This window comes from Schistocerca americana, chromosome 4 (assembly GCF_021461395.2).
Source record: "Schistocerca americana isolate TAMUIC-IGC-003095 chromosome 4, iqSchAmer2.1, whole genome shotgun sequence".
In the NCBI taxonomy this organism is placed as follows: domain Eukaryota; kingdom Metazoa; phylum Arthropoda; class Insecta; order Orthoptera; family Acrididae; genus Schistocerca; species Schistocerca americana.
The window spans coordinates 152,846,428-153,134,785 of record NC_060122.1 but is presented as its reverse complement, the minus strand read 5'-3'; the positions used below and the strand labels follow the sequence as shown (position 1 = coordinate 153,134,785).

Below are 288,358 nucleotides of genomic sequence, written 5' to 3'. Positions count from 1 at the left end.
AGAGAGAGAGAGAGAGAGAGAGAAAGAGAGAGAGAGAGAGAGAGAAAGAGCGAATGCCCTTCGCAAACACTGGCGGAAGTTGCCTTGAACTGATAATACAAGCGCTTGGCTGTGCCAGCTACACGGATATCATGCGCTTGCAGTCATTTGCACCTAAGCTGCAAATGTGTGGTGTGCTCTTGCGCGATGTGCTTCGCTTCCTTCCAGAGTTGGCCAAAATTTCTTCAAACGAGGAATGACAAACACGGATTAAAAATTGTTATTCATTGTACGTCAATGATAAGTAAAGTATTTATTCGAAATATTATGCATGTACTTCAACAGAAACACTTATTCATCATCTATAAATAAAAAACAATCTGAATAATAGATAAATTTGCAATCCAGTGTCATCTGTCTAATCAGTATTTTGTTATTTATGAAACAAACGTATTTCTCTTGCTTTTAAATTAGTTTTCAAAATAAATGTTTTTTCTAACATCTCATCAGAAATGAATGCATGGCTTCGCGGCGATATGAATTAATAAAATTTTCTCGGGCTTCCGCCGCGTCAGGTGTTTGATATCCCACGAGTTTTCGACCGAGCTCTCCCCGGTCATTGTCAAGTGGTAATAAGCCTGACTGCTGTGTCGCCGTGGCCGCGTCGTTATATAGCCACACTGCTGGATGTGACGTCACTAATGCTCTCTTCCTCGCCATATATGGTGATGTTTTCGTCCCGCGTTGGTCGCGCCCTTTCTAGCCTCGCGATGGACGGGTCCCAGGCTGTGCTGAGCTGCCGTCCTTGTTCCTGGCGAGAAACGCGGGGAAAATAATGCCGTAGCTTTCAGGTTAGATTTGAGGGCCTACAAGTTATGAGCTTGCACTCAGACTTATGTGGAAGAAAAGAATATTATAAGGAATCTATCCCCCCACGAACCATGGACCTTGCCGTTGGTGGGGAGGCTTGCGTGCCTCAGCGATACAGATGGCCGTACCGTAGGTGCAACCACAACGGAGGGGTATCTGTTGAGAGGCCAGACAAACATGTGGTTCCTGAAGAGGGGCAGCAGCCTTTTCAGTAGTTGCAGGGGCAACAGTCTGGATGATTGACTGATCTGGCCTTGTAACATTAACCAAAACGGCCTTGCTGTGCTGGTACTGCGAACGCCTGAAAGCAACGGGAAACTACAGCCGTAATTTCTCCCGAGGACATGCAGCTTTACTGTATGATTAAATGATGATGGCGTCCTCTTGGGTAAAATATTCCGGAGGTAAAATAGTCCCCCATTCGGATCTCCGGTCGGGGACTACTCAAGAGGACGTCGTTATCAGGAGAAAGAAAACTGGCAGTCTACGGATCGGAGCGTGGAATGTCAGATCCCTTAATCGGGCAGGTAGGTTAGAAAATTGAAAAAGGGAAATGGATGGGTTAAAGTTAGATATAGTGGGAATTAGTGAAGTTCGGTGGCAGGAGGAACAAGACTTTTGGTCAGGTGATTACAGGGTTATAAATACAAAATCAAATAGGGGTAATGCAGGAGTAGGTTTAATAATGAATAAAAAAATAGGAGTGCGGGTTAGCTACTACAAACAGCATAGTGAACGCATTATTGTGGCTAAGATAGACACAAAGCCCATGCCTACTACAGTAGTACAAGTTTATATGCCAACTAGCTCTGCAGATGATGAAGAAATTGATGAAATGTATGACGAGATAAAAGAAATTATTCAGGTAGTGAAGACAGACGAAAATTTAATAGTCATGGGTGACTGGAATTCGTCAGTAGGAAAAGGGAGAGAAGGAAACATAGTAGGTGAATATGGATTGTGGGGAAGAAATGAAAGAGGAAGCCGCCTTGTAGAATTTTGCACAGAGCACAACTTAATCATAGCTAACACTTGGTTCAAGAATCATGAAAGAAGGTTGTTTACCTGGAATAATCCTGGAGATACTAAAAGGTATCAGATAGATTACGTAATGGTAAGACAGAGATTTAGGAACCAGGTTTTAAATTGTAAGACATTTCCAGGGGCAGATGTGGATTCTGACCACAATCTATTGGTTATGAGCTGCAGATTGAAACTGAAGAAACTGCAAAAAGACGGGAATTTAAGGAGATGGGACCTGGATAAACTGAAAGAACCAGAGGTTGTACAGAGTTTCAGGGAGAGCATAAGGGAACAATTGACAGGAATGGGCGAAAGAAATACAGTAGAAGAAGAATGGGTAGCTCTGAGGGATGAAGTAGTGAAGGCAGCAGAGGATCAAGTAGGTAAAAAGACGAGGGCTAATAGACATCCTTGGGTAACAGAAGAAATATTGAATTTAATTGATGAAAGGAGAAAATATAAAAATGCAGTAAATGAAGCAGGCAAAAAGGAATACAAACGTCTCAAAAATGAGATCGACAGGAAGTGCAAAATGGCTAAGCAGGGATGGCTAGAGGACAAATGTAAGGATGTAGAGGCTTGTTTCACTAGGGGTAAGATAGATACTGCCTACAGGAAAATTAAAGAGACCTTTGGAGAGAAGAGAACCACTTGTATGAATATCAAGAGCTCAGATGGCAACTCAGTTCTAAGCAAAGAAGGGAAGGCAGAAAGGTGGAAGGAGTATATAGAGGTTTTATACAAGAGCGATGTACTTGAGGACAATATTATGGAAATGGAAGAGGATGTAGATGAAGATGAAATGGGAGATAAGATACTGCGTGAAGAGTTTGACAGAGCACTGAAAGACCTGAGTCGAAACAAGGCCCCGGGAGTAGACAACATTCCATTAGAACTACTGATGGCCTTGGGAGAGCCAGTCATGACAAAACTCTACCATCTGGTGAGCAAGATGTATGAGACAGGCGAAATACCCACAGACTTCAAGAAGAATATAATAATTCCAATCCCAAAGAAAGCAGGTGTTGACAGATGTGAAAATTACCGAACTATCAGTTTAATAAGTCACAGCTGCAAAATACTAACGCGAATTCTTTACAGACGAACGGAAAAACTGGTAGAAGCGGACCTCGGGGAAGATCAGTTTGGATTCCGTAGAAATGTTGGAACACGTGAGACAATACTAACCTTACGACTTATCTTAGAAGAAAGATTAAGAAAAGGCAAACCTACGTTTCTAGCATTTGTAGACTTAGAGAAAGCTTTTGACAACGTTAACTGGAATACTCTCTTTCAAATTCTAAAGGTGGCAGGGGTAAAATACAGGGAGCGAAAGGCTATTTACAATTTGTACAGAAACCAGATGGCAGTTATAAGAGTCGAGGGGCATGAAAGGGAAGCAGTGGTTGGGAAAGGAGTGAGACAGGGTTGTAGCCTCTCCCCGATGTTATTCAATCTGTATATTGAGCAAGCAGTAAAGGAAACAAAAGAAAAATTCGGAGCAGGTATTAAAATTCAGAAGAAGTAAAAACTTTGAGGTTCGCCGATGACAATGTAATTCTGTCAGAGACAGCAAAGGACTTGGAAGAGCAGTTGAACGGAATGGACAGTGTCTTGAAAGGAGGATATAAGATGAACATCAACAAAAGCAAAACGAGGATAATGGAATGTAGTCAAATTAAATAGGGTGATGCTGAGGGGATTAGATTAGGAAATGAGACACTTAAAGTAGTAAAGGAGTTTTGCTATTTAGGGAGTAAAATAATTGATGATGGTCGAAGTAGAGAGGATATAAAATGTAAACTGGCAATGGCAAGGAAATCGTTTCTGAAGAAGAGAAATTTGTTAACATCGAGTATAGATTTAAGTGTCAGGAAGTCGTTTCTGAAAGTATTTATATGGAGCGTAGCCATGTATGGAAGTGAAACATGGACGATAACGAGTTTGGACAAGAAGAGAATAGAAGCTTTCGAAATGTGGTGCTACAGAAGAATGCTGAAGATAAGGTGGGTAGATCACGTAACTAATGAGGAGGTGTTGAATAGGATTGGGGAGAAGAGGAGTTTGTGGCACAACTTGACTAGAAGAAGGTATCGGTTGGTAGGACATGTTTGAGACATCAAGGGATCACAAATTTAGCATTGGAGGGCAGCTTGGAGGGTAAAAATCGTAGAGGGAGACCAAGAGATCAATACACTAAGCAGATTCAGAAGGATGTAGGTTGCAGTAGGTACTGGGAGATGAAGAAGCTTGCACAGGATAGAGTAGCATGGAGAGCTGCATCAAACCAGTCTCTGGACTGAAGACCACAACAACAACAACAAGGAATCTATGACTGAAGACAGTGAAGAAAAATAAATCTGATAAACATGAAGATCATGCAGTCAGAATATTTGTCTGCGGCACAACAGAATGAATTAACTCAGCTGCTCGTAAGTTATGAAAAAGTGTTCTCAGTGAAACCAGGTGCTATATAAAGGCTACACTTATAACATTGAGGTAGTGCCTCATGATACATTTTGCCATGCCAACTACACCGTCTCATGGTCCAAAAAGGAGGCAGTGACTAAATAGTAGATTAAGTCTGTAGTATATTTTTCATATGTAAATGTCATATATTTCAATGTAGTAGGTAAGAAAAGTTACGCACAAAGAGCTGTGCCTTATGAGTCATTTCTATAGAGGTTAAAAATAACATTACCATGAAAATAATTTCAATTTTGAAGGAATAGTAAACGTAGGTTAAAGAATATTTTAAAATCGTTTTCAAAAATATGCAACAGCGTACAAAGCTGAATGAATGTCTATTAGTGCGTATAAAATGTTTTAATTGTAACAGTAATGAGGATTGTAGAAGCAAATACTGTTTATTGTGTTCTCAGTATCTATGTGTGTTCCAAACCTGAGACACCAATTGATCCTAATTTGCTATAGAACAACAGTGTAAGGTGTGTATAACACCAAGGGTACCTTATGTGCTGTGGGCGAAGCATGACTTATAAACGCGAGTAATGCTAGGCCCTTCTAAGGTGTAATTTTACCTGAGACTGCAGAGATATTTTAACGAGCTTATCGAGTAATTTCAATTCATAATCAGCTGACGGCCTAGGAACTTGCATCATATCAGATGCAAATACAATGATATTGTCTAAAATATGATGGAAAGTATTATGTAAATATAAGTTTGAATTGTGTATTAGGTAAAAGAAACTGGTAGAACACAGCATGAAATAAATTTACAGTTACTTTTGAACAGTGTAGAACTGTGAAAGTGAAACTTTGATAACGGTCAGTGAAGTGCAGATATTGGAGGTTCTGTGGTTGTGAACACGCAAACCGACAATATTGTGCACGAGAAACTGTCAGTGTTATTATAAAAATATAAATTTTTAACGCAAAAAGAATCCACAAGTCATGTTTTTGAGACAGACTGCGTTTTCATTAAGTCTAAAAATATGAGTTCGGTATGCTCTGCACGGACTGTTATAAACAACACAGCGAACGCAGATGCAACGAATGTTGGTGCAAAGAAGCGTGAAATGGAGAAATTAAACTGACCTTAACAGAACCAAAGTTTGATGTGTAACCAAAACTATGTCATGTATAAACTGCATTTTAAGAAAAAGAGCCATGTCACGTTTTTCTGACTTGATAATCCAAAACCGGTGAAAACTTCACTTCAGCTGCCGAACAAATAAACCTTCCTATCCAATTAGCCATGACATCTGCAGCGGGAAAGGATCATTAGGTTGTGCGTTTGTCACCAGTAGTGAGGTTGGAACCTTAAATGACGAGTGAAGTTGTATTACCTGACCGGGATTCGAACCCGGCGCCTACCGCCGTCGTTGTCTAACCAGGAACAGAAGAGAAATGTCCAATGTTGGTCCACCATTAGCGAGATGTGTGCACGTTTAATTAGAAATATGGCGACGAAAACGTCTATGCTGACTGAGAATCGAATGCCGCACACATGGTTATGAAGACACGTTAATAATCAAATTCTTATTCAGTGGTAGCATGTTCAGTTGCAAACCTTAAGGCCTTTCTCATCCCTAGTAACGTGTTGCCTAATATCTGCGATATCATGGTGTTAATTTAAAAGTGGATTGACTGCCGTAAAGAGCAATGTTCTCTAGTAGTCGTGTACCATTGAGATGTAAATGAAGTGCCTCAGCAGAAAGTAATTTCCGTCGTGCAGTACCTATTGTTTCAGAGCCACTTAGTACATGTTATACGTGCACAAAACGTGTATTATATACTACGTATATAGTATTATTTGGAGAAGCTGCCGCCAAACCTGTTTACTTTTACATTCCGCTCAGTTGTCATGGTTGAATACATATTTTCTTAAGGCTACATCTAATGCAGAACGCTTACAAGAAAGAATAGTTTCCTGCGTCATGCTATTGCTAGCTAGGTGAAATATTTTGTGGTAGCTATGTTTAAAATGAATGTATTTTTGAACGTATTGTTCGTCAAATATTTGAATGAATGGTCAACCGTAGGTGTGCCTGCACATGTTACAGCATGATAGCTGTAGCTGTATTAGTTTATACTACAGACTTGGGTAAGTTAGGCGTAACTTTTGATCCTTCAAGGGGTGATCGTGGCCTTGCGGCCCGGGCCTGTACTAGCCGCGGCTCGCGAGCTACGGGCCAGCCAGGCTGGCCGAGGCGAGACGGAAGTGAGCGAGCTGGCGGTGGCGTTGGTGGGCCAACAGCCCGGGACGAGCCAGCCTCTGCCCCTGCACCTCCATTTGACGTAAATATGTTTGCCTCCTCTCCTGGCATCAGTGTAAGAGCGGCAAGCAGAAATACACATCAACCTGTCTGCCGTAATGGCTCACTGGGAGAGGTCTATTCGAGATAGAGTCGTCGCTCTCATTGATGAAGGAGGATGTTCCATCAGAGAAGCTGGCAGACGGTATGGCGTACCACATACCACTGCAAATGGTTCAAATGGCTCTGAGCACTATGGGACTTAACATCTGTGGTCATCAGTCCCCTATAACTTAGAACTACTTAAACCTAACTAACCTAAGGACATCACACACATCCATGCCCGAGGCAGGATTCGAATCTGCGACCGTAGCGGTCACGCAGTTCCACACTGAAGCGCCTAGAACCGCACGACCACACCGGCCGGCCATACCACTGCAACGAGATGGTGGAGGATCTGCCTTAAAATAGGCACTACCAACAGGGCTCCTGGCTCAGGCAGGAACAGAGTGACCTGGTGTCTAGGAGCAGAGAAAATCCCTTTCTGAACGCGAAGCAGTTGCGGCGGGAGACCAGCTTCCCCGGCTCCAGTAACACGATTCGCCGAAGACTGAGGGACGCTGGAATGCATGCACGACGATCCGCCGTGAAACAAGAGCTCAGCGAAGACAACGTTTTGTACCGGCTAGCATTTGCGGAGCTCCATTTGAGGGCGTTGTGGGACAACGACATTTTCACTGATGAGAAGGTGTTTTCCACCAGTAACGACGGTCCACGAATCGTTTACAGGCCGCAAGGGACTTCCAATTGACGTGAATATGTAACCACGACGAGAAGAAGTGGCCGGCTATCTGTTACCTGCTGGGTAAGAGGGGCGGGAATTCTTCACAGGATAGAAGGAACCTTGGACAGCGTGCAGTATGCTCACATATTGAAAAATATGATGCTTCCGTCAGTGCGAATGCTGTACGCAGAAGGGGACGTCACATTGCAAGAGGACCATTCTCCCATTCACAAGTCTGCATTTGTTCAGCAGCGGCTCTCCACGATTGGCGTCAACGTCATGGACTGGCCGCCACGGGTGGCTGATATGAAACTCATTGGAAAACATGTGGGCTGAGGTCGCCAGAACATTAGTAGAGAACTGGCCACGAAACCAACCAACTACTGCGGACGGTCTTTGGGACTGCGTCCTGGAAGCCTGGGAGGAAGTTGCTTCTTCAGGCTGTTACGTCCGACGGCTTATACATTCTATGCCAAGACGCATGATAAAAGTACAAAATAATGAAGGATTCTGGATAAAATATTAGAGTCCTTAAAATGTTTTGTTATGTCTTCTTTTTCGTCATTTTTCCTCATTGGGATCTTGTGGAAGATCGCGTGACAACAGAAAAGATACAATATGGGTTAGTTTTCCTTTGAGTTCCCTTTTTAATTCAAGTGGGTTTCTTTTGAATATACAGTTTGTTAAATATTCTATTTTGGTTTCACTTCTACCCTTTCTAGATACTTACAAACTAATCAGCGTAAATGGACTCTGTCACAGTAGTTTTTGTTATTTCAAATACATCTCTCTCTTCCCCTCCATCCATGAATACACTCTCCGTCCTCCACAAAATACGCAAACGGTTTCATATTATGTTTTATCTCCTCTATTCTCTGTCTCTCTCTCTCTCTCTCCCTCTCTGACACTATCGACGCAAGTGCCCTTCTATTCCATTCCCCCAAAACTTTATACACAAATCTAGCGGTTTCCATTGACGCTACATTTTCTCTTTTAATTGCTGCTGTCTTTACTCTTTATCATGCCGCTCAGTACCCATGAAACCGTATTCTTTGATCACCCCTTCCCTATAACCCATTCTTCGTTCTGAAAACAGTCCTTCCCTATCTGTCGGTCCTAAGATAAAACGAACTGTGGCACACATCTAAGTAAGCAATACTTTGCAAGCATTTCAGGCTTATATTACGCACTTCTAAAGTTCTATCCATTCCCAGATCCCGCCCTCCTTCCTGTTATCCCCCCCCCCCCCCCTCCCGTTGACATCTGCATCTACATCTAAATGAATACTCTGCTATTCACAATTATGTGCTTGGCAGGGGGTTCTGTGGTGGATTAATGTTGTATTGATGTGTAAAACGTGTAGGTTCACATCTCCCGTCAGGCGTAGATTTTTAACACACACAAGTAACTCTCCTTCTCCCCTAGTAACGCCAAGTGCAGAACGCCAGTAAGCTCCGTAGTTCAATATCCGCAGTAAAGATAACATCCCTTCGCTGCCGACTGTGGCAGAGCGGCATTCGTTTGAGCTGTGACAGATGGAGAAACCCCGGAAGGCAGAGACTCTGTCACCAGCAAGCCGTCGTAAATTAGAAAACGTATTTCATTTGATGAACCAATGGCCATGTAAGTTCACAAGGCTCTTACATTATTTGAAACTGAGACGTCAAAAATTGTGGTGCTGGACTGGGATTCGAATTCGATTTCACTGTGTTCCCCAAGATTGCAAACTCTTCTAGGCCTCCTCGAAAGGTACCTATCTGGTTTCGAAACCTGATCAGCACAAAATATTCATTATTTCATTTCAAGCCGTAGCATGTGCACTCTGAACTACTAGTGAAGAATAGTTGCATTTTCAGCGTCTCTTCGTGCATTGCCAGCTGTAACGTATTCGTTTCAACTCACAGCCACATCATGAGCTTTTTATCACATCACTACAAGATCAACGTTTTCTTACATCTTTTCAAGTTCAAACGTTCCTCTCCATCCTACTGGCGAAAACGGATTTGGGTTTGACGTTGTGTTCGTTGTGATCACCAACGACGATATGTTGTGGATTCAACTTTTAGCCAGCAGAGTATTTTCCATCACACCATTGAAAGCACAAACATGCCTCTCCCAGCTATTATTGGAAAAGAATTTGAGAGTTAAAAGTGTCTTCATGACTACGTGTGCGGGGTTTGAATTCCATTCACCACTCCGGCCGGAGTGGCCGAGCGGTTCTAGGCGCTACAGTCTGGAGCCGCGCGACCGCTACGGTCGCAGGTTCGAATCCTGCCTCGGGCATGGATGTGTGTGATGTCCTTAGGTTAGTTAGGTTTAAGTAGTTCTAAGTTCTAGGGGACTGATGACCTCAGCAGTTAAGTCCCATAGTGCTCAGAGCCATTTGAACCATTCAGCATAGAACTTTTCGTCGCCTGATGTCTAGCTAAACAGGCGCACATCTCGCTACTGGTGAACCAACAGTAACTATTTACAGTCTGTTCCTGGCTAGAAAACGACGGCGTTAGATGCTGGGTTCGAATCCCAGTCAGGCAAAAACAATTCTTTCGTCATTTAAGGCTACAGCATCTCGCTATTTGTGAAAACATTTGATATTTAACTTCTGATTTTACGTACTTCGTTAACAATCCGATTAGGTGCTGGGTTCGCATCCCTGTCACAAGCTTTACACGACGGCATTTCAATTTTAAACATGAGCATACCTTGTTCCTTGTGAATGACACCATATTAAACGTCATTGGGGATAGTTCACAGGAAGGTAGCTGCTATGACAGGATTCCCAGTTCAGTACGAACATTTACGTCATTTATTTTCAGGATCTGAATTGATAACTGATACTGGTGCAAACGTCTATACTTCAAGTCTCTTTATGCCTAGTGTTCGGGTCTCAATAAGGCACAAACAAAGCTTAGCTTAGTTAGAAATGGCTAGAGATGCTGGGTTTGAATCCAGGTCCAGAACGACGACGTTGGTCGTGTCCTTTAAAGTTCAATTTCGTGTATATGTAGCTGTTGATGTGTTACGAGAACAATGATATTACTGGTGATTCGCTGTTAATGTTGACATTTCCGTAGAGTGCTTGTTGCCGTTAGTCGCGTATTTTTACTGGTTCATCCAATATCCAGTTTCCAGAGCCACTCGCCGTGAGCAACTTTCAGCACATGGATGGAAAATCTTTTCTAGAGCGAAAAACATTTTTGTAATTGCCGTACAGCTTTGTAACTTCATATATTGTCTCAAGTATTTAATTTTGACTAAGGATTACTGTACGATATATGCAAAATAATCCGTTTTCTCAGAACTTTTGAAATGTCACTTGTTGTAATTAAGGTTAGTTTATGAGTGTTATGGGGTGTCTCATCGCTAAGAATGTGTTTTCTAATATGTTTTGTATGACGATATTAGTTGACTCTTAGACTGACTACCATAAATACCTTTGGTCTCTAGCAGTCTCTTGCAGTACCCTTTGTGTGTAGTCAAACGACTGTATCCCACGGGGTTTTGGTGTATAGAGGACCTGCAACACAGCTACGTTATGTTGGTTGTATTTGGCAGTGACCCACCTTTTTTTCTGTCAAGTGTACAATGCTGGAGACACATTGCTAAGCAGAATCTTGTCAACGAGAACGGGGGTGGGGGAGAGGGGCGGTCCTCATCCCACTCCGACCCGCCCGGCTGCTGTCAATCGCCAGCCGTTCAGGGGATCAGCTGATTCCGCCGTTCAGCGCCGGTGGGGACCATGCCTACGTCACGTGGGCTTCGACCTCTTAGTCGTCACGGCGGACACATACCACACCTACCAATGCTGTCGGGAGCTGGATGTCGCGACGTCGAACAGCAACCATCACCACCACAACAAATGACAATTGATAACAAACTACTGATCAATACAAACAGAAACTGTCATTAAAAAAACCTGTCGTACGCACAAAGTATTGTTACGATTTACCAAATGTCATTCTAACATACAACTCTCTTGCATGTTTTAACTAGCAATCACTAATTAACATACACATTTCATTGCTTTGCCCAGGTCGTACCACGAGTAATTAATTGATGATAGTCATAGTGGGTTAGTCTATCGCTCCACCTAGCTTTTCACCCAGGGTTTCCCTCAGGCCTCGCCGAATGGAGAGCGAACAGCCAATTTCCCTGGGTCATTTTAAATTTTAGACTAACCCATAATTGAGTGCCTTTGAACACCACACAAGCTGCAACAGTCAAAAGCAAGCGGCCAAAACTACATTATGATTTCTGTATAGCAATAAATCCTACACAGTGTTTTTAAGTCCATGTTATAAAATGTCAGTTCAATAGCATACTATTTCCATATGTACATAACTTCATTTGTATTGTTTTGTCGAGCAACAACATAACTTAATGTACTTTTTGAGAACGATGATGACGTATGTGGAAAAGAAAAAGTGGTCTGTGTGACGAAGTGTTGAAACTTTTGCCAAAAATGTGACTTGCGCGAAGTGTGAAAAACTACGTGTGCGAATACTGTGGATGTATGGATTAAATGTTAATGTCAATATATATATATATATATATATATATATATATATATATATATATATATATTCACTGTATACTGTACATATGTTCACTGTATACTTATTCCTCATCTCAGTACGTTATTAAATACAAACAAAGCATATCTAAATACAGATGACTGAAATGAAAAAGATGCAATCAGGAATGATGAATAAGTATTCAAACCCATATGTAAATTGTAGATGCAACAGTTCCACTGCCAAGGCAGTGATGCCTTTGGGGTCAGAAAATATTTTGCTGTATAATCTCTAATAGCATTATCGGTGGAGTAGTTTTTTTATTTTACTTTGGCACTAAATAACGAAAAGCCAACGGGGTTTGCAGAGCCAGTGATACTGGTATTTTCGTCCACTTGTTGCGCTGTTTGTTGATACTCTTTCTCCTTCTAACGTAGTTATGAAGTACGCAAACACATTTTATGTTGTTATAGATGGTATTCCCATCGTGGCAACGCATCACATCACTAGGTACTCCAGATAATTGGAATTTTTCACCCATCATACCTAACATTCATTGAATTGATTTTCTACCCCGGCTTAAGCGGTAATTCAGTGCTTATATCTTATTGTGAAGAGTCCGTTTTGGATAAGGTCTCAGAAAATATTGGGATAACGGAAGTCTACATCTCCGGCAAAGCAATAAGGAAAAACACAGTCATCTAGGGAAATTTAGACGGCGGTGGTATATTAAGTACTGTATTAGATATCAAGTTTTTAATTACTGAGGCTCCGAAAATATATCCATCACTGTTTCGACCAGCGCACCCAGTATTAGCCATCGTTAATATACCATCGGCATCACAGCATCCAAGTAGTATTACATACTGGTACGATTTATAATAAAAATTTGTCATACAAGTATTAGTAATTTTCTCTTAGCGAACAGCATTTCTCTTCTATTGCCCCTATACAGTTTAGTAGGTTCCATAGTGACTTTAAACGCTCAGCAAATTCTTTCCTACTAATCTTGAGTAGGACGTGTTAAATAGCCGTGTTGTTGCTTATTCTATATGATCTCCTTGGTTTCACATACTACTGTAGTGTAACGACGTAAGTTTTGTATAAATGATTTTCTTTTGACATATGACCATGTGCAGACTTCGTCACCTACATCAGTTACAACACACTTCAGAATTATTTAAATTCTTTTTAAATTGTCTCTTAATGGTTCTTGAACGAAACTGTAATTAAAACATCATCATTTGAGTCGTATGCGCAGAATTACGTCACTCAGTCCAATTGGTTTGCGCAAACTTTTTCAATTTAGATGTCGTTTGTTTCTTCTCAGAAATTATATTAATGCAAGTGATCTGTTTTAATAAATATTAGAACCACATTGAATAAACTTTCGAGATTCAAACTCGCGATGAACGTTGTCAAAAATTAATAATCTTGTCAAATAAATTACGTAACATAATTCTTCATAAATACACTCTCGGAACACGTATTTAAACTTTAGTAGCATCCACTAGTTTGTTATCTTCCTACATATAGACGTGAACCTGAGCCCTGACAAGATAGAACTGAACATTTACAACATGATTATACTTTCTATGACGTCATTGTTGTAGAAACATTAGAAATTCTTAATTTTTCTATTTTTAGAAGCACGACGCAGCAACTCGGTTTCAGGATCTTCTGTTGCTCTTTGGCTGTCGACCCGCGACATATAGCGGCCAGCAATTTTCTCTCTGGTCCCGGCAGCGAAGATGCTGTCTCCGTTCGTTGCACCGCCCTCTTCGTACATGAAACATAAAAAATAAATACAAAACTTTAGACAATTCACAACCATTACAAATATTACAAAAATACATAAGCAACAACTAAATTAAACTTATATTCACCTGCAAACTGGGCTGACACTGGTGGATGAGTGACGCTTCAATTTCGCGTCCCACCACACTACTTCCCCCAAGTGCAGAGCCCCACTGAAACAAATGCACACCCTGTACCCAAATATCTCAAATTACGCATACAGATAAGCGATAAGATTGTTATCTTTCAAATATGGTGAGGAAAGATATTTACTTGTAAACAATTATATCCTTATCAGTCGAGGAATACGTATTTCGTGTTAGGTTACGGTGACTGAATGCGTGGAAAAATGGAGGAACCTGCGGAGTTCGTTCGTGAAGAATCTCAAGCCCAAACCGATTGGTAGTGGACCAACATAGAAGAAACTCTATTATGATGTGGATCAAATGCAATTTTCTGTTCTTTTCGTAAAGGTAGATCGTATCGCACTGGTAATTTGCTTACAATTCGTCTTCCCTCACCGACACCAGTCTACATTACTCTGCAATTCACAATTAAGTGTCTGGTAGATTGTTCATGAGCCACCTTCAAGCTATTTCTCCACCGTTCCACTCTCGAACACCGCGCCGGAAAAGAGAACACTTAAGTCTTTTAATCCGAGCTCTGATTTATCTTACCTTATTACCTGTAGATGAGCGTTTCTTCCTATATTTTTCCACATTCCTCAGAGTTGGTAACTGAAGTGGAAAATCTCAACGAAATAACCCACTCCTCAGAAAGCGCCAAAGAAACTGTTATAGGCATGCATATCCACATATGTAGATACGCAAAGAGGCAGAATATGGCGCTGCGGTCGCAACGCCTATATAGGACAAGTGTCTGGCGCGGTTGTTAGATTGTTGCTGCTGCTGCAATGGCAGGTTATCAAGATTTAAGTGAGTTTGAACGTGGTGTTATACTCGGCGCACAAGCGATGGGACACAGCATCTCCGAGGTAGCGATGAAGAGGGGATTTTCCCGTACGACCATTTCACCAGTACTGTGAATATGAGGAATCCGGTAAAACATCAAATCTCCGTCATAGCTGCTGTCGAAAAAAGACCCTGTGGTAACTGGAGCAACGACTACTGAAAAGAATCGTTCAACGTGACAGAAATGCAACACTTTCGTAAATTGCTACAAATTTCAATGCTGGGCCATCAACAAGTGTCAGCGTGCGAAACATAATCGATATGGGCTTTCGGAGCCGAAGGCCCACTCGTGTACCCTTAATGACTGCACGACACAAAGCTTTACGCCTCGCTTGGGCCCGTGAACACTGACATTGGACAGTTGATGACTGGAAACATGCTGCCTCGTCGGGCAGATGGACTTGTACAGCTGTGGAGACAACCCCATGAATCCAAGGACACCACATGTTAACAAGGGACTGTTGAAGCTAGTGGAGGCCCCATGGAACCATGGAGCCAGCATGTCAACAGGGGATTGTTGAAGGTAGTGGAGGCTCGGTAATGGTGTGGGGCGTGTGCAGTTGGATTGATATGGGACCCCTGATACATCTAGATACGATTTTGACAGGTGACACGTATGTAAGCATTTATGTCCATTGTGCACTCCAATGGACTTTAATTCCAGCAGGACAATGCGACACCCTACGTGTCCAGAATTGCTACAGAGTGGATCCAAGAACAGAATTTAAACACTTCTGCTGGCCACCAAACTCCCCAGACATGAACATTATTCAGCATATTTGGGATGCCTTGCAACGTACTGTTCAGAAGAGATCTGAACCCCGTTGTACTCTTACGGATTCATGGACAGCCCTGCAGGATTCATGCTGTCAGTTCCCTCCAGCACTACTTCAGCAGACAGTCGTCGAGTGGATGCCATGTCGTGTTGCGGCACTTCTGCGTGCTCGCGGTGGACCTACACGATATTAGGCAGGTGTAACAGTTTCTTTGGCTCTTGAGTGTATTTCTTCCGAGCCTGACGTTATCACAATTGAACAGCAACAATCACTCTCCTCCTCTAGTCATTTCTGGCCGCAATGCCCGGACCACCTTCGGTAATTCATAAGGAGAGTATGACACCATTACAACCGCGTGTTCGACGTGGGGCGGCGGTGGAGTAGGTGGACTGCTGTGGCTTGTCGTGGTGTTGTGAACCACTGAGGGCTACGGCGGGACAAAGCTTCTCTGACGTTTCTAGGTCCCTCGCTTAATACATACATGACACCATCGCTTAATCCCATGGGTATGAGATGATAAGTCAGGAAGAGAAAATGTTCAAACTTTCAAAGTGACACAGACAAAGTCTTTGTGGAATATTTTTCAGCAAAGGCGGTGAAGATTTCAGGCACATCTCCAACGAAAACGATAAGAGAGAGGTCGATACACACAATTTCTCCGTTAGCCTCGTCCCAGAACTCAAGCAGATGGCCGATGATCATATCTTCATCAGATATAGAAGAAAGCCGTTGCTCTTCATACAAGGGTTTACAGATACCCTGAACTCACTCTCTCCTCAACAAAAGAGTGAAGCAATGTTCCATAATTTGTGAAATGTTTGATGTACTTCCACATTGTTTTATTTTATAGTATAAGAATTACTTTCACACAAATTTCATATCGTTATAATATCTGTATAGGTAAACATTATCTTTTTCATGGTTTTATATGTGTGTTACAATCTTACACTAAAACGATTGCCTTAATGTCACAGTTATTCGTTCCTCTGTGCTCACACATTCTCTCATATTTTTATCCATGTGCTGAATAACTGGAGTTACGATTTTCACAAGAGCGATGTCAGATTGGTTTGACATTCTGTAAAATGATAAAAATTCTGAATTATTCCATTGGAGTTCTCTAGCACCAACGAACAAAGGTTGATGAAAATTCTGTTCTATGTACGGTTGTACTCATAACATTCTCTCTGTTCTTTTTTTTCTTCCGCCGGTACCACAACATCACAGTATAGCTGTCATCACTAGAACTCTTTATTATACAGGTGGTTGTTAAAGGAAGTAACTAAGTTTTGTAGCTCCTTGCACGAAATCGCAAGCTGACTGAAGGAAATTCACGCACACGACGTCTGCAAACCGACCCGTATACGGAGGGCCTACGAGTTTTTGTCATCTGTGTTCTCACCTATGGTTACTTACGTGGAGTACTAGCGCATGTTAGCTGGGAGAGGAGGGGGGGAGGAGTACTGGCAGATGCCATCTTTAAAGCAAGGATATCCAACCTTTTGACTTGTCTGGTCCACAATGAAAAAATATCAGTATTTTTGTTCCGCTAAAAAAAAGAAGGAAAACACGGGATGGGCCATTGAGAGAATAATATCGTGGCTAGGAGTTTCAGACTGAAAATATTCATCTTATCATAACTTTCCATGAACAATTTTTTAACCAATCGTGTGATGTCCACTTCCTGGGCATCACTGATGCTTACATGGCGGTGGGCTGAACACCCGTGTTACAAAGGAAGAAAAGCTGTGCTCAACCCGAAGGTTGGTTTGAACACTGCAGTGCTTTAATAGACATGGTGGCGTGCTTTTGATTTCCTCCCATCTCTGAACCGAACTGTATACCCAGTTAAGAGGTCGATCTAATTTTCGACATTTACTCCCAAATACGATACTACTTGACTCCGAGATTTTGTCATAGGTTAGAGGTGAAAGAAGCCTTAAGAAGCAGCGCAAAACGCAGGATCCAACCCCAAACCTTTTCTTGGAGAGGCGGGGGGGGGGGGAGGAGGAGGGAAGGTGGTGAGCATGGTGGGAGAGAGGGCAGGGGTTGCCTCCCGAGGCCAGGCCACTGGGTCGCCGAGCTCACGGGTCTGGAACAGGGGATCGAAAGTGGAGATACCAAGGGTTCCTCTTTTTTGTTTCCTTTTAGTATTTGCTTATTTGTATTTGTTTTAATTACAAAGTAAATACCATACTAACTAGGTAGAGAACACCCTACAACAGCTGACAATGGAGAGCGTCCAGATCATCTTCTCGTACGAAGAGGAGTACTGTCCCCTGTATACACAGGTTTAAATCGATCTTGAATCGTTTAAAATCGTCATCTATCTCTTCTCGCACCTGTTTAACACCCCAGCTAGCAGAAGAAACAGTGAACAACGAACCCAGATAGCTAGCAAAACTGGATCAGTATTTCCCCCAGCATTGTAAGCCGATGTGTTTGTCCAACAAGAAGGAACAGTAATCTAACATGTCTTCGCCATAGTCGTAGAAGAAATAGTGCAGCACCATTCCTTTACTCTAGTTACATGCATTTGTCCTGATGATTGGGTAGAATAGAGTTTCAGAATAACCGATGTGGGCGGCCGCAGGCCTAACATTCATTATGTGGGTGGCCATCATGCAGCCGTCGTACCACATGTCAACCGATCAGAATCAGTTACTGCGCAAAGTGGACACAAAGGCGCGTCGACCTGATGAATGGAATGCAATCGTCAGCGATTAGCGGATTTGTCGTTCACTTTAATGTACCACGAAGCCGACATTTCCGTGGGTACGAAAGATAGGTAGGTCTCACGGCATACTCCGTTCAATCATGTGGCATGTTGGTGTCATTGTTAAAAAAAAAATGGTTCAAATGGCTCAGGGCACTATGGGACTTAACATCTATGGTCATCAGTCTCCTAGAACTCAGAACTACTTAAACCTAACTAACCTAAGGACAGCACACAACACCCAGTCATCACGAGGCAGAGAAAATCCCTGACCCCGCCGGGAATCGAACCCAGGAACCCGGGCGTGGGAAGACAGAACGCTACCGCACGACCACGAGCTGCGGACAAGGTGTCATTGTAACCGGCGGTAATAATATTCCGTTGTGGGCTACTGTGTAGAACGCAGGTCAACCAGCAAATAAAGTAATCAATGAGGAACATCCTAATGTGATGGAATGATGGCTAAATATGACCGACAGGGACTGGAGGGTGCAATGATTGAGGTGCCACTTCTTCCATCATGGTGCTTGTCAGGATGAATTATTTGTTCAGAGAGTCATAGTCGGCGCATCCTTCCAGGGAACAGTGCCCGCCCTCTGCTACTAATACGGATCAGACCTACGTGGTCTTTATTTGAGGGCCATTTCAAGGTGTCGTAACGCATTTTAAAAACAAGTCCAGCACAATTAAGAGGTCCAAATAAAGCTTATAGCCTCGTTTCAATCGTAATGCGCGTCGGTGACAAATGAGTGAAATGTTTTAATTTTAAGTAGACATTAATGTACTGTGCCCACTGAATATGTCCATCATACACTGGTGGCCCTTAAAACCGCTACACCAAGGAGAAATGCAGATGATAAACGGGTATGCATTGGACAAATATATTATACTAGAACTGAGATGTGATTACATTTGCATGCAATTTGGGTGAATAGATCCTGAGAAATCAGTACCCAGAACAACCACCTCTGGCCGTAATAACGGCCTTGATACGCCTGGGCATTTAGTCAAACAGAGCTTGGATGGCGTGTGCAGGTACAGCTGCCCATGCAGCTTCAACACGATACCACAGTTCATCAAGAGTAGTGACTGGCGTGTTGTGACGAGCCAGTTGCTCGGCCACCATTGACCAGACGTTTTCAGTTGGTGAGAGATCTGGAGAATAGGCTGGCCAGGACGGCAGTCGCACATTTTCCCGTATCCAGAAAGGCCCGTACAGGATCTGCAACATGCGGTCGTGCATTATCCTGCTGAAAAGTAGGGTTTCGCAGGGATCGAACGTAGGGTAGAGCCACGGGTCGTAACACATCTGAAATGTAACGTCCACTATTCAAAGTGCCATCAATGCGAACAAGAGGTGACCGAGACGTGTAACCAATGGCACCCCATACCATCACGCCGGGTGATACGTCAGTATGGCGATGACGAATACACGCTTCCGACGTGCGTTCACCGCGATGTCACCAAACACGGATGCGACCATCATGATGCTGTAAGCAGAACCTGGATTCGTCCGAAAAAATGACGTTTTGCCATTCATGCAACCAGGTTCGTCGTTGAGTACACCATCGCAGGCGCTCCTGTCTGTGATGCAGCGTCAAGGGTAACCGCAGCCATGGTCTCCGAGCTGATAGTCCACGCTGCTGCAAACGTCGTCGAACAGTTCGTGCAGATGGTTGTTGTCTTGCAAACGTCCCCATTTGTTGACTCAGGGATCGAGACGTGGCTGCACGATCCGTTACAGCCTTGCGGATGTGATGCCTGTCATTTCGACTGCTAGTGATACGAGGCCGTTGGGATCCAGCACGGCGTTCCGTATTACCCTCCTGAATCCCCCGATTCCATATTCCGCTAACAGTGATTGAATCTCGACCAATGTGAGCAGCAATGTCGCGATACGATAATCCGCAACCGCGATAGGCTACAATCCGACTATATCAAAGTCGGAAACGTGATGGTACGCATTTCTCCTCCTTACACGAAGCATCACAACAACGTTTAACCAGGCGACGCCGGTCAACTGCTGTTTGTGTATGAGAAATCGGTTGGAAACTTTCCTCATGTCAGCTCGTTGTAGGTGTCGCCATCGGCGCCAACCTTGTGTGAATGCTCTGAAAAGCTGATCATTTGCATTCAGCATCTTCTTCCTGTCGGTTAAATTTCGCGCGTGTAGCACGTCATCTTCGTGGTGTAGCAATTTTAATGGCCAGTAGTGTACATAGGGTATGAAGTCACACCAGTCCATGTAAGTGTTGTAACAGCCGATGATATGTGGCATTCGCACTGCGTTGAGTATGGGCATGAAAGAGCACCCCTGAAGATTTGAACGCGAGAACTTTTGGGATGGGCACCATTGTCCTGGAGCAAGCCCCCTGCCACATCCATATACTTCGTCTGCAGCAGACCGATGATACTATCCGCCGAAGTACCGTACTGTTGAAGCCTTCGTAGTGCCGTCTGTATGTCATCCCCTGACGTGGCCAGAAATACGACATCGACTTCGACTACATCGACAAATACGCGAGGGAGGCCTATGCCTTCCATGATCGCACGGAGAAAATTATGATCGACGTGGTCGAATACGTGGTCAAAATCCACCGCAACAAGGGTGCCCTTGAGGTTACAGCCCGACATCTGTGCGATTACGTCCTTATCCGAACCCAAAACCGTATGAATTTTCCTCTTTCGACCAAGGCACGTTTGATAGGCATGTACTGCATCCTTGACTGCTGAGTGTAGACAATCACGGAGGATACGTGTAAAAAGCTTACAGTTGGCTTTTAACAAAGTCAGGGGATGATAGTCTTTCGGGCGCTATCCATTGCCACGTTCAGGGACAAGGATCGTAATGCCTCCCGTAAATTCGACGGTGACTCGGAAGGTGGACATCATAAGTCCTTTACACATTTGGATCCATGTTGCGCCCCTGAGACCAAAGAAGAAGAGATAAAACTCCATAGGAAGCCCATCGGACCCAAGTGATTTGTTCAACGCACCACTCTTCAAGGCCATATCCAGTTCGTCCCTGGTATTGTCTTATTGTCTGCCAGAAGCGTGTCGTCGTCCTGCACAAACTCGTTGGCTTAAAAGTCGTGCAGCACATCCGGCAGTCCCATTTCGCTTCTTGGGTACTCGGCATAAAAGATCCGCTAGTACTAAGTGAATGCTCGGGCAATATGTGTTACGTCACTCCTCCGCGTTTCGACTCCTGTAATGTGCGTGCGTTTGCGCTGACGTCTGTCTCGCATTATGTGATGCCGCGATGCTCGTGCGCCATCAAAACCGTCTCGCGTTCTCCCACGGACTCTGAAGCCTCCCAATAGCACTGCAGTGAGTTGGAGCAACTGGGTTTTAATGTGATGGACCGCAAGTTGGTGGTCTGGTGACGGCTGTTGCCTTGACAGTTCCCTTAATGCTATGTAAAAAAATTCAGATATCGTCCATTGCCAGCCGGACTTATCTCTGCCATAATCGGTAAATGTCCTGTGTCTGGCAGCTCTGACACAACTTTTCCACTGCAGCAGTGTGGAACTGTAAGCTCTTGGCGCCGTTGCCATCGGCGCCAATTATCCCCAATCCCATGACGACAGGCCTCATCGTGGAAGTGGAAAACCTTCAGTTTCCATGGTCCCCTACTACGTTTTGTCTGTTGACGAGGCAAGGCAACGACACAGATATAAGTTTGGAGGTCACTAAAAGCCGTTAACCATATCTTAGACCCAACTTTCACCGCGTGGAGCCCTCGTGATACGTACAGTCTATTGAAACGACTGGCCAAGTGACAGGTGAGATACGTGTCCCTGTGACTGACGCCGTGTTATAGGATCCAGCTGTCTTGCAACGCGAGGTCCCGTACCAGTGCGTGCTACGCCTGATGAGGGACGAAGTGCGGGTATTGATCCTGATGCCGCAGATCACAGTTGAAATCGCCACCCACTATGTAAAGTTCCACATTTCCTTGAAACAAAGAATTTATCTCCTCGGAATAGAAGACCGTCCTTTCTAGGCTCTTTGATGAACCTGATGGCGCATAAACGTTCACCTTATGGACTACGCTGACCGTCAGCGCGATACCACTCACTGACGGAAGGCAAGTCACATCCGACGCCCAAACCGCATTCTCTAACAGTATGGCCATGCCACCATTACCTTCACTGGCAGGTAGTCTGTAAACCTCGTAACCATAAAAGTCCGATCTTATGTCAGGTCGCACCTCTTTGAAGAAAGCAATGTCCATGTCCACCATCCTTTAATAGCTGCGTACCAATTGGGGGGGGGGGTTAATTTTTGGGCTACAACTGCCTTTGTGTTCAGTATTTTATTTAATACATACATGACAGTTATCATCATGACTATCGCTACAATTGATAATAAGAAGAGCTTTTGGATTACATTCATTGTTGAGTTATAGCGATTGTTGTAACTCAAGGTGTAGCAGCTCAACAATCACCACCTGAAGTCACTGCTAAACAGTGTGGTGAGTGGAAGCTAATATCTCTAAGGCATATTGACAGAATGAACAAGAAGATTAACCAACAGATGACGAACTAAGAAGGCTGCTTGAGAATTCAGACATTGAATTTAGAGGGGAATTATCCGAAAGTTCAAGCAGCGAAACTGAAGATGCGGCCACGGAGATTCTAGATCAAGTAGTTTCTGACAGCAGCGAGTTGGATGAAAATGAACAGGGTAAGTGTTGATCTTTATTACTTTTTGCAGATATTTTGGAGTATATAACAATGTCTGTCTCCGTAGATGAGTGTTTTGTGTGCGTGTTTCGTTCTGCTTTCACATTTTGTAGATATTCAAGCAACAAGAAGACGATGCCGGCCGAAGGCACAAATTGATCACGTTGAGAAAGACATGGTTACCCCGTCACGTATGATATGCAGCAGAGGTCCTTACGTAAATCAAAGGAGGAGGTCTGCTGCTAACGTAATGAGGACCCTAAAAGGAACTAAGCCAGGGATAAAACCTGATACACCAAGTAAAGCTTTTCTCCGGTACCTTGAAGATACAATCTTGGATAAAATTTTGAAAGATACCAACCAAAATCTCGACAATCTTAAGGAATCATCTGAAGATACACTATCGGCCATTAAAATTGCTACACCAAGAAGCAATAAAGATGATAAATGGGTATTTATTGGACAAATATATTATACTAGAACTGACATATGATTACGTTTTCACGCAATTTGGGTGCATAAATCCTGAGAAATCAGTACGCAGAACAACCACCTCTGGCCGTAATAACGGCCTTGATACGCCTGGGCATTTAGTCAAACAGAGCTTGGATGGCGTGTACAGGTACAGCTGCCCATGCAGCTTCAACACTATACCACAGTTCATCAAGAGTAGTGACTGGTGTATCGTGACGAGCCAGCTGCTCGGCCACCATTGACCATTTGGTGAGAGATCTGGAGAATGTGCTGGCCAGGGCAGCAGTCGAACATTTCCTGTATCCAGAAAGGCCCGTACAGGACCTGCAACATGCGGTCGTGCATTATCCTGCTGAAATGTAGGGTTTCGCAGGGAGAGGTCGAATGAAGGGTACAGTCAGGGGTCATAACACATCTGAAATGTAACGTCCACTGTTCAAAGTACCGTCAATGCGAATTAGAGGTGACAGAGACGTGTAACCAATGGCACCTCATACCATCACGCCGGATGATACGCCAGTATGGCGATGACGAATACACGCTTCCAATGTGCGTTCACCGCGATGTCGCCAAACAAGGATGCGACCATCATAATTCTGCAAACAGAACCTGGATTCATCCCATTTGTGCACCCAGGATCGTCGTTGAGTACACCATTGCAGGCGCTCCTGTCTGTGATGCAGCGTCAAGGGTAACCGCAGCCATGGTCTCCGAGCTGATAGTCCATGCTGCTGCAAACGTCGTCGAACTGTTCGTGCAGATGGTTGTTGTCTTGCAAACGTCCCCATCTGTCGACTCAGGGATCGTGACGTGGCTGCACCATCTGTTACACCCATGCAGATAAGATGCCTGTCATCTCGACTGCTATTGATACGAGACCGTTGGGATCCAGCACGGCGTTCCGTATTACCCTCCTGAACCCACTGATTCCATATTCTGCTAACAGTCATTGGATCTCGACTAATGTGAGCAGCAATGTCGTGCTACGATAAACCGCAATCGCGATAGGCTACAATTCGACCTATATCAAAGTCGGAAACGTGATGGTACGCATTTTCCCTCTTTACACGAGGCATCACAACAAATTTTCACCAGTCAATACCTTTCAATTGCTGTTTGTGTATGAGAAATCGGTTGAAACTTTCCTCATGTCAGCACGTTGTAAGTGTCGCTACCGGCGCCAACCTTGTGTGAATGGTCTGAAAAGCTAATCATTTGCATATCACAGAATCTTCTTCCTGTCGGTTAAATTTCGTGTCTGTAGCAGGTCATCTTCGTGGTGTAACAATTTTAATGGCCAGTAGCGTATTTTCGTGAAAAATTCAAAAGCATTTGAAAGGGAAGAAATTGTGTCAACAATTGAAATTCTTTTAAGCTGTGAAGTCCATAGACAGGACAAGGACAGTTTACGTGACATATTTAGAAAAGAAAACTTTCCGATGTACCGAGCTTCATTTTCGGAGCATAGACTGAGGCCCTTACTAAAGTGCATGCGCTTTGATGATGCTCTAACTCGAGAAGCTAGGAAAGAGACAGACATATCCCGTATATCAGGGATATACGGGATATGATAGTTTCTAAATTTCCTGAGTTTTAGAATCCTAGTGAGTCAGTTACGGTGGATGAAGAATTTTTGACCTTCCATGGGCTATGCTCATTCAGGCTATATATGGCAACAAACCCAGGAAAATAAAGAATAGAACATGTTATGTTAGTCAAATACTAAATACTGCTTCGCTGCGGATTCGTACGCTGGAAAGAATGAACACGAAAATACGCCATCTAAATGTCGTAGAATTGGAGAATTTGGAAAAAAATAGTGTCACGTTGTTGGGTACCTAACTTCCAATTTTTCATATATACCGCCACGAAAACTGAATGAACAAACATTCCACCTGCTGATGGTCACGTTTTGAAGTTGAGCTTAAGAAGAAGATAAAAACTTAACCATGTTTCTCAGAACCCTGGATGTAGTGAAGTAAGAGAGACTTTTATTTATCTTATATATTCGCCAAGATCCGTAGGACCAAATTGAGGAGCAAATCTCCAAGGTCATGGAACGTGTCAGTACATGAAATTACAACATAAAAGTAATAACAGATAAAAATAAACGTTCATGAACCTTAAAAAAGTCAGTCCATAAGTTTAAGTAAACGCTATCAGCAATACAATAAAAATCAGCTTAATTTTTCAAGCAACTCCTCGACAGAATAGAAAGAGTGACCCATGAGGAAACTCTTCAGTTTCGATTTGAAAGCGCATGGATTACTGCTAAGATTTTTGAATTCGAGAGGCAGCTTATTGAAAATGGATGCAGCAGTATTCTGTACACCTGTTTGTACAAGAGTTAAGGAAGTCCGATCCAAATGCAGTTTTGATTTCTGTCGAGTATTAACCGAGTGAAAGCTGCTTATTCTTGGGAATAAACTAATGTTGGTAATAAGAAACGACAATAAGGAATATACGCATTGAGAGGCCAGTGTCAAAATACCCAGACTCGTGAACAGAGGTCGACAAGAGGTTCGTGAACTAACACCACTTATTGCCCGAACCGCCCGTTTCTGAGCCAAAAATATCCTTTTAGAATGAGAAGAGTTATCCCAAAATATAATACCATACGACAAATGCGAATGAAAATAAGCGAAGTAGATTAATTTTTGTGTCGAACGATCACTCACTTCTGATACCGTTCGAATAGTAAAAATGGCAATATTAAGTCCTTGAACAGGGTGCTGAACGTGGGCTTTCCACGACACCTTACTATCTATACGAAGACCTAGAAATCTGAACTGTTCAGTTTCACTAATCGTATGCCCATTATGTGAAATTAAAACGTCAGGTTTGTTGAATTGTGTGTTAGAAACTGTAAAAACTGAGTCTTACTGTGATTTAGCGTTAGTAGATTTTCTACAAGCCATGAACGGACGTTATGTACTGCACTATTTGAAACCGAGCCAATGTTGCACACAACATCCTTTTCTACCAAGCTAGTGTCATCAGCAAACAGAAATATTTTAGAGTTACCCATAATACTACAGAGCATATCGTTTATATAAATAAGAAACAGGAGTGGCCCCAACATTGCTCCCTGGGGCACCCCCCCCCCCCCCCCACTCGACAGTACCCCACTCAGACCCAACATCACAGACGTTATCAACATTGTGAATAATGTCCTTTTGCTGCCTCTTGCTAAAGTAAGAGATGAACCAATTGTGAGCTACTCCCCGTATTCCATAATGGTCCAACTTTTGGAACATTATTTTGTAATCAACACAATCAAATGCCTTATTTAAATCAAAAAATATGCCAAACGTTCGAAACCTTTTGTTTAACCCATCCAGTATTTTACAGAGAAAAGACAATATAGCATTTTCAGTTGTTAAACGACTTCTAAAGACGAACTGTACATTTGATAGCAAATCGTGTGATATAAAATGATCAAGTATCCTTACATACATAGCCTTTGAATAAGATTTGCAAACACTGATGGTATAGAAACAGGTCTAAAATTACCTACATTATCCCTTCCTCCCTTTCTATAAAGCGACTTTACTACTGAGTACCTTAATCGCTGAGGAAAATGACAATTCCTGAAGGAAAAATTACAAATATGGCTGAATACAGGACTAACATGTGAAGCACAGTACTTTAATATTCTGCTAGACACTCCATCATAACCATGAGAGTCCTTAGTCTTCAGTGATTTAATTATTGACTCAATCTCTCTCTTGTCTGTATTACAGAGAAGTGTTTGAGACATCAATCTCGGAAAAGCATTTGACGAGAAGGTTATATGATTTCCTGTAGAAACTAAATTTTTATTTAATTCACCAGCAATGCTCAAAAAATGATTGTTAAATACTATACATATCTCTGATTTTATCAGTAACAGAAATATTTTTACTGAGAACTGACTTCATATCGTCGACCTTGTGCTGCTGACCAGACACTTCCTTCACAACTAAACCATATGGTTTTAATTTTATCCTGTGAATTAGCTATTCTCTTTGCGTACCACATACTCTTTGCCTTCCTGATAACATTTTTAAGCACCTTACAATACTGTTTGTAATGGGCTACTGTAGCTTGACTAACACTTTGATATAATTCCCGCTTTGTTCTACATAATATCCTTATCCCACTAGTCAGCCACCCGGGCTGCCCATTACTGCTAAGTACCCCGTTTAGAATGATCTAATGGAAAGCAACTCTCAAATACCATGAGAAATGTGTTAAGGCAAGAATTTTATTTATTATCTATGTTATCGGCACTATAAAGATCTTGCTACTCTTGTTCCCTGTCAAGGTTTAAAAAACTCTTTATTGCTGTTGGATTAACTTTCCTACATAGTTTGTAATTAAATATGACATTGGTTTGAGTACAAAAGCCTTTTAGTGTTAAAATTTGTGCATCATGGTCTGAAAGGCCATTCACGCTTTTACTAACGGAATGCTCATCTAGTAATGAAGAATGAATAAAAATATTGTCTATGGCTGTGTTACTGTTCCCCTGCACCCTAGTTGGAAAAAACACAGTTTGCATCAGATCATATGAATTTAGGAGATCTACCGACATCCTTTTTCTTGCACCATCATATACAAAATTTGTTCTGAAGTCACCACATGTAACTAGTTTCTGGTACTTCCTACAAAGTGAATCAAGAACCCTCTCTAGCTTGAGCAGAAATGCTCTGAAGACAGAGTTAGGGGACCTATAAACAACAACAATTAGAAGTTTAGTTTCACTAAATTCAACTATTGCTGCACAACATTCAAATATCTGCTCAGTGTAGTGTCGTGATACGTCTATGGACTCAAATGGAATACTGTTTTTTACATGCAAAACCACTTCCCCACCCCGCAAGGAACTCCTTGAGAAAGAGCTAGCTAATCTGTAGCCTGGTAAAGGAAGCCTCTGAATTGTCAGATTATTTAAGTGGTGCTCTGATATACCAATAATTTCATAGTCAACATCTATAAGTAGTTCACTAACTTTATCTCTAATACCTCTTATATTTTGATGAAATACGCTAATTCCTTCTCTACTTGGAAACATTACATCCTCAGAAGGTGAGCCCTTAGTTAGAGGGACTTCCTTTAAGCAGGTATACCTATCAGCTGACTTCAATATAAAAAAGGTGCACCTCTAACACCAACTACTACAGGAATTTTTCTATGAGTGACACCACCACCACCACCCACTACACTATCACCTATAAGCTTAGCCAGCATTCCCTTCCCATACCTATTGAGGTGCAGGCCATGCCTAGTGAAACCCGATCTACTGATAGACCCAACTGGCACCACTGAGATGTGACCCACGCCCTCTGTCATCAACACCCTCCCCAGCCCCACGTTAACGCCCCCACGTTAACGCGCCTAACAGGCGCATTGAAACGTCCCCTTTGAACAATTATATACGTGACTGTGTTTAAACTGACACACAATATTTTTTAGCGCAACGCAATCTGACTTTCAAAAATCTCTACAAAGAATGGCCCTGACTAACATTAACCTATACCTTTCACAAATCACTTACTTCGCCAAAAATCTTCGTTACTCGCACTACTGCAATACAGCGAGCGCCACTACTGCCAGCTAAATAAAAGATTCAAACTACTGAAGGCACTAACTACTGACAGGCATAGTTAGCAAATGAAAGATTTTGATAGAGAACAAACAATGTATTTACCTTAATAGTCGTAATATAGATAGCAGTTCGTAACATCCAGTCTTACAAATTTCAAAACTCCGCCATCCCTCTCCCCACATCCACCACTGCTGGCGGCTCACCTCCAACTGCGCAACGCTACGCGCTGTTCACATCCAGCTGCCCAACACTACGATGGCAGACAACAATGCAAACTAGCCACAGACTGCACACAGCACAGCCAGTGATTTTCATACAGAGCGCTACAGAACGTTGCCGATAAGAAAACATAAACAGCCTACTTACAGCATTAAGGTGAGGTCGATCATGACGGTCAAACAGTTGAACGAAGTGCACGTAGTGCCACCAGTTTGAGTAGCTATCTTTACCAGGTCACCACCTACATCATATTCCCCGCCCCTATCGAGACTGTTCCCTGCTTCACCCACTATCACTACCTGATCCTCCTTCATAAAATTCTTACATAACTCCCATATGCTGTCATTCACCTGAGCCAACCCTGCACTAGGCTTCTCAATACTGGTGACCTGGTACTCATTCCCCAAACTCTCTGACTCTATCAATCATATTAATGCATGAGCAACCGACACTGGATATTGTAAAATGTGTAGAAACTTGACGTTAAGAAAGATACGATATGAGATCTGTCCCAGCTCTTCCAGGCAGATGCCGCAACTTCCCGGACATTTCGCAAATAACTTGAACGTCACAGACGCTAAAGAGCTCTGTATGTAGAAACCTCTGTGTCACGTAGGGTTGATCCTGTCACAAAGTTCGGTGTTTTAAGATATTAGCATCTCCTTCTGTTTCTTACTTTACATCTACTTCTACCACTGCAACACAATTACTCTGCAATTCACATTACTCTGTAATTCACAGAACCAGACTGCTTATGGACCGTCCCCCTGTGTTAATTTCTCCCAGTGAAGATAGGAGTCAGTAGAATACTTTAGAATCGGAAGGAGAAAATTGGTGGTTGAAATTTCCTGAAAACATCTCGCTGCAATGATAACTGTCCTTGTCACCACAGTTCACTTATTATATCCCTGACACTCTCTCCCCTGTTTCACGATAATACTAAACGAGCTGCCCTTCTTTGTACTTCTTCGGTGCCCTTCGTCAGTCCTATGTACCAACAGTCCCGTACCACACAGCAATACCCCAGAAGAAGACGGATAATCGCAGTGTACACATTCTCCTTTATATGAATACGTGGTGTCTGTTCTTTCGCACGTGTCCGAAAGAACAGATACCACGTGGAATCCGCAACTGTGATACATAATACGTAAATTAAAGGTGGAGGGGAATAAAAGGAAAAGAAAGAGAAGGAAGTATTGATGTCACCTGCCTCGGGACTTTATGCAGTATCAGCGTCGACAACTGAGAAATGGTTGCCGGACCGAGATTCTAACCCAGGATCTCAAGCTTATTACGAAGTTGCGTTAATCACTGAGCCACTCGGACGGACTGTTTAACGCCATTGCGCGAATTAACTCGGCACGGCTCTTGACCGACTGACACCCCCACAGAGCGCCACCTATCCGAAGTCCCAGTACGTGTAAACAAAAAAAAAGGCTCTAAGCACTATGGGACTTAACATCTGAGGAAATGAGTACCCTAGACCTAGAACTACTTAAACCTAACTAACCTAGGGACAATCCGCAGCTCGTGGTCGTGCGGTAGCGTTCTCGCTTCCCGCGCCCGGGTTCCCGAGTTCGATTCCCGGCGGGGTCAGGGATTTTCTCTGCCTCGTGATGACTGGGTGTTGTGTGATGTTCTTAGTTCAGTTACGTTTACGTAGTTCTAAGTTCTAGGGGACTGATGACCATAGATGTTAAGTCCCATAGTGCTCAGAGCCATTTGAACCATTTAACCTATGGACATCACACACATCATGCCAGAGGCAGGATTCGAACCTGCGACCGTAGCAGCAGCGCGGTTCCGGACTGAAGCACCTAGAACCGCTCGGCCACAGCAGCCGGTCCCGTCCGTGTCCTCCATGCCAGCTGCTCTGAATGTCCCACAGAAGGTCGGACGTAATTGTGCATCTGCCCCGAAGGCGATGGATTTTGTACCCATCGAGGAGAATCAGATCGGACATGTCCTAAACAATTAATGCCACGCGTTCATGTAGTTGATACGCCTCGATGGGCAATGAATCTATCACCTTCAGTGCGGATGCTCAATTACGTCCGACCTCCTGCGGAAGTCTCAAAATAATAGCGAGCATGGCACAAACCTACGAGGACTTCAGGTAGGGGAGGGGGTGGAGGGGGGAGGGGGAGGGAGGAATTTTGGTCGACGGATGGGGGGGGGGCGTGCCGAAATAGTCATAAATATTGTGTTCGAGTGGCGCAATGGTTAAAGTAGCTGCCTATTAACAATCTGCTTTCGGCAGGGACGTCTGTTTACGTCCCTGCCGTGGATGTTCGGGAGCGTGCGTTTGTTTACCTTGAAAGATTACCGTCAAACCTTCTTGCCTAGGGACGCCTGATGTAAGTTGATTTCGTCAAGCCCTGAATGAAAATTGCGCAACGGATAACTGGGGAGGGGAGCTTGAGAGCTCTACCTAGAGAGCGTGCCCTTTCTGTGCGATACTAGGCAAGGGGCTGGAGGGCTCACACGCTGATGTGTGGGTCCCTGCATTCTGTATCTTCTATTTTTAAATTATTTCCTTTAACTGGATTCCTATGTGATTTTTTAAAGGTATGTTAAAGATTGATGACAATTAATTACCTACTTATTTTAAACATTATCACTCGATTTTACAGTGATTGCAGCCATTGTTCCAGTTTACAGATGTTACAATCTTACAACTTATAGCTCGGGTATATTATATATTAATCTGCACGCACATTTCTACGGGCAAGACGTAATTGCGTTGGCCAAATGTATACCACCAAGGTCTCCCAATATTTTACATAGGACATCCACTACGTGAGGAGGATAATGGGCAAACTGGGGACCAGATACATTAACACAGGGGGTCAAATTTCCAAAATTAAACGAGAACATTCATTTCCTTACACAATCCAAAGCTGGACATTGATGTGTCGACAGAAGTGCCGACACAGTGTGATTTGAGGGGACCGCAATGCACGCTATAAACACACGAAGGATGGCGTGAGGTCTGAAACAGGATACGTAATGAATGCTATAAAGAAAAGTACGTAGCTTTTGGAATACTTAACTTTAATCCATCCTTGTTGTATACATCGTTCTTGATGAGACATGCTTTATACGATAAGTATCAATTGCTATGTAAGGCTAATGGCGCCTTGCTAGGTCGTAGCCATGGACTTAGCTGAAGGCTACTCTAACTATCTGCTCGGCAAAGGAGCGAGGCTTCGTCAGTGTAGTCGCTAGCAAAGTCGTCCGTACAACTGGGGCGAGTGCTAGTCCGTCTCTCGAGACCTGCCGTGTGGTGGCGCTCGGTCTGCGATCACTAACAGTGGCGACACGCGGGTCCGACATGTACTAATGGACCGCGGCCGATTTAAAGCTACCACCTAGCAAGTGTGGTGTCTGGCGGTGACACCACATTCCTCCCCCGCAAATCGGCGAACGGTCGTGTTATAAGGCTTCCGCCCGCCGTGGGGAGGACCCCATGTTGACGTATGCGATGAGGTGGGGAGCCTAACAACAGGCGAGGCTGTGCCACCCGCACCCGGCCATTCGGTCCGAGGGGAGCTAGGAAACGCCTGAAAACCTAGTCCACGGTGCACGTCAACATGCGGTGTATGCGCCCGTAAAGAGACTGGAGGGGCCGAAGGGTCGACCTCCATTGCGTCGGAGTACCCGACGCGCGAAGACGCCATGTGGTCCGGAGCGGGCAAGAGTTCCATGGCGGAGGACAGCTGGTCACGGGAAGCGATCGGCGGCGCGTGACCCAGGGATGCCCTTGGCGGTTGCAGCGAAGCGTCCACTGCGGGCGGCGCTGGCGGGAGACCAAGCGGCGGTGGCGGCGGCGGCGGCGGCGGGAAAATGGAAGGCAGCGTCGGTAACACCTGGGGATGAGGCGAGCCAGTAGATGGGTCCCCAGGGCGCTGACCGGACGGCACCGTCGCTGAAAGCAGACGGGGAGCGGCAGAACCCAGGCGACGACAGAGGCGCAGCTGATTGAGATGCCGACGCACCTCACCAGAGGCCCCCAAAACCAAATACATCGCGCGGCCGAGGCAGAGAAGAACGCGCCCTGTGAGCCAACGCCGTGAACCTCGATAGTTGCGATAGAATACAACGTCGCCTGGAGCAAAAGCAGGAGTCTGCCACTGCACGGGAACCTGATGCGGCGGATGCAGCAAAGACATCAAGGTTCGATGAGGACGACCGTGGAGCAACTCAGCCGGCGAGCGACCATCTCGGGGCTGAGAGCGATACGAAGACAAAATGAGCAACAAGGCGTCCTCCCGAGAATGCGACGCTTTCAACTTCAACATCTGTGACTGGAAAGTCCGGACCAAACGTTCAGCAGCACCGTTTGACTGAGGCGAAAACGGCGCGGATGTCAGATGTTGAATACCATTGGCCTTGCAGAATGACTGAAATTCTGCAGACATGAATTGTGGGCCATTGTCGGAAACAATAGTCAGTGGAAGACCTTCAATGCAAAAGATAGCAGACAACGCTTGGATGGTGGCAGATGATGTCGTGGAAGACATCCGGACAACAAAAGGAAAATTACTGAAAGAATCGACCACAACCAACCATCGAGCATTCCAGAATGGACCAGCAAACTCGATGTGCAAGCGTTGCCAAGGGGAAGTGGCTTTCGGCCATGCAAAGAATTTCTGCGGCGGTGCGGATTGTTGTTCGGCACACGCCAGGCAAGAAGAGCACATATTCGGAATCGCAGCATCGATTCAGAACCAAGTACAGTGCTGACGAGCAAGTTGTTTCGTTCGCACTATACCCAAATGTCCTTGGTGGAGAAGCCGTAAGACAGAGGACTGTAACGAACGTGGGACCACGACTCTGGACTGATCATTATCAGAACGCAACAACAAAACACCACGTCGAACAAAAAGTCTCTCCTTGTGAGCAAAAAATCTGCGAACCAACGGATCCTCTATCCGTGACTTTGACAAGGGCCATTGCGTAGCAACAAAACGCAAAACCGTAGCAAGGACAGGGTCAGCAGCTGTGGCTGTAGCTACACGACGAAAATCAATCGGAAACGATTCGACCACGTCATCGGTTTCTGCATCAATGAACATGCAAGCAAGTTCGGAAGAATCGAATGCTCTATCCTCAGCAACAGGCAAACGGCACAACGCATCGGCGTTACCGTGCTTGGCAGTGGACCGATACAAGATATCGTAGCGGTACTGCGAGAGGAAAATAGACCAGCGAATGAATTTCTGCGCTCTACGTGGAGGTACAGGCTTGTTCGGATGAAAAAGTGACGTCAAAGGTTTGTGGTCTGTGATGATGGTAAAGTGACGACCATACTAGAAATCATGGGACTTAGTAACACCAAATACGAGAGCCAAAGCTTCTTTCTCTATCTGTGAATAATTTCTTTGCGCAGATGAGAGCAATTTGGACGCAAAGGCAATAGGGCGATCATGCGATCCATCTTTGTGCGCAAGCACAGCACCGATCCCGAAATCCGATGCATCGACCATCAACAAAAGGGGTTCCTGGGGATCGAATGGCGTAAGGCAAGTATTAGAAAGCAACGCCGATTTCAACTGGCGAAAGGCGCGTTCGTATTCCGTCGTCCAGACGAACGGAACACCTGTACGGCGTAAGCGATGAAGCGGAGCTGAAATGGAAGAGGCATTGTGCACATTCACTCACACGTTGTGATTCCAAATCATGTAAGGTTCTCGCGACCTCATCACGCAATGCGTGGGGAACATTGCGCGCACTGAAAAATTTCGGTTGCGTGTTGACTTTCAGTTCCAAATGTGCTTCATAGTTCTTAGCGCAACCAAGGCCCGGTGCAAAAATGTCTGCAAATTCTTCACATAGACGAGAAACACTGGCAGAAGGCACAGTCTGATTCACTGATAGGACCTGATTGACTATAGACAACTGAAATAAATCTAAACCAAACAAGTTCACTGCAGAAGAAGAACGAAGGACGTAAAAAGACACAAGTTTTGTTTGTCCCATGTATGTTGCAAGAAGGCTGCACCGTCCTAACACAGGGATCGTGTGACCTGAATATGTAGTTAGCTGAACATTTGCGGCACGCAACGGAGGAGTGCCCAGTTGTTTGTATGTGTCTTTATTGAGCAATGAAACTGCAGCTCCTGTATCGAGCTGGAATGGGATCACGTTGCCATTAATGTCCAAGTCTACAAAAAGTTTATTGTCCTGCTGACGACAAGAGTGACTGTTTTGTGCAACAGGAACAGACACTGGTACAGAATCACTCGCGACTTGACGTGATTTCCGTCGATGTCAACGCACACTTTTTGTGGGACGAACACAGTCACTGTTAGAAAGAGTGGCACTGGGCGGAGTGGAATTAACTACATGAATGTCCATGGGCGAAAGTTCACGAGCCCGAGTATTCTTGGGTCGATTCCAGCGCGAAGCTAAGGGCCTGGAATCGTTGTGAGTGTCCGATCGGAGCTTTTTCTGGCAAACACTCTGAACATGTCCTTTTTTATTACAGAAAAAGCAAATAGCTTGGCGCGACGGGCAATTCTCACGCGAATGTCTAGTAGCACACCGTGGGCATGATTTCACTGCATTTGCGTGCTTGCGCGGCACACGTGGAGAGCTAGGCGGCAGCTGCGCAGACGAGCGCGAGGGCTGTTTATCGTTCCGTGCAGCGCGCCCGGCGGATTGGTTAATGTGACACACGGCTGGCGAAGTTGCAAATGATTCCTGAGCAAAGTCAAGTGTGTCTTGTCTATCTAAAATGTCTATCACTTGTTGAAGGGAGGGATTAACTAGTTTCAAAATTTGTTCCCATATACGAACATCAGAAACGTTCTGTGCAATTGCATCACGTACCATTGTATCTGAATAAGGGAGTCCACATTCACACTCAAAAGCACAATCCCTTGTAAGGCCTTGCAATGTTGCAACCCACTCCCTATTAGTCTGACTGGCCGTACATTTCGTACGAAAGAAAGTATACCTTTTTGCAACTACATTAACTGTTTCCTTGAAATAGGCATCTAAAGCAGATGAGGTAAGGGTGGCCTTGCATCGGATTCATTTGTATGGTATGGCTACGGGAGGTCGTATGAACATGGCAAAGTCGGGAGCGATGAACCTCGGGAGAGGACTCCCGACGGGAAGTGCAGCATCATTACAGCCGATAAACATGATGAAATACCTATGAATTATCTTAACTACAGATGTTCGACGCATAGCGGCACTGAGTTACAGACCTTCTGCAAACAATTCTTGCGAGTGTTCGGAGTTACAGGTTAAGGGCTCTGGACATGATACAGTGGGTCACCTTTGCCAACACTTATCTCGTTTCTCGCATCCCCCACCTGACCCAAGTTCTTCTTATGCCGGTGGTGTTGGCGCCCCGAATCCTGGCGGCATTAGGATATTTTGTGAGCACAGGGCTGCTTTTTAAGGTCGGATATGAAACCCTCACCCTTCCTAGCGGCCGTGGAGGTCTTGGACTAGCCCATTTCCGCGACCGAGCACTGGCTATTTACGTAAGCACGCTGATAAACATGTGGACACGACACCAGACAAGTCCGACGAGCACCTTTACAGACGAACTGGCTTAGAGGTGTACATGTCCCGCTTTTAACCCGCCCATGCTTGCCCGGTGGCCAGGCGGGCAGGCCGCCGCTCGTTGTCAACAGAACGGGCAGGCTGCTTCACTCCCAGCCAAGCCAAGCAGAACCCAACCCGGGCAGGCTGCGGGAAACTTGCTTGCCTGCCCTTATTACTGCTGAGCTGCGCTACGCAGCCGTTTAGTCTGCGCGCGTCATTGTCGTATTATGAACGTTAATCAAAAGTTTTTATTTTACCTGAGCACCAAAAGACAAACCCCAACATTATATATATATGTATTAATTTCAGGTAAAAAAAATATTGGTTTTATTTGTATATTCTTCCTTTATGCGTATATTTCGGGCTTCTTATCTATATAAATAAAAATTAATTGCCAAATGTGTTGATAAGCGTAAAACTCGAGAACGCCTGGACCAGTTCGGCTAAATTTTTTTTGCTGTGTTCGTAATTCTCAGGACAAGGTTTTTATGAAATAAAATTTTTCGAAAATCGACCGAAAAATTGGAAAATTTGACAAAAACTGAAAGTGCGTTTTCATTGTGTCTGTGTGTTTGTATTGCTTACAATCTTGATGAAATTTTGCACACTATACCTTGAAACCAAGAGGAAGGTCACAGTCTACATAAAATTTCATATGGTGCATGGCAGAGGTTCCTTTACATAACGGAACTCGACAAATTGTACGAATTTATTCCGATCTTGATGAAATTTGGCACACTTGATATTCAAAGCAGGATGAAGGGCGCTGCCTGCTTAAAATTCTGAATGGTGCATGGCGGAGGGTACTTTACGTACACACTTCTACACCAACCTACAATTTTATTCCGATCTTGAAGAAATTTTGCACACTTGACCATCAAGAGGAACATCACTGTCTACATAATATTTCGGACAGTACATTGAAGAGAGTACCTTACAAAAGATTTTGACATCGTTTGCGGGTTACCATGAAAGTTCACTATGTACGCATGTTTCCATGGAGAAGGTTTTTTAATATATACATGTGCATGTATATGTATATATATATATATATATATATATATATATATGTATATATATGTATATATGTATATGTATATATATATGTATATATGTATATGTATATGCGTATATATGTATGTATATGTATATATATATATATATATATATATATATATATATATATATATATATATGTATTTGTCTATGAGTATAGACATTTCGTTTAAAAGAAATGTATGTATGTGTATATATATATATATATATATATATATACATTTCTTTTAAACGAAATGTCTATGATCTTTTTGAAATTTGAGAGCTGTCTGACACATTCACAGTCATCATGTTGGACAATTCGCGCACAGCAAATGTCGTTTAACAGTTGCAAACCATTTTTGGTTGAGTGAACGTGTTATATTGGCTGCAAAAAACCTTGATGTTAACGAAATCAATTTTCAGATTCAAAATATGACACCTGGCGAATTGCTGACATACAAGTCGGTTTATTCCGTTACTAACCAAGATGATGTAGTCAACTATCCTACGGAATTTTTAAATTCGCTGGATTTCCCCGGATTACCGCCTCCCAATCTGTAATTAAGTCGGATCGGCAATCATGTTGCGAAAGGTAAACCAGCCACGTCTTTGTAATGGCACCCGGCTTGCGGGGAAGAAGTTAAAGAACAACATAATCGAAGCCACAATTTTAAAAGGAAAGTACAAAGGTGAGGACAGTTTGATTCCAATATCACTAAGATTCCGACCGACATGCCATTCGACTTTAAACGGTTATAATTTCCAGTGCAGCTTACATTTGCCATGTCGATAGATAAATCGCAGGGGCAATTGTTATATGTTTGTGGCATCAATCTTGAAAATCATGTTTTTCACATGGTTATTTGTATGTCGCATATTGCCCTGTCGGGACACCTTCAACTTCATTTGTTTACGCACCAGAAAACAAAACTATCAATGCTGCGTATCAAAAAGTATTACAATAAATGCTACCTAGCAATAAACTTTGACACTGATTCACTGATCACCACAAAAGTTGACAGATATATATGAGTTTTCATAGATAGGTGAAGAGGAGATGAACTGAGGTGGCGGAATCCAACAGAGAGAGGACGAGGAGAAGGATAGAGGGTGGGGGGGAGATGGGCCAAGGGATGGGTTCAAAAATGGTTCAAATGGCCCTGAGCAATATGGGAGTTAACTTCTGAGGTCATCAGTCCCCTAGAACTTAGAACTACTTAAACCTAACTAACCTAAGGACATCACACACATCCATGCCCGAGGCAGGATTCGAACCTGCAACCGTAACGGTCGCGCGGTTCCAGACTGTAGCGCCTAGAACTGCTTGGCGACTTCGGCCGGCCAAGGGATGGGGAGTGGAGGGGGGGGGGAGGGAGGTGATCTCAAAGAGATAGTTGGAGACGACTAAATGGATAGAGAGAAAATACGGGAGGGAAGATGGACTACGAGAGTATGGAATAAATAAATGCCCAGGCAACGAAATGCAGTCTGTGCTGCACTTTTCAACACCGAAACGGATGGATATTTGTACTAAAGAAGTGAACCTCCACCCCCCAAAAAGAAGTTTGGTCACCTCCCCAGAAGAATAAATTATATACGCCCCTATTAACCACTGTAATGCAATGAGAACCAAATTAAGATTTTGGAAGTCCAGATTCTTTAACTTTAGTATGTTTCAGCCAAGTATGACACCAATTATATAAATATTTAACTACGTTTCCAGGATGTGTTTTACTGGTTCTGTGAATTCATTCGAAGTTGGAAAAATCATTCTAAATTGCCAAAATGCATTTTAACAAAATCGAAGGACTTGTTTCGTATCCAGTTCGTCTAAAAACTATAGTACTGGGAATACAATGGCGACCCTGAGCCATTTTTCGCTGCTCCTACGTTTGCGTCATAAGAGTCCACACTTGTAGTCTAGGTCTGCATCATGAGGGACCATATTTCGGACCATCATGATGCAGACTAAGACGACGAGTGTTTACTTGCATGATGCAAATCTAAACGACGACTCTAGACCCTCATAACACAGACCTAAACGACGTGTCTGAATCCTCATGACGCAGATATAGACGCTGTGGAGAGTGGCTCAGAGTTTCCGTTATATTCCTACTACAATACATTCATGGAAAAAGACGCTCTTCATTTTAGGAGTATTTGTAGTGTCTAGGTCTTCAGCATCTTGACTCTGCATGTGGGATTCCCCTTAATATAGAAATACAAGAATAAAATTACATTTTGCAATGTGTGTGGAACTCAACAAAATAAATTGTAATTTAAACTCATAATGTGTATTGCCTTACTCCACAAATGAATATTTTATTTTGCAGAACACTTTTCAACATAAAATCTTTACAAATTTTCCTTCAGTTCCCCTGAAAGTATTATTTAGGCCAAACCAGATACTCCTAAAAACATTTGGCTACTTTTGCAAACCCAAGTAACAGAAAATGGTTTACAAACAATAATTAATGTCACTTGGAAGGATTGAAATCAAAAAGTTTAGTCTAAAATAAAAATGAACTGTATGCATTACAAAATTTCTATCTCAGAAATTGACGCCCAGAAAGCACAAGAAAGAAATCTGCACTCTTAATTAGTAAATTTGCGCTCAAACTCATAGTTTCTCGTTTAATGTTCTACTGTATTTTCAATGTGTCTGCTGATTAGTGTTTGAATTAATTATGACGAGATCGTTAAGTCTGTCTGCATTAAGACGTAATCGTTTTTCGCTAATTAGGTTTCCAGCGCAACTAAAAATTCTCTCACTAGACGCACTAGTGGCTGGTATATTTAATATTTTTCTTGCCACACACGCAAGTCGAGGAAGTCGTTGGGAGTTATTTTTCCACCACTCTAGAATATCTCCCTCGTTCACACAGTGTTCTTGCAAGTATCTGCTGACTTCATCATGTAGGAGAGGAGACTCTTCTGCCCAGTCCTCAAATTTCGCCATTTTGTACGGCCCTGGATTTGTTTCTTGGTTGCTGTGATTGGGCACTTGTACTGAAACTGTACAGGTTCCAATTAATATTTGCAGAATAATGTGAAGATCGTACTACACATAGTTGAAATTATAATAGGTTTTAGATGATGCTATCATTTATCGTCGTGTAAAGTCACCAGAAGATCAAAACTAACTGCAGGACGATTTAAATAAGGTATATATTTTTGGTGTGAAAATTAGCACTTGGCAATAAATAATGACAAGAGCGAGGTTATCCCTGTGTGTACTAAACTATGTCCGTTAAACTTCGTTTACAAGATCAACCAGTCAAATCTAAAGGCTGTAGATTCTACTTAATACCTCTGATTACAATTACGACCTACTTAAATAGGAATGGACACACAGAAAATGCTGTAGGCGTTTTAATGACAAAACACTCTTTTGGAGCATTGCTACGAAGTTGGAGAGCCTTACTATTGACGGAAGAGGTCGAAAGAGTCTAAATAAGGGCAGATGGTTTGGTATTATCGTAAAACAGGGGAAAGAGTGTCGCGGAAATTACACGAGAGTTGGGGTGGTAATCATTTCAACAATGGCGTTTTTTGACGTGGCGCGATCTATATATGAAATTTCGATCACCAACTTACACCTCCGAATTCGAAGAGATATTGTTGAGTCCCATATACATTGGAAGAAATGATCATCCGAATAAAATACAAAAAAGCAGCGCTCAGACGGAGAGCTGTAGGTGTTCTATCCCGCGCGAAATTCGAGAAAAGGAGACAAATAAGTTGAAAGTGGTTCGATGAACCCTCAACTAAGCACTTGCGTGTGTGTTGCAGAGTAACCATGTACATGTAGATGAAGAATATATGCATTATCTTAGGAGCTTACCTTCAGCACGCATCTGTCGTGCTGCTTGGTAAACTTCAATTTTTTCATCCTCGGTTAACTTTCTTAATGTGCGGTAGTTAGCCACCATAAACGTTGCAATTTTATGCAACATACTAACGCACATTTTCTGTTCTAGGAAGGCATCAGCGGCTTGTTTCAAAGGTTTCATGTCCTGAAAATACATTTTCTCAACATACATATTTCACAAGTGGTTCTATAATATTCAGATGGAATAAAATTACAAACCTCTTCATCGTTATCCCGTACGGTACAGTGAGTTTTTAAGGCATAAAACCACGGTAGAACTAAATGTAGGGTTGGATCCTTGTCACTCTCTAGATCAACTGTGGCTTCTTTAAACGGCTTAAGAAATTCTATAAGCTGGCCAGTTATATGGTGGTCATAACCCAGCATCTTATCAGAGGCACCTTCATTATGTAAAACAGCCTTCACTGAATCAATCTGAGAATGGACTGATACAAGCATGTCAAAATAACTATTCCAACGAGTTGAAACCCACTGCTTTAAAGATGAGTTCAGTCTCACACAGAGACCTCTTCTCTTGAAGTACGAAACCGTAGCCCGCACTGTATTAAGAATGGCTAATATATTTGGAACATTTTCTTTCAAAAACTGTTCGCTCAGAACATGTTTCAAGACTGTGTTTATACTATGAGCCATGCGTGGAAGACGCTGATATACTTCGAGAGCTTTGACAATGTTACTGCCCTGGTCTGTGACACACGTAATTTTGGCAATGTCTTCACGAGAAACACCCATAGTTTCTAAGCCATCTTCCAACTCGTTTCGAATATTCGAGCCAGTTTTTGGGCAGTCAGGAAACGCAGAGCACATTAGTACATATTTATTCAAACGCCAGTCTGAATTTATGTAATGCATTGTCACGGACATGTAATGCACCCCTTTGTAATTGTCTGTCCATAGATCAATTGTACTGGCACATATACCAGAACGAATCGCATGCACTATATCTGGGAGCATTTTGCTGCGCACTTTATCAGCTAAGGTTTGAACTTTCCTAGCTACTGTCACTCGGGAAGGCATAACATTTTTAATATCAACTGAGCCATATTTTTTACCTATGTCGATCAGTGTCTGCCCTAAATTAAGAAATCCTTCTCCCTCTATACTGCTAAATGGTCTCAGGTCCTTAGCACACATTTCGACGCACTTTTCGGCCACTAAATCTTTGTCCTCTTTCAAGATATTTACGGAGTGAGGGAACTGCTTGTCAAATTTGCACACATGTCGTAACATACTCGAGGTTCCCGAATAAGTACTTAAGAGCTTTTTACATAGTTTGCATTGAGACACACCTACCGATTTATTTGAAGCGGCCTCATAAACACACGAAAACGTTTCCCATGCGGCACTTGTGCTCTGTTTCGTTACCAGCATGTATTCGCCAGTTGTCAATTTTTTTTCAATCTCACTAAAGTTCGACCTATTCATTGTGCTGCCTCCACCGTTGCGATAAATGAACTGCAGGCTAACTACCTGGCTACTCTAGTCACGGTAGCTTGACAGCGCAACCTGTTGTCAGGCGCAGCAAGCTGAGCGGGTCCCGTGAAGCTTGGCAGGCTTGAGGGAACCCAGGTAGCCCGGGCTTGCGGGAGCCCGTATCGCCCGCATTGCCCACTATGCCTCAGTACACGTGCACTCTTGTGTTTACATCGCGGCAGGCTGACCTGCATGAATGGTTGCAGAGGTGCTAGGGGCAAGCAGGCTGCAAGGGGAATTTGTACACCTCTGAACTGGCTCCACCTTCTCGTCTGGCACCGGTAGCGGTGTCTCACATCTCACCATCGCTTGGCCACATACGAGTCTTTTTTGTGAAACACAGTTATGAACATATGGAGCTATCGACTACCAAGAAGTCGACAGCACGTGATATATATCGCATCTTAACTCGACGACGGCCGAATAATGCCGTAGACAAGCGACAACCAACAGCGACATGGTCAGTGGTATGGCGTGCAGTGCACCACCCACATCTTTATACGGGGACGCGCGCACTATGGTATCAGGTAGTAAATGGGAAATACGTGACTCGTTCCAGGATACATGCAATTCATACGACGGATTCTTCCACTGTGTCCGCAGTGCAATGTTATAGACACAGAGGAACATCGTCTGATGTGCGGCCCTTCGGCGAACGTGTAGTGTTTGGTCCAAAAAATTGTCGCCTTCCTCCTCCGGGTGGTGCCGCAAGCAATAGAACCACTGATACTACTTCTCTCAGACATGACATATTATCTCCGAACGAAGAGAAATACAGTGACTTGGATTCGCTGTCTCACTGTGCGTTACCTTTTCCAAGAGAGCAATAACAATGTACTCGGCTTTTGGGCCTTACTACAAAAACATCATTCACAGATTATGAGAAATCGTAGATATCTAACATATTACACTAATTTTTAGGGAGTGCCTTGCTTGATCACCCATTCAGTTGGGGTGTCCCGGGTAGGAGAACGTAATTATTGCATATAAGTATTCAGAACAAGAAATGACCAGGACAGTGGAGAGGATCCATCACCATAGGTGAAGGCGTACCCGACACCAACGCGAGGTACAACGGGATTTGTGAGGAACGCTCCCAAGAAGAGGAACGTGGTCCATTATTATATTGTACTGATAGAAGCAATTTATGTTCGTTATTGTTATAGTTCAGTGAAACTGTCAGAAAAAAAGCCTGTACCTTGCAAAAGGTGGGGTAGAAGATTCTATTTTTTTAATTCGTTCATATTGTTGGAAAGGTTAGAAAACCAAGTTTTGCCAACAAAATTTCTCTTGGGAAAACTTTCTGCAGTCAAAAAACTTCGAAAATTTCGGACTTTTTTCAGTTTTTTCAAAATATCTCAGTTTCATTTTCTCCTATCGCTTTGACGTCTATTTTCTTTTTTAAAGAGCACAAAATTCACTACAAATTTGATTCTTACCATTTTTTTCTATGCCCAGTATCTAAGGCGCTACAGCGCGTCAAAAAATATCAATTTTTCAAATTTCGAGCGAAGAATAGTTGGTGACAATTTCCACGATGTAAAGTTCCGTAGAAAAGATAAAGTTGTGACTCTCCTTTCTGCTTTCAATTCTGTAAAAGCTGGGAGCACTAAAATTACTCTTGTTGATACTTTAACTCTTTTCCAAAGGATTTGTTTAATGATACAAAGTGAAGAAGAGTTTTGCCTTTCTGAAATATGAACTTGCTCCTCACCCAATGTCCCTATTCTCAGAAAAAGGCATGCGAAAAGGAACAAAATCTTCATTCTACAATGCCTTCGTTCCAGTGGAAGATGTGAAGTCAGGTGGACCGAGTAAATTTTTTGCATTGGTGGAGGGTACCTTATCCACAAAGTGACTTGGACTCGAAATATTTGCTTCAAGTCAATAGCGCAAAGCTATGTTTTTTACCTGAAATGTCATTTTGGATCTCAATTTGCTATTGTATTTGATGGGTATCCATGTGAGGGAGACAAATGTAGCACAAAGAGTGCTGAGGGGATTCGTAGGTCCAAACAACATTCTTCGGTTGACGTTGTGGTTGAATGAGAGATGGTGAACAAAGTCCCTCAGGACAAGTTCGTGTACAACGAACGAAACAAGATGCGTTTGATCACACTTCTTAAGATGGAATTTCTGGAGTGTAGCATTGAAGTGCACCAGGCACAAGAAGATGCTGACGTTATAATTGTAACATCTGCCATTTCAAGAACCAAAGATTTTGGAAGTGTTGTCATTGTAGGAGAAGATGTTGAACTGCTTGTGCTCATGACCGGTTTGGGGCAAGGCATTGAAAACTTATTTTTCTTAAAGCCAGGAAGAGGAAATGCAGAAGACAAGTGGTTTTCCACTGCATCTTACAAGTTTGACAGTGAATATATTCTGTTCACTCACGCCTTTAGCGGATGTGATACAACATCTGCTTTTTTTGGTCATGGAAAAATTAAGTGCTGCAATATTGTTGCAAAAAATGAACACCTAACCTCAGCGCTTTGCACGTTCAATAAACCACATGCTACCCGTGAAGAAATAATAACTGCAGGAGAACAGGTTACTATCGCATTGTATAGTGGAGGTGTCAGCAGTTCCCACACTCTAGACCATTTGCGGTACCAGCTATTCTCCAAGTCTGCCACAAAAAGCAAACTTAATCTTGCACGGTTGCCACCTACACAAGATGCTGCACAACATCATTAGTTGCGGACTTACCAACAAGTCCAAAGTTGGATGGGAAACTGGGAACCTCCTGAGAAATGGGGCTGGAATCACAGTGACCACGGTCCAATACCCGTTATAATGAGCCAAGATCCAGCACTTGAAGCACTTCTTCACATTGTTTCATGCTCATGCAAGCTGAACTGTGGCGGAGCGTGCTCCTGCGGAAAAGTGCGTTTGAAATGTTCTTCAATTTGCAAGAAATGTATTGGGGTCAACTGTGAAAACGTGCCAAATTTTTTATATGAAGACAGTGAAGAAGATGTTATGGAGGATGTTGAGGAAACCGCTAACGAAACCAACGAACTTGCTGAGGCTGACTCGCTGTTTAAAGAAGAGGTCAATCTGGGATCACCTCTATGTACAGACCCTGAATCCGTAACTCAAGGTATTTCTGGTGACACTGAGGAACCTGGCCTATCAAAACGTTGAAGTGATGCTCATATCTCTCTCAAGTGCGCTTAAGTGCGATATTACAAGTATTACACACCCAGAACTGTCAACATTTTTTAGTAACTGACAATGCATTTTAATTGTAATAAAGCTACTTATTTTTAATGTCAACTGTGTGGCTTTTATACACAAGAATAATTACCTACCTAATTAGGTTGCCTATTGCAGCTAATAATAGTTCAGTTCCCTGAGACAATTTATTTTGTGTGAGTGTGTGTGTGTGTGTGTGTGTGTGTTTGTGTGTGTGGTTATGTCTCTTAATGATGTATTTTTATATTTATAGTTTAACAAATACCAGGGCTGAAGTGGCCCATAGTGAACTTCAGGTAGTGATGTAAGAATCACAATAGTTGGGTGCCCAGCAATACTCATGTTGCATACAGAGAAATTGAATACCTGAAAGTGAGATGGTAAATTCCAACCTATAACATGATGTATAATGTATTTATACTACACAAACAGAAACTGAAAAAATAGTGTTAAAAAATAAAATATCTTGCCACTATGCTCAAAATTTGAAAAACTGGTATTTTTTGAGGCGCTCTAGCGCCTTAGATATTGGGAGTAGAAAAAAATGGCAAGAATCAAATTTGTAGAGAATTTTGTGCTCTTTAAAAAGGAAAATAGACGTTAAAGCGATAGGAGCAAATTAAACTGAGATATTTTGAAAAAAATGAAAAAAGTCCGAAATTTTCGAAGTTTTTTGACTGCAGAAAGTTTTCCCAAGCGAAATTTTGTTTGCAAACTCGGTTTTCTAATCTTTCCAACCATATGAACGAGTTGAAAAAATAAACTCTTCTACCCCAACTTTTGCAAAGTATATCGACTATTTGACTGGACTATTACACCATTATGTAAAAAAAGTCCATTTATTTACCTTTACCAGAAACATTTTACTTTATAAAGAACGTCGTCTTTTTTTCATACAAAGAAGAACGGAAGCGAAAGATTCTGGGTTCTAATCCCGGTCTGCGCCGAATATTCACTTGCCGCCGCTGATTCTGTATAAAAACCCGGTGTAACTGACATTGTTACTCCCTTCCCCTTTCTTTCCTTTGTTTCCATCCAACTTTAATATACATGACAGTCTCTTTATTTTGTATTTATTTCACATTACTGAAAAGGCTCCTATATGATGGGGTCTACTGACTGTGCTCCATGGATGGGTGGTGAATGGATGACTGCATGTCGACGTAGGAGCCAGTTACTTTATTTCTGGCCACTCTGTAGTTGTATTCGACGGTTTCTGTTAAACAAAAATCCTCCCGCCACTACATGCAATTAGGTCGGGAAGTACTGACTTTACTACCTTCAGCTAACTGCAGAGTTTTAGGGAGCACAAAGATGAAACGTAACGCAAGTGCGTGCTGACACAACGAATAATTCTACCACAGTTATCGAAATAAAATTACAGTAGACACATTTGCGCTTGTGGCCTTCTTTGATTTAAATAGATGAATTCCAGTGTAGCAAATGTCCAAGGCTGAACAGAACTCTGACAGTAAAATGTCGATAATGCATAATGTATGGGTCAATCATCAGCGAGCACAACGGCAAACAACATCGTGCAAGCGTTGAGTTACTGGTACTTAGTAAAGACGCAGTGTACACCAACATTCACCAGGTCTGTTCTCTATTTATGTTACAAAAATTGATATACAAACGAAACACAACTCGAACGACGCGCTTTGCAGGCTGCTTTGGTGTGACCTTGAGCCAACTTTCTCTCCCCAAATCTCCAAGATGGGGCTTGATAATGCGGCGCTACGGATAATTTCTCCTCCCTAGCAGTTCAGTCCACCTAACTCAATAGGCTTCTTGTTGTCTGCTCCTTCACTCTGCGTTGATAGACACTGGTTCAGCCGAGAAAAGCAGCGTTTAACAAAAACCGACTAAATATTTACCAAGCAAACGCCAAACAACTCAAGCTAGGAGGCAGCATCTGAAAGCTCGTACAATTTCTGGCATTCAGGATTCTAGAGAACTTACCAAAAATGTTTTAAAGTTCGACTAATTAGGGTTCATTGTCTCCAAAACATTTCGTAAACGGCTATCAAGTCTGCGTTTTTCTCTCAAGACAATATTGATGCAAGTTAATGACTACCGAGCGAGGTCGCGCAGTGGTTCGCACGCTGGACTCGCATTCGGGAGGACGACGGTTCAATCCCCCGTCCGGCCATCCTGATTTAGGTTTTCCGTGATTTCCCTAAATCGCTCCAGGAAAATGCCGGGATGGTTCCTTTGAAAGGACACGGCCGGCTTCCTTCCCCATCCTTCCCTAATCCGATGAGACCGATGACCTTGCAGTTTGGTCTCTTCCCCCAAAACAACCCAACCCAAGTTAATGACTGTTTTACTACAACTTCCTTGAGTGTAACAGCCAAAGTTCACCAAACCGACTCGACTGATTTTAATGTTCCATACAATTCCTAACCCAAAGCTACTGGCGAGTTACTACATTAAGTCGTCCAGTGAGCTTCTTAAAAAGAAGAGCTCCTATAATGTCTCGTGATATACACGCAACACGCCGGAGTCTGAAGTACTACAGGCAACCTCGCACGCATGTAACTTCCGAACTAATTCACTCAATGTAAAGCAGTTTTACATTGATGTATACAGCAAGAAGGTTCCCAAGCAATTTCCAGAGATACACAACTGTGGCACAAAGCACTACATAAAGCGTGGGAACTGCTTAATTCCTACTGGCTGATGATTTAGGCTGACAATCGGTACATCTAAAGTTCTCAGATACTTGTGATAATCTCTAAGTCATCCAATAAAATCACGATAAACAGTTTAAAAAGAAATTCTGTACTTACGAAACTAAATTTAATTTAAGTAAGGCAAAGAACGGTTTACCCCCAGAAATAAAATACTAATTTATTTTAATTGATTTAATACCTTCTTTTCTAGTCCATTTTGGCTGCTTTGATACAAAAGCAGGAGCACTAGGACGAAAGTCGCATGATTCATGATTGCACAAGAACATTCTCCCGCACACATTTTACAAAGTTTTTAGTAAAATAAAACATCCACATCCTCTCTGTCTCCCTACAACACTCACACAACTTAACATAGTTAAATAATAGTTTTTGAAAGTGATTACTACACCGAGGTGACCAAAGTCACTGGATACCTCGTAATATTGTGTTGGACCTCCTTTTTTCCGACGTAGTGCAGCAGCTCAACTTGGTATTGACTCGACAAGTAGTTGGAAGGCCCCTGGAGACGTATTCATCCATTCATCCATACTGCCGCTACAGCCGTCCACAGTTGCGAAAGTGTCGCCAGCGCAAGATGTTGTACATGAACTGACCTCTCGATTATGTCCCATAAATGTTCGATAGCTGCCTCAACCATTCGCTCTAGTTGTCCAGAATGTGGTTCAAACCAATCACGAACAATTGTGGCTCAGGGACATGGATAATTGTCATCCATAACAATTCCACCGTAGTTTGGGAATATGAAGTCCATCAATGGCTCCAAATGGTCCGCAAGAAGCCGAACAAAACCATTTCCAGTAAATGGTCCGTTCAGTTGGACCAGAGGACCCAGTCCATTCCTTATAAACACAGTTCACACCATTATAGAGCTACCACCACATTACACAGTGCCTTGTTAACAACTTGGTTCCTTGACTTTTTTTGTGGTAAGTTCCTATGGGACCAAACTGCTGAGGTTGAGAGGTGGCAGAAGCCCCCCCTCATATTTCTATCTTACTCTGAGTAATTCGATTTTCCTCCCTAATTGCACGCGGTGAAAAGTTGCTATTCCTTCAAATGCGGACTTCCCACGCAGCGTCTCTCGTCACCTGGGTGGTCCGGTGACAGGCGGGCACTGCTGATCTTAGGAGGGTTAAGCCGACAGGCGTGAGAGAGTCGAGTGAATGCTTTCCGGACGCCGACATTGCCATAATAGCGGCGGAGACACGCCCGCAGGGGCCTGAAGGAGCGGCTGGGCTAGAGATTCGGTTACATCGCAGAAACTTAGCGAAAACACTTTCTGACGGGCTACCAGCGAGGCGTGGGAATGACTTGTATTCCCAGGCAGTCTTGGCGCTCAAATTTCCGCGTTTTCTGCAAAATCGTAAATGTGATTGGCTTGCCCAGGGCATAGCTCCGTGACGTAGCAAAATCGGCGCAGAAATTCGCACCAAGAATCTCCATTGGTGGAATGGTAGTCCCTCGGCAATAGAGTGGAATTTTCTGCCGGTTTTCGAGTTGCTGATTGGAATGTTTAACCACGGCCACTGTCGTGGGGGCAGGAATGTTCTGTGTTCGGTTTGTACGGGTGCTCTTGTGGGGGTCGGCTATCGCCTTTCGGTCGGAGTAGGTTACAAGACTGAGCTCTCGCTGCTCTGGACAGCCTGCCTTCCGTTGGCTGTCTAATATACTTTTATTTAATAGTAACTGTTTGACGAAGTTGCTGAAGTTTCGACTTCAGCGTAACTTTCCGAGTACAGTTGGCAATTGAGCGTTCTGCGTACAGGTGGCCTATGTTGTCTGTCTTGAGCAGTTTTGGCTAAAGTTCACTGTATCGGAGTTACTGTGTGACTTCGCTTGTTAAAATCAATCACTGTACCATCAGCGATTGTGTGGCGAGCCTTCTTCATCTCCCTCAGAGGCGCATTTGTATTGCTAGGAAGTCTTTAGTCTGGAACAACCAGACCAGGATAATTTGTTTCGGGCTATACTCGCGACATTATCATCACCACGACGGAACATCGAAGCAACCAGCCATCGCCTCTGGTACGCCAGATCGTGTTCTTGCAGTTAAGAAGATAGTTTGGTAATGTATGTCCTCAGCACCGGCAGATAGGGATTTTCCTAGGTGATAATCAGAGCTGAGCAGAGCGCGCCTGTTCGTCTAACTTTGTTCTGTCTTGGGTATTCATTGTCTGAGTTCTCACTACTGTAGCAGCAATTAATGTTGGGTTGGCTGTGTGTTTCTCTTAAGATTTGAGTTGCAAGGAATTGGCTCCACATACCACTTCATCATAAATGTCGCAATCTAGTTTAGGGGTGACTTCACCTTCACAGCATTTATTTGAGTATCCAGTTTGAGCCAATTTGATGTATTGTAAATGTTTCATGTGTTTTGTTTATTATTTTGATTTTAGTCATAGTAAATAATGTTGTTATTTTGGATAGAACTTTCATTCTGTTAATCGGTAGAGCAACCCTTTCATTTCTCACTAAGTTAATGAAACTTTCCTTTATTTAACTTATTTATCAAATTAAATTGTTGCAGGTGCCAAACTCTTTTCTACTCCACTTGCAGGGTCGATTACAGTCAGTTCGCGTTTCTTTTTAATCCATGTGCAACAGCAAAAGTCGGAGTTAGAATATGGGGGGCTTAGAGCATCATTTATATATGAAGATTCTAGAAGAATTTAGTGTTAAATACACTGCTAGCCCCAGCACCTTGCAAGGTCATCGGTCCCTAGGCTTACACATTACTTAATACAACTTAAACTAACTTGGCTGTGTGTTTCTCGTAAGATTTGCGTTGCAAGAAATTGGCTCCACATACCACTTCATCATAAATGTTGCAATCTAGTTTAGGGACGACTTCACCTTCACAGCATTTATTTGAGTATCCAATTTGAGCCAATTTGATGTATTCTAAATGTTTCATGTGTTTTGTTTATTATTATGATTTTAGTCATAATAAATCATGTTGTTATTTTGGACAGGACTTTCATTCTGTTAATCGGTAGAGCAACCCTTTCATTTCTCACTATGTTAATGACTTTCCTTTATTTAACTTATTTATCAAATTAAATTATTGCAGGTGCCAAACCCTTTTCTACTCCACTTGCAGGGTCGATTACAGTCAGTTTGCAATTCTTTTTAATCCATGTGCAACAGCAAAAGTCGGAGTTAGAATATGGGGGGCTTAGAGCATCATTTATATATGAAGATTCTAGAATAATTTAGTGTTAAATACACTGCTAGCCCCAGCACCTCGCAAGGTCATCGGTCCCTAGGCTTACACACTACTTAATACAACTTAAACTAACTTACGCTAAGGACAACACACTCACCTATGCCCGAGGGAGGACTCGAACCACCAACTGGGGGAGCCGCGCGAACCGTGGCAAGGCGCTTTTCCATAGCTTCGTAGGATCTACTCCACATTCGAAACCTACTGTCAGTTCTTACCAACTGAAATCGGGATTCATTTGACCAGGCTGTGGTTTTCCTATCTTCTAGGGTCCAACCTGTATGGTCGTGAGCCCAGGAGAGGCGTTGCAGGCGATTTATTTATTTATCGTATGATAATACAGAGCTTGGATCAAATACATAATTTTAAGAGTATACAGAGTAAGAAATGACAAACAACATACAGGTACAGAATTAAATGTCCAAAGTATTATACTAAATTAAGTACATACTACACGAGTTCTTAGATTTCTAAGTGCAATCTGTTGATCCAGTTTAGCCCTTCAGGTGATGCATGGTGGATGTCATTTATTGATCTCCCGAAGGCTCGTTTCGGGCAATCACCAACAATGTGATTTACTCTTTGTAGGGCAGCTCCACAGTTGTTCAGCCCCTTTTGTGCCTTAGATATCTGCAGTTCCCTTGTCCTGTTCGGATGCGGTTGATGGTTCTCCACTGGCGTCTGGCGAGTGTGAAAGCTGGAACTCGCATGCAAGGCTTTTCAACCAGATGACAGTTAAACACTGACGATTCTTCCCACTGACTTCTCCATACTTCGTTGATGTTAAAGTCTGAGGCTTCAAGATGTGCAGTTCGCCAAGGTGGTTTTCTTGACGTCAGGCGCAGATGTTGTGCTATTAATATATCCCTGTGTACTGGTAGCTGGTGGTTCTTCTGAATGTTTCTCCAGATCTTCAGGAGAGCGTCTGATCTTCGTAGATCAGGAGGTTAGATGTTACTTAAAACTCGTAGCAATGCAGTTTGAGTACTGCGTATGCAGCCTGTGATAAGTCGCATTGTCTGGCTGAGTTGCGCATCTATCTTGCACTGTTCATCCAAGTTGGACAACAGTATTCAGCGAACAGAGTATGATAGTGCCAAAGCAGTTGATCTTAGGGTTTGAGCACCCCAGGAGGTACCAGCAAGCTCCTGAATGATATCATTACGGGTCTTCACTTTTGCAGCCACGTTGGAGAGATGTTGTCAGAAAGTTAGGGACCTATCAAATGTTATTCCGAGGTACTTCAGAGTGCTGCAGTACTGTAAGGTTTGTCCTCGGGGATTAACTTCTGGTTTATGGTCAGTGTGTCTGTTCCGTAGGTGGAATGCTGAAGTAACAGTTTTCTTAGGGTTTAGGTGGAGGCACCATTTCCTGAAGTATGTGTCCAGGATTTCCATGTTGGCAGTTAATGTGCTTTCAGCAGTGGTCAGACTGGAGCTCTGGGTTACCAAACACAGGTCATCAGCATATATCAATTTCCTTGAGGCTGTGGCTGACAGGTCATAAATGTATAAATCGAAAAGGAGAGGGGCCAATACAGATCCTTGAGGTAGTCTGTCACTTGATTTGAAGACTTTGCTTCTGTCGTTATCGGAGTAAATCTGGATAAGTCTGTCGCTTAGCATGCTGCTAAGTCGGTTTGCGAGTTTCCGAGACTGATTGATGTTCACAAATTTTAAGAGAAGGCCTCCTCGCCATACGGTGTCGTAGGCAGTGGATAGGTCCAAGAAAGCAGCTATGCGTACGCATTTCTTCTCATATCCATTTTCAGTATGGGTTGTTAATGCAAACACTTGGTCATTGCAGCTTCCACCAGGCCTGAATCCAGCTTGTTCTATGGGTAGTTGTTTATTAATTGTTTCATAGATCCTGTTGTAGATGATTCATTCAAGCAGTTTGTAAGTAACACTTAACAGGGCTATTGGGCGGTAACTTTCTACAGGCGATGTCGTGTTAGCAAAGGCACTCGCGTCTATCATCTGCTGTCATAGTCCATTAATTCCAAAGTTCACCGCACTGTCCTAATGGTCGTACGTACCACATTGATTTCTGACGTTATTTCACACAGTGTTACTTGTCTGTCAGCACTGTGCAGACGCCGCTGCGTTGTCTGTGGTGAGACGTAAGGCTTCAGATTTGGAATTCCCGACACATTCTTGAAGTTCAAAGTCTGTTAATTCTCGTCAAGCGCCATAACCACGTCGGAAACCTTTTCACATGAATCACCTGAGTACAACTGACAGCTTCATCAATGCACTGCCTTTTATGCCTTGTGTATGCAGTACTACCGCCTCCTGTATGTGTAAATATCACTTAGATGCATTACATCATCAGCTACTCTAATGAACGCAAAGAATAATCTAGAAAAACGATTCATATGAATTGATTTTCTTAGTTATAGTTTCAACTGATAATATATTATCGCCCATAGCTCGATTTCGTAACACTCGCAAAGTTATTATGGATTTTAGGTAAAGCTTTATGTCTCGAAAAACAATGAAGATACTGAACTGAGATTTTTACAATATAGTAATATTATTAATACAAGTCTGTATATTGAATATTAGAAAGATCGAATAAAATCTTATAGTGTTTCATTAGGCTCATAGCGAGTCTGCCACAGACGGCCCCTGACAGGCAGACTACACTCAACACACCCCTGTGTACCATACAACATACACAAGCACTTGCAGGCGCAACCAAGAGGAAAACAATTCTTCAAAACAAGCAGAACTTGCCAGAGACTAATGTGAACCTTTTTCTGCAGGGGTCACCTCACAGATACAGGGCAAGTTGGAGTACTCCGCCGGCCTCCGCCAGCTTTATAAGGCCAGCGCAACAGCAGTATAGCCATCCACCCCTCCCCGGTTCTATAAAGCCCTCCAAATCCTCGAACGCCATGCACTCCGCCTCACCTCGGATTCCATCCCCCACGCGCATCCTCTACGACCTCATCCCCTTCCACCACCTTCTCCTTTTCCTTGAACACCTCTGCACACTATATATTGTCTGCCGCCTTGATCCCCCTCACCCCCTGGTGTCTCCCTTCCTCTCCACCCCCCACCAGTTGCCGCGCCTTTACCGTTGTGTCTCACCCTCTATCCATCTCCACACCCTCCATCTGCTTTCCCAACACAACTTCCACCGTCTACCCCTCCCGGATGATGAGCTTCGCCCTGACATCTACCCCTCCTACCAACTCTAACCCCATCTTCCTGCCTCCTCCTCAGGGCTCCCTCTCCTCCCCCTCCCTCCTCCTGAGCGGCTTCCCCCTCCTACTCCCCCTCCATCTCTTGTGCCTCCTTTCAGTGTCTCTGCACTCCCTCCTGCCCTGTCTTCCCTCTTTCTCTCCCGCCCCATGTGTCTCCTGCCTCTTCGTGAACCCACTGATGCCCCTCCTCTCTTCATCATGCTGCTTCCCCAGCTGCCCCATGCTCTCCCCTCCTTTTCCATCCTCTCTGACCTTTCCCTTGGCAGTTTTATTCTTCGTCGTGTGTGCTCCAAGTGGGTTTTAAGTGTGTTGTTCCGAAGTGTTTTTAATACTGTGGCCGACCTTTAACCTGTGCATGCGCATTCAGTGTCTTCTCTGTATTTTAAGAATCGCCAACTGTGCTTTTTTAACTTTCTGGTGACTTTTTTAACTGTCCCCCATGAACGTCTCCATGTCCGTGTATTTTTACCTCCATTTTCTTCCCTTACTCTGTTTTATGTTCCCCTTTTTTATCTCCTTATGTATGTATCATTTTATTATTGTTTTAGTTGTCGTGTCACTCGGTTGAAGAGCGGCAGATTGTGCCGCTGACAGCCCTCCCCTGCCCATATGGGGCAAGGGAATGAAATCACAATAAAGAAAAAAAAAAAAGCCATATAGCCAGTTCCTCGCCGAGCTAGGACCAGCTCCGACGGACCTTACGGACGCTCTTGATGAATGGTCATCTACAAGTTATTTGTTTTTGTGTGTATATAGTGATTGTTCGAGAAGTGTAGTTCGGTTTCAATAAACGACATTATCCTGAGTGTTCTACAATACTGAGTATTACTCAGGAGTGTGCATAACGGGTTGTACGCACGCGTTAGGCAAGCAAATTCTACCAGCGACCAGCGACAGCTGCGCTGATGTGCAAAAAGGAAAAAAAAAACAGACCTGCTGTTCTCCCCGCCACATGACAAGACACACTGCTAGATCTCTTACTTCGCTGAAAGATGGAAAGGCTCATAATAATTTGCTGTGTTACAATAAAACTGGTTCCATCTGTCATTGCGTACACTACCAAACACAGCTGCTGAACACAAATGTCTACGTCATATTTGATCAGAGACCGAAAGAGATTTATTATACATGTTGCAAAAAATGCTAAATGCAGCCATTGCTGACAGTTTACAGCATTTGTAATTGCTGTCACAAGCGTATTGTGGCTAATGGAAATAACACTGAAGAGTAACTGAGACACTTCGCTTGTATCTTTTGTTTTCTGTGTCTAAATGCCTAAAACGCTAACGCGATCATGCAGTCCCAATTGCAAGCAGGCCACCTAACGATTTCCAGGGTCAAAAAAATTTAATTTTCAATGGTTCATATAATTATTCAACGAATTTAAAAATTTAAAATATCAAAACCTACTCATTAAGAGGTATAATTTCACTTTAAAGCTTAAAACAATATGACAATTATGTGATACTAGAAACCTGTAATTTAATCAATAGTCATCAAACAAGGTGATGTAGAGTTTAAGACGATGGACTCACTTTGGGAGGACCGGAGTTGAAAACCGCGTCCGACCATCCAGACTTCTGATTTTCGGTAATGCTATTCCTTTTTCATTGTTTCAATTTCGATCAGTGCATAGCCTTAACAAACAAAAAAACCTAAAACACAAAAACACACTCCTTACACATTCGATGCGTTGGCTCGCTTGGCATAACGAGGGGGCTTCATCTAATACCCGAGAACGAGAAGCCAGTCTCTCTGTGCCTGGGAGAAGTAGGTTTTAAAGAACTACTGATGATCAACACATTGCAGTCGGAAGCTCTTCAAGCTTCTCTTTGATACAACTGAGTCCCCTTCCCATTTTAGGACCCTCCAATCCATTTATATCACCATCATTATCTTCTTCTTTTACTTCTAATGCTGATACTACTACTATTATTACTTAATTATATTCCTGTTGATATCGTCTGTCTCTCAACTACCCCTCCCATCAACATCATCTTCTTCTTCTTCTTATTTCTACTACCCCTAATACTAGTACTTCATCCTATTCCTGTTATTTTCGTGTGTCTTACAACCGCCCCGACCCCATAATCATTATCTTCTCCTTCTACTCCCACTACAACCCAGGTAGACCCCGTGATTCTTGACTTCCGCAAGGCGTTTGATACAGTTCCCCACAGACGTTTAATGAACAAAGTAAGAGCATATGGACTATCAGACCAATTGTGGGATTGGATTGAAGAGTTCCTAGATAACAGAATGCAGCATGTCATTCTCAATGGACAGAAGTCTTCCGAAGTAAGAATGATTTCAGGTGTCTACTGGTTGATAGGACAGCTTGGCTGTGGAAGTGGAAGGGTAGCCCACAACATAGACAACAGTATTCACAATTACAAGCACCCAAGCCTTAATGATCTTCCAGCAATAAAGGCTCTTAACAAATCTCAATTAAGCAAGGACACAAACTTGGTCACAAACATCTGTTAACCTTCAACCAGTGAATAACATCAATAAAGAATTACCAATCAATAAAGCGTAGATAAAGGACTGCTTTACAAGAATGCTTAAATTAAATAAAATAATGAAAGCTAAGTTACAAATTTTATGTTAAGCTTCAACAGGTGAATAACCCCAATAAATAATTCTCATTTAAATAAAACAGATAGGAAAATGCCTTACCAAAATGCTTGAATTGTGTAAAATCATGAAAAGCTCAGTTACAACTTTTCTCACAAACTACTTAGGAATTTACTGCAAATAAACCAATTTGATCTGTTTAATCAGAAGGTAACTGCCAAGTCCAAGCGACCGAAGCCACTCAGAGCGGACGACCGCCCCAACGCTGGTCATCAACCGACATCGTCACGGCCCAGTGGCCACCGTGCTAAAAGAAACTAACGTTTCGGTAAGCGACCGACAACAACACAGGAGTAACAGTGACTGAAAATCGGCGTACGCCTCACGAAACACGGCACACCCTGAAGCGGGAGCAGGCACAGCTGACTAGCGGCCCTACAACCGCGAGCAAACAAATCTCACGCCGCCCGTACTAACGCGGGAAATGATAGCGAGCGACAAGACGCCACGCGCAAAGCAGCAACCGTGCCTACCCGTCGACCACAGAATGTGCCCTGTCTCCTTGTCTATGGTAATACAATTTATAGCACACAAGAAACGATTTAATAATGGCATTAGTTCAACGCAAGACCAGTTAACAGCCAGGTACAGTAAAGATTTACCCACGGATTTACCTTCAAACCAACTTCCAGACCACAGGTGGAAATTAGTAAACTTGGCATAAGTTTTCACCAGACCGATAAACAAGAAATCAAATTAAACAGTAGCCAAAATACAGTCACGATACGCAAGCCCTTCAAGACCATGCTATCTTCAGTTATCATTAACGGCGAAACATACACATATGAATGACAAGAAATTCACCATTGAAAGCAAAAAACACACCACAAAGGTTAAATTAATTAATTTGCAGACGAGCCACTCACTGAAAGCTCAGTTTCACAAGATTAGGGCTAACCTCACTCGGCAGCAATACGTTTGTGTGCATGATAACTAGGTTGCCCAAACAGGACTCCATAAACCAAAACAGGTCACACGTAAGCTGTCTTGTTCTCGGATACTAGGCACCACCGTGCTAAGACAATTGCGACGAAAAAAAAAAACTCTGAAATTACAGCTGCCTGCAGCAAAACAAATGAGTCAGGGTGCATGAACGTAAAGCACAAGCCACTGTTCCAGCCAGAGCGTAGCCTTTTTCAATGCACATACGGACACAACAACACACGTGGGCATAAGCGAGCAGCAGCAGATGCGTACCAAGCAAACTATACGGCGCCAAAATAAGACCCACGTCACGTCCACAAACCGGAGCACTGCTCCCGGAGCTGGTGTCTGCTCGCTGGACTGCCGCAACTCTCTGTTCCCCGGAAAGCGATGCCGACTGCCGCCTTACTTATCGCTCCCTTCTCGGCCGTGTACAACAACTCTCCTCTTGTCGCCTCCGAGTGCGGCCGCGATGTCCGTTCTCCCCTGCTGTCCGCCCCAGACTTCATACTCGCACTCACTCCCTCGTTAGGACCCGCTCCGACAGGAGGCGCTCGCGATCGCACATAGTGCCAACCTCAACCAGAGGAGTAATCGATAGCGTCTTGCGCCCGAGAGCCGCGCCACGGATCAAGGTGTGCAGCAGGGGAGTGTCGTAGGACGTTGCTATTATATATATATATATATATATATATATATATATATATATATATATACACTCCTGGAAATTGAAAAAAGAACACATTGACACCGGTGTGTCAGACCCACCATACTTGCTCCGGACACTGCGAGAGGGCTGTACAAGCAATGATCACACGCATGGCACAGCGGGCACACCAGGAACCGCGGTGTTGGCCGTCGAATGGCGCTAGCTGCGCAGCATTTGTGCACCGCCGCCGTCAGTGTCAGCCAGTTTGCCGTGGCATACGGAGCTCCATCGCAGTCTTTAACACTGGTAGCATGCCGCGACAGCGTGGACGTGAACCGTATGTGCAGTTGACGGACTTTGAGCGAGGGCGTATAGTGGGCATGCGGGAGGCCGGGTGGACGTACCGCCGAATTGCTCAACACGTGGGGCGTGAGGTCTCCACAGTACATCCATGTTGTCACCAGTGGTCGGCGGAAGGTGCACGTGCCCGTCGACCTGGGACCGGACCGCAGCGACGCACGGATGCACGCCAAGACCGTAGGATCCTACGCAGTGCCGTAGGGGACCACACCGCCACTTCCCAGCAAATTAGGGACACTGTTGCTCCTGGGGTATCGGCGAGGACCATTCGCAACCGTCTCCGTGAAGCTGGGCTATGGTCCCGCACACCGTTAGGCCGTCTTCCGCTCACGCCCCAACGTCGTGCAGCCCGCCTCCAGTGGTGTCGCGACAGGCGTGAACGGAGGGACGAATGGAGACGTGTCGTCTTCAACGATGAGAGTCGCTTCTGCCTTGGTGCCAATGATGGTCGTATGCGTGTTTGGCGCCGTGCAGGTGAGCGCCACAATCAGGACTGCATACGACCGAGGCACACAGGGCCAAAACCCGGCATCATGGTGGGGGGAGCGATCTCCTACACTGGCCGTACACCACTGGTGATCGTCGAGGGGACACTGAATAGTGCACGGTACATCCAAACCGTCATCGAACCCATCGTTCTACCATTCCTAGACCGGCAAGGGAACTTGCTGTTCCAACAGGACAATGCACGTCCGCATGTATCCCGTGCCACCCAACGTGCTCTAGAAGGTGTAAGTCAACTACCCTGGCCAGCAAGATCTCCGGATCTGTCCCCCATTGAGCATGTTTGGGACTGGATGAAGCGTCGTCTCACGCGGTCTGCACGTCCAGCACGAACGCTGGTCCAACTGAGGCGCCAGGTGGAAATGGCATGGCAAGCCGTTCCACAGGACTACATCCAGCATCTCTACGATCGTCTCCATGGGAGAATAGCAGCCTGCATTGCTGCGAAAGGTGGATATACACTGTACTAGTGCCGACATTGTGCATGCTCTGTTGCCTGTGTCTATGTGCCTGTGGTTCTGTCAGTGTGATCATGTGATGTATCTGACCCCAGGAATGTGTCAATAAAGTTTCCCCTTCCTGGGACAATGAATTCACGGTGTTCTTATTTCAATTTCCAGGAGAGTATATATATATATATATATATATATATATATATATATATATATATATATATATATATATATATAATGACCTTGTGGATAACATCGGAAGTTCACTGAGGCTATTTGCGGATGATGCTGTAGTAATCGAGAGGTTGTAACAATGGAAAATTGTACTGAAATGCAGGAGGATCTGCAGCGAATTGACGCATGGTGCAGGGAATGGCAACTGAATCTCAATGCAGACAAGTGTAATGTGCTGCGAATACTTAGAAGAAAGATCCTTTATCATTTAGCTACAATATAGCAGGTCAGCAACTGGAAGCAGTTAATTCCATAAATTATCTGGGAGTAGGCATTAGGACTGATTTAAAATGGAATGACCACATAAAATTAATCGTCGGTAAAGCAGATGCCAGTCTGAGATTCATTGGAAGAATCCTAAGGAAATGCAGTCTGAAAACAAAGGAAGTAGATAACAGTACACTTGTTCGCCCACTGCTTGGATACTGCTCACTGGTGTGGGACCCGTACCAGATAGGGTTGATAGAAGAGATAGAGAAAATCCAACGGAGAGCAGCGCGCTTCGTTACAGGATCATTCAGTAATCGTGAAAGCGTTACGGAGATGATAGATAAACTCCAGTGGAAGACTCTGCAAGAGAGGCGCTCAGTAGCTCGGCACGGGCTTTTGTTGAAGTTTAGAGAACATACCTTCACCGAGGAGTCAAGCAGTATATTGCTCCCTCCTACGTATATCTCGCGAAGATACCATGAGGATAAAATCAGAGAGATGAGAGCCCACACAGAGGCATACCGACAATCTTTCTTTCCACGATCAATAAGAGACCGGAATAGAAGTGAGAACCTATAGAGGTACTCAAGGTACCCTCCGCCACGCACCGTCGGGTGGCTTGCGGACTATGGATGTGGATGGATGTAGACTATTACTACATCCTATTCCTATTGTTTTCGTCTGTCTCACAACTGCCACCATCGTCTTCATCAGCATCATCATCATCTTCTACTTCTACTCCTTCTGCTACGACTACTACTACTACAACTATTCCTATTGTTTTAGTTTTCCTCGCCCACCCGCCCTCTTCCGAGTTTGTGCTCCGTCCCTGACGGTTTCATTGTTGACGGAGAGCTCAGCCCTATTCATCGTCCAGCCATTAGGGACGATTGGCATCTCGCCGTCTTCCCCTCATTATGCATCGTAAAAAATTTAATTTAAACGATATGACGGCACTGGACGGTCACGATAAATTTAACTTCTCTAAAATTCTCCCATTATTCATAAGAGGGCGGACGAACTTTAGAAATGTTTTAATGATCCGGACGCCCTTCGCTCTTCCTTTCGTTCGTTGCGCGCGTCACTTGTTGTCCCCTTCCTCGACACGCTACAGGTCAGCGCCTCTCCATGGACACGTGGCGTGCAGGAGACGCTGTCTGTTACGATGACTGACGGCGGAGTTCACCGCCACGTGCAGGTCGACTTGTCGATCTACCCGAGACCTCCAATGCTATATTTCTTTCCAAAGTAAGTGGCCAGTTCCGATAATCTGACGTATAAAATTACCGTAACCAAAGGTGTAATATATTTCGGAACACAACTGTTTCTATAAAAGCAATGTGTCTTTCTGTATCCACGTCAATATCAGGATGAGCGCAGAGGGTTGAGTGCTGTCCAAAGACAGACAGCCAAACCCAGTACTTTTTTTTCTTTATTTTTACTTCATCCTCCTGCCCCCATAGCAACGGCGTGGGCTGTGAGCAATCATCCTGCACTTCAGCCAAAAGGCATGTAACACACACAAAGAAGAAAGGAAAGAAATTTAGAATTAAGATATTCACAAGCCACTTTAAAATCTGTTAAGATGAATTTAATAAAGTCTTAATATAGGTTCCTCAAAAATTCCCGCTACAAACTTCTACGACGAATAGAAGGGGCTGAGGAGGTAATATTCTGAATTGGAAAGAAAACCAAGAAATTTAAAAGTAAGATATTCACAAGCCATTTTAAAATCTGTTACGATGAATTTAATAAAGTCGTAATATAGGTTGCTCAAAAATTCCCGCTACAAACTTCTAGGACGAGATACAACAATTTGAACTCATGTTGTTAACGTGACTACTTTTACAAGTAATTTATTAGGCGTAATACAGTAAATCACTTGCTCTACAATTTCATTCATTAAAAACCAAAAACATAAACAGGAAACTTAATCATTTTTCACAAACACTGTTCTCTGCAATTAAACTTTATTCGGGTGTGCGGCGTCTTCTTGGAGCACCACAGTCACGCCAGCTAACGGTGAAGGTACCCCTTTCTCAAAGTAGTTGCGTAATTGTGGCAAAAGGGGTATGCGATAGGCGTTGGGGATAACGATCTTGATAAAGGCGACGAGCAATTCTTTCAATACTGTGAGCTTCGCAAAAATGTTCAAATGCGTGTGAAATCTTATGGGACTTAACTGCTAAGCTCATCAGTCCCTAACCTTACATACTACTTAAGCTGAATTATCCCATGGACAAACACACACACCCATGCCCGAGGGAGGACTCGAACCTCCGCCGGGACCAGCCGCACAGTCCATGACTGCAGCGCCTGTGACCGCTCGGCTAACCCCGCGTGGCATGAGCTTCACCGTACAGAAGAATCATGTCGGTGTATTCTGCACACGTGTGCTCAACCACGTTGCTCCGACACTCATAGCTTCGAACCAGGTCAGGTGGTAGGACAGACGTCAAATGACATCAGCGGATCCGAGGTAAACATCCCGCCAATCATGACTACTTTGTTGGGTACCTACCTAGAAAACATGTTTTGAAACGGCTGTAGCACGGAAACCGAACGTTGCCGGGCATGACTTGCAATTCAGAATATTGTCTACTCTGTCCCCATTACAAGTCCCATCAGTGTGTAAGGGGAATTTTAGAACAATCTGTATGAAGGAAACTTGGATTTTCGCCATAGTTAATTTTAAAACAGGAATATGGTTCGAATGGCTCTGAGCACTATGGGACTTAAATTCTGAGGTCATCAGTCCCCTAGAACTTAGAACTACTTAAACCTAACTAACCTAAGGACATCACACACATCCATGCCCGAGGCAGGATTCGACCCTGCGACCGTAGTGGTCGCGCAGTTCCAAACTGTAGCGCCTAGAACCGCTCGGCCCTCCCGCCCGGCCAAACAGCAATAGTAAAAAGCAAAACGAAAGCAGTAATAATATACCCTCCTGGAAATTGAAATAAGAACACCGTGAATTCATTGTCCCAGGAAGGGGAAACTTTATTGACACATTCCTGGGGTCAGATACATCACATGATCACACTGACAGAACCACAGGCACATAGACACAGGCAACAGAGCATGCACAATGTCGGCACTAGTACAGTGTATATCCACCTTTCGCAGCAATGCAGGCTGCTATTCTCCCATGGAGACGATCGTAGAGATGCTGGATGTAGTCCTGTGGAACGGCTTGCCATGCCATATCCACCTGGCGCCTCAGTTGGACCAGCGTTCGTGCTGGACGTGCAGACCGCGTGAAACGACGCTTCATCCAGTCCCAAACATGCTCAATGGGGGACAGATCCGGAGATCTTGCTGGCCAGGGTAGTTGACTTACACCTTCTAGAGCACGTTGGGTGGCACGGGATACATGCGGACGTGCATTGTCCTGTTGGAACAGCAAGTTCCCTTGCCGGTCTAGGAATGGTAGAACGATGGGTTCGATGACGGTTTGGATGTACCGTGCACTATTCAGTGTCCCCTCGACGATCACCAGTGGTGTACGGCCAGTGTAGGAGATCGCTCCCCACACCATGATGCCGGGTGTTGGCCCTGTGTGCCTCGGTCGTATGCAGTCCTGATTGTGGCGCTCACCTGCACGGCGCCAAACACGCATACGACCATCATTGGCACCAAGGCAGAAGCGACTCTCATCGCTGAAGACGACACGTCTCCATTCGTCCCTCCATTCACGCCTGTCGCGACACCACTGGAGGCGGGCTGCACGATGTTGGGGCGTGAGCGGAAGACGGCCTAACGGTGTGCGGGACCGTAGCCCAGCTTCATGGAGACGGTTGCGAATGGTCCTCGCCGATACCCCAGGAGCAACAGTGTCCCTAATTTGCTGGGAAGTGGCGGTGCGGTCCCCTACGGCACTGCGTAGGATCCTACGGTCTTGGCGTGCATCCGTGCGTCGCTGCGGTCCGGTCCCAGGTCGACGGGCACGTGCACCTTCCGCCGACCACTGGCGACAACATCGATGTACTGTGGAGACCTCACGCCCCACGTGTTGAGCAATTCGGCGGTACGTCCACCCGGCCTCCCGCATGCCCACTATACGCCCTCGCTCAAAGTCCGTCAACTGCACATACGGTTCACGTCCACGCTGTCGCGGTATGCTACCATTGTTAAAGACTGCGATGGAGCTCCGTATGCCACGGCAAACTGGCTGACACTGACGGCGGCGGTGCACAAATGCTGCGCAGCTAGCGCCATTCGACGGCCAACACCGCGGTTCCTGGTGTGTCCGCTGTGCCGTGCGTGTGATCATTGCTTGTACAGCCCTCTCGCAGTGTCCGGAGCAAGTATGGTGGGTCTGACACACTGGTGTCAATGTGTTCTTTTTTCCATTTCCAGGAGTGTATTTAAAGCAGTTCAATGTGCTGTAGGAAACTGTGGTCTTAAAAATGAAGCACTACGCTGTCATTGAAAGTTGAAGGACCTCCCGTGGGAAAAATCGTATGTTGATGGAGAGGAAAGGATTAGGCGATTAGCAGGGTGGTATGGTGTGGTATAAGCAAGAAGGACTGACGGGAGGTATCGATGCAGAGGGAAGGAGGGAGTAGTTGGGGATCTCTGTGGCGAAAAGAAGAAAGGGATAGGAAAAGATAGGAAGCAAAGGGGAAAAGGGGTACGTATAGAGGAGGAAGGGAAGGAAAATGGAACGCTGATGAGTTGGAATGGGTGAAGTGGAATTATTGTTCGTAGGATGGGACGTATTTCGTTGTCTGGAACATGATGTGGAGAGTGTGAAAATAGCTCAAATGGCTCTGAGCACTATGGGACTTAACATCTATGGTCATCAGTCCCCTAGAACTTAGAACTACTTAAACCTAACTAACCTAAGGACAGCACACAACACCCAGTCATCACGAGGCAGAGAAAATCCCTGACCCTGCCGGGAATCGAACCCGGGAACCCGGGCGGAGAGTGTGAGGATGTAGGGTTGCCAGAATAGGTCGGTATAAGCGCGGTAGCACACTATGATTTGAAATTAGAGGGGAGACAATAGAATTACTGGAGCCGAGTTTTCGGATGGCGTAGATTGGTCAATAGTGTCCGATATGAATGAGAGGAGGTGGAAATTTAGTGAGATCGTAGAGGATCCGTGTGAGGGTAGGTAAGTGGATGCGTAAGTCAAGACGAAGTGCAACACGATCGAGAGTTTGGAGGGACTGGTAGAACTTAAATAGAACGTGTATCCATGCCACAATTGCAACAGGAGAGCAGGTTTCGTAAGTGTGAAGGACAGTGGAGGGGAATAATCCCTAAAGGTCAGGCATTTAGCAGTTTTAGTCTATTGTGTGCTCTCTGATGCATGATTAGCAGGTGAGGTTTCTGAAACCTGAGCTACAGCAGTCGAGTAGGACGGTGTTATTCGAAGTCTTAGTGGAAGATGTAGTTGCAGATGTTTAGCATTGTACCTCAAGAGAACAGTTTGATACTTAGTGCATAAAGTGATGCTTTCATAATCAATAACAGTTGTAAATTTTCCTCTCACTCCTGTGGCAAAGAACTGTCTCAAATGAAGTAAATCTTTTTACTCATTCATGTAATAAAGTGAACTAATGTGTCATCTGTTCTAGTTGACAATGTGCCAGCGCCTCTGCCGCAGTGGTAACACCGGTTCCCGTCAGATCACCTGAGTGAAGCGCTATCGGGGTTGGCTTGCACTTGGATAGGTGACCGCCCCGGTCTACCGAGCGCTGTTGGCAAGCGGGATGCACTCAGCCCTTGTAAGGCCAACTGAGGAGCTACTTGACTGAGAAGTAGCGGCTCCGGTCACGAAATCTACCAACGGACGGGAAAGCCACGTGCTGACTACACGCCCCTGCTAAACCGCATTCAATGACGCCTATGGGCTGCGGATGACACGGTTGCCGGCCGGTACCGATGGCCTTTCGAGATATGGTCGGACGGAGTTTAGTTTTTTAATTAAAAATGAACCGTCTCCCAGTGCACTCTAACAACCCACAGTTGTGGCGGGACGATTTTAGTTTCGTCTTGCCACAACAAAACAATGATTCGCCAAAATATTAATCGTCCACCACAAAATTAATTGCTGACTGGCGCCGTTCCGGGGACGAAACGCGGCAACGAGAATATATAAGCGGAGTAGAGATGAATTAGGAAGCATTCTAGCGACGATATGGGATTGTAATGGTTCTTTATTTGCGAAACCATTACCACCGGCTAACCCTATTTTTCGATACCGTAGATTTATGAATATTTTTCTACGTAATGTCTCATATTTTTCACTCTATTCAAATTTGGTTTCCTTTTTATATGTATATACGTCGATATTTTGAGATGTTGAAGTCGATATAATATCTAGTGTGAATATCTTTGTACTTATTGTTATCTTTGATGCTGGCTTGTGACTTTCGGCGCGGAAGCGTACAGAGTAGTCAAGTTTTTGTGTTGAATATAAACAGTCTTGACTTTGTGTTGGAAATGAAAAGATGAGTCTGAGTTGTGGACAATGAAAAATGTCGTGAGTTTTATTAAGAGCAGTAACGGCTGCTAAAATGTATGATGAAGTAATGTTTTGAACATGCGAAAGTATAAAAAGTTAAATAAATATGAATTTTTGTGAAAAGTGAGTGTCAAGAATTATTTTCAAGCGACCGTTGTTTAAAAAAGTATAAAGCACATTGCAATGAAAAACATAAATCATCCAATTAATCCTGAAAGATTGTCGTCGTAAGTTCTTCAAGTCGGCGTAATTAACATGCGAGTGCCTTTCGCACCATCAGCGATAGTCATGCTACCTAGACAACATTTTGAAAAACATAAGTCATCAAATTAATCCTGAAAGATTGTCTGCGTTAGTTCTTCAAGTCGGCGTAATTAACATGCGAGTGCCTTTCGCACCAACAGCGACAGTCACGCTACCTAGACAACAATTTTAATTACGAGCCAAAGCCAGAGTGAGATCGTCGTTGGATTGCAAATACAAAATAAGTGATACTATTGTTAACTTTCTTCAGCGACTGTAATCAATTGATGTAGCAATACCTGCTACATTAAAGGCCTTCTAGTTGCGCAATGAAAAGATCATACTTTGAGTGAGCGACGTGATAATTTTTGAACTAATTAACTGTTAGTGGAAGTATTGTTATAGGATGCAGATTGGGGAATAAGTGACTGACAAAGGGCTGATTCTTACGGTCCCGCGCCTGGGAACAAGCATCTACATATCGACGAGGATAATCGGCTGTTTGGGTTCTACTGTCGTGAGCTTCTACGAAAAGTGGCTGAAGGTCGACTAAGCTACGAGTAGGCGACAGATATTGCAGGTGGAGGTCGGAGATTTGCCTGCTCTGTAAAGCAGGGTAGGGGACAATATCTGGCATACATGAAGACAGAGTACAACCTCTAGTATGATAAAAAATTATTACTATTAAATATATCTCAATTCTTTCAATTTAAATCTGTATTTCATACTAGAATGCCGTGTTCCCAGTTTGGCACAGCTTTGCCACAGGAGACACGAAAGCGGTCGAAGACGTCCGTCTTCTGGTCGGCTCCTGATCGTTGTCAGAAGGAGGCTAGTTTTTCATTACGCAAAGACTTCTATTATTTGGAAAAGAACAACCCGGATTTCTTTACATAATCAGTATGAATTTTATAATTACCTATGGGACCTTTAACAATGAATAGTAAAAAAAATTGCATTTGCAAATGAAATCATTAATAAATGGGGCAGCTATGAGTTGTATAGAAGACAAGGAGCGGCCTTCTGTCTACGACCAGGATGCCGCAGTATTCTCTGCTGTAGTAAAGGCTGTTTGACATTTATAAAAATAATATGGCATGGAGGATAAAAAAGTATAAAGGAAAAGAACAGAATAAGAAGTCTGGTAAACACTAAATATATTCAAACAATTCTCACTAGCAAATTAGGGCTTATTTATACACAATATAACTTACATAAGTACTTTTCTAACTGTAGGTGCGATCAGATTTCAGCCTGTCCTGTGCTGTCTCCTTGGTTCACGTTTTTGTCAAAAATTACAATCATTACTTTTCTCCTTCGTTAAAGACAATTCTTGCACTGTTCAACACCTCCGATAACAATAACTTGCTGATTTACAGTTTCAAACATGAATTACTTTAATTTTATTAATTAATAATGTTGTCTGCACGCTAGCAAGACCGCTCACTTTTTTAACTTAAAGTCGACCTCCTTTACGTTTTCACATAACAAGCAGAAGTAGATTAAAATAATCTGAAGATCTACAAAGTTTTTTTTTTTTTTTTTTTTTTTTTTACTGTCATCTTTTATTTAGATCGAAGCGGAACGTCAGTTCAGCTTTTGTTAAAATGTTTCTTTGACTACGCAATCGATGTATTAGCGTCCGCGCTAGATGCGCATCTTTACAGTAATGTTAATTATATAAAATAAATGTCTTTCAAAGAATAAGTCTCATAAGTTGATGCTTTAATATAAAGATAGGTGAATGCCTTTCCAAGGGTACTCAAAGCTTTCATAGGACGGAAATACCAATAGTATTACAAACCCTCGTGCATTCACAAGTGGTCGGAGCCTACTGTTCAGTGTTTAGTGTTCAAAGTAGGGCGCCGCAGCACACGGCCCTACGCATTCCCTCCCTGAGCAGACGACATCGTCGGATACGCTTGCAGCAGGTTCGGTTATTGTCGAGCCTGCACCGTGCAACAGTGAAAACTTTTCATCATGGCTGTTGCATCACATTTCCCGTTACACTACGTCGATGGTCGTGTCTGGATACTCCCAACATCCATGGGAAAGGCTTCTCGAAACATGCACCATGTCACACACGCAGGTAGGTGGCAGCGTTATTGTGATATGGGGTACATCCACTTGGGTTTCATGGGTCCTGTGGCACTAATCGAAGGCACCATGACGGCTGTGGAACGCGTGACACCTACTGCGGACTACCTGCATCCCTTCTTGCTTGACGTCTGCCCCCGACGGCGGTGACATCTTCCAGCAGGATAACTCTCCGTGTCACAAGGCTTGAATAGGGCTATAGTGGTTTGAGGACCATGACAGTGGGAACGAAGTTTCTCGCGGCGGCACTTACATGTAAAACATTCTCGGTATTCTTGCCGCGTCAGTTCTGGATAAAATCTCGAGATTTCGACGATTACCTCCATCGTCATCGTCAGGAGCAACTGACTGTCTTCACTGCTGCTGTGGTAGCCTTCGTATAGCCCGTGGACGGCTTCTGATTGGTCGGTTTCTGATTGGTCGGCGATTACTTACTGCTGTCGTAGACGGTGTCACTGTGTGCGCCGGTGGCGACACCGCTTTCCTTGGAACGTAAACCTTGGAAGGAATGACTCTGCTGCTTCTCTGCATAAAGAGCTCGTTTCTATACACGTGTTACGAAAGAATGGCTATGGTGCACGCGATATAAAGTCAGCGTTCTCCAAAAAAAGCAAAAAACGTGAAAATTCTGGACACTCACAGAATGAAATGCCGATTGCGGTTATTCCTTTTTGTGGCGCTATTTCCAGCAAAATAGGAAGAGACCCCCCTCCCCCTCCCCCCCCCCCCCCCATGAACCATGGACCTTGTCGTTGGTGGGGAGACTTGCGTGCCTCAACGACACAGATAGCCGTCCCGTAGGTGCAACCACAACGGAGGGGTATCTGTTGAGAGGCCAGACAAACGTGTGGTTCCTGAAGAGGGGCAGCAGCCTTTTCAGTAGTAGCAGGGGCAACAGTCTGGATGATTGACTGATCTGGCCTTGCAACACTAACCAAACCGGCCTTGCTGTGCTGGTACTGCTAACGGCTGAAAGCAAGGGGAAACTACAGCTGCAATGTTTCCCGAGGGCATGCAGCTTTACTGTATGATTAAATGATGATGTCGTCCTCTTGGGTAAAATATTCCGGAGGTAAAATAGTCCCCCATTCGGATCTCCGGGCGGGGACTACTCAAGAGGACGTCGTTATCAGGAGAAAGAAAACTGGCGTTCTTCGGATCGGAGCGTGGAATGTCAGATCCCTTAATCGGGCAGGTAGGTTAGAAAATTTAAAAAGGGAAATGGACAGGTTAAAGTTAGATATAGTGGGAATTAGTGAAGTTCGGTGGCAGGAGGAACAAGACATTTGGTCAGGCGAATACTGGGTTATAAATACAAAAAACAAATAGGGGTAATGCAGGAGTAGGTTTAATAATGAATAAAAAATAGGAATACGGGTAAGATACTACAAACAGCATAGTGAACGCATTATTGTGGCCAAGATAGACACGAAGCCCACGCCTACAACGGTAGTACAAGTGTATATGCCAACTAGCTCTGCAGATGATGAAGAAATTGGTGAAATGTATGATGAGATATAAGAAATTATTCATGTAGTGAAGGAAGACGAAAATTTAATAGTCATGGGTGACTAGAATTCGACAGTAGGAAAAGGAAGAGATGGAAATGTAGTAGGTGAATATGGATTGGGGGACAGAAATGAAAGAGGAAGCCGCCTTGTAGAATTTTGCACAGAGCATACATAATCATAGCTAACACTTGGTTCAAGAATGATGAAAGAAGGTTGTATACATGGAAGAACCCTGAAGATTATAGAAGGTTTTATATAGATTATATAATGGTAAGACAGAGATTTAGGAACCAGGTTTTAAACTGTAAGACATTTCCAGGGGTAGATGTGGACTCTGACCACAATCTATTGGTTATGAACTGTAGATTAAAACTGCAAAAAGGTGGGAATTTAAGGAGATGGGACCTGGATAAACTGAAAGAACCAGAGGTTGTACAGAGTTTCAGGGAGAGCATAAGGAAACAATTGACAGGAATGGGGGAAAGAAATACAGTACAAGAAGACTGGGTAGCTTTGAGGAAAGAAATAGTGAAGGCAGCAGAGGATCAAGTAGGTAAAAAGACGAGGGCTAGTACAAATCCTTGGGTAACAGAAGAAATATTGCATTTAATTGATGAAAGGAGAAAATATAAAAATGCAGTAAGTGAAACCGCAAAAAGGAATACAAACGTCTCAAAAATGAGATCGACAGGAAGTACAAAATGGCTAAGCAGGGATGGCTAGAGGACAAATGTAAGAATGTAATCTCACTAGGGGTAAGATAGATACTGCCTACAGGAAAATTAAAGAGACCTTTGGAAAAAAGAGAACCACCTGCATGAATATCAAGAGCTCAGATGGAAACCCAGTTCTAAGCAAAGAAGGGAAAGCAGAAAAGTGGACGGTATATACAGAGGGTCTATACAGGGGCGATGTGCTTGAGGACAATATTATGGAAATGGAAGAGGATGTAGATGAAGATGAAATGGGAGCTATGATACTGCGTGAAGAGTTTGACAGAGCACTGAAAGACCTAAGTCGAAACAAGGCCCCGGGAGTAGACAACATTCCATTAGAACTACTGACAGTCTTGGGAGAGCCAGTCCTGACAAAACTCTACCATCTGGTTAGCAAGATGTCTGAGACAGGCGAAATTCCCTCAGACTTCAAGTAGAATATAATAATTCCAATCCCAAAGAAAGCAGGTGTTGACAGATGTGAAAATTACCGAACTATCAGTTTAATAAGTCACAGCTGCAAAATACTAATGCGAATTCTTTACAGACAAATGGAAAAACTGGTAGAAGCCGACCTCGGAGAAGGTCAGTTTGGATTCCGTAGAAATGTTGGAACACGTGAGGCAATACTGACCCTACGACTTACCGTAGAAGAAAGATTAAGGAAAGGCAAACCTACGTTTCTAGCATTTGTAGACTTAGAGAAAGCTTTTGACAATGTTGACTGGAATTCTCCCTTTCAAATTTTGAAGGTGGCAGGGGTAAAATACAGGGAGCTAAAGGCTATTTACTATTTGTACAGAAATCATATGGCAGTTATAAGAGTCTAGGGACATGAAAGGGAAGCAGTGGTTGGGAAGGGAGTGAGACAGGGTTGTAGCCTCTCCCCAATGCTATTGAATCTGTATATTGAGCAAGCAGTAAAGGAAACAAAAGAAAAGTTCGGAGTAGGTATTAAAATCCACGGAGAAGAAATAAAAACTTTGAGGTTCGCCGATGACAATTAATTCTGTCAGAGACAGCAAAGGACTTGGAAGAGCAGTTGAACGGAATGGGCAGTGTCTTGAAAGGAGAATATATGATGAACATCAACAAAAGCAAAACGAGGATAATGGAATGTAGTCGAATTGAGTCGGGTGATGCTGAGGGAATTAGATTAGGAAATGAGTAATTTAAAGTAGTAGAGGAGTTTTGCTATTTGGGGAACAAAATAACTGATGATGGTCGAAGTAGAGAGGATATACAATGTAGACTGGCAATGGCAAGGAAAGCGTTTCTGAAGAAGAGAAATTTGTTAACATCGAGTATTGATTTAAGTGTCAGGAAGTCGTTTCTCAAAGTATTTGTATGGAGTGTAGCCATGTATGGAAATGAAACACGGACGATAATTAGTTTAGACAAGAAGAGAATAGAAGCTTTCGAAATGGGGTGCTACAGAAGAATGCTGGAGATTAGATGGGTAGGTCACATAACTAATGAGGGGATATTGAATAGAATTGGGGAGAAGAGGAGTTTGTGGCACAACTTGACTAGAAGAAGAGGTCGGTTGGTAGGACATGTTCTGAGACATCAATTTAGTACTGTAGGGCAGCGTGGAGGGTAAAAATCGTAGAGGGGGACCAAGAGATGAATACACTAAGCAGATTCAGTAGGATGTAGGCTGCAGTAGGTACTGGGAGATGAAGAAGCTTGCACACGATAGAGTAGCATAGAGAGCTGCATCATACCAGTCTCAGGACTGAAGACCACAACAACAACAGGAAGAGTCCTGCGTAGACGAGGTACAAAACGGATTTTTCGTCCTCCTAAGAAAATTAAGGAGGTGATGCGCCCTGTTAAGGACAATCATGCCCTCAGGCTCCCTGGGGTTTATAATATACCCTGTGAGTATGGAAGCAATTATATAGCTGAGACGATTCGTACCGTTTCTGACCGCTGTGCAGAACACCAGCGCCATATTAAAAATACTGGAGAAATCGGCAATTGCGGATCACAGCCTCACGAACAAACATAAAGTATTGTTCGATGAAACAAAAATTCTGTCCCATGCCTCCACGTTCTGGGATTCTGTTATAAAGGAGGCTGTTGAAATGAGAATGAGCCAAAAGAACTTTAACCGCGATAGCGGATACCATCTTAGATGTGCAGGGAAACGAGCGCTTGATGCAGAGAAGCAGCAGAGACGTTCCTTCCAAGGCTTACGTTTCAATGGAAGCGGTGGCGCCACCGGCGCACACAGTGACACCGTCTGCGACAGCAGTACGTAATCGCCGACCAATCATAACCCGACCAATCAGAAGCCGTCCACGGGCTATAAGAAGGCTACCACAGCAGCAGTGAAGACAGTAAGTTGTTCCTGACGATGACGATGGAGGTAATCGTCGAAAGCTCGATATTTTATCCAGAACTGACGCGGCAAGAATACCGAGAATGTTTTACAGACCATGACAGTGAACTCACAAGGAAGTGTTGGGCATGAAATTCATCTATTCTCAACGCGATGGAACACTTTTGGGACACAATTTGGTGCCAGTTCCGCCACCTCGAACCGTAGCCCCGTAATTGTCAATAAATGCGTGACATGTGCGCAGACACCTGCTGTCACATACTTCTGGAAACTTATTGATGACATCCATCGCAGAATCGCTGCTGTATGGCGTTCCTCAGGTGGATCTATACTCTATTCAGAAGCTGATCATAATGATTTGAATCGCTGGTGTATGGGGATAAGTGGAGAAATCTCGTATTTTATTCTATCAGTAGTCCAGTTATTATATTTAATTAGGATGTAAAGCGTGTAAGCGTACGAGAGGTTACGTAGCCCGTGAAAGTGCAGCGTTAATTACTGTAGCAGATGAATCAATACCAACAAAATCTTATTACAGTTCAAAAGAGTTTGCTAATTCTAACGACTCTGTATAATTTCGAAGTACGCTTGAAAAAATAAGTTCTCCCTGTTTTCCCTATTTATTTTTTAACGCACACGTAGGATAATGTGAGGTAACTCGGTAGCTTTTCAGTTTACGCTTTAAACGGTAATGTGAACTCTCGCAGCTTTGAGTTCAATATCCGAGGGTTGGAGCCGGCCGCGGCGGTCATGCGGTTCTAGGCGCTGTAGTCCGGAACCGCGCGACTGCTATGGTCGCAGGTTCGAATCCTGCCTCGGGCATGGATGTCTGTCTTGTCCTTAGGTTAGTTAGGTTTAAGTAGTTCTAAGTTCTAGGGGACTGATGACCTCAGATGCTAAGTCCCATAGTGCTCAGAGCCATTTGAACCATTTTTTCGAGGGTTGCAACTTAAATAGTGGCAACTATTTAATCACAACCGATACAAAAGAGTTACATGTTTGCACCTGTTACTGTCCCGCAAAGTAGTCACCAGTGTGTAGAACCTCTTGCCAGCGATGTGGAAGAGATATTATACCGTTAGCAGATGTTGATGGTGCGAATGGAGCGGTCTACCGCCTGTCGAATCTCTGGAACAGTTCTGAAGCGAATGTGAAGAAGTGTTTTCTTCATCTTCGGAATCGGATCAAAGTCACAACGACTTAAGTCCGGGGGGTATGGTGGATGGTACAGTACTTCCCAGTCCCACCGACCGAACAGAGTAGCCACAGCTTGCGCTGTATGAGCCCACGCATTGTCGTGCAAAATGATGGGTGGGTTGCGCAGAAAGTGTCGCCGCTCTTTTCCCAAAGCTGGATGCAGGCGATGCCCAAAAAACGAACAGTAATATTGTGCACTGACGGCCTACCGTGGAGGAACGTAATACGTTAGGATAACACCATCACAGTCGTACACGACAGTCACCATAACATTCACCACACTGCTGTTGATATACTTTCCAGGATGTGAGGTCGTGGTCCAAGAACTTTTCTGCTCCTTACGTTTCGTCCAGGACTGCGCTGGACTTCCTCAGAGACCGAGCTAGGTGGCGCAGTGGTTAGCACACTGGACTCGCATTCGGGAGGACGACGGTTCAATCCCGTCTCCAGCCATCCTGATTTAGGTTTTCCGTGATTTCCCTAAATCGTTTCAGGCAAATGCCGGGATGGTTCCTTTGAAAGGGCACGGCCGATTTCCTTCCCAATCCTTCCCTAACCCGAGCTTGCGCTCCGTCTCTAATGACCTCGTTGTCGACGGGACGTTAAACACTAACCACCACCACCACCACCACCACTTCTTCAGAGGGGCTGCTCCGCTGAGTCTTGCCGACTGACTGGTCGGGTGTCTGAGAGCGACTTATATATTGTGAGAAAGGGGGGTGTGGTTCAGGTGACACGTGATGAGCAGTGATAATCCATAGCAAAGATAAGGTTGACTATCGATTACCACCTTGTCAAAGATAAAAATTGTTAGCAATTTTGTAGAGCCACTGTCCATATATCGCTAAGTTTCATACCCTCCTCTTTCCTATTAAAATTATCGTGATGTTTATAAATTTTGATAGCTTCTCTATATAGCCGTGGATAGTAATTTAACGTTGTAGATAAAACTTCGGTATCCGAAAACTTCACTTGGTGGTTGCCTGGTTAAGAGCATGTTCCGCTACACCACACTGAGGCTCTGACGCGCTTTAGACCTTCACGGCGACCCATAATGACGCCATTCGTTGGACTGGCGTTTCAGTTTTGCCTCGTACGGTGTGGCCCATGTCTCATCCAGAAGAAAGCCTCTCCTTCACGCTCATAGCGCTCGAAGTGAGTCTGAGCAGCGTCGTAACGCATCCATTTCTGCATTTCCGCCATTTCGTGCGGAACCTATCGTGATGCAATTTTTCGCATGCCTAGGCGTTCCTTCAGGTTGCGAAGCACAGTCGTATGCTCTCATTCGGTTTCGTGGACGCGCTCACGAATCGTATGGCGTCGATTACTGTCCACTAAGGCACCAACAGCATCCGCATCTTCAGAGATGCTAGGACGACCTGCCCGAAGCATGTCTGCCACAGTTTGCCGACCTTCGTTGAAGGCTTTTACTCAACGTGCCACTGTTCTATACGGCAATGCCGATTTCCCGCACGCCGCTTGAAGACCTTGATGACATTGTCGTGCTGTACGACCTCTGGCACATCCAATCTTGATCCAACTCTGTTATTCCTGATTCTAAAACATAGTAACACCGTTACGTTAGACCGCTCGCTCACAAGTGAATGTGTTTCCCTCGATGGTGCGCACGCCGGTGTCGTGAGACTGGCGAGTCCATTTGCTCGGAGGTAAGGTAGGTATGTCAACAACATGTGCTATCAGCGACAATAGTCGATTCCATTGCATAGTGTCTCCACAACAGTGTTGCCACTATTTAAGTTCCAACCTACGTATTTGTACAATCAATGACCGTCGTCAATGGAGCAACGACTTTCTATTGTTTAGTTACACGGAATAAGAATGAGTGTACTGAGGAAACATACGTCTCTTACTGCTAGTGGAGGGTTAATTGCTTGGAAATCATTGAACCGATTACTGCATACAGTACACGGTATCAATATTTTCCAAAATGTTGGTCGCGAAAATGTGTTTTTTCAGTGTCAAAAGTTTTGGATGGATCTTGGCCTAGCGATCATTTGTACACCTATCAGAAATAGTGCATATTGTAGCTTTCTACAGTACAGGGACAAAATTTAAATGTTACTCACTTCCTCCAGTCCAGGCCTACTGGGCAACTTGTTTGGGTCTTTTGGGTTAGGTGTGGTCTACAGTGGACCTTAACCGGCTTATAAAAGCACCATTTTGGGTTAGGTGTGGTCTACAGTGGACCTTAACCGGCCTATAAAAGCACCATTTTGGGTTAGGTGTGGTCTACAGTGGACCTTAAGCGTCTTATAAAAGCACCATTTGTTCATGGCGATTCTTGAGAAAACCTCGAAAAATCACGATTTTTGGATACGAAAAATACCACATGTGGGGATGGCTACTTCTATAACTTCAGTTTATGGCAGCTCGTCGAAAGTTTTACAATATGCTCTTACGATATTCTCGGGGATCTTCGAATCTTTTCTCCATATCATTATCCGTTACCGATATCCAGAGATTCAAAGTTACCATAATGCTTCAGAAAAGCGCAAACGGGTTTTTAGTCTTTGTCGCACTGCAGGCAGCAATAACCTAAATAATTAACCATTTTAAACGTGTCAAATTTTAACTCTGCCTTTTTGAGAGGCGCTGTTTTTCCGTTTACGAAAATCTGTACCTATTATCAAAGTACATTCGTAAAACCATGATTTTTGGGTATCAATAGTACCAGTTGTGGTGATGGCCACTTACATATTTCAGTTCAATGCCAATTGGCAAAATTTTATGTTCTGAATATGATGTTGTCGTACAACCTTGAAACTTTTCCGATATCATTTCCGTTACCGAGATCCAGAGGTTGAAAGCTGTCGTACTGTTGCTGTAAGCTATCCACGTAATATCTGGTCTAAGGCGTAAATGCAGTTTTAACTAACGTGATGAAGGAATTGCAAGGGATCTACGGTCGTCGCAAGGTTTCTGAGGGCATCAAACTATGTTTTAAGTCAGTAGTTTTTCAAGAATAAAATATTAATATCCGCTGTGTCTGTATCACGGGCACTTGACGCCAAATAAATATGCGCAAAGCAATTCTTTAGTGACAAAAAAGGGATAAAAGAGTCATAAAATGCGAGAAAAGTCTTGAAAGCATTGCCAAAAGTTGTATAAAACTGGAAACTTCTGTAAAATATTTGTACTATCATTTTTACTCCTTTAAGATATGCTGTAGCTCCAAAGAAACTGATGTAGGCATGTGTAATCAAATACAGAGATACACAAACAGGCAGGAAACGGTCCTGCGGTCGGCAAAGCCTATATAACACAACAAGTGTCTGTCATAGTTGATAGACCGGTTACTGCTGCTACAATGGCAGGTTATCAGGATTTAAGTGAGTTTGATAGTGGTGTACTCGGCGCACGAGCGATGGGACACAGCATCTCCGAGGTAGCGAGAAGGTGGGGATTTTCCCGTACGATCATTTCACGTAAATATCAAAAATCCGGTAAAATATCAAATCTTCGACATCGCGCCGGCCGGAAAAGGATCCTGCAAGAAAGGGACCAGCGACGACTGAAGAGAATCGTTCAACGTGACAAAAGTGCAACCCTTCCGCAAATTGCTACAGATTTCAATGCTCGGGCATTAAGAAGTGTCTGCCTACGAACCATTGAACGAAACATCATCGATATGAGCTTTAGGAGCCGATGGCCCATTCGTGTGCCCTTAATGACTGCACATCACAAAGCTTTTTTTTTACGGCTCGTCTGGGTCCGTCAACACCGACAGTGGACTGTTGACTGGAAACACGTTGCCTGGTCGGCTGAGTCTCGTTTCAAATTGTATCGAGCGGATGGACGTGTGCAGGTGTGGAGACAAACCCCATGAAACTATGGACCGTGCATGTCAGCAGGTGCCGGCCGAAGTGGCCGTGCGGTTAAAGGCGCTGCAGTCTGGAACCGCAAGACCGCTACGGTCGCAGGTTCGAATCCTGCCTCGGGCATGGATGTTTGTGATGTCCTTAGGTTAGTTAGGTTTAACTAGTTCTAAGTTCTAGGGGACTAATGACCTCAGCAGTTGAGTCCCATAGTGCTCAGAGCCATTTGAACCATTTGTCCGCAGGTGACTGTTCAAGCTGGTGGAGGCTCGGTAACGGTGTGGGGCGTGTGCAGTTGGAGTGATATGGGACCCCGATACGTCTAGATACGACTCTGACAGGTGACACGTACGTACGCATCCTGTCTGATCACCTGCATCCATTTATATCTGTTGTGCATTCCGACGGACTTGGAATTGCTGCAGGACAATGCGACGCCCCACACGTCCAGAATTGCTATAGAGTGGGGGAACACTCTTCCGTGTTTAAACACTTCCGCTGGCCATCAGACTGAGTTTAAACACTTCCAGACAAGAACATTATTGAGAATATCAGGGATGCCTTGCAACTGTTCAGAAAAGATTTCCACCCCCTTGCAGTCTTACGGATTTATGGACGGCTCTGCCGGATTCATAGTGTTAATTCCCTCCAGCAGTACTTCGGACATTAGTCGAGTGCATGCCACGTCGTGTTGCAGCACTTCTGCGTTCTTTCGGGGCCCCTAGACGATATTAGGAGGTGTACCAGTTTCTTCGGCTCTTCAGTTTAATAATCATACGCCAAACGTTTTCGATGGAATGGTATGAATGAGCAAAGTATCCAGAAAAAACTTAAAGCAAACGTTTTTGTGTTAACCTTATAATATTCGTACTTATTTTTTGTTTATATGTCAAGGTATATAAACGTGTCAAAAAATATTAATAAACTGTCAAAATTTTACTGACCTAGAGAAATCGTTTCCTGCAGGACACCTTGTTGCGGCAGGAAAAGAAGGGAACCAGCGGAGAGGTGATCCTGTCAGAGCACAAAAAGGGCAAATATGTTCGTAACAGACTCTGACAGAAATGTGAGGAACCAGCTACTTCAGTACTCATTCCGCCTTCGTCACCAAAAATTTAGCGATGCCAACATACTCGCGCTTTTTTGGCGCTGAAAGGGTATGAAAGAGTAACACTGACGATGAAGGAGAGAGAATACATTGCCGATGGGCGAGAAAGACAAAAGTAGGTAGTGAGGAAAGTGGCAGTGAGATATACAGTAAATCAAAGGGGAAGCAAGGAGACAGTGAGAGAGAGGCTTAGAGAAACAGTGGCAGTGAGAGGGAGCTACTGAGTATGAAAGCTTAAATCAAAAAGGAGACTAGGTAAAGGCATTTAGAATGTTATGTGTCAAAAGAGCGCTTATATGTTCGCCTGACAAAATATTTGGTGAGGACGGCAAAATGAGGATTGAGTCGGCTGGCTTCCCGCTCTACTGCAGATTGTTTGTAACACACTCGACTTTTTTATGATCCGACTAGAGCAGATTTCTCAGTTAATTACACGCATTAAAAAATGTTTTGCATCCCCCCAGTTCCCAGAACTTCTGAAGACAGACGTTGACTCTAGATATTGTATCACAAACACAGTCACTTTGACTGTTCAGCGATGTCACTAAACCCGCCAAAAGAAGTAAACAACCATGCATGATCAGCGCCTATTAGACGGAGGAGGTCCGACAGCCGATCAGTTCCCGTCATTCCACCAGAAAGGAGGTAAACGGCTTGTGTTGTCTGTAGTTCAACCATGCCTAGGCGGTCAATACAGCGGTTCGATCGCGTCCGCATTGTTATTTCGTGCCAGGAAGGGCTCTAAACAAGGAAAGTGTCCAGGCGTCTCGGAGTGAACCAAAGCGATATTGTTCGGACATGGAGGAGTTACAGAGAGACAGAAACTGTCGATGGCATGCATCGCTCAGGCCGCCCAAGGGCTACTACAGCAGTGGATGACCGCTACCTATGGATTATGGCTGGGAGGAACCCTGACAGCAACGCCATCATGTTGAACAACGCTTTTCGTGCTGCCACAGGACGTCGTGTCACGACCCAAACTGTGCGCAATAGGCTGCATGATGGGGAACTTCACACCCGACGTCCATGGCGAGGTCCATATTTGAAACAACACCATGCAGCGCGGTAGAAATAGGCCCAACAACCTGTGTAATGGGCCGCTCACGATTGGCATCACGTTCTCTTCACCGATGAGTGTCGCGTATTCCTTCAACCAGACAGTCGTCGGAGACGTGTTTGGAGGCAACCCGGTCACGCTGAACGCCTTAGGCACACTGTCCAGCGAGTGCAGCAAGGGCCGGCAGTGGTGGCCGAGCGGTTCTAGGCGCTACAGTCTGGAACCGCGCAACTGCTGCGGTCGCAGGTTCGAATCCTGCCTCGGGCATGGGTGTGTGTGATGTCCTTAGGTTAGTTAGGTTTAAGTAGTGCTAAGTTCTAGGGGGCTGATGACCGCAAAAGTTAAGTCCCATAGTGCTCAGAGACATTTTTTTTTGCAGCAAGGTGGAGGGGTATAATGGTGAGGCATTCGTCTCTATGGACGGCAATTCGCGGCTCCATCGTGCACATCTTCTGAATGATTTCCTTCAGGATAACGACATCGCACGACTAGAGTGGCCAGCATGTTCTCCAGACGTGAACCCTATCGAACATGCCTGGCATAGATTGGAAAGGGCTGCTTATGGACGACGTGTCCCACCAACTACTCTGAGTAATCTACGGTGAACAGCCGTTGAGGAGAGGGACAATATGGACCAACAGTGCTTTGATGAACTTGTGGATAGTATGCCATGACGAATACAGGCATGCATCAATGCAAGAGGACTTGCACCGGCGTGTACAACAATTTGGACCACCACCTCTGAAGGACTCGCTGTATGGTGATACAACAAGCAATGTACGGTTTTCATGAGCAATAAAAACAGGAAAATGATGTTTAAGTTGGCTAAAATGGTTCAAATGGCTCTGAGCACTATGGGACTTAACTTCTGAGGTCATCAGTCCCCTAGAGCTTAGAACTACTTAAACCTAACTAACCTAAGAACAAGTCATACATCCATGCCCGAGGCAGGATTAGAACCTGCGACCGTAGCCGTCGCACGGTTCCAGACTGAAGCGCCTAGAACCGCTCGGCCACACCGGCCGGCGATGTTTAGGTTGATCTCCATACCAATTCTCTGTACAGGTTCCGGAACCCTCGGAACCGACGTGGTGCAAAACTTTTTTTGATGTGTGCGTCATTGCATTAGCTGATTTTGAATAAAAATGGTAAAGATATTGATGGAATTAGTGACGAAATAATTAAGAAGAATTCTTTTAAAAATGCTTTTTTTTAGAATACGTTATCATATTTTTACTTTGTAATGCGTCTAACATTTATTTAACGAGGTACGCTAAATGCGTTATAGACTAATTCTGTGACCAAGAATAATGTTAATCAAAAGACCTTCATTTCCAAAGCTATATACTGAGTATAAAATTCAGTAATTTGAATAATAGAATTATAGCCCCTCCAGTACGTGCTGAGGTGACAAAAGTCACAGGATACCTCCAAATATCGTATCAGACCTCCTTTTGCCCGGTGCAGTGCAACAACTCGACGTGGTATGGACTCAACAAGTAGTTGGGAGTCTCCTGTGCAGGAATACTGAGCCATGCCGCCTCTATAGCTCTCCATTATCGCGAAAAGCCAGTGAGAATTTTGTGCAGGAACTGACCTCTCGATTATGTCCCATAGGTGTTCGATGGAATTCATATCGGGCGATGAGGGTGGTCAAATCTTTCACTCGAATTGTTCAGAAGGTTCTTCAAACCAACCGAAAACAATTGCAGTCTGGTGAACGGTTTGGGGACATGGAAATGGCTGCTAGTGATCTCCAGGCAGCCGAAGATAACTATTTCCAGTCAATTATCGATTCAGTTGGACCAGAAGACCAAACACAGCCCACATTACAGAGCCGTCACCAGCTTGCACTATGTCTTGTTGACAACTTGGGTCCGGGTCTTCATGCCGTCTGTACCACACTCTAACCGTACCATCAGCACTTAGCAATTGAAATTGGGACTCATTTGGCCAGGGCACCGTTTTCCATTGTCGTAGAGTCCAACCGATATTGTCTGTAGCCCAGGAGAGGCGCTGCAGGCGATGACGTGCTGCTAGCTCGTGTTGGTCGTCTGCTGCCATAACCCATCAATATCCATTATCGTCATTTCGCGCAATGTCCTAACGAATATGTTAGTGTACGTCCCACATTGATTTCTGCGGTCATTTCACGCAGTGTTGCTTGTATGTTAGCACTTCCAGCTCTGAGCAAACGCCACTGCTCTTGGTAGTTACGTGAAGGCCGTCGGCCACAGTATTGCCCGTGGTGGGAGGTAAAACCTGAAATATGATATTCTCGGCACACTCTTGACACTAAGGATCTTGGAATACGGAATTCGCAAAAGATTTCCGAAATGGAATGTCCCACATGTTTGCTCCAACTACCATTCCGCGTTCAGAGTCTGTTAACTACCATCGAGCGGTCCTAATCATGTCGGATGACATGAATCAACAGACTATTAATGACAGGTTCGCCAATGCACTGCCCTCTTATGCCCTGTGTATCTGTTACTATCGCCATCTCAGTTTCTCGTGTATATTTGTAGTAATTGATTGTTCAACCGAAGGACGTACGGAAATGTGTGACGTTATTCCTACAAATCATAAAGAAATGAATTCTCAAGCATCTGACTGCGAGTTTTTCAAACATTCTCTAACAACTCATTTAACAACTGTTCTGCAGTCCTCCTGTACGCAATGGACGACTCATCTCGTCATACCGCTGCAACTGCGTGATCAGGAACATGCTAAAAATATTTGAAAAGCATTACTGGGATCCATGCTGAGTGTAATGCTTGATCATAATAATTACAATAACTACCGCCATATTTTTATAGAGAAATTGAATGATCACGAGGGGTTCGATCAACTAGCCTTAAACTGTGTAAAAAATGAAAGGAGTCACTAAAGACTTTAATTTACAATATTCGCAAAACAGATTATTTAAAAACTGACAAACTTTATAGAGACTTAATTATTCCACAATGTCTGTACTCTATAAACACGTCTCTGGCCACAACAATGATACGAATATTACTCTCAATGTATGCATTCACAGATCTGACAAATCCCTCAAGTGCGCAAGCAAGTAACAACTACGTGCAGCAAAAAGGCAAATTACCCAAAATCCTCAATTAATACCAATTTTCTTCCGGCGCTACTAGCACGATCTCGGCAGACTGCGACCTCTCATGTCGCTCAGCTTCTCTCGATCGCAGACTTCGGACGTCCACTTCCGACTCCTTCCAACAATTGTTCGCTCGCTATTACTCGCAATAATAATATCTCAGACTCAGAGTTTGTGCATGCACACCACAGCAGAATCATTGGTCAACTTTGCAAAGAAGTATCAACGACCAAGCCGGCTCGAGTTGTCGAGCGATTCTAGGCACTACAGTCTGGAACCACGCTACCGCTACGGTCGCAGGTTCAGATCCTGCCTCGAGCATGAGTGTGTGTGATGTCCTTAGGGTAGTTAGGTTTACGTAGTCCTAAGTTCTAGGGGACTCATGACCTCAGAAGTTAAGTCCCATAGTGCTCAGAGTCATTTGAACCATCAACGTCCAGCTGTACAGGGTGGTCGAAAATTCCCGTTACAGACTTCTAGGACTTGTAGAGGAGAGTGAGTACATCGTATTTTGAGTAGGAATCCATGTCCGGAAACGAGACTACGGAGCGTCAAAGTTGCAGGCGCAGGAGTCTGTAAATGTACGTATACACGGGGTGGTTCCATGATGATGTTACAGACTTTCTAGGATGATGGAGAACGATAAATGTATTAATTTGAAGTAAAGATCCATGTACCGGAAACGAACGAGACGAAAGTTACAAACGAAAACCGTTCTGATACCTCTGACTGTTGAATACGTTCCGGTTCTTGTGTCGCGAAGAGTGTAGGGCTGGTAACTTTCAGTGGTGGTAGTGTGGACAAAAACGAGAAAAAATGTCCAATAAACGTGAGCTCTAAATTGCATACCTCAGAAGCTATGACCATTCGTTTATGTTCGCTAATGTGTAACACATCTCCTCTACTGAGCAACTGTGTAGTTACAGGGAAATGCAAAGGCTCAAACTAGATACGGTAGAAGTCTATGAAGTGAAATGGAAAAAAGACAGGGATTTCTGGTGAGATGAGTATAGGGTGTATTAGCAGCAGAAAATGGTATAAAGGGAGTAGGATTCGTTATGAATAGGAAGGTAGGGCAAAGAGTGTGTTACTGTGAACAGTTCAGTGATAAGGTTGTTCTTATCAGAATCGACAGTAGATCAACTCCAACAACGAGTGTTCGACGTCGCAAAGTGAAGATGAAGAGATAGAGAAAGTATATGAGGATATTGAAAGGGTAATACAGTACGTAAAGGGAGACGAAAATCTAATAGTCATGTGAGACTGGAATGCAGTTGTAGGGGAAGGATTAGAAGAAAAGGTTACAGGAGAATACGGGTTGGGGACAGGAATGAGAGAGGAGAAAGACTAATTGAGTTCTGTAACGAGTTTCAGCTAGTAATAGGGAACACTCTGTTCAAGAATCACAACAGGAGGAGGTATACTTGGAAAAGACCGGAAGATACCGGAAGATTTCAGCTAGGGGATCCAGTATGCGAATCGGAATATAAAAGAGCTTTGGAGGACTTAAGATCAAATAAGGCAGAAGGAATAGATGACATCTACATGTAGATGTAGATGTGAACATTCCATCAGAATTTCTAAAATCACAGGGACAAGTGGCAACAAAAGACTTTTCACTTTTGTGTGTAGAATATATGAGTCTAGCGACACACCATCTGGCTTTGGGAAAAATATCGTTCACACAATTCCGAAGACTGCGAAGGCTGGCAAGTGCGAAAATTACCGCACAGTCAGCTTAACAGCTCATACAACCAAGCTGCTTACAAGAATAACGCATAGAAGAATGGAAAGGAAAGTTTAGGATGTGCTAGATGACGATCAGTTTGGCTTTAGAAAAGGTAAAGGCATGAGAGAGACAGTTCTGACGTTGCGGTTGATAATGGGAGCAAGACTAAAGAAAAATCAAGACACATTCATAGGATTTGTCGACCTGGGAAAAGCTTTCGACAGTGTAAAATGGTGCAAGATGTTCGAAACTCTGAGAAAAATAGAGGTAAGCTATAGAAAGAGACGGGCAATACATAATATTTACGAGACCCAAGAGGGAATAATAAGAGTGGGGGACGGAAAACGAAGTGCTCGGATTAAAAAGGGTGTAAGACAGGGATATATTCCCCCCCCCCCCCCTTCTCTTCAGTCCGTACATCGAAGAAGCAATGATGGAAATGAAAGAAAGGCTAAGGAATGGAATTAAAATTCAAGATGAATGGATATCAATGATACGATTCGTTGATGACATTGCTATCCTGACTGAAAATGAAGAAGAACTACAGGATATGCTGAAAAGAATGAACATTTCTAATGAGTACAGAATATTATTGAGAATAAATCGAAGAAAGACGAATGTAATGACAAGCAAGAGAAATAAGAACAGCGACAAGCTTAACATCAGGATTGATGGCCATGAAGTAGATGAAGTTAATGAATTCTGCTACCTAGGCACCAAAATAACCAATGATGCACGGAGCAAGGAGGACATCAAGAGCAGACTAGAACTGGCGAAAAGGGAATTCCCGGCCAAGAGAAGTCTACTAGTATCAAACATAGGCCTTAATTTCACGAAGAAATTTCTGAGAACATACGTCTGAAGTACAGCATTGTATGATATTGAAACATGGACTGTGGGAAAACCGGAACAGAAGAGAATCAAAGCATTTGAGATGTGGTGCTACAGAAGAATGTTGAAAAATAAGTGGACTGATAAGGTACGGAATGAGGAGGTTCTGCGCAGAATCGGAGAGGAAAGAAATATATGGAAAACACTGATAACGAGAATTGACAGGATGATAGGACACCTATTACGACATCAGGGAATGACTTCTGTGGTACTAGAGGGAGCTGTAAAGAGCAAAAACTCTGGAGGAGGACAGAGATTTTAATACATCCAGCAAATAATTGAGGTCGTAAGTTGCAGGTGCTACTCTGAGATGAAGAGGTTGGCACAGGAGAGAAATTGGTGACGGGCCGCATCAAACCAGTCAGAAGACTGATGACCCAAAGAAAAAAAAAATGTTCCATCAGTGGCCAACTTACATCTGCTCAAGTCAAGTATAATTTGTATAAATAAAGTAATGACACCAAGGGCCAGAAATGCTTCACATATCACAAGTATTAATGACGTATAGCGGCAGGACAACTTAGCGACGGAGGCAATAGGTTGTTACTGACTTCTGATCATTGGCATTTGTAATTAGAATCAGATGTCGACAGGAAAAGAGTGATTCAATGATTCATGTGAGTGAATGTGTGTTCCTTAATAAGGACGACTAACGGACAAGTCACAAGTGCCTAGTGGCAGAAGAGAAACTATAAGCGATTACTGACTTTGCTTGTTCAAGGCGGCAGGCGTCCTCAATACAGCGGCTTTGCTTCTAAGCCTCTCCTGGTTTCAACCTGCTGTTTTTACAACTACTTCCCTATAACAATGCCATCTTGAGACCAAGTGGTAACTACATGCTTTCACTCTGAGGATCTAAAGGAGTTTGGCCTGCCTTCAATGGATTCTTGCCAATTGGAGAATGTGATCATTTGGGAAATGGAAAGGGGAAATGATTATTACAATCTTGAGCATTGGCTTCTGGTGAAGGTGAGTTAAGTTATGATGTCCAGACAAGATTGTTGTTAACTACAAAATGCAGAATGTTCAGTCTCGGTTACATTTTAGTTTATTTGAAATAATGCACTGTTTAGATTTTACAGACATTATCAGACCGTACAAAGGCAGCAGCACAGATGGAAAAAGACTTAAACGGTAAAAAGATCACCTAGATGACACATTTTTGTTCGCATTAACTCCAAATCACGCGCATCAGCAGAGTGCCATCATCAAATTACGTCATAAAACGAAAAAATCAATTTTTATCAAAGTAAACTGTGCTTCTATCATGTCATGAAGTGTTGGTAGATTACTTAGTCTGTGTTTTGAGTGCGCTCTTGCAAGCGGCGTTTTCGGACTTGTGTGATTCACGATAAAATTTGAGGATCTATTCTGAATTTGTTACCTGTTTGTTTGTGGGTTTGTGTTTGTTGCTTTCTGATAACTCACGGTTCCATTGATTAAAGAAGCCTGTACTTATTGTGTTAATTACTTTTAGTGTTGCTTTTGTGACAGACTATGGTGACGACAGTCTATCAAGTTCGTAATTTACGGTTGACGTCGATAAATGTGTAAGGTAGCAGATTTTGCACCTTACATGATGCTAAATCAGTACTAATACACCGAATAATAATTGATAATTGGCCCTCCGGTAGGGGAGAATGGACACAGATAAGGAAGTTCTGTGTGTCATGTCAAACTAACGAGATGGCCGCAGAGGCTGGAACACGGCCGGAACGCCTAAGGAAGGTGTTTATGTGATGTCAAACTAATGGAATGGCTGCGGCCTGACCCCTTTGTCGGCTGGCACTTCAGACCACCAAAGACGTTGAGAGAGCCTGGGCCATCACAACAAGAAGTGAGAAGGAGCTATAAGCGAAAGAGAAAGACGATTTCGCGCCACAGTGGAAAATTTGCGGAAGACTGTGACGGGATTGGCGCAGAGCGCGTAGAGATACATATTAAAAGTTTGGCGGCATTAGTAACCGCGGGAGAATTCTGTGTCGTGGTTGGGCACAAACGCGCAGGGATACATGGTAGTCTGTGTCGTGATTGGCTACCAACCCGCACGGATCCCCGCGGTGAACAACGGCCAGGTTTGCAAAAACTCTGAAGGAGGACTCTGGGGTCGGCAGTGGACTAGAGCAGTCGCGGTGTCTGGCTGCCGTGCTTGGAGAGCGTGGAGAGAAGTCGGTTGGAGAAATTACCGGCATTGAGTCCAGTCGTTATTCTCCAGGTCTGAATAGTGTAGAGCATATGACTCCACACACGTAGCATTATCTGTTCCTTTCAGGGGAGAAACAGATTTGTACTAACTTGTGGTGTTCATATGCAATCTGAAGTGTACCTTTGCTGCCGCGCACTTCAGCCGACCATCTACTCTTGGCATATGTGCAAGTAGCTTGAGTATTGACTAGTGACGGACTCCGCAAATAAACACTTATGTACAGGAGTTTACGGACGCAAACCACGTACACGTTGGAGATTAAAGCCAAGCTCGCTCACGGAAAAGACGGCATCACGACGTTGGCTGGGCGGACCGTCGTAATCATCACGGAGAATTACAGTGATATTAGCAATCATCAGCCAAAGTAGGGCACTGTAATTCTAAATGAGTTCGTATTCCGCTAGCTCTTTGACTGGCGCACTCTGAGTCTGAGTCCGTTCAGAGAGAACTTCAATAGAGTCACTTGCGGATTCAGTGTTGACTTAAGTAGTTAGGAAAAGAGGATGCATTGTGCCAATGATGGCTAGTTAGGTTAGCAAGTGCATTGGATTGTCATGTTAGGCTAGAAATATTGCTTATCCTGTTTTCTGAATAAAATCTTAATTTCGTATCATATGCTAATTAATTATTGATTTTGTAGGTAGCAGTCACCATATTTTTGTTTATTAATTAGAGTGTAATGATGATTTCGATGCAAATGATACTGGGGGCATAACCGCGCGTTTAAACAGAGCCAACTTAAGTCAGATAGTAACTCATGGTCGACTAAGACTACCAATAGATATTTTTCAGTACATCGATAATTTTACAATAAACCCCCGTACGTTGCAAATGAAGCGTAATTAAACAGTTCCTTCAATATACATTGTTTAATTGATGGTACTGGGGCATGAGGAGGTGGATTTGTACCTCTGTAATCTTGTTTCTTTAGTTCTTCGAAAGATCACAACATTTCTGCATGTTGGAAATTGTGTATAGTGTTTGACAGTGTCTCAGAACTGGGGTGGTGGCAACACATGGCTAAACGACAGTGAATTTAACAAGAGTGTTATCCTCATGCAAGCTATTAGTCACCATAAAAATACGCAGTCTTACCTGGAAGTTATTATACGATATTGCGGCGCGTGTGTTGTTCAGAAGTTCTTCTTCTTCTTCCTATTTTGCTACTGTCTTTGTCGCGCATCGTGCGCAGGGTCGGCAGGGTTAAGTACGGATTTGGCATGGTTAATTTTAAGGGGTGGCCGGGTGCCATGTGTTGTTCAGAAGTACAATGCAATATTTCTTCCGACATGTAAGCTTGTGTGCAATAACGTATTTATCCACCGACAACAGGCAAGCGACTTTCAATTAAAATGTCTCCCCTGTATGGGAATATACAATATACATAATGAATGTGCGTGTGCAGGTTGTGGACAAATGGTTGACGACGTATGGAAGTCTAGGTCTGGCTGTGAGTCGTGGTCGGAGAGCCTAATGACCAGGCGAAGAGGGAAATACGGGTTCAGGTTCCAGTCCAGCACAAATTTTCATTGCCATCACTGCATTATACTACTGTTGGCACCTGAAACCACAACTAAGAGGAAGAATGGTACAAAAATTTTCCGCCAGCATCCCTTCTTCAGGACCACCAGACTCCGTCCAGTGTGGCCAAGACTGCGCTTGTCCCGTCCGGCATTCGAGCGACCGCCGCGCCACTGCCGCGCGGCGGGGACGCCCGGAATCTGCAGCCGGGGCGCCGAGGCCCGCAGCCATCAGCGCCGCCAAGCGGCGGGCGCGACGGCTCGGCCCAGAGAGCCCGGCGGAGTCGGCGCGCGCACTCGCCCCGCGTCCCAGCTACCTGCCGCTGCTGGCTGCTGCCGCGATGTGATTCGCTGCGCCGCCGCGTCCTGCCCCTGCGACACAGGCTGCCCCGCTGTGCGCGTCACGTGGAGTAAACACTGTGGCCAGCGTCCGCTGCCCCAGCGAGACACTGTAGCGCTGTCCGGCGTCCTTGACGCGGAGCGCTTTTCGCAAGGTTAAGCCGTGAGCGCCTGTCTACTCGTTAACGCTCCCCACAGCTGACCCGAGAGAGAATAAGAGGCACAGCCACAATCGATATCAGGCCCACCGGTGACCCGCATCCCGGGGGTTGCCAAAATGGATTTTCGTGCCGGCGTCGTCCTGTGGTTGGCAGTACTCTGTCTACACTACCAAAGTAAGTTATATTTATTTTCAGTATATATCTCGCATCATGAAGAGTTGTACTGAGGTAGATGTAAATTAAAATACTTATACGAGAACATCTCTAACATTTCATAAGACCTTCAAAATACTGAAACAGCGTTTTCTGCACGTTTCTGTTTTTTTAAATTGTAAACACCGTCTACTAGGGCAGAACCGTTGCTGTAAAAGTCTGTTCCTCCATGATATTTACTACAATTTCAAACATTTTTTTCCGCAGTCTCTTTATGTGTATATTGGCATATGTTGTATCACTGTATTTTCATTCGACAGTCTGTAAAGAGGCGTCAAAAAAACAGTTCATCATGTTAAAAATAATATATTTGCTTCAATATTACAATAAGTAAAAAGAATTTTAGAGTGTTTATGGTTTATAAAAACACTCGTTTCTTGGTGTACTTGCCAAAGACTTCGTTGTAATATGTTATAAAATATTATAGGTGCTATGAAGTATGTGGTTCACCCTTTACATATATCTAACAATTGCTTTTATGTGTGTAATCGTCTCGTAATTTGTGAGCTTTTTTGCTTTTAAAAAAATAAAAGAAATCGAATAAAAATTAAATAAATAAGTGATCGAATAGTCGCCTAATGCAAGACTGAAAATTGTGATTTCATCACTAATGAATCCTCCTCTGATTTTGAGCTTTCATTGAAATGTACAGCCTTTAAATTACCTCCAACTTATAAAACTAGAATCATATCCAGTTGTGCAAACTAGATTTTTGGCTTAATTACTACTATTTGGTTAAGAAACTGTTTACCTTTTCAAGCTGTAGCATAACAACCCCTGTCGCTAGTACAAATGTATTAAAAATCTGTGATGACACAAGAGCAGAGTTCCAAGTAATTATGTTCAGCGTGAGGCATAATTTAAAATTCTAAATAATATATTAACTATACCATGCAATGTATGAGATTAATCCATAATCTATTCTCCTCTTCGTTAGAAGTCTTATTTCTTGTTCTGAGCAGTTTATCTGTTACTTTGTTCCTTCTTCATTCTTGAATCTTTACTCACAGTTGATTTTTTTGAAATGGGATTGTTTGACAAAGGCAGGTAAAACACCTTTACTCCTCCGGAGTAGAATATGTTTGGTAGTGTCTCAAATAATAAGCCAGTATAAGAGCAGACTTTTTTCATTCACTTTCTACGTGATTTGAAATTTTAACGTCAATTAATTATCCTCATGATATTTTATTTATATATTAGTCAGTCAGCACACAATACACACATGTTTCTTACCTTTCACTAATACCATAAAACCACAGCTTGGTGTGACCTTGTGTCTGTGGGAATCGTATAGTTGCTTTTAAGAAATTACTATAATGAGTCAGACAGGAATCTAAATCCGAAAGTAGAGCGTTTACAGAAAGATTATCGATATTTAGCAAGAAAAATTATCGACATTTCTTATTTCAAGAAAGGTTACCAATATTTAGATTTATATGCAAGAAGTTATCTAACTGTTCATTACACGTGGTTATTATGTCTCACGGAACATAGCTTAACTGAAGAATTTGCACACTAGCGTAGAATAAACGTCAGTGTAAAGTCAGAATCTTAGTTACTCTTCTTTAAAAGACTCATTTTTTCCTGGCACTAATTCCGTTTTTCTGGTCTTTGAATTCCATTGGTCACTGTCAAAAGAAAAAGCGCTGGAGACACAATAACTGAAATATTACTTCGACACAATTTAAACACGTTATTTTTATTAAATTACAATAAAAGAAATGGATGAAATTATTTTCCTGTGGTTAAATATTTGTGTTTGTTTTGCAGGATTATGGTTTTTAGTCTAGCGTGAAAATAAGATGTAAACTTTAAAAGCCGATTTGACAGTATTAAAATGAATAGTTCACCTCGCAGGTAGACACTTCCTTTCTGCTTTCTGATATCGATCACTCCATAAAAATTCACACAAGCTTTTCTCCACGCGCGCTGCGAAGTTTGCAACTTCTGATGGTGTAGCTTGACCACAGCGTCACCCACGAAATCAATTTTCCGCGGCTTACGTTGAGCTTACAGTGGTTAATTTGCTGGAAAACTACCGAGCAGACTAAGCGGTGATGTTGCTGACTAATCGGATGAGCGGCGGTACGGAATTAGCCGTGTCGGGTGGGGGGCACGTTTGCCGAGCGCCCAAGGGGTGGCGAGGAGGGGATGGATTGTGTCGCGAAGTTAGGGAGAGGCGCAACGGCCTTCAGTGATGGAAGCTCAGAGGGGTCACCGCAGCGGGTTAACGGAAAACAACAAACTTTAATGGCCGAACTTGGCCGAAGCTCTCTGACCTGAATTCAAACGTGTCTTGAAAGCGGCCAAATACTTGGAAAGCTGCCCCAATGGGTGCTCTGTCGCAAGCGTTCCACCTTCTAAACATCAGCCACATTAGACATTCGGGCTCCAGACTACCGCATACTTCTCAGGCTTTGTTAATACACCTTAAGTGAAATAGGACAGTAAAGTCGAGTTCACCATACCGATTGGAAAGGGCACCATGAGAAATATGTACAAGTTCACAAGGCATCTCAGATTCGAGAAGATGACAGGTAAATATTTGCTCACTAAATAATAACTAGGGACGTTGATAAAATATCGATATTCCGGTATCTGGTGCAAATATATCGATACATCAATAATGAAATGCCTATATCGAGTTTACATTACGTTATTTCTTTTGCAGTTTTTGGTAAATATTTGAAATTCTTCTTTTGAAATTGTAGTAGAGCATAATTTTACTTTCATTTTGTGAAGCACTGTTGTCACCACGTCCAGTCTGTCTCTTTTTTCTTTGTGAAGCAAATATTAGCGGCACAAAGAAAACGTTCGATTCCACTGAGGAGTGGAGGTGTGAAAGGAATAATAAGATTTCCGATATGAGGAAATAACACACCAGTTGCGTTAAAAAAAATTAACGCAAGTAACATGTGTTTCTTCACGTCAGTATTCTTCAAAAACAGTTGCTGAAAATGATGAATAAAACTCTAAATGACAAGATTGGTCTTTGCGGTGGACGGAAAGGTGCGAAGGGAAAAACGTGATCGACGCTACCAACAGAAACTGCAACGTTGACCTTCACCAAGCACTTTTGACACCAAAACTGCTAGGTCGCTGGCGTTTGTAGGAAAGAAAAAACAGGGAAGTCGACATGAAGTGTTCTGGACAAATCCGATATGTGACGAAACCGAACGACGGACCAATCGGTCAAAATGGTTCAAATGGCTCTGAGGACTATGGGACTTAACATCTGAGGTCATCAGTTCCCTAGAACTTAGAACTACTTAAACGTAACTGAGCTAAGGGCATCACACACATCCATGCCCGTGGCAGGATTCCAACCTGCGACCGTAGCGGTTGCGCGGTTCCAGACTGAAGCGCTTAGAACCGTTCGGCCACTGCTGCCGGCGGACACCTTTTATTTTATCACTTACTTGCAGTACCCATTGTTACCAAAGCGGTTACCGCCAAGCGTGAATGTGCATCGTTTTCATTTTATTTCTTGCTCAATGGGGGACAAGCAAGCTGCTAGCTTGTTGATTTACAAGACATCTAATAATAAATCAATACTTGAATATAGAGCTCTACTCTGGGCAGAAATTTTACAACGTGCAGCCGATATTTTTATAGGCCGGTACATCGACACTTTTTCCAATGATATTGCGATATACCGACACAATGTTACATTACGTCGGATGCCGATAGTGAAATCCTTTATGCATATCGATATATCGGATTTCCGATATTATTAAAAATATTAACAGTCCTAATAGTAACATCAACGCCTACGACGAAAGGCTATGTGAGGAACAATTCCGTTTTTGAAACTTCCTGGCAGATTAAAACTGTGTGCCTGACCGAGACTCGATCTCGGGACTTTTGCCTTTCGCAGCAAATGCTACCCACAACAGAGCTACCCAAGCACGACCAACGCCCAGTACTCACAGCTTTATTTCTGCCAGTACCTAGCCTCCTACCTTCCAAACTTTACACAAGGTGTCCTGCAAACCTTGCAGAACTAGCACTCCTGAAAGAAAGGATATTGCGGAGACATGGCTTAGCCACAGCCTGGGGGATGTTTCCAGAATGATAGCAGAATGAGATTTTCACTCTGCAGCGGAGTGTGCGCTGATATGAAACTTCCTGACAGATTAAAACTGTGTGCCCGACCGAGACTCGAACTCGGGACCTCGAGTCTCGGTTGGGCACACAGTTTTAATCTGCCGGGAAGTTTCATATCAGCGCACACTCCGCTGCAGAGTGCAAATCTCATTCTGGAAACATCCCCCAGGCTGTGGCTAAGCCATGTCTCCGCAATATCCTTTCTTTCAGGACTGCTAGTTCTGCAAGGTTCGCTGGAGAGCTTCTGTAAAGTTTGGAAGGTAGGTGATGAGGTACTGGCAGAAGTAAAGCTGTGAGTACCGGGCGTGGGTCGTGCTTCGGTAGCTCAGTTGGTAGAGCACGTGCCCGCGATAGGCAAAGGTCCCGAGTTCGAGTCTCGGCCGGGCACACAGTTTTAATCTGCCAGGAAGTTTCCAGAATGATATTTTCACTCTGCAGTGGAGCGAGCGCTGATATGAAACTTCCTGGCAGATTAAAACTGTGTGCCGGACCGAGACTCGAACTCGGGACCTTTGCCTTTCGCGAGCAGTGTTGGTTTCGGTCCGGCACACAGTTTTAATCTGCCAGGAGGTTTCATACCAGTGCACACTCCGCTGCAGAGTGAAAATCTCATTCTAATTCCGTTTTTATGTGTGTTATACTTGTATATCACCTAGGTATCACCCGCGGCCTAGGGGACAGTCCGGCTTTCGCAGCCGTGCAGTGCGGACGTGCCGTTCTTTCCGCTTGCGGACCGCGCGCTCGCTGTTGTTTGCTTTCAGCGGCCTTCACTTACGTGTCGCTTACGCGTATTAGTACCATGACCAACAGTTTTCGAAAATCAACACTACGATTCACCTTCTGCAATGACAATACAAAATGGTTCAAATGGCTCTGAGCACTATGGGACTCAACATCTGAGGTCATCAGTCCCCTAGAACTCTACTTAAACGTAACTAAGCTAAGGACATCACACACATCCATGCCCGAGCGTAGGGGTCGCGCGGTTCCAGACTATAGCGCCTAGAACCGCTCGGCCACCCCGGCCGGCAATGACAATACACAACCAAAGGCCTTGGAAGTGGAACGCTTCCTACGCGACTTAGATAAGATCCCAGCTTCCGCCATTTTGGACATCCATTTGTCCTTCTTAATCAGTACAGAGTACGTCAAAGTCGTCAACGACTTGGTGTGCGAAAGAATACTTCGTGACACCAAACTTGGACTACGTTTTTGCCACGCTGACAGAAATGTCGGTACGTCACTGTCGACCACGCAAGCTTGAGAATGCGCATCATACGAGTTTTCGAACTACCATTCGAGCTCGCGCTGGGAGACGTTACTGCGGCTTTCCACCCTATGGCACTGTACACGGGCAGACTGCTGAAAGCTGGGCGCAGTTCCAAACGTACCCCGTTCTGAACGGTGTGAGACAGATCCCAATCGATTTCCGTTGCCAGGTGCCATCTTACCTGAAAATCATTGGATGCCGCGCAATCGTCATATGCGGCAGCCAACCCAAGGGCTGTCCCGGGTGCGGCAAAGAAGGCCACCTCAGGTCTAAGTGTCTTCAGTGACGAGTCAACCAACTGCCAGCCGCTACTGTGGCGCCTCCGACTCCGACGATGGTTTTAACCATCACCTACGCATCGGCGCTTTCTCCTCCTCCCACCGTCCGCCATACATCGGACCATGTATCGGTGGCCCTTCGAGCTACTGCGGATACCGCCGGGGTCGACGCGTTACGCTTACAACCTGACGCTACTCAGGCCTCACTACCAAGCACGGCGACTTCCGATGCTCTCCGGGCCGTCCCTTCACTTATCGTCCCCGCGATGGCCTTCCTCCAACACCGCCATGACTCCCTCCCGTCTTCCGGCTCCCTGCCGCCGTTGGATTAGCAGCTGCAGCAGCAAGTCGTATACCCCTGGCTTACTTATTTGTTACATAGTTAAATTCTTAATTTCTTTGCGTGTTTTGGGGTACTTGCATTGTTTAATTCATAAATTTCGGGCGTATTATAGTATTTGAGAGTTGTAGCATCGCGCCTTAGTACCTGAATAGTAGATTCTTATTTAAATTGCGTGTGAGTTTCGTATAGGACGTGTAATTTCGAGTTTTAGTTACTATATTCGTAAATTCAGGCAGATTGTAGCTCAGTCGTTAGGCGTTTGTACAGGTTAGTTAATACATTCTTTGCGTGTTTCCCTTGCGTTATCTAGGCACGGACTCGTGTTTCAGTAACTGTTGTTCAACATCGATTAGAATGGACAGGGACTCTGATTGCTGTGTTCGGATGAGGGCTGAGTTGGCATCCCTTCGCTCACAGCTGCAAGCGGCGCTGACTTCCGTCGCGCAGCTTGAGGCTGTTGCCAATGGGCACCACTGTGGGGAGCCGGACTTGGGTATCACGGGGATGTCAACCTCTTCCCGTCTGTCCCCAGATCGGTCTGCCGCTGTGGTTGCCCCGGTTGCTGCCCGCAGTGGGGCTGAGCCCTCGCCTGTGGTTGATTGGGAGGTCGTTTCAAGGCGTGGCAGGCAGCGAAAGACGGCCCCGGAGGCTGATCAGAAAGCCTCCCCGGTGCGTCTGACAAACGGGTTTCAGGCACTGTCTCTGGCTGAGCCAGATGCAGCTGCCTGCCCTGTTTCAGAGGATGATTCTCAGCCTTCAAGGTCCGGTCAATCACAGAGGGTGGGCTTATTGGTAGTTGGGAGCTCCAGTGTTAGGCGCGTAATGGGGCCCCTTAGGGATATGGCGGCTAAGGAGGGGAAGAAATCCAGTGTGCACTCCGTGTGCATTCCGGGTGGAATCATTCCTGATGTGGAAAGGGTCCTTCCGGATGCCATGAAGAGCACACGGTGCAGCCAGTGCCATGTGGTGGCACATGTCGGCACTAATGACGTGTGTCGCTTTGGATCTGAGGAAATTCTCTCTAGATTCCAGCGGCTATCTGATTTGGTGAAGGCTGCCGGTCTTGCTTACGAGATGAAGGCAGAGCTCACCATCTGCAGCATCGTTGACAGAACCGACAGCGGACCTTTGGTGTAGAGCCGGGTGGAGGGTCTGAATCAGAGGCTCAGACGGTTTTGCAACCGTGTTGGCTGCAGATTCCTTGACTTGCGCCATAGGGTGGCGGGGTTTCGGGTTCCGCTGAATAGGTCAGGAGTTCACTACACCCAGCTGGCGGCTACACGGGTAGCGGAGACTGTGTGGCGTGGACTGGGTGGTTTTTTAGGTTAGAAAGCCTCGGGAAAGTACGGGGTGGGCTGCAATCTCAAACGGTGCATGGCCAATACAGGACGTGCTTGGATCAAGGAACAGTCGGAATTGTAGTTGTAAATTGTTGTAGTTGTGCTGGGAAAGTCCCTCAGCTTCAAGCGCTAATAGAAAGCACAGAAGCTGAAATCGTTATAAGTACAGAAAGCTGGCTAAAGCCTGAAATAAGTTCTGCAGAAATTTTTACGAAGTCTCAGACGGTATTCAGGAAAGATAGATTAGGCAGAATTGGTGGTGGAGTGTCTGTGTCTATCAGTAGTGGTTTATCTTGAAGTCGAAGTAGATACTCCGTGCGAATTGGTATTGGTGGAGGCTATTCTTAACAGCCGAACTAAATTAATAATTGGCTCCGTCTACCGACCCCCAGACTCCGATGATATAGTTGCTGAACAGCTCAGAGAAAATAAAAACCCCACTCATACCGTTATAGTTGGTGAGGACTTCAACCTTCCCTCGATATGTTGGCAAAAATACTTGTTCAAAACCGGTGGTAGGCAGAAAACATCTTCCGAGTCTGTCCTATATGCTTTCTCCGAAAATTATTTCTGGCAGTTAGTCCACGAACCCACGCGAATTGTAAATGGTTGCGAAAACACACTTGACCTCTTAGCCACAAACAATCCAGAGCTGATAGAGAGTATCATGTCTGATACAGGGATTAGTGATCACAAGGTCGTTGTAGCTAGGCTCAATACCGTTTCTTCCAAATCCACCGGAAACAAACGCAAAATAATTTTATTTAAAAAAGCGGATAAAGTGGCACTAGAAGCCTTCCTAAGAGACAATATCCATTCCTTCCGAACAATGCAAATGTAGACGAGATGTGGCACAAATTCAGAGATATAGTAGCAACAGCAATTGAGAGATTCATACCTCATAAATTGGTAAGAGATGGAACTGATCCCCCGTGGTACACAAAACAGGTCCGAACGCTGTTGCAGAGGCAACGGAGAAAGCATGCGCAGTTCAGAAGAACGCGAAATCCCGAAGATTGGCTAAAATTTACAGACGCGTGAAATTTGGCACGGACTTCAATGCGAGATGCCTTTAATAGGTTCCACGACGAAACATTCTCTCGAAACTTGGTACAAAATCCGAAGAAATTCTGGTCGAATGTAAAGTACACAAGCGGCAAGACGCAGTCAATACCTTCGCTGCGCAGTGCCGATGGTACTGTTACCGACGACTGTGCCGCTAAAGCGGAGTTATTGAACGCAGTTTTCCGAAATTCCTTCACCAGGGAAGACGAATGGAATATTCCAGAATTTGAAACACGAACAGTTGCCACCATGAGTTTCTTAGAAGTAGATACCTTAGGGGTTGCGAAGCAACTCAAATCGCTTGATACGGGCAAGTCTTCAGGTCCAGATTGTATACCGATTAGGTTCCTTTCAGATTATGCTGATACAATAGCTCCCTACATAGCTATCATATACAACCGCTCGCTCACCGATAGATCTGTACCTACAGATTGGAAAATTGCGCAGATCGCACCATTGTTTAAGAAGGGTAGTAGGAGTAATCCATCGAACTACAGACCTATATCATTGACGTCGGTTTGCAGTAGGGTTTTGGAGCATATACTGTATTCAAACATTGTGAATCACCTCGAAGGGAACGAGCTATTGATACGTAATCAGCATGGTTTCAGAAAACATCGTTCTTGTGCAACACAGCTAGCTCTTTATTCGCACGAAGTAATGGCCGCTATCGACAGGGGATCTCAAGTTGATTCCGTATTTCTAGATTTCCGGAAAGCTTTTGACACCGTTCCTCACAAGCGACTTCTAATCAAGCTTCGGGCCTATGGGGTATCGTCTCAGTTGTGCGACTGGATTCGTGATTTTCTGTCAGGAAGGTCGCAGTTCGTAGTAATAGACGGCAAATCGTCGAGTAAAATTGAAGTGATATCAGGTGTTCCCCAGGGAAGCGTCCTGGGACCTCTGCTGTTCCTGATCTGTATAAATGACCTGGGTGACAATCTGAGCAGTTATCTTAGGTTGTTCGCAGATGATGCTGTAATTTACCGTCTAGTAAGGTCATCCGAAGACCAGTATCAGTTGCAAAGCGATTTAGAAAAGATTGCTGTATGGTGTGGCAGGTGGCACTTGACGCTAAATAACGAAAAGTGTGAGGTGATCCACATGAGTCCCAAAAGAAATCCGTTGGAATTCGATTACTCGATAAATACTACAATTCTCAAGGCTGTCAATTCAACTAAGTACCTGGGTGTAAAAATTACGAACAACTTCAGTTGGAAAGACCACACAGATTATATTGTGGGGAAGGCGAGCTAAAGGTTGCGTTTCATTGGCAGAACACTTAGAAGATGCAACAAGTCCACTAAAGAGACAGCTTACACTACACTCGTTCGTCCTCTGTTAGAATATTGCTGCGCGGTGTGGGATCCTTACCAGATGGGATTGACGGAGGACATCGAAAGGGTGCGAAACGGGGAAGCTCGTTTTGTATTATCACGTAATAGGAGAGGGAGTGTGGCAGATATGATACCCGAATTGGGATGGAAGTCATTAAAGCAAAGACGTTTTTCGTCGCGGCGAGATCTATTTACGAAATTTCAGTCACCAACTTTCTCTTCCGAATGCGAAAATATTTTGTTGAGCCCAACCTACATAGGTAGGAATGATCATCAAAATAAAATAGGAGAAATCAGAGCTCGAACAGAAAGGTTTAGGTGTTCGTTTTTCCCGCGCGCTGTTCGAGAGTGGAATGGTAGAGATATAGTATGATTGTGGTTCGATAAACCCTCTGCCAAGCACTTAAATGTGAATTGCAGAGTAGTCATGTAGATGTAGATGTAGGATGACGACAAAGTGATGCCGGCTCTGGCTGTGCCAGTGCCCACTCTGCTGGCGCGCCCAGGTGCACCTGACTTCACAATTGTGATTGCCGCCGAGACGTCCTCCGCTCCTACGAACAAGATGGAACATAAGAACGCCACAACGACAGCACCCTCGATGACGTGAGGCGGCGACGTCGACGATGGCCCGAACCACGCGCTGGGGCGGACTTACCGAAGGTCGGAAACCTCGTAACGCCGCTGATAGCGCCGTCAGGTGGCGTGCGCCACGGTCCCTGCTGCCTCGCCCCTCTTCACTCTCCGCTGATGGCGTTCCCCTCCGTGGTGGGGCACGACTCCAAACGTACCGAATAGCAACGATTAACATTAACAACATTAGCTCCCGCCTGAAACTTCAACTGCTGCGACAGATGATATGGGCATCGGATGTCAACATAGCAGTACTACAGGAAGTCCATTTGGCCACACTTGCGGACGTCGCAGGCTGTAACATTTTTCCTCTTCCTCCTGACCACCTGGGACGTGGCGTAGCCATCTACGACAGAGAAGGTATTCCGGTGGCTGATATCACACAACTTTCGCCCGCTAGAGGCATGGCCGTCACCGTCATGGGAACGTGTATCGTCAACATTTACGCTCCGTCAGGTTCCACCCGCAGACGCGACAGAGCACACTTGTATTCACAAGAAATCGCCCCTTTGTTTCTTCGACACTGCAGCCATTGCTTGCTTGGCGGTGATTTTAATTGTGCCCTGCACCCTAGGGATCAAACGCCCCACTACAACACCTGTCAAGAACTATACCTGGTCGTCCGTGAACTGTTGTTCCGCGACACTTGGGAAGTTTGGCATGGCGACGAACCTGGACATACTTACCAGACGAGTCACTTCGCGAGTCGTCTTCACAGCATTTACGTCTCTCGGAAACTCACTTCTGCACTCGAAGGTGCAGAACTTTGGCCCTTGGCCTTTTCGGACCGCTGTGCCTACATCTGCAACATTCTCCTCAAGCAACAAGTGGTCTTGCGCAGTCGTGCACCGTGCAAGCTAAACACCTCCCACCTTCACGGTCCTGAACGTCTTCAACGCGTTACCGAGACGACGTCCACCTGTAAACGCCGCTTACCTAACTACTGCACAACCTTGATTTTGTGGCTGGAATGTGCCAAACCCGCCATTTGACGTACCTTGATTAAGTATGGCAAGGGAGTAGCTGCGTGGTGCCGGCACACAATCGACTATTTCTACGCCGTTCTCCGTGACCTGGACGCTCAGCCGCCCACCCCCGACACCCAGAGGGTAGGCAGCAGGATTAAGGCACAAATTCTAATGTTGACACGCCGTAGACTGCAGGAGGCGATTGTACGGACCCGACGTCATGATTCGGTCGAACAGGAACACCCCACCAGGCCTCTTATCACTTCCGATGGGAAACGTCGACGAGAACGATTCATCTGCGAAATCTACACTTCTCACGCCCAGCACGTCACTTGCCAGGCCGAAATCGTTAGTGCTTTTGTAGACGACTACCGCACAACATACCAGGAGGAGACTACCAACAACCGCCCTGAGGAGTTTGTGTAACCACACGTAGCTCGCACCCTCGCCGGCGACGAGGCGGACTAGTTGAGGGAGCCGGTTATCTGCAACGAAGTCCACGAAGCAATCAAAAAAGCTGCTCTGAATCAGTAAACTAACGTCGACGGATTGACGATAGTACTTTATCGCGCTTTCCTTGAGCTAATGGCGTCGCGGTGAACGACAGTGTTTCATAACTGTTGACGATGGGAAAAGCCATACCGCAGTCCTTTGTCGCGGGAATTATTATACCCATCTACAGACCGACACCGGAAGTGACAACAGCACATTCCCGTCCCTAAACTCTACTTAACGCAGAATATAAAAATTTCTGCGCGACTCCTGAAGGCGCGTTGCCCCAAGATACTGCTTAGCATCCTGGCCGCAGAACAGACAACTCCAAGTGGCTCAGTTAATATACAAATGGTCACAGGATATCGTGATTTAATTCTACTGGCAGCGGCGTGCAGAGTCCGCGCGGCGGCGGTGGTCGGCATTGATTTTGACAGCGCATTCGACAAGGTGCGGCATCGTTTTCTGTTCTCTCATTTCGCTCATTAATGAGCCAAATCAGGAATACAGAAATACAAGTCGCTGAGGAATGAAGTAAATAGGAAGTGCAGGGAAGCTAAGACGAAATGGCTGCAGGAAAAATGTGAAGACATCGAAAAAGACATGATTGTCGGAAGGACAGACTCAGCATACAGGAAAGTCAAAACAACCTTTGGTGACATTAAAAGCAACGGTGGTAACATTAAGAGTGCAACGGGAATTCCACTGTTAAATGCAGAGGAGAAAGCAGATAGGTGGAAAGATTACATTGAAAGCCTCTATGAGGGTGCAGATTTGTCTGATGTGATAGAAGAAGAAACAGGAGTCGATTTAGAAGAGATAGGGGATCCAGTATTAGAATCGGAAATTAAAAGAGCTTTGGAGGACTTACGGTCAAATAAGGCAGAAGGGATAGATAACATTCCAGCAGAATTTCTAAAATCATTGGGGAAAGTGGCAACAAAACGACTATTCACGTTGATGTGTAGAATATATGAGTCAGGCGATATCCCATCTGACTTTCGGAAAAGCATCATCCACACAATTCCGAAGACGGCAAGAGCTGACAAGTGCGAGAATTATCGCACAACCAGCTTAACAGCTCATGCATCGAAACTGCTTACAAGAATAATATGCAGAAGAATGGAAAAGAAAATTGAGCACGCGCTAGGTGACGATCAGTTTGGCTTTAGGAAAAGTAAAGGGACGATAGACGCAATTCTGAAGTTACGGCTAATAATGGAAGCAAGGCTAAAGAAAAATCAAGACACTTTCATAGGATTAGTCGACCTGGAAAAAGCGTTCGACAATATAAAATGGTGCAGGCTGTTCGAGATTCTGAAAAAAGTAGGGGTAAGCTATAGGGAGAGACGGGTCATATACAGTATGTGCAACAACCAAGAGGGAATAATAAGAGTGGACGATCAAGAACGAAGTGCTCGTATTAAGAAGGGTGTAAGACAAGGCTGTAGCCTTTCGCCCCTACTTTTCAATCTGTACATCGAGGAAGCAATGATGGAAATAAAAGAAAGGTTCGGGAGTGGAATTAAAATACAAGGTGAAAGGATATCAATGATACGATTCGCTGATGACATTGCTATCCTGAGTGAAAGTGAAGAAGAATTAAATGATCTGATGAACGTAATGAACAGTCTAATGAGTAGACAGTATGGTTTGAGAGTAAATCGGAGAAAGACGAAGGTAATGACAAGTAGTAGAAATGGGAACAGCGAGAAACTTAACATCAGGATTGATGGTCACGAAGTCAATGAAGTTAAGGAATTCTGCTTCCTAGGCAGTAAAATAACCAATGACGGACGGAGCAAGGAGGACATCAAAAGCAGACTAGCTATGGCAAAAAAAGGCATTTCTGGCCAAGAGAAGTCTACTAATATCAAATACCGGCCTTAATTTGAGGAAGAAATTTCTGAGGATGTACGTCTGGAGTACAGCATTGTATGGTAGTGAAACATGGACTGTAGGAAAACCGGAACAGAAGAGAATCGAAGCATTTGAGATGTGGTGCTATAGACGAATGTTGAAAATTAGGTGGACTGATAAGGTAAGGAATGAGGAAGTTCCACGCAGAATCGGCGAGGAAAGGAATATGTGGAAAACACTGATAAGGAGAAGGGACAGGATGATAGGACATCTGCTAAGACATGAGGGAATGACTTCCATGGTACTAGATGGAGCTGTAGAGGGCAAAAACTGTAGAGGAAGACAGAGATTGGAATGCGTCAAGCAAATAATTGAGGACGTAGGTTGCAAGTGCTACTCTGGGATGAAGAGGTTAGCACAGGAAAGGAATTCGTGGGTGCCGCATCAAACCAGTCAGTAGACTGATGACCAAATAAAAAAAGAGCCAAATGAGTTTTTCACTCGCCTTTCCTTTATCGATATATCCGGCCCCTGTACGGCAGCGCCGAATCGCGGATTCAGGTCGATAGCCGTGTGGCGGCACCAGTGACTACCCGGCGCTCCATAAGGCAGGGTTGCCCACTTTCGAACATTTCAAATGAGAATAGCTCGAAGTTGTACCGAGACCTTATCTAAAATAGATAGAAATAGGATTACTAACCAGCATGCTACTTATACTGTATTACTCATCCAAGTACAGCATATTACTTAACTCTATATATTACAAATTATTCTTAACCACGCTCATTGTGTTACATTTTCTTTTTTTTCTTTTTCTTTGACAGTTGCATTGTATAAATTATATTCTCATCACCTATGTAGTAACAAATCATATGGAACCATTTTAACAATTATATAACTGGAAGGAGAATCAGCATTGTTCGTATTTTTTTGTTTTATTATCGGCAAAATCGATTTCCGGTCACTTAGTGACCATCCTGAGTTCATGTGATCGCTCTAAGCTTGTTGATACCAGTGCCTACCAATTTTAATTGTATATTACAGCACTGAGGATGGTTACTAAGTGACCGAAAATCGATTTTGCAGATAATAAAACAAAAAAATACGAACAATGCTGATTCTCCTTCCAGTTATATCCACTATCTACTCGTGGTGCACAGAACACCCCATGGAGTCGCCAATCAATTAATTTGAACAATTGTTAAGCATTCAATTCGCTGTACCCTCAGAGAGATCTTTATACACTCCTGGAAATTGAAATAAGAACACCGTGAATTCATTGTCCCAGGAAGGAGAAACTTTATTGACACATTCCTGGGGTCAGATACATCACATGATCACACTGACAGAACCACAGGCACATAGACACAGGCAACAGAGCATGCACAATGTCGGCACTAGTACAGTGTATATCCACCTTTCGCAGCAATGCAGGCTGCTATTCTCCCATGGAGACGAACGTACAGATGATGGATGTAGACCTGTGGAACGGTTTGCCATGCCATTTCCACCTGGCGCCTCAGCTGGACCAGCGTTCGTGCTGGACGTGCAGACCGCGTGAGACGCCGCTTCATCCAGTCCCAAACATGCTCAATGGGGGACAGATCCGGAGATCTTGCTGGCCAGGGTAGTTGACTTACACCTTCTAGAGCACGTTGGGTGGCACGGGATACATGCGGACGTGCATTGTCCTGTTGGAACAGCAAGTTCCCTTGCCGGTCTAGGAATGGTAGAACGATGGGTTCGATGACGGTTTGGATGTACCGTGCACTATTCAGTGTCCCCTCGACGATCACCAGTGGTGTACGGCCAGTGTAGGAGATCGCTCCCCACACCATGATGCCGGGTGTTGGCCCTGTGTGCCTCGGTCGTATGCAGTCCTGATTGTGGCGCTCACCTGCACGGCGCCAAACACGCATACGACCATCATTGGCACCAGGGCAGAAGCGACTCTCATCGCTGAAGACGACACGTCTCCATTCGTCCCTCCATTCACGCCTGTCGCGACACCACTGGAGGCAGGCTGCATGATGTTGGGGCGTGAGCGGAAGACGGCCTAACGGTGTGCGGGACCGTAGCCCAGCTTCATGGAGACGGTTGCGAATGGTCCTCGCCGATACCCCAGGAGCAACAGTGTCCCTAATTTGCTGGGAAGTGGCGGTGCGGTCCCCTACGGCACTGCGTAGGATCCTACGGTCTTGGCGTGCATCCGTGCGTCGCTGCGGTCCGGTCCCAGGTCGATGGGCACGTGCACCTTCCGCCGACCACTGGCGACAACATCGATGTACTGTGGAGACCTCACGCCCCACGTGTTGAGCAATTCGGCGGTACGTCCACCCGGCCTCCCGCATGCCCACTATACGCCCTCGCTCAAAGTCCGTCAACTGCACATACGGTTCACGTCCACGCTGTCGCGGCATGCTACCAGTGTTAAAGACTGCGATGGAGCTCCGTATGCCACGGCAAACTGGCTGACACTGACGGCGGCGGTGCACAAATGCTGCGCAGCTAGCGCCATTCGACGGCCAACACCGCGGTTCTTGGTGTGTCCGCTGTGCCGTGCGTGTGATCATTGCTTGTACAGCCCTCTCGCAGTGTCCGGAGCAAGTATGGTGGGTCTGACACACCGGTGTCAATGTGTTCTTTTTTCCATTTCCAGGAGTGTATATTATGTTGCTTATATTATTTTTTTAAAAAGCATTAACAGCTGTATACCAATAAGACTGTAACAATGAGAAGTCTTTGCTATTAGATTCAGAAGCATACGACCCACCTTACATTTCAAGGCGGTAGGTTACTCTGTACCGTTAATGAAATAAATAAATAATGAAATCTTCTCTATGCCATAAACCAGGAGCCAGTCATCGTGAGTCTGACGACCCACCTTTCTGGTCTCACTTTGCAACAGCACATTTTTCGGTTGTGTGCGTATGCGGACGACCTCCTCCTCTTGGTCCGCTCCCGGAATGAAACACACCTGGTTCTTGATTTGATATCAACGTACGAAACTGCACAGAGCAGAACATGAATGTGGATAAATCCTCGGCGATGCCTATTGGACGCGGCCTCTCACACGACGACGTAACACCTCTCCCGTACGCACAGAAACTATGATACCTTGGTATCATTTTCACCTTTACTGTGCGCCGCTCCTCTGACATCAATTTTCGGTGTTGTTGTTGTGGTCTTCAGTCCTGAGACTAGTTTGATGCAGCTCTCCATGCTACTCTATCCTGTGCAAGCTTCTTCATCTCCCAGTACCTACCACAGCCTACATCCTTCTGAATCTGCTTAGTGTATTCATCTCTTGGTCTCCCTCTACGATTTTTACCCTCCACGCTGCACTCCAGTACTAAATTGGTGATCCCTTGATGCCTCAGAACATGTCCTACCAACCGATCCCTTCTTCTAGTCAAGTTGTGCCACAAACTCCTCTCCTTCGGTGCACTCGCCAAATTATCCGTACGGCGGTCCGACAAAGTTTCCTCGTCCGACTCGATTCTTTAAAGGTCTCGAATCCTCAATCAACATGTGGCTTCCAGAATGGTATAAATCGCATAGGTACTCCCACCGTCATCAACTATTGGACGCAGCCTCCAGGCTGCTTTCGGATACATTCCCACGGCCGGTACATTCTTTAAGGTCCGTTACGAAACGCTCGCCCTCTCCCCGCGAGCGGAGGGCCCCGGCCTCGTGAATGTACGACTCCAAGCGGCGTCTTTGTACATGTGCATCATGCATAAGCAGTGGAAATGGGGGGCCTCCCTTAAGAGCAGCTTGCTGGAAATGCTTATGCTCGCAATCACATCGCCTCTAGTACCAGCAGCCTTAGGCTCCATCTGACGACATTATCGCCGATTTCAGTTATGCTCACATTCGCTTACCGAACACGCGTCTTCCTCGAACCGAAGATTTCTCCACCCCCACTGCTTCGTCACGTCTCCAGCAACAATGTCGAATTGAATCATCCGTCGACGCTGTGGCCCACAATTTGGCGTCATATCCACCAGCTTCTCCTTCCCTCCAACATCCGGGCAACATGGTACCACGTCGCGCGTTGAAAATTCGCCACAAATAACGTCTTTATGCCATTGGACTATCGGACACTCCGTTTTATTCAATTTGCTACCTCGTGGATGATGAGGCCCACTAACTGACTTGTGCTGCCACCAGTGACGTCTGAAAACTGGATCGACAGTTCGTTGTCTGCTACCTCCGCATTCTGCCGGATTCGATCGACCCATGGACTTTTACCGATCCTGAGAATACTTATTTCCCCACCATTAAAAAATATGCGATTTTATGGGTCAAGGGGTGGACGATCACTTACCTGCTTAATGATGGGGATAAACCGCGCTTTGACTTCTGGCAGTACTTACAAATCGCCCACAGTGAAGTCGAGCACCGACCGCGCTGCAGCGCCTTCTTCGCCAATTACCTCCACGCGATACTTAAGATTCCCCCGTTCAGCTGGATGGTGACACATGGGAGAGACACCCACCCACTCCCCCTGCTGAAATTTGAGACTCTCGGCGCTACATTTCTATATCGTAACCCACAGCGGAGTAGGCGCATGGACATCCCCCATTCTTTTATGCACCATAACAAAGGGAGTTGGTCTTTCCCCCTTCTCTACTGCCCGCTCCTCCTTGGCTTCCGCCCTCCTTTCAGGCGCTTCTTTCCAACAGTGGTGCCGCCTGTTGACCCCTGCGCACTGTTCCTCCACGCCCCATCTGCCGAGCAGGGGGATGCCTGCAAGTCTTACCATACCCCACACGTTCTACCCTCTTTGTCTATGGCCTTACACCTCTTAGGTCATTTCAGTATTATTGTTACTTTTTTCGAGTGTAATGTCTCATGTTGATTCTGCTGGAAGGATGGTAGGTCGTGTGGTAGCGTTCTCGCTTCCAATGCCCGGGTTCCCGGGTTCGATTCCCGGCGGGGTCAGGGATTTTCTCTGCCTCGTGATGACTGGGTGTTGTGTGCTGTCCTTAGGTTAGTTAGGTTTAAGTAGTTCTAAGTTCTAGGGGACTGATGACCATAGATGTTAAGTCCCATAGTGCTCAGAGCTATTTGAACCATTTTTTGAAGGATGATATTGTATTTATGCTTGTACAACTAAAGATATTTTGTTTACTTAACCAGTTTGCGGTTACAAAAAAAAAATAATAAAACTAGAGGGGAGAGGTTCAGAGATGGGAAGAGGGAGACTTCGTGGCCGGGCCTCGGTTTTCGACCTCTGCTCACCCTGTCTCCACCGGCTAAAATCTGACCACTCTACTCTTCACCTTGAAAAAAAAATCAGTAGAGCACTTGCACGCGAAAAAAGGGTAACATCTTTGATTACTAATTAAATGTCCTCAGTCCCAGGTTCGAAACCAGCCATCGCTTAAATTCTGATTAATAATCAACATTGACGGCCGAAGACTTCAGGCAAAAGACGTCACCCTCAGTCTGCCATTGGCCCTGTCAATGAGGGCGGAGGAACAAACAGAGGTTCAGGTCATCATCTTTTCCTTGCGATGGGAATGCCCCTAAAGCGGAAGAATGAACAGCGATCAACGGCGTTAGGACGCAGAAAACAATGAAACCCACTGCATTAAAGACACATAACGTGCATCCATAGGACATGTGGCCTGTAATTGAAAAAGTGTCATGGTGCTCTATCCATCGGCAAAAGATTCCAGAATAGTCCCTCATTCGGATATCCGGGAGGGGTTGCCAAGGGAGAGGTGACCATGGGGAAAAGATTGAATAATTAAGGAACGGATAACGTTCTACGAGTCGGGCGTGGAATGTCAGAAGTTTGAACGTGGTAGGGAAGTTAGAAAATCTGAAAAGGGAAATTCAAAGGCTCAATCTCGATATATTAGGTGTCAGTGAAGTGAAATGGAAAGAAGACAAGGATTTCTGGTTAGAAGAGTATAGGGTAATATCAACAGCAGCAGAAAATTGTATAATGGGAGTAGGATTTGTTATGGATAGAAAAGTATGGCAGAGAGTGTGTTATAGTGAACAGTTCAGTGGTAGGGTTGTCTTGTCAGAATCGACATCAAACCACCACCGACAACAATAGTTCAGGTATACATACTGACATCGCAAGCTGAAAATGAAGAGATAGAGAAAGTATTTAGGTTACTGAAAGGGTGCTACTGTACACAAAGGGAGATAAAAATCGAATAGTCATGGGGGCCTGGAGAGCAGTTGTGAAGAAAGGAGTAGAAGAGAAGGTAACAGGAGAATATGGGCTTGGGACAAGGAATTGGAGAGGAGAAAGACTAATTGAGTTTTGTAACAAATTACAGTTAGTAATAGTGAATGCTCTGTTCAAGAATCACAAGAGGATGTATACTTGGAACACACCAGGTAATAAGGGAACATTTCAGTTATATCTTATCATGGTCAGACAGAGATTCCGAAATCAGATATTGGATTGGAAGGCATACCCACAAGCAGACACAGACTCAGATCACAACGTAGTAGTGATGAAGAGTAGTTCGAAGTTCAAGAGATTAGTCAGGAAGAATAGATACGCACAGAAGTGGGATACAGAAGTTCTAAGGGATGACGAGACACACTTGAATTTCTCCAGGGCTATAGATACAAAAATAAGGAGTAGCTCAGTAGGCAGTACAGTTGTAGAGGAATGGACGTCTCTAAAAAGGGCAATCACAGAAGTCAGAAATAAAACATAGGTACAAAGAAGGTAACTGCGAAGAAACCATGGGTAAGATAAGAAATACTTTAGTAGATCTATAAAAGAAGGAAATACAAAAGATGTTCATGGAAATTGAGGAACACAGAAATACTAGCGCTGAGGAATGAAATAATCAGGAAGTGTAGGAAAGCCAAGGCGAAATTACTGCATGAAAAGTGTAAAGAAATCGACAAAGAAATGATTTTCGGAAGGATTGAATCAGCATACAGGAAAGTCAAAATAGCCTTCGATGACATCAAAAGCAGAGGTGGTAACATTAAGAGTGCAAAGGGGTTTCCACTGTTAAATGCAGAGGAGAGAGCGGATAGGGGGAAAGAGTACATAGAAGGCCTGCATGAGGGTGTAAGATTAGTCTGGTGTGATGGAGGAAGAAACAGCAGTCGACGTAGAAGAGATAGGTGATCCAGTATTAGAATCAGAGTTTAAAAGACCTTTGGAGGACTTAAGATCAAATAAGGCAGAAGCGATACATAACATTCTATGAGAATTTCTAATATCATTGGGCTAAGTGGCAACAAAACGACTATTCACATTGGTGTGTGGAATGTATGAGTCTGGTGACACACTATCTGACTTTCGGAAAAATATCATCGACATAATTCCCAAGACTGCAAGAGCCAACAAGTGCGAGAATTATCGCACAATCAGCATAACAGCTCATGCATCCAAGTTCCTGACAAGAATAATATACAGAAGAATGGAAAAGAAAACTGAGGAAGATGACAAACATTTTGGCTTTAGAATAGGTAAAAGTACCGGAGAGGCAATTCTGGCGTTGCGGCTGATAATGGAAGCAAGACTAAGAAAAATCAAGACACGTTCACTGGAATTGTCGACCAGGAAAAAGCGTTCGACAATGAAAAATGGTGCAAGATGTTCGAAATTCTGACAAAAATAGGGGTACGTTATAGGGAGAGACGGGTAATATACAATATGTACACGAACCAAGAGAGAATAATAGGAATGGACGACCAAGAACGAAGCGCTCGGATTAAAAAGGGAATATAGTCTTTCCTCCCTACTGTTTAATTTGTATATCGAAGAAGCTATGATGGAAATGAAGAAAGTTTCAGGAGTGGAATTAAATTTCAAAGTGAAGGTATATCAGTGGTACGATTCGCTGATAAAATTGCTATCCCGAGTGATAGACAAGAAGAATTACATGATATGGCTCAAATGGCTCTGAGCACTATGGGACTTACCTGCTGTGGTCATCAGTCCCCTAGCACTTAGAACCACTTAAACCTAACTAACCTAAGGACATCACACACATCCATGCCCGAGGCAGGATTCGAACCTGCGACTGTAGCGGTCGCGCGGTTCCAGACTGTAGCGCCTAGAACCGCTCGGCCACTCCGGCCGCCCTACATGATATGCTGAATGGAATGAACACTCTAGTGAGTACAGATTATGGATTGAAAGTAAACCGAAGGCAATGAGAAGTAGCAGAAATGAGAAAAGCGAGATACTTAACACCAGGATTGAGGGTCAAGAACTAGATGAAATTATTCTACTGCCTAGGCACCAAAAGAACCAATGACGTAGCAAGGAGTACATCAAAGCAGACTAGCACTGGCGAAAAGGGCATTCCTGGCCAAGAGGTGTCTACTAGCATCAAACATAGGCCTTAATTTGAGGAAGAAATTTCTGTGAATATTTATCTGGAGCACAACACTGTACGGCAGTGAAACATGGACTGTGGGAAAACCGGATCAGAAGAGAATCGAAGCATTTGAGATTTTGAGATTTGGTGCTACCGGCGAATGATGTAAATTAGGTGGACTGATAAGGTAAGGAATGAGCAGGTTCTGCGCAGAATCGGAAAGGAAACGAATATTGGAAAACACGGACAAGGAGAAGGGACAGAATGATAGGGCATACGTTGAGACATCAGCGAGTGACTTCCATGGTACCAGAGGGAGCTGTAGAGCGCAAAAACTGTAGAGGAAGACAGAGGTTGGAATACATCTAGCAAATAATTGAGGACGTGTGTTGCAAATGGTACTCTGAGATGAAAAGTTTGACACAGGAGAGGAATACGTGTCGGGCTGCTTCAGACCAGTCAGAAGTCTGATGACCCCAAAAAAAAGTGTGATATATTCACCTTGACAGCAGTTAATTGTCATTCAGTGCAGATGCACTCTGTGTCCGACCTCTTGCGAGGATCGACGCGGGGCTCCGATGCATGGACACCGCGTGTGGAGTGTGCTACAGTTTGGGATTTGGGTTGGACGGGAATCGTGCTTGGATAGCCGAAGCGATGAAGGCGACCAGTGGTGTGAAGTGGGAAGTCCAGGTTCGAGTCCCCAGTTCGGCACGCATTTTCACTTGTTGTCAGTTTATTTATTTCAATTCCCGATTGTAGCTAATATCTGTATTTCAGTTTTCGCATGTACAGGATCTTTATAAATCAGATGATGCGCCACTGTTCTTCATACTAGTCCAAAAATTGTTATGTGGTGCCATATCATAGGCCTTCTCCAAGTTCACGAAGTCTTAAATGTGTGTCTGCGCCCTGGAAAACATTCTATTCTATTACTAAAATGTAAACTTTCACGCCCGGAAATATCATGTCCATTATAATTATCCGGGCTGTTATGCCGTGGTCGGTTGATGAATTCTGTGGTGATTCCCAACGTTTCGTCTCCGACTGCGGGAGACATCTTCAAGGGGGTCCGTAGCTTGATGGAAGGTCCAACACACACACTGGCTCGCTACTGACTGCCGCTAAATTCCGTGTCCGCGCGCCCCCGCGCCGCGGAGTGACGTCACGAGTTTTGAAAACGTCAGTGCAATTGGCCGCTGTCCGTCGCCGTCGATCGCTGTTGCCATCACCCAGTAGTGGACGAGTGGTACACATCTTCTTTAACACCGGCATCCATATACCGTTTAATTTGACGCCCTCCTCCTTTCCTTGAAGATGTCTCCCGACCACGGCATAACAGCCCGAATAATTATAATGGACATGATATTTCCCGCCGTGAAAGTTTACATTTTAGTATCAGACGCCTCTACGGGGAGGAGATGTCAAGAGAAGTGCGACGCCTGGAAGGACTCCAGAAGAAGAGAGTGCAGCTTTTGTGTTCCCTCACATTCCTGTCTCGTTGCAGAGCCGTCGGCGTTATACCGAAGTTTCTGAAGATAAAGCGACTGTTCTATTCGGGAAAGGCACAACGCATTTTCAAACGGACTGAGGAGGCCTTACTACGAGAGCGCATTCAGCAGACCCGACGAGTCTTGGCAAGCACAAACTGTAAGTTAATGTCTCTCCATATTACGATCAGTAATAAACTGTGCAGCGGTGACTGGGATAAAATTGATGGGCTACTTCATGATACCATGGGGAAGCGTATGTTGACGACGTCTAGTAGACAGAAGAAGAAGTTTGATAATTTGCTACCTAATCAGACTGTTCGGCATTTAGACGTTTCCCGGACCGTTACCATTTGTCCAAACGTTCGTTATCTGACGACGAGACATCTGTGCTTGCCAAGGGAGGAAATTTTGCTGTTAGTCCGCGTTTTGTGCCCACGGAAGAAATTATAGCCAATGTAGAAGCAGGAATTCGCAGTGTAGATTCTGTAACAGCTGAAGAAATCCGTATAGAAACAGTGAGAATATTAGCCAATGCAAAACCGCCGAAAAGTAATATAACTGTGGGTGAGAGAAGAGCTTTAAAACTCCTGAATGACGACGATAGTATTTTGGTTCTCCCAGCTGACAAAGGAAGCGCAACGGTGGTTATGGGTGTGGCCGACTATCAGAGAAAAATTACGGATCTACTGGATCCGCAAGCATATAGGAAGCTGAATAAGGACCCCACTAACAACGTTCTCAGAACTGTGTCGCGGTTAATAAAAAAGTTCTCCATTGAAGAGAGTGTACAGAAAGGTCTCTGCAGTTCGGTTGCACTACCACCGAGGCTTTATGGATTGCCCAAAATTCATAAAGAAAATGTTCCATTAAGACCGATACTAAGTGCCATTGGTTCGCCCACCTCCTCGTTAGCCAAGTTTTTTACTACGCTGTTAAAACCACATGTGGGCCGTTCGGACTCGTATATAAAGAATTCGACACATTTCATCAGTAGATTGAATGGCATAGTGGTCCAGCCGGAGGACATATTGGTCAGCTTCGATGTGGTATCGCTGTTTACAATGGTTCCACTTAATGATGTATTGGAACAGCTGGATCGAATTTTTCCTGCCGATATTTTAGAGCTGTTTAAGTGTTGTTTGACGACCACATACTTCAAGTGGAATGAACAGTTTTATGAGCAAACGGATGGCGTGGCTATGGGAAGCCCCCTAAGTCCCGTAATTGCAAACTTCTTTATGGAGAAATTCGAAGAACAGGCCTTAGGTACTGCCAGCAAGAAACCAAATGTGTGGTTCCGATACGTGGATGACACGTTTGTGTTGTGGACACATGGTAGGGAGGAACTAAGCCGGTTCCACGAACATCTGAACAGTATAAACTCAAGAATTCAGTTTACAATGGAGGAGGAGGTAGACGGCAAACTACATTTCCTCGATGTGCTTGTGTTTAGAAACGAAAATGGTAGTTTGGGCCACTCAGTGTACCGCAAACCCACGCATACGGACCGTTATTTACACCGGGATTCGAACCACCACCCACAACAGAAGCGGGGTGTTATCAAGACGTTAGCGGACAGAGCTAGAAATATTTGTGAACCTGAGTTGCTCGACGCTGAGATGGAACATCTCCACAATGCACTAACGAAGAACGGATATTCGTCCGCCGAAATAAAACGTGCGTTGAGGCAGCCACGCAAAAATCATACTGACGTACAGGCTACTGCAAAATCTAAGGATTTCCTGCCGTTTGTTAAAAATGTAATGGAAAGAATAGGGACGATCTTGACGAAGCGGCATATTACCGTAATTTACAAGCCCACCAGGAAGATACAGGAATACCTTAGGCCTGCCGAGGACGCTCGCAAACCATTGGAAAAATCTGGAGTGTATAGGATCCCATGCAGCTGTGGTGATGTTTATGTGGGTACCACCAAAAGAACTGTTTCTAAACGTCTGGAAGAGCACAACGGAAATTGTAGAAGAGGAGAAACGGAACGATCAGCTGTTTCGGAGCATGCTTTGCAGCCAGGGAACCACAATATTCGTTTCGAGGAGACGCAAGTACTAGCGGCCACGAGCGGATACTACGAAAGGCTATACAGGGAGGCAATCGAAATCGCTAAACACCCAAATAGTTTCAACCGAAAGGAGGAGGGCGTCAAATTAAACGGTATATGGATGCCGGTGTTAAAGAAGATGTGTACCACTCGTCCACTACTGGGTGATGGCAACGGCGATCGACGGCGACGGACAGCGGCCAATTGCACTGACGTTTTCAAAACACGTGACGTCACGCCGCGGCGCGGGGGCGCGCGGCCACTGAATTTAGCGGCAGTCAGTAGCGAACCAGTGTGTGTGTTGGACCTTCCATCAAGCTACGGACACCCTTCAAGATGTCTCCCGCAGTCGGAGACGAAACGTTGGGAATCACCACAGAATTCATCAACCGACCACGGCATAACAGCCCGGATAATTATAATGGACATTCTATTCTATTCTTATTTTAAAATTGCTCTGCAATCCTTTTTTTTTAAGATTCTCCCTTATGAGTGTGTTGATGATGGTGTCACACTTCTGCCCCGGGTTTTTTCCCACAGTCCTGCCTGTTCCCATTTTTTAGACCGATGTAATAATAGAATTTTTCTATTCCCTCAGAATCCCACTTTTTCCCGCAGTCCTGCCTAATCACATTTTTAAAATGAAGTAATAATAGACGTTTTCTATTCCTTCAGTACCCGGTTCCCATTCAAACACTTAAGAGAGCTATACAACTGGGCCAAGATAGCGTACACGAAAAGAGGATCTGCTGGTATTAATTCACTGTTTTTTCCACCCGACCCCGTTGATTTCCCATTTTTCATATTCTTCACTGCTTTAAAAATTTCATATGATGTTATCTCTCACGTACATGAATGTTTTTCCTCTTCCGTCAAATTTAACATTCCTTGTATTAATTCTACATGAGCAACGTTTGGTAACACTCTACCCACTCCTCCACGCTTGTTAGAATAATCCCAGCATCAACCTTGTTCCAACACAGAGGGAACAAGTCGTCAGCTGCACAAGAAAATCTTTATTTGGTTCACAAAAGAAATAAAGGTTATGCTCTGCAACTGACGACTAACCTTTTTTATCTTTATTTGCCATATTCTGCAGCTGCCGAACTTCAGCCGTGAAAAGAACCATAATCTGTCTATGTTTTCAACTCTCATCGTCTTCAGCACCTTCTAAGCTCTGTACGCTCTATCCCCACACAAGTTTTCTTCTATATCGCCTCTGACTGTCTGTCTCACCATATTTTTAGCTTTAGTAATGCCCGCTTTGTGTTTCTTTATATTTAGCCCCATGTGTTTGAGTGTCTTCATCAAGATGAGTGCTCAGGCAGTTACTATATGGCCCAGTATTCACCTTCACTAACTTCTCTAATTCCTCATTCCACTATGAATTCGTCCTCTCGTTTACCAATTCTATTTTCTCCCCCAGAGGTTCAAAGGCCGCCTCATGTGTCATGGTTTAACTGATTGATACATGACCTCTCCCGTGTCACCCTTAGTATGTGATGCCTTGGTTGCCAGCCTGGTAGAGGAAGCCTGTTGAATCCTCCTGCAAATCTAACAGACTATATGGGACCTCCGAAGATTTTACACTTGCCAACTCTTCACCTCCCACTTCTTTCCGACTAGAGGACGAATAGATTCTTGACACCAGTAAGCAATGGTCTGAGCCACGTAAAATTCTCACGTCCTTTATAAACAGCGGAAACAGAAGCGTACATTAGGAACAGAGACCAATGGACAATGATTCTAGCAACTATGTGCGCCGCAAATGAAGAAATACACTGACGTAAGCGACTCTGACAAATCGAAGATTGATACGGTCTAGGATCTGGAAGCGGGTATCTCGGAAGCGACGCAGTTGGTCGGCTGTCCTCCTGCTACTGTTAAAAATATGTATGCAAAGTAGTTGAAGGACCGTGAAGCTACCAGTAAGCGACAAGGTGTTGGATGTCTCATCACAGGCTGCAGGATTGTTTGCTCTGTAAAGTAGCATACGCGGCCATCTGCAAACATCCCACAACTCGACTCCATGTCACGCAGGATCGCTACTGTACTGGGCTCCGAAGACGGATAAACACGCTACTGATGACGTAGTTGTAATGTTTTGGCTCATCAGTGTACTTGTATTACCCAGACGTATTCAGGCTTTGTATATTACAGATGAAGCAGATGAGTTGTTACCGTCATGCTTGATGGTTTCTTGAGGGAATTAAAAACTAGTTAATAAAATACTCAGACATGAAGATTGAATCTCTCACACTGCATTTTATTATAAAAAGGGCAAAAAGTACAATCATTTAGTCTCCCAGAGAATAAATAATCGACTCAAATACGAGTAAATGAGCGAAACAATGACACAGATAAATAATCAACACATTACAACTGAAATATCTCATAGAAACTGCTCAGCCGGTTTGACACGAAAATAACAAAGGAAAGAGAGGCGAGGAGAGAGATAGGGGGAAGAAGGAGAGCTGCTACTACTGTAAGGGTGGGGATGGTGGGGTCTGCTACTACTGCAGGCGAAAGAGAGAAACAAAATTAGTGATTCGGCTCGTCATCCATTGTCACGTATTATTTTACAATGAACACTGCGTATAGCACGCTGTTTGGATGCCACTTTGCGCGCCGTTGTGTGTATGTTGTTGTTCTCGTCTGCATCACCTTGCGAGACAGTTTCTAAAGTAGTTGTTTGCCATAACGGTCTTATAAACTGGTTCGAATATCAGCTGACTCAGGCCCCACGCTGAATGAAAGTACGATCTCTTCTGTGAGATGTTATGTGGTAACACTTCAAGTTAGCCTACGGTGCCGGCATTTCTCCGTCTGCCAAACGCCAGAAAAGTCGTAACCGCTACACCCAAGAGGTGCCACATTTATCAATATCGCAAGTAAATCTGACATTCGTTAAATAGGGGCCCCTGTGTGGATCACATTGAGTTGGCGGGCTTGACTTAAAATTAAATTAGTGCCTTCAAACCCACAACAAAATAAGTGACATCGTAGGGAATCAGAATGGGTGTCATTGACAAATTAATAACAAGGTCTTACGGCATAACTATGAGAATATTACCTAATACACTACTGGCCATTAAAATTGCTACACCAATAAGAAATGTAGATGATAAGCGAGTATTCATTGGACAAATATATTATACTAGAACTAACATGTGATTACATTTTCACGCAATTTTGTGCATAGATCCTGAGAAATCAGTACCCAGAACAACCTCTGGCCGTAATAACGGCCTTGATCAAAGCCTTCTAGATACAAAGCCTACGCACAGCGGCCATATTGGCACGTGACGTCACAAACTGTTGGCCATCTTATCTTTAGTCGGCATTCCTGTTGACGAGTGTGTTGTGTTGAAAGTGTGTGCCACGTGAAACTGATATAGATATCATACAGTATTCGCCTACAGTTCTTCGAAGTATGGGATACAAGTGCTGCGTTCCCTTTTGCCAGGGAAATTATAAATCCCAAAAAGGCATGAAAGTGCACATGTTGCGATTTCCCAATTGTGTGAAGTTGAGAAATCGCCAGAGAGCAACTATTCCCAGACAGGAATTTGTGTTTATGCATCATTCAAGGGTAATTAAATGACAAAAAATTTATAGCGTGTTATTTGTTTCCATTGCACCACATTTGCCAATTGTTTTTAGAAGCAGTTAGTATCATGTACGAGTATAATTTGTTTCTTAACTCTGGACCATTGCTGCGAGGTTAATACGAAGCTGGCTGTGAAATGTCTCTCATATTTGCAACTATTGTCACACAGAATAGTGATATTAATTAGTGTGGCTCTAAAATGTTTAGTATTCCTTATCATTCCTACCAGATTATTGAGTTTCTAGTACTTCTTTTGGATGAATTACAGAATGATTTTGCTTAGTTTTACATATACAGCTATTCGGAAATAATTTCAATTTTAGTAACTTGCCTTAGAAAATTGTTTTAATGAATTCAGTGTTCGTCAGATTAAGCAGTATATAAAGCAGAATTTCGTGGTAAGTGCTTTGTGATTAAATTAACAGCACTCTGTGACACGAATTTCAGTAAAGGATATACGAGAAACAATCTTTCCATGTCAAAGATTCTAAAGTTGTGGAGAAACAGGGAAATTAAATATTTTTTCGGGGTTTCTGATTTATTAAACATTATGTCAGGAGGTACTCCTTTTCGTCGAATGATCTGAGTTTCGTGTGAGGTCAGCAAATTTTGAAGTGGAGAGGAAAGTTTACGAAAATAACCGGGGAAACAAATTCTTAAATTCTGTAGGAGCTCCAGCTGCTTTATTTAAAAACGAAAACGTCTGCTTGTTGTTGCATATTGCCGATTTTTTACTGTAAGAAAACGTAGCTCCTGAGGTAAAAGACAGACTTTAAAATTACAGTTTGTATTCAAGCCTAGAAACGCGTATTTAAGGCAAATCGTCAAAATAATTTTACATCTCGAAATAACATAGGGCAGTTTCGTTCAGCTACTTTACCCAATGACATAAATTTCCATACTTTCATTACAAGGTCATGTAGAAGAAGAAAGCACGAAAATCCCTATGCGGTTTCAGCTCCATAACTCTTAAAGTTCGTATAGCTCCAGAGAGCTTAACAGAAGCATTCCGATACAGACCCGTCCGTCTGTATGTGACGTCACAACTGTGCGCGCAGGCCTGTAGTCTAGGTGATGTTGCCTTGATACGCCTGGGCATTCGAGTCAAACAGAGCTTGGATGGCGTGTACAGGTACAGCTGCCCATGCAGCTTCAACACGATACCACAGTTCATCAAGAGTAGTAACTGACGTATTGTGACGAGCCAGTTGCTCGGCCGTCAGTGACCAGACGTTTTCAATTGGTGAGAGAACTGGAGAATGTGCTGGCCATGGCAGCAGTCGAACATTTTCTGTATCTAGAAATGCCTGTACAGGACCTGCAACATGCGGTCGTGCATTATCCTCCTGAAATTGAGGGAATCGCAGGGATCGAATGAAGGGTAGAGCCACGGGTCGTAACACATCTGAAATGTAACGTCCACCGTTCAAAGTGCCGTCAATGTGAACAAGAGGTGACCGAGACGTGTAACCAATGGCACCCCATACCATCACGCCGGGTGATACGCCAGTATGGCAATGACGAATACACGCTTCCAACGTGCGTTCACCGCGATTTCGCCAGACACAGATGCGACCATGATGATGCTGTAAACAGAACCTGGATTCATCCAAAAAAATGACGTTTTGCCATTCGTGCGCTCAGGTTCGTCGTTGAGCACACCATCGCAGGCGCGCCTGTCTGTGATGTAGCGTCAAGGGTAACCGCAGCCATGGTCTCCGAGTTGATTGTACATGCTGCTGCAACGGTCGTCGAACTGTTCGTGCAGATGATTGTTGTCTTGCAAACGTCCCCATCCGTTGACTTAGGCAGACGTGGCTGCACGATCCGTTACAGCCACGCGGGTGAGATGCTTGTCATCTCGACTGCTAGTGATACGAGGCCCTGGGATCCAGCATGGCGTTCCGTATTACCCTCCTGAACCCACCGTTTCCATATTCTGCTAACAGTCATTGGATCTCGACCAACGCGATCAGCAATGTCGCAATACGATAAAACACAATCGCGATAGACTGCAATCCGACCTTTATCAAAGTCAGGAACGTGATGGTACGCATTCCTCCTCCTTACACGAGGCATCGCAACAACATTTCACCAGACAACGCCGGTCAACTGCTAATTGTGTATGAGGAATAGGTTGGAAACTTTTCTCATGCCAGCATATTGTAGGTGTCGCCACCGGCGCCAACCTTGTGCGAATGCTCTGAAAAGCTAATCATTTGCATATCACAGAATCGTCTTCCTGTCGGTTAAATTTCGCGTCTATAGCATGTCATCAGGAGAGAGAAAACTTGCGTTCTACGGATCGGAGCGTGGAATGTCAGATCCCTTAATCGAGCAGGTAGGTAAGAGAATTTAAAAAGGGAAATGGATAGGTTAAAATTAGATATAGTGGGAATTAGTGAAGTTCGGTGGCAGGAGGAACAAGACTTTTGGCCAGGTGAATACAGAGTTATAAATACAAAATGAAATAGGGGTAATGCAGGAGTAGGTTTAACAATGAATAAAAAAATTGGAGTACGGGTAAGCTCCATCAAACAGCATAGTGAACGCATTATTGTGGCCAAGATAGACACGAAGCCCACGCCTACTACAGTAGTACAAGATTATATGCCAACTAGCTCTGCAGACGATGAAGAAACTGATGAAACGTATGATGAGATAAATAGAAATTATTCAGGTAGTGAAGGAAGACGAAAATTTAATAGTCATGGGTGACTGCAATTCGAGAGTAGGAAAAGGGAGAGAAGGAAACATAGTAGGTGAATATGGATTGGGGGGAAGAAATGAAAGAGGAGGCCGTCTGGTAGAATTTGCACAGAGCATAACTTAATCATAGCTATCTAAAAGGTATCACATAGATTATATAATTTCTCTTCTTAAGAAACGCTTTCCTTGCCATTGCCAGTCTACATTTTATATCCTCTGTACTTCGTCCATTATCAGTTATATTGCTCCCCAAATAGCAAAACTCCTTTACTACTTTAAGTGTCTCATTTCCCAATCTAATTCACCCAACTTAATTCGACTTCATTCCATTATCCTCGTTTTGCTTTTGTTGATGTTCACCTTATATCCTCCCTTCAAGACACTGTCCATTCCGTTCAACTGCTCTTCCAAGTCCTTTGCTGTCTCTGACAGAATTACAATGTCATCGGCGAACCTCAAAGTTTTTATTTCTTCTCCATGGATTTTAATACCTACTCCGAACTTCTCTTTTGTTTCCTTTACTGCTTGCTCAATATACAGATTCAATAACATCGAGGAGAGGCTACAACCCTGTCTCACTCCCTTCCCAACCACTGCTTCCCTTTCATGCCTCTCGACTCTTTTAACAGCCATCTCGTTTCTGTACAAATTGTAAATAGCCTTTAGCTCCCTGTATTTTACCCCTGCCACCTTTAGAATTTGAAAGAGAGTGTTCCAGTCGACATTGTCAAAAGCTTTCTCTAAGTCTACAAATGCTAGAAATGTAGGTTTGCCTTTCCTTAATCTAGCTTCTAACATAAGTCGTAAGGTCGGTATTGCCTCACGTGTTCCAACATTTCTACGGAATCCAAACTGATCTTCCCCGAGGTCGGATTCTACCAGTTTTTCCATTCGTCCGTAAAGAATTCGCGTTAGTATTTTGCAGCTGTGACTTATGATAGTTCAGCAATTTTCACATCTGTCAACACCTGCTTTCTTTGGGATTGGAGTTATTATATTCTACTTGAAGTCTAAGCGTATTTCGCCTGCCTCATACATCTTGCTCACCAAATGGTAGAGTTTTGGCAGGACTGGCTCTCCCAAGCCCGTCAGTAGTTCTAATGGAATGTTGTCTACTCCCGGGGCCTTGTTTCGACTCAGGTCATTCATTGCTCTGTCAAACTCTTCACGCAGTATCGTATCTCCCATTTCATCTTCATCTACATCCTCTTCCATTTCCATAATATTGTCCTCAAGTACATCGCCCTTGTATAGACCCTCTATATACTCCTTCCACCTTTCTGCTTTTCCTTCTTTACTTAGAACTGGGTTTCCATCTGAGCTCTTGATATTCATACAAGTGGTTCTCTTTTTTCCAAGGATCTCTTTAATTTTCCTGTAGGCAGTATCATTTTGCCCCTAGTGAGATTAGCCTCTACATTCTTACACTTGTCCTCTAGCCATCCCTGCTTAGCCATTTTGCACTTCCTGTCGATCTCATTTTTGAGACGTTTGTATTCCTTTTTGCCTGCTTCATTTACTACATTTTTATATTTTCTCCTTTCATCAGTTACATTCAGTATTTCTTCTGTTACCCAAGGATTTCTACTAGCCCTCGTCTTTTTACCTACTTGATCCTCTGCTGCCTTTACTACTTCATCCCTCGGAGCTACCCATTGTTCATCTACTGTATTTCTTTCCCCTGTTCCTGTCGATTGTTCCCTTATGCTCTCCCTGAAACTCTGTACAACCTCTGGTTTAGTCAGTTTATCCAGGTCCCATCTCCTTAAATTCCCACGTTTTTGCAGTTTCTTCAGTTCTAATCTACAGATTGATTGGCTTCTGAATTTGTCAAAGCTGCACAGCGTTGCCGATGTAGCCAGTGAAAGACGATATGCTGATGACTGCGTGCAGGCGCTGTCGATGCTGACAGGTTCTATGGAGCGTTTTACTGTGGGAGATGACTCCACGTCTGTCAGTGATTCTGTCACAGAAACGGAAGAGCTCCAGTTACTGTACTCCGTGATGGTCGAGGTGCATGTCCTGCCTCTCCTGTTGCTCAAAACGTTCCGAAAGCCAGCCGTTGTCCCCAATATTCTTGAATTAACCTATTATGGCCCAGCAGTGGTTACCGTGCCAATCATTTTTTCTAGCAAGGAGATCCGATCTTCCTCAACCAATCGCTGCAGTGCAGTACCCATTCTGTTCTCTGAAAAGCAAACTAACAGTGTCTGGAGGTCCTGCAGCCAAACCCCTGGCGCATTTCACAAGATGAGGAAAGCTTCCTAGTGAAAACAGCCTCCACCTCGTCCATAAAACGATTTAGTGGGCGCCTTTTTGGTGAGGCGCAGCGGCATCTAAGAAACGCGACATCCCCAGAAATTTGTCGTCCAGTCTCGCAAGGTACGCTGTTCTTGTAATAACACATTATCCAGGCGCCAGACTGATGCCGATTTACCTGGACCCGCACACGGGATAAGGAGACCAGACTTCCACACCACGTCCACTCGCTAATAAAGCGGTTAGGCAGGCGCCAGGATGCCCGGCGCCTGCAGTTTCTAATGAAGTGTCATTTCACATTCAACCACGGCGATCCCACCCTCTTGCTTGGCCGCCAGCGGAACAAGGCCGGCCGCCAGAATGGAGGCCCATAAACCACAGTCCTGCAGCGCCCACGGCCGGTTACGGTGACTACAAAGGAAGGTCTAGCAATGAGAAGGTGCCGAGAACTTGCCTGCTGCTCGGGGAAAGTTCTGAAGCTGCCCCTAATGCAATGGTCACCTCCAGCGTCCAAAAATCTGTCTCTGTAGCCGAGTTTAATTCTACTGCAGTTACTCAAGTCAACCAAGTACTATGAGATCAGTCAGTGGTTTACCCTAACCCTAATAGTCCACCAGATTAACATCAATCAGGGAAAATTTAGATACTCCAAAGGCGAATGAAACTGTATGATAATCACCGAAACAAAATGAAAGGGGAAGTGCCAGACGGGCAATACCACGGCAGTGGCCTGCCCGAAAGGCACCGCAGTTTTTCTGTTCGTCGTAGCGCGCTGGCCTCGGGCGCTACCAACCTGATGCACACTCCAGCAGAGCATCGCTGTGAAAAGTCACTATTGTCACAGGCCCCAGTCCCTACTGTAAAGGTCACTGTGTATGCCATGCGACTTTCAGCTATACTGGCCGAACCAGTGCAAGTGTTACAACACATCTTTGAGTGATAACTTTGTAGTATGAACGTCGTTAGTAATTAACTTGCATTTCTGTAGTTAATTGTCACAGTACTTCTAAACCTTATTGGAGCACAGATATGTTGATTTGTATCTCATTTTACAAGTTTCCTGTGGTGTCACCGCCAGACACCACACTTGCTAGGTGGTAGCTTTTAAATCGGCCGCGGTCCGCTGGTATACGACGGACCCGCGTGTCGCCACTGTCAGTGATGGCAGACCGAGCGCCGCCACACGGCAGGTCTAGAGAGACGTACTAGCAATCGCGCCAGTTGTACAGCCGACATTGCTTGCCATGGTTCACTGAGAATTACGCTCTCATTTGCCGAGACGATAGTTAGCATAGCCTTCAGCTACGTCAATTGCTACGACCTAGCAAGGCGCCATTTATCTTTTGCTGGTTCTCTTATAAAGCCTGTACCGTCAGGCCTATGTTCTCCAATTATGGAATAAAGTTAAGTATTCTACCAGTTACCTCCTGTTTGATAGTCTTATTTCTCTGACCTGTTCCAGACCTCACGACCGTTTGCGTGAGCTTTAACAGCGTGCATTTCGGCCTCCTCAAGAAACACGGTGTTGGCACTTATGTCAACACCTCATTTCCTTCTTAGATTAAGATCAAAAGCAGCAACTGTAATTATCTCTCATTCTACATCTACATCTACATTTATACTCCGCAAGCCACCCAACGGTGTGTGGCGGAGGGCACTTTACGTGCCACTGTCATTACCTCCCTTTCCTGTTCCAGTCGCGTATGGTTCGCGGGAAGAACGACTGTCTGAAAGCCTCCGTGCGCGCTCTAATCTCTCTAATTTTACATTCGTGATCTCCTCGGGAGGTATAAGTAGGGGGAAGCAATATATTCGATACCTCATTCAGAAACGCGCCCTCTCGAAACCTGGCGAGCAAGCTACACCGCGATGCAGAGCGCCTCTCTTGCAGAGTCTGCCACTTGAGTTTATTAAACATCTCCGTAACGCTATCACGGTTACCAAATAACCCTGTGACGAAACGCGCCGCTCTTCTTAGGATATTCTCTATCTCCTCCGTCAGACCGATCTGGTACGGATCCCACACTGATGAGCAATACTCAAGTATAGGTCGAACGAGTGTTTTGTAAGCCACCTCCTTTGTTGATGGACTACATTTTCTAAGCACTCTCCCAATGAATCTCAACCTGGTACCCGCCTTACCAGCAATTAATTTTATATGATCATTCCACTTCAAATCGTTCCGCACGCATACTCCCAGATATTTTACAGAAGTAACTACTGCCAGTGTTTGTTCCGCTATCATATAATCATACAATAAAGGATCCTTCTTTCTATGTATTCGCAATACATTACATTTGTCTATGTTAAGGGTCAGTTGCCACTCCCTGCACCAAGTGCCTATCCGCTGCAGATCTTCCTGCATTTCGCTACAATTTTCTGATGCTGCAACTTCTCTGTATACTACAGCATCATCCGCGAAAAGCCGCATGGCAAGTTTGAAATTTGGCTCAAAGGTGCCTACAACCTGTCTCTGTAACAATGGAAATGTGGGGCACACTGCGACGTCACCCTCGAGCTCGGCAACACTCGAAGCACAAAGGTGTCGACACACGTGAGAAAAAGCCAGAGCTTAGATGTTCAGGTGAAGTATAAAGTGGGTTAATGATGTCACACTGGAACCACACTTCACCACATTTCTGCCCAATGCAACCTTGTACGTGTCACACGATAGGAAGGTGGTCACACCACCTCTTAAACACATTTCACTCCTTTTCACCACCCAGCGGGATCACATCTGGTTTGTGAGTGCGTGTTTGGCCAACAAGGAGCTCCAACTCTTGCAGCGCTACTTCCCTTTGCGTGCTACAAGTCTGTCCTTCTGCTATTCTTTCTTCCTCTCTTTCTTTCTATTGGGTGGTCTTCTTGGTGCCGATTCTGCTTCGTCCATGGACCTTGTAGGTAATTTTGGACATTCGTTTTCTTCCCTTCTGGCGTTCCGCAACTTTTCATTCTCAATTGTACTGCCCCTTGTTGAGTTTGACTTGCTACTCCTTTTCCAATTTTTACAGAAGTGCGGACTGCACAAGGAAGGTCGCCCAGCGTGGTGTATATTCCAAATTTTGTTCTGTTCTTTCTTTGCACCGCTCCCTTCTCGCAAAAGTACAATGCCTAAAACCTAGCACTGCAGCTATTCTGTTTTTGGAGGTCGTCAAGTACCGGCATGGTGGTAGACCACTGACCTGACCACGCAGGGGTCGCAGTCTTAGTGCCTGAGTTGGAAACTGCCCACGGAAGCCTAGTAATATGAGCCTGTCGTGCCTGGGTCACGGGGTCTCTGTGTAACTGTTTACAGGCCAGGTAATCTCTGCTTTGGCTGAGTGGCCTTGGGGAGATTCCCCATTCGGAGTAGGTGGTACCATTCCGGAAGATTCGCATATCAGGTGAATTAAACTTCCTTCCGCTGGTGGCCACAAGGCCCCAGCGATATTTTCAGGTCGGAAAGATTATTATAATGCAGAGAGGTACGGCCCCACGACGTTTCCTTTCCTGGCTCCGCTGAAGAAAGAGGGACAAGCCAAATGGCTTCACGTGAGACACTTCAGCCAATACTTGGTATGCAGCTGAACTGATGGGGATAGGTTCACTACACAAAAACCGTAATTTTTTGTCGGAAATATTGAAGACAAATTTGAAATGACCTAACAAATGAGGAGCTCCAGTCTAATATCCAGCAGCGAATCATGTAATTTATAAGATGTGTACAAAAAGCGCCCAGGGATAACCACACAGATACAACCGCCTCTATCTTAGCCTTTGTTGGGAATACCCTCACAGAGAAATTTAAGGTCATGAAGTACAGGTATGATGTGAAACCATATGTCCCATCGCCTATGAAGTGCTTTAGATGCTTACACTTTGGGTGTTTGTCATCCTGCTGCGCGGCAGATCCAATATGCAGCATCAGTGTATCATCATTCCAGGAAGGTAGCCCTTGTGAACATCCACCTTTGTGAGTCAGCACATGGAACATCCCTCTCCACTTTCACCACTCTGCCCAGTTTTCAAGAAAGAAGATCCAGGAATACAAATCTATTGACCATCTGTTGTTTACTGAGGCACAGAATAAATATGAACTTCTGCATCCTGTGGTTATGAAGATCATTTACGCTAACATCACTACCATCGCCCCTCTACCTCTACCTTTCCAGATCACCCACCACCCTTCTCTCCTGGTCCCCACAGTATGTTCTACAGGAATCACTTCCTGCAACCAGCTGGAGAAGCGTCCTCCTTCTTCGGCGTTTATCAGTGAAAGGGCTTCCTCTCTGGATCCCTCTCCCTGGCTATCCCCGGCCTGGGGGCCCATCAAAAAACATCGGCTGAAGGAGGCGTGGCCTATGTTTCCCAGAGGGATCCACTCTTCATGTGTCCCTGCACTCAATCTGGATAGCCCCCTGAATGAACCTTGCACGTAAAAGCTACAAAAGAAACGAAGAAGAAGCATAACAATCAGTACAAACTCCTTCCTTGCCCCCAGAGGCGCTAGATTCCCTCCCCTACACAGTCGTATTCTGAAGTGATGTTTGTGACAGGCAGTGACCTTGCGGTGTGGCTGGTCGTCCTGGCCCCTTCGTGCCTGCCCAACAGCGACATGATCGTCGAGTGAAATTCTAATGTGTACTACTGCCATCTGCAGGAACTAAAACACCTTATTTCCTGCTCTTCTGCAGTTCACTTTGCTCTCCAGGAAACGAATATCACTGATGAGCATCCTCATGCATTCTGTCAGAATTGTGCCGGTCTCGAAAGGGCATCTGAAGGCCTCTGCACTTTGGTTCACACAGATCCCATTAGCGAATCGATTGCCCTTCGTACCTCATTGGAGGCAATAGAGGTACAGGTGCAAACGAGCTCAGCGATTACCATTTCCCACGTTTACCTACCTCTAGACAGGTCACTTACTTACGGTGAGTTGACTGTAAAAACCCAACAACTTCGCCCCTCCTCCTTTTCTTCTGCTTGGGCCTTTCAACGCACACCACTCCGTATGGGCCTTCTAATTGACCAGCTTCTCCCAGACCATAGTCTGTGCCTCCTCAATGGTGGTTCTCGTATGCACTTCAGTGTCACTCATAGCACCTTTTCAGCTATCGACCTAATGACCTCATCCTCAAATCTTCTGGTTACGCTACATTGGTCACTACATGACGAACTTTGTGTCACTACATGACGAACTTTGTCACAGTGACCACTTTTCCGTGATCCTTTCGTTTCCTTGCCACTGCCAGACAGTCCGATTACCATGTTGGACATTTCACAGAGCCAACTGGTCTTTGTATGTCTCTGCTGTTACATACATCGCCTCTCTGATGGACCGTATTGATGCAGTTCTGCGTGGCGTCTCAGATGCATTCATCCATGCAAAGATTCAAACTACTTCCTTCACAGACCAACCTTATTATTCTTAAGCGACTTTTGGCTAGGGCTCGCTATCTAATCAAATGCATTATGAAGGAATCCTGGATGCGCTAAGTCTCCTCCATTGCGATATATGCCTCTTCATCTCAGATGTGGGCCAAGATCCGTAGTCTTGTGGGCTGTCAACATTCCATAACTGTTCTGGTTCCTGTCCTAAATGGTGGTCTTAGTACTGATACATCAGTTCTTGCAGAACACCTCGTGACGCACTTTGTGGGAACATGGGCCTCCTCTTTCTATCCTGCTATCATTCTACTGCAGGAGCAACACACTGAAGACATCCCCTTACGTTAGACTCCCCCCAAGGCCGAACCCAATACTGATCTCTCACTGTCTGGGAACTACTTCAGGCCTCTTGCGTCATCCCACGACACAGCACCAGACCCCAAGTCACTTCACAATCAGATGATTCAACACCTGAATTTTCCATAAAGGCAACGTCTCCTCAGAGTATTCAAACGTATTTGGCTCAAAGGTGTCTTCCCCAGGCAATGCCGGGATAGCACAGTTGTACCAATTCTTAAGCCAAGCAAGCATCCAAAGTCTCTCGACAGTTACCAGTCTATTAGCTGGCCACACTTTGTAAGGTGCTTGAAAGGACGCTTGCCCACAGATTACACTGGATTCTCGAATATTTGGACCTTTTGTCCCCCTATCAGTGTGGTTTCCAGGATGGGCAATCCACATTCTTAAGTTAGAAGCAGCAATCCGACAGGCCTTTTCTAAACGTCAATACCATATCAGTATTTTTAAACCTGAGTGAGGTGTATGACACTGCTCAGCGTCATCACACTTTACTTACACTCCATGAATGGGGCTTTCGAGGTCCAATACCAATTTCTATTCGACAGTTTTTATGCCGCCAATTGTTCTAGATCAGAGTCGGCAGTTCACTCAGCTCCCCATGGGTCCAACAAAACGGAGTCCCACAGGGCTCTGTGTTGACTGTCACTTTCTTCCTCAACGCCTTCAATGAGCTAGTGACCTCTGTTGGGCCGCTGATCACCACAGAGCTGTATGTTGAACATTTTTGTATTTGGTACAGCTCCCACTTGATAGCCTCTGCTGAATTTCAGGAACAAGGTGTCATTGATGGGCCTCTGCATGGGTTCTTTCTCATGGTTTCCAATTCTTTCATACAAAACCGTGGCTCATCCATTTTTTTGGTCGTAGAGCGGATCATCCTGATCCAGAAAACCACTTAGGTACCCAGTACTTGGACACTGTAGCACAGTCCCATTTCTTGAGCCTCCTTTTTGATAAAAAGGAGACTTGACTGCCTCGAATTCGTTACCTAAAGAGGAACCCTTAACCAGATTTGGCCGATCATCCAACAGATTGTCAACCGGTTCACTGCATGTAAATTACTGTTCCAGCAGCACAATACGAAAGCGTTTTTTGATCAGTTCATTACTGGAGATTACAAATGGTTCCTCTGTGATAACCCAGAACGCAAAAGGCAGTGCTCTCTCCGAATGAATCGCCACGAAGTACAGCTATGCCACGTTTATATCCTAAAAAGGTGCTTGTGGAGTATTCAGTAGATCTTATACATCGAAGAGCTGAAGCCTGGACAAACTGTAAATGCAGACCTTTACCATGAACGGTAGGGTCGAATAAATCAATCTTTAACTGAAGAGTACCTAGCGACTTGCAACAGAAAAACCGTTATTCTGCAGCACGATAAGGAAAACCGAACTGCGCAAGACGAACCCTGGGAAAAAATTATGAATTGGGGTGGGAGGTGTTTCTTCGCTCACGATACTCTCCCGATATTGTGCCATCGCATTTCCATTTATTCCGATCTCTACAACATTTTCTAAGTGGCAAAAAATTTGGTAATGTGGATGATATCCTAAATGACACACCAGATATTTTATTAAAGAGTCGATCCATGTGACATGAAAATTTGCACTTCAGATGTTAAAAGGACTGTTGATAATAAAGTTGATTACGTTACTGATTAAAAATAAAAACTTGTTAACAGTTTCTCTGTTTGATTGTAATGTGGAGTAGCGACATTACTTTCCAGTCCGCATAATACATTCAAAAAACAATGTATGAAATGTTTCAGTCGTGAACCAAGCAAAACAGGTGATGAATTAGAAAACTCCAAAAAACCCAAGGAGAGGTCACAGGAAATGATAGAAAAGAAACGAGAATATCGAATTATTCAGTGGGTGAATGAAGAAGAAACAGAATAGATTGTAGGCTATAGCGCTGTCCTGTAAAAGTTATCGGTAAGTCAATTGAACACCATAAAAGATAATTAACTAAACAATTTGCGTTGTTAGTAGGGACCTGCTGAGACACGTAAAGAATGTGGATAAACAAAGAGAGCTTCTCTGCCCTGACGCTCCCTGGAGGGCTCAATGAACTTAACTGCTGCAAAAACCTGTTCTTCTGCAAATGGTGAAAGTCACTTGGGCAGGGTCAAACTGAAGAAACTGCATGGGAGATGTGGAGAAAGGAGTGCCCATGCAAGGTTGCTCTTGGTTTACACGTTTCTTGTGATGGTACCAACAATTGATACAGTCAGATATATAATGACTGATAAAAGAATTAAGCGTTAACGAACGGAATAATACAATAGTAGTGCTATATTTATGATTGAACTAAATAAAGAGATCAGATGATGAGATAAATTTTATGATGATTATTAGAAATTAGGTATTATATATTGTTAAAGAATGTAAATTAGGATTCCTATATCAGAGAAACAATGCTGGACCATGCGGCTAATCAGAGCAATTGAGCTGTGAAACCTCTGCGCATAAGCATCTGAGTCTGCTGATACCACGATGTATTACACATAAAGAAGTGTAATTTGAAGGTAGACATCGTTTTAGCTTAATTTCATATAAACTCTATAGATGTGCCATCTACATTTAATTTTACATTGTCATTTTTCCTCTTCAAACTGAAATTACGTTCAGTGTCACTTTATTGCTTATTGACCAATCATAAACTTCCTTGAGAGTTTCATTTGCTTTCTCTGCAAGGAGTTCTGTTGTTTTCTCAGTGACTATAATATTGCTGTCATCAGCAAAGAGAATTTTTGCACCACAAGTATTCACTACTGGGAAAGTCATTGATGTATATAAGGAATAGTATTTGTCCTAATATGCTAACTTGCAGAATCCCTATATTAATATATTTTGGTTCTGCTAAGTGTGCCGGCTGGAGTGGCCGTGCGGTTCTAGGCGCTATAGTCTGGAACCAAGCTACCGCTACGGTCGCAGGTTCGAATCCTGCCTGGGGCATGGATGTGTGTGATGTCCTTAGGTTAGTTAGGTTTAATTAGTTCTAAGTTCTAGGCGACTGATGACCTCAGAAGTTAAGTCACATAGTGCTCAGAGCCATTTTTTGGTAAATCTTTTGCTAAGTGTTTCGATCTATTTGAAGTATGTGTTATCTATACTCTTTGTACCCTATCTGCTAGGTATGATTGAAACCAGTCATTAGCTACCCCTCTTATTCCTAATTCTTCTAATTTATTTAATAGAATATTGTCGTCGACTGTATCAAAGGCTATTAGAAAGATACAAAAATATGCGTGTGGCACACTCATCTTCATCAAGAGCATCTAGTACAACTTTTGTGAATTCTACTATTGCTGACTCTGCCTTTTTGCCACTTCAGAAACCAAACTGTGATTCGCTTAAAAGATTTATTTATTCGGATAATTCATTAATCAGTCTTTCTTAATTGCTTCTATTACTTTTGGGAATGGTGATAGCAGGGAGATGGGCTGGTAATTCTCTATGTCTTATGCAGAATCTTTCTTAAGCAAAGGTACAAGTCTTGCCTGTTACAACTGCTCTAGAAATGTCACTGATGTGAAGGATTCGTTTATTATATTTGTTAAGGGACCCTGTATAATCCCTATGCATTGTTTCAGTGCACACATTGGTACTTCATCTAAGCCAACTGATGTTTTATTTTTTAGTTTTTGAACAGTTTTATTGACTTCATTTACTGTGGTTTGAAGTAACCTAATTGTATTTAGTGCAACATTATTTACAGATGATATATTTGTTTTGGGGAATTTTTTGTAACTTCTCTGCAATACTTGAAAAATGCTCTTTTACATAGTTTGCTAAGTGTGGTGGATCATTTATTACCTAATGCCCCTCCCTTAGCAATATGTTATTCTGCATTTGTTTCCCTCTACCCGTTTCCTTTTTTATAGCATCCCCGACTGCCTACTTTTATTCTCTGCATTATATATTACTTTGCCATTAAATGACTTTTTTTGCAGCAATCAGCACCATCCTATAGATCTTTTTGTATCTGTGATAGAAATTAAATAATTCTGGATCACTGTGACTCTTTTTCATCGAACTGAGGTATTTAAGTGTTTGGGAGGACTTCTTAATACCTGCTGTTATCCATCTGTATTTGTGAGATGTTGATACAGACATACAACTTCTTTTTTGGAAATGCCTTTTCAAAGTTTAATTTAAATAATGTGGAGAATTTACAGAATTTCATAGTCACATTGGTTTCCTTATACAGTTCATCCCAGCTTTGTTTTGCTAGTTCTTTTGAAAAGTCTGTTATTTTGATTTCTGATAGATGTCATTTGTAGGCTTGGAGTTTAGGGAATGATTCGATGCCTGACTTTACTGTTATTTGACACAGATGGTCTGATAGTCCTAGATCTTTTACAGCTACATCACGTTTTTCCCTGTTCATATTTGTGGCTTCATGGTCAATTACTGATGCAGTCATTGTTGTAACCCTTGTTGCACTATTGATCAATAGGGACGTGCCAAAACTTTGAAGGATATTTATGAGAGTGCTACTGGAATCATTTATGATATTAGTGCTGATGTTAATGTCCCCACACAGAATTTGTACTTGAGACTTTATCTAGAACTTCTGTTAATTTATTAAAAAAAGTATCCACTGGGAGATCTATACACACAAAATGATTAATTTCTTGGTGATATCAAGCCCTATTAATTCAATAGCTGATATTTCAAAGTGTTTGTCTTCGCTTACTCTACTGAGGTCATGTCTTGATTTGAACTGTGTTCCTTTTGTGCTATAAATGCATGATCCTCCACCCCTTGAAGCAGTTCTGCAATAAGATTTTGCCCTTTCTTACAGTGATAATACTACATGTTGGATTTCTGTGTCTCTACACCAGTGCTCAGTAACACAAACTACTGTGCAGTTCAAAGATTGGAGCTCAACTTCTAATAGTTGTATTTTATTTTATATTGACTGCATGTTTTGATGGAGGATTGTTAAGTCTGTTAATTGCCCTATGTTACTCTTTCCAATGGTTTGTTTTTCTTTGTGAGATCTGGTATGTGTGATACATGAAGTGTTAAAATCTGTCTTGTGAGTGATTGTTTCAGTATTTTTTAAACCGCTGGAGATACTATGGGTCCCATTTTCCTCGACTTGCTAGCTAGGATGAACTAGGGACACTCAAGTCGTCGAAGAGGCGTCCAATTGAAAGATTTGATCCAGGCCGTTCAGCTGCAAGAAATTACTAATATCAGAATCTCTACATCTATGCATATCCTCATCTGTGTGTGTAATAAAGTTCCCCACCATGTCTTTGTGTCTGTATGTGAAGGTTAATGTGACTATTTTAGGAATTCTGATACGACTTTCAGTAGTAAACAGATTCCTGAGGAAGGTTTGTGTGTATAATTTATTATCGCTACATTGTCGACTGGACACAGATATTTCATGTTATCTGTGCTTTCCCGGGTCGGGTAACCAAATTAATGTAGATCGTAGCTAGTTGATGGATTTCCTTCCTCTACAAAACTGATCCTGGTTTCCCAGAAGACTACTTCTTCTCTTCTTCTTCTTTTTCCTCTTCTTCTGCTGCTGACTGCGGTTGCCCCTGTTGGTGTGCCTCATTTAGCGGATTTACTGGAACAACTGCTGTCCGTCTACAGTTCGCTTCCCTTGCAGTCGTCAATGTTTACAAATTTTAGCTGGTCTTGTGGGGCCCATCCTTTTCACATGACTTTTACATTTTTTTGTCTCCATACACTTATTATTCATATTTTGTATTCCACGCTGTTGCCGTATCAACAGATTTGCTCTTTTGTCTCACATGGTCGTTCCTTGCATCTGGCTTTGTACTTCCATTTTGACTGTCGTTAACTTTTACTTTATCTTTTTCGTTTCTGCTCTAGTTTCTGCTGCGTATATCAAAAGAGGACGCACCATTATTTACATATTTTATTTTCCCATTGGTTATCATAGGTTAGTTTCCCAGTACAGTGTTTTTCAGGCATCCGTCTATCCCTACTGCCTTTGTCACTTGATTTTTCACTTCCATGATTAAGTCTTTATAGCTGGTGACAATAGTCCCCATACGATTCAAGTTCATCACTTACTCAACTGACACACTATCTACTTGTAATTTACATCGTACAGGTGCTTTTGAGATTACAATACAATTAGTCTTCTAATGAAATTTCCATGTTATATTGTTTAACTGTGTTATTAAATTTGTGAAGTAACCTTTGAAAATCATCCTCATTGTTTACTACCACTGCAATATCATCAGCATAAGATTAATGCATTTCACTAAACCCATAGGTACGTTGTATCATTTTTTTTAACCTATCAAAGGCCTCTGACAAGTCAGCGAAGCACAGGTTGGCTGGGTTATTGAACCCAACGGATTTCTCCACAGTCTTTCTTAAAACGAAAATAGCATCTATTGTGCTCGTGTTTTCCCTGAATCCTGCTGCTCTTCTACTACTTCTGTACATTTCTACATTTTATCTCTAATTACTGATTTGACTGCTTTACGGTGGTATCAAGGAGGATAATTGCCTGGTAATTACCTAATACTTTTTTTTTTTTTTTACTCTACAGTCAGAGGACTAAACAGAAATATTAAGACTAGTAACAGTGTTGTCCCTTGTAACAAAGTGACGGCTGAATATGCAGCATGCCCTTTGCCACCAGTAGTAGTGCCTGATACAGCACGGGTTGGCTCCCCTGCGGGGATATTTCGGGGGTTTCCCATTACTGCGGAGAGGGCGCGCGCTCGTGGCAGCGCCCTCCCAGTACAGTAACGAGAGACCTGGCACGTGAGGGGCGCCGGCACGTTGTTTGACAGCCGATAGCCGGCGCAAACTCCCCCGTGTCCGTGCGGGAGCCCCATCCTCCACCCAACTGTAACACTGGTGTCGCCTCACTGTGCAATACGAGCGCACTTAACGCACGAGTAGAGGTTGTCTGACACTGTACACAACTAGGCAACAGTGTAACTGTAATTGCACGAAACAGAACAGTTCAGAAGACCCTGTTCAGCGGAAGCGTTCGAATTTTGCTTTATTGGCAGTAGTCTTACGGGTGGCAGTCCACCATCGGAAGTCAAGACCAGGTGGTGAATAGAAGAACGTCCGTCTGCAGCGGTGGTCACAGCGGAAACAAAATCACAAATAATGTAGGTGAAAGCAAATCTCCAACAAGAGTGGACCCAGAAAGGAAGGCATTTGGTCATCATAGTTCGCTGGTTGTACGGTCGGTTGCCGATACATTCACAGAAATTACTAACTGTACAGGAAATAATTAAAAAATGCTTAAGTGTTGCATCCATAGCTGTAGACGAATATATACATACACACACACACACACACACACACACACACATATATATATATATATATATATATATATATATATATATATATATATATATATATATCAATACTGGCCATTAAAATTGCTACACCACGAAGATGACGTGCTACAGACAAGAAATTTAACCGACAGGAAAAAGATGCTGTAATATGCAAATGATTAGCTTTTCAGAGCATTCACACAAGGTTGGCACCGGTGGCGACACCTACAACGTGCTGACATGAGGAAAGTTTCCAACCGATTTCTCATACACAAACAGCAGTTGATCGGCGTTGCCTGGTGAAACGTTGTTGTGATGCCTCGTGTAAAGAGGAGAAATGCGTACCATCAGGTTTCCGACTTTTGATAAAGGTCGGATTGTAGCCTATCGCGATTGCGGTTTACCGTATCGCGACATTGCTGCTCGCGTTGCTCGAGATCCAATGACTGTTAGCAGAATATGGAATCGGTGGGTTCAGGAGGGTAGTACGGAACGCCGTGCTGGCTCTCAACGGCCTTGTACCACTAGCAGTCGAGATGACAAGCATCTTATCCGCATGGCTGTAACGAATCGTGCAGCCACGTCTCGATCCCTAAGTCAACAGATGGGGACGTTTACAAGACAACAATCATCTGCACTAACAGTTTGACGACGTTTGCAGCAGCATGGACTATCAGCTCGGAGACCATGGCTGCGGTTACCCTCGACGCTGCATCACAGACAGGAGCGCTTGCGATGGTGTACTCAACGAAGAACCTGGGTGCACGAATGGCAAAACGTCATCTTTTCGGATGAATCCAGGTTCTTTTTACAGCATCATGATGGTCGCATCCGTGTCTGGCGACATCGCAGTGAACGCACATTGGAAGCGTGTATTCGTCATCGTTATACTGGCGTATCACCCGGCGTGATGGTATGGGGTGCCATTGGTTACACGTTTCGGTAACTTTTGCTCGCATTGACGGCACTTTGAACAGTGGAAGTTACATTTCAGATTTGTTACGACCCGTGGTTCTATCCTTCATTCGATCCCTGCGATACCCTACATTTCAGCAGGATAATGCACGACCGCATGTTGCAGGTCCTGTACGGGCCTTTCGGGATACAGAAAATGTTCGACTGCTGCCCTGGCCAGCACGTTCTCCAGATCTCTCACCAATTGAAAACGTCTGGTCAATGGTGGCCGAGCAACTGCCTCGTCACAATACGCCAGTCACTGCTCTTGATGAACTGTGGTATCGTGTTGAAGCTGCATGGGCAGCTATACCTGTACACGCCATCCAAGCTCTCTTTGACTCAATGCCCAGGCGTATCAAGGCCGTTATTACGGCCAGAGGTGGTTGTTCTGGGTACTGATTTCTCAGGATCTATGCATCCAAATTGCGTGAAAATGTAATCACATGACAGTTCTAGTATAATATATTTGTCCAATAAATACCCGTTTATAATCTGCATTTCTTTTTGGTGTAGCAATTTTAATGGCAAGTAGTGTGGGTGGTCCATTGCTCGTGACTGGGCCACATATCTCAGGAAATAAGCGTCAAACGAAAAAAACTACAAAGAACGAGACTTGTCTACCCTGTAGAGGGAAACCAGATGGCGCTAAGGTTGGTCCGCTAGTGGCGCTGCCATAGATCAAACGGATATCAACTGCGTGTTTTTTAAATAGGAACACCCACTTTTATTACATATTCGTGTAGAAGGTAAAGAAATATGAATATTTTAGTTGGACCACTTTTATCTCTTTGTGATGGATGGCGCTGTAATAGTCACAAACATATGGCTGACAATATTAGACGAACAGTTGGTAATTGGTAGGTTTTTTCAATTAAAATGCAGAACGTAGGCAAGTTTGAACATTTTATTTCGGTTGTTCCAATGTGATACATGTACCTTTCTGAACTTATCATTTCTGAAAACGCATGCTGTTACAGCGTGCTTACCTTTAAATACCACATTAATGCAATAAATGCCCAAAATGATGTCCTTCAACCTCAATGCATTTGGCAAAACGTGTAACGACATTCCTCTTAACAGCAAGTGGTTCGACTTCCGTAATGTTCGCACATGCATTGACAATGCACTGACGCATGTTGTCAGGCGTTGTCGGTGGATCACGATGGCAAATATCCTTCAACTTTCCCCACAGAAAGAAATCCGGGGACGTCAGATCCGGTGAACGTGCGGGCCATGGTATGTTGCTTCGACGACCAATCCACCTGTCATGAAATATGTTATTCAGTACCGCTTCATCCGCACGCAAGCTATGTGCCGGACATTCATCATGTTGGAAGTACATCGCCATTCTGTCATGCAGTGAAACATCTTGTACTAACATCGGTAGTACATCACAATGCACCACTTAGATTACCATCGATGAAATTGGGGCCAATTATCCTTCCTCCGCCGGCCGGAGTGGCCGAGCGGTTCTAGGCGCTACAGTCTGTAACCAAGCGTCCGCTACGGTCGCAGGTTCGAATCCTACCTCGGGCATGGATGTGTGTGATGCCCTTAGGTTAGTTTGGTTTAAGTAATTCTAAGTTCCAGGGGACTGATGACCTTAGAAGTTGTCCCATAGTGCTCAGAGCCATTTGAACCATATCCTTCCTCCCATAATGCCGCACTATAAATTAACCCGCGAAGGTCGCTGATGTTCCACTTGTCGCAGCCATCGTGGATTTTCCGTTGCCCATTAGTCTATATTATGCCGGTTTACGTTACCGCCGTTGGTGAATGACTCTTCGACACTACATAGAACGCGTGCAAAAAATCTGTCATCTTCCCGTAATTTTTCTTGTGCCCAGTATCAGAACTGTACACGACGTTCAGAGTCGTCTCCATGCAATTCCTGGTGCATAGAAATATGGTACGGGTGCAATCGATGTTGATGTAGCATTCTCAACACAGACGTTTTCGAGATTCCGAATCTCGCGCAATTTGTCTGCTACTGATGTGCGGATTAGCTGTGACAGCAGCTAAAACACCTACTTGGGCATCATCATTTGTTGCAGGTCGTGGTTGACGTTTCACATGTGGGTGACCGCTTCCTGTTTCCTTAAATAACTTAACTATCCGGCGAACGGTCCGGACACTTGGATGATGTCGTCCAGGATACCGAGAAGCATACATAACACACGCCCGTTGGGCATTTTGATCACAATAGCCATACATCAACACGATATCGACCTTTTCCGCAATTGGTAAACGGTCCACTTTTAACACAGGTAATGTATCACGAAGCAAATACCGTCCGCACTGGCGGAATGTTACGTGATACTGCGTACTTATACGTTTGTGACTATTACAGCGCCGTCTATCACAAAGCGAAAAATGTGGTCCAACTAAAACAATAGTATTTATTTACGTACTACACGAATATGTAATAAAAAATGGGGGTTCCTATATAAAAAACGCAGTTGATATCCGTTTGACCTATGGCAGTGCCATCTAGCGGGCCAACCATAACGCCATCAGGTTTCCCCCTTCAAGCTAGACGAGTTTCGTTCTTTGTAGTTTTTTCGTTTGACGCTTATTTCGTGAGATATTTGGCCCGGTCACTATCAATGGACTACCCTGTATAAGACAACAAGTGTCTGGTGCAGTTGTTAGATCGGTTACTACTGTTACAATGTCAGCTTATCAATATTTATGTGAGTTTGAGCATGGTGTTATAGTCGGCGCATGAGCGATGGGACATAGCATCTCCGAGCGATGAAGTGGCGATTTTCCTGTACGATATGAGGATTCTGGTAAAACATCAGATCTCTAACATCGCAGCGACCGGAATAAGATCCTGCAAGAACGGGACCAACCTCCACCGACGAGAATCGTTCAACGTGAAAGAAGTCAACAATTCCGCAAATTGCAGCAGATTTCAATGCTGGACCATTAACAAGTGTCAGCTTGCGAAAAATTCAACGAAACGTCATGGCTGTGGGCTTTCAGAGCCAAAGGCCCACTCGAGTACCCTTGATGACTGCATGACACAAAACTTGACGAAGCGCCTGGGCCCGTCAGCACCGACATCGGACTATTGGTGATTGGAAATTTCTTACCTGGTCGGACGAGTCTCGTTTCAAATTGTATCGAGCGGATGGACGTGTACGAGTATGGAGACAACCTCATGAATCTATGGACCCTGCGTGTTATCAGGGGACTGTTCAAGCTGGTGGAGGCTCTGCAATGGTGTGGGGTGTATGCAATTGGAGTGATGTGGAACCCCTGATACCTCTGACAGGTGATCACCTGCATACATTCACATCCATTGTGCTTCCCGACGGACTTGGGCAATTCCAGGAGGACAGTGCGACACCACGCACGTCCATAATTGCTACAGAGTGGCTCCAGGAACACTCTTCCGACCTTAAACGCTTTCGATGGCCGCCAGAATGCCCACGCATGAACATTATTGTGCGTATTTGGGATGCCTTGCAGCGTGCTGTTTAGAAGAGCTCTCCACCCTCTCGTACTCTTGCGGATTTATGGACAGCCCTGCAGGATTCATGTTGTCAATTTCCTCCAGCACTACCTCAGACATTAGTCGAGTAGAGGCCACGTCGTGTTGCGGCACTTCGGCGTGTTCGCGGGGGCCCTACACGATTTTAGGCAGGTGTACCAGTTTCTTTGTCTCCCCAGTGTGTATTAATAAACGGCTATCCCAGTGCATGGCATCTGACTCCAGTTGCAGGATGCCTGGCTAATGGCTTCCAGGGGCAGCAAAATTTTGAATTTCAAAGTTTCATCTAATTATTGACAGAATTTAAAAATTTTGAATGCCGTCATAGTCTACACATAAAGAGGTATAATAATTTGTTAAAGGCTTAACACAGTTAAGACAAGTGTTACAGTTAGAAAATGCGTATAAGTATTGAGGCAGCGTAACTAACTGTACGCGAAGTACCTCGAAGAAACCGATTTATTGACACATAGTCAACACGGATTCAGAAATTATCGTTCTTGAAACACAACTAGCTCTTTATACTCATGAAGTAATAAGTGCTATCGACAGGGGATGTCAAATTGATTCCATATTTTTAGATTTCTAGAAGGCTTTCGACACCGTTCCTCACAAGCGTATTCTAACCAAACTGCGTGCCTACGGAATATCGCCTCAGCTGTGCGACTGGATTCGTGATTTCCTGGCAGAAAGGTCACAGTTCGTAGTAATAGACGGAAAGTCATCGAGTAAAACAGAAGTAATATCCGGCGTTCCCAAGGAAGTGTTATAGGCCTTCTATTGTTCCTGATCCATATTAACGACATAGGAGACAGTCTGAGTAGCCGTCTTAGATTGTTTGCAGATGATGCTGTCATTTACCGTCTTGTAAAGTCATCAGATGATCAGAACGACTTGCAAAATGACTTAGTTAAGATATCCGTATGGTGCGAAAAGTGGCAATTGACCCTGAATAAAGAAAAGTGTGAAGTTATTCATGAGTACTAAAAGAAATCAGCTAAATTTCGATGACGCGGTAAGTCGCACAAATCTGAAGGTTGTAAATTCAGCTAAATACTTAGGGATTGCAATTACAAATAACCTAAGTTGGAACGATCGCACAAATAATGTTGTGAGCAGAGGAAGCCAAAGAGAAGGTGCAACAGGTCTACTAAAGAGACTGCTTACGCTACACTTGTCCGCCCCTTTCTGGAGTATTGCTGTGCGGTGTGGATTCGTATCAGTTGGGACTGACCTATGAGGTCAAAGGAGGGTAGCTCGTATTGGTTAAAAACAGTCTTGGTTGCTCGTTTTGTATTATCGCGAAATAGGGTAGATAGTGCCACAGCCATGATACCTGAATTGGAGTGGCAATCATTAAAACAAAGGCGTTTTTCGTTGCGACGGGATCTTATTATGAAATTTCAATTACCACTTTTCTCCTCCGATTGCGAATACATTCTGTTGCCACCCATCTACATAGGGAGAAATGATCATCAACATAAAATAAGAGAAATCAAGGCTCGCTCAGAAAAATTTAAGTGCTCGTTTTACCCGCGTGCCGTTCGAGAGTGGAACGGTAGAGAGACAGCTTGAAGGTGGTTCATTGGCCGGTCTTTGTGGCCGAACGGTTCTAGGCGCTTCAGTCTGGAACCGCGCGACCGCTACGGTCGCAGGTTCGAATCCTGCCTCGGGTGTGGATGTGTGTGATGTCCTTAAGTTAGTTAGGTTTAAATACTTCTAAGTTCTAGGGGACTAATGACCTCAGATGTTAAGTCCCATAGTCCTCAGAGCGATTTTGTGGTTCATTGAACCCTCTCCCAGGCACTTTATTGTAAATAGCAGAGTAATCATGTAGATGTAGATGTGAAAGGGCCACACCATATTGATCCATTATTTGGGAATAAGAGCGCTTAGTGCGGTGCAACAAACCTTACACATAATTTAATTTTACGAACTTTTTATCGCTAACACTTCCCCCCCCCCCCCCCACACACACACACATGAAATGATGAGAGGAAAATATTTTTAACATACTACATTTTTTTTGCTCACATTGCATCAGGCATGACATTTTAATTTATTACTTTTTAACCACTAACTGTATTTCCAACACATTTTGCTGATAGTAGCCACATACACCACGAAATATACCTGCAACATTATATGAGGCCATGCTGAAAACTAATTTCCCAGAATTTTTTATTCAGTGTTCAATATCGGTTGGGGTATTACATATCATGTGTACAACGCAAGTTGCGAACTTCTGCCGCTAGAGGGTTCCGAATGGTTGAGCGCAAGAGGGCGGTTTATAACGTCACTATATCGATGCGTGAGAAACAGCGTGCTGGAATCGAATTTCTAACTGCAGAAAACTTGAAATCCATAGAAGAATGAAAGCTGTGTACGGTGACGATTGTATCGAAATCAGTAACGTGCGACGTGTGATGTTCGTTCTCGTAATGAAGGAAACGGTGGTGCTTACCTCAGCCTAGCCTCATCCGATTTTCATTTCTATCAAAAACTTAAAGAACGCCTTCAAGTATATAGATTTGATAGTCACGGAGCGGTGGAAGCAGACGTGAGGTTGTGGCTCCGTCAAAATTTCCAAACATTCCACAGTCTCTGTATTAACGAACTGGTCTCTCCTTGGGAGAAATGTGTTTGTCGTCACGGAAACTTTCGATGAAAAATAAATACGTAGAAACGAAGAAGAAAGATATATAATTTGTTTTAAAAATAATGTTCACACAAAATACTCGGATGCTGTACTTTAGAGCAGGCCCTTGTAATTACTTCCCCAGCTTTTTTTTCCAGATATCCAGTAACCTTCCCTGTAGTAGAGATTCGTTAATTACATGAGGGGTGGTCAATAAGTAATACAATACATATTTTCGTGGCCAATTTGGGTTAAAAAAGTGCGGGAATTGTTGTGGGACACTGTGCAATATTCCAGTTTCAGCCCCTATGTTTTCACCAAGTCCCGACATATGTACCCTACAACTCCGTATCGGAGTTGCGTTCCAAGTTGAGAGCTGTCATTGACTTTCTTTCGGCGGAAATCCAGACCATCGTACATATTCAAAGGCGGTTGCAGAATGTCCACGGAGGCCTTGAGGTCAACAAAAGCACAGTGAGTCGTTGGGCGAGGGGTCTGTCGTCATCGCAACTAGACGACACAAATCTGTCCATTATACTTAAATGGAAATGGTGTCTGTTCTTTCGGACATGTCCGAAAGAAGAGGCACCATTGATGACCTCCAGCCATGTGGACAAAATTAGAATTATATTAATACCTTCAGCCGCTAACTTTCTTTCTTTCTTTCACTTGCGCCTTTGTCCCGCAATATTCGCTGGGTCGGCTTGGTTACAACAGAGTTGGCAAGGTTAATGTAAAGGGGTGGCCGGGTGCCCTTCCTGCTGCCACCCCATACCCCCCCCCCCCCCAGGACGGAATCAGTGTACCCCAACTGTCTGCATCTAGTGTAAACCATGAAATAGTGCGGAGTGTTACAAAAGTCTGCATGTCGTGTAACTAAGACGGGATGTGGGGACCAGCCCGGTATTTACCTAGCGGGATGTGGAAAACCGCCTAAAAACCACATCCAGGCAGGCCGACACACCGGCCCATGTCTTTAATCCGCCGGGCGGATTCGATCCCGGGCCGGCGCGCCTACCCGAGTCCAGGAAGCAGCACATTAAAACGCTCGGCTAACCTGGCGGGTCTACCTTGAGCTGCTAACGGCGTTGAAATATATCAACGGGGACAGGTGAAAATGTGTGCCCCGACCGAGACTCGAACCCGGGATCTCCTGCTCACATCTGAGCCACTGAGGGCACAGAGGAGAGCGCGACTGAAGGGACTATCTCACGCACGCCTCCTACGAGACCCACACTCTCACCTTGTTTGTCAACACACTACACTCGAAGTGTTCCACCCCAACACACTCATTACTCGTAGAAGTCATTCTTACCAAGTCCCGTAAGAGTTCGGGGAATATATGTGCATCCGCACAGAAGAAGGAGGTCACCATTGGCGACCTGCAGCCGTCTAGAACGAAATTAGAATTATTTCGGACATGCCCGAAAGAGCAGACACCATATCCACATAAGTGTTTAGTTCTGGTAACACCGACCACCCGTTAGCAGCTGAAGGTATTAATATAATTCTAATCTGTCCACTGTCCCGCGTGCAGGCCGGCCGCACACAACTCTGACACCTGCAGTGTTGGAACGTGCGGACACACTTATCCAAGGTGATCGACGAATCACAATCAGACTCCTCGCTGCACATCCGGACGTCTCTGTTGCTGGTGTTGACACTCTCGTCCGAAGTTGGGATACTGAAAGGTGTGCGCCTGCTGGGTTCCATGCGGCCTAACAGAAGACCACAAAGAGCAACGTACGACCATCCGTGCGGAATTGCTTGCGCGTGACGAGGCTGATCGCGACAATTTTTTTGTCAAACTTCGTCACAGGCGATGAAATATGGGTCCAGCACTTCGAAACGGAAACAAAACGACAATCAATGAAGTGGCGCCACACCACTTCTTCTCCGAAGAAAAAATTCAAAGCCGCACCCTCAGCTCTAAAGGTCATGGAGACGGTCTTCTGGGACTCTGAATGGGTTATTGTGTTTGATGTCCTCCTTTATGCTGCAGCTATCTGTAAAATGGAAGATACGACGTCAGCGTGTTCGTCGCCACAGAAAAGCAAACCAATTTCTCCTTCTCTATGACGACGCAAGGCCTCAAACATGTCTGTCCACCCGAGAGGAGCTCATAAAACTTCCTCAGACTGTTCTTCCTCATCCATCCTACAGCCCAGATCTCGCACAGTCCGACTTCACTCAGTTTGGCCCAATGAAGGACGCACCCCACGGGAAGCAGCACACGGATGAAGGCGAGGTTACTGTCGCAGCAAGACGCTGGCTGCGACGTCGACTGGTATAGTGGAACCACGCCGGCATACAGGGCCTCCCAGTAAGCTGGCATAAGGCCGTCACGTTGGACTGAGATTATATTATAAAATAGAGTTCTGTAGCTAAGAGAGTGGGGAATAGTATGGAGTACTGGAATCCTGAAAAAAAGCAACTTGCTTTCAGAAAAAAAAATATGTTTTGTATTCCATACCGAACACATCTCCTAGATGTTAAAAACTACACAACAACTGGCACTACCCTTTGTAAAACCCCAATGCACATGCAGTCCAGACCTGACGCCTTCTCTCTCTTAAGCGTAGCCAACATGACTGCTTTCTCTCCTGCAAATGAGCTGACACTTTTTAAATGGTGTAGAGAAAATAGGGTCTAAATGTTCAGTAGAGGAAGCAAGGCAGTTAATAGAAAAGGCCTTACCCACACAATTTGATACAATTGAAATTCCAACCACCTCTCCATCTGAAATTAGGAAGATAATAAACTCCCCCAAGAATAAAAGCTCACATGTAATTGATGGCATTTCCAGTAGGATAATAAAAGCTTGTTCCAAAGAGATAAGTGGGATTCTTAGCCACATATGTAATAGTTCACTGAAGCAGGCTATTTTCCCAGATAGACTGAAGTATGCCATTGTTAAATCACTGCATAAAAAGGGGATACGTCTGATGTCAACAACTACCGCCCTATCTCGATTCTGACTGCCTTATCCAAAATTCTTGAACAAGTAATGTATTGTACAGTAGCGTCACACCATTGTAAAAATAAAGTGTTAACAAAATGTCAGTTTTGTTTCCAGAAAGGTTTTTCAGCATAAAATGCTATATATACATTCACTAATGAAATATTAAATGCTCTGAGTAACCGGAAGTCACCCATTGGGATTTTTTGTGATTTCTCAAAGGCTTTTGATTGTGTAAATATTGGAATACCTCTAGATAAGCTCAAGTACTGTGGTATGAATGGGACAGTGCTCAGATTTTTTAAATCATACCTAACTGGAAGAGTGCAGAAAGTTGAAATAAGCAGCTCACATAATATGCAAGAAACTCGTGATTTCTCAAACTGGGGAACAATCAAGAATGGGGTGCCGCAAGTTTCGGTCTTTGGTCCTCTGCTGTTCTTAACTGCTGTTAATGGTGGTGGTGGTGGTTGTTGGGATGTTTAAGGGGGACTAAACAGCGAAGGTCATTAGTCCCTGCTGCTAATGACTTGCCATTCTATATTCACGAAGATTCAAAGCTGGTACTTTTTGCCGATGATACAAGTATAGCTATCACACCCAACAGACAAGAATGAACTGATGAAATTGTAAACGATGTTTTTCAGAAAATCATTAAGTGGTTCTCTGCAAATGGGCTCTCATTCAACTTTGACAAAACACAGTATATACAGTTCCACACAGTAAATGGAATGACACCATTAATAAATATAGACTTAGATCAGAAAACGATAGCTAAGGTACAATATTCAAAAGTTTTAGGATGAGGGGTTGAACTGGAAAAAACACACTGAAGATGTGCTGAAACGTTGGAGTTCAGCTATTTATGCTATTACGGTCATTGCAAATTTTGGCGATATACATCTCAGTAAATTAGCTTACCACGCCTATTTTCATTCTCTACTTTCGTATGGCATCATATTCTGAGGTAACTCATCATTGAGTAAAAGAGTGTTCATTGCACAAAAGCGTGTAATCAGAATAATTGCTGGGGCTCATCCAAGATCATCCTGCAGATACTTATTTAAAAAGCTAGGGGTCTTCACTGTAGCCTCACAATATATATATTCACTTATGAAATTTGTTATTAACAATCCGAACGAATTCAAAAGTAATAGCAGTATACGTGGCTACAACACTAGGAGAAAGGATGATATTCACTACTCAAGGTTAAATCTAACTTTGGCTGAGAAAGGGGTAAATAATGCTGCCACAAAAGTCTTTGGTCACTTACCTAATATCATATAGCATTTAAAAGTAAATTAAAAGAATTTCTGAATGGCAACTCCTTCTAGTAATTAGATGAATTTTTGGATATAGTAAGTGAGTAATTTCCCCATGCCACCCCCCCCCCCCCCACCCAAAAAAAACAAGTATTAAGTGTCATGTAATATTTTGTGTAATGTAATATCTTGTATAGACATCTTTTATTAACCCGACACGTTCCACATCATTACGAAGTGTCATATTCATGATCTATGGAACAAGTACTAATCTGGCGAGATATATCGAACAAATATGATGAAGTCAGTAACGCTAAATCTCTGAACAGGCTTCAGGCTTGACTGCACATAGCGAGCAGTTTGTCGTCCGCTGTAGGAATAGGAGGGGGCAGGTGGCAAACACTTCGCCCTGGGCTTCTTTTATCTCCAGAAACGGTCCCTGCTTCTCAATTTGATAACAAGAAGAGTGGATGTGGAGCCATTCTGAAGGGAGATAACCTGGTATCTTTAGAGCTCTAGTCTAGCACTATGTCCGCTAGACCACCGCGACCACTCCACATATCGATGCTTCAGACAATTTTACTGTCTCCACATACGACGACGGAAGAGTTTAGACTGAAGTCACGGTGCGCGTTGGCACACACCGCGGCAGGGTATGAGTACGTCAAGAACCACACACGTATGCATCGCTTTTGACGACAGAAAGCTATTGAGGCAGGCAGTGAAGACATTGTATTGCAGGGATTGTTTACATTTGACCGCTGATACGACGGCCATTATTCTAACCGATGAATCATACAGTAACCTACTGTCCGATAGTGCACATACGTTTGTTCGCCTAAGGCGCTCCACCGGCGCCATGCACGTCAACCGAGACAATGTATCGCTCCCCAGTTGTTTGAGGAACGCAGCACGGGCATGAGTCTATTTGTGTACCTCTCGAGCAGTAGGCTATATGCCGTACCACGTTACCACCGCCTATGGAAACGTGTGCCATACGCTAGAGGAGAAGGACTGACCATTTCATTCTAGCGACCTATTCAGCACAGCCATACGTCTCCTCAAGCTTACATGTAGGTCGCAGGCCTTTTTCTTATCTAGCTATGTGGAATACTTTCCTGAAATTATCACCTCTGTTCTTGAAACACTCTGTATACTTTGTTACCCGTTTTATTGCGGTCCTTTACCGCTGGCAAGTAACTCATTGCCGCTGGTCGCATCTGAGATAGAGTTGTGTCCTTTAGTAAAAATGCTGAAAATACAGCAGAGAGAGTTGAATCAGTCATCGTTACCTAAAATTTAGCTTGTGATACCTTTCTGCAGTTTCTTTCCATCAGGCTGTCTATTATGTCACAGATATTGGGGATAACCTTTGCCTTACCTTCCGTACCTCGGTCACAACTCCAAGATATTTAAAAAGAGCAAGTTTTTCTATTCCGACATTGCCAGTAAATCTTTTGATAGAGCCGCCCCTTTCCCTGTGATTAACAAGAATCATTTTCTGTGGATAGTTTACAATAACCTATTTTAGGTACGTCGTGTGTCAGCAACGCAGATTTCATCGTATCATTCTTTAAGACAACGCAGAGAACAAAACTTTAAAAACAGTTGTCGCTTCAACATTATTAAAGTTCACAATTTGACGTCACTGAGCCGTGTCTTTGATCGAATCTCTGTTTCGTTTTCCCTTTAGTCGCTGAGTTGCGCTCTTGCGCCGCTGCTACCGGTTTGAAATGTTTGCGAGGCGGACGAGTGCGAAACGGACAGTCACCGTGAGAAGAGGAGGAAGCAAATAGGTTGGAAGAAACGTGTGTTGTCACCCGCCGGTGGTCAGTGTCTTGACCGACTTGCTCTGAAGAAACCTTTGCAAGGAGAACGATTTTGATTACGATTAGCTGATTCCGGTGCTCTGAAAGAGCGCTTCTTCCCTACTGTCGAACAGTGTTGTGTGATCTGATTTGGAAGCGGTAACTGGATCTGTTGTTACTGCCCTACCCTGCCTGATTCTGCCTTGTGCTGTGAATGTGTGCTTTCCGGGAAGTTTGGGTTCGCCATCAGAGTGATCTGTATCGCTTTCTGGAGCTCAATGACAACTGAAATACCAAGGAATACTGATCATTATCCATACAAAACAAAATATTTACTACTTCAGCATTACTGATAAGCAAAATCTGCCAGTGCCAGAACTGAAATACCAGGGGAAATTGGTCATTATCCGCACAAAACACAAAGAAAAAAATTCAAACGCGAAAGTATTTGCAATACGACAGTTATCATAGCAAGTGATAGTGAAAGCGAAATATACAGGGCCCTAATACGTAGAAAAAATACGGAAGTCAATAAATTGAAGCCAATCTATTAAACTTAAATGAAGAAAATTAACAAAATTTGGAACAGTCTATTAATCAGTGCAGAACCATGAAGAGGACAATCATCACGAACTATACTGTTATGAAAAAGGATTAAAACTGCTGCAGCAACAAATGATAGCATAGTACAGTGAAGGTAGATATCTTCCAACCAAAGAAAAGGTAGATTTCATAATATAAGTCTCAGACGGACAACTGCTCTGTAATCTCCGTTATTAGTAGATGAAACATATACGTTCATAGCATGAAGTTAAGGAACTCCAAATTTTTCGTAATTTACAGTGAGAAGAATATCAGAAAATTACACACATCAAAAAAGTTTTGCATCACATCGGTTCAGAGAGTTCCGGAACCTGTACAGAAAATTGGAATAGAGATCAACATAAACATCATTTGCGCCCTTTTTATTGCTCATGAAAACAACACATCGCGTGTTGTACCAGCATACAGCGAGACCTTCAGAGCTGGTGGTCCAGATTGCTGTATACACCGGTACCTCTAACACCAAGTAGCACGTCCTCTTGCATTGATGCATGAGTGTATTCTTCGTGGTATACTATCCACAAGTTCATCAAGGCACTGTTGGTCCAGATTTTCCCACTCCTCAACGGTGATTCGGCGTAGATCCCTCAGAGTGGTCGGTGGGTCACGTCGTCCATAAAAAGTCCTTTATCTATTCTGGGCATGTTGGATAGGGTTCATGTCTGGAGAACTTGCTGGATACTCTAGTCGAGCGATGTCGTTATCCTGAAGGAAGTCATGCACAAGATGTGCACGGTGGGGACACAAATTGTCGTCCATGAAGACAAATTCCTCGCCAATATGCTGCCGATGTGGTTGCACTATCGGTCGGTGGATGGCATTCACGTATCGTACAGCCGTCACGGCGCCTTCCATGACCACCAGTGGCGTACGTCGGCCCACATAATGCCACCCCGAAACAGCAGGGAACCTCCATCTTGCTGCACACGCTGGACTGTGTGTCTAAGGCGTTGAGCCTGACCAGGATGCCTCCAAAGACGTCTCCAACGATTGTCTAGTTGAAGGCATACGCGACACTCAGAACGTGATGCCAATCGTGAGCGGTCCATTCGACATGTTGCTGGGACGATCTGAACCACGCTGCATTTTGTCGTGGTTGCAAAGATGGACCTCGCCATGGACGTCGGGAGTGAAACTGCGCATCATGCAGCCTATTGCGCACAGTTTGGGTCGTAACACGACGTCCTGTGGCTGCACGAAAAGCATTATTCAAATTGGTGGCGTTGCTGTCAGGGTTACTTCGAGCCATAATCCGTAAGTAACGGTCATCCACTGCAGTAGTAGCCCTTGGGCGGCTTGAGTGAGGCATGTCATCGACAGTTTCTGTCTCTCTGTATCTCCTCCATGTCCGAATAACATCGCTTTGGTTCACTCCGAGACGGCTGGACATTTCCCTCGTTGAGAGCCCTTCCTGGCACAAAGTGACAATGCGGACGCGATCGAACCGCGATACTGACCGTCTAGGCGTGGTTGAACTACAGACAACACGAGCCGTGTACCTCCTTCCTGGTGGAATGACTGGAACTGATCGGCTGTCCGACCCCCTCTGTTTAATAGTGGATGCTCATGCATGGTTGTTTGCATCCTTGGGCGGGTTTAGTGACTTCTCTGAACAGTCAAAGCGACTGTGTCTATGACACAATTTCCACAGTCAACGTTTATCTTCAGGAGTTCTGGGAACCTGGGTGATGCAAAACTTTTTCTGATGTGTGTAGAAGAGAGGAAGGAAGAAATATTATGATGACACCTGTCGTCGACGTCGCCATTGTCATAAGACTATAAGCACAGGCTTGGATTGTACAACAAATGTGAAGGAAATTGTCCATCGGTTTTCTGAGACGCTTCGGTCAACGAGATGAGGAAAGTCATAACCGTATATGAGTGGAAGCAGGTAGAGATGTACATGTAGTAATCTCAAATCATTAAAAACGTCAGATCGATTTATGGAGTCTTGGTGTACAGTGACTCTTAAGATGACCTGTTGGGTTCACAATATAGCTTCTATTAAATATTTCTCTAAGTACACAGCCTGACAAATAGTGAAGAATCCGGCATACATGGTCGGATATCAGTGTATCTTTATACACGTACGGCCGCTGGGAGTGGCCGCGCGGTTTGAGGCGCTAAGTCACGGATTGCGCGGCCGCTCCCGCCGGAGGTTCGAGTCCTCCCTCAGGCATGGGTGTGTGTGTTGTTCTTAGTATAAGTTAGTTTAGGTCGTGTGTAAGTCTAGGGACTGATGACTTCAGCAGTTTGGTCCCTTAGGAATGGACACACAAACAAACTCCATACACGTACACGCCATTGGCAGGCATATAAATGGTTAGAGTTGCAATTCTCTACGAGAGGTAGACTAGTAACCAGAGTCAAGTAGTGTTATAAGCATTTAGTGTTGTTACCAGGCCTAGTTAGCTTCGAAAGAGGCGCAAACAGCGCTAGATGTTGAGTGATCACTGTGAACGACAAGGAAATACGATACACATGTCTGAGACAGCGTTATCAGCACCTGAGAGAGGTGGACAGGCCCTCTCTCCGTTTAACCATCTGATCGAACCATGCAATACGCAGATTTGCAGGGGCATTCAGATACTACCGATGTTGGACAGTATAGGAACCTAAGGACAAGCGCAATCTTCGGCAAAGTTCTGGTCGACCGCGTCAGACCTCCACTAGGGGTGATCGTCGTTTTGTGCACCAGGCACATCATAGGTCTTTCCCATCTGCACTCACCATCTCACCATCGAAAAAGAAGTAAAGGACTCACGGGATAATTTTGTGCCATCATATACCACTCATGGTAGACTAGCAGCAGTCAAACTTTGGGAATTACCACCCCTTTGTAGAATAAGAACACCGCATGAAAAACTGCTGCTTTTCAAGTGTTGCCATGACCTGGAGGCATGGACTGCTGATGACTTACGTCGTATTGCTCTCTTGGATTCAGAGGTTCTGTACTACCCCCGGATGACCATCGTCGGCCGTTATGGTGGCTATCAGGGAAGATGTCCCAGTCTTCCAGCGTTATGCAGAGGCACTACCGTGTTGCTTCTGGCGTCAGCGAGCCATCGGGTATGACTTCAAGTCATGGCTAGTACTCGTTGAGGGACCTTAAGTGTTACCTCCCGCGCCATAGTGTTGTGGTGCCATTTTTCAACTGTACCGTGATCGTGCAGAGATGGCATGTGTCTCGGTGATCTGTGTATGTGATGTTGACCTACTTTCGACGCCAGCAAGATAAAAAAAAATGGTTCAAACGGCTCTGAGCACTATGGGACTTAACAGCTGTGGTCATCAGTCCCCTAGAACTTAGAGCTACTTAAACCTAACTAACCTAAGGACATCACACACATCCATGCCCGAGGCAGGATTCGAACCTGCGACCGTAGCAGTCGCGCGGTTCCGGACTGCGCGCCTAGAACCGCGAGACCACTGCGGCCGGCCCAGCAAGATCCCCAGTTCTTTTTTGCTCTGTACATAGGTCTATGTAGGACCAAGTTGGATGTCAACAGCGTCCCAGTGCCAGTATCAGGATATCATCGAGCACAGTTGTGGACCATCGTACCTCAGGAGAGGCTACAACGGCGTTATGACACCGTTCCCAAGCGAATCATTCCACATATCCAGGCCAGCGGGGGTGCAGCGACATACTACCAAACACTTTGTAAATTTGACTCGATTTTGTAATCACTGAGACAACATCATATACCCAATCAGGCCGTGAAGTTTCGTTTCGTTTTCCCTTCCCCTTCTGAGTGCTTCCCTCTTTTGACTAGGAAGTGTAATAACCAGAACTGAATCTACACTACTGGCCATCAAAATTGCTACACCAAGAAGAAATGCAGATTATAAACGGGTATTCATTGGACAAATATATTATACTAGAACTGACATGTGATTACATTTTCACGCAATTTGGGTGCATAGATCCTGAGAAATCAGTACCCAGAACAACCACCCTGGCCATAATAACGGCCTTGATACGCCTGGGCATTGAATCAAACAGAGCTTGGGTGGCGTGTACAGGTACAGCTGCCCATGCAGCTTCAACACGATACCACAGTTCATCAAGAGTAGTGACTGGCGTATTGTGACGAGCCAGTTGTTCGGCCACCATTGGGCAGACGTTTTCAATTGGTGTGAGATTTGGAGAATGTGCTGGCCAGGGCAGCAGTCGAACATTTTCTGTATCCAGAAAGGCCCGTACAGGACCTAGAACATGCGGTCGTGCATTATCCTGCTGAAATTTAGAGTTTCGCAGGGATCGAATGAAGAGTAGAGCCACGGGTCGTAACACATCTGAAATGTAACTTCCACTGTTCAAAGTGTCAATGAGAACAAGAGATGACCGAGACGTGTAACCAATGGCACCCCATATCATCACGCCGGGTGATACGCCAGTATGGCGCTCACCACGATGTCGCCAAACACGGATGCGATCATCATGATGCTGTAAACAGAACCTAGATTCATCCGAAAAAATGACGTTTTGCCATTTGTGCACCCAGGTTCGTCGTTGAGTACACCATCGCAGGCGCTCTTGTCTGTGACGCAGCGTCAAGGGTAACCGCGGCCATGGTCTCCGAACTGATAGTCCATGGTGCTGCAAACGTCGTCGAACTATTCGTGCAGATGGTTGTTGTCTTGCAAACGTCCCCATCTGTTGACTCGGGGATCGAGACGTGGCTGCACGATTCGTTACAGCCATGCGGATAAGATGCTTGTCATCTCGACTGCTAGTGATACGAGGCCGTTGGGATCCAGCACGGCGTTCCGCACTACCCTCCTGAACCCACCGATTCCATATTCTGCTAACAGTCATTGGATCTCGACCAACGCGAGCAGCAATGTCGCGAAACGATAAACCGCAATCGCGATAGGCTACAATCCGACCTTTATCAAAGTCGGAAACGTGATGGTACGCATTTCTCCTTCTTACATGAGGCATGACAACAACGTTTGACCAGGCAACGCCGGTCAACTGCTGTTTGTGTATGAGAAATCGGTTGGGAACTTTCCTCATGTCAGCACGTTGTAGATGTCGCCACCGGCGCCAACCTTGTGTGAATGCTCTGAAAAGCTAATCATTTGCATATCACAGCATCTTCTTCCTGTCGGTTAAATTTCGCGTCTGTAGCACGTCATCTTCGTGGCGTACCAATTTTAATGGCCAGTAGTGTATTAGTGTATAATAATTATCGTATGTTCGACGAAAAATAACTTGACAGAGAAGTAATACAGGACAGCCTAAATATATCCGGAACGATTATGTTACAGCTATTTTGTTGACCAACGGAAGCAATTTTTAATATGTATGACAGTGACTATTTTTAAATGGATATATACAGTTAAATGGATGTATACAGAGCCTTAGAAGTGAAACATCAGTGAAGTAACGTATGTGGAACTAGATAACATAATGATAACGTAACAGCGCCGAAAACCATTTATTTGAATAAACACAACCACTTCGGCTGTTAGAATTCCTTATTGGAGAACACAACCGGTTTTGCAAATTAAATTTGCACCTTCAGGTGCTTCGCTATATACAAAGGAATAATAGAACTCATCAAAAATTTAGCCATGCCAAGAAACAGACACTTTTACCATAGACTCTCGCACATCCGTGGGTGAGAAGTCTTAAATATCTGGATATAAATGTTGGGAATGGCTTTATCCGGTTTAAATGGAATCTTTAATCTTTTGACTATAAGTAGACACAGACATCGCTTTTACTTGTCCGTTTCTTGGCGTGGCTAAATTTCTGATAAGTTCATTTCAAATGGCTCTGAGCACTATGCGACTTAACTTCTGATGTCATCAGTCGCCTAGAACTTAGAACTAATTAAACCTAATTAACCTAAGGACATCACACACATCCATGCCCTAGGCCGGATTCGAACCTGCGATCGCAGCGGTCGCTCGGTTCCAGACTGTAGCGCCCAGAACCGCACGGCCGCTCCGGCCGGCTTAAGTTCTTTTGACCTCTACGTCGACGGGACGTTAAACTCAATCTTCCTTCCTTTCTTATCCATTCCCGAATTTCGATCCAACAGCTTCATGGTAACAGGTTTTTTAAAAACCTGTTACTGATCTCCGAATGGTGACAGCTAAAACATGAAAATGAAGCCGCGCTTCTGTGCAATATTTTTTTTACACATGAATCATTCATAAATGATGGGTACATCAGTCTTTGCAGAGTGGATCACTGGTTAGTTGCAAATCCATTACGTGTCATGAATGAGCCTTTGCGTGTCCGCTACCTGACATGAATACGTGGTGCCTATTCTTTAGGACACCAATTCATGTGACTGATTCGCCTCTATGGGCCTAGAATACACCAGCTTCAGTGTAGATGCACAGTTACTCGTACGTTCGACCTCCTGCGGGAGTTGCAAAGTAGCTAACATGGAGGACATGGACGGTGATTGCGGGTAGATAGCGCTCGGTGGGAGTTTGCGTCGCCGGGAGTCTGCGAAATTGCGATAGACACCGTATTCGGATGGTGCAGTGGTTAACGCAATTGCGTAGTAAGCAAGAGATCCCTGCTTTGAGTCCCAGTCTCGCACAAATTTCACTCTTCGCCGCTGACTCCGCATGAAGCTCCGATGCATCTGACATTAATAATTATTTCCGTTTACTGTCTTTCTCTCCCCTCCACCTTCAGTTTGCATAAAATGGCTGAAAGAGCTGGATGGACAACGATCTTCGTCTTTCAACATGTAGTACAGAGTTCACAAGAATACTCTAAACAGCCACACGTATCTATAGTTTCTAACAGATGTCGAAATCCTGTTAGAAGACTCTTTTCAACGCCATGTGAAAAAGTACAGGGTGGTCCATTGATCGTGACTGGGCCAAATATCTCACGAAATAAGCGTCAAACGAAAAAACTACGAAGAACGAAACTTGTCTAGCTTGATGGGGGAAACCAGATGGCGCTATGGTTGGCCAGCTAGATGGCGCTGCCATAGGTCAAACGGGTATCAACTGCGTTTTTTTAAAAATAGGAACCTCCATTTTTATTACATATTCGTGTAGTACGTAAAGAAATATGAATGTTTTACTCGGACCGCTTTTTTCGCTTTGTGATAGATGGCGCTGTAATAGTCAAAAACATATGGCTCACAATTTTAGACGAACAGTTGGTAACAGGTAGGTTTTTTAAATTAAAATACAGAACGTAGGTACGTTTGAACACTTTATTCCGATTGTTCCAATGTGATACATGTACCATTGTGAACTTATCATTTCTGAGAACGCATGCTGTTACAGCGTGATTACCTGTAAATACCACATTAATGCAATAAATGCTCAAAATGATGTCCGTCAACCTCAATACATTTGGCAATACGTGTAACGACATTCCTCTCAACAGCGAGTAGTTCGCCTTCTGTAATGCTCGCACATGCGTTGACAATGCGCTGACGCATGTTGTCAGGCGTTGTCGGTGGATCACGATAGCAAGTATCCTTCAACTTTCCCCACAGAAAGAAATCCGGGGACGTCAGATCCGGTGAACCATAGCACCATCTGGTTTCCCCCTTCAAGCTATACAAGTTTCGTTCTTTGTAGTTTTTTCGTTTGACGCTTATTTCGTGAGATATTTGGTCCGGTCACGATCAAAGGACCACCCTGTTTACTCCTTCCTTTAAAGAAAATAAAGGCGGTACTGCAAACTGGTGGCTGCTAACGTTACAGAATACTAGCATGTATCAAAATATTCCACACACTGCCCGCTACAGCTCAGGGAAAACTACAGCTTGGTATAAAATCGCGGTGCGGTTTGTGTGGCTTGTCTTAACTGTTCCGTCGTATTTTACATGGCGTTAAAAAGGAAGTTTTATGAAAGAAATCCACGACTGCAGTACAACGTGAAAGTAACGTGGTTTCGTAAACTGCAGAGGAAAGGACGGTAACTGATACTCGAGTCTATCGGAGCAACGTGAAACGCGAGGCGTTTCATAAACGACGCACAAACAAGTAGTTATTACGCTCTGCAAATAAGTAGTCTAATTGATCGGACGCAAGCACATCATTAGTAATTACGTCTGACAGCCGTTAATGGACATCCGACGCCATCCATGATGCAGCACGGCGCAGATCAATATCAGTTTATGGCTGCTTTGGCTATGGCCGTTAGCGGCTCACAAAACGGCTGTATAGCAGACACCCTAGTCCGACTTTCTCCGTGACGGCACCAAACAATACAGCATATTCCGCCTCACTAATGACATCTGCTTTTTCATAACCAGGGAGTGGATAAACATATAGAACCACCACGAATGCAACACATTACCACGTCTGATACTGTGTAGGAAAACCCTTGGCATTCAAAACAGTTTCCAGTCTTTTCGAAATGGGTAAATACAGCTGATGCATGATTTTCAAAGCAATGTTATACCATTTCATCTCGCAAAACAGTGGCAAGTTCCGGTAATGATGATGGAGGTGGGTAGTGTTAACGCAGTCTTCTATCTAAAATTACACCACAGAGACCCCATAAAGTTGTGATCACATGACTTTGGTGATCAGGGGAAATGGAGCAATTCATTCCTCGTCCTCCCAAAACCGGTTCTGGGCGATACAAGTTGTGTCGTCTTGAAAAACAGCACAATCATTGAGGAACAAGCATTTTACTAATGCACGTTTCTTGTAGTGGAGATTTTCGCAGCAGCTGTATATAATTTGTAGTTGTTTGCCAGAAAATGCCTTTTTTGCATGCTGCACATCGTAATTTCAATTTCTATTTATGCACGCAGACGCGTTTTGCCTTTTTTACAACGTATCTTCAGTGGGTGTCCTGAAATATTACATGATTTGTCCATTTTTACACATAGCTTATGGTTTCACATCTAGGTTATAGGTTTAAAAACCGTTACCCAACTTTTTTTATGAAATAGAAAGGTACTTACAGGTAACTTCTAATTCATTGCATCCAAGCAAACTGCTTTTTCTCATCTGGCAAGCAGGTGGACATCTTACTATTCACTTTCAGTTCACTGTTCACGTTACACATCACTGTAACTGCCATTTTTTTAATACAGAGTTTCATTTGTTTTTCTAAGTGTTACCAACATTGTGTGTGTGTGTGTATTAGAGAGGGAGGGAGATTTCTTATTTTTTTAACAAAATAAAAATTATTTATTTTTAGTAATAAAAATAAAGCAACATAAATAATTTTTATTTTATTAAAAAATAAGAAATCTCTCTCCCTCTCTAATACACACACACACACACACACACACACACACACACACACACACACACACACACACACACACAATGTTGGTAACACTTAGAAAAACAAATGAATCTATAATAAAAATAAAGTAACATAAATAATTTTTATTTTATTAAAAAATAAGAAATCTCTCTCCCTCTCTAATACACACACATACACACATATTCCAAAATAGTCGAATGCAGAAAATTGAGAATGTTCATAACACTTAGAAAAACAAATGAAACTCTGTATTAAAAAGATGGCAGTTACAGTGATGTGTAACGTAAACAGTGAACTGAAAGTGAACTGTAAGATGTCCACTTGGTTGCCAGATGACAATAAACAGTTTGCTTAGATGCAATGAATTACAACATACCTGTAAGTACCTTTCCATTTCATAAAAAAAAAGTTGAGGAACTGTTTTTAAACCTATAACCTACATGCGAATCCATAAGCTATGTGTAAAAATGGAGAAATCATGTAATATATCAGAACACCCACTGAGGATGCCTTGTAAAAAAGGCGATACGCGTCTGGGTGCATAAATAAAAATAAAAATTTCGATGTGCAGCATGCAAAAAAGGCATTTTCTTGGAAACAACTCCATATTGTACTATGGGATGGACATGATCAGGTAAAATGGTCACATAATCCTTGGAAATGGCTATAGCCATGATGCTCGAAGACTTCCGGCATAAGAACCAACCCTCGTTTTGCCAGCTGCCTTGTCAAAGAGAGCGGAGGAGCAGTAAGAACTTCAGATCACACTCTTGCCATTGGGGTGGGACTGCTCCTAAACGACGGAAGAATCAGCAGTGATCAACAACACGAGGTTACAGAAACAATGGGAAGCACTGCACTAAATCCACATAATGTGTATCTACAGGACGAGTGGCTTGTAATTCTCACAGTGCCTCGATGATCACCCCATTGGTAAAAGATTCCGGAACAGTCCCCCCAATCAGATCTCTGGGAGAGGACTGCCAAGAGAGAGGTGGCCATGAGAAAAAGATCGAATAACGAGCGGAAAGATAACTTTCTACGATTCTGGAAGCAGAACGTCAAAAGATTGAACGTGGTAGGGAAGGGAAAATGCTAAGGCTCAATATAGATACGGGGGTCAGTAAAGTGAAGTAGAAAGGAGACAAGGGTTTCTGGTCAGTCAAGCGCAGCGCAATATCAGCAGCAGCAGAAAATGACATAACGGGAGTAAGTTTTGTAATGAACAGGATACAGGCAGAGAGTGAGTTTCTGTGAACTGTTCAGTGATAAGGTTGTTCTCGTCAGAAACGGCGGCAAACAAATACCGACAACAGCGTTTCAGGTATACAGGCCGATGTCGCAAGCTGAAAATGAAGAGATAGATGAAGTGTATCAGTATACTGAACGGCTAATTCTGTATATACTGAGAGAGGAAAATCAAACAGTCATGCGGTTGTAGGGAACGGATCAGACGTAAGGATTACAGAGTACATAGGCTTTGTAGCAGGAACGAGAGAGTAGAAAGCTGAGTTCTGCTAGTAATACCGAATACTCTGTTCAAGAATCGCAATTTTGTAGCGCCGGGAAACAGGGGAAGTTTTCAGTTAGATTACACCAAGGTCAGGCAGAGATTCCGAAATCAGATATTGGATTATAAGGTGTATCCAGGACCAGATCATAATTTAGTAAAGCTGAAGAGTTGGTTCAAGTTTGACAGACTAGACAGGAAGAACCAGCGCGCAAATAAGTGGGCTACGCAAGTACTAAGAAATAAAGAGACACGCTTGAAGTTCTCTGAGGCTATAGATTCTGAGGTGATGAATAGCTCAGTAGGCAGTTCAGTGGAAGAGAAATGGACATCTCTACAAAAGGAAGCTCACAGAAATTGGAAAGGAAAAAATGGTTCATATGGCTCTGAGCACTATGGGACTTAAAATATGTGGTCATCAGTCCCCTGAAGTTAGGACTACTTAAAGCTAACTAACCTAAGGACATTACACACATCCATGCCCGAGGCAGGATTCGAACCTGCGACCGTAGCGGTCACGCGGTTCCAGACTGAAGCGCCTAGAACCGCACGGCCAATTGGAAAGAAGAACGTAGGTAAAGGGAAGGTAACTGTGAAGAAACGTGGGTAACAGAAGATATACTTCACTTGATCGACGAAAGAAGGGAGTACAAAAATATTCATGGACTTGAAGGAATACAAGAATACAAGTCACTTAGGGACGAAATAAGTAGGAAGTGCAGGGAAGCTAAAGCGAAATGGCTCCGTGAAAAGTGTGAAGGAATCGGAAAAGAAATGATCGTAGGGAGGATTGACTCAGCACCTACAAAAGTCAACCCTCGGTGAAATAAAAAGCAAGGGAGATTAAAAAAAGAGTCCAATGGGAATTCCACTGTCAAATGCAGAGGAGAGAGTGGACAGGGGGAAAGAGTACACTGAAGTCATCTACGACGAGGAGGAGGACATGTCTGATGACGTGGCTTAACGAGAAACAGGAATCGACGAGGAAGAGACCTGGGCTGCAGAATTTAAAAGAGATTTGGACTACTTAAGATCAAATAAGGCATAAGCGAAATATAACATTCCGTCGCAATTTCTAAAATCCTCGCACGAAGTGATAACAAAATAACTATTCTCGTTGGTGAGTAGAATGTATGAGACTGACGATAAACCATCAGAGATTCGGAAACCATAATTCACACAATTCTGAAAATTGCAAGAACCAACAAGTGCGAGATGTACCGCACAATCAGATTAACAGCTCATGCTTCCAATTTGCTTAGAGGAATAATATACAGAAGAATGGATAAGAAATTTGAGGATCTGTTAGGTGACAATCATTTTGACTTCAGGAATGGTAAAGGCAACAGACCTACAGTTCTGATGTTGCGGTTAATAATGGAAGCAAGACTGAACAAAAATCAAGACATATTCATAGAACTTTTAGACCTAAAAAACGCGTTCCGCAATGTTAAAATGGTGTAAGATGTTCGAAACTCATAAGAGAAATAGGAGCAAGCTGTAGAGAAAGACGGGTAATACAAACTGAAGCGCCAAAAGAACTGAATTATGAATGCGTATTCAAATACAGAGATATGTAAACACGCAGAAAACGGCGCTGCGGTCAGGAACGCCTATATTAGACAACACGTCTGTGGCACAGTTGTTAGAACGGCTATCGCTGCTACAATGGCTGGTTATCAAGATTTAAGTGAGTTTGAACGTGGTGTTATAGTTCGGCGCACAAGCGATGCGACTCAGAATCTCCGAAGTAGCGATGAACTGGGGATTTTCCCGTACGGCCATTTCACGAGTGTACAGTAAATATCAAGAATCTCGTAAAACATGAAATCACCGACATCGCTGCGGACGGAAAAAGATTCTGCAAGAACGGGACCAACCACGACTGAAGGGACTCGTTCAACGTGACAGACGTGCAGCGCTTCCGCAAATTGCTGCAGAAATCAGTGCTGGGCCATCAGCAAGTGTCAGCGTGCGAACCATTCTACGAAACATCATCGATATGGGCTTTCGGAGCCGAAGGCCCACTCGTGTACTCTTGACGCCTGCACGACACAAAGCTTTACGCCTCGCCTGGGACCGTCCCCACCGACGATGGACTGTTGATGACTGGAAACATATTGCCTGGTCGGACAAGTCTCGTTTCAAATTGTATCGAGTGGATAGTCGTCTACGGTTATGGAGACAACTTCATGAGTACATGGATCCTGCATGTCAGCAGAGGACTGTTCAAGCTGGTGGAGACTCTGTAATGGTGTGGGGCGTGGCATTTGGAGTGTTTTGGGTTCCGTGATACGTTTAGATACGACTCCGACAGGTGACATGTATATGCCCTGTCTGATCACCTGCATCCATTCGCACCCATTGTACATTCCGACGGACTTGGGCAATTCCAGCAGGACAATGCGACACCACACAAGTCCAAAATAGCCACACTGTGACTTCAGGAACACTCTTCTGAGTTTATACATTTCCGCTGGCCACCAAGCACCCCATAAATGAACATTATTCAGCATATCTGGGATGCATTGCAACGTGCTGTTCAGAAGAGATCTCCAACCCCTTCGTACTCTTACGGATTTATGGACAGCCCTGTAGGGTTCATGACGACTTCAGACATGAGTCAAGTCCATGCCACGTCCTGTTGCCGCACGTCTGCAGGCCCCCGGAGGCCCTACACGATATTAGGCTGGTTTACCAGTTTCTTTGGCTCTTCAGTGTATAGCTTGTGCAAGAACCAAGACTGAACAATAAGAGAGGAAGACGAAGAATATAGTGGTCGGGCAAGAATGTAGTCTTCTCCTCCTACTGTTGAATGTACATTCACTTGGCCCCAACATAGTACACTCACAACAACACAGAGCACTATTATAACCACGCACTGACACTGGAGGACATTGCACAGGGGTCGCTCGTGGTCAAATACGACAACAGAACCTGCAGGTTTGGATAGTATTTGAATTTACAGTCCATTAAGTAAGGTAGTTGTCGAGTTAATCAGCAGAAAAATGTATTTGTAGCAAACTGAAACATATACATACATGATATAGGTACAAAAGAAAAGTGCAGTTACATTTAATAACACATACAGTCACCTGAAACATCGATAATGGCTTGGCGTCTCCAAGGCATATCTGAAACCAAAGTTTGCGCATATTCACATGGAACAGGCCTCAAAATGCATCGAATATGCGTTGACAGCTGTTCCAAAATGGATTTTGCTAACACTTGACACAGTGTGAAGAATGGTTTTCCCAGAAAAGATTAATAATCATTTTTTCACATTTGGAGTCACTTTACCGACTGAGCCACATTCTTCAAAGTCATCCATGTTTTTAACCAGTTTATAGCTTGTTAACCACTTTTGTTCAAATGACATTAAAAGCCACGGCATGACCCATTTCCAGACCTTTTGGGTGGCTGTGGACAAAGCATAGCTTCAAAACGTGACACGTAAGTTGCACTTATGTCTATTCTTTTGTATCTCAGCTAAGAATTCAAAGTAAACTAACGCTTTATAGTCATTACATGAAGGACAAAAGTTCCATCTTTTGGGCTGTGAAAGAACTAAGGCGATATCTTTTACCAACTGTGTGTGATGTCAGCCATGTTTTTTCTTAACAGACTGTATGTTCGAGTGTGCATTTCCCGCGGTGTTTCTATGCTATGGTGTCAATCGTTGCTAAGATGTCATTATTTTATACTGTCAGAGTATCTTATCTCGTCTTACTTGTTTTAACTCTACATTTTGCTACAGTACATGATCTGCTCACTACAGAGCAGATTCCTCAAATGTAGAGCAAGGGAGCATTAGTCATAAATATTACAGCCACTTTTGTGCACTAAATTAATTATGGGTTTCAGCGTTACATGATGAGATTGATGTAATGTGACACTGGCATAATGCTGGTGGTATGCCAATGTAATGGTTGTACGTACTATATGCCATCGCGATTCCTTGCATATACCACAAATACACTGCATATACCACATATGCAGTGGCAAATAGTTCGAATGCTTTTAGGCACAAAAAAATTATTTCTTGTAACAAATACCCAAGCACTGAGCTAGTATGGAGAGCATATTGTTCGAAAACAGTGGGAGCCCCTTCGTCCTGGAAGCACAGAGAGCAAAAAAATGACTGCACTCATTCAGTCGAATTATAAAAACTAAAATTGCTCAAGGTGTCAGGAGGCCAAAATCCCACGCCTTTGGCAGGCACCACAACGACATCGAAGAGGGCTCACATGACAAGTAGGCGCAAGGGCACGGGAGTGGTGGAGGGAATCCAGAGAAATGGCGGAGGGGAGATAAATCTGAGAATGCTGTTGCCAGTGTCAGCATAATATAACAAGCACAATTGCCTGAGCACTGGATGCTGGCATAAGTGATTCCACAAATTCTGATGCTGATGTCATCAGTTCCAGGAATGCTGATGCTGATGTCAGCGAGTCCCAGGCCAGAACTCTCGTTGCCCTCCTACTGATGGGAACATGAGTGTTGAAAAATTGTTGAGGTTCCGGTCGACCATGCCTGACGACTGCAATGGAGGATTGCTGTATCGTTACTCCTCCACATCTGTGCTTACCATTCAGTAACAAGAAGTGAGTTTCCTGCAACACTCTGCATCATCACTCACTAGAGTGGCAGAGTATTTTGCAAGAATCACGATGTACATTGTTTGTCATAAGTAACTGTAGTTTACATAGAAATCCATCTTTACTAGTTTCACAACCGTAGCGCCGTGTGATATTGATAATAATTTCTAACGGTTAGTCTGATTCTGTTGTATTAGAAGTTATATGGGATAATACGAGGTCTGTTCAAAAAATTCCGGAACTTTGTCCACAAAATTTTTCTGGGCTTGCCTTTTACTTACTGTACATGGTCTTCTTGGAAACACTCTCCTGCACAATTGATGCGCTGTTGCCGCCGCCATTTCTGCTTCCATAGGCAGTCTTGGTACGCCACTTGCTGGATCGCGAGAAGCACCGTCTGCTAACTTCCTTTTATCTCGTCCACCGTTGCAAGTCTTCTTCCTTTCAACGGGGTTTGCAACTTCCGAAAAAAAAAATGTCCGTAGGTTCCAGGTCTGGAGAGCACGGAGGATGAGGCAGTACAGTGATTTCGTTCTCATTTGCGCAATCCAAATGCCCTTCACAGGTTGCGAGGCGAAAGTCTTTCTGGTCTTGAGGTATCAGCAATGGGACGACAGTGGCGGCAACGCGATACTGATGCTGTGTCAAGATTTCAGACTTGCTCCAAATAAAATGCTACATTCTTCTGAAATCTCTCAGACAGTCGTTCTTCGACTGGCATGCACAGTTTCATTGACGTTCCTGACGTTCACTAGACGTTGAAGGGTGTCCTGAACGAGGGTCGTCTTTAACACCGATCCGGCCATTTTTAAACCGTGTGAACCATTCTGAACGCCGAGTAGGCTTCCTACGTCACTTGGTTTGTCTCTGTAACGGTTTGTTTGAGTTTCACGCAAAAGTTAATTCAAACGCGTTGCTCCTCTGCCATCTCGAAATTTGCAAACTGTGCGACACAACGCTCTGGTCAATACAGCACTGAACAATAACTAACGAACATACAACAATGAAACTTCCTGCAATTACACAATAAACACAGCCATGTGCAGTGATGCGAACAGCATTTCGCTCCACCACACCATTGACGCGAAATTATGAATGTTCCCGAATTTCTTGAACAGACCTAGTATGAAAACAGACATAATTTGTTACATTGGCGCCTTTGACATTTAAGACAGCCTAATACTCCACCTGGTTTCCTTGGTTTTCCTCGTATAAAAGAAATCACTCTCTTGAGATGTGGTAGGAGACAGAAGCGAAAAGCAGGAACAACGAATGCGATAGGACCTGACAGTTGACTCTAAACGTAGTACATAAATATAACTTAATACGTATGAATACGTAATCGATTTCGATTCGATTGCAATACTACCGATGAATCAAGAGGGGGGGGGGGGGCATTGAGAATCTCGATCACATGTTCTGCACTGTCTGCTCAGAATTATCTGGACACACCTATGTAATGCAGTATTGACCACTAGATGTCTCGATTAGGGTACCCACCACTATAAAAGCAGGCGAGGAACGTTTTGGTGCCAGTAGAGAACCAGCAAAATGACTCGAGCAGTAGAGCTCAGTGACTGCGAACGTGGACCAGTCACTGTGTATGTTACCTGAGTAACAAAACTGCCACGGAAATTTCAATCCTTGGAAAACAGCCCAAATCGACTGTTGATGACGCGATTGTGAAGTGGAAATGTGAAAGAACAACCACTGATACACCACGGCCAAGCATTCCATGTATACTGATGGACAGGGACTGTCGGCCATTGCGGAGAGGGTTCTAAAAATCGCATGAAATCAGCGGAATGACTCAATGTGAGTTCCAAAACATTACCAGCAGTCCAGCTCGCACAATAACTCTGCACATGGACGTAAAGGGAATGGGTTACAATGGTCGAGCAGCGCCACATTAGCCACATACTTCTGTAGTCTGTAGTCAGTGCTAAATGACTCTAGAATTCGTGTAAAGAGCGAGTGATTCGACTGGAAACGAGTGATTTGGAGCGATGAATCACGCTGTACCCTATGGCATTCGTAAACCCAGGTTTGACATGACAACACACCATTCACATAGCTCAATTTGTGGCGCAGTGGTTTGTGGACATTGACATTTCTGAAATGGAGTGGCCTGCACAGAGTCCCGACCTGAACCAAATGCAACACCGTTGTGACGAGTTCGATCGTCCGCTTTGCTCCACAGTCCACCGTACAACATCCCTGCGTTCTAAGGTTTCAGCTCTTGAAGAAGAATGGTCTGCCATTCCTCCACAGACATTCACACAGATCACTGATTGTGTTCCCAGCGGGGTTCAAGCCATCATAAAGGCGAAGGGTCGACATACCCCATATTAGTGCCCACTAATAGGTGTCGATTTCAGTTATACATAAAAAAGGAGCGAAAGATGAGTGTAAAAATTTTAGGGGAATAACAGTGACCAATACCTTCAGTAGATTATATGGAAGAATTATTAAATATTTGTTAGAACAAGAATACAAAGAAAAGGAGGCTGAAGAACAAGCAGGTTTTAGAGCTGGAAGATCAACAATTGATCATATCTTTTGCCTACAACAAATTATTGAAAAAAAAATGGTTCGGGCACAACCTATACATTTAGTATTCATAGATATAAAAAAAGCCTATGATAGTGTGCCTTTATCCAGTTTATGGAAAGCTTTAATATCAATAGGAATAAATCCAAGAATAATTAAAGCAATTCAAAATTTATATAAAAATTCTATTTCAAAAATAAAAATTGGTAAATATCTATCACATGGATTCCAAGTCACAAAAGGATTGCATCAAGGATGTAGCATCTCACCTACATTGTATAAAATATATACAGAAGTAACTTTACAGAATTGGAAGCAAAATGTCACGTTATGGGAATACCAATAAATGATAGAACAATATACTCGTTACAATTTGCAGATGACCAACTGATTATAGCCCAAGACTGTGAGGACATAGAGTGTATGACCAGAAAATTGATTCAAGAATATAAAAAATCTGGTCTAAATGTAAACATGAATAAAACAAAGTACATGGTAATTGGTGGAGTGAATGGAGACTTAATATAACAGCTACTGAGGAATATAAATATTTAGGTGTGAAAATTACAAATGATGGGAAACAGGACAAAGAAATTAGATCAAGAATAAATTCTGGAAAGACGACAATCTCTTTATTGAATGGAATTCTCTGGGACAAACACATAACAACTGATAACAAAATAAGGATTTTTAAAACAATAGTTAGGAGCATTATTACATATGGTTCAGAAGTGTGGACAACAAAATGGCAACTGAAATCAAAATTATTAGCCACAGAAATGGATTTCTGGAGACGTTCAGCAAGAATATCAAGACGAGAAAGAATAAGAAATGAAGTAATCAGAGACAAGATGAAATATAAAAATTCAATTATTGATTTCATCGAGCACAAACAACTTAAATGGTATGGACACATCAGACGAATGGAACAGGAAAGGCTACCAAAATGCATAATCGACTGGGTACCAATTGGAAGAAGAAAAAGGGGACGACCACCTGATACATGGATACAGGGAGTTCAGTCAGCAATGAGGAAGAACAACATTCCTGAAGATTTATGGACAAATAGAGAAGAGTGGAGAACAATAATTAGTGACTTATTGTAATCTAGAATAGGTGCTGGAAAAATGTACTCACATTGTAAATCCAGAATAATAATAATAATAATAGGTGTCGAGAGACTCTCGACCAGATATGGTACAGGGTGGAGCGCGGTAAATTGCTGTTTTAGAATTCACGTTGTGGCGGCACTGTTGGTCGAATAGAGGGGAGAGTGGGCGTGGTTTATTGTGACCGACGGGAGGTTCGTATTCAATTGTTGTTCAGTTGCGATAATGCACTGGACACGTGAGGAGCGCTCATTTTACGTTGAAGTGTATTTCTCGAATTCCCTCTCGATCATTGCAGTGCAGCGTGCTTCTCGTTTGCGATTTGAAGTACCCCCAAGTGGACCTGAGAGAAGCGTTACAACACCACAAAATGTCGAACGAGTTAGAGTAGCAGTTCTGCAATCTCCGAAATGCTCAGCTAGGAAATACGCACTTGCTCTTGGCATTTCTAGACGTTTTCTCCACCGGATCCTTCATAATCAACTGAATTTTGACCCATATAAAATGTGCATGGCGCAGTAATGAGCAGTTCGGGATTATGTTTCACGAAGAACATCTTGTGAAGACACGCTTGCAACCATACCCCGTGACGCAAATGTGTTATTTTCTGTTGAGGCACATTTTCACCCCAGTGGGTGCGTAAACAAACAGAATATGCGGTATTGGAGCGTCACGAGCCCCAGGCAAATTCACCAGAGATCCCTGCACTCAGACCGCGTCACCGTGTGGTGCGCCATGTCACGAGTAGGCATCATTGGCCCTTACGTTTTCCAGGAAAATCGTCGTGCTCTAGCTGTGAATTCAGCCGGCTTTCGAGGCAATGCATTGCAGGATACCTGGTTTCAAGAAGACGGTGCCACTGCACACACAGCGGGCATTACCATGAATTTTTTGAGGCAAACGTTTCCTGGAAGGCTTATCTCTCGGATGGGGGATCACCGGGCTTAGCCCCACTACGACTTTTTTCTTTGGGGTTACCTGAAGTCATAGGTGTATTGCAACCGTCGCAACACGCTGGAAGACCCGCAAGACAATAATGAGGCTGAAATTTGAAGAATATCAGAAGACATGCTTGAAAGAGTGCATTTGTATTTCAGAAAGCGACTGCGGCCGTGTGTGGGTTATGAAGGTTGACATTTGTCAGATATACTTTTTAAACCTTGTAATTAGAAACTTGCATTATTCTCCAATATGAGAAAAATAAAAATGTAAGTTTCTAAGTGTTCATTATTTTTTTATTTCATTCCCAATACAGCAATTTATCGCGCCCCGCCCTGTAAGTGGAGTGGGTGTACGTATCACTTTGTCCTACATACGTGTAGCGAAATGGCCACGACGAAAAAATAAGAGAAATTAGAAATTTTGAGGTGATTTATAGTCAACCTCTCTCCCCACGCACTATTCTCGAATGGAACAGAGTAATGGAAAAATGAAAGTGGTACTGTAGCACATTATCGAGTGCTCTCTCACCAGGTTGTAGACATCAAAACAAATATTTTTCCCTAATGTCATTTTTTCCTATAAGGACTATTTAAACCGGTGGAGGCCGTATTACGCTTTTCAGTTGTTAGAGGCCGTATTACGATCTTCAGTTGTTAGAGGGCATATTACGCTCTACAGTTGTAGGCAACTGCTGTCCATCAGGGCCGCGCGGGATTAGCCGAGCGGTCTAGGGCGCTGCAGTCATGGACTGTGCGGCTGGTCCCGGCGGAGGTTCGAGTCCTCCCTCGGGCATGGGTGTGTGTGTTTGTCTTTAGGATAATTTAGGTTAAGTAGTGTGTAAGCTTAGGGACTGATGACCTTAGCAGTTAAGTCCCAAAAGATTTCACACACATTTGAACATTTTTTTGTCCATCAGGGTAGTTGTGCATTGTCTCTGTTTACTAATGTCGTGATACACCTGGAGTGAGTACACTGATATGGTTGGTGCGTACTACGTAGCGCACCATAACGGACGAGCTGCACAGAGGGTTTATCAACAACAATATCCAAATCGCCGTATCCCGCATCATACGACCTTTGCTGCTGTGTACCAACGTCTGCCTGAGACCGCTTCATTTAGCAGATTACCTGGACAGAGACGCCGCCCCACACTGCAATTTGAGGAGGCTGTCTTGCAGCATGTGGAGCGGGATCCTTCAATGACCACTCATGCAATTGCACGTAACATGGGGACGAATCAGACGAATGTAAGAACAGTCCTTCGAGAGCAATTGTTACGTCCATTTCACTTACAGCGTGTCCACAACCTGGAACCAGTTGATTATCCACCGAGAGCACAGTTTTCGCAGTGGTACCTGGAACTGTGTGAAATGCATCCTACATTTCCATCCTCTGTATTGTTTACCGATAAAGCAACGTTCGGGCGTGATGGAATCTTCAACATGCACAATTCGCATGTTTGGAGTGAGGATAACCCACATGCCACAGTTACTAGCGCTCATCAAGTGCGGTTCTTTGTTAATGTGTGGGTCGGTGTCGTTGGGGACTGTTTAGTTGGGCCATATTTGCTACCTAGGAAAATGGCAAGGACTATTATAATTTTCTCGCCAGAGCATTGCCAGAATTGCTGGAAGACGTCCCGCTCCCTACAAGGCGACGCATGTGGTTCCAACATGACGGGGCGCCGGCACATTTCAGCCGTCGTGTGCGTCGATTCCTGGACAGAACGGTTCCCAGAAATGTGGATTGGCAGAGGTGGTCCTGTACCATGGCCTGCTCGATCCCCAGATATGTCCCCTCTGGACATTTTTGTGTGGGGAGAGATGCGCAACCTTGTTTACGCAACTCCTGTTGCATCGTAAGAGGATCTGGTTGCCCGGATAGTAGCAGCAGCAGGAACAATTCAGGATACTCCTGGGGTTTTTGCCCGTGTCAGACATAACATGATCCGACGGTGGAGGCATTTTTGAAAATCTACTGTAACTTAAATTGGGTTGTGTTAATGTGTTGTCTCTTGGTCATAAGAAAATGGAAAAGTGTTTGTTGGTTTAATTAATGTGCCGCCAGAGAAATCTTCCTTTACTGGTTTAAATACTCCTCATAGGAAAAAATGACTTTAGGGAAAAATGTTTGTTTCGATGTCCCCTACAACCTCCCAGAGTTTGTCGGTTTAAATACTTTTCACCCTGTATATTGTGAATAGCAACGGTCCTACGACACTCCCCTGCGGCACACCTGAAATCACTCTTACATCGGAAGACTTCTCTCCATTGAGAATGACATACTGCGTCCTGTTATCTAAGCTACTTGCTGCTGGACATGACGAACTTATTAAGCGAGCTGCGATGGCCACAGTGGCTACGTGGCCCCTGACGGACGGCCCACCGCCATTCTCTGGCGGGCGACGCGTGTCGGGCCGCAGCTCGCTGGGGTCCCGAGCGCCGCCACGCGGACGCCGCCGCCGTCTCGGCCGGCGCAGCGCAGATCAATATCGCGCGGGAGCGGCGCGCCGTGTAATAATAGACGCGCCTCGATTCGCACAGGTGGGCGCGGCCGTTGCCTAGCAACTGCCCGGTCCCGCCCCCTGCCGGCTCCGGGGACGCCGCGTGGGCACTCGAGCGCTGCGCCCGTCTCAAATCCAATTACGGCGGAACCTCACTAACTCGTGCTTTTGTGCGGCGATTCCCACTACCAATTATCGGAACTGGTAGTTACGCAAATGCTTTCTAACAGTCAACAGCAGCTACAATTAGGAATGCAGCATATACTGTATGTAGTGATCAAATACGAGCCAAATAATTATGCTGTTGTGCGAAATGCACCGCCACCGTAGCTGTAGCACCGCTAGATGCCGCCGCTTATCCTCCAGACTTCGCAGCCAAGTCCAGTCAGCAATCTTCTAGGTGATTCCGTAGTGATGTTCCAAACATTCATCGATGATTGGAGATGGTAAATGTATCAGTCTCAGGCGAGGAACCCTGGTCTCAATATGAGGCACAGAGAGGTATTGAGGTATATGAAATACACTACTGGCCATTAAAATTGCTACACCACGAAGATGACGTGCTACAGACGCGAATTTTAATCGACAGGAAGAAGATGCTGTGATATGCAAATGATTAGCTTTTCAGAGCATTCACACAAGGTTGGCGCCGGTGGTGACACCTTCAACGTGCTGACATGAGGAAAGTTTCCAACCGATTTCTCATACACAAACAGCAGTTGACCAGCGTTGTCTGGTGAAACGTTGTTGTGATGCCTCGTGTAAGGAGGAGAAATGCGTACCATCACGTTTCCAACTTTCATAAAGGTCGGATTGTAGCCTATCGCGATTGCGGTTTATCGTATCGCGACATTCCTGCTCGCATTGGTCGAGATCCAATGACTGTCGGCAGAATATAGAATCGGTGGGTTCAGGAGGATAATACGGAACGCCGTGCTGGATCCCAATGGCCTTGTATCACTAGCAGTCGAGATGACACGCACCTTATCCACATGGCAGTAACGGGTCGTGCAGCCACGTCTCGATCCCTAAGTCAACAGTTGGGGACGTTTGCAAGACAACAACGAACAGTTCGACGACGTTTGCAGCAGCATGGACTATCAGCTCCGAGACCATGGCTGTGGGTACCCTTGACGCTGCATCACAGACAGAAGCGCCTGCGATGGTGTACTGAACGACGAACCTGGGTGCACGAATGGCAAAACGTCATTTTTTCGGATGAATCGAGGTTCTGTTTACAGAATCATGTGGGTTGCATCCGTGTTTGGCGACATCGCGGTGAACGCACATTGGAAGCGTGTATCCGTAATCGCCATACTGGCGTTATCACCCGGCGTGATGGTATGGGGTGCCATTCGTTACACGTCTCGGTCACCTCTTGTTCGCATTGACGGAACTTTGAACAGTGGACGTTACATTTCAGATGTGTTACGACCCGTGGCTCTACCCTTCATTCGATCCCTGCGAAACCCTACATTTCAGCAGGATAATGCACGACCGCATGTTGCAGGTCCTGTACGGGCCTTTCTGGATACAGAAAATGTTCGACTGCTGCCCTGGCCAGCACATTCTCCAGATCTCACACCAATTGAAAACGTCTGGTCAATGGTGGCCGGGCAACTGGGTCGTCACAGTACGCCAGTGACTACTCTTGATGAACTGTGGTATCGTGTTCAAGCTGCATGGGCAGCTGTGCCTGTACACGCCATCCAAGCTCTGTTTGACTCAATGCTCAGGCGTATCAAGGCCGTTATTATGGCCAGAGGCCAGGATCTATGCACCCTAATTGAGTGAAAATGTAATCGCATGTCAGTTCTAGTATAATATATTTGACCAATGAATACCCGTTTATCATCTTGGTATAGCAATTTTAATGGGCACTAGTGTAAAATCGTCATAACTTTTGAACGACTTGCGTTAGGAAGTTCTAACTGCACGGCTCAGCGACGAAGCCCAAATTCATTTGGATGGGTTCGTCAATAAGTAAAATTGGTGCATTTGGGGGACTGAGAATCCGCATTTAGCGGTCGGAAGTCTCTTCACCCTCAACGCGTTACTGTGTGGTGTGCAATGTCCAGTCACGGAATAATCGGTGGGATATTCTTTGATGGCACGATGACTACCGAACATTATCTGAAGGTTTTGCTAGATGATTTCATTCCCGTTATCCAAATCGTCCCTGATTTCGACAAGATGTGGTTCATGCAAGACGGAGCCCAACCCCATCGGAGCAGGAGAGCGTTTGGTGTCCTGGTGGAACACTTTGGGGACCGCATTCTGGCTCTGGGGTACCCAGAGGCCACTGATGTGGGCCTGGATTGGCCGCCATATTCTCCGGATCTGAACACAAGCGATTCTTTTTTGTGGGGCTATATGAAAGACGAGGTGTACAGAAATAGCCCCGAGACCATTGCTGAGCTGAAAACAGGCGTTCGGGAGGTCATCAACAGCATCGATGTTCGGACACTTCAGCGAGTCATGCAGAATTTCGCTATTCGTTAGCGACACATCATCGCCAATGGTGGCGCACGTCTCGGTCATGTCATAACCTAAAACCGAATATCTGTAATGACGTTTACGTGTTGAATAAAGTGTGTGCATGGCATAGTTTGTAACTAATTTCCTTTATTTTTTCATATGGTTCAACAATTGTCACCCTGTAAGTGACAGTTGTCCGGAAACGACCGAGGCGACAGTTATAAGCGAAAATCGTTCTGATACCTCCGACAGTGGAATATATGTACTGGTAGTGTTGTTGATGAGATTGTATGATGAGCAGCTTTCGGAAGTGGTAGTATGGGCTAAAACAAGGAAAAAAGTCTAGTACACATGGGCTTCAAATCCACGCGTTAAGAGCTATTAGCACTTATCTATCTTCGATACTGGAAAAAAAATCTCTTCAACTTCGAGCTCCCTGGTTTCTAAATCTGGCATGAGGTAGTATGGACCAAAACAAGAGAAAGTGTTCAGTAAACATGGGCTCCAAAATGAATTTCTTAAGATGCAGTCTATTAGCACTTGTGCAGTAGAAGAGATGTGTTTCATAGAATTAAAGGTGAACAAGTTCTCGTACATCTAAAGACATGCATTTTAGAGCCCCATACCTACTAGATAGTTTTTTCTTGTTTTGATCCACACTGCCTCCTCCGAAAATGTGGAAAACGAAAGAGGCTGCAATAGAAGAGGTCCATCGCCAGAGGTATTATAACTTTTCTTGGTTGTAAGTTTTGCCTCGATCTTTTACGGACTAAATTCCATTACCTCAAATTGATGCATTTACCCTTCTCTATCACGGCTGAAAGTTTGTAACAAACAAATTCGAAAATGAAAATCTGCACTGAACTGGAAACAGCACATAGTTTACCAGTTATATGTAGATGTCATCAGAATCTATACTGATCGGTTAAAATATTATGATCAACAGCTTGTTTGTCCGTCTTTTGAACGAAATGTGTCACTGATTCTGCGTTTCAGAGATCTGACAGTTTGTTCGTAAGTTTGTAAGAGACGTATGTAAGTCGAAATAATTGATTTTGGACACATACACTCCCTGGACAACTTATTCATGTGGTATATGTGGTATTAGACGTCTAAGAACAGGTCACGTAATTCGCGTAAATAACGGGTCGCTAATTTTCGTATAAGGTGAGGGCGCTCGACAGCGACCCAGATGCGTTCCACAGGCAAATTTGGCTACCGAGACATCCTCAAACCACTGTAGCTCGTTTCTGGCTCCGAGACACTGGCAATTATACTGCTAAAAGATGTCATCGCCGTTGGGGAAGACATCAAATACACTCCTGGAAATGGAAAAAAGAACACATTGACACCGGTGTGTCAGACCCACCATACTTGCTCCGGACATTGCGAGAGGGCTGTACAAGCAATGATCACACGCACGGCACAGCGGACACACCAGGAACCGCGGTGTTTGCCGTCGAATGGCGCTAGCTGCGCAGCATTTGTGCACCGCCGCCGTCAGTGTCAGCCAGTTTGCCGTGGCATACGGAGCTCCATCGCAGTCTTTAACACTGGTAGCATGCCGCGACAGCGTGGACGTGAACCGTATGTGCAGTTGACGAACTTTGAGCGAGGGCATATAGTGGGCATGCGGGAGGCCGGCTGGACGTACCGCCGAATTGCTCAACACGTGGGGCGTGAGGTCTCCACAGTACATCGATGTTGTCGCCAGTGGTCGGCGGAAGGTGCACGTGCCCGTCGACCAGGGACCGGACCGCAGCGACGCACGGATGCACGCCAAGACCGTAGGATCCTACGCAGTGCCGTAGCGGACCGCACCGCCACTTCCCAGCAAATTAGGGACACTGTTGCTCCTGGGGTATCGGCGAGGACCATTCGCAACCGTCTCCATGAAGCTGAGCTACGGTCCCGCACACCGTTAGGCCGTCTTCCGCTCAAGCCCCAACAACGTGCAGCCCGCCTCCAGTGGTGTCGCAACAGGCGTGAATGGAGGGACGAATGGAGACGTGTCGTCTTCAGCGATGAGAGTCGCTTCTGCCTTGGTGCCAATGATGGTCGTATGCGTGTTTGGCGCCGTGCAGGTGAGCGCCACAATCAGGACTGCATACGACCGAGGCATACAGGGCCAACACCCGGCATCATGGTGTGGGGAGCGATCTCCTACACTGGCCGTACACCACTGGTGATCGTCGAGGGGACACTGAATAGTGCACGGTACATCCAAACCGTCATCGAACCCATCGTTCTACCATTCCTAGACCGGCAAGGGAACTTGCTGTTCCAACAGGACAATGCACGTCCGCATGTATCCCGTGCCACCCAACGTGCTCTAGAAGGTGTAAGTCAGCTACCCTGGCCAGCAAGATCTCCGGATCTGTCCCCCATTGAGCATGTTTGGGACTGGATGAAACGTCGTCTCACGCGGTCTGCACGTCCAGCACGAACGCTGGTCCAACTGAGGCGCCAGGTGGAAATGGCATGGCAAGCCGTTCCACAGGACTACATCCAGCATCTCCACGATCGTCTCCATGGGAGAATAGCAGCCTGCATTGCTGCAAAAGATGGATATACACTGTACTAGTGCCGACATTGTGCATGCTCTGTTGCCTGTGTCTATGTGCCTGTGGTTCTGTCAGTGTGATCATGTGATGTATCTGACCCCAAGAATGTGTCAACAAAGTTTCCCCTTCCTGGGACAATGAATTCACGGTGTTCTTATTTCAATTTCCAGGAGTGTATAAAGGGATGCAAGTGGTTCGCAGATGTCAGCGTGTCTGCGATTAGTGTCACAGGCATCATGGAAGCGCAGGTGAATGTCTCCCATAGCACAACAGTGCTCCTAGCAGCCTGCGTCCGTGGCTCACTGCACGTTTCGAGCCGCCATAGACCTAGTGTAGCAAAATTGTCATTCACCAGAAGAGCGGACACGTTTTCATTGGTCGACGGTCGAATTGCGGTGGCCCCGTGTCCGCTGCAGTCGTAATTGACAATTTCGTTGGGTCAACATGTGAACACGCAGGGGTTGTCTGCTGCGGAGCTCCATGTACAACACTGTGTGATGAACGGTGTACTCCGAAACACCAGCACTGAGCTCTTTCGACAGAGATGCCACAGATCGCCGTCTATCCTACTTTACAGAGCAGACGAGCCTCCAAGCCCCACGTGCTGTGAGGAGTTGTGTACGTCCAACCATTTACCGCCTGGTGGTAATTTCATTGTCCTTCTGCCTCTAGGACAGTAGCACGTGAACATTCGACCATCTTCGCTGTTTTTGAAAGATTCGGTCATAGGCTCCGCATAATAATAATCTGCCATTTGTCAAAGTCGCTTATCTCAGTGGATTTCCCCATTTGTAGCCCATATCTTCCCTAGGGTGATCCTCCGTCCGTGTTTACTCCGCTTACATATTTTTATTGCCACGTCACGTGCCTACAACTCCACCAAGCAGCATCCAACGTCGAGGTGAGCACTGGCCATGGCTTATCAGTGTACAATGGTAGGGTCCACAGAAGCGGAAGATGCAGCCCTAGCGCTGTTGGGTCTCATATGTACTTGTGACTGATAAACGAATATTCCACAAGACTCGAAGTACCGCCTCGTTACTGTGTAGAGCGTTTCGTTATTTGCATGTCTTATTCGCAGCAAGCAGTTCCTGTCCACTCGGTAGTTTTCGCATTATTCCCCTTTCCTCTTCTCGGCGGACCGTATCAGTAGTGGTATGCAGCACTAAACACTTGCAGTCAGTTTTCTTTCCCGTATGGAGTTCGTATGTTGCTCGGGCCGAGTCGATAGTATTCGTAAGCCTCCAGTTCCTTAGTCCCAGAAACGTTTCTTTAGTCCTGTGACTTCGAACGCCACATATACCGCATGAGTAAGTTGTCCGGGGAGTTTATGTGTCCAAAATCAATTATTTCGACTTACCTACGTCTCTTACAAAGTGCTCAATTCGATTGGGGAATTAAATACTTATCTGAGCTGAACAGAGCGATTAGTTGTATTTTAGAACGATTCGGTAGTTCGCACAAAAATAATTTAATACATTTTCGCGTTGTGTAGTGAAACCATAATGCAGCTGACAAAAGTAAGTTATGTCTGCATTCTTCCCAGAGAAGAGACGAGAAATAAAACGAAGTGTCATTTGTGTCGACAGTTATATTCGATGTGAGGAGAGCCCGTAGCTGGCTTGAAGAAGGAACTTTTTTGTACGCACTCTTCTGTGCACTGTTCTTTCATTACGTGTTGTCTCATTTGTTCTACTATAAAGTAACACACTTAGTAATAAAAATTAATGTCCATAAAGTTGACAGGTATCTCAAATGGCTCTGAGCACTATGGGACTTAACTTCTAAGGTCATCAGTCGCCTAGAACTTAGAACTACTTAAACCTGACTAACCTAAGGACATCACACACATCCATGCCCGAGGCTAGATTCGAACCTGCGACCGTAGCGGTCACGCGGTTCCAGACTGTAGCGCCTAGAACTGCACGGCCACCCCGGCCGGCCTGACAGGTATCTCAAGTTTTCTCTTAAATTTCATAGTTCAAACTTTATTCCATTAGCCGTATATTTATTGATATCACTGGTTTCCTCTTCTTCGCTCGAAACTCATTATGCCTGGTCCATTATTTCATCTTCTTAGGGATTAGGTTGCTAAAATCTCCGTCGTCTCTATTCAGCAAGTCACGAACATCTTCCATGGTTGCCTCTCCAGGATAACCCTGGGACCCTAATATTCTAGCTCTTCAAGCCAAAACTCCGTTTTTTTGAGTACTAAATTATGTCATGCTCTTTGAAGGGTCGTAGTTTTAACTTCAGCTGGTGCTGTCGATTGAAAGTGGCGCTCATAATTTTGCAAGCTTTCAGTTTCTTTAGAGCTGTTCGAATACGTGTATATTGACTTCGGTTTTCAGAATTTGGGAACGTGACACATTCACAATGTTCTGTCTACTAGCGCGCATGTAAGTAACAATAACTTCTTCATCCATAAGTTGGATTAGTGAAGTAGTTTTTGTCGGGATAAAGAAACACTTTGTAGGAACAAATTATCAGTGATAATCGGTCTTCGACCGCGATGAAAACGAATGTAAGTTCAATTAGTGAAATACTGTTTATTGGCAGAAATACACACTTTGTAAGAACAAAGTATTGGCGTTAATCGGGCATCTTTTACTTGCGGGGAGGTCAGTATTACCGTAATATATATAATAGGGTGTGATAAAAAAGTAACTAGATTTTTTGTATTTCACAAAGAATCTTTATTTATTAATCAAGATAAAATTTGTCCCCTACAAAGTAGGGCCACTGAGCAGCACCACAGCGTGGCCCCCTGTGAAGCCGGACTTCATGGCAGACATGGATTTCAAGACCTTTCAACTTTGATGTTGGCTGCATCTGGTTCACAGATGAAGCTCACTTCCACAAAAATGGAATCGTCAGTAAACCAAAATGGTTCATTTTGGGGTTCCGAAAATCCCCATTTGTGCGAAGCGAAACCACTGTACTGTCCCAAAGTTACCGTTTTGGTTGCGGCGTGCAGCAGAGGCATTATTAGTACTTTCGTCATGCAAGAAACTATCACTAGGAACCGTTACGTTGCAGTTATGGAAGAATCTGTCACCACACAGCTAGCATTGGGGGATCTACCAGGTACCGTGTGGTTCATGCTAGATCAGGCCAGACTGCATCGCAACGAACAGCTGTTTCGCTTTCTTACTTCTGGAATAGAGTCATTGCGTTGGATTATTGCAAATTTACTGCACAGGGATGGATAAGCCTCCGTATTCATCCCATCTGACTCCTTGTGACTACTTTTTGTGGGACAATTTGAAAGACATTGTCTAACAGACCCATTCCACCACGATGGTCGAACTTGAATCGGTGCCCTGTGTGGCATCTGTTGAGACACCACAGGATGTGATGGCAAATTTCGTTGTTCCACTCTGTACTTCGACTGCTGGACATTTAAAACAGATTGTGATGTGACTGCAAAGACTGCTTGCAGAGGACAAGTTTAATTATGCACGCTGATACTGTACAAGTTTCATAGCGTACAGTTCCATCTTTCAACAACTTTTCGAACTATTTCGAAACTTCCGCATAAAGGTTCTTACAGCTTTCACTGTGAACATACCTTTCGTTGCACTCTTCTGTCCATCTTAGGTTTCGAGATATTTAATTCCGACATTAGGGACTCCGTCTCTCGTCACCTTGCTTTATATATGAGGATGGTACCTGTTTTTTCGGACGTGTCCGAAAGAACAGATACCATCTTCATATATATATATATATATATATATATATATATATATATATATATATAACCATTTGACTAACTTCTTCTGTGCAGATGCACAAACAGTGCCCGAACTCTTACGGGAATCGGCAGTAAAGTCGCGAGTAATGAGTATAATGGGCAGGGGCACTATGAAAATAGTGCGGGACAATAAGTTGCGAATGTGGATCTCACAGGAGGCGTGCGAGAGATAAGTTCCTGCAACCACACTATCCTCCGTGTCATCGATGGTTCAGATAGATAGAGCGTTTGCCATGTAAGCAGGAGATCCCGGGGTCGAGTCCCGGTGGGGGCACACATTTTCAACTGTCCCCGTTGACTTATATCAACGCCTGTTTTCAGCTAGAGGTATTGACTTCATTGTAATTTCACCTTGTATTATTGTGTCAAAGCAACGAGCACTGCATTCGCTGGTCTTGAATCATAACTTTTTAGAATCTGCAAGTATTATTTTGCCAAAGAAATGAGCATCTTATATCGGAACGAACTGATTTCTCCTGATACTCAGTGTCACACCGGCAACCATTGCACTCGATATTCCTGCGTCAGTACACTGTACTCTCGGGTGGTGTTGTGTGAAAGCTACGAGCATTGATCACGGGCATTGCTCACAGCTCGTCATGCTACCGCACACGCACAAGATCCCTACAGTTTTTCAGTACTCTTTCTCGTTTATTGTCTACGAATGCGTGTTACGTATAAGGCAAGACATTGCTCCAATGTTCTAAATGATCAGTGTACTTACAAATAGCAATGTCAAAAAATGATAACGGAAAATGATGAAACCAAAGTGCTTTGCAGTGCCGCAAGGGAGGGCAGAGAATTCTAAGGGAGGAAGAGGCCACTTGCGTTATTCAAGTGTTTAAATCGATTTCCCTGCACTGTTTTCTTCCGTGTTTACTTTTCGATTCCATCGGAATCTCATTCAACGTTTTACGTCGTGTACGGATCGTGAAACACTTAGTCCCGTCAAAGACCTCCTTATCTAAACATCAAAAGCGTATCCTTTACTATTCATTAGACCTTCGACTGCGTTGATACTACAAGCCATTCAGCTTCCGGAAGTTGTGTACGTCATAAGCAGTACATCAGTTAGATTAGGCGATCTAAGGGAAGATTAAGTTTGCCAACAATTGAATTTGTTATGGTGGGCTAAAACTGATAGTTCTCAGTGAAGAATAACAGTTGAGCAATTTTTCCTTAATGAGAAATTCAGCAGGTGGCTGCACTTAGTAAATCGGAATATTAATGTAAGCTTTTCGGATCTGAACTTCAAAGACCTCGCTTTGTTCGGAGCAATGCATCCTAAAAAAAGTACGTGTTACAGCAGACATGAATACGTACGTAGTAAAATTTTGAAGCGTCGGACAGTGATTTACGGAGCCTACCATAGACTTTGTTTGTTTTCATAAACAAATGATCTGTGTTAAGCAGCTAATAATGTTTCATTATGAAACATAAAGATCGTTGATACTCGCGATGACTGTCTTAGACAGTGCAGGTTATTGAGAGAGATTTAATAGTCATGTAAGGCACTATTTGACCCTACACCATACAAAAACTAATTTTTATGACGTTGAAAAAGAATCCCGTTTTGCAAATCAAGAAGCAAATGTTTATCAATAGCAAGATATCCTGTCTACAGACATATTACACCATGACGCCTTTGTCTTGTCCTGGACTTCGGTGACTGATGTACACGATATTTGGTGCCCTGTTGTTCATTGCCAAAGCAAACTGGTGTCAATAACGCTAAGGAAGAATCACTTCCGTCACTAATCACAAATTTCCACAATTCCCCTCTCCAGACAAAGCAAAGTGGTACGTCTGTACTGGACTCGTATTTGCAACGAGCGTGGCTCAGCTTTCATGTGGTCATCCTGGTTATAAGTTTATTTGGTTCCCGTAACTTTCTTAACAATAATGTCTCACTTTATGCCCTCTTTGATGACCGTAATTAGGTAAACCTATCGGGTAAGAAAATTAAGGGAGTCGTTTCCGAAATAGTAACATTTTAGAGGGGAAAGCTAACAGCAAGTTACTTTTCAAATAACTTACTCCACTTTCTTCTTACGTAAATTCTGAAAGACGGTTACACAGTAGTGCAATATCACATACATTAAATCAATGAATTTTTTTCTACGTTCGGTCGCTAGTCCAGTTGCACAAAAACTCTGTTCATTAGCCAGTTGATTATCAGAGCAGAATATTGTTACAAAACCTATCTGAACAAACGTGCACTGGCCAAAGAGTTTCCACACAAAACTACGACAACAATATAAACACTTTAAGAAGTAAAAAGGATAACAATTAACTATAGTTTTCAATCATTAAAGAAAATCGAAACTAATAATTTTTAAAAACGAGCAAATAATCATTACAGAAACAGTTACATTGTGAGCTCTGTCACAGTTAACATTATGTTACCTCAACCGGTCCAGCTACCTAATTTCCGTTGATAAGTATTGCGTTTTTGTTCTACAAGTTACACAGCCTCATACAAACACAACTATGCACATCAAAACAGGCCAGAGCTGTTTCCGGGTGGAACCGTTTTGTTTATTTTTAGCAGTGTGGTTTTCTTTCTCTTCATTAATTTTTAGTCTTGTGTTGCGCACTGATTGGATTTGTTTTGTGTGGTGATATTTCGTGGCTTATGTGGTCATGAACATTGTACTGTTTGGCTGTTTTAACTGTTTGCGCATTGAGAAAATATGGAAAGAATGCTGTGGCACGCGAAAACAAATGTGGAAAATTGTTGCAAACCGTAAACCCACAAATACAGACTGGCCGAAAAAGCCACAACACGAAACATGCATCCGGCCTGCAGAAGCTACTCTTCCGGATACAGACTGCAAACTACAGAAAAAGGAAAAAGCAATAAGACTTTCAACTAAGAACGTTAATCTGGATCATTAGAAAAATTTGCTTAACTACCACAACATTCTAATTGAAACATCTGAGAGCATCTACGTACCCGTTATGTGCATTAAGGAAAAGTCTGTAAATATTACGCTAGTTGCTCAGTCCATGATAATGGAACAAGTGACAGACTTAACTTCAAATTTTAGAAATGAGACAACATTGTACGTCATTAGCTTCCTACTTAGCAATCATATACAACCGCTCGCTCACCGATAGATCTGTACCTACAGATTGGAAAATTGCGCAGGTCGCACCAGTGTTTAAGAAAGGTAGTAGGAGTAATCCATCTAACTACAGACCTATATCATTGACGTCGGTTTGCAGTAGGGTTTTGGAGCATATACTGTATTCAAACATTATGAATCACCTCGAAGGGAACGATCTATTGATACGTAATTAGCATGGTTTCAGAAAACATCGTTCTTGTGCAACGCAGCTAGCTCTTTATTCGCACGAAGTAATGGCCGCTATCGACAGGGGATCTCAAGTTGATTCCGTATTTCTAGATTTCCGGAAAGCTTTTGACACCGTTCCTCACAAGCGACTTCTAATCAAGCTGCGGGCCTATGGGGTATCGTCTCAGTTGTGCGACTGGATTCGTGATTTCCTGTCAGGAAGATCGCAGTTTGTAGTAATAGACGGCAAATCATTGAGTACAACTGGAGTGATATCAGGTGTTCCCCAGGGAAGCGCCCTGGGACCCCTGCTGTTCCTGATCTATATAAATGACCTGGGTGACAATCTGAGCAGTTCTCTTGGGTTGTTCGCAGATGATGCTGTAATTTACCGTCTAGTAAGGTCATCCGAAGACCAGTATCAGTTGCAAAGCGATTTAGAAAAGATTGCTGTATGGTGTGGCAGGTGGCAGTTGACGCTAAATAACGAAAAGTGTGAGGTGATCCACATGAGTTCCAAAAGAAATCCGTTGGAATTCGATTACTCGATAAATACTACAATTCTCAAGGCTGTCAGTTCAACTAAGTACCTGGGTGTTAAAATTACGAACAACTTCAGTTGGAAAGACCACATAGATAATATTGTGTGGAAGGCGAGCCAAAGGTTACGTTTCATTGGCAGGACACTTAGAAGATGCAACAAGTCCACTAAAGAGACAGCTTACACTACACTCGTTCGTCCTCTGTTAGAATATTGCTGCGCGGTGTGGAATCCTTACCAGGTGGGATTGACGGAGGACATCGAAAGGGTGCAAAAAAGGACAGCTCGTTTTGTATTATTACGTAGTAGGGGAGAGAGTGTGGCAGATATGATACGCGACTTGGGATGGAAGTCATTACAGCAAAGACGTTTTTCGTCGCGGTGAGATCTATTTACGAAATTTCAGTCACCAACTTTCTCTTCCGAATGCGAAAATATTTTGTTGAGCCCAACCTACATAGGTAGAAATGATCATCAAAATAAAATACGAGAAATCAGAGCTCGAACAGAAAGGTTTAGGTGTTAGTTTTTCCCGCGCGCTGTTCGGGAGTGGAATGGTAGAGAGATAGTATGATTGTGGTTCGACGAACCCTCTGCCAAGCACTTAAATGTGAATTGCAGAGTAGTCATGTAGATGTAGATGTAGAGAAATAAAATTGAACAATAAATTGAAGAATAAAAGCCAAACCTGTTATAGATGGACAAATAATTGAACAAATAAGAGAGTTTGAATATTTAGGGGGCCATTTTAAATTTCAAGATTCAGATGATGTAGAGCTAAAATTGGCCACATTCAGACATTTTTGTGGAACTATGCAATGTTCATTAAAAAGTACCGTACGGAAGAGACATTAATTACTCTCTACGAAGTAATAGAGTTACCTTTGCTGCTGCTATATGATAGCGAATGTTGCACCCTAACATCTGATCTACAAACATCAAAAAAAGTTTTGCATCATCTCGTTTTCGGGAGTTAATGAACCTGTACAGAAAATTGGATCAGAGATCAACAAAAACATCATTTCCGCCCTTTTTATTGCTCATGAAAACTACGCATTGCATGTTGTGCCACCATACAGCGAGGCCTTTAAACGTGGTGGTCTAGACTGCTGTACACACTGGTACGTCTAATACCCAGTAGCACGTCCTCTTGCATTGACGCATGCCTGTACTGTATTCGTCGTGGCATACTATCCACAAGTTCATGATGGCACTGTTGGTCCAGATTGTCCCACTCCTCAACTGAGATTCGGCGAAGATCCCTCAGAGTGGCTGGTGGGTCACATCGTCCATAAACAGCCATTTTCAATCGACCCCACGCGTTCCATAGGGTTCATGTCTGGAGAACATTCTGGCCACTCTATTCCATCGATGTCGTTATCCTGAAGGAAGTCATTCACAAGATCTGCACGATGGGGGGCGCTTTTGTCTTCTATGAAGACTAATACCTCACCAATGTGCTGTCGATATAATTGCACTATCGGTCGGAGGATGGCATTCACGTATCATACAGCCTTTACGGCGGTTTTCATGACCACTAGCGGCGTACGTCGGCCCCACAGAATGCCACCCCAAAACTTCAGGGAACCTCCAACTTGCTTCACTCGCTGGACTGTGTGTCTAAAGCGTTCGGCCTGACCGGGTTGCCGGTTGCCTCCAAACACGTGTCCGACGATTGTTTGGTAGAAGGCATATGCGACACTCATCGGCGAAGAGAAGGTGACGCCAATCCTGAGCGGTCCATTCGGCATGTTATTCGGCCCATCCGTGCAGCGCTGCATGGTGTCGTTGTTGCAAAGATGGATCTCGCCATGGGCGTCGGGAGTGAAATTGCGCATCATGCAGCCTATTGCGCACAGTTTGAGTCGTAACACGACGTCCTGTGGCTGCACGTAAAGTATTATTCAACATGGTGGCGTTGCTGTCAGGTTTCCTCCGAGCCATAATCCGTAGATAGCGGTGATCTACTGCAGTAGTAGCCCTTGGGCGGCCTGAGCGAGAGATGTCATCGACAGTTCCTGTCTCTCTGTATCTCCTCCATGTCAGAACAACATCGCTTTGGATCATTCCGAGACGCCTGGACACTTCCCTTGTTGAGTGCCCTTCCTGGCACAAAGTAACAATGCGGACGCGATCGAACCGCAGTATTAACCGTCTAGGCATGGTTGAAGTAGAGACAACACAAGCCGTGTACTTCCTTCCTGGTGGAATGACTGGAATTGATCGGCTGTCGGAGCCCTCCGTCTAATAGGCGCTGCTCATGCATGGTTGTTTACATCTTTGGGTGGGTTTAGTGACATCTCTGAACAGTCAAATAGAGTGTGTTTGTGATACAATATCCACAGTCAGTGTCTATCTTCAGGAGTTCTGGCAACCGGGGTGATGCAAAACTGTTTTTGCTGTGTGTATTACAACGAATCGAATCATTACAGATGATGTCCCTCTACTTTGTTGAGGGATATTCGAATCAGAACAGTCAAATGAACTGTGTCTGTGATACAAAATCCACAGTCATGTCTATCTTCAGGAGTTCTGTCAATCGGGGTGATGCAAAACTGTTTTTGATGTGTGTATTACAACGAATCGAATCATTACAGATGAAGTCTCTCTGCTTTGTTGCGGGACGACAAAAGAAATACCAGTATTACACAAGAACTAAATTTTGAACCTATTACAAATGTAAGGGAATATTCCAACTGAACTGGAAAGACCATATCCAACGTTTGTTTGAAACAGTACCTTAGAAAAATTAATGAATTACTGTGCTGATAAACCTCTTACGTTATTTGATTTTCAAACAGCTGAGCAGAACTGAACGTACTCAGACATTTCTCTCTTTACTTATTCTGATCAACACTAAACTGACACACAATATTTTTAGCGCAACGCAGTCTGGCTTTCAATAATCCCTACAAAAGAATGGCCCTGACTAAAAATAACCTATACCTTTCATGAATCGCTTACCTCACAGAAATCTTCGTTACTCGAACTACTGCAATACAGCTAATGCCAATACTGCCAGCTAAATAAAAGATTATAACTACTGAAGGCAATAATTACTGATAGGCATAGTTAGCGAATGAAAGATTTTGATAGAGAACAAACAATGTATTTACCTTAATAGTGTTCAAAAGTCATATATATATATATATGAGTTCATAACATCGAGTATTAGAAATTTCGTTTTTCTGACGGACACACGTCCAGATCGTCCGCTCTTAAAACTCTGCCATCTCTCTCCCCACACCCACCACTTCCGGCGGCTCACCTCCAACTGCGCAACGCAATGCGCTGTTCACATCTAATTGCCCAACACTACAGTAGCAAAAATTCCAACAATGCAAACCAGCCACAGACTTCACACAGCACAGTCAGTAATTTCCATACAGAGCGCTACGTGGTGTTACCACCATAAAAACATGTTTAACGATAGAATTACAAAAGTGGCATTGCAATATAATCCAACCGGAAAGAGGAACGTTGAACGTCGCTTAATAAATGGCGTGAAAAATTCTGAGGTGGGATAGGTGAAAATGTCTGATGTCTGAAGACGATGATCATGACGACTGAAGGAAGAGATTAAAGAGTTAATAGAATATTGTCATTCAACAACATATATTCATAATATAATTATCGGTACTGGAAAACCGTAAGAGCAAGCTCTGTGGCGGATAACACTATTTATCTTTCATCTTCCAGACTTCCTGAGCGCAATACTTCCTTCTTTATTGAGTAGTTGTGACTCTAAATTTAAATCACATAAATAGGAAATTATGAAGTCTGTAAAGGGAGACAAGACCCTCGTCATAGTCTTAACATCAACAAAAAACGTATGGCTGCAGTGGCTGCAAGGTATATAGTTACCAGTGATCAGCTGCGAATGAATAGCTTCGTATAACTATTTGCGTTTTCACTTAATTTCATTGCAAGGGTGTAAATAAAAGGCCATAATACAAAATGTATAAATCCTTCCGAAACTAGGCCTGTAAGGATTTATGAGACTGTGGATTTAAAATTGTTAACTTGTAATGATATTTTATCGTTAAATCATTGCGAGATGTGTAACATAATTGTAGTATGGCATATGTATAAACGACTAACTACACAGCAGACAAAACTTGTTAGCCCTTCCAAGACACGCATCGGATGAGTTGGTTTTCTTCCCAGGCCTTCCTGCCTTTATCAGTGCATGGACTAAGCGTCTCTATCTCGTGAAACAGATACCACTGGTTGAAATCCCACCTCAGACATGCATGGTGGCTTCACCGCGCACTCGAAATGTATTGTCTACTTACAAAGAAATGAAAGAGACTACAGGAAGTATTAATGCGCTAACTACATATCTATGACGCTAACGCAGGCGGTGTGTCTGACTGTCGGTTATGGCAGCAATAAACAGTGATTTGCTTCAGAGCCAAAGAAATGGGTAGTGCTACCGCATACAGGAAACCGAAAAAATGGGGTACTGAGAACAATATTTTTGTTTTTATACTTTAGGTTCAATGACACGATTTGGGACAGAGTGCTGCTACAGGCTAAAAATTTATGACGTCTGCAAAAACAATGTGGGAATAGTGACAGTGAAGAGAAGTGTGGGGTAAAAAGAGTGTGAGTGAGGATTTCATCTAACTGCTTCTGTTTTCTTAACTTGTATGTCAAAAAAGCAATGTGTAACTGACTGAACAGGAACAAAATTTAGAATGTGAAGGCAAGAGATGATATTGATAATTTTCCCAGACGCCGTGTCCAAACTTGCCGACAGTTTACAAAGATGTGATGTAAAGGGTGTTTCAGAGTGATTTACTATAGTCAGCTTAAAGTTGTAAATAATAGGTTACATCAAATGAAAGAGTATCTCTGTTTTTCTTACTGGTGTTCAATATGAGCATAGTTTGTCACACGTCTCACATCGATTCGATAGGCGAGTTCTTCCCAAACGTTGATCAGTATGTTTGGAGTAATTGTTGCAACAACTGCTTCTGTCCTGTGTTTTAAGTCGGGGGGATCACCTTGTAGCGGAGGTACGTGTGCATGATCGTTTACGAGTCCCTCCCGTGAACGTGGAGCCTATGCAAAATAAGCTCTGCCATCCAGGCCCTTGTGAACAGTCCAGCGGTCAGCTTCAACGTCATTTAACCAATCACACACTGAGTTATGCTACTGATGAGGCACACCATCTTACTGCCAAATAAAGATCTGTGGTACAGGTTCTTCCAGTTGAGGAAAGAGCCATAGTACACCAGTTACACTTACGTCACTGAAAAAGAAAGGCTCATAAACTTTACGGCCTAATACGGCAGGAAAAACATTCGATTTAGGAGAATCTCGCTACAAACGGACCACGTCATGGAGCTTTTCTTACTTCCAGAAGAGCACATTACCCGTGTTCATGTTCCCATTTAGGTGAAGTGTGGATTCATCACTGTATAAGACATGATCCGGAAAATCTTTATCGTAAGGCAGTAACATTGGTTTGCAAAGTTGCCATGAATCAACTCGGTATGTGCCATGTGGGGAAAGGTGCTCACACAGAACACTCGTGAAAAAACACTCTGATTTGCTGTTTCGTTTGATGTATTATTTAGAATTGCAAGTTGAATGTAATAAATGCTACAACGCCTTAAAGCCCGGATATTCATTTCGATGATGATGATGATGATGATGTCTGGTTTTGTTGGGCGCTTAACTGCGCGGTCATCAGCGCCCAATTCATTTTGAAACTCTCTGCACGACTGAACTGTTAAGTAGCACAGAACATGTGTTGAGGATGTGGTGAACACTACCATAAAACAGATGAAAGACTTGCCAAATGTGACGCCTCCAACGGAAAATAATAGTAGGCATGCCAAACAGTTAGACCATCTGAGCGTAGCTGATACGCGTAATATGTGCGAATAACAATATATTCCAAATAGGAACTAATAAAAAACTATTAAACCTGTTTGAAAGTTTGTGAATATAGAACAGTGCTCTGCTCTGTGGAGAAGGAATGCAAAACAATGGAACAAGGACACGTGGATTCCACTCACAAACACACTATGTGATCAAACGTATCCAGACACCTGGCTGAAAAGCACTTACAAGTTCGTGGCGCCCTCCATCGGTAATGCTGGAATTCAATATGGTGTTGACCCACCCTTAGCTTTGATGACAGCTTCCATTCTCGCAGGCATACGGGCAATCCGGTGCTGGAAGGTTTCTTGGGGAATGGCAGCCCGTTCTTGTAGGAGTGCTGCGCTGAGGACAGGTATCGATGTCGGTCGGTGAGGCCTGGGGCGAAGTCGACGTTCCAAAACATCCCAAAGGTGTTCTGTAGGATTCAGGTCAGGACTCTGTGCAGGCCAGTCCATTACAGGGATGTTGTTATCGTGTACCCACTCCGCCACAGGCCGTGCATTATCAACAAGTGCTCGAAAGCATTGAAAGATACAATCGCCACCCCGAAATGCTCTTCAACAGTGGGAAGCAAGAAGGTGCTTAAAACATCAACATAGGCCAGTGCTGTGATAGTGCCACACAAAACAACAAGGAGTGCAAGTCGCCTCCATGAAAAGCACGCCCACACCATAACACCACCGCCTCCGAACTTTACTATATACGCTGGCAGAAGACGTTCAACGGCCATTCGCCATCCCACACCCTGTCACCAGATCGCCACATTGTGTACCGTGATTCGTCACTCCACACAACGTTTTTCAACTGTCCAACCGTCCAATGTATACGCTCCTTACACCAAGCGAAGCTTCGTTGGGCATTTACTAGCGTGATGTGTGGCTTATGAGCAGTCGCTCGACCGTGAAATCGAAGTTTTCTCACCTCCCACCTATCTGTCATAGTACTTGCAGTGGATCCTGATGCAGTTTGAATTCCTGTATGATGGTCTGGATAGATGTCTACCTATTCTACATTACGATCCTCTTCAACTGTCAGCGGTCTCTGTCAGTCAACAAACAAGGTCGGCTTGTACGCTTTTATGCTGTACCTGTCCCTTCACGTTTCCACTTCACTATCACATCCGAAACAGTGAACCTAGGGATGTTCATGAGTGTGGAAATTTCGCGTACATACGTATGACACAAGTGACAGCCAATCACCGTCGCAGGTTCGAATCCTGCCTCGGGCATGGATGTGTGTGATGTCCTTAGGTTAGTTAGGTTTAAGTAGTTCTAAGTTCTAGGGGACTGATGACCACAGATGTTGAGTCCCATAGTGCTCAGAGCCATTTGAACCATTTCTTTGAACAGCCAATCACCTGACCTCGATCCAAGTCCGTGAGTTCCGTGGAGCGCCCTACTCTGCTCTCTCACGATATCTAATGACTACTGAGGTCGCTGAAATGGAGTACCTGGCAGTAGGTGGCAGCACAGTGCACCTATGTTTTAGGAGGTGTCCGAATACTTTTGATCACATAGTGTAAGTGTATGTATTGAGTGCATGTGATAAATCAGTGGTTGCTCAGCAATCTAACTACTCTACTAGCAGTGCATAGTGAGTTAACTTTCGTTACTACGTCAGGGAGCTTTTGTAGTATCTAATAAAATGGGAAAGTATAGCAGTGTGCATCTTCCACCCACCGTTCACCACTATAAGCACTAATTACTAGCTTTGCTCGCTTAGGACCCAACAGAATAGATAGTAGAGTCTGCTGCAGTTCTCCAAAACCCTGGCAAAGGCAGTATGATTGACATGCAAGATAACACACTTCTCGCCTTTTGAAATCAATGATGGTACAACACTAGCTTATATCCTGTGTTAGATATTCGTATCTACGATTTTCTGTTGAAGAAAGGTACTCACAAATGTAATTTTCCCCGATCACGACCAACCGGTGCCAAGGTTCGTAAATACTATTGAACATTTCAACTGGAGCGATGGCTCAATAAAACTGCACCAATCATCAAATGAATAAAACGAATGACATCAAGGCTGCTCGAAAGCCTTTTGTAATGTAAGATCCTTAACGCACCAAACTGACACTTTGCTGAGCTAGAGTACACTCTGGGACCAAACAAAATAAGTACAAGCAAGGAATTATCGCAATAGGACGGGAATTATAAGATACGAGTACATATGCAGACAAACAAATGATTACAGTTTCAGAAACAGTGGATGATTTATTCAACTGGAAGGGATACACAAAAGGAACAAGTCAGTAACGCGTTGGTCAGTCTCTGGCCCTTATACAGGTGGTTATTCGGTTTGGCATTGATTGATAGAGGCGTTTCATGTCTTCCTGACAAGGGAACCTCCCCATCGCACCCCCCTCAGATTTAGTTATAAGTTGGCACAGTGGATAGGCCTTGAAAAACTGAACACAGATCGATCAAGAAAACAGGAAGAAGTTGTGTGGAACTATGAAAAAATAAGCAAGATATACAAACTGAGTAGTGCATGCGCAAGATATGCAATATCAAGGCATATCTAAATAGAGAAGCGCCGTGGTCCCATGGTTAGCGTGAGCAGCTGCGGAACGTTAGGTCCTTGGTTCAAGCCTTCCCTCGAGTGATAATTTTAACTTTTTATTTTCGGTTTACATGACAAACTCTTATGTTTTCATCACTTTTTTGGGAGTGACTATCACATCCACAAGAAAACCTAAATCGGGCAAGGTAGAAGAATCTTTTTACACATTCGCGAAGTGTATAAGTTAGGTAGGTCGACAACATATTCCTGTCATGTGACGCACATGCCGTTACCAGTGTCGTATAGAATATATCAGACGTGTTTTCCTGTGGAAGAATCGGTTGACCTATGACCTTGCGATCAAATGTTTTCGGTTCCCATTGGGGAGGCACGTCCTTTCGTCTACTAATCGCACGGTACTGCGGTGCGGTCGCAAAACACAGACACTAAACTTATTACAGTGAACAGAGACGTCAATGAACGAACGGATAGATCATAACTTTGCGAAAATAAAGAAAGTAAAATTTTCACTCGAGGGAAGACTTGAACCCAGGACCTCTCGCTGGGTAGCTGCTCACGCTACCCACGGGACCACGGCGCTCCTTATCACCCTATACTAGATGTTGCATATCTTGCACATGGGCTATTCAGTTTGTATATTTTGCTTATTTTTTCGTAGTTCCTCACAACTTCTTCCTGTTTTCTCGATTGATCTGTGTTCAGTTTTTCAAGGCCTATCCACTGTGCCATCTTATAACTAAATGTGAGGGGGGTGCGATGGGGAGGTTCCCTTGTGAGGAATACCGTGCCAAATTCTGCCCAGCTGGAGCGTTAGATCGTCAGAATGCCGAGCCACTTCAAACGTTCAGATTGAGGAGAGATCCGGCAGCCTTGCGGGCCAAGGTATGGTTTGGTAAGCACGAAGACAAACAGCAGAAACTCTCGCCTTGTGTGGTTGGGAATTATCTTGCTGAAAACCTCGGATGGCTTGCCATGAAAGGCAACAAAGGAGGTCGTAGAATGTCGTCGACGTACCGCTGTGCTGGAAGGGTACCGCGGATGAGAACCACAGGGGTGCTGCTAATCGCACAATACGCCATTACTCCTGGTTGTCGAGCCGTATGGCGGGCGACAGTCAGCTTCGTCTCCCACTATTTTCTGACAAGGGAACCTCCCCATCGCACCCCCCTCAGATTTAGTTATAAGTTGGCACAGTGGATAGGCCTTGACAAACTGAACACAGATCAATTGAGAAAACAGGAAGAAGTTGTGTGGAACTGTGAAAAAATAAGCAAAATATACAAACTGAGTAGTCCATGGGCCGCATAGGCAACATCATGGAGACCCGCAGCCCAGGAGCGCCGTGGTCCGGTGGTAGCGTGAGCAGCTGCAGTCGGAGAGGTGCGTGGTTCAAGTCTTCCCTAGAGTGAAAATTTTACTTTCATTATTTTTGCATAGTTATTATCTGTCCGTCCGTTCATTGACGTCTCTGTTCACTGTAATAAGTTTAGTGTCTGTGTTTTGCGATTGCATCGCAAAACCGTGCGATTAGTAGACGAAAGGACGTGCCTCTCCAATGGGAACCGAAAACATTTGATCGCAAGGTCATAGGTCAACCGATTCCTCCACAGGAAAACACATCTGATATATTCTATACGACACTGGTGACGGCATGTGCGTTACATGACAGGAATATGTTGTTGACCAACCTAACTTGTACACTTGGCGAATGGGTAAAAAGATTCTTCTACCTTGCCCGATTTACGTTTTCTTGTGAATGTGATAATCACTCCCAAAAAAAGTGATGGAAACATAAGAGTTTGTCACATATACTGAAAATAAAAAATTAAACTTTTCACTCGATGGAAGACTTGAACCAAGGTCCTTTCCTTCCGCAGCTACTCACGTTACCACGAGACCACGACGCTGCTGCCCTTCCAGTGACCTTGATGTTGCCTATCTTCCATGAACTACTCAGTTTGTATACACTCCTGGAAATTGAAATAAGAACACCGTGAATTCATTGTCCCAGGAAGGGGAAACTTTATTGACACATTCCTGGGGTCAGATACATCACATGATCACACTGACAGAACCACAGGCACATAGACACAGGCAACAGAGCATGCACAATGTCGGCACTAGTACAGTGTATATCCACCTTTCGCAGCAATGCAGGCTGCTATTCTCCCATGGAGGCGATCGTAGAGATGCTGGATGTAGTCCTGTGGAACGGCTTGCCATGCCATTTCCACCTGGCGCCTCAGTTGGACCAGCGTTCGTGCTGGACGTGCAGACAGCGTGAGACGACGCATCATCCAGTCCCAAACATGCTCAGTGGGGGACAGATCCGGAGATCTTGCTGGCCAGGGTAGTTGACTTACACCTTCTACAGCACGTTGGGTGGCACGGGATACATGAGGACGTGCATTGTCCTGTTGGAACAGCAAGTTCCCTTGCCGGTCTAGGAATGGTAGAACGATGGGTTCGATGACGGTTTGGATGTACCGTGCACTATTCAGTGTCCCCTCGACGATCACCAGTGGTGTACGGCCAGTGTATGAGATCGCTCCCCACACCATGACGCCGGGTGTTGGCCCTGTGTGCCTCGGTCGTATGCAGTCCTGATTGTGGCGCTCACCTGCACGGCGCCAAACACGCATACGACCATCATTGGCACCAAGGCAGAAGCGACTCTCATCGCTGAAGACGACACGTCTCCATTCGTCCCTCCATTCACGCCTGTCGCGACACCACTGGAGGCGGGCTGCACGATGTTGGGACGTGAGCGGAAGACGGCCTAACGGTGTGCGGGACCGTAGCCCAGCTTCATGGAGACGGTTGCGAATGGTCCTCGCCGATACCCCAGGAGCAACAGTGTCCCTAATTTGCTGGAAAGCGGCGGTGCGGTCCCCTACGGCACTGCGTAGGATCCTACGTTCTTGGCGGGCATCCGTGCGTCGCTGCGGTCCGGTCCCAGGTCGACGGGCACGTGCACCTTCCGCCGACCACTGGCGACAACATCGATGTACTGTGGAGACCTCACGCCCCACGTGTTGAGCAATTCGGCGGTACGTCCACCCGGCCTCCCGCATGCCCACTATACGCCCTCGCTCAAAGTCCGTCAACTGCACATACGGTTCACGCCCACGCTGTCGCGGAATGCTACCAGTGTTAAAGACTGCGATGGAGCTCCGTATGCCACGGCAAACTGGCTGACACTGACGGCGGCGGTGCACAAATGCTGCGCAGCTAGCGCCATTCGACGGCCAACACCGCGGTTCCTGGTGTGTCCGCTGTGCCGTGCGTGTGATCGTTGCTTGTACAGCCCTCTCGCAGTGTCCGGAGCAAGTATGGTGGGTCTGACACACCGGTGTCAATGTGTTCTTTTTTCCATTTCCAGGAGTGTATTTTGCTTATTTTTTCACTGTTCCGCACAACTTCTTCCTGTTTTCTCAATTGATCTGTGTTCAGTTTTTCAAGACCTATCCACTGTGCCAACTTATAACTAAATCTGAGGGGGGTGCGATGGGGAGGTTCCCTTGTGAGACCCCTCCAGACACGTCTTCGGCCAGCAACTTCATTGACTGGAGTAGAATAATGTTTCGAGTGATGAGTTCCACTTCGAAATGAATTCGGATGACTCGCGAAGACATGTCTGGGGACGACCAGGAGAGTGGTGGGGTACCAGCATGACTGTAGACCGCTGCACGACCCGACAACTGGGAGTGATGGTGTCGGGAGAAATTTCTTTTCATAGCAGGGCTTCTTTGGTTTTCATCCGAGACATACTTACAGCACAGCGGCAGGTCGACGATTATCTACGCCCCCTTTTGTTGTCCCTGATGGCGAGCCATCCTGGGCTTACATTTCAACAAGATAGTGGCCAATCGCAAAGGACGACCGTTTCTACTGCTTGTCTTGGTGCTTGCCAGACCCTTCCTTGGCCAGCAAGGTTGGCGGATCTCTCCCTAAAAACCCATACGGGTTTTGACGATGTGACAGAACTTGGCGCTGTATTCCTCAATCAGACATCCAACAACGCCGTCAGTCAGTACCAACGCGAGTGACCGATTGTATAAGGGTCAGAGGCCGACCAAAGCATTATTGACTTGATTAATATGTGAAGATTTATCTCTCGAATAAATCATTCCATGTTTCTAAAATTTTGATGATTTCATTAGTCTGTACATGTAAAGCGGAACTACTTATTTCCATTTTATTCAGATAATTCCTTCGTGGTGTCTCTTTTTTGCAGTAGAATTTACATTAATTCAAAATGAATATGAAGATCTCTGATTGCATAGCAACGTCGTAGTTGTATGGGTCTTGAGATAAGCGTTTAAGTCAGTGATTCAAAGCTCTATGCTGTGTGTGCAGTAAGAGCGAGGTACTGATAATGAAAGCATGGAGACCATAAAAACTGTACTCGACGTCATAAAACAGTAACTTCTGGGTTTACAAGTAAAAGGAATACACAAATCATTCAAGATAGTAAAAGAGTGATGAAATGCACCACGTTATGACAGTGGTTTGCATTTTTCGGCTCCTTTTTGCTAGTGGTAATAGTATCTGGATTTACTCTTTGGTAATTGATTTTGTTGAGATTGGTGCTGGAACGGATGTAATATGGAGAAGTATGTGAGATGTACGAGGGAAATGAAATGGTAGTATGAACTGAGGAATTGTGCGATCTGTAGAATTTTTGCTGTAAGCCGGAAGGTTACCGCTTTCGTTTGGGGTGGACTTATATATTTATATAGTTATGGTGTGGTCAAATTTGGGATTGCTAGGAACGCTGAACGTGTTTTGAACGTAGGAGGCGAAAAAGTTTGCTTTAATTAGGTTCTTAGGGGGAAGAAGTGGATCATGCAGTAAAGGCTGTATCTTTAAATCGGTATAAAGTATTCGCATACTTCCGTTGCTGGGTAGTGTTGTACGAATGTGGTGCATGTCTGTGGCCTGTTCTAAAGTCATTAGTAAATTATTATAATTATAATTATACTTTATCATATAGATAAGAAAAAATTTCCTGTGTTGCAACTGAGCGTTTTATTTGTGTGTACCAAACATGTTTCACCTATTCATGTTTGGTATACACAAATAAAACATCAGTTGCAAAACACGGAATTTTTCCTGCCTGTAGAAACAAAGGTGAAATGCTTGCGAATATTAAAATTTAAACTATAATTGTCTGAATCGATACGCATGCGACAGCATGCATGCCTTAATACTCGTGTGTTGCTGAACGCCGCATATAAAACGGGATTCTTCCGATGCTCATGCCTCGGGTTCTGTCGCTGACAGAACGGCAAGGTCAAGTATTTTAGACAGGCCTTGGGCTAGAGGTCATTGTACACACAACAGAAGGATCGTCTCAGTGTCACTATCCTGCAGTGCATGAATATTACACACTTGCTCATGCTTAGGAAAATGGAGCAAATCGTTTGGCTGTTTTTGCATTTGCTACAATATATGGTGGGCCTTAAGGGGCGTATGGTGGCACTATTTGTTCATGGGCAGCTCCTTAGTAAACTCAAAAACAAGAGGTTTTTGCCATCTTTTCGTACCAAAATCGAGCCACGGATTCCAAGACGGTTACGCACAGAAATTGGGTGTAATTTTTACGATACATTTTTAAGATGTCGATCTTGAATGACCTCGAAAATTATCTTCATATCATTATCTGTTTCCGAAATACAGATGTTCAAAGTTACCTTACATTTACATGTAAAATATGCACGTAAAATCCGTTGCGACGCTTAACCTAAATAATAAACAACTGCAGCAAATTTCTCACATATTAACGTTATATTTCTCAGTTATTTATAAAGAAGTTCCAGCTTCCTGTTTTCAAAAATGTTTATTCTTTACTGAAAAACACCCAAAAGCATTGTTTGTGGGTACGAAAACCGAGCAGTAGATTCCAAGACGCCTATGTATTTGGCGACATATTCCTAATATCCCAATCCCGAACATGCTTGAAAATTTGTATTTTTTTATAAAATCCTGTTTGAGTTGTCAAATTAGTTTTGAGATATTTCAATTTGGCACAGCCAAACTATAAAAATTTTACTTAGCAGTAGCATTCTTTTCATGTGAGTGACGTGCCCTGCTTTGAAAGGTAAAAGAAGGGAACTAGGGAAAAAACGCTACTATAAACATAAAACGCGAATATGCTCCTGTTTAAAACACTGTCTGAAAAGTGGGATACCAGCTGCCTCATTCTACCTTCCTCAGCACCTTCAAAAATTCTCCCAGAAATTGCGGTATGCCAACATATCCGCTCTTTTTTATGGTGGGAAAGAAGGAAACAGTCACAGTCAGAAACGGACGGAAAGGTAATATATATTGGAAGATAATAGACGGAGTCTGAGTTATAGAAAGAGCGAAGGAGGCGATTGTAGTTAGAGAGAAAAGGGCAGTGGCAGTGGAACATAGTTCACAGTGACAGAACAGTGCTAGGAAAAGAGTGAAGGAGACAGTGGGAGAGGAATAAAGAGAAGTAGAAAGAAGTGAGTGAGAGTCAGTGATAGTGAGAGACAGAGTCTATGACAATGACGACGAGAAAGAGACAGACAGTGATAGTGAGAAGAGACAGTAGCAGTGGAAAGGAATGAATGAGATACCAGCAGTAAGGAAGAGAAAGAAGGAGATGGTGACAGTGAGAGAAGACAGTAGTAGCAGCACAGAAGGAACAAGTCTGTGGCTGTGAAACGGGAGACAGTGACAGAGAGACTCTAACGAGTTAATGACAGTTAGATGGTCTGATTGAGTGAATGAGAATAGGGATTGGGAGCGGATAGATATGAGCGACTTACAGCAATGGACTAGCGAGTGTGAGCGAGTTACGGTTAGGGAGAATTTGCGGGAGTGAGAGGTTCAAAAATGGCTCTGAGCACTATGGGATTCAACGGCTGTGCTCATCAGTCCCCTAGAACTTAGAACTACTTAAACCTAACTAACCTAAGGACACCACATACACCCATGCCCGATGCAGGATTCGAACCTGCGACCGTAGCAACAGCGCGGCTCCGGACTGGAGCGCCTAGAACCGCACGGCCACCGCGGCCGGTGGAGTGAGAGGTGAGTTGCATTTTAAATTGAACGTGAATATGTCCGCATGCCAAAATTTTTGGAAAAAATTCCAAAGGTTTTGTGGAAAGCAGAAAGAGACTGCTTGTTTCCCGCTTTTCAGACAGAGTGTTTTAAACAGGAATCTATTAAACTTTTTTGTGCTCGATAGGAGCATTTCCCCGCTGACCTATAACTGACGTTCTTTTAGCAATAGGGATTGTGAGAGGTGTTACGGTCATTTTGAGTGGATTAGACTTGTTAATACTTGTAGCTGCTTCGACAAAGGATTGTGATTCTATTATCTGGCTAGCTCGTTGTTAGTCCCGAGCCGCCCATTATAAACCGCCCGCTATGCTGCCCCGCCGGCCGATGTGGCTGAGCGGTTCTAGGCGCTTCAGTCTGAACTGCGCGACCGCTACGGTCGCAGGTTCGAATCCTGCCCCGGGCATGGATGTGTGTGATGTCCTTAGGTCAGTTAGGTTTAAGTAGTTCTAAGTTCTAGGGGACTGATATCCTCAGATGTTAAGGGCCATAGTGCTCAGAGCCATTTTTTTGTGCTGCTCCTCCAGATAGGCCACACTTTCTGTTCCTAGTGGGAGCAACAGCAACCTGGCAGTGGTAGTCACTCAAGGTCTGAAAGCAGCAGACAGCATCGACGCAGCGGACAACTGGGGCAGGTTGTTGTGCGTTTCCATGACGAATGCATACATGCGGTTCCTAACCCCGACGCTCCATCCGACCCGTCTGGCTGTGTAGAGTGGCGGATACTAGTTGTCATTCGCACAGTATCGCCATAACTGATTTCCTCGTTCTCCTGAAATGTCCTGGTTTTTGGTGTTCTTTTAAGATTATTTCTGGCACCAGTTAATTTTATCGCTCCGCCCCCCTCTCTCCCTCTAAGAGTTGTTAATTTTGAAATATGGGTGACATTAATAAAGCATATCTGTTCCAAGATTAACTTTGACTCGTTAGTTTTTAAGAAGTAAGTTTTAAACAGTTTACATTTCTACATTTTATTTTAAATTCCTTCCATTTCTATATTGGCAAAGCTTTTTTTTGTAAATTACTTGCATTTCTGTATTCTTAAACCTCTATTTGCAAGCACGTTTTTGTAAATAAAGTTGTGCTTGGCCACAAATGAACCCAGGCTATCATTCACCATCCTAACTAGTTAGCCTGTTCGATACTGGTAAATATTTTGGGTAACGCCATAGGCATGGTACAATTGTTGTAGGAAGAAGCAATGTAGGTTATATCTTCAGGAATTCAGAGGGTGATGGAATGACTTCCTATCTGCATGTGAGCATAGTCCTAGTAAGAATCCGAGCTGACATGGTTGTAATGTTGAATTCGCCTGGGACGACATTTGATTGTTGTAGTGTGGGCGAGGACTGAAAGCTTATCAACGATCTCTGCATTTATGGGTGTGAGAACGTACATATGTGACGAGGAGAAGGGGTTATGTCTTCTGAGAGAGAATAAAGAACTGGTGGCGTATTTCGAATTCGACTTCAGGGCATGTGCATTAATATCGGTGGAAGTAACCTAAATGAAGAAGAGTAGTATAGCTTAGCGCCCGAAAACCTCAAACCACCCATCCCAGTAGCATAGCTACCGGCATTCTGGAACTCTTACGCTAACCTTGCACCCTGGTGACGTCAGTGCGGTCATTGATTTCAAAGCATGACGTCATCAACGACTGGAATGCATGAAATCATCAAGATGGCAAATACTCGGAAACTAAAATTTTAAAGATGATAGATGACAGCAAATTTTGAAATTGAAGATGGCAGATGGTGGTGAAACTAAAAATTAAAGATGGCAAATGTTGGGAAATTTACAAATTAAAGATGGATACTCTTTTTTTTTTTAATTCGCAATGGGGGAAATTGTCCAGCTGTGCTTTGTAACACCTCCCCCTCTCTACCCCTCCCACCTTCTCCTCCAGTCAGAGCCTAATACTTTAGATAATAGTAAAGTAAAACAGCAGGCACAATGTAGGCATCCTGACCACGTTTAAAAGTATCCAAACTCTACGAAATTCCCTTTGTGCCTTGTAATTACCTAAGAAAAATTAAGTAAAGCGTGCAACGTGCAGCATTTCTGACGATATTTAAATGGCCGGCCAGGGTGGCCGTACGGTTCTGGGCGCTACAGCCTGGAGCCGAAGCGACTGCTACGGTCGCAGGTTCGAATCCTGCCTCGGGCATGGATGTGTGTGATGTCCTTAGGTTAGGTAGGTTTAATTAGTTCTAAGTTCTAGGCGACTGATGACCTCAGAAGTTAAGTCGCATAGTGCTCAGAGCCATTTGATATTTAAATGGATTTGAATGTTTTGAAATTTTTTGTGCTATGTTAAAAACTATTTATCCAAAAATTACATAAAGGACGTAACCTGCAGTATTTTTATCCATGATCAGAAGTATGTGAATGCTGTAAAATTATGTTTGTGTCATGTTCAAACATATTTACAAAAAATTACACATAGCGTGTAACTTGCAGTATTTTTGGCCATGATGAAAAGTATCTGAACACGACGAATATTTTTACACCATGTTCAAAAGCGTTTGTAAAAACATTAGGTAAAGGGTATTAGTGCACATAACACTGAAATGCAACTGCAGCTTCCGTTAGCTCAATATAAAAACTTTGAACAGATGTCGACTGTAGCTTTTCTCTGGCTTCTCAGAACAACTGAGGAGGAAATTCAAAAGCAGAACAATAGAACGATCAACATAACTTAAGGAAAGTTAGCCTTTAAACTCTGGTTATTTGTAGCTGGAGACATTTACGTTAGTTTCACGTTTCAGTAGTTGCTGTATTTCCGATATGCTTACAGTGACATGTGAAGCACGCCATATCAAATTTCGTACATGACGATAATTTCAATAAAGTATGATTAATGAAATGTGAAAAATACATAAGACCTGTCACATTGTCTACTTGATAAAATCTGCTAAGTCATTTGTTATAAGACACACAACGCGATCTTGGGTAAAACACTTTTTACATATCATCAGAAATCTCTAAATGACAGTAATACCATAAATGTAAGAAACGAGAATCACCATGTCTTTCGTATGTTTCTAATTTTAATCGGCATATTTCATGCATACTCGCACTTGTTTACTTTCAAGAAAATTCCTTGAATCATTCCTTTTAACAAAAGAAATACAAAATTTACTGCCTGATGCAAGCAGATAACAAATTTATCGTCTTTCCCATTTGTATAGTTTGATCTTTTGAGTGCTTCGTCAGTTTTCTACGAACTATTTTTTTTTCGGCATTTGTGCTCTTAGATACCAGAAGCACCTATGATATGCGTATTCTTCTATCAGCAAAACCACGTCGTCTTCTTACCTCTCATTCGATCACGTAACTCATGGCAACAACTAAGTAGGGAACATAACAGAGAAAGCTTTCCGAACAGCTTGCGCTGAACCGAAGACCAACTACCAACGGAACACGTGTGAACACTAGCGAATGCGAACCGAACAACCGGCCAATGTGACCGAGCGGTTCTAGGCGCTTCAGTCCGGAACCGCTTCTGCTGCTACGGTCGCAGGTTCGAATCCTGCCTCGGGCATGCATATGTGTGATGTACTTAGGTTAGTTAGGTTTAAGTACTTCCAAGTCTAGGGAACTGAAGACCTCAGATGTTAAGTCGCGTAGTGCTTAGAGCCATTTGAACCATTTTTTAACCGCAGTTCGCCCCGGTCTCGCACCGCTTACACCAGGGAGAACTATCGCACGTAGGTGCTCGTTCTCTTCGGTGCGGTGTGAACCAGGCTGTATGGCGACATCCGGAAAGTCACACATGCGGCGCCCTCGTTGGTGCGCGAATGGTTACCACTTGTATATCGCTGTCTGGTGTGGGTATCAGGCACACAGACGATACTGTCGATTGTTTCCATGAATCCACATTACAGACAATGCAAATTATTGGGTTCCGCTGGCTCTGGAGATGGAGCACAATCATAAAGTCGCATAATTATCTGATACTCTGCGAGCATGTACTTTGATTAATGCCTTCCTTAAACATTTATTTTTATTTATTTATTTATTTATTGTTCCGTGGGACCACATTTAGGAGAAGTCTCCATGGTCATGGAAGGAGTCAATACATGAAATTATAACACGATTGTAGAAACAGATAAAATGAAATATAAGAAACATATTCAGGCGACAAGTCGTTAGTTTAAATAAAGAAAATCAAGGATGTAACACTGGAATTTGCTTAATTTTTTAGCTCTTCCAGGAGCTCCTCGACAGAATAGAAGGAGTGAGCCATGAGGAAACTCTTCAGTTTAGACTTAAAAGTGTTTGGGCTACTGCTAAGATTTTTGAGTTCTTGTGGTAGCTTATTGAAAATGGATGCAGCAGAATACTGCACTCCTTTCTGCACAAGAGTCAAGGAAGTGCATTCCACATGCAGATTGCATTTCTGCCTAGTATTAACTGAGTGAAAGCTGCTAACTCTTGGGAATAAGCTAATATTGCTAACAACAAACGACATTAAAGAAAATACATACTGTGGGGGCAATGTCAAAATTCCCAGACTATTGAATAGGGGTCGACAAGAGGTTTTCGGACTTACACCATACATAGCTCGAACAGCCCGTTTTTGAGCCAAAAATACCCTTTTTGAATCAGAAGAATTACCCCAAAAAATAATACCATATGACATAAGCGTATGAAAATATGCGAAGTATACTACTTTTCGTGTTGAAATGTCACTTATTTCAGATACTGTTCTAATGGTAAATAAAGCGGCATTTAGTTTCTGAACAAGATCCTGAACATGGGCTTTCCACAACAGCTTACTATCTATCCGTACGCCTAGGAACTTGAACTGTTCCGTCTCGCTTATAACATGCCCATTCTGTCTGATTAAAATGTCAGTTCTTGTTGAATTGTGGCTTAGAAACTGTAAAAACTGAGTCTTACTGTGATTTAGCATCAAATTATTTTCCACAAGCCACGAACTTATATCATGAACTACATTGTTTGATAATGTTTCAATATTACACACAAGATCCTTCACTACCAAGGTGGTGTCATCAGCAAACAGAAATATTTTTGAATCACCTGTAATACTAGAAGGCATATCATTTACATAAATAAGAAACAGCAGTGGTCCCAGCACCGACCCTTGGGGAACGCCCCATTTAACAGTGCCCCATTGGGACTGAACATCATTACCACTCTCAATATTGCGGAGGATTACCTTCTGCTTTCTGTTCTTAAAGTAGGAGGCGAACCAATTGTAAGCTACTCCCCTTACTCCATAATGTTCCAACTTCTGCAGTAATATTTTGTGGTCAACACAGTCAAAATATTTAATAGTTCGGTTATTAGGCGTCGGAAGTGAATGAATAGATCTCCGGTAGATGAGATACGCGACATTAACGTTGAATACGATATCTGGAGCATTCTAGGTCTCGTTAAAGTATAGAGAAAGCTGAATGTTACAAGATAATTATTTGTGGACTCTCCGGTGATACATTCAGATGAGTTTTCCGTCCTACACGAGCACAAAATGATTTCTGCAGTTGCACAACAAACTACTGCTAGTGACATAGGTCTGTAGTACTGTGGATCGCCCTGTGACCCTTGTTAAAGATTGAAACGAACTACGGTCTTTGTTTCTAAGTTAACTGTTACAGTACGTTGTGCCAGTCATAAACTGTTGCTATAACTGGGACTAAATCTTCTGCGTCTGTGCAGAAACGTACAAGTAGGCAAAACCATGGAGTAGACTTTGTTTTGTTAATGACGTCCAGCCGAAGCAGTGACGCATGCGAGCGATGCATTGACGCTACTGCATACGTACTTGGGCGACGATACAACAACAGTTGTTGATCGTAGAAAAGTGTCAACGTCTTACACCATATCAGACAAATCACGTTTTTTCTTGTACATGAACGATACGCTCCGTCGTAGAGACCTCGGCATGCCGTCTGGGCGAAGCGGGTGGAAGGGATGTTGAGTTGGACGAGGATTTTTGATGTTACGGACACTATTAATCACTGTAAATTACTGTTATTTTATGGACTTCGCTTTTTATTTCCAAATGCACTATTAGTAGGCATGTCGATCAAAGTTATGTTTCGTTTTACTTAACTTTATTGGTAGAATATTGGCTCTCGAATATCTCCTTTCATACGCATTTTCAGTGCGAAAGTATGTACGTCGTGATCGTTTCTTTCCAAGTATTTTGGTTGGCGTTAATAAGTTTAACTTCCTATATCACCTTCTTTGTATGTTGAAAGTTACTTATATTCTTTCCGGCCGCTGTGGCCGAGCGGTTCTAGGCGCTTCAGTCCGGAACCGCGCTGCTGCTACGGTCGCAGGTTCGAATCCTGCCTTAGCGAAGAAATTAATACCGTTAACCACTCTAATAATCTACTTCATTCATAATAGTAATTAACTTTTAGTGTATGATACTGTTAATGAGAGAAGTGTATACAACTTCTACAAATTTTACTCTTTCCATAGTCTGTCATAATTTTCAGTTTCTTCACAAGTGGTGTAATGTAATATTTGTTACATCTTTTTCTGCATAGCACACAGTTACATTCTTCAGTTGGTTCGTGGAATTTGTTGTTGGTACATACTTTATGATGAAACCTGTGTATTGCGACTCTTGTAGAGACATGTTTCTTGTTCCTACATTCTCTGGTCCAGCTATCACTCAGCGCGACTGGTGTGTTGTAGAACTCTACATCTATCTCCTGCTTTCGTCCTTGATAGTTAAATCCAGATACCGTCCCTCAGAAGGTAGCCAGTTTTGTAATCTGGTGCTGTGTGAAATAAGACTTTCTTATGAGTTCGTATGTGAGTCTGGATGGCGCCGTTTTTGTCATTGCTAGCATCTGTTTCATGAACATCGTCTTCACGTTTTCTATACTTTTCCCATCGCCGATCTCAAGTTTTTCCTATACGGTCTATATTCCACGCGTTAACAAGTGGCGCCATTGCCGCTTTGAATAGCGTCATCGTTGCGATTGTCGATGGGCTGGTTATATTGTATGAGGTTTCGATGACTGCTGCTGCTCTTTGCCGAATATATACCGAAAGCTATTGCTGTTGTTCATAATGTAATTCCCAGGTATTTCCATTTCTCTACATTTGCAGTGCTTCATTGTACAGATTTATACTCTCTTTGGTGGTATTTTTTCATCCCTCCCTGAATGTCATTTGAACTGTCTTCTCTTGGTTTACTTTTAGGTCATTTTCCTTTGCCCAAGTTTTTGTTCCTTCTAGTGCCTTCTGTACGTCTTCTCGTGCTGCTGATCCTGTCACCATATCGTCTGCGGGCAGAATCGTCTCTGCTTTTGAAACTTTCTCTATTACAAATACCTTCAGTCAGAAATATTATATTTTTTTATTTGTGTATACAGCTAATTATTTCAATCGCAAATTCATGTTTCTTTCTGGAATTAACATTTCGGTAATGTTGGACACGCGAATGAGATAGTGCAAATGTAAAGCTACACGTTTTAAACGCTGTCGTTAACTTAGTGCTGGGAGTGAATCATAGCATCTATCTTATGATCTGAGGATAGTCGGTGACGGCCGAAACCATTAATTTCGTGTGGAAATTGTTGTGTTTTTGCCCTACAATTAATTATTTTCAGTATATTTCTCTATTTGTGCGTACTTTTTCTTGTACCATATGCATCCGTGTGCACCTGATCTGGTTCCTGCAGCATCCAAGTGCGTTCATACACACGATTTCTTGCTTCTAATGTCACAAAAACAATACGATAGTTGAGAACTGAAGTTCTCGGCAGCATTGTTCTCTCGTGAAGGTTATGTGAAATTACAGCTACTATATTTTGTAAATCAGTGCACACGCTCATATTTTAGTATTTCCGGTCTACGTATACTTTTTTTGACAACATTAATCATCTGAAATAAATCTACAACGTTATTTGCAACACTTTCACCCTTGAAAGTAACTGCGTTCAATACATTTCCTACGTTTATACTTATGAGCGAATATCAACTGCCAGTTTTTTGTCATTATTATCATTCAAGTTGAATATTCTGCAATCATACTGTAACTAATTTCGGTCAGTATACTGTATATGGAAGTTAAATGGAAGGACCATGTATGGAGCTGATTTCATTTTTTACAATAAGAGGTAAGCCCCTAAATTATCCTTCTACGCTGTCACATAACATTAAACTTACGCTGGTGCAGCGTGTGAAGAAGACTGCGTGTCAGATACGTAATCTAAAGATCACAGTATCATTGGATACTGGTAAAGACTTCACGCAGCATTGTAGCATTTTCAGGACTTGTTTCAGTTTAGTTTTACCCGTAAATTGAAAAGTGACTTCTTGACTGAATAATGTTTGAAGCTTGCAGATCATATTGATGATCCGTGATCTTTCTAGGCAATAGCATGCAAGAAAAGTTTTAATTGTAGAATAGATATGTAGGTAACACTAACTACACGATATGGTGTTTCAAAAAGAATCTGTACATTATTTTAGTTCCCTTCGTCTTAAACTCTGTCCTGTATCTGTTTATCTATTAATAATAACAGTTTTAATTGATTTCTTACTCGTTCTCAGCGATTTTCATAAATGTAGAGCCATTCTGAAGGTGAGGTTTTATTTTTTTTTCAGTCTCTTCTGCTGAGTCTTCGTCGAACTGCTCAGCGTATCGCGCTGCTAACCATGACGAAGGTGGAGGTGACGTCAGAGAAAGCAAGGTATGGAATCGATTTAACTTCCTTCTTCCGCATTGTGTAACCAAGTTTGACAGATTCGATATTTCTTTCATGTCTTATACTGCATGTTGTCCAAATCCGATTTCTTTTCAAGTCACTATTGTCCTTACCATTTTTTGTCTAACATTTCTTGTACGATGAGTACGTCAACATCTGATTTCAAGTCATCAGTTAAGTAAGTTTTTATGATTCGACCATGAACAATATATTATCTGTGAAGCTTTGCTTAGCGTATGTTTCTCCCTTTGTTTCTCCATTTTGCATTCACTTCCGCTTCATTCAATAGAGGCCGAGAATCTGGACAAGTTTTTAAAACATCATGATTTGGTTCAACAGGCGCATGTCTCTCTCTGCTGAAACCACCAGTTTGTGTCAAACAACAGACTATCTTTAAGTATACAGAAAAACGACATTAATTAAGAGTACATGTGTGCAGTCGTAACCACATGTATTGGGATAAATGTTTCGATCGCACATTAACTGCATCAGACTACTAGATTACGGGAAAGTATCTGATTTACATGTAAGGTAATCAATTGGCAAAGTGAAGCACCTGACCAAAGTCAGTCAACACGTCTTTTAATAATGTTACAAATCATGATTTTACAAAATAAGACTCGGAATCCGTAAATTATCAGCTATTTAAAATAACCTGGAGGTATACTCTGAACGTACAGAGAATTCTTACAATTATAGTTTATGATCGCGTTACATTCAAGCCAAGTCATCATAAAATTTCGTGTCTCATGTTGCCTTACTGATAGGTTACAGGCTATAGGTTATACCAGAAAGCCTACTTCCCTTCAGGAGGAAAAGACGATATTTTTTGCTGTTGGAAATAAACGTTCTGTGGAAGCTCAGGCATCCTGTCCACTTACTACAATAAGCGTCTTTGAGAGTTGCTTTAAAAATTTTTAAGACATGTCAGGACAATAAAGACAAACCAGTTCGACATTAGTGAGATGTAGGAAAACGTGTATTAGCGCTGACAGCCAGTTATAGTGGCTGATCCAAATAACCACAGCTGCGTGAAAGAGTTGAGTTCATGAGTACATGGCAGTATACACGCCTGATCAAAAATATCTGGACACCACTACGCTCTTCGGAATTGACCAGTAGATGTGACGAGAGGCAAATCCGCCGTGTGAAAGGGGTCGGCGTGTGCTGTGTTGTCAGTAGACTAGCAGTAACAGCAGAATTGGTCCGTCAAGAGGGTTCACTGATTTTGAACATGGACTAGTCGTTGGAGGTTACTGAAGTAACAAATTTGTCAGGGACATTTCAGCTTTTCAGTCCTTCTAAGGTTGCAGCAGCCTACTGTTGGTGATGTGATCGCTAAGTCGGAACTTTGAGCAGAAGCCGCGGCTAAACCAAGAACAGTCAGCCATGTACTGACAGACAGCAACTGTGGATCATTGTGGAGCGTACTTGTAAGTAATCAGCGTAAGAAATCCGTCGTGAGTTACAAAGTGCTATCAGCAGTGCGGCTAGTACAATCTGTATCTAATGAGCTAGTTGTCGACGTGATGTTAAACCCTAATCTTCCTCCTTCCTACTATAATGGCTGAAAGTATGGTCGAATAGCTCCTCATATGTCAAACACCTCTGTCGTCAACGCTAAGCGACACTTGTGGTTGTGTACAGAGCAGCGGCACTGCACAGTGTATAACTAGAGGAGTGATGTGGAGTAATGAATCACGATGTACAGTGTGGCAATCCCATGGAATGGTTTGGGTTTGGCGAATACCCGGAAACGTTACATGCCATCATTCGTAGTGCCATATGTGAAGAGGGATGACGTGCGGTTACGGTATACTTTTCTTTTATTTTTTCGTAGTTATGTAGTGGTCCTTTTATTCCGCTTAAGAAAACTCTAAGTTCTGAAGGACTTCAACACATTTTACAGCATTATGTGCTGCGTGCAATAGACGAATAATTCAGAGACAATGATTCTGCGGCGGGTAGAGATTTGATTTCTCGCGTGTCTATTCGTCGTTGTCACTGTGCAGGCTGCAAATTAAAATTCACCTATCTCAGAACGGCGTCTGCCCAATGTCTCTTCACTCGGCAACGTAGATACTTACAAGATGATGTAAAAGCAGCGTTGGTAAAAAATACCACCTAATATGTACAATTACTGAGGCCGCGCAACTCTAGTTATGAAAGCAAGTTCTGTAGAAATACTGTCAACCAATTTTATCGGGCAGTAAGAAAATGGACTGGCGTCTGGAAAATAATGTCCAAAATTTCCACAAATGGTTCAAATGGCTCTGAGCACTATGGGACTTAACTTCTAAGGTCATCAGTCCCCTAGAACTTAGAACTACTTAAACCTAACTAACCTAAGGACATCACACACATCCATGCCCGAGGCAGGATTCGAACCTGCGACCGTATCGGTCGCGCGGTTCCAGACTGTAGCGCCTTTAACCGCGTGGCCACCACGGCCGGCAAAAATTTCCACACAATAATGTTTATTTTTGTCCTTGATAACCAATGAAAAGGTACTATTCAGTCCACACTTAAACTATTGGCTATTTCCTTCCAGTTCACGATTCATACACACACAGTAGCCAGAAATCTGTCCAAACCCGACCCAAATTAAACAACTTTTTCACAGTAATTAATTTCACCACTAATATCAGTTATTACATCCAGTCCTTCTAGTGGATTTCTAAAGAAGAAACTGTGGTGTCACCGCCAGACACCACACTTGCTAGGTGGTAGCTTTTAAATCGGCCGCGGTCCGGTAGTATACGTCGGACCCGCGTGTCGCCACTGTCAGTGATCGCAGACCGAGCGCCACCACACGGCAGGTCCATAGAGACGTCCTAGCACTCGCCCCAGTTGTACAGCCGACGTAGCTAGCAACAGACACTGACGAAGACTCTCTCATTTGCCGAGAAGATAGTTAGCATAACCTTCAGCTAAGTCAATTGCTACGACCTAGCAAGGCGCCATCACCAAGTTATATTGAAATGATAATACTGTATCAACAAGACCAATGTTCCCCAATTGTGGATTAAAGTTAAGTATTCCAGAAGCTACGTACTTTTCTTTATAGCATTCATTACGTATCCTGTTTCAGACCTCACGCCATCCTGCGTGAGCTTATAGCGTGCATTTCGGCTTCCTCAAACAACACGGTGTTGGCACTTCTGCCGACACTTCAGAAACTGCTCGCCAAAAATGCTTGCAAGGGAACCTCCCCATCGCACCCCCCTCAGATTTAGTTATAAGTTGGCACAGTGGATAGATCTTGAAAAACTGAACACATATCAGTCGAGAAAACAGGAAGAAGTTGTGTGAAACTATCAAATAAATAAGCAAAATATACAAACTGAGTAGTCCATGTGCAAGATAGGCTACATCAAGGCTAATGTGAGCTCAGGAGCGCCGTGGTGCCGTCGTTAGCGTGAGCAGCTGCGGAACAGGAGGTCCTCGGTTCAAGTCTTCCCTCGAGTGAAAAGTTTACTTTCTTTATTTTCGCAAAGTTATGATTTGTCCGTTCGTTCATTGACGTCTCTGTTCACCGTAATAAGTTTAGTGTCTGTGTTTCGCGACCGCACCGCAAAACCGTGCGATTAGTAGACGAAAGGACGTGCCTCTCCAATGGGAACCGAAAACATTTGATCGCAAGGTCATAGGTCAACCGATTCTTCCACAGGAAAACACGTCTGATGTATTCTATTCGACACTGGTGACGGAATGTGCGTCACATGAAAGGAATATGCTGTCGACCCACCTAATTGTACACTTGGCGAATGGGTAAAAAGATTCTTCTACCTTGCCCGATTGTAGATGTGATAATCACTCCCAAAAAAAGTGATCACATCGGACGGATAGATAATAATTGTCTGAAAATAAAAAGTTAAACTTTTCACTCGAGGGAAGACTTGAACCAAGGACCTCTCGGTTGGCAGCTGCTCATGCTAACCATGGGACCACGGCGCTCCTGAGCTCACATTAGCCTTGATGTTGCCTGTCCTGTGCATGGACTACTCAGTTTGTATATTTCGCTTTTTTTTTTCATAGTTCCACCCAACTTCTTCCTGTTTTCTCGATTGATCTGTGTTTAGTTTTTCAAGGCCTGTCCACTGTGCCAACTTATAACTAAATCTGAGGGGGGTGCGATGGGGAGGTTCCCTTGTTAGTAGCATGAATACTGAAACATGCCGTGCGGATGCCATGAAGGCCAATATTTCACACGCTAATATCTGTCCAACAGATTAAGTCAAAACCTCTGAAATTTTGCCAAGCAGTCCTCAACAACAACTGCTATCGACTCAGCTCACCAATAACTAAAACATTAAGTAATTCTTCATCTTACACTTTTTTTTTTTCGTGACACTAGTAACATGACCATCCGTGTTCAAAGCTAGTGAGCGACTCCCGTCTCCCAGCCTCACTCCCAGTATAACCATCAGGTAACGAGCGGGAAACCGTCTCAATTGTGATTGGCTGACCATACTCACTGCCAATCAGAATACTTGTTCGTGATCACACTCGCGCCAAAACTGGTCTGCAACCAATCCTTATACACAGACGCATTTCCGCCAATCTGACATACAAATATTATAGTAATGTTTAATAAACGAAAACGAAAAGACAATAATCCTGGAAATATTCTTTAGATACAGATTTTACTCCAGCTGACTTTCTGGCTGCTCTGTTACAATAGCAATCACACCTAGACATACATCATCAGCAAAGTGGGAAAAGCCGGCCGAAGTGGCCGAGCGGTTCTGGGCGCTACTGTCTGGAACCGCGCGAACGCTACGGTCGCAGGTTCGAATCCTGCCTCGGGCATGGATGTGTGTGATGTTCTTAGGTTAGTTAGGTTTAAGTAGTTCTAAGTTCTAGGGGACTGATGACCACAGCAGTTAAGTCCCATAGTGCTCAGAGCCATTTGAACCATTTGAAAGTGGGTAAATCCCCTAGGATCATTTTCCCACGACAGGCTTGTGTAATATATGCGATTGCAGTCTTTCTCGGCGTATTCCACTGATGAATTCTTCTCATGTAATCAGCCGAGTGGTGGCGTCGTCTTGTCGCAACGTTTCAATGAGTTTCGTACCCATCATCTTCTGGCGTCAGATGATGTAAAAGCAGCGTTGGTAAAAAAATACCACCTAATATTTACAATTACTGAGTCCGCGCAACTCTAGTTATGAAAGAAAGTTCTGTAGAAATACTGCCAGGCGTCAGAAGATGTTGGGTACGAAACTCATTGAAACGTTGCGACAAGACGACGCCACCACGACTCGGCTGATAACCCGAGAAGAATTCATCAGGCTTGTGTAACTCATGCACGGTACTTGAGACAGTATATAAGGCAGTATTGAAATTTGACGCATGTTCTATATACACACTCTCATTTGAGCAGGCTCACAAAACACATAATGAAATAAATATTGATTTTAATAGTTCTTTGTGAAGTTATTCTAGATTTCATACTATGCAAATTGTAAGGTATTTGAAATTTTTAAATTAAATTTCAGTTAAATAATTCTATACCCTGATACTTCAGGTGAGTATTTCAACTGACAATCAAAAACAAGTCATAAATGACCCTAGGTGAATTTCCTTTCTTAAGCGTAGTTTTTCTAACTTTAAATTAACTTTTCTGTCTCCGAAAACATGCCCGCTAAAAAGCTGAGATTTTCACACCATTTTTGTATTAATAACAAAGTGCAGTATACAAATTTTGAAAGCGGTTACACAAAAACTACTATCCTTTATTTAGATTCTTATGGGTGGTGAATTTACGCGTTCAGTAAGAGACGTTGAATAGCTTTCCCACGGCAAGCAGTGACAAGGTAGGCCGCTAGATGTCAGCCCCCGAAGTTACATATAGCAAGCTATCCTAAAACAAACGTTCGCTCTGAACAACTCGCGACGCTACAATTTGTTCGTATCGGTATGACAGTCCACCATGTCACAAAGCAGCATCTCCGAGTCAACGGTTTGTGGAGAGTAAGATCCCTGAAATGGAGTGACCTGCCCAGAGTCCCAACCTGAACCCAGTGGAACATCCTTGGAATGAGTTAGCAGGTAGACCTCGCTCCTGACCCCAGCGTCAAACATCAGTGTCTTCTCTGGCTTCTGCTCTCTGAAGAGAGGAATGGGGTACAGTTCCTCCAGTTCAGACACCTCACTGAAAGTAACCCCAGCCGAGGTGTAGCGTCATAAAAGCGGAGGACTCAGACACACCATATTAATATCCACTGGTTGGTATCCAGGTAATTTGTACAGGTAATGTACCTCCGACAAGTTTGTATTTCAGTCCAACTCATACACGCTGTCTCAGTAGACCCTCACTATTTCACCTAATGTAATTTAGGTTACTCAGTACAAACGGCTCGTTGACACGAGCAGGTCTTTAGAACAGCCGATGACCATCTGTAGATCTTTCAGTCTGACAGGCCGCGGTTTTTAATCCACTTCATTCATTTCCATGCACGTTACAGTCGCCAATCTCATGACTAAAAATTCATCGTGAAAGATGTCCGCAGTGATGAAGGTTGGGTAGTAACTTGGAGGATATGTTGTAAGAGGTATGCGATTCTATACTTTTTTTAAAAAAAAAGTATAGCGATTCTATATCGCAGGCAGCGCATACCTCTTACATAAAAAAAAAGTATAGCGATTCTATATCGCAGGCAGCGCATACCTCTTACAATGTTTAAGAACAAGCCAAATTAATTGATTTCAACAGTAGTTTTCTCCTTAATCTAATGGGAAGAATAGGATTGTACAAGATAATAAAATATAGTTTAACCGTGACAAAGGTATGAAGAAAGAATCACAAAAATTCGGCAGTGTACGTTAATAGCTAGAGTGAAATGTTCATCTAACAATACGACATTGTACAGCGTGGAACTGCTGTAAGTGCAGATATTTTTATATATGGCACCTTAACATTTACATACATCACTGTGTTGGTATTTTTTTTTCTCTGCGTCCAACGGTCTTCCCACAAACATGTCACAAACTGTACAGCCTTAAGTTTTCTGCACAGTTGTAGCTGCACCACTAAGCGGAATACGCTTGTCAATATATACCAACCATTTTGCATCCGCACATCCACCCTTTAGCGCCTGACCTGCTGCCGAGAGATAAATAAGCGTAAGGGCTTGGTCTTGCGCAACCTAAAAACGTATGACTTGTAATGGCTATAATGACCGCCCGGTTGGCCGTGCGGTCTAACGCACGGCTTTGCTGTTTTGGGAGGAGCGCCTGGTCCCCGACAAGAATCCGCCCGGCGGACTTGTGTCGAGGTCCGGTGAGCCGGTCAGTCCGTGGACGGTTTTTAGGCGGTTTTCCGTCTGCCTCGGAGAATGCGGGCTGGTTCCCCTTGTTCCGCCTCAGCTACACTATGTCGGCGATTGCTGCGCGAACAAGTTCTCCACGTACGCGTACACCACCATTACTGTACCACGCAAACATAGAGGTTACACTCGTCTGGTGTGAGACGTTCCCTGAGGGATCCACCGGGGGCCGAACCGCACAATAACCCTGGGTTCGGTGTGGGGCGGAGGAGGGGTGAAGTGGACTGCGGTAGTCGTCGTGGGGTTGTGGACCACTGCGCTGCGGCAGGGACGGAGCCTTTCCGTCGTTTCTAGGTCCCCGGTTAACATTCAGTACAATACAATACAATATATATAGTCATTAGTCTGCAAATATAATAAATACTGATACAGTGTTGTTCAGTACACCATACTCAGTCACCAACAGAAATATCTACACTTACACCCGTTACACCCTATATACGCTGTCTGCATTAAATTTTGGTAATCCCCTTAGAAAAGTTCACTGGCCGCTTTGGAGCGCTGCAGATGGTATAGATCTGGTACCAGATGGTCGTGTGATCGTCCATGGTCGACGTAAGATCAGTAAGACTGGTCGATCTGGAAACGTGGCAGAGTGGTAGAAAGGAGCTACATGTAAAGACGTGTCATGATCATACCGTGAGTGAAGTTGCCCACTTTGTTGGTGAATCAGTGTGTAAGGTGGCAAGATTTGGCCACTGTACATGAGCTGAAGGCTGTTGGCTGACAGCTTCATGACGCATAGAATGGGAAGTATTCCGTTTGTAATGCGGGCGGTGACTGGCCGTAAGGGGAGTTCACGCTAACGAGGCGTTATTTGTTCTAAACTAAATTGTTTACTCCGAGGGTACTCTCTGTCCGGTGTCGGTACGATACATATCGCTGGATAGCGTTTAGAGACATTGCTGGCGAAGCGCGCGTGAATAGTTTCACCACTTCATTGGAAAGTGCTGATTTCGCTTCCAGGAACAGCATCATTCGTCTGTCTGCGAGCAGAGACACGAACCTGTGCTTCTTTGTGGAGGCTGAGGCATTACGTAGCGCTTCTTCATGACCGCGCACTTGAGCCAAGTCCCTACTCCGGGCTTAAGAGCAAGCAGAATTTTTATTCGTGTCCGGCAGTGTTCAGAAGCAGCTTCGACACTAGGACTTAGGGGACACTGTTGCACGTCTTCTGTGTAGTCAGAAATATCCGTTACTCAACGCACTTCGTCTCCGCGACCGCCGGCAGCAGTGAGCAGGTCACCGTTGCAGAACTGCTCTTCACAGCACTGAATTCGGTGATATACACACCACGGCTCGGCAGACGGTGAATCTTTAACAGGAAATGTGTTAAGTTCCATTTACTTGAGCACAGAGCCCTTTACTATCAGTGCCAGTTAGGTTGAAGGCTTTCTTAAGTTCGACGCTAATCAATGTCAGTCACTTAGTGTTTCGGTCGTATAAACGGGGGCGCGATTTCAAGTCACCACATAGTCGTTTTTGCCAATCTCAAATTTAGATTAATGAGTAGGGGTTAACGTTCATTTTGGTTGTGTTTCTTTGAGAGTTGTTTTTATAATAAACAAATTATCAGTATCCAGTTGCTCTACTCTTCTTAGGAATAAACTCCAAGTACCGATCGTGACCAAGCTAAAGTGGAGTATTGTCATAACTTTGGGAATTAACTTACACATTACTCCCTGTTGCAGAATGCCAATGGCAGGCGTAATTTAATTTACTTTTTAGGCGTGACCACTCCACTGACAATATGACACTGACTCCCGTCACACATGTCACGCAGTTAGAGAGGGTACTGTTGGAAATGCATAGTGTTCGACGGCTGTGTAAGGAGTGATGTACTTTTCGCTGCTATGTAAAACACCTTAAGAACACTGGCCATAAAAATATCCTAACGGATTGGGACCAGAAACAAGTGTCATGTTTGGTCAGTGACAGTTTCAAGCCGACAGATATTGCTGTCACTTGCAGCTTTTGCTCGTTAATATACTCCAGAATAAGTTTTCAGCTTTTCAAAACTTTTCTTAATATTTGTGCCAGTGAAGCTTGATGTAACTTTTAGGTTCTGACATTTCTGTTGTGAGAATGTCTACGTAGTGCAACAGCATTCTCAGCAGTAGCTGTAAGTAACCACTGGATATACCACATATGAAGCTTCTATGTTTAAAGTACCTACGTTCTTAGTGCATTTGACAATCCCTGTGAAGAATGCGCGTCTAACCCACCAAACGAAAATATTATGTTAGTGTATAAACTGTTTGTATAATTTCAGTGTTCAGATTTTCAACGCAAAACACTTTACAGCCATCGAACTAAAAATTTCAGAAAATATTTCGAACCAGTTATTGTTTTACTGAATTCAATGCGAACAGACAGTCACTGTTATGTAAGTACACACAAGATCCTAATAATCACGTGGCTTACCTATGCGACGAGGCATAAACTTGCAGTTGCTGTGCAATTCCTTTTCTGTGGAACACGCTGAAAGATATAACGCTGCTTTTGCCTTTACTTAAATCCAACTTGCATAGTGTGTTTGAGCGCCAGCACATCACAAGTTAACAGTGAGATCTCACAGCCTATGATGCGAATCCGAATTGTTACGTTTTAAAACTTTTAAATAGCAAGTCGATTGTGGAGGCTCAACGTTGAATAATCTGAAAACTAATTGCACTCCAATTTTGTATTCATTAGCAGAAGTTAGAAGATATGGACATACCTAAATCTTTGGAAACTGCTGCTAACAAATAGTTGAAATTTTAACGAAGCAGTGAGATCACCAAGTTAACTCTTTAGACAAATCTTGCATGAAAATTAATGCCTTAAACAAAATTTATATTCAGTGCTTTAAAAGAAAAAGAAGTAAAGAGTGATGAGATTCTTTCCTGAGTTCATGTATATTCTCCATTCCTTGAAACAACAGTACCAAACAGTCAACGCATTCGGGAGGACGACGGTTTAATCCCGTCTCCGGCCATCCTGATTTAGGTTTTCCGTGATTTCCCTAAAATCGTTTCAGGCAAATGCCGGGATGGTTCCTTTGAAAGGGCACGGCCGATTTCCTTCCCAATCCTTCCCTAGCCCGAGCTTGCGCTCCGTCTCTAATGACCTCGTTGTCGACGGGACGTTAAACACTAACCACCAAACAGTCAAACAATGCAAATTATAAACTTCACCAACCGAACTGAAAAACTTCACTAAAAGCGACAACCTACTTTTGCAATGCTGGCGCACGCTGTAAATTACCTTCTTTAATATATACCAATCTGCAGCAACAGCTTTCAGAAATCAGGCCTCCACACCAGCTACAATCACAAACCCCAGGCAACGCTCGACAACGAAGTGCTTGCGGACTGACTACTTGACAGCAACATAAACTTGGGAATCCAGGGAGTCTCCTTTGCACTTGCACTTAGGAGAAGTGTTTACTGTAGAAAATATTACAAAAAACTGCCACTTTTCATAATACAACCACCTCTCACAGTGAATGCGTCCATCTTAACCAGTATCCGAGCTAGCGTTGCGAAGGGAACTACCTGTAATGTAAATTTGCAGCCAGGTGCTCCGCAGAAGGCCATTGCTCGCAGCACGTCTTCAGCAAGCCAAACAGGAAATAAACTGGGCCACAGCTCATACAAACAAATTATTACTTCAGAAAAGTTGAAGAGTTATTTAAGAGAGACATCTTCAAAAATTGAACAGATAATAACGCGTTCCGCGAGACCGCTACGGTCGCAGGTTCGAATCTTGCCTCGGGCATGGATGTTGGTGATGTCCTTAGGTTAGTTAGGTTTAACTAGTTCTAAGTTCTAGGGGACTAATGACCTCAGCAGTTGAGTCCCATAGTGCTCAGAGCCATTTGAACCATTAATAACGCGTTGTTCCACCTCTGACCATTATGCAAGAAGATGTCAGATTTGTTGGATGGCCTCTTGAGGACATCGCTAGTCATCGGGGCTCATTTCGAAGTGGGACTCATCACTGAAGATAATTCTTCTCTAGTCAGTGAGATGCCAGGCCGAAGACGTCACTGGAGACGCCCCGGAAAGCTGTTGGAGAAGAATCTAACTGTCACCCGCAATACGGCTCGACAACCAGGAGTGATGATATGGGGTGCCTTTCTTTTCATATCAGGACCTCTCTGATTTTCATCCACCTGATCCTTCCATGTCAGCGGTACGCCGATAATATTCCTCGCCCCGTTTTGTAGCCCTTCATGGCAAGCCGTATTGGGATCACATTTCAGCAACATAATGCCCGCCCGCACATGGTGAGAGTTTCTACTGCTTGTCTTCTTGCTTGGCAAACCCCATCTTGGCCATCAAAGTCGTTGGATTTCTCCCAGAATGAGAACGTTTGGAGGATTATAAGCTGGGCCGCCCAACCACCTCGGAATTTGGCAGACGTAACGCGCCAATTGGACAGAATTTTACACGATATCCCTCAGGAGGGCATACAGCAAACCTGTCAATCAATGCCAAGTCGAATAACTGCTTGCATAAGAGCCGGAGGTGGGCCAATGCGGTATTTACTTGCTCAGTTTGTGAAGCTCCCTCTCTTGAATAAATCATCCAATTTTTTTCTGAAATTGCAATCATTTGTTTGTCTGTACATGTAAAGCACATCTGCTGATTTCCGTCCTATTCGAATAGTTCTTTCATGGCGCGACTTTATAATTGTTGTTGTTTTTCTTTACGCTTCTTAGAGAGTGTACATTCAAAGACACTAATAGTAGATTCACAGACGATAGTTTTAATGAAGTTAAACATTTAGTACAGATGGAAAATATGCGTAGTAATAAAATGATTTGACATGACAATGAGCTTCCTCACAAAAGTACTGTGGTAATGGCACTACCAAAGCAGCGTAGCGTCAATCATGCTATTCGCATACACTGTGAAAAAAAAGTAACAATCATTCGAAACTTCGTAATTGAACTTCGTAATTGTCTCCCACTGTGACGCATTAGATTGAAATTGGGCTCCAAAGTGCCTACAGCGTTCCTCTGTAATGGTACAGATGCGTGGCGGCGGGTGGAGTCGCGCTCGTGCATAGCGGCGCTTCGAACAGCAAGGTGTCAACGAAGCCCGCCAGGTTAGCTGTGCGGTCTAATTCACGGCTTTCCGGATTGGGAAGGAGCGCCTGGTCACCGGCACGACTCCGCCAGTCTGTGGATGGTTTTTAGGCGGTTTTCCATCTGCCGCGGCGAATGCGGGCTGGTTCTCCGTTTCCGTCTCAGCTACTCTGTGTCGGCGATTGCTGCCCTAACAAGTTCTCCACACACGCATACACCACCATTACACTGTAACCTCCCCACAAAATTTATAATAAATACTATGGATAATGATTCTGATTTTAGTGTAACCTCAAAACAAAATTCTTTTCACAATAACCTCCACACAAAATTCATTTAAATTTAATCTACCCACAAAATTCTTTCTGATTTAATCTAAGCTCAAAATTCATTCACATTTAGCGTGACCTCATAACAGAAAAATTCCTAAACCCCTCAACAGTAAAAATTATAATTATGTCGTTCACATTCATTGTAACGTCCCAATAAAAATAAATTCAGTAACCTGGTAATAAAACAATGTAAGTAACCTCTCAATTAAATTGTCGCTCACTTATGACCTTTTCAATAATTCTGGACTACAGCAGTGCTGCGTCATGGCCCTGAAAGATCATTCTGATTAAAAAAAGGAAAAATTCTTACCTCAATGAAGTCGCCGGATATATCTGCTCTTACAATAAATTTTTCCGGCACAGCTCTGTGCAGTGCTGGCCGACCTATCTGTCATTTATGAAAGGGAGCAACTGATTTTTCTATTGCAATAATCGGGATGATCATGGATGGGAGAAATTAGTAAATTCTTTAAATTGAAATGAATGGTTGTTAAAAGTTACTTTTTATGAGGAAGATTATTATTACGAGAGTGTTAAAACATTTACATGCGACTTGAGATAACATTACTACATATGCGCGAGGCTGCTTTTACCTTATACAATAATACTCAGGCTCCGGCATCGCTGCACCGCGACCGGGCCAGCCAACACGATACACCATACCACACCAGAGCAGACTCCAGACTACAGCTACACAGTTCCTACTGCAGTCAACACTGCTCTCTGGTCAGAGACCTTGCATATCGTAGGCACCGCATGAGCAATACATCGAAATTACATCTGCTCGGACCTCTTACAACTCTACCACGCAAACATAGGGGTTACACTCGTCTGGTGTGTGGCGTTCCCTGGGTTGGGGGGGGGGGGGGGGGGGGGGGGAGGGAGGGTCCACCTGGGGTCGAACCGCACAATAAACCTGAAAGAATGGTTTGGTGTGGGGCGGCGGAAGGGTGAAGTGGACTGCGGTAGTCGTCGTGGGATTGTGGACCACTCCAGCTGCGACGGAGACGGAACCTCACCGTAGTTTCTAAGCCCCCGTTTACATACAATACAATACAATACAATACAACACAATACATAGTGTCGACAAGTGTGGAAAAAAAAGGCGACAGCTCAGAAGTTCATGTGACGTGTAAGTTGGATTAACGATGGTACATTGGCTCCAAATTACATCAAAATTCTGCCCGGCTCCTCGTGGTCGTGTCACAAGATGGGAAGTTCGTCTCACCCATCTTACCCGCATTTCACCCCTTCTTTTGACTACTCTGCGTTGAAGGTCAGAACCGCGACGGCTAAAGTTGAAATCATGCGTTTTTTCTAATAGGTGGCCGAGGAAAGCTTTTCAGACGCGCCGCGGCTCAGAATCGACACGAATGGTCCTCGATATCCAGCCAGTGGGGTTACTTGCCCTCAGGCTCTAGAGCAGCCGCAAGGCTCCCCTCATCTGGATCGGTATCGAAATCTCTGACAAGTCTGTTTTTAACGTGCATGGGTGGTACGGAAGCTCTTGCCAAACTATGGGGTCTTAGTGGGATCTTTGGCGTTTTGCTCACGCTCATGTGAAAGTTGCTCCTCTTTGAGGACAGCACAGGAAAGTGCAAAACAGGAGGCCAGCAAAAGTATTAACGTCGTTTGCTGCTTCAAATCAAGTTCATATTTTCTCCGATGATTTTGAACGGTCCCTAATGGTTCTGTCTTGTATGTTGTTGTTGTGCCCTTCAGTCCTGAGACTGGTTTGATGCAGCTCTCCATGCTACTCTACCCTGTGCAAGCTTCTTCATCTCCCAGCACCTACTGCAACCCCACATCTTTCTGAATCTGCTTAGTGTATTCATCCCTTGGTCTCCCTCTACGATTTTTACCCTCCACGCTGCCCTCCAATACTAAATTGGTGATCCCTTGATGCCTCATAACATCTCCTACCAACCGATCCCTTCTTCTAGTCAAGTTGTGCCAGAAACTCCTCTTCTCCCCAATTCTATTCAATACCTCCTCATTAGTTATGTGATCTACATATCTAATCTTCAGCATTCTTCTGTAGCAACACATTTCGAAAGGTTCTATTCTCTTCTTGTCCAAACTATTTATCGTCCATGTTTCACTTCCATACATGGCTACACTCCATACAAATACTTTCAGAAACGTCTTCCTGACACTTACTCGATGTTACCAAATTTCTCTTCTTCAGAAACGCTTTCCTTGATATTGCCAGTCAACATTTTACATCCTCTCTACTTCGACCATCATCAGTTATTTTGCTCCCCAAATAGCAAAACTCCTTTACCACTTTAAGTGTCTCATTTCTTAATCGAATTCCCTCAGCATCACCCGATTTAATTTGACTACATTCCATTATCCTCGTTTTGCTTTTGTTGATGTTCATCTTATATCCTCCTTTCAAGGCACTGTCCGTTCCGTTCAACTGCTCTACCAAGTCCTTTGCTGTCTCGGACAGAATTACAATGTCATCGGCGAACCTCAAAGTTTTTATTTCTTCCCCGTGGTTTTTCATACCTACTCCGAATTGTTCTTTTGTTTCCTTTACTACCTGCTCAATATACAGATTGAATAACGTAGGGGAGAGGCTACAACCCTGTCTCGCTCCCTTCCCAACCACTGCTTCACTTTCACGTTCCTCGACTCTCATAACTGTCATCTGGTTTCTGTACAAATCGTAAATAGCCTTTCGCTCCCTCTCTTTCACCCGTGCCACCTTCAGAATTTGAGAGACTGTCATGTGTAGCAAAGCAAAATTGTGGTTCGTACTACAGTCGGAAGGGGTCAAATAACATTCAATGGTATTGCAGCCCCATGATGACCTTACAGTAGGGTTGATTCCTTTGGGGTGTGTCAGCAGCGTTGAACGTTGCCAGGAACGCCATGTTGCTCAGCCCACTGCGAACTGCGTTTTTCGAACCGCTAAATGTGTGGGAATCAACGCCCGTGCGAAAGGGGTTGTTTCATCGACACCCTTGACGCCACATGCCATTCTCTGAGCACTTCTTCTGTCGATTCTAAGCGGCAATATTTGAAATGTTTTCCTTGTCCTCCCATAGGAGAGAGGGGTCAACAGAAGGGTAGAAACGTAGCTATGGCTTGATGTGATGATCTTCCCATCCACGATGGCATTGGGCAGAGTTGTGGTAAAATTTGGTGTCAGTATGACATCCACAAACGGCTTTACACTTCGCTGAACTTCTGAGCTGTGCCGTTTTCTCGGCATGTGTCGGCACCTTGCTGTTTAAATCGATGCCGAGCCTGGAGCTCGCCACGCTTTTTCGTCGTTACAAAGAAAGTTTTAGCCAAATTTTAAACATGTATGTTGCAATGGGAGACATTTACAGGGTTTCGAATAAGCGATACGGATTTCATTTTTTTGCGCAGTGTAATTGTCTTCCGAGACCCACCTATCAGTGTTGTGGTTGGCAGGAGAGCCAACACCGTGTCATTAAAGGAGGCCGAAATGCACGCGTTTTAGCTCACGCAGGCTGACGTGAGGTCTGGAACAGGACAAGGAAATTAGAATTTAGAAAAACGGACGTAGCTGGTGGAATACTTAACTTTAATCCATTAATGATGAACGTCGCTCTTGACGGTACACGATTCGCAATATCAATAGTAACTGAATATGGCGTCTTGCTAGGTCGTAGCAAATGACGTAGCTGAAGGCTATGCTAAACTATCGTCTAAGCAAATGACAGCGTATTTTGTCAGTGACCAATCGCTAGCGAAGTCGGTTGTACAACTGGGGCGAGAGCCAGGAAGTCTCTCTAGACCTGCCGTGTGGCGGCGCTCGGTCTGCAATCACTGATAGTGGCGACACGCGGGTCCGACGTGTTCTACCGGACCGCGGCCGATTTAAAGGCTACCACCTAGCAAGTGTGGTGTCTGGCGGTGACACCACAATCAGTACGTCTAAAAAAATGCGAGGCTTATAAATGCTTTGAGTATAGTGAATATGTTGCGGCAGACCTTCCAGAATTGAACCACACGACTGGAGCCTACTCTTTGGAAAATGTTTAACTAAGGTCTCTGACCGAAGTACACTGTCCCACAGCCCAGCTGGAAGCTTTCCGTCTTGTCTTCATATTTCAGTGGACATTCAAAATCGTCACGTCAGTGTTTCAATCGATTACAAAAACAGACTTGGCGATGACTTTTTGGGACGGGTTGAGCGAGGCATGAACCATTTGTTTTAAGGTACTTTCCACTTTCCAAGTATTGGTTGGCACACCGGAAAGGGAACGGAATGGCAATCCGAGGATTGTGGGGCCTAATCCCTACGAGGAGGCGTTCCTTTATTTAGTTTTCTATTTTTTTTTTGTTATTTATACTACAAATGAACCGAAATAATTCTCAGTATATTGGTTTTATTAATATTTTCATAAAAGGCTTGAAAAAGAAATGGAAATGGTAATTTGGGATTGCAAATAAATTTCCAGAAAGGGGGTATAAGGCGTCCACGAGAACTTCGTATATAAAATTAGATACCTTTATTATTTTACAGTTGATAATTTACACTTGCTGAGGTGATATTCACCGCAAAAACGGGGAAAGCAGTAATTTTCTTGGTATCTTGCACAAGTTAAGAAGGCTGAATTTTTACAATTACATGGTGGTTTTAAAGTTTCTATAGAAAACAGAATTGGAGTGTATTCGAAAAGGTTCTCTCTCATCATAGGTGTGGCAGCAAACCACAAGGTACACATAATTTCATCAAATATTGGCATTGTAATAAATATGGATGCAGTCTTTTAGTACGTGATTGCTTTTTCTCTGTCGATGGAATAATAACAGTTATCAAGCTTTTTGTTAAAATTCTTTACTTGACGTTAAAAACAGACATCGCAGGATTGCACTAGCGAGTGCATTTGTGAGTGTAATCACTTTAATTACTAAATAATGGCAATTCTCCCTCGTCCTGAAAAATCTCGTCCTATAACTGTGGGTTTCATTCACCAAATTTTCCTTTGCCTTTCCTTTTCGGGCCTTTTATGAAAATATTAATAAGTACGATACATTGAGTATTATTTCGATTTATTTGCAGTGAAAGTAAATAAGAAATTGAAAATAAGAAAAGGAAAAGTGTTTCCTTACGGGAACTTGAGCACACGACCCTCGGATTACCATTCTGTACATTTTCCATTGTGCCAACCGCTGCTCGGAAGACATGCTAACATAAAATGCTCCTGCTTCGCCCAATCTGTGGCAAAAAGTTTTTTCTAAACACTTGACAATCTGGAGCTGCCACTTCCGTCTTTTTCATTTCTGGGGCCAAGCCCTGCATATTCCATAACTCCGGACGACGAACAGGTGCGATCCCGTTGTCAGTTACTCGAAATACACTGACGGGCCTAACCCGTACAACTCGCGTAGTGAGACAAACAGTCCAGCTCCAAACACTAGTGCATCAGGTGGCAACACCACGCTGGCTACGGTTCTCGACGAATCAGAACAAAGAACACTTACGATAGATTCGCCCGTATAATGGCGAGCTGGAACTTTGCTCCTTTATAATATTATTTGCTTATTACATGAGAAATCAGATTCTATGAAAACTCGCAAGTTCACTTAATAAAGTAGAGCATCTGTTGCTATCATTTAACTAAATAGTAAAAAAATTGTGCTTAGGGATGTGGAGCAAACACTACAGTTATATATTGGTGCTGTTAACAATGCTGTCGTAGATCGATAACTTAAAATACCACGACTCAGACAGCTGTTTATTTGTAAGAGGAAACAGGTACTACATTACTTTCCCAACTGAGAGCCATATTTTACGTAGCAGCCTTTTTCAAAAATCTTCACTTTTCGCTGCACCTCACCTGGCTCTAAGATAACCGAGATAGTATAGCTTTTTAGGTGCATGATGCTGGTATTTGACTAATATACCTTGAAAATTACGCCTCCAAACACTTGATACGCTAGTTGCATATAACTTCCGCACTGTCTCAGCTATAGTTGCATGTTTGAAATTAAATGAAATGATCGTATGGCATTGTTGGCCGGGAGGCCCCATGCGGGGCGTGTTGCAAGTCCTTTTTTTTTTAGTCGACGTCACTTCGGTGACTTGCGAGTTAATGATGATAAAGAACACACAACACCCAGTCATCACGAGGCAGAGAAAATCCCTGACCCCGCCGGGAATCGAACCCGGGACCCCGTGCGCGGGAAACGAGAACGCTACCGCAAGACGACGAGCTGCGGACAGTTGCATGTTTGATGACGTGGGACTGCTGTTCCAGAGAGTGCATAAATTGAAATACGCGGCACTGCTGTATTTACAGACTATATTCCTCTATACGATATCTTACGCTATGGCTTCCTAGAAAGTTTCAGATCGATGACTAATACAATACAGTTCAAAGTTTATTCATATTAAAGGACAGACTTCTAAATGTTCATAGCTGATATAGATCACATATATTATTTCACCATGACCCACCACTTTGCGTCATTGCACTCGCGAAAACTCAGTTCATCTACGAATAAAAGCGGAGCGCACATTTCTCAGTTTACTCTAAGTTTATCACTGAAGTTCTGCAGTTCACACGAAACAGTGCACAAGTTTATTTAAATATTTTATTCCTGTCACTACGCATGAAAATCAACACGCCAGCCCGGCCGCCATGTCAACAAACAGCATTCAGTTCGTCGCAGCCTTGTCACTCGATTGTTCAATCTCAATAGTCAAAAACAGGCTCTCTTCTAGCCAATATTTTGAAAAGTAGTTGAAACATATAATATTCTTGTAACGTTTGAATTTACCAGCATTTAGTATTAAGAATAATGAATAAAACAAAATAACAAAGGAAAAATAATATTTATGTAGGCTCCTTCGAGCTACATCTTCACATAGTGAAGTATACACTGCGTCCAACTTCGTAAAACTGCCGTTTTTGAACTAGAATATTGATTTGCGTCCTCCCCGATGGTGCTCTTCCAAATCAGTGGGCGAATACATCTATCTATCGAATACACCTGACCGTCGCAGCCGGCCGCGGTGGTCGAGCGGTTCTAGGGGCTACAGTCTGGAACCACGCGACCGCTACGGTCACAGGTTCGAATCCTGCCTCGGGCATGGATGTGTGTGATGTCCTTAGGTTAGTTAGGTTTAAGCAGTTCTGAGTTCTAGGGGAGTGATGACCTCAGAAGTTAAGTCCCATAGTGCTCAGAGCCAATTGAACCATTTTTTTTTTTTTTTTACCGTCGCACTGTGTAGTCAGTAGTACCAGAATGCACTTATACAGCACTGTACTCTGTTTGACTGTTGGCGTATTGTACTTTTGTAGATCGCAGAGACCGCCCCATGGTGTGGAGACGAGCAGAAATCAGACGAGAGTGGGAAGAACTACCAGAGACAAATCCGCACCGTGGCAGACAATCGCCTTCCAGGTGGGTTCTCACTAACGATGCATGCGAGTCTTGACTAAAGCCGTCGGCACACGGACCGTGCTGTCTAACGTTAATGTTGAGCGTGCCAAGTTCAACGTGCTGCTGAACGCTCAGGAACGATGCGACTTGTGCATACGGTACGTGGGCCCCAACGTGCTATACGCGATCGTAACGCACTCCAGCGGCAGTTGAGGGATATTTCTAGTTCGTAAATCACACTGTTTACTCAACGGGCGCGCGTAAAATTCCCACTTCACCTCTATTAAAACGCACATTTCCACCATCGTCCACGAAAAGGAAAGTACCATGTCCAATCAATAACGACACAGCTTATAAAAGTTCCATTACAAACAGTGCGTTACTAATTTGGAATACTTCTCCGCATAAGATAAACAGTATTTCATCCTTCCCACATTTTAGTGAAACCCTAAGGTCAGTCTTACTTGATCACTGTTCCTACCCAGTAGCAGAAACTTTGCAAAATGTGAATTACGAAGCGTAAAAGAAAAAGGAGCAAAATATCTTTATACAAGTAGCGCAAACTGTCCTGTAGATTAAGCCAATCGAACAAAGTCACCCCTCAAAAAAAGTTGAACTTGTATTTATACACTCCTGGAAATGGAAAAAAGAACACATTGACACCGGTGTGTCAGACCCACCATACTTGCTCCGGACACTGCGAGAGGGCTGTACAAGCAATGATCACACGCACGGCACAGCGGACACACCAGGAACCGCGGTGTTGGCCGTCGAATGGCGCTAGCTGCGCAGCATTTGTGCACCGCCGCCGTCAGTGTCAGCCAGTTTTCCGTGGCATACGGAGCTCCATCGCAGTCTTTAACACTGGTAGCATGCCGCGACAGCGTGGACGTGAACCGTATGTGCAGTTGACGGACTTTGAGCAAGGGCGTATAGTGGGCATGCGGGAGGCCGGGTGGACGTACCGCCGAATTGCTCAACACGTGGGGCGTGAGGTCTCCACAGTATATCGATGTTGTCGCCAGTGGTCGGCGGAAGGTGCACGTGCCCGTCGACCTGGGACCGGACCGCAGCGACGCACGGATGCACGCCAAGACCGTAGGATCCAACGCAGTGCCGTAGGGGACCGCACCGCCACTTCCCAGCAAATTAGGGACACTGTTGCTCCTGGGGTATCGGCGAGGACCATTCGCAACCATCTCCATGAAGCTGGGCTACGGTCCCGCACACCGTTAGGCCGTCTTCCGCTCACGCCCCAACATCGTGCAGCCCGCCTCCAGTGGTGTCGCAACAGGCGTGAATGGAGGGACGAATGGAGACGTGTCGTCTTCAGCGATGAGAGTCGCTTCTGCCTTGGTGCCAATCATGGTCGTATGTGTGTTTGGCGCCGTGCAGGTGAGCGCCACAATCAGGACTGCATACGACCGAGGCACACAGGGCCAACACCCGGCATCATGGTGTGGGGAGCGATCTCCTACACTGGCCGTACACCACTGGTGATCGTCGAGGGGACACTGAATAGTGCACGGTACATCCAAACCGTCATCGAACCCATCGTTCTACCATTCCTAGACCGGCGAGGGAACTTGCTGTTCCAACAGGACAATGCACGTCCGCATGTATCCCGTTCCACCCAACGTGCTCTAGAAGGTGTAAGTCAACTACCCTGGCCAGCAAGATCTCCGGATCTGTCCCCCATTGAGCATGTTTGGGACTGGATGAAGCGTCGTCTCACGCGGTCGGCACGTCCAGCACGACCGCTGGTCCAACTGAGGCGCCAGGTGGAAATGGCATGGCAAGCCGTTCCACAGGACTACATCCAGCATCTCTACGATCGTCTCCATGGGAGAATAGCAGCCTGCATTGCTGCGAAAGGTGGATATACACTGTACTAGTGCCGACATTGTGCATGCTCTGTTGCCTGTGTCTATGTGCCTGTGGTTCTGTCGGTGTGATCATGTGATGTATCTGGCCCCAGGAATGTGTCAATAAAGTTTCCCCTTCCTGGGACAATGAATTCACGGTGTTCTTATTTCAATTTCCAGGAGTGTATAACATCAAATATTGTAGCATATAGAACTTCCTGACAGATTAAAACTGTGTGCCCGACCGAGACTCGAACACGGGACCTTTGCCTTTCGCGGGCAAGTGCTCTACCATCTGAGCTACCGAAGCACGACTCACGCCCGGTACCCACAGCTGTACTTCTGCCAGTATCTCGTCTCCTACCTTCCAAACTTTACAGAAGCTCTCCTGCGAACCTTGCAGAACTAGCACTCCTGGAAGAAAGGATATAGCGGAGACATGGCTTAGCCACAGCCTGGGGGATGTTTCGAGAATGAGACTTTCACTTTGCAGCGGAGTGTGCGCTGATATGAAACTTCCTGGCAGATTAAAACTGTGTGCCCGACCGAGACTCGAACTCGGGACTTTTGCCTTTCGCGGGCAAGTGCTCTACCATCTGAGCTACCGAAGCACGACTCACGCCCGGTACCCACAGCTTTACTTCTGCCAGTATCTCGTCTCCTACATCCCCCAGGCTGTGGCTAAGCCATGTCTCCGCTATATCCTTTCTTCCAGGAGTACTAGTTCTGCAAGGTTCGCAGGAGAACTTCTGTAAAGTTTGGAAGGTAGGAGACGAGATACTGGCAGAAGTAAAGCTGTGGGTACCGGGCGTGAATCGTGCTTCGGAAGCTCAGATGGTAGAGCACTTGCCCGCGAAAGGCAAAGGTCCCGAGTTCGAGTCTCGCTCCGGCACACAGTTTTAATCTGCCAGGAAGTTTGGCTACAAATTGTTTCTGAAACACGTTGTTCATTCAAGACTTCTTACTGATCTACAACCATCGGTTTTTTTATCTCTTAAATATTCAGTATCCACTACCAGCTATCAGACGTTAAAATTTTTGCGCCTTCTACACCAGTGGTTTCCGACCTGGGGTAGCTACTCTATACAGGAAATGACTAGAGGGAAATTAAATTACACTCAGGAGTAAAACTAAAAATGATCGATTATATTTCAGCCACGAAACTAAATCACTTAATTAATTGACTTCATTATGTTTATTCTTTCACAGTATTTCTTAGAAGTAAACATTAAATACCAAACATTTTCGGATATGAACGTTAGCGAGTGATACGTTGCACTGGATATTGCAGGCCATAAAGTAAATGTTATTGGTACTGTTGTTGCTGGTGTTATGGTTGTTAGCTTCTGCTCGGAGACTGGTTTGATGCAGTTCACTGCGCTAATCTAGACAGTATAAGCCTTTTCATCTCTGCATAGCTAATGTAATCTACATTCATTCAAACCAGCTTACTGTAGTTAAGCATTTGTCTCTCTCTAGATTGTATCTCCTCCCACTTACTTCCTTCGCCGAATTACTTGATACCTCAGGATGATCCCTATCAACTGACACCTTATTTAAGTCAAGATTTGCCATTAATATCTTTTCCCTCAATTCGATTACATATCTCTGTTATTTATCCATTGTATCATAAAATCCTCAGCACTCTTCTTAAGACCGCATTTCAACAGCTTGTATTCTCTTCTTGTCTTAACTGTTTATAGTCCACGTCTCACTTCAGTATAAGGCTCCATGTTAGGCAAATACTTCAGAAAAGATTTCGTAACCCTTAAGTTTGTATTCTGTGTTAACAGGTACTTGTTTTTCAGAAAAGATTTTTTAATGTTGCAATTCGCATTTTATAGCCTCTCCATTTCAGGCATCGCCAGTTACTTTCTTGCCCAATATCAAATTCAGTCACTAATTTTGGTATCGCATTTCCTAGTCTAGATCACTCACCTGACCTGTTTTAATTCGACTATGTTCCGTTATAATCGTTATACTTTTGCTGAAATTCATCGCACAACCTCATCTCAAGACATTGTCCATTCCGCTCAAGTGCTCTTCCAAGTCCTTTGCTGTCTCTGACAGAATTACGATATCGTCGGTTTTTATTCCGTGTGGTTGAAAGTTAATTCCTGTTCCAAATATCTTCTTAGTTTTCTTTACTACTTGCTAACTGTACAGACAGGATAACACCTGGGACAGGGCACAACACTGTCTCACTCCCTTCTCACCACTTCTTCCCTTTCACGTCTTTCTACCCTTAAACTACACCCTACTTTCCGCACAAGTTGTAAAAAGTCCTTCGCCCTCTCTATTTCTTCTTCTTAAGTTGCCAATGCTAAGATTGATTTGCAGCAGCTCTCCATTCAGTGCGATTGTCGGCCAGCCTCTTCAATTCCGTGAAACTTCCGCATCCTAGGTCCTGCATTATCTGGCTTATGTACTTTCTTCTAGGCCTGCCTCTTGCCCTTTTGCCCTCCACAAGGCCTTCCGTTATAGTGTGGAGAAGACTTTCATGTCTCAGAATGTGTCCCATCCATATATCTCTCCTCTTCTTGACCGTCTTCCAAAGAACTGGAACTTCCTCCGCTCTCTGCAGGACTTCTTCATTTGTCATCCTGACCGTCCATGGAATTTTTAACATCCTTCGCAGACACCACATTTCGAATCCTTCAATCCTTCTTCTTTCGTCCTCTCCAAGTGTCCAGGTTTCGCTGCCGTAGAGAAGCACACTCCCAACAAAGGTCTTTATTAACCGCTTCCTTAACGACAGACTTATCATATTTGATGTGAGGAGTCCTTTCCTTTTATAGAATGCAATCTTTGCCTGATTTATTCTACTTATTACATCTTTCCTACTACGACCATCTGATGTTATTCTGCTTCCCAAGTAGACAAAGTCTTGTATTTCTTTCAGCTTCTCTCCATTCAGCCTTATATTCGTAATTGCTTGATTATTTTGTTTGCTTGCAACTAAGATTTTTGTTTTTGACTTATTAATTTTCATGTTGTACCGTGTAGCAAGAGTGTTTTCCATTTCCTCCAACACTACTTGTAATTCTTCCTCATTTTCCGTTAGGACAGCAATTTATTGCCTTCATAATTTCAAAGAGTATATTCCATTCACCACTGTCAAGAGATTTTTCTAAATCTGTAGATGCTATAAACCTTCCTTTAACCTATTTTCTAGAAGTCGTGGAGGTAGTAACGCCTGGCGTTTTCCTACTTTCCTCTGCAACTCAAACTGATCCACTCCGAGGTTGGCCACTACGAGTCTTTCCATTATCTGTAAAGAATTCGACTCAGTATTTTGAAACCATGGCATATCAAACTGATAGTTCGATAAAATCAACACCTGTCACCACCTCCTTCCTTGGAGTTGGGATTATTGCATTGTTCTTGAAGTGTGAGGGCATTTGGCCTTTCTCATATATCTGGTGTATGAGGTGGAATAGTTTTGTCAGGGTATGTTCTTCCAAAGAACTTAATATACACAGCCCTTCGCTACAACCACGTCTCGACTTAGGTCTTACAATTTTCTGTCAAATCCTTCTGGCAGAATCTATCTCATCTGCATCTTTTTCCTCTTGTATTTCCATGATATTGTCTCCAAGTCCATTTCCTTCCTATAACCTCCTATAAATTTCTTCCACATCTCAACATGTCGTTCTTTCCTTAGTAGTGCTTACTATCGGAGCTCGCAATATGCATATATGTGCCTCACTTTCCTATAAAGATGTATTTAATTTTCTTATAAGCGCATCCATCTCTTCCCTAGACATGCAAGTTTCTACAGCTTTGTATTTCTGATCTAGCCATCGCTGTTTAGCTAGGATGAACTTCCTGTCAATCTCCCTGCTTCCCGCTTCATTCGTTGCACATTTATACTTCCTACTTTCGTGAATTAGATTCATTACATCTTGTGCTACTGGGCCTTGTCTTGATCACTGATCGCCTTCACTTTTTGATCTCTTAGATCCACCAATCCTCCTTCTGTTGCATTTCTTTCCCCTGCTTCAGTCAATTTTAAACACTCAACAACCTCTAGTTATTTTAACTTATCCAGCTCTCATCTCCTCAATTTGCTACGTTAATGCATTTTTCCGGTATTAATGTGCAGTTTGGAGCCAATAAACTATGATCTGAGTACATATGTGCCCCTGGAAGTGTTTTGCATTTAAAATAGGGATTCTAAATTTTTGTCTCACCGTTACACAATCTATTTGAAATCTTCGAGTGGACCTATGTTTCTCTAGATGTACAACCTTTGTTTCTGATTCTTAAACCAAGTGTAGGCATTGATTAAATTATACTCTTTGTAAAATTCTACCATTCACTTTCCCTTTCTATTCTCGTGCTCCAGTTCATATTCTATACTTCTCTTTCACTTCCATTTCCTGGTATCGAATTCCAGTCCCTTGCCAAAATTAAAGTTTAGCCTTGCACAAGGATGTAAATAATTTCTTTTATCTCATGATACATTCACCAGTCAGTGAAGGTAGTAGGCACTTAAAGTCATACTACTATCGTAGATGTTGATTTTGTTTATATCCTGCCTACTAAAGATTGATACATTTTTCATATTGGCTCACTGGCATTTGAATTTTGTTATTTATTGTTAGACTTTCTACTGAATTCAGCCTCATTTGATTTCGTGTTGGTAGTCTTGTACTCACCTGACCAGACATTCTGACTTCTCTAATTCCCACTGTACGTAACTTCAAGTTAAACATGTCATTTTTAAATCCTGTAACCACTCTACTCAAATAAGACTGCTAGCAAAGCCCCGACCCGTGTAGCATTAGTTTTTTTAGTGATTAGAGCATTATCTTACCTCCTCACTGTACCATGAGTGAATGGAAGAAGTTTGTTTCCAAACAGCCACAAAGCGCCTGTCAACATTGGCACTGATATGTAGACATTTTCAGTGCAATGTAGACACAAAGATAAATGGACTGAGTAGGAGAGGGAGGAATGGGTGGCGGTAAGAAATCATACTAAATGAAATTACTCTGTAACAAGGTTAAAAATTCTGCTGGTTTGTTTACTCAGCCGTTTACTGCATCCAGTTGTTTGAAGACCCGGTGACAAGTATCCTCTGGCTGTGCAGGTGTGGACGGGATGCGCTCGATGCAGCGCCTGCCGTGGATCGGCGGCGACATCCAGAAGTTCGCTGCCGACCTGCACGACGCCAAGGTGAGGGCCGACGCCGAACGACAGCCGACCGAGGAGTTCCACAAGGTACGAGCCGCGACCCTCGCCCTGCCCTGTGCACGGTGTCTGCGTCTTCCTCTGTCTTGTCTGCTATGTTTCAGCAACTGTTTAAAAGTCGACGACGGAGTACTCAGTTCGAGCTGGGATATACATCTACATCTGCACTCCGGAAGCAAAATTGCGGTATCTGATGGAGGGTGCTTTGAGAACACCTATCACTTCTCCACTTTCCTGTTATAGTCGCGAATGGTTCGCAGAAAGAACGATTGACAATAAGCCTCTGTGTGGGTTCGAATCTTCTATCTTCATGGTATTTCGCGAGACATAAATAAGAGGAAGCAATGTATTTGTTGACACTTCTACGGACGTAACTCTCGGAACGTGATACAAAACGCCTTTCTTGCAGCGTCTGCCGGCCGGGGTGACCGAGCGGTTCTAGGCGCTACAGTCTGGAACCGCGCGACCACTACGGTCGCAGGTTCGAATCCTGCCTCGGGCATGGATGTGTGTGATGTCCTTAGGTTAGTTAGGTTTAAGTAGTTCTAAGTTCTAGGGGACTGATGACTTCAGAAGTTAAGTCCCATAATGCTCAGGGCCATTTGAACCATTTTTTGCAGCGTCTGCCATTGGAGTTGGTTGATCTTCACCTTGATGCCTTCGTGTTACCTCAATGAACATGTAACGAAACGCTCTCTTCTTCACTTAAAGCTTCCGGGCTAATAGATCGTGGAAGAAGAATAAAACTTTCTCCAAGCGTTTCCTCTCTGACTGCGGGAGACACCTTCAGAGGTAGAGTGACGAACTGCAACCATAATTCGAAGGATCGCCGAATATATGGGTATTGAGAAGGCACCACAGTCCACCACGTGACGTCGGTTACGAGATTATCTCTGATAGTGCCAACGTTTCAGACTGAAAGTAATCAATCGGCATTCTTACGTAGCAATGTTGACATCCAAATATATCTAATATAACACCTTCTTCCTTTCTGTTAAGATTACTACGGTGTTTATAAATCTCAATAGCCTTTCTATACATATGGCATGATACTGCGATGTTTTCGATATGTCACTCGTCGCAGTGAATTTTATTTAATGATAACCCTCTCGGTAAACATGTTGCGCTGCAGCCGATTTATCCGTATGTCCCAGGCGACAATTCCTCTCGTCCTCAAACAGACGGGTGTTAGCACTTCATGTCAGTCCACAACTACAAGTAATTTTATGTACACTCGGTGTAGAAAAAAGGATGTACACTACTGGCCATTAAAATTGCTACACCAAGAAGAAATGCAGATGATAAACGGATATCCATTGGACAAATACATTATACTAGAACTGACATGTGATTACATTTTCACGCAATTTCGGTGCATAGATCCTAAGAAATTAGTACCCAGAACAACCACCTCTGGCCGTAATAACGGCCTTGATACGCCTGGGCATTGAGACATACAGAGCTTGGATGGCGTGTTCAAGTACAGATGCCCATGCAGCTTCAACACGATACCACAGTTCATCAAGAGTAGTGACTGGCGTATTGTGACGAGCCAGTTGCTCGGCTACCATTGACCAGACGTTTTCAATTGGGGCGAGATCTTGAGAATGTGCTGGCCAGGGTAGCAGTCGGGTTTCGCAGGGATCGAATGAAGGGTAGAGACACGGGTCGCAACACATCTGAAATGTAACGTCCACTGTTCAAAGTGCCGTCAATGCGAACAAGAGGTGACCGAGACGTGTAACCAATGACACCTCATACGATGACGAATACATGCTTCCAATGTGCATTCACTGCGATGTCGGCAAACACGTATGCGACCATCATGATGCTGTAAACAGAACCTGGATTCATCCGAAAAAATGACGTTTTGCCATTCGCGCACCCAGGTTCGTCGTTGAGTACACCATCGCAGGCGCTCCTGTCTGTGATGCAGCGTCAAGGGTAACCGCAGCCATGGTCTCCGAGCTGATAGTCCATGCTGCTGCAAACGTCGTCGAACTGTTCCTGCAGATGGTTGTTGTCTTGCAAACGTCCCCAACTGTTGACTCAAGGATCGAGACGTGGCTGCACTATCCGTTACAGCCATGCGGATAAGGTGCGTGTCATCTCGACTGCTAGTGATACGAGGCCGTTGGGATCCAGCTCGACGTTCCGTATTGCCATCCTGAACCCACCGATAACATATTCTGCAACAGTCATTGGATCCCGAGCAACGCGAGCAGCAATGTCGCGATACGATAAACCGCAATCACGATAGGCTACAATCCGACCTTCATCAAAGTCGGAAACGTGATGGTACGCATTTCTCCTCCTTACACAAGGCATCACAACAACGTTTCACCAGGAAAACGGTCAGCTGCTGTTTGTGTACGAGAAATCGGTTGGAAACTTTCCTCATGTCAGCACGTTGTAGGTGTCGCCACCGGCGCCAAGCTTCTTCCTGTCGGTTAAATTTCGCATCTGTAGCACGCCATCTTAATGGCCAGTAGTGTATATAAACCAGTCCACAACTACAAGGAATTTTATGTGCACACGGTATAGCCAAAGGATGTAGTATATCTTTTGATGATATTAAAATTCTTCTATCCTCCTCGTGGGTCTGAAGGTAGTTTCTAGATAATACTTGCTTAACACGTTCCCAGTGCGATCTGTAATAGTATTGATGAACGGAAGGAGAACTTGCCCTTTGGGCGGCCGTCGATTCTTGTCGATCCTGATTCTATCCATAGGGCGAGGTGCTCGATCCCTCTTCTTGTTACAATAACCATTCTTCTTGAATTTCGACCATAGATGTTCAAGCTCATCTTTTAACAAGTCGGTTCACATATTACGAGCGCCCTGTCCACCAAGCTTTAAATCGCACCTCTTTTTCGTCTGGGGTGCTGGTTAGAACATTTATGCTGGTAACTGTAAGTGTGCGTGTCTTTTTTGTATATCCTATAGCCCATCGTCCCGTTCCCTCGCTTGATAACAGACACATCCAAGAAATTCAGTTAACCATTATTCTCCGTCTCCGTAGTAAACTGTATTTTTGGATTGGTACTTTTGAGATGTATCAGTAAGGCATCCAACTTCTCTGCACCGTGTGTCCACACTATGTCGACATAGCGGTATCATCTGGACTGTCAGTCTGCAACGCTCGTCATTCGAAGTTCTCCGTACGTTCTCCGGAAATTTTAAGTGATGTCAGTACCACTCTTGAAAGATAAGCTTACATTGTTACCTTGTGTGGTCGTCTGGTCTTCTCCAGATCTTCTCTATTCCCTCTAACAGTCTTAACTGGTACGTATCCCAGACTGGCGAGCAATATGCAAGTATTGGTCACACAAGTACTTCCTAAACTACCTCCTTTGTTGACGGACTGCATTTCCTGAGGATTCTTCCAAGGAATCTCAGCCTGGTACCTGCCGTTCCTGCTATTGTTTTATGTGATCGTTCCACTTTAAACTGATCCATACGCATACTCCTAGGTATTTTATGGAAGTAACTGCTTCCACTGATCGTTCTTCAATCGTGTACCATGCAGTAATGCGCCTTTCTTTCTGTGTATATGCAATAAGTTACATTTGCGTATGATGAATATTAATTTCCATTAGCTGTACCAAGCGTCGATCCTCCGAAGGCCTTCCCCCATTTCGCTGTAGTTTTGCAGAATTAAGACTTCCCTGTACACAACGGCATCACCCGCGAAGACCCTGTTGGAACTCCCGATGTTGTCTTCTATACCATTTATATATATTGTGAAAAGTAATGAAACTCAACATTCCATTTCAGTACACCTGAAGATACCTTTACACCAGGAGACTTCACTAATTTGTTAGAAATTCCTCCGTTGAGTCACACAGTTGATACGATATTCCGTATTCTTGTATTTTGTTCACTAGGTGGAAATGAGGAACTGTACCGAATGCCTCGCGAAAGTCAAGAAACATGGCATCTACGTTGTCGCTTGTACCTACCACCTTCTGAGTGGTTTCGAGGACAAAGGGGGCGAGCTTGGTTTCAGAGTATAAATGTTTGGCGAGTAATTACGGTTACTTACAACAACAACACACTAAAACTAAATTTAGTTTCAACTACGCGTCCTAACTTGTGGCGACGAACTGTACCGGCCTTTGTCTGCCAAAAGCGAATGATGTAACTGACACTTCAATCTCTCCTCTTCATAGTAAGAGGCTCTGGCCATGTTGTGCAACGCTAATCGTTCATACGTCCCAACCAAATTACCAAATTACGTAAGTTTTGCTAAAATAAATCTATACATAAATGACACATAAGCCACAAAATAACTACTAAGATCATGCGCAACGCTATTTCCGATTGTATGGATATTTTCGAGGGAACTTCAAAAAGTAAGTAACGCATGTCGTCCCATGACACATGACACTTGCAGAAGATAGTATACTCCATGTGGTCAAATGTATCCGGACACCTGGCTGAAAATGACTTACAAGTTCGTGGCGCCCTCCATCGCTAATTCTGGAATTCATTATGGTCTAGGCCCACCCTTAGCCTTGATGACAGCATCCACCCTCGCAGGAATATGTTCAATCAGGTTCTGGAAGATTTCTTTGGAAATGGCAGCCCATTCTACACGGAGTGCTGTACTGAGGAGAGGTATCGATGTCGGTCTGTGAGGCCTGGCACCAAGTCGACGTTCCAAAGCATCCCAAAGGTTTTCTGGAGGATTCAGGTCAGGGCTCTCTGCAGGCCAGTCCATTACAGGGATGTTATTGTCGTGCAACCACTCCGCCACAGGCCGTGCATTATGAACAGGTGCTCGATCGTGTTGAAAGATGCAATCGACATCCCCGAATTGCTCTACAACAGTGGGAAGCAAGAAGATGCTTAAAACGTCAATGTAGGCCTGTGCTGTTATAGTGCCACGAAAACAACAAGGGGTGAAAGCCCTCTCCATGAAAAACATGACCACACCTTAACACCACCGCATTTTACTGTTGGCACTACACACGCTAGCAGATGACGTTTATCGGGCATTCGCCACACCCGTACCCTGCCAGCGGATCGCCTCATTGCGTACCGTGATTCGTCACTCCAAACAACATTTTTCTACTGTTCAATCGTCGAGTGTTTACCCTCCTTACACCAAGCAAGGCGTCGTTTGACATTTACCGGCATGATGTGTGATTTATGAGCAGCCGCTCGACCATGAAATTCAAGTTTTCTCAACTCCCGCTGAATTGTCATAGTACTTGTAGTGGATCCTGATGCAGTTTGGATTCCTGTTTAGTGGTCTGGATAGATGCCTGCCGATTACACATTACGACCCTCTTCAACTGTCAGCGGTCCCTTTCAGTCAACAGACGAGGTCAGCCTGTAAGAAAAATGGTTCAAATGGCTCTCAGCACTATGGGACTTAACAGCTGTGGTCATCAGTCCCCTAGAACTAAAACTACTTAAACCTAACTAACCTAAGGACAACACACACATCCATGCCCGAGGCAGGATTCGAACCTGCGACCGTAGCAGTCACACGGTTCCGGACTGCGCGCCCAGAACCGCGAGACCACCGCGGCCGGCCAGCCTGTAAGATTTTGTGCTGTACGTATCCTTTCACGTTTCCACTTCACTATCAATCGTAAACAGTGGACCTAGGAGTATTTAGGAGTGTGGTAATCTACTGTACAGACGTATGACGCAAGTGACACCCCATCACCTCACCACGTTCGAAGTCCGTGTTTTCCGCGGAGCGCCGCATTCTGCTTTCTCACGATGTCTAATGACTACTGAGGTCACTGATGCGGAGTACCTGGCAGTAGGTAGCAGCGCAATGCACCTAATATGAAAAATATACGTTATTGGGGTTGTCCGGTTACTTTTGATCACTTAGTGTATGTTGTGGGTGATGTGCAGGTGCAGTCCTGCTCCGGTACGGTCAACAGGTGGATCACAGTGTGCTTGCGCAGTGCGAGGACGCTGATATGAAATACCTGGCAGTAGGTAGCAGCACAATGCATCTAATATGAAAAATGTGTGTTTTTTGTGGTGTCCAGATACTTTTGATCACATAGTATATGTTCTGAGTGACGTGCAGATGCAGTCCTGCTTCGGTACAGTCATCAGGTGGATCACAATCTGCTTGAGAAACGTAACGAGAACCGGAATCATAATCAAAAATGGCTCTGAGCACTATGGGACTTAACATCTGTGGTCATCAGTCCCCTAGAACTTAGAACTACTTAAATCTAACTAACCTAAGGACATCACACACATCCATGCCCGAGGCAGGATTCGAACCTGCGACCGTAGCAGTCGCGCGGTTCCGGACTGAGCGCATGAACCGCTAGACCACCGCGGCCGGCCCGGAATCATAATCCATAGCTGAAGTATGCAGAATATAATATTCTCGTGGAGAAAAGATCTTAATTGCACATAGATTCACCTTGAAATTCTGGCGGTAAATGCACCAAATTCAGTTTGGTGTTCAGCAATAGTAGAATGGTACCGACAAATTGAACAAGGCCGCAAATGCGTGGGTTGCGCTGATCGTGAAGGATGGCCATCGACGTCGGCCAGAGATTACAATGTCCAGGCAATGCGGGAAATAATTCGCAGCACCCACACATTTTCCAAGGATAAAGACGTTCACACAAAGTTTCTCGAACTCTTCCGTGACCATGGGACGGATTTCTAACGTCCAGGAATCTAACGATTGCTACAACTTTCCAACCGTTGCTTACAAATACTTGGTGGCAATGTTGATAAGAAGAAGTAGAGCAACCTCCAATAAAAGTTACTTGTCCCGCCACAATAATGTGTGACTTACTATATCAAGTCCCCCTCCTGTCTTCAGGTGCTACTTTACTTATAGCGTCATAATTTGTAAGTGTAAAAGATTTCTTGAATCAGAATAGTATCGTCAGGCATCAATGTGATAAAATTTAATGTGGGAAATCTCAATACTTAATGGAAGTATAAATACAGTGTGAATTCCGTTTATGTTAAGCTATGTTGGTTGGTTGAGTTAGGGGAGGGGGCCAAACAGTGAGGTCAGCGGTCCCATCAGATTAGGGATCGATGGGAAAGGAAGTGGGCAGTGCCCTTTCAAAGCAACCACGCCGGGATTTGCCTGAAGCGATTAAGGGAAATCACAGAAAATCTAAATCAGGATGGCCAGACGCGGTTTTGAGCCGTTGAGAATTCAAATGAGCCCTCCCAAATGCGAGTCCAGTGTGCTAACCACTGCGCCACCTCGCTCGATTTAAACTATGTGATTAAAGGCATCAATTGTAGTACTCTATCACAAACTGCCTGTAGAATTGTAGATTAGAATGCAAAAATTGTCTCCAAATAGTAAAAAAGAAATTCTTGCGTTTAGACACGTGGCTGCTTACAAATACGATTTCGTTATCGTCTCTTTTGTGTGAATAATCATAATCGTGCAATTACGTACTTCTTCATGTATAGCCAATACAATTATCCATGCATCAAAATCTAACAATAAACCGTTTACTAAGAACTCTGTGATATGTCTGTTAATAAACACGTCACTCGTAGGAACTACCGCCCGAAGAAAGCAGGCACAGGCCGGCCGAAGTGGCCGTGCGGTTAAAGACGCTGCAGTCTAGAACCGCAAGACCGCTGCGGTCGCAGGTTCGAATCCTGCCTCGGGCATGGATGTTTGTGATGTCCTTAGGTTAGTTAGGTTTAACTAGTTCTAAGTTCTAGGGGACTAATGACCTCAGCAGTTGAGTCCCATAGTGCTCAGAGCCATTTGAACCATTTTGAAAGCAGGCACAGAGCTTAATGCGCCCTCCGTTACAGTGCGCCCGTTTTCAAACTGACAGTTTGCTGCAGTAAACCTTTTGTGTCCACCGTCCAGTAGTATTATTTTTTAAACGATTTGCCTACTTTCCCTCATTATATTTTACTGGACGTAATGAAACAGCTTACAGTATAATTAAGTTACATTCAAATGTTGTTGCACTTAACATGGCAATGGTACACAGTTACAAAGAAATGACACTGTTGTTCCATAGAACAGGATGTAACGTAGCGTTCATTCCAAAGTGTACTTTGCATGTCACTGTACATAGCTTACTCTTTAGTTGGCATACTTGCCACTATTATTGCATACCATGCCTGGCTGTGGTTCTCTATGGTTGTGAAAAAAAAGGATCCGAATTATACCAGACACCAAACAGCAGCTTCTCATTCGGCGTAGCCGATCCATGTGTCAAGCCCCTCCTATCGGCTACCTTTGCTGGTGTCAGGGTTTCCACTTCTGCGTCTCGCTCGTAAATTCCGACTAACCATGAGCTGAAATCAGCCCGTGTCAATTAGTATCGACTGAACACCTCCATCATATCTGTCAGTCATCATATCTCTTCCAGACTTAAAATGGCTCTGAGCGCTATGGGACTTAACAGCTATGGTCATCAGTCCCCTAGAACTTAGAACTACTTAAACGTAACTAACCTAAGGACAGCACACAACACCCAGCCATCACGAGGCAGAGAAAATCCCTGCCCCGCCGAGAATCGAACCCGGGAACCTGGGCGTGGGAAGCGAGAACGCTACCGCACGACCACGAGATGCGGGCCATTCCAGACTTAAATTGTGCCTTTCATTCTCCGCTATTGATCAAGCGTCTTGACCTTCTTGATGAGGAAGCTGTTTCTTTCCCGATTCTGTTTCGTCTTTATACTTCGAGGACATGCGACATCTGTGTAGCGACCCACATCCATCTTGCACCTTGGAAAAATGGATAGGACTTGATGAAGAATCCCCGAAGATTTTGAATCGCCGTAATGAATTTCTGACTTGATCCACTCTTCTTTCAAGTCTCATCTGTGTCCTCAGAGTATGGGATGTAGCTGAAGGATGTTGTCAGGTTAACGGGTACGTAATGCTGGTGTCCATTATCACGAAGCTATCGGTCCCTTGATAGATAATTCATTGCGCTCCACAACCTAACACTTAATGCTTGGTTTGTCAGTGTCTAAGTAATACCTACCCTATGTTAATTACAGCGCCCTTAAAAGTTACACTATTATTGCAGATGTTATATCTGAATATTGTTATCTTTCTGACAAATATATGTAGTCTGGACAGAGGTTATAGGAAGGGGTCGATTACATTTATGGCCGAAATAAAAATATGATACTGAACCTATCTCCTTAACATTTTTACTATGGTGTTGTGCCAGGTGTAACGGAAACTTACGAAGTGCAGTATAGTAATTATCGTGCTTTTAAATTATGAAAGAATTACAAGAGATTCAAATTACTGAACATTTTCCACACCTTTGAAAACTGCTTATTACTGACACTAGTTAGTACCATCTTGCACTGCATTACTTCCTTCAGTGCTGCCAACAGCTTGGCGCCACTTCTAACAGTCACTTTCCAAATCAGTATTTGGTTCAAATGGCTCTGAGCACTATGGGACTTAACTCCTGAGGTCATCAGTCCCCTAGAACTTAGAACTACTTAAACCTAACTAACCTAAGGACATCACACACATCCAGGATTCGAACCTGCGACCGTAGCGGTCGCGCGGTTCCAGACTGTAGCGCCTAGAACCGCTCGGCCGCTTCGGCCGGCCAAATCAGTATTTAAAACGAAGCTTCATCCAAGGTAAATTTTATGCCACAGAAAGAGACATGGACATACTTTATACAGTACCAATCACAAAATTGACTTTCTGTATTTTCTCTACCGCCACGCTCAACTCAACAACCATTTCTTCTCTTTGCAGGTGGCTGAAAGTCTGATGGAGCTTCTCGTGCGGATCTCAGAGAATCCTGATCACTGGAGTAAGTATGGCTCATTACACTGGTTTCATAAGCCTGACATGCCCAACAAAGCTTCCCGAGATCTTTTCATTTGCAGTTAAGATTTATAGAAGACAGCCCGGGCCATTACTTCCAGATTACACAGATATCCTGACTATTGCTCGTATTTTAAAGTAGTCAAATAGAGAAGTGAGACAATAGTGCTTATGATGTGGAGAATAAGTAATTATTTATTTGTGTTTTCTCCTGCCAGTCACTGTCCTTTCTTTTATATTCAATTTAACACATTGAAACGCGTTTCGAGCATGTTCTGCCGTTATTCAGGCTTTCATGCACAGAGAAAACTGTTCCTTAAAAGTTAATTGTCTTAAATTAACAAAGAATGTTTATTTGCTTTTCGGTACTGGAGTGGCTGTTCGGGTATTTGGAGAGAGGAGGTAGCAGTGGTTGATCAGAAACAAATAAATAGCTTCCACAACGAAACTGTGTCTCGAAATCTGGCGGAAAACCAAAAGAGATTCTGACCGTATGTAAAGTACGCCAGTGGCATAGTGTAAGCTACACCTTCACAACGATATAACACTGGTAGTATTATTGATTACAGTGCCACTAAAGCAGAGATACTAAACGCGGTTTTCCGAAATTCCTTCACAAAAGATGACGAAGTTAATATTCTAGAATTAGAATCAGAAACAACTGCCAACACGAGCAGCTTAGAAGTACGTACCGTCCGTGTAGTGAAGCAGCTTAAAGCTCTCAAGAACGGCAAGGCTTCCGATCCAGAATGCATACTAGTCATGTTCCTTTCAGAGTATGCTGATACAATAGCTCCATACGTAGCAATCATACACAACCACTCGGTCGTAGAAAAATCCGTACCCAAAGACTGGGAAGTAGCAGTAGTTACTCCAATGTGCAGTAGGATTGTGGAATACATACTGTGCTGAAACATTGTAAATCACCTCGAAGAAAATTATTTATTGACAAATAAATTCGGAAAACATTTTTCTACTACTATCTCTTTATTCTCACGAAGTAATGACAGCTGTCGACAGGTCACGTCAAATTGATTCCATATTTTTAGATTTCCAGAAGGCTCTTGACACCGTTGTTACAAGCGACTTATAATTAAACTGCGTACCTATTAAGTATCATCTCAGTTTCCTATTACTAAAAGGAATTCGCTAAATTTCAGTTACACGTTAAAGCACACAGATCTAAGGACTGTAAACTCAACTAACCCTTAAATTTTACAATGACGAATAATGTGAATTGAAACGGTCACATAGATAATGTTGTGGGGAACGGAAACGAGACTGCGATTTATTGACAGAACACTTAGAAAATGTAACGGATCTTATGAAGAGACTGCTTACACTACGCTTGTCCTCCCTCTTCTGGAGTATTGCTCTGCAATGTGGGATCCGAATCGGATAAGACGGAAGACGTCGAAAAAGTTCAAAGAAGGGTAGCTCGTTTTATGTTATTGCGGATATGAAACACGAATTGGGGTGGCAGTCATTAAAACAAAGGCGTTTCTCGCTGCGGCAGGACCTTCCCATGAAATATCAATCACCAACTTTCTCCTCAGAGTGAGAAAATGTTTTATTAGCGCTCAACTATATAGGGAGAAATGATCATCATAATACAGTAAGAGAAATCAGAGCTCGCACAGAAAGTTTTAAGTTTCTCCCTCGCACTTTTTGAGAATGGAACGGTAGAGAAGTAGCTGAAAAGGGTTCGATGAACCCTCTGTCAGAGTAATCGTGAATATGTAGATACAGATATAGAAAAAAATAATTATTCCACACAATCTCCATTCCAAAAAGTAGTCAGTATGACCAAAATTAATAAAGTGTTGAATGAGACTCTGTGATTAAATTGTAGTTCCCGTAGGGAAGAACGAAGATCACTACGTACCCTATCAAAAAGAAAAAACTGATGTATTTAAACCTTGAAAATAATTCAGAGGCATGATAAATCCATAACATCCTTCATGTTATAACTTGAAATTCGATTCGCAGCACTGAGCAATGTCATTCTGGCGTACTAGGAAGACAATGGTCTACGTCACAGTAGAATAGTTTTTTGAAACAGAGAGAAGGGAAGATGATGAAGTGCAGTACAAAAGCTAAAGACAGCTGATGGCTTTCTCTTCTATTAATATAACAGAAAAATAGTGATGTCTACTCAGCTGCCAAACCTCATAATGAGCACCGTCACGACTTTTTCATCCCTGCTCAGCGGTGGATTACGATTAAGGAAACGTGTTGCACTTTGAATGTCGGCTGTAACGCCTCGGACAAGCTGTTACACAAGTCTGGCTATCGCTGATCTTGCGAGGTCGTTCCCGCGGATTCTTAATTGAGAATAATAAAAAAAATTAGGCGAATGTAAATTTATCGAAGCTGCTGGACGTTGTGATGCAACGACCACACTATCGATCGGATTATGGATGTGGTTGGATTCGAACGACTGTGTAAGAATTCCATATCAGTACACAAAATGGGTACAAGGAACAAAGTACAAGAAAACTTAAATTGTACCTCACACACAGCTGAACATCCTACTTCGATTACAGATTTGATTGATACAGACTGAGGAATGAGTTCCCGAAATGGTAGTCACTTCCAGTGGTACACACCTGGCTAGAGTCAAGGTTCGTAGCCGTGGCCTTGCTCTAACGGCTGGCTGTTGTGGTTCCAGTCCTAGCGGGCTGTTGCCGGTAATAGAGTATTCCCCAATGGCTGTTGCTAACTCCAGACGAACTCTGCCAGAGGATTGCGTCGAAGAAAACCGACTTTTCACTGTCGACTGAATCGCTCAAGACTGAAAACTGAACATCGAAGACTACTCGCCAAAAATTTAAGACTGAAGACTTATCACGGAAGACTGCTCGCGGAAGACCGTTTTGCAGCAGACTGCCGGGCTACACGTCATATCACCACTCGGACTGCTACACCGAATTCGTGAGATTGGCAGCCCCTGTTGGAGTTCACCTGCTCCTCAAACATTGTCTCTCGTAGCGGAATGGTGTCTACATTGCGTTTGACTTGTGGGTTGGTACCGATTCCGCGCGAAAAGGTTTACTGTTTGTCGAACTGCATGCTAGCTGGTTTAGCTTTACCTCAGCAAACAGGTTGACTGCCTGTGATGAGGCATGTTATAAACAGGTCAACTGCGCGCGAGTGTTTTGTTTGCTATTTGGTAATGTTTGCAGTGAACTGTTGCTCTCACTGCTATCATTAGTCAATTTGTCCAAGTGCTGTGCTGTGTGTGCCTGTTCCTAATCTTGATATGTGGCTAAAGTGCGCGTCATTTATGACGGCGGCCGAGTTTAGGTTCGTTCTGCGCATCTGACGTCACAAAACACAGTCAGCCAATGAACAGAGAACGACGTTGCAAGAGCTCGACTGCAGTGCAGAGCACGGACGAGTGTCTTCAGTTTTAGAAACGTTCAGTTACAAATAAAGTAATTGAACAAAATCAATGTCTTGATAGCAGACTTTCTTTTATAGAAAGTTTAGAAAAAGAATTCTTTATACCAATTGCTTCATATTCTATTAATTAATTAAACCATGCAAGCAATAAGCCTCCTAATTCAGGTGATAGCAAGGAAAGGTGTTTGTATCATTCTCACTAACCGATTTTTCGCAACAAAGAACAGCAATAATTGTTTATTTCCTATTGTATTTCGACGAAACGCGAGTAATTCATAATCATACCAACAGTGTTTGTCGGTATTTTGCGTGAAATTTTGAAATCCTCCATGAGATATATTGAACGACGAGCTGCGTTAGCGTAATGGTTAAAGTGTATCGCTGCTAAGCCAAAGGTTCTGAGTTCTAACCTTGATTGGTGCTTAATATTTTCTTTATTTAAAAACAATATCGAAGCGTCTTATTTAATGAATTTTATTTGTTTGAATGTAATTTTTTGAAATTTACAGTGGTAACTAAACTCAACCATACAGAAAGTATACGCTATGGACTTTTACCTCTGTAAACTCTTCAAAATTTCGTGCAATAGTTTACTACACCTAATGCTGCACAATAACTGCGTTGAACATCGAACCAAAATTAAGTCATTTATGGGGGGAAGGTATCAGTCAAGAAGATGTTTAAAAATCAAATTTTTGGGCCAAACAGCTTTTTGTGAAAACGAATGATAAAGTGTGTCAAAGCAGTCGAAACACTATGTGTCTGCACAGGCGAGCAGTGCAGTGATGACAAAATCGCGTACATCGCGGAATGCGGGGAGCACGTCTCTGTAGTAGCGAAAGGGTTAACGCGGCTGTGGTAGCTTCACTTCATAAACTGCGCACTCCCCCCTAAACGTAAGTTTGCGAACTATACTATGGCGCTGTTCTCTTGGCGCGTACAACTGGCAACGCAGCAATCTCCCGCGTCTGTGCGGGCATGCGCGAACAGCCAAGATAAAAGAATTGAACTATAGTTAACTAAAAATGGATTGTAACGCTCCTCTACATCTACATCATATTCCACAAGCCACCTAATTGTGTTTGGCGGAGGGTACTTTTTGTACTACTAACTGAGCCCTCCAACCCTGTTTCAAAATTGCGAATAGCGCATGGGAAGTATGACTGCCGGTAAGCCTCTTGTGTTGGCTATAATTTCTCGAATTTTCTCCTCATGGTCATTACGTGAGACGTATGTAGGGGGGGGGGGGGGGGGGGGAGAGGAAGTAATATGTTGTCCAACTCTTCCCAGAAAGCGCTCTTTGGAAATTTCAATAGAGAATCTCTCCGTGATGCACAACGTCTCTCTTGTAACGTCTGCCAGTGGAGTATGTTGAGCATCGTCGTAACGCTCCCGTGACCAAACGTGCTGCATTTCGTTGAATCTTCTCTATCTCTTTTATCAGCCCTATCTGGTAGGAATCCCAGATAAATGAACATTACTCAAGAATCGGTCGAACAAGCGCCTAAGAAACCACTTCTTTCGTGCTGTGTCGTCGGAACAAAGACACAGCCATGGCAAAAGCATCACAGGCGCAAAGATGCGAGCTGGTGCCAGTGCTATAGAGACTCGCCACTTGCACGGGTTCTACCGGCGCCACGGGCGGCACTGATGACGAAGATATCGACTTCGACTCGGCCAATTGCCGGCCGAGTACAATCATCGTTTAGGGCTGACTTAGACAGGGAACGTCGTTTACGAGGTGCATTCAAGTTCTAAGGCCTCCGATTTTTTTTCTCCGGACTGGAAAGAGATAGAAACATCCGCATTGTTTTACAATGAGGCCGCATTCATTGTCAATACGTCCCAGAGATGGCAGCACCGTACGGCAGATGGAATTTTACCGCCAGCGGCGAGAATAAGAACTGTTTTAAATACTTAAAATGGCGACGTTTTCCTTACTTGAACAGCGTGCAATCATTCGTTTTCTGAATTTGCGTGGTGTGAAACCAATTGAAATTCATCGACAGTTGAAGGAGACATGTGGTGATGGAGTTACGGATGCGTCGAAAGTGCATTCGTGGGTGCGACAGTTTAATGAAGGCAGAACATCGTGTGACAACAAACCGAAACAACCTCAGGCTCGCACAAGCCGGTCTGACGACATGATCGAGAAAGTGGAGAGAATTGTTTTGGGGGATCGCCAAATGACTGTTGAACAGATCGCCTCCAGAGTTGGCATTTCTGTGGGTTCTGTGCACACAATCCTGCATGACGACCTGAAAATGCGAAAAGTGTCATCCAGGTGGGAGCCACAAATGCTGACGGACGACCACATGGCTGCCCGTGTGGCATGTTGCCGAGCAATGTTGACGCGCAATGACAGCATGAATGGGACTTTCTTTTCGTCGGTTGTGACAATGGATGAGACGTGGATGCCATTTTTCAATCCAGAAACAAAGCGCCAGTCAGCTCAATGGAAGCACACAGATTCACCGCCACCAAAAAAATTTCGGGTAACCGCCAGTGCTGAAAAAATGATGGTGTCCATGTTCTGGGACAGCGAGGGTGTAATCCTTACCCATTGCGTTCCAAAGGGCACTACGGTAACAGGTGCATCCTACGAAAATCTTTTGAAGAACAAATCCCTTCCTGCACTGCAACAAAAACGTCCGGGAAGGGCTGCGCGTGTGCTGTTTCACCAAGACAACGCACCTGCACATCGAGCTAACGCTACGCAACAGTTTCTTCGTGATAACAACTTTGAAGTGATTCCTCATGCTCCCTACTCACCTGACCTGGCTCCTAGTGACTTTTGGCTTTTCCCAACAATGAAAGACACTCTCCGTGGCCGCACATTCACCAGCCGTCCTGCTATTGCCTCAGCGATTTTCCAGTGGTCAAAACAGACTCCTAAAGAAGCCTTCGCCGCTGCCATGGAATCATGGCGTCAGCGTTGTGAAAAATGTGTATGCCTGCAGGGCGATTACGTCGAGAAGTAACGCCAGTTTCATCGATTTCGGGTGAGTAGTTAACTAGAAAAAAAATCGGAGGCCTTAGAACTTGAATGCACCTCGTAGTGAACGAACAGTTCTCGTAAATTGCACTTGCTATGTACAGTGAAATTTACCTACGATTACTTGCACTTAGCCATTGAGGGCCTTTTTTTGTGTTATACTACATGCAGAGTTGCAGACTTAGTTATTCAACAAGTCATAAAGATAAGTAAACCCTTTAACTTACTTGTGTGAGTTTGTTACTAATTTGTTGGAGTGCCGTAGGACCTTTGTTCTCCTATCCTGTTACCTGATCCTGGGGCACACCTGTGCAGTAGTGACAGGGAAAAATTGTATTAGCGGTGTATTGCAACAGAACCCGTTTCACGACCTCACAAACTCGGCCTACCGTAGCAACAGTGGCAACTCGGCCTCCACAGCTTTAGCCACGTGGCGTTTACAGAACCGGCAACGAGGGTTTACAAAACTTCCTAGATGAATTACATTTCCTTAAGATTCCTCCTATGAATCTGAGTGTGGCATCTGCTTTTCCCACTATTTGTTTTATTTGGTCATTCCACTTAAAGTCGATCTGGATAGTTACTCCTAGATGTATTACGGCAGATACTGTTTCCGGCGGTTTGTCATCTAAAGTGTAGCTGCACAGTAGTGGATTTCTTTTCCTTCTTATGCGCCATACATTACATTTATTTACGTTCAGGGTCAACTGACAGAACCCGCACCATTTGTCTGGAGGGCATTCTGCAAATCGTTACTATCTTCTGGCATTGCTACTTTGTTATACACCACCGCTTCGTCTGTGAATAGCCTTAGAGAGCATCCGACGCTTTCTACTACATCACTTATATATACTGTAAACGGCAACGATGCTATCACACTTCCTTGGGGTACATAGGAAGTTACCTTCACGTCTGTCGATTTTGCTCCGTTAAGAGCGACGTGTTGTGTTCTGTCTGCAAGGAAGTCTTAAATTCAGTCACAGATCTGCTCCGATACTCGATAAGTTCGTATTTTTCTCACTAACGGCAATACGTGACGGTGTCAAATGACTTCCTGAAGTCAAGGAAGACGGAATCAACCTGAATGCCATTGTCTTGGTCACTGTGGATCTCATGGAGGAACAGAGCGATTTGAGTTTCGCAGGATCTCTGTTTGCGGAATCCATGTTGGAGAGGAGATCTTAATTATCTAAGAACGTCATCATTCTTGAGCATAAAATATGTTCCATAATTATACAACAGATTAACGTCCACGTTACAGCTCTATAATTGTGTGCATCTGTGCTGCTGCCCTTCTTAAAAACGGGAAGACCTGCACTTTCTGCCAGTCGCTAGGTACTCTTCGTTGCCCAAGCAATCCACGATAAATTGTTGCTAGAAGGGGAACAAGTTCTTTCGCATAATCCCTATAGAACGTTATAGGTATCTCATCTGGTCCTGTCGCCTTTTCACTACTTGTAAGTGATTGTAGTTATTTTCCTGTTCCGCTACCGGTTATCACAATATCTGCCATTTCGACTTTCGTACGATGATTGAAAGGAGGTACTGGGTTACGATCTTCCGCAGTGAAACGATTTCGGCGGACCGGATTCAGTACTTAGACTTATCTCTGTTATCTTCCGTTTATGCCAGTAAGGTCATTGAATGAATGAAAAGATGATGTTATTTACTGATTTTACATAAGGCCAAAACTTCTCCGGGTTTTCACTCAGATCGGTTAACAAAGTTTTACTTTCAAAATTATTGAACACTTCTCTCATTGCTCTCCTTACGCTCATAGTCGCTTCGTTCAGCTTTTGTTTGTCAGCTAGTTATGAAGTTCACTTTCTTTACGTAGTAGTTTTCTAACATGGTTGTAACATTTTGGATTCCTGTGGAGCATATCGCAAGTGAGTAAGGCCATAAATTGATCGTTGTTGGAAGAAATAAATTTCAAAAAGACAGAGAAACACAACGTGGAGTAGTGTAGCGCTGTACATTGAAAACATGTAAGAACGGTATTTACGGTTCTTCAATCCACATTCTGTTTACTAATGAAGTCATACTAAAACACAATACTATTACTGAACTATGATAGAGAGCTTTAAAAATAATTTGTAAAGAAGTTGCCTCTAATGGACTCCATGTTTACAACCAAGATGTTACTAACATTAAAAAATGTGCTATTATATGGAGAGAAGATCTATTTTGCAGCCATTGCCATAAACATTAAATGAAGTTCATAGTGTTTTGCAGGAAATGTGCGTTTTAAGTCCAAAGAAAGGAAATATGGTTCTCATCAACTGCTCTATCTTAATTGTGTCCTTTCCAACTGAAAGTAATTTACAACTGCTGTGTAATAGCGGCAAAATTTTTGGTCTCCCCATCTTCGACTGCTGTAGCAAATTTTATCAGCACTTATTTTCAATTCTTGTTTCGAACAATGGTAAGTACATAGCCTTAATATTTTCTTTGTTGCCTAACAAGCAGCAGTTTCGTATGAAGAAATCTTAACTGGAATAGTAAATTTGGAGGGGTGGGGGTGCTTTTGTTGAAGGTTTAATGAACACTAAATCTGAAAATGAAAATGTTACATGTTTTGCTGATAATCTGACGAGGAACTTCATAGACTCGGAATGTAAGTTTCCACCCAAAATTTGGGCTTTCACTACTTAAGTTCCGAAAGAACAACCAATGATCGTGAGGCATTTCACAGTGCTTTTCGGCCTTAATTTCCTCAGTGCACTTCCACATATACATCATGTTCTTGATGCTATCGTTCACTTAGAAAACCATCTACATTAAAATTAATGACGCAGTATGGCTCACCCATATAATAATAAACTTGAGAACGTGCAGCACACAGAGTGATTTCATTTTTACTATCATAAGGAATGAATATAGTTTCTGTGTCTTTCCAAGTACCTTAACGAACGCTGCATTATTGGCAAGAGTATTTTATGCAACATTTTTAACCATATCTATGACTCGTCTAGCTTAGCAGTCATAGACAATTCTAAGTCTCTGAAAATGGGAAGGAAAATGCTGTAGTGGGAACTTAACTTGTGTTTTCCGCCGTGCGCAGTTAACTTGACTAAGAAAATCTGCACAACTGACCGCGCGCAGTTGACCACTTCAAGAACAAGTGAAATTTTGAGTCTGTGCGTAGTCCGGATCACCCATGTTGGCAGCTGTGGTTAGGTTCTTCTTGGCAGCGACTGTAGATGGGTCCTGACACACTGTCTAGATAGCGTCTTTCGATTGTCCGGCGACTGTCTTGAGCTATTGCTTGCTGAGTGGAGTCCCCATCCACTTATGTTCACATTAAAAGAGGCCGTACGTATTACAGTCGCCAGCAGCCGTGGTCTAGGAATAGACGGCACGGTAGCTGAATGTGTTCGGTCAGAGGGTTAGCCGCCCTCTGTAGTGAAAAAATTAAGTTTATGGACCAACGATGAACTTGAATAAGCGTCGTGGGACGTCCAGCCCGAAGAAATACACCAAACAATAACTAACAAAATGAGATCAACAAAAAGGGGGTAATATCTTTGATTAGTAATCAAAACGTCCTCCTTCCCGAGTTCAAATCCCGCCACTGCTTAAATCTTGATTAATAATCAGCATTGGCGGCCGAAGATTCCGGCGTAAGAAGTCAGCCTCATTCTGCCAACGGCCTTGTCAAAGAGGGGGGAGGAGCGGACAGGGGTTCCGGGCACTCTTTTGTCCTAGGGGTGGGAAACTGCTCCAAAAGGCATGAGGATGCAGAAGGCAACGGAAACCACTGCGTTAAAGACACGCAACGCGTATCAATAGGACATGTGGCCTGTAATTGAAAAAGTGTCATGATGATCTCTCCAGTGGCTAAAGATTCCGGAATAGTCCACCATTCGGATCTCCGAGAGGGGACTGCCAAGGGGAGGTGACCATGAGGAAAAAACTGAATAATAAACGAAAGGATAACGTTCTACGAGTCGGGGCGTGGAATGTTGGAAGCTTGAACGTGGGAGGGAAACTAGGAAACCTGAAAACGGAAATGCAAAGGCTCGATCTAGATATAGTAGGGATCAGTGGAGTGAAATGGAGAGAAGACAAGGATTTCTGGTCAGATGAGTATAGGGTAATATCAACAGCAGCAGAAAAAGGTATAGCGAGAGTTGGATTCCTTATGAATAGGAAGGCAGGGCAAAGTGTTAGTTATTATGAACAGTTCCGTGATAGAGTTGTTCTTATCAGAATCGACAGCAAACCGACAACGATAGTTCAGGCATACATACCGACGTCACAAGATGGAGATGAAGAGATAGAGAATGTATATGAGGATATGGAAAAAGTAACGCAGCACATAAGAGGAGATGAAAAATCTAATCGTCATGAGGGACTGGAATGCAGTTGTGGGGGAAGGAGTAGAAGAACAGGTTACAGGAGAATTAGGGGTTGGGACAAGGAATGAGAGACGAGGAAGACTAATTGAGCTCTGTAATAAATTTCAGCTAGTAATAGCGAATACTATATTCAAAAATCACAAGATGAGAAGCGATACTTGGAAAAGGCCGGATGATACTGGAAGATATCAGTTAAATTACGTCATGGTCAGACAGAGATTCCGAAATCAGATACTGGATTGTAAGGCGTTCCCAGAAGCAGATGTAGGCTCAAATCACAATACAGTATTGATAAAGAGTAGACTGAAGTTTAAAAACATTAGTCAGGAAGAATCAATATGCAAACAAGTGGGATGCGGAAGTACTAAGGAATGACGAGATACGCTTGAAGTTCTCCAAGGCTATAGACACATTAATAAGGAATAGCTCAGTAGGCAGTACAGCTGAAGAAGGATGGACGTCTCTAAAAAGGGCCGTCACAGAAGTTCGAAAGAAAAACATAGGTATAAAGAAGGTAACTCCGAAGAAACCATTGGTAACAGAAGAAATACTTCAGTAGATCGATTAAAAAAGGAAATGCAAAAGTGTTCCGGTAAAATCAGGAATACAGAAATACAAGTCGCTGAGGAATGAAATAAACAGGAAGTGCAGGAAAACTAAGATGAAATGGCTGCATGAAAAATGTGAAGAAATCGAAAAAGGAATGATTGTCGGAAGGACAGGCTCAGCATACAGGAAAGTCAAAACAACCTTCGGTCATATTAAAAGCAAGGGTGGTAACATTAAGAGTCCAACGTGAATACTGCTGTTGAATGCAGAGGAAAGATCGGTGGAAAGTATACATCAAAAGCCTCTAGAAGGGGACGATTTGTCTGATGTGATAGCAAAAGAAACAGGAGTCAATTTAGAATCAGAATTTAAGAGAGCTTTGGAGGACTTAAGTTCAGGAAACATTCCATCAAAATTTCTAAAATCACGTAGGTGTAGAATGTGTGTGTCTGGCGACATACAATCTGACTTTCGGAAAAATATCATCCACACCATTCCGAAGACTGCAAGAGCTGACAAATGCGAGGATCATCGTACAATCAGCTTAACAGCTCATACATCCACGTTGCTGACAAGAATAATATACAGAGTAATAGAAAAGAAAATTGAGGATGTGCTAGACGACGATCAGTTTGGCTTTAGGAAAGCTAAGGACACGAGAGAAGCAATTCTGACGTTGCGGTTGATAATGGAAGCAAGACTAAAGAAAAATCAAGACACGTTAATAGGATCTGTCGACCTGGATAAAGCGTTCGACAGTGTAATATGGTGTAAGATGTTGGAAATTCTGAGAAAAATACGGGTAAGCTATAGGGAGAGAAGGGTAATATACGATATGTACAGGAGCCAAACGGGAATAATAAGAGTGGACGACCAAGAACGAAGTGCTCGGATTAAAAACGGTTCAATCTGGATTCGAAGAAGCGATGATGGAAATAAAAGAAAGGTTCAGGAGTGGAATTAAAATTGAAGATGAAAGACTATCAATGATACGATTTGCTGATGACATTGTTATCCTGGGTGAAAGTGAAGAAGAATTAGATGATCTGCTGAATGGAATGGAAGATCTAATGAGAACAGAGTATAGTTTGAGAGTAAATCGAAGAAAGACGAAAGTAATGAGAAATAGAAGAAATGAGAACAGCGAGAAACTTAACATCAAGATTGATGGTCACGATGTAGATGAAGTTAAGGAATTCTGCTACCTAGGTAATAAAGTAACCAATGACGGACGGAGCAAGGGGGACATCAAAAGTACACTAGGAGTGGTAAAAAGGGCATTCCTGGCCAGGAGAAGTGTACTAGCATCAAACATAGGCTATAATTTGAGGAAGAAATTTCTGAGAATGCATGTCTGGAGTACAGCATTGTATGGTAGTGCAACATGGACTGTGGGGAAACCGGAATAGAAGAGAATCGAAGCATTTGAGATGTGGTGCTACAGACGAATGCTGGACATTAGGTGGACTGATAAGGTAAGGAATGAGAAGGTTCTGCACAGAATCGGAGAGGAAAGGAATATGTGGAAAACACTGATAAGGAGAAGGGACAGGATGATAGGACATCTGTTAAGACATGAGGGAATGACTTCCATGGTACGGGAGGGAGCTGTAGGGGGCAAAATCTGTAGATGAAGTCAGAGATAGGAATACATCCAGCAAATATTTGAGGACGTAGGTTGCAAGTGCTACTCTGAGATGAAGTGGTTGACACAGAAGAAGAATTCGCGGCGGTCTGCAACAAACCAGTGAGGAGGAGGATGACCCAAAAAAAAGTATTATAGTTATCGTTTGTTATTTGTTGTTTGTTGTTGTTTTTTGTTTTGCTTTTGTTTGCAACATTTGACAAGGAATGAATACTTTTTAAAGAAAATAATAAATTATTTGAAGTTGAAATATAAATAAAATTCAGTTCATTTAAGAAGAATATAAAAAGATTATTGGATAGAGGGGAGATTTGTTAGTGCTATCACCGACTGTGACTAGGGATGAATACCTCGGAATTGTTTCTTCGAACTGTTGACCGCCAGTCACAATAAAGTAATTTACTTAGCAGCAGAGAAATGGGGTTGCTAATCCTGTGCATTAACGTTAGGTACTCATCCATGTACAACAGTGGATACTTTTTGGCTAGATAGCATGCGCCTTGCGCTACATTTACGCCAGTATTCACTATTTTTAACTACCCTTTGAATGGTTTGTGCAATTTGTCATTGCAATTTGGAATGTTATGTCTGATTTATAACTCTAGGCGTCTTATTAACTCCTACATCTCATCTTCGACCTCCTCCAGCCCCACTTCAGAGTCACTGTTGTCGGTGTCAATGTGGGTGTCACTGTCCACACTCTGTAGTCTTAAGTGTAGTATACTTCCATTGTTCGCGTGTTGCATTTAGAAGATGACAGTGTGTTCTGGGGAATGTCCTTCCCCACACGTGCATGTAGGTGTCGGTCTCAGACTCATGCGGCTCAAGTGCGTGGGATAAGGTCAATGTCCAGTTAATAAATGTACCATACCGCGGTTAGGATCGATATGTTTCGTTCTCAATCGCTCCCTCATGTCAAGGGGGATCTCGTGTAGTCTACGTCTCTTATCACTCACATGCCACTCACCTTGCCATGTATCCAAACGCCAACTTATAAGGTGACACGTCGTCTGTATTAATACACTACTTCTTGTGTGTAACTTATCTTGCGTTCCCGTCTTTAACCAGTACCTTGCAGCTCTGTATCGGACGTATTTCGATGCACACAGTGCGTTCACTAAGTTGGTGCCGGAGCCTCCTGATAGTCTAAATGGTACACTTCTCTGCCCTCGTCTGACTCACGCTTTGTTGGTGACAAGGTTCAGTCTGTGTGCCATGTGTTAGCTGCGAAGCTGACAAGGAGAACACGGCAAATGCCATATATCGATTTCCCAGGAACTTCGCTCAGTGGAGGAGGCATCAAAATAAGGGAACACATGCCTCGGCTTATCCGTAGAAACTCGACCGTTTCTGAGAAAATGATGTCGACGTTTTCGAGGTACAGTCTGTACCTCCTGCGGGTAAACAGTCTAACTGAAGCGTTGGCACAGTGGCTAGGGTCACGCCTCCACAATTTTGAACCCTGTGTACAAAATAGGATTTTTATTTTAATTTTTTTCATGAAATGAACTGCATTTGTGCCAAGAACTTTCTATGTATGTTCATGTTGTTTATAGCACATAATAAAGTATCCGAGTGGAAAATGGTAAGTGATTTTACAAACACCCCGTATAATAAATGTATGACACTTATTGTGAAACGCTGTTGTAGTTTAGAATCAATATAATGTCCGTGTATCCCTAACTTGATAAGAAACCTTAGTTGGTATTTTGATTTGGGGTAGGGGACCAAACAGCGAGATCATTGGTCCCATCGGATTAGGGAAGGATGGCGAAGGAAGTCGGCCTTGCCCTTTCAAAGGAATCATCCTGAAATTTGCCTGAAGTGGTGTAGGGAAATCATGGAAAACATAAATCAGGATGGCCGGATGCAGGTTTAAACCGTTGTCCTCCAGAATGCAAGTCCACTGTGCTAAGCACTGGGCGAACTCACTCAGTGAAACACTAGTCTATTAACATTCTACAGACATGTGTAGACAAATAAAGAAAAGGATGAGACTGATGTCTGAAATACTCTTATGCGATAGTGACAAGGGGAAGACTGAGTCAATAATTAGATCACTGAAGACTATGAGTTCTCATGGATGTGTTGGAGTGCCTATCAGAATATTAAAGTACTGTGCTGCACATGTTAACCCTGTACTTAGCCATATTTATAATTTTTTCCTTTAAGAGTGGTCAGTTTTCTGAACGATTAAAGTACTCAGTAGTAAAGCCGCTTCATAAAAAGGGAGAAGGGGATAATGCAGACAGTTTTAGACCTATATCTATGCCATAAGTGTTTGCTAAAGTTATTGAAAAGGCTGTGTATGTAAGGATAATTAATCATTTTATACCACGTATTTTTGCTATCAAATGTACAGTTCGGCTTTAGAAGTCTTTTAATAACTGAAAATGCTATATTCTCGTTTCTCTGTGAGGTACGGGACGGCTTAAACAAAAGGGTTCTAACGCATTTTTTTTATTTAGCCAAGCACTTTGATTGTGTTCATCACAGAATATTGCTCCAGAAGTTAGACAATTACAGAATACGTGGAGTAGTTCACAATTGGTTCACCTCTTACTTTGACAACAGACAGCAAAAGGTCATTATACACAGTGTGAAGTGGGATCTGAGTGGAGTACGGTCAAATGGGGGGTGTCTCAGGGATCAGTGTTGGAGCCACTTCTGTTCCTTATTTATATAAATGATGTGCGTTCTAGTATTAGGTGTAACTCTAAAGTATTTCTGTTTTCTGGTGACACTAGCTTGGTAGTAAAGGATGTTGTGTACAACATTGGCTCTGTTTCAAATAGTGCAGTTCATGATATAAGGTCATGACTTGTAGAAAATGAACTAACGCTAAATCACAGTAAGACTGAGTTTTTACAGTTTATGACACAAAATTCAACAAAACCCGTCATTTTAATCACACAACGGGCATATGATCAGTGAAACCAGACAGTTCAAATTTCTAGATGTTCAGATAGGTATTAAACTGTCGTGGAAAGCCCACGTTCAGGATTTGTTCAAAGACTTAACGCTGCCATTTTTACTATTCAAACGATATCTGAAGTGGTCGATAGACGCGAAAATTGGGCCACTTTGCTTATTTTCATTCGCTAACGTCGTATGGTATTATATTTTGGTGTAACTCTTCCTATTCTAAACGGATATTTTTGGCTCAGAACGGGCGGTTTGGCCAATCAGTGGTGTAAGTTCGCAAACCTCTTGTCGGCCCCTGTTCACTAGGCTGGGTATTTTGACATTGATCTCTCAATAAGAATTAGCAGCTTGCACTCAGCTAATACTAGGCATAAATCCAATCTGCATTTGGATCGCACTTCCTTAACTCACGTGCAGAAAGGTGTGCAGTATACTGCTGCATCCATTTTCAATAAGCTACGACAAGAATTCAAAAATCTTGGCAGTAATCCATGCGCTTTCAAATGGAAACTGAAGAAGTTCCTCATTGGTCCGTCCTTCTATTCTGTTGAGGAGTTCAAAAATTAAGCTGATTCTTATGTTATATTGTTGATTGCGTTTACTTAAACTTATGGCTTGACTTTTTATTTATTATTACTTTCACATTTGTAATTTCGTGTTCTGAGACGTTCTATGACTTTGGAGAATTGGTTCTCAAATTGGTCCTATGGAACTAGACGTGTAAATAAATAAATAAATAAAATTAATTGGATTTCGAACGCACGACGAAAACCTGAAAGTTTATGACGCCAGCCACTACGTTACCAGTTGGGCTGAGTGTATTGCGAGTTAAAAGGGGTGTACATTACATCGAAAATTCTGAAGATCGTTCTCTCAAAAACAGTCGAGTATGTATGGTAAGCTGAGACAAGTATCCGCTTATTTTGGCTTCAGTGATGATGATTAGGACACTTCTTTTCACTAGCTGCTTATTTTTTATGACCCACCGTCTAACTTCTTATGGTGGGTCGTATGTTGTCACTTAGCCACTGTGACTGGGTCCGGGGTCTGGAGTGACTGAAAGTAACACCACCCCGGCTCCCATCCCCACTCACACCGTTGCCCGTGTCCAGCCACGTGGAGGCAGGCTCTATTTGTTTACATCCATTTGATATCTTTTTTGTGCAGCATTACGAAAACTTATAACTAATACAAAAACAAGTGAGATATTAATAAGCAAAACGAAATTAAATATTTAGAAAGAAGGAAGGAAGAGAATTGAATAGAGAAGAGATAGGTACAATATTGCCCGTCACCTGGTTGTGGGCGGCGGCCTGGGTCTTGGAATGACCCTCAAGACGCTGGCCACTGCTCACCATGCCTTTAACATCTACCATCCTAAAAACTAACTGATTAGCACAATACAACAGCCAGTCCCTGAGCAGAATAAATGTCCGACCCAGCCGGAAAGCGAACCCAGGCCGTTAGGATTGACATTCTGTCAGGCTGACCACTCAGCTATCGGAGGCGGGCTCTCGTGGGTTCTGTTTCCTGGATGTCCTTATGACTGGTTGAGGTAGTCTGTACTGTTCTGAATTTAGACTCACCAGTTTATGTGCTATGTAACCTACCCTCTCTGTTATGTTTTTGTTGTTTTGTGTTATTTTAGTTGTAGAGATATGAAATTATTGTGCGTAATAAATACTTCCCGTGAAGTGGGATTTAACCGGCCGCAGTGGCCGTGCGGTTCTAGGCGCTACAGTCTGGATCCGAGCGATCGCTACGGTCGCTGGTTCGAATCCTGCCTCGGGCATGATGTGTGTGATGTCCTTCGGTTAGTTAGGTTTAATTAGTTCTAAGTTCTAGGCACTGATGACCTCAGAAGTTAAGTCGCATAGTGCGTAGGGCCATTTGAACCATTTTTTGAAGTGAGATTTGCGGCATAAACAAAAATTAATTGTGGAGAAGCAATCCACTGAATATTAACAGAAAAGCTTTAGAACAGTGGGCAAGACTGACTAGACACATTCAGAGGGTACGTACATTCGCGTGCGAGTGGTTGCGATCTGATGAGAAAGATCTGTATTAATTTTTTTTCGTAAAATAATTACGTCGTAACACACTCGGAGATTGCGAACGTCAATCAGGGTAGAGGCATGTACGTTCTATCATTCCCCGTGGCCTGGGTAAAAGAATTGTAATTATTTAAATTTAAGAATATTTCTTTTTCTATTGGACTCCTATTTCTATACGAAAAGGAAGATTGCAGGTTCAGAATGTCTCGGCAAAAACACATCGGAATTAATCTTAGCGGCCACCAAAGGAAAGTAGTGAGCACAATCACGTACCTCTATTGTTGAGCAGCGCCGTCGTAAAGATCGTCGCCTCCATCTAAAATTCGCCTTCTCGAATTAACAGAATTATTTGTACTCCATTGGTATCGGATTTAGGCTTGATCTTGACAGAAATTATAAAACACATTTTTCATCATTTAACACACACATAGACATGAAATTATACAGTACGTCTTTACGCCAGCACATCAGAACAAAAAGTAGTTATGTTGTGCACATAGTTCCGCGTAGTCAGCGCGTACACAACTTTCCCAATAGAGCGCGCCCCACTAAGCACAACAGCGCAGGCGCAGCGCTCGTCCGTCTCCGCACTATGAGATTGCGCTGTGTTAGAGACGGACCAAAATCTAGTTCCGTCGATCCGCGTATTAATATGTAATGCAGCCAGTGAGATTGGTGCTAACGTAGAAACTTTTCTCCTCACGGATCACACTCGCGCAGTGATACCTGAACGCTCGAGGTATTATAACGAGTGTACAGAGCTCTGATTAGTCAGTCTGCATTTGTCTGCACTAGTCTGTACCAGTCTGCATTAGTCTGCGTTAGTCTGCATTAGTCTGTAGTCAAGTTTCAGTGCTACGGTCGCAGGTTCGAATCCTGCCTCAGGCATGGATGTGTGTGATGTCCTTAGGTTAGTTAGGTTTAAGTAGTTCTAAGTTCTAGGGGACTGATGACAACAGCTGTTAAGCCTCATAGTGCTCGGAGCCATTTGAGCCATCAAGTTTCAGTCTGCGCCTAATAAGATTATCATATTCCTGTATATAGCCATGAAGATAAATGAGTAGACACTTTGTCAAGTATCAGAGATATGTGAGAATAAGATTAACGTACCAAGACCAAAGGAATTTCAGATTGTCAATTGTAAATAGCATCCAGAACCAAGCTAAGCTATTTTTATGCTTGTTATTATTTTAATAAATGTGTGTGAAAATTAATCAAGTCTGTTTAAAATTGGTCACCATAAATCTGCTACTCTAAGCGTGCAAGTGGCATTTCTATCATCTGACCTAACGGCAGAAGATAAACATGCCACCATAAGACCATGAGACATATTGCTGACACTCACCTACATCATTAGAGCGACAAGTCAAATAATCTGATGGTGTGTGTACCAAAGGTCTTACAGTATGCGCCCCACAAGTTAATACTAGAAGTATTAAAAGAATCTCGAAATTAGACCTTTGTCTATCAAGGGAAAACAGTTTTTTAGAGTATTCCTCTGGTATGGCAGTCGAACAAATTTTCCTCTTGTATCTTTGAGATTAAATGACAACATTTTTTTAAATTCCTTTTCAACTATTAGTTCCGCTTTGGCCGTCGTCAGTGTTGTGTGGTCAGTTTCTTATCTCCATGTGCAGGAGTGATGACGAAGAACATCCTCCAAGCGCGTGTGACTGGCGGCGACGGCGACGGCGTGCTGCCCCCAGAGGACAAGAAGAGCAGCGCCGACAACCGCAGCGACAACCCGCCGCCGCGGCCGGGCCGCACGCGCACGCCGGACAGCCGCAGGCGGCGGCTGGGCTTCAACCTCAACAAGAAGAAGAAGCCGCGTCAGAAGGGCCAGCGCCAGCGGCAGGGCCAGGCCGAGGGCCAGGAGAAGGACGCCGACGCGAACCGCACGGACGCGCTCGCCGCGGGCCGCCCGCTCACCGAGCAGGAGGCGCGCCGCCAACGGCTGCGGCAGCTGGCCGAGGCGGGCGTCGTCGTGCCCACCGTGCCAGCGCTGCCCAGGCCGGGGGCCGGCGGGGGCCGCGCGGGCAGCGGCGGCGGCAGGGGCGGGGGCGGCGGCAAGGGCCGCCGGCCCAAGGTGGTGGCGCCGCCCACCACCCAGCTGCCGCCCCGCGAGAACCAGCTGCTCAAGCAGGACTGGCGCAACTTCCAGCAGCAGAAGATGATGTGGAAGCACACGCGGCCCACCTTCGAGCCCGAGAACCCCGGTCAGGGCAAGGTCAGTACTGCTGCTGCCTGCCGTATCAAAACCGTAGACCAGACTGGGTCTGAAGCCAGGAACCTTACCTTTGCATGAGCAGTGCTCTAACCAACTAAACTAACGCCCACTTTAACCCTTAAGGGGTGTAGGACGTCAAACGGGCCGACTTGGAGCAGGAGAGGCAGCAGAGGACATTTTAATTCCCTCTGTCTATACTTTCACAAATAACTTCATAAAACTTTCTCACTATGACTAGGAAGGACTCAAGATTTACGCTCATAACAATGGAAATTCGAAGACATAACAAAATAATTTGTTTTGCTTGTTAAATTTCATCATTTTTTCACTTACTATTGGCTACATTTGTTGCTATAGGTACACTTTTCTTCATAAGTAACATAGATTCTTCCATGAATTTTGCACAGCATACAAATCATACTTACTGGTGTATGAAACTCTAGAATCTTCAAAAGCTATTAAAAACTGTGGTAAAAATTGAGATAATTAACTATAAAAGTGGAGTTTTTATAAACATGAAGTTTAAAATGTAACACCTCACTCTTTTTATGATAAATTAAATAAATTCTAGAGTTTCATACACCTGTAAGTGTGATTTGTATGCTGTGCAAAATTCATCAAAGAATCTCTCCTACTTACGAAGAAAAGTGTACCTATAGCAACAAATGCAGCCAGTAGTAAATGAAAAAAATGATGAACTTTCGCAAGTAAAAAATATTATTTTGTTGTGTTTTTGAACTTACACTGCTATGAGTGTGAATCCTGAATCCTTCCTGGTCATGCTGACAAAGTTTTATGAATTTATTTATAAATATATAGACAGTGGGAATTAAAATGTCCTGTGGTACCTCTCTTGCCTTTCGAGTCGTGCCCTTTGACGTCCTACCCCCTTTAACTCAAGAGATATCACCTCTGAGAACCCGCCAGGGTAGCCGAGAGCAGTCGGCTTTTGGCGGCCGTGGTGTGCAGACCTCCGGAGTATGCTGTGCGCTGCGGTCTGCTGCGCTCCGCTCCGTAAATCAAGCGCCTGTTGCAGTAGTTAGCTGCGTTATTTGAGACCCTTGATAGATTCATATTAGAAGGAGAGATGGATCAGCCTAATAGAAGAGACACATTGAAATTTGTTTTCGACCACAAAGGGCAGAGACCGAATTCGTTCGAAATTGAGACATGGTTAGAGGAAGTTGTGAAAATTTCGTTTGAGGATATTATAGGTATTCACCTTTCAATTGTATCATTGTGTCTGTCAAGCTTAAAAACACGGAATTGTGTGACAAAATTGTTGAATCTAGTGGCGGAACATTTAATTTCAAACATCACGATGGCAATGTTAGTGAAGTTCGTGTTACGCATGCTGGCTTTGGATTAAGGACTGTCCGTATCTTTGAGCTACCATTTGAAATCACCGCTGAGCAGATCAGTTCCGTGATAGCTCCTTATGGGAGAATAATTAGCAATTTTGCAGAAAAGTGGTCTCCTGCTCACAAGTTCCCAGTCTTGAATGGTATCAGGCAACTGCGAGTAGATTTACACAAGCACATACCCTGGTATATAAATGTTTGTGGTTATCGGGCTATAGTAATGTATGATGGGCAGCCAAGAACCTGCGCGTCTTGCAGCGTTACAGGCCATGTCCGCTCGCAGTGTATACAACGCCGAGTGGCCCAGCTACCTGCGGGCGAAGCAGTGAGACCCCCAGCCATGTCAACGTTGCCTTTAACTTACGTAGCGGCAGCCGCTGGTCAACTCCATACGCGTGACGCTCCTGATGCTACTCGGGACGCTACTCAGGATGATGCAGCTCGCGACAATGAAGTGATAGTGGAAGTTAGCGACTCGATGGTGACAACACAGCCAAAGAGTCAAGAAAAAGAACCAAATATCTCTGTTGAAATAGAACAAACTCCTGAACCGGTTATAGTCCTTCAGAATGAGCAGTCTCCAGAAAACCACAAGGAAACCATCACTTGCCAGCGAACAGGACCGAGCGCAAGAAACCCAAGAGGTAATGGAAAACGATGAAACCTCCCCAAGAGTCAGTCCTCCAAGGAAACATAAAAAGGGCAGACTAGCTCATAAGGGCGCTGAACAACTGGCACCGCCTTTGCGAGAAAAATCAAAACAGATTAGCAACAAACTGCATGAAGAACAACATCGTAATCCGGTTGTGAGTAGGCAGGCACCTGACCCCTTGCAAGCCAAATTAAATACACCATGCCCCATGTCAACGGACCATTCGTCACACGAGAGGTTGAAGCTGCTAGCAAATTTCGATGCAGACAAGGCTTTCCCTGATACTAGAAATGCAGGAAAAGAGACATCGAAAGCTAATCAACACAAAACCTGGGCTGATGAATCGGATGAAATGAATCAATACGAAGAATTGAATGAAACTGGAGGAACGGAACAGACTCCTGCCCCAAGAGATCAACTGAACACGATGGATACATCATTGCCGGAACATACATGTGAAAAAGGATTTTCCTCCGACAGCACTTCGTATGACGAATATTGACTTCGGTAATGAATAGGACAATATGAACGCAGCACAAGCCTACAAAATCGCTACGTTGAACATTAATAAGATACGCTCCTCCCTCCATTTACAACATCTGGCCGGCCGCGGTGGTCTCGCGGTTAAGGCGCTCAGTCCGGAACCGCGCGACTGCTCGGGCATGGATGTGTGTGATGTCCTTAGGTTAGTTAGGTTTAAGTAGTTCTAAGTTCTAGGGGACTGATGACCACAGATGTTAAGTCCCATAGTGCTCAGAGCCATTTTTGAACCAACATCTGTAAGACTTTCTATACGCAGCTGACGTTGATATACTACCGTTACAGGAAGTAACAGATATTAAATTAGAAAAGATACGTGGATACAACGCCATAATAAACCCCGGTATCGGTGCAGAGCTGGGTACCGCAATTCTCACGAAAGAAGGCATCCGTGTCACACAAATAGCAAAACTTGAAAACAGCAGAGGGGTTGCAGTGACTGTTAACAATGCCCGCATCATCAACGTTTATGCACCGTCAGGCAACAATAACAGGCGTGCTAGAGCGGATTTTTTAAAAAGTGAAATCATTCATCTCTTCGGTACACGTCAAGATTATATAATCCTAGCCGGCGATTTTAAGTCTGTACTCAGCCCGAAAGACCAGACACCGAATTTCAACAAGTCCTTAGAACTGGAAAGAATAGTCCACCAAATGCAGTTAACCGATACCTGGGAACATACCCATGGCGCACAGGCCAGTTTCACATATTTTACCAGTCACTCAGCAAGCAGGCTAGACAGAATTTACGTCTCGTCCACTCTTAAGAACCATGTACTCCAGTCTGAGGTCTGGCCCACTATGTTTTTTGACCACGCCGTGTACATCACCACAGTAAATTTAGAAAAACAAGAGACTTAACGAGCGAGGGGCATATGGAAACTCAACATTACGCATCTACGAGATGAGGAATGTCGCGTAGCATTTACTAATGTGTGGCAAGAATGCGAGAAACGATTCTCGCTATACAGTTCTGCCATAGCTTGGTGGTTACAATGTGCGAAGCCTAAAATAAGAAGAATGCTGATCGATTAGTCACGACAGAAAAGTTTCTGGATTAAAAAGACGACTGAATTTTATTTTAGCTGCCTTAGAGACCTGTACACCTTGGACACACGATTAATGGAGAACTTTAGCCGGATTCAGAAAGTTAAAGCAAAGCTTTTAGCACTGAAGCGGCGACAGTCAGAAGGTTTTAAAGTCAGAGCGAGAATACACAACATTGTAGAAGGGGAAGAAACAGCTACGTATCATGTAATGCGTGAGAATAAGAGAGGAAACAGAAAAATACTGACAGAAGTTAAGTTACCTGATGGGACCAGGCACACAAAACAGCATGAAATTCGAAACGCTGTTCATAAATATATCTCAGATATGATGTCCACCAAACCTACCGTCGACGAGGCGCGGCGTGATCTTGTTAGACACGTATCAGGACGAATTAGTACAGAGCAAGTAGAAAATTTCACGGCTGAAATAGAAGAGGACGAATTGAAAGACGCAATAGCACAGAGTCCTAAAAATAAGTCTCCAGGACCTGATGGTATCGCCGTGGAATTCTACCAAGTGTTCTGGCCACAATAGAAAAGCAAGTTGCTATGTATGTACAACGAAATCATGAATGACACTGTTGCCGCTCCCAAAGAATTTCCTGAAGGAATCATAGTTCTAATTCCTAAAAACTCACTTAGCAAAGCAATTGAAAACCTTCGCCCAGTAACATTGCTCAACAGTGATTACAAAATTATGGCCCGCGTATTAGCAAGAAGAATAAAAATGGTTATTAACTCTGTAACTGACACGTACCAAACATGTGTAGGCAAAGACAGAAACATCTATCGAATATATGAGAATATAGGGGTATAATATCAACCGCAAATGTATGCCGAATAAAATGTGCTTTAGTGTCATTAGACTTCGAGAAGGCGTTTGACAGAGTAGATCATAAGTATCTCCTTGGTATCATGGAAGTAATGGGATTCCCACCACGATTCGTGAGGATTATTCAACAGATTCTGAAAAACAGTGTAGCACGAATAATGATAAACGGACAACTAAGTAGAGAGATTGAATTGACTGGATCCGTTCGTCAAGGTTGCCCAATGTCAATCGCCCTTTTCGCAATAGCAATAGAACATCTCCTCGCGACAATCACACATCACCTGCAAGGATTGTGTATAAACGGCAAGAAAATAGTGTGCAACGCCTACGCAGATGATGTGGGCGTCCTGGTTATAAATGAAGATGAAGTAGCGAAAGCTCTTCAGATTGTACACACATATGAACTTGCTTCTGGCGCCAAACTAAATAAAAGGAAGTCAGTCATCATGAACCTAGGCAGAGGAATATGCATGCAAAATCGGGGACAATTGACGGAAGTATCCACATTGAAATGTTTGGGTTTTGAATTTAGGAGCAACATCCAACACACTATTGCCGTCAATTATAAAAAACTACTTGCAAGCATACGAGCATCTGTACAAGGAAACAGTATGAGGCAACTGGACGACATACAGAAAACCAAACTAGTAAATGTGTATATAACATCCAAACTTAACTATGTTGTCCAAGCTTTTCCGATGCCATTAGAAACAGCCAGAAGAATTTTCTCCGCGATAGGAAGCTTTGTATGCCGAGGCAACATTTTCAAAGTGAAGTTCAATACACTAACACTCCCAACAAGGAAAGGAGGTTTAAACCTTGTTGACGTCAGTTACAGGTCACGAGCGTTATGTGTGTGTCGAATGTGCAAGCAGTGGAAACAGATGTTCGACAGCTTAACGGCCCACTTGCTGAATGAAATTGCTCCAGCAAGCATGCAGCCGCCAATAGACGTGAAGCGTATACCGGCTGGTCTTTGTCACGTAAAAACTTTTCTCGTTGAGTACAGTTATATCTCCTCGAGGCTCTCTGAACAGCAGTTGAAGAGAGTAAAGGACATCTATACATATTTGATGGAAGCTAAGGAAGGAAATATTATTGAAAGAAAATACCCCAACAACGACTGGTGTGCAATTTGGAAAAATATCTACGATCGGAACTTACCCTCTAAGGTGAAAGCAACTTGGTCTAATGCAGTCAGCAGGAAAATATCAACTAATTCCAAATTGCATGCTATACATCTTACAAATTCGCCCTTGTGCGCGTCATGCATGCAACCTTCTTGACACTGAAGAACACCGATTCGTGTGTGAAAGAGTAAGAGACATATGGCATACAGTTAAGCAGAAATTAGCGACCGTTAACAGAACATCTCCAACCGTTTTCACCGCCGCAGATTTTCTGACTCCAGACGCAGTGCCATATCCTAATACGAAAAAAAAAATGCTGTTAACTGGCTAAAAGGGCGCACAGTGCACTATATCCTGTAGGCAGAAAATAAAAGCAAAGAGGATTACTGGGTGTATCTAACGACTCAGCACCATCATCTCATGCGGACAAAAGACTACAAAAAAAAAAAATTACGCATGCTTCCTAAATAGAATCATGGAATAAAATTATACAGGGAACAATAACAGATTAAGATTGGTACGGAATTCAGAGATGACAGCCTTCCACGATTACAGATAACTGGAACCCGTATGTCTTCGATCCTTTCACGAGACACTACAGAAAAGAAATCAAGTCCGTGGCAAGACTCACCGGAAGAAATTAGACATCAAGTTTTATGTACTTTATTTTTTTATCACCTTATGCCATACGCAGAGAAGTTTTAAGTTCTAAAAAATGTTTTTCAAGGTGATGACAGATTTTATGTTTTCCTTATGAAGATGAGAGACTTCAAGTTTCAGTTTATTTTAATATACTTGTCTTTCCATTAGCAAGAGGAAGATTCATTACCTTTAATTAATATTAAGAAGAAATATTTATTCTCATTTATGTTAGCTAAGGTAATTTAGGCATCCAGCTTACAGAAAGAAATAAGAATCCGAAATAAAAAAAATAATAAAAAATACAAAAAACGAAAAAGTGGCCGAGCACTCGCAAAAAGTAAGAAAAATGAGGGTTTGGCATCAAAAACATAAAAAGTACATAAAATAAAAAAGTAAAAAAAAGTTGGTAGAAGGATGGACTCTTAATAATAATAATAATAATAATAATAATAATAATAAAAACGACAAAAGCAAAGAAGCTAGCCGAAGAAGGCAAAACAAGGTGAGCGTTTGGAAGGGAGCCGGTGTACCGGCCAGCCTCGATGTGGTTTTTAGGCGGTTTTCCACATCCCGCTAGGTGTATACCGGGCTGGTCCCCACGGTCCGCCACAGCTTGCAGACATATGAACACATTCACACTCTTTCATGGATTCCACTAGACACAGACAGCTGGGGTACGCTAATTCCGTCCCGGGGGGTGCGAGGTGGCGGCAGGAAGGGCATCCGGCCACCCTTTATAACATTAACATGCCAAACCCGATTAACCGTGGCCGACCCTGCATATCCACGGGACAAGGCGCAAGCGATAGAATATGGCCTCTGAGACTGCGCGTAAATTTTCGAACTCGCTCTCCCAGGCTAGTATTGGCGGATTGTTTCCACACCCCCGTCTACCCCTTTAAATCGGTAACCCTACAATGTTTCGCTGTCATTTGCATTATCGCCGTCCTTGTTTGTTATTGGCACGTATTAGGGGCAACTGTTCGGATCTCCTAGACCACGTTCCGTTAACTACGTTCCTGTTTCTTCGGTACAGTACAGAATGTGTTCGCAGGAACGTGTCAGTTTTAACGATCCTATGTTGGATGAAACTGTCAGTCGGTGAGTGGCCTTGTAAGGTGCCAGGACATAGGCACATACACGTTAGCTTACCAACATTAGTCTTAATAATAAAGGGACTGACAAGGGCATCAGATCATGACTCTACTGACTTATGATAAATGTGAGGCACTCTCGAGCAGTACTCCCTGCATGTCTGCAGGATTGAGCCACTAACTTAAAGCGTTGGTGAAAAGCGTCGGAAGTTGAGAATTGTGGAATGTAAAGTCTGCAGCTGGCCTAGCTCGCCGGGCCGCCGTGAGCGGCAGGTAGCGGTTACCGGAAACGTGGGACAATACGGAGCTTTTGGGAGTAGCCCGGCATCCGGAGCCACCTGTGCTGGGCAACACGTGGCGAAGACGGGAGTTTCGTTTGCCTAGGGGCGTTATGACCTACTCGATCATTGGGTAGATCGCAGAGGAGGGATTTCGGCGATGATAGGGCACTCGACATTGGCCGAAACTGTTCTTCCGCCGCGTTTTCGTACACGTGGGGGACGAGAGAATTGTGGAGGGACTTCACCTTCAGCCATAGAGCGGTACGGACTTGGAGACGGCGTCTTGGCCATCGTCTTCGAAGGGAGACATACGGTCTGTATCGCAGCACTGCACCAACGCGTGTTCCGTGCAGAGTTCTGCGGTTAGAGCTCTTTGTGTGCTCAGAAGCGAGATTTCCACCAACGCCTAACCACTTCCAACAACTTACCTAATATTCTCGATCTAGAAGCTGTCCTTGTGAGGTGCTGAGTATTTACCAACGCAGCTGCCGGTAATAGGGGCGCGTAATTGCAAATTGTTAATGTGCCATTCTCAGGAGTATGTGGGTGAACAAAGAGATTCACATTTTTTTTTTTTTTGTAAATTTTGTCAGTTGTGGGGAATATCAAATTAAAATGCCAATATTACGATCAAATTATCGAATTCATTGTAGCTAGCATTTACCCTGTCCCAGTAATCTTTACATGTACTCTTGTCACTGCACAGCTTGCCCAGACGGGAAGGAAAGAAGGTTTGCAGTCTTTTATGTCAGCGATGAACTGATAAGCTTACAGCGTCGGTGATACATACATATCAAAAAAAGTTTTGTATCACATGTTGGCGAGGCATTCGTCTTCATGGACGGCAGTTCGCGCCCCCATCGTGCACATCTTGTGAATGACTTCCTTCAGACATCGTTCGACTAGAGTGGCCAGCATGTTCTCCAGACATGAACCGTATCGATCGTGCTTGAAAGGGATTGAAAAGGGATGTTTATGGACGATGTGACCCACAACCACTCTGAGGCATCTAAGCCGAATCGCCGTCGAGGATTTGGACAATCTGGACCAACAGTGTCTTGATGAACTTGTGGATAGTATGCCACTACGAACTCACAGAACTCCTAAACATAGACGTTCTCTGTGGATATTGTATCACAGACACAGTCCCTTTGAATGTTCACACACGTCACTAAACCCACCCAAAGATGTAAACAACAATGCATGATCAATGCCTATTAGATCGAGGGGGTCCGACAGCCGATCAGTTCCAGTCATTCCACCAAGAAGGAGCTACACGGCTCGTGTTGTCTGTAGTTCAACCATGGCTAGACGGCCAATACTGCAGTTCGATCGCGTCCACATTGTTACTTTCTGCCAGGAAGGGCTCTCAAAAAGGGCATTATCCAGGCTTCTCGGAATGAAGCAAAGCGATGTTGTTCGGACATGGAGGAGATACATAGGAACTGTTAATGATATGCCCCGCTCGGGCCGCCCAAGGTCTACTACTGCAGTGGATGACCGCTACCTACGGATTATGGCTCGAAGTAACCCTGACAGTATCGCCACCATGTTGAATCATGCTTTCGTGCAGCCACAGAATGTCGTGTGACGATTCAAACTGTGTGCAACAGGCTCCATGATACGCAACTTCACGTCCATGGCGAAGTCCATCTTTGCAACCACGACGCCATGCAGAGCGGTACAGATGGGCTCAACAACATGCTATCGAATGGACCGCTCAGTATTGCCATCACGTTCTCTTCACCGATGAGTGTCGCATATGCCTTCAAACAGACAGTTGTCAGGGACGTGTTTGGAGGCAACCCGGTCACCCTGAATCCCTTAGACACACCGTCCAGCGACTGCAGCAAGTTGGAGGTTCCCCTGCTGTTTTGGGGTGGCATTGTGTGAGACCGACGCACGCTGTTGGTCATGGAAGGCACTGTAACAGCTGTACGACACGTGAATGCCAACCTCTGACCGATAGTGCAACCATATTGGCAGCATGTTGGCAAGGCATTCGTCTTCATGGAAGACAGTTCGCGCCCCCATCGTGCCCATCTTGTGAATGACTTCCTTCAGGATAAAAACATCGTTCGACTAGAGTGGCCAACATGTTCTCCAGACATGAACCGTATCGAACATGCTTGAAAGGGATTGAAAAGGGATGTTTATGAACGATGTGACCCACAACCACTCAGAGGCATCTAAGCCGAATCGCCGTCGAGGAGTTGGACAATCTGGACCAACAGTGTCTTGATGAACTTGTGGATAGTATGCCACTACGAATACAGGCATGCATCAATGCAAGACGATGTGCTACTGGGTATTATAGGTACCGATGTGTGCAGCAATCTGGACCACCACCTCTGAAGGTCTCGTTGTATGGTGGTACAACATGCAATGTGTGGTTTTCATGAGCAATAAACAGGGCGGAAATGATGTTTATGTTGATCTCTATTTAAATTTTCCGTACAGGTTCCGGAACTATTGGAAACGAGGTGATGCAAAACTTTTTCGATGTGTGTAGATAAAGAAATAAACGAAAAATACAATGATACTGCCAACGTTCTGTCCTAGTGGAGGATTGTTCATAAGGAGAACTTTAGGACAGTTGTGGTGGGGAATTTTCTGTTTCTTCAATAAAATACTTTGTTAGTTAAAATCAAATGTGTTCTGAGTGGTGATCCCAGCACTGAATGCGCAGACCTGTCGAAGACAATATTGCAAGTTTAATCTCTAGCACTTAGTTGTAAGTAGAAATTTACTTGCTACAATCATCTCATAATTTTTCAGAGTGTAAAATCCAGTTCTATAACTGTTGGTTTATGTGTAATTTAAAAGAAACGTACGAAAGTATGTGATGGTTTCTCATAGAAGTAAAATGACGCAGGCTTTATTTAGTGCAATAAAATCAACAATGAATATTTAAACAACACTTAAATAACTGTAAAAATAAGTGACATACAACTTCAAATAAAAGTTTCACATAATATTCGCCTTAAATGTCGGCTAAAACATGGGGGTCCCAGACACCCAACCTCTCAATATACGTTACAGAAAAGTCACCTCGTCAGTTAAAGGTTAACATCTTTACTTCTGCCAATACCTCATTCTCAACATGCTGAGGGGTTTATATCGACATGATCTTAGTATACTAATGTCGTAAATATGACAGTTAAGTGTTATGCGGGAACCTCAGACGCATTGTTATCCCAGGCAAGATTGTAATCGATATGGTTTTTCATGGTTTAAGTGTAATTTTTTGGGAAGTATCAAAAGGGGATTTGCATCCTGTGGGTGCCCGAAATAGCTGCCTCTGCAGTAGAGTGTAGTATTTGTGCTGCGGTGGATGACTGTGGAATAAAAGGAAGAGAGGCAGAGACAGTACTGTACAGCGTTCGCATGTACGAGGCATGTCCAGGTACTAAGAGCGCTGAAAATATTTTTCTCCGACTTAGTTGGCAGCGCTGCTTTCAAGAGCAAGGTGTCGGCACACTCGTTTGTCCCTGTTGGCTGAAAATTCCTGTTGTGGTAGAAATGAGTGTCTCTCTGCCGAATCCAGCAAAATGCGAAGCGAGTAGCGCAATCGGTTTTCTTCTTCCAAAGGACGCACTTCCCGATTTCTAGCGAAAGCAGAACTGTTTACGGCGATGGCGTGATGAATCCTACTAACAGGTCCAAGATTTGTAGTTAACTGAAGCTAGCGCAACAATAAACAAAGCAGTGGACTTCCCTCAGTCGTAACTATTGAGATTGTCTACAGTGTGGAAGAAAAGATTTGTGGCGACCATCGACTCACCTTGGACGAAATGATCGCCATGTTTCCAAAAATCTTCTGCAAGAAATCATTACTGAAACACTTAGGTTTCGAAAACTGTTTGCGAAATTGTACCAAACCAGCTCACAGAGCAACACAAAGTCAACAGAATCACGGCTTCACAGCAATTTCTCGAGCCCTTCGAACCGAAACGCGAAAAATCTTTAACCCATTCGTGACTGATGGCGATAGTTGGGTGGGCCACTACACCTCTGAGAGAAAACTCAATAAATTTAGTTGCGACACCCTTCTTCATCATCAGCGAAAATATTTAAAACCGTTGTTTCGCCCAGAAGTTTCACGATCTCTGTCTTCTGGGTCCATTAAGTGAATGTCAGTGAATTTTTTCTCCAGAGGTAAACAATAAATTAATGTTGCGCTGTATTATGGAAACATAAAAAAAAAGGAAGCTGCGGATTGCGATACAGGGGAGAAGAAGTGAAATCTTGAAGAAGTTAGTGTGCTTGCTGCATAGAATGTACGTATTCACACGCCTAATGTCACGAACCAACTCTCAGATTCATTACACCCTGCTCACAGACCTGATCTGGCACCTTCAGATTTTCATCTTTGCACTTCTCTGAAGTGGTTTATGGATGTACATAGATTTTCTACCGACGACAAATCCAGAGTGCCACCAAACAATGGAGGAAAAAGGCAACGGGAGGACATTTTGACGAAGGTTCAGGAAACTCATCCCTCGGCTCGCAAAGTGCATTTAGAAGCAATGCAAGGCCGGCCGTAGTGGCCGAGCGGTTCTAGGCGCTTCAGTCTGGAACCGCGCGACCGCTGCGGTCGCAGGTTCGAATCCTACCTCGGGCATGGATGTGTGTGATGTCCTTAGGTTAGTTAGGTTCAAGTACTTCTAAGTTCTAGGGGTCTGATGACCTCGGATGTTAAGTCCCATAGTGCTCAGAACCATTTGAACCATTTGAATTTTTTAGAAGCAATGCAAGTAAACAGAAAAATAGTGTGAGTTGTACAACTGTGAAATTTTAAATTTTTCATAACAATATTCTTTTCTAGATTTTTAACCGACTAAGTACTCTTAATGCATCGACAAATCATAGTTCCATACAGAGCAAACACCACAACATTGAATTATCACGACTGGAAAATTGACAGATTCTGAATCAAGTCGCTATAAAGCGCAATAACGCCAACAAGTACATCGATCGTGTTGTTATCTAATATCTGCACAAATACAACTGCAGTGCCTCATATAATTCTCCCTACGGTACAGGGCTAAGTCCACAATAGTTCGACTTTTTTCCAAATATGAAAACATCTGAAATCGTCTTTCTTTCCTGTAAGAGCTCTATGCTGACACTACTCAATGGACGAATACACATAGCGCCTTGAGTGCAAAAATGACACTACTCAAATAATGCAACTACATCAAGAAGAATCAGGAAGAGCATGCTGAGTGACTGGAAAGAGATACTCTTAGATAAATAAATATGTAATTAAACAAACAACACTGTCCATTATTTATCCAATGACCATCGTAATCTTGGCACTTACAAGATGATTACGGATTATAGAAGGAGACTACGACTGCAGTAATCAAAATCTGTTGCAGGCTTCAGTTATTACTTCAAATTTGTGATGTAAAAGGCCGCAAACGTGTCGAATTTTACTTCTGTCATGAAAAAAACACACACAGAGCTTCTAAACAGAACGGTTTTTCTGTAAACCGTCAATTTGCATTGCTGTTGCCTGTCGCTTGGCATTGACTGAAGAGAATGTCCAAGACCTCGTTAAGAACAGGTATTGCATTCAGGTCATGAACGAAAAACGAATGCTACTATACTATTCAAATTTTATTTCCTTTAATGGTCGGTAATCTCGTTTTTCGACTACGAATGGACAAATTTAATCTCAGCACTTTTTAGAAACCCGTCTCTGCAATATGACTGTGATGTACTTTCTCTGCCTCGTGATGACTGGGTGTTGTGTGATATCCTTAGGTTAGTTAGGTTTAAGTAGTTCTAAGTTCTAGAGGACTGATGACCATAGATGTTAAGTCCCATAGTGCTCAGAGCCATTTGAACCATTTTTTTTAGCAAAACAACAACAATAGTTCTGCTATTCTTTGCGAGTATCGAGGCATCAAAGGGATACAGAGAGGCCCTCTTCCCACACTGAGTCTGAAAGACGTGGTTCGGAAGTTCGAATTAATTGCCTAATTGAGAATTGATCCTGGGAGAAGCCAACGCTCATCTGCGCCACGAGTTGTTGAAGGAGTTACTGTTGCCATGGCTGAGAATGCTGGATACTATGTCCGATCTTCATGCAGTGCAGGAGCTGTGTCACAACAACTGAACATTTCATGGTTCGCCGTTCGAAAAGTGTTGTGAACAATTGTTAAATGGTATCCATACAAACTTCCAGGCTGTCGGGAATGCAGGTGATCGTTACACTGAACCAAATCTTAATCTGGAATGTAAATGTGATACGCAGTTAATATATGTGACACTCACGAGGAAATGAAAATGCGTTTCATTCAATCGTTTATTCGTTAACTCTCTTCCGGATGTCCATAACAAATGATTCCACAAAGTTTTATTATCCTACGACCATTCATTCCTCATGAGGGCCTTCTCAGTAGCGATATTTTAATTCTAATACACATTAAAACTTTCTGCAATAAATTGTTAATTCTTTAGTTATAGATATTTATGACAAGTAAAATGCTGTATATTTTTGAAACAAGTTATACAGAGTGTGGTAGGTTAAGCCATACTTCGTCGGTCGTGCACCATCTTGTACCTTGAAACGGAAGAAGTCTTTGAACGTGGCACTTGCGCTATTTGTAAATGAACTGAGTTTCGTTAATGCCTTAACAATTACACTTTGTTGAAACTGGAAATTGGTATTAATTTCTGAGTAGTCTGATTTACTTGCTGATTCTTGGTGTATAGCAGAGGAGTAGTGTAATACAAGGACTATTCGGAAAGTGAGGAAAGATTGGTTGCGAAATGGAAACCACTGTGGAAATACGACGAGGCTTTTCACAGACGTTTTGGGCAGTGTCTCTAGTATGCCCGTTGATCGCATCAAGACGCTCTTTTCAGTTGTGAGCGTACTGTGAACGAGTAAAGGTGCCTAGAACAACGATGTCTCCCACCAAGTAGGAGCGCCCGCTGAGAGGCTTCGCCTTAATGAATGCAGCCCACCTAACGCAACTGCCACGCACTTCCTTCTTCATGGCAATTCTTAGCCGCACTCTGCAGGGGCAGTGAAGTCGCTCCTGCAGCCTTTTCGATGGGAAGTGTTCGATCACCCACAACACAGTCCTAATTGGCTCGTCCCGAGTATCATCTCTGTTCACATGAAACACTGGATACAAAGACAACACTTGGGCGAAGGCTACGCGCTATAGACCAGCGTAGAGAATTAGCAGAAAGCGCAGGCGGCTGCCTTCTATGACGATGGTGTTGGAAATTTGGTATAACGGCCCGACAAATGTCTAATCGGAGCGGCGACTATGTGGAGAAGTATCTGGAAAGTGTAGCTAACTCTTGCAAATAAAATGTTTCTGATTTTCACTGTGGTTTCCATTTCGCGACGGATCGTTCCTTACTTTCCGAACAACCCTCGTAGATAGACGACTAAATACAGTAGTGGCAATATTTGCTTCTTGGCAACACTTTTAAAAATTGGTCGGATATTTGTTCCTTGGTACATGACTATTTCATAAATGGGAACACGTTTTCACGCTTGGAAAAGCCTTAACATTCCGGAATAATTTATGTAATTTCGGAGAAGAATGCAGGACATAAAGAGCGAATAAAAAAATATACTTAAAATCTGACTGCAAGCGAAAGTATGAAAAGTGTAGCAATATACAGCAGTCTCCTCTATCAACTGCTGTGCACTATATAAACCGACAGAAAAATATCGCAACAGCAGTTGGCAGGCGTGTTTCTACATCTGAAAGATGATGTCGAGCAAAATTTCGCGGCAGAACGCATAAGAGTGACGCTAGAAGCGCCACTGTGAGGATGCAAGTCAGGTTCCCTTTAAATACACGCTGCGACGGTCGGTAGCGTTAGTTGCCTTTGAGATTGGACGTGGTGACTCGGTGTTAGTCGAGAATGCCTTTAAGGCGACAAAGACGTCATGATCAACATCTCACTGAGTTTGAACGAGATCGTGTAGCAGGAGTACGAGAAGCTGGATGTTCTTGCAGCGATATTGCAGAAAGTCTTAGGAGGAATGTTGTTTGGAGCGGTGGTCAAGAGAGTGTACCGTTGCAAGAAGACCGGGCCACGGACGGCCACGAGGTATTACCGCGAGAGAAGACCATCGTGTTGGGCATATGTCTTTGGCGCATCGTACTGCATATGTAGCAGCAATCTGAGCAGCAGTTGGCACCGCAGTGACACAACGAACTGTTACAAATCGGTTTCTTCAAGGATAGCTCCGAGCCGTATGACCTGCAGTGTGCATTCCACTGACCCCTAACCACCGTCATTTGCGACTTCAGTTATGTCAAGCGAGACCTAATTGGAGGTCAGGTTGGACGTCTGCTGCATTTCCTGATGGAAGCTAGGTCTGACGGTGTGCCATTGATCTAAATATATACTCCACTAGCCACTAAGAGGTATGTGGTGGAGGTACAGTTCGGGCCAAAGTCATATTTCCCCTCCTCTGTTCCACTCGCGGATAGCGCGAGGGAAAAACGACTGTCTGAACACCTCAGTACGAGCTCTAATTTCCCTTATCTTTGAATGGTGATCATCAAGCAATTTGAAGGTTGGTGGTAATGATATATGCGCTACATCCTCGGTGAAGATCGGATTTCGTAATTTACTGAGCAGCCACTTCCGTTTAGCGCGCCGTCTATCTGCAAGTGTGTCATACATCAAACCTTCTATGAGATTTGTAAAGCTCTCGCGATGGATAAATGTACCAGTCACGAACCATGCCGCTCTTCTTTGGACCTTCTCAATCTCTTGAATCAGACCCGACTGGTAAGGGTCCCATACAGATGAACAATACTCGACGACTGGACGAACTATCGTATTGTAAGAAGTTTCCTTTGTTGAAGGACTGCATCGCTTCAGGAGTCTACCAATAAACTGCAATCTAGAGTTCACCTTGCCCGTTACTTGTGTAATCTGATCATTCCATTTGAGATCATTTCGAATAGTCACACCTAGACACTTGACGGATGTTACCGCTTCCAAAGACTGGGCATTTATTTTGTACTCGTACATTAATGGTGATTTTCGCCTTGTTATACGCAGTAGGTTACACTTACTAATATTGAGAGATAATTGCCAGTCATTACACCACGCATTTATTTTCTGCAAATCCTCATTGATTTGTTCAAAACTTTCATGTGATACTTCTTTCCTGTAGACTACAGCATCATCGGCAAACAATCTATGGCCGCTGTCAATACCATCAACCGGACCGAGTGACGTGGCGCAGTGGTTAGCACACTGGACTCGTATTCGGGAGGATGACGGTTCAGTCCCGCGTCCGGCCATCCTGATTTGGGTTTTCCGTGATTTCCCTAAATCAATCCAGAAGAATGCCGGGATGATTCCTTTGAAAGTGTACGGCCGACTTCCTTCCCCGTCCTTCCCTAATCCGATTAGACCGATGACCTAGCTGTCTTGTCTCTTCCCCGCAACAACCCCCAACCAATACCATCAACCAGATCGTTTATGTAAATCGTAAAAAGCAACGGACCTATTACAATGCCCTGGGGCACACCTGAAGTTACACTTGTCTCTGTTGAAGTCACCCCATTCAGGACGACATACTGCTCCCTGTCTGCTAGAAAACTTTCTACCCAACCGCATATGTCATCCGATAGACCGTAAGCGCGCACTTTTTGGAGAAATCGACAGTGTGCAACTGAGTCGAACGCCTTTCGAAAGTCGAGAAATACGGTATCAACCTGGGAGCCGGTATCTAGAGTCTGTTGTATATCATGTACAAAGAGGGCTAGCCGTGTCTCGCATGACCACTGTTTCCTAAAACCGTGCTGGTTTCTGCAGATGAGTTTCTCAGAGTCTAGAAAGGTCATTACGTCTGAACACAAAATATGTTCCATGATTCTATAACAAATCAATGGCCGATTGATGGTCAGGAGGAGGTCAGCTGAGGGCCTGTAACCAACCTGCTGCGTGCTAGGCACAGGGGACCTACACCTACAGTTATGATCTAGGTTGCGATTTCGTACGAAAGCAGGAACACCCTCGTGGTTATATCACGTAACCTGACTGCGCGTCAATCTGGCGATTCGTTCTACTATGCTGCCATTTACACTACTGGCCATTAAAATTGCTACACCAAGAAGATGACGTGCTACAGACGCAAAATTTAACCGACAGGATGAAGATGATGTTATAAGGAAATGATTAGCTTTTCGAGCATTCACACAAGGTCGGCGCCGCTTTCGACACCTACAACGTGCTGACATGAGGAAAGTTTCCAACCGATTTATCATACACAAACAGCAGTTGACCGGCGTTGCCTGGTGAAACGTTGTTGTAATGCCTCGTGTAAGGAGGAGAAATGCGTACCATCACGTTTCCGACTTTGATAAAGGTCGGGTTGTAGCCTATCACGATTGCGGTTTATCGTATCGCGACATTGCGGCTTGTTGGTCTACATCCAATGACTGTTAGCAGAATATGGAATCGGTGGGTTCAGGAGGGTAATACGGAACGCCGTACTGGATCCCAACGGCTTCGTATCACTGGCAGTCGCGATGACAGGCATCTTATCCGCATGGCTGTAACGGATCGTGGAGCCAATGGAGGCGTTTGCAAGACAACAACCATCTGGACGAACAGTTCGTTTGCAGCAGCATGGACTAACAGCTCGGAGACCATGGCTGCGGTTACCCTTGACGCTGCATCACAGACAGGAGCGCCTGCGATGGTGTACTCAACGACAAACCTGAGTGCACGAATGGCAAGACGTCATTTTTTCGGATGAATCCAGGTTCTGTTTACAGCATCATGTTGGTCGCATTGGTGTTTGGCGACATCGCGGTGAACGCACATTGTAAACGCGTATTCATCATCGCCATACTGGCGTATCACCCGGCGTGACGGTATGGTGTGCCATTGGTTTCACGTCTCGGTCATTCGATCCCTGCGAAACCCTACATTTCAGCAGGATAATGCACGACCGCATGATGCAGGTCCTGTACGGGCCTTTCTGGATACAGAAAATGTTCGACTGCTGCCCTGGCCAGCGCATTCTCCAGATCTCTCACCAAATGAAAACGTCTCGTCAATGCTGGTCGAGCAACTGGCTCGTCACAATACGCCGGTCACTACTCTTGATGAACTGTGGTATCATGTTGAAGCTGCATGGGCAGCTGTACCTGTACACGCCATACAAGCCCTGTTTGACTCACTACCCAGGCGTATCAAGGCCGTTATTACGGCTAGAGGTGGTTGTTCTGGGTACAGATTTCTGAGGATCTATGCACCCAAAGCGGGTGAAAATGTAATCACATGTCAGTTCTAGTATAA

The 288,358-nt window shown here is 43.9% G+C and overlaps 1 protein-coding gene and 1 non-coding gene across 2 annotated transcripts; both read left to right on the top strand.

The window, feature by feature from the left end:
* Positions 1-76,352: 76,352 nt before the first annotated feature.
* Positions 76,353-76,425, top strand: Trnaa-cgc. Its single transcript has one exon. It is a non-coding gene; the product is annotated as a tRNA-Ala (tRNA).
* A 15,301-nt stretch (positions 76,426-91,726) lies between these two features.
* Positions 91,727-271,489, top strand: LOC124613324. The gene is made up of 7 exons (XM_047142020.1): positions 91,727-92,102; positions 212,236-212,321; positions 232,369-232,471; positions 239,411-239,541; positions 249,235-249,292; positions 268,878-269,467; positions 271,259-271,489. The coding sequence occupies exons 1-7, from the start codon at positions 92,045-92,047 to the stop codon at positions 271,487-271,489; spliced, it is 1,257 nt and encodes a 418-aa protein (XP_046997976.1). The 5' UTR covers positions 91,727-92,044.
* The last annotated feature ends 16,869 nt before the right edge of the window (positions 271,490-288,358 follow it).

Coding starts and splice junctions, on each gene's coding strand:
- LOC124613324 (XM_047142020.1), top strand. CDS start 92,045: ATGGATTTTCGTGCCGGCGTCGTCCTGTGGTTGGCAGTACTCTGTCTA. Junction 232,472..239,410: donor GGCAGACAATCGCCTTCCAG/GTGGGTTCTCAC, acceptor CTGGCTGTGCAG/GTGTGGACGGGATGCGCTCG. Junction 269,468..271,258: donor AGAACCCCGGTCAGGGCAAG/GTCAGTACTGCT, acceptor GACGCTACTCAG/GATGATGCAGCTCGCGACAA.